The sequence below is a fragment of the Chiroxiphia lanceolata genome, chromosome 5 (assembly GCF_009829145.1).
Source record: "Chiroxiphia lanceolata isolate bChiLan1 chromosome 5, bChiLan1.pri, whole genome shotgun sequence".
Classification (NCBI taxonomy): Eukaryota; Metazoa; Chordata; class Aves; order Passeriformes; family Pipridae; genus Chiroxiphia; species Chiroxiphia lanceolata.
In genome coordinates this window covers 74,803,614-75,040,333 of record NC_045641.1, presented here as the reverse complement: position 1 = coordinate 75,040,333, position 236,720 = coordinate 74,803,614, and the positions used below count along the sequence as shown (strand labels likewise).

The 236,720-nt window shown below is 43.6% G+C and overlaps 5 protein-coding genes across 13 annotated transcripts; 1 reads left to right on the top strand and 4 right to left on the bottom strand.

Moving 5' to 3' along the window:
- Nucleotides 1-10,030: 10,030 nt before the first annotated feature.
- Nucleotides 10,031-77,690, bottom strand: ATXN10 (ataxin 10). Of its 2 annotated transcripts, XM_032689331.1 has the most exons (11): nt 77,586-77,690; nt 75,341-75,532; nt 73,875-73,957; nt 56,433-56,529; nt 55,403-55,567; nt 48,023-48,103; nt 43,252-43,417; nt 40,472-40,580; nt 39,335-39,504; nt 26,175-26,238; nt 10,031-10,711 (listed from the first exon to the last, which is right to left on the bottom strand). In XM_032689331.1, exons 1-11 carry the CDS (start codon nt 77,672-77,674, stop codon nt 10,524-10,526), a joined length of 1,404 nt encoding a protein of 467 aa, XP_032545222.1. In that variant the 5' UTR covers nt 77,675-77,690; the 3' UTR covers nt 10,031-10,523. The 2 variants fall into 2 exon arrangements, with proteins under 2 accessions (XP_032545222.1, XP_032545223.1); XM_032689332.1 differs by lacking the exon at nt 55,403-55,567 and having other exon boundaries at nt 77,586-77,676.
- Nucleotides 77,691-97,789: 20,099 nt separating this feature from the next.
- FBLN1 (fibulin 1) lies at nt 97,790-159,328 on the bottom strand. Of its 6 annotated transcripts, none has more exons than XM_032689399.1 (17): nt 158,837-159,320; nt 146,135-146,234; nt 140,417-140,552; nt 135,761-135,932; nt 134,660-134,719; nt 133,082-133,183; nt 132,024-132,161; nt 130,265-130,402; nt 128,690-128,833; nt 127,730-127,858; nt 127,115-127,240; nt 126,755-126,874; nt 125,804-125,935; nt 125,137-125,260; nt 115,962-116,104; nt 114,000-114,131; nt 97,790-98,138 (listed from the first exon to the last, which is right to left on the bottom strand). In XM_032689399.1, exons 1-17 carry the CDS (start codon nt 158,919-158,921, stop codon nt 97,999-98,001), a joined length of 2,121 nt encoding a protein of 706 aa, XP_032545290.1. In that variant the 5' UTR covers nt 158,922-159,320; the 3' UTR covers nt 97,790-97,998. The 6 variants fall into 6 exon arrangements, with proteins under 6 accessions (XP_032545290.1, XP_032545294.1, XP_032545291.1 ...); XM_032689403.1 differs by lacking the exon at nt 158,837-159,320 and adding an exon at nt 148,592-148,635; XM_032689400.1 differs by lacking the exon at nt 158,837-159,320 and adding an exon at nt 147,554-147,595.
- Nucleotides 159,329-184,136: 24,808 nt separating this feature from the next.
- On the bottom strand, nt 184,137-192,668 carry RIBC2 (RIB43A domain with coiled-coils 2). Its single transcript, XM_032689393.1, has 7 exons — nt 192,504-192,668; nt 190,890-190,971; nt 189,240-189,581; nt 188,496-188,614; nt 187,858-188,082; nt 186,881-187,047; nt 184,137-185,957 (listed from the first exon to the last, which is right to left on the bottom strand). The coding sequence occupies exons 1-7, from the start codon at nt 192,618-192,620 to the stop codon at nt 185,876-185,878; spliced, it is 1,134 nt and encodes a 377-aa protein (XP_032545284.1). The 5' UTR covers nt 192,621-192,668; the 3' UTR covers nt 184,137-185,875.
- Nucleotides 192,669-192,802: 134 nt separating this feature from the next.
- Nucleotides 192,803-215,942, top strand: SMC1B (structural maintenance of chromosomes 1B). Its single transcript, XM_032689307.1, has 25 exons — nt 192,803-193,096; nt 194,846-195,034; nt 195,574-195,686; nt 196,318-196,521; nt 196,928-197,166; nt 197,633-197,891; nt 198,196-198,336; nt 199,152-199,234; nt 199,729-199,936; nt 200,896-201,081; nt 201,491-201,670; nt 202,679-202,825; nt 203,424-203,561; nt 204,044-204,160; nt 205,433-205,539; nt 206,277-206,418; nt 207,178-207,323; nt 208,335-208,488; nt 209,874-209,972; nt 210,837-210,993; nt 211,719-211,873; nt 213,248-213,399; nt 213,811-213,880; nt 214,750-214,860; nt 215,085-215,942. The coding sequence occupies exons 1-25, from the start codon at nt 192,988-192,990 to the stop codon at nt 215,193-215,195; spliced, it is 3,717 nt and encodes a 1,238-aa protein (XP_032545198.1). The 5' UTR covers nt 192,803-192,987; the 3' UTR covers nt 215,196-215,942.
- A 96-nt stretch (nt 215,943-216,038) lies between these two features.
- FAM118A (family with sequence similarity 118 member A) lies at nt 216,039-225,198 on the bottom strand. 3 transcript variants are annotated; one of them, XM_032688990.1, is made up of 8 exons: nt 225,061-225,198; nt 223,831-223,886; nt 222,708-222,960; nt 221,551-221,772; nt 220,726-220,854; nt 219,658-219,943; nt 218,340-218,372; nt 216,039-217,292 (listed from the first exon to the last, which is right to left on the bottom strand). In XM_032688990.1, the coding sequence occupies exons 2-8, from the start codon at nt 223,875-223,877 to the stop codon at nt 217,195-217,197; spliced, it is 1,068 nt and encodes a 355-aa protein (XP_032544881.1). In that variant the 5' UTR covers nt 223,878-223,886; nt 225,061-225,198; the 3' UTR covers nt 216,039-217,194. The 3 variants fall into 3 exon arrangements, with proteins under 3 accessions (XP_032544881.1, XP_032544880.1, XP_032544879.1); XM_032688989.1 differs by lacking the exon at nt 225,061-225,198 and adding an exon at nt 223,988-224,257; XM_032688988.1 differs by lacking the exon at nt 225,061-225,198 and adding an exon at nt 223,979-224,201.
- Between the last annotated feature and the right edge of the window lie 11,522 nt (nt 225,199-236,720).

Sequence of the window (236,720 nt, the reverse complement as noted above, 5' to 3'; positions counted from 1 at the left end):
CTGCAGCTCTGAACTTTAAAGACTGGCCTCTGAATTTATTGGTTTAATTGTTGGGTAGGGACATTCAGGCCACCAGATAGCTTTTGAAAACAAACATCACTTGAAGATTTCCCGAATATTTAGAAGTGTCTACAAAGCATAAGTGGGCTCAAGTATTGGCAAACTCTGAGCTGCTCCTGCCCTGACAGCACTGCCCTCATCTGACAGGCTAAAATTGCCCTTTCCTCCCTGCCCTCAGCAGCACAGTGGTTTGGTCTATTCCATAGCTCATCGCTGCTGTAACACTGGGAAGCTAAAGGGGAGGGTTGTGAGGGTAGGGGTGGCAAAGCAGATGTTTTGCTGGTGCAGATTAGTAGAGTTCCACTGATCTCAGATTAACTCATTTGAGCCAGGAAATTCACCCCCTTGTTCTCTTTTCTTGTTTGTTTTCTACTGTTACCGTTATACAAAAACTACTTCTGCCATGTGATTTTTGTGTGCCTTGTGCTTGCACATGAGACACATGGTGACATCTTTTCCCTTGAGATGAACAAGCAGCCCATGATTAAAATCATGTTGAGTCAATGGTGCAACTTGCCAATCGTTCTTACTCCGGAATTGCCAGCTACAGCTTTTCTTGTCATTTATTTTTCCAGGATGATTTGTATATGTTCCTGTCAGTCTATTTTGGAGCATGGCAGGCTACAGAGGCACTTTGATTCATGGCAGGACGTAGATTATTTTAAAAAGAAGGCAAAAGGAGTGTTGGTTTTAACAGCCTTGCACTGTCATCTTGCGGTTGCGGCGCTCAGTTCCTCACCCTTATTTGGAAATGCCTGGAACAGGAATTTGATGTGAGCAGGAAGAAACGGTGATTGCCTCACTCCCGGGGCTCTGGTTTGTTTGGAGGCCTCCTTCCTGCCACTCTTGTGACAACAAGACAGACTGACCTTGCCAACTCTTTCCACTCTAGTTCTTTCCATCTCCTTCCTTGGTGAGAGGAGAGCATGACCTCATCCATAAAACCATCATTATTTAGAAGACTTATCTCCTCCAGACTTTCAGCACTTCCACCATGAACACATTTTCAGGGCAGAGCTGTGCACAGTCCTTTCTCCTGCCTTAGCTTTACAGAGGGAACACTACAGAGGGAATACACTGTCAGCTCCTGATAAGCGACACATCTTTTTCACAACTGAGGCAAATAATTTCCAACACCTTCTTGGCTTTACCCACTTTTCCAGATCTGCAAGCAGCAATGGTTTTTGCCTCTTTCCTGGACTCCTCGAGATACCAGCCAGTGTGGGATTCTCCTTGTAGACTCTTTCAAGGGTTACTTTCCTGACATTTTCCTAATGTCGAAAAGGAAGAGAAAGCCCTGAGCCAGCCCGGCTTCCCTTCAGCTCCTATTGTGCTGCTCCCAGCCAGAGACCTGCTCTCCCACCTGCCTCCTTATATCCTCCTGATGGCTAAAAAACCCCATATTCCTCACTGACACCCAAAATCCATTCCCTCCCAGTGAAATCTGATCTAATCACCTATGAGTGAGTGACCAGAAATGAGGAAATCAGCCCAACTGGAAGTGCACAGATTCCAAAAGTTGCAACCTCTATCCTCCTCTACAGGCAATACTTAAATCTCCTATTATACAGATCCTTCCTTACCCTTTTATCAACACCAGGAATCAACAGCTTAAAAACCTACATTATTTCTATTTGTGCTCTTTACTTCAGTCATTTTTTTCAAGTTACAGAAAAAAACCTCATAAGGTCACTATCCTTACCTTCAGTTTCAGCTTCTCTGTTTGGGCTGCCAATACTTTGAGGCAATGTTTATTTTTACAGAAACCACTGTTAACATTAAAAGTTGGGGCAAAAAAATCAGAAATGTGTTTCTAAGGGGCTTAGTTTTGTACCTGGGAGAGAAAACACTGTATTTTGATTAGAACTGTTACTACTGTTCCCCTGAATGGAATATGGGGTCTGGATAGTGAATTCCCCATTTCCAGAAAGAACTTTCTACAGTTTAAATATTTTAATCCATGTTTACTTTGACTTCTATACGTGAAAATTGTCATTATCTTGCAAATGCATTGTCACAGATAGATCTGTGCATCAACCCAAAATCTCACTGCCAGCAGAGGGATCTTCTGTGGACTTTGGAATCTACTAAAGCATCATTCAGAGTACACATGGAGGTTATACTTTAAAACTCCCGACATACAAAATATTTATGCAAGAATTTTTTTCCAGCTATAAGGGGTTTTAAAATGTCACAATTATGTATGTTATCCTCACACTTTGAAAACGACTACATTTTGGGTTAGCTTCAGGAAAAAAAACCTCTTCAGGGATAAAATGTAAAACCACTTCAGAAAGAGGACTTCAAAATGATGGGGTGGTATGGAAACTTTGGGAAGGGAGACCTACCACCAGTGTGACTGCTGTTGTCAAACAAATGGACTGAAATCATAGAACCATCACAGAACCATGGAACCACTAGGGTTGGAAAAGACCTCCAAGACCATCGAGTCTACCCTGACGAGGTGCCCCATCCCCACCTTGTCCCCCAGCCCAGAGCACTCAGTGCCACATCCAGGCCTTCCTGGGACACCTCCAGGGATGGGCACTCCAAACCTCCCTGGGCAGCCCCTGCCAAGGCCTGATCACCCTTTCCAGCAAGAAATTCCTCCTGATGTCTCACCTGACCCTCCCCTGGCACAGCCAGAGGCTGCTCCTTCTCCTCCTGTCCCTTGTTCCCTGGCAGCAGAGCCCGACCCCCCCCGGCTCCCCCCTCCTGTCGGGGGGTTGCAGAGCCAGAAGGTCCCCCCTGAGCCTCCTTTTCTCCAGGTTGAGCCCCCCCAGCTCCCTCAGCTCTCCTGTTGCTCCAGCCCCTTCCCCAGCTCCATTGTCCTTCCCTGGACACACAACTGTGAATAATCTTCCTTTTAACAGCCTTAGCAGAGACGTCAGGAGACTAATCCAGGTGACACAGGGTGTGTGGGATGCCCCTGAGCCCAGGCCTGGCCAAGGAGGGCAGAGCAAACCCTGGCCCTGAGCTCGGTGCTGTGGGAGCAGGACGAGGCAGAGAGCACAGAGAGCACGGCGGGCACACAGCACCAACCAGCTCCTGCTGCCGGGGCCCGGGGCAGGAGCCTGGCTCTGTTTTAGGGGCAGCAGAGCAGACGGAGCTCCCCGGGCCTGCCCCGCAGCCGGCACTGCCCCGCACAGTTGGCACCGGCGGGGCCGCGGCCCCTGTGATGTGGCAGCTCTTTGCCAAGAGCTGGACTGGGACCACCAACTCACTTCAGACAGGCCACTAAACACCCATCTGAGGGTAACCACGAGGTCGCTCCAACTTGGGCTGGATTCAGACTGGGGACTCGGAGGTGAAAAGGCTCCGCATTCAATTACCAGTCCCCTGAGTCATCCCATCCACCCTCTGTAGTTAGTTCAAAGTGCTCTGGTAAGCAATATCTGAGGACGTTACATGTGTTCAAAATGCTAAAAATAAACATCTAAGAGGGCAGGGAACAGATCAGATCACCCAAAAGCACATTTTCCTTTCTGTTTAAAAAGAAAATAAAGGAAAAAAATAAAAAAAAAATCACGATTTTAAAACTTGCAACCTTTTTTTTTTTCTTAAATACATAAAAGGCTTCCCCTGCCCACACCCTGCTTTGCCATACCAATTAATTTCTTGCAAATATCTTTAGAATACTAAAGAGAGACTATTCTTAGGAAAAAATAAAAATATTCCTTTTACCTTTGTATTTTCTAAATAGCTGAATCAGAACTAGAAAGAAGGAGAAAGCACTTTAGGGGAGCGGGGTGAGAAGGGTAGCAGGAACAAAACAAAATGCTAAAAGCTGGATTAAAAAGGCCCCACACTGAAAACACCAAGTCCCGGGGATTCCACCAGGGCTTCTCAAACGTGGGATTTGTTTGAAGAGCGACGCTGCCCTCTGGTCCCCCAGGATATGGCATTCTCAATGCAGCCCCAGAGGGTCACCGATCCATTTGTGTCACCTATCCCGGGATCTGACAAGTCTCCCCAGGGGCTCAGTTAAACAAGCCTGCAGTTTTTAAACAGAGTGGATTTTAACTGAGAAGCACCTGTGGCGAGAGCCCCCCGGCATTATTGAGCAGCAGATTTCTCCCAGTGAATCCCAGAGGCAGGAGGTGGGGGCAGCAGGGCCCTGGGGCTGCCCGCACGTCCCACCTGCAGCTCAGAGCCAGCCCTTTCATGAAACCCCCGCGCAGAAATGTGGAGGATTTGCCCGCACCCCACGACGAGTGTTTTTCCCAACAAGCTGTTCCCAGGGTGCTGAAAAGCTATCATTCATGGAAATGTCTGAGGGGGAAGGAGGCACCAAAGGGGAGTTCAGGAGGCCACGGGCACCAGTGGGAGCTGCAGAATGAGACCCTGTGTAAGACATGCACCTGTTTGTGGCCACCACAACAGCTCAACTAGAAAGCTTAAAGTCCCAAACTGGGGGGGTGGGAGAGGGAGGGAAACAGGCAAAACATAATGAAAGCTTGTCCTAATATCAAAATACACTTTAACCCACGGGGTGCAGGCTCACAGCAGATGGCTGTAATTTAGAACAAAGCCCTGGCAATGAGAAGTACTCAGAACTGAGGAGGGCGCTTCAGACACATCCTGGTATCATCAAACAGAGAGGAGTTTGGGTCAAAGACTGGAATTGCACCACTTCATAAAATATGGGGCTAAAAACCCCACTTATTAAACAAAATTTAATGTTGAGCAGTTGAGAGGAGGTGCCAAGGTCTGTCCAAACAGTAATCAACAACTCCTGTACACAGGAGTTTACAAGGCATGGAAAACAGAGGGAAGTCAATGCTTGGATGCTACACAAATGCTTAGAATGATGAGGAATGTGCTGCAGTTTTAATTACACTCTTTTTTTTTTTTGCCTTGTCCATATAAATCAACCTCACTTCTAAGCAAAAATAGGAACAGTGTGTAATGTGCAGAAGAAGCACATGGTGCAGAATAAAGGGGGTAAAAAACAGAAATACCAACCCCCTCCCATTCCATGTCTTGGAAAACAGGATTTTTAAAATGGTTTATCAACAATTTCAGATTGTTTGGTTGTTTTTTCTTTTAAAATGACCCTGAAATAATAGGCTACTGCTTGCCACAGTGCCTTGATCTGCAAGGCTTGATTTAATTTTTTTTTTAAACACTGACAACTTGGACTTAGATGGAGAGAGACTATTTACAAGAGCATGGACAGGATAAGGGGGAATGGCTTCAAACTGACAGAGAGTAGGTTTAGACTGGATAAACTAAAGGCACTGCATAACAATTCTGCAAGTGGACAAACAGGCTGAAATAATTCCTGAATGACAAAAGGAAAAATTCAAGCAGAAATCTGTTTTGTGACATTTTGTCTCTAAATTCATGTTTGCTTGTGCTACAAAAATGGAAAAGAACTTCAAAGTTTAACATAAGTGTGTTATGGAAGTCATCTGAAGTTTAAACATTGCCAAATGCAAATTACAGTGTGTCTTGCTCAGGAACTTCTGGGATGTCTCCATCTGGCATCACCAGAACTGAGGTGAGATGCTGTGCAGCAAAAATCAGCAGTTTTATTCTAAATGCTCCAGGCTTCCCTGTGCCTCTACCTCCTATGAAAAGCCATGCAAAACTAGAATTCTCTGATTTATTTCTATATTTTCTCTGTACTATTTAAATATTATAACTATTTCTTCTGAATTATGTACTACCTTTAAAGTAAGCTGTAAAGCTGCAGAAAATGCTGAGCATAACTGCAGAGTATCCTTGATTCTAATAAGGACTCCAACCTTAATGATTCCATGACTGTATAGGGCAATTAAATGCAGCACAGAGTCAATCTCACCCAAATTACATTCGAAAGTTGACATCTCTTTTCTCTTAGCCTGGAGAAGGAAGGCTTTTCCTAAAAGGTATTTTTTGGACAGCAAACTTCTGCAAGTGTCCAGAGAACAGGAGGAACGATGCAAACTAACCATACTCTCTCATTTGACTGACAATGTGTTCTCCATTTTCCAGGAGATCTGAACTGCCCCCTCTCCCATCCCTCAAGATCCATTCCCATTTGCTGCTGCCTTCTCCAGCCTGGGCAGTTCCACATCAGATGGACACCACCAGGTAGCTCTGAGAGAAGTGCTGAGAATCCCTCACTTCTGGACTTCTTTTCCAGCACCACACCAGTGAGACGTGGAAAAGGCCCTGTACAGACACCAGGCTCAGGACTGGAGCGTTAATTCAGCAGCTCAGCTCCCAGGTCTGCTTTCAATGTATAAACTGAGGTTTTTCAGAGCTTACAATATGGCCAAATTAGGGATGGATTATGCCCAATATTATGGATTATGGAAAATGCATCACTCGCATTTATACTGGGAATAGATAAGTCTGTAAAAAATTGATTTTAGGGATACTATTGACGCACAGAGAAAAAATGCCAGTTTCTCATTCTCATGAATTCCTGGATGTTTTCAGAAATCACTGGAAGAGGAAGCTCCTGTAACGAGTTAAGCCTAAAGCATGAACAGCTTCCCCTGGAATGGTTACGCCTTGGCCACGCTCCAAGGGACTGGAGCGGGATCACCCCACGGAAAAGCTCGTTGGCAGAGCCCTGGGCAGCTCGTCAGGACCCTGGACAGCACCGCAGGGATCCGGCCCCGCGGCCCGGCACACACGGGGATGGTCACTGCACGGGAGGAGGCAGGGACTGCAAAGGCAGGGGAAAGGCAAGGGAATGAGAGAAGCACAGAATGGGCTGGAAGGGGCCTTTGAGCCCAGCCAGCTCCTCTCAGACTGTTCCTGCTCAAGGAATAACCACCCCTGTACCTGTTCCAGCTTCTCCTCTCACTACCTCTTCTCTGGCCCTCACAGTTACACTCACAGGCAGCTCAGCTTTGTGCTCATGCCCAGAGCAGAGATCCTCCACTCTGTCTAAAGATGAATTCTCAGCACACAGCAGTTCAATGAGTCTGAACTGGAGCACGGCAATAAGTGACTTCTTCTTGCTCTCCTAGTTCCATCTGCAGTAGAATCATAGAATAGAATCACAAACTGGTTTGGGCTGGAAGGGACCTTAAAGATCATCTGCTTCCCACCCCCTGCCCTGGGCAGGGACACCTTCCACTAGCCCAGGTTGCTCCAAGCCCTGTCCATCCTGGCCTTGGACACTTCGAGGGATGGGGCAGCCACAGCTGCTCTGGGCAACCTGTGCCAGGGCCTCACCACCCTCACAGGGGAGAATTTATTCCTAAAAATGCATTCTTCTACATTCCTTCATAAATTCTCCTTTTTAATACAAAGAAGTCTACTTTAAGCAGACAGTGAATTCTAACCCAACAGTACAGCTCAGGCTTGGTACAAAGACTGAAGGCAATTTTGGGTACAGCCTCACATTTTCAGTACTTTCTCCTTTGCAAATCAAGGGGAGTTTTTTTCAGAGTCTCACTACACAAACATCTGCACCAACCTCAAAATACAAAATCAACTGTTAAATAAAGATTGTGACAATGGCATTAAGTGCCCAGCATTTGGAGTTTTGTTGACTGTATTTAAAAATGTATTTTACAGGTACTTTAGGCAAAACAAAGCCAAATTATTAGAAGCAGTAAAAAAATCAGAGCTTTGCAAACATTTCAGCTTATTTCTCACAATTTGCAAGAGAGCTCTTCCAAAATCTATCCACTTATGATGAAAAAACCAACTCCCTATTCCTTTTTAACAACAAATAAACCTTAAAAAAAATCAAAAAAATCTGACCACCATTGTTAGAAAGCACTCGAAAGCAATAAGATGGTCACAAGACTTGATCTGCCTGTTCTGCCCCTTTACAAGCTCACTAAAGCTTGCTTTTTATGACTGATTGCTGTGCTGTATTAATCCCCCAGCATATAAAACGAGTCTATTGGAGACTGGGACTCCAGTGGGGGAGGACAGGGAACCTGTTGTGTTCCGAGAATTAATCCATCCTGGAAAATCAAAAGCCAGCCACTCACAATACAGTAATCAGCATGTTCTCTGCTGTGAAAGACCTACATTTCCCTTTTTGAAAACACAACTATTACTTCATTAGGCACTGAAAACCACAAAACCCTCCTATTTATTTGTGTTTGTTATTATTTGGCTTATAATTTACAGGCTTGTGCATATTCCATCGATAAGTACACAACTGTCAAGTTAAAAAAAACACCCTGTCTATTCCCATCTGCTTAAAAGGAAAGAGGGACTCCCACTGCTTTTTCCACAACCAAAGTTCTCTCTGGATTTGCTTTGTGAACAGGATTTTAACTCTTTATCACCCTAAATAAAAGGAAATTCTTTGCACAGAAAGTTCATTTTCTGTTCAGGATAATTCTATATATTTTTTCTCACTTTGTTAAATCATTTAACATGAGTTTCGTAAGTAGTGGCACTAAAAAATGTTTGAAGCTTTATAATTACTCAACAGAAAACAGCTTCATTTCAGATGGGGTTATATTTGTTAGCAAAAGTTTAATTCTTTCCTTCTAAAGATGAACGATGCAGCCTTCTGAATAATGCTTTTTTATATATGAGTAGAATTCTTTTTTTCCCCTCACTTAGGGGTGACAAGTATGAATCTTTCATTGTGTTATGGAGATGAAGATTAAAAAACCCCTACAAACCCAGCTGTAAATCTGATGTGACACACTAATGATACTGCTAAACGAATTCTGGCCTAAATACAAGAACTAAGGCTTAAGGAAATCATTGAGAAACCACATGCTCAAGAAGAACCACAACCATATCCCTTTTCCCTTCAGCCAGGAAAAGGCACCCACCTGTATAAGACACAACTTTATAAACCAGCACGTGGACACAACAGGGTTTAATACCCAACAAAATGTTCCTGTCAAAATATTTTTAAAAAGCAAATAAAGCACTTTGCTTATAGCCATGTGTACTCTTTGCTAACACAAAGAACGCTTTTCTCCCCATTTGTTTTCCAAGTAAAAAGTCACTAAAAGCACCAAGAGTTCGTGTCTTTGTTCCTACTGCCATCATGCCTTTCTAGACCCCATTTACCTGAGAAAGGGCTGAAGACAGCAGTGTTGGATCCTTGCCTTTGAACCCCACAGGTGGCTAAAATCCCACTGGGTCAAATCCACAGTCCCCAGGGCAGACACTGAGATCCTCCAGTTAACTTGAAATCACCTCAGCAGTCCAGCTCTGCTCCCCAGCACTGTCACATGCTGCTGGAGACTTCCCACAGCTCAAAGTACCACGTTTTTTCCATTTTTAAACCAAAAAACTGAACTGGAGGAGCGTAAGCTGATGCACATGGCTGAAGGCTGGTTACAGGCACGTGGAGTTTCAGGACATAAACTTACCTTTCCATTTAAGAATGGGACTAAATGCCAACAAATTAACTTCCCTGACAGCTGCGAGTTGGAGATCACTGGAGGTAATCAGAGGGCAGTACCAATACACAAGCAGCAGCAATATTAAGCTGCAATTCCTGCTTTGCTCGTGCATGGAGGGTTACATTGCTTGGCTTCCAGGGCAAAGCTCTGGCACACACAGAGTTAACTGTGCCCCCCCACGCTGGCTTCACCCCCCTTCCCCCCATCTCATTCATGCCACATTCCACAGTGGCAGGGTCCAACAACAATACAGGAGGGTACCCAAAATGAAGAGGCAGGGCCTTCCATTCTTCTGCCTCTCTTGAATTAATTAACTGGAAATGAGTTTTGTCAATGTTTTGGAAAGGCAGAGGGGTGAAAAGAAACTCCTAGAATTAATCACAGTGAGAAACTACCTCTTCAGCAGTCTGCCAGAGTTCAGAAAACCCATGAGAAGTGCAAAATAAAAGGAAAGTGGGCTGACTTACCCTCCAAAGGAACAAATAAAATTCAAACAAACACCCAAGTCTCCAAAACAGAGACATGCCCCAGTGCAAAGGAATGCAGCATCTGTTGCCACAACAGCTTCAGTTTTGGTTTTAATACACTTGTCATGAAGACTGAAAGGTAACAAGGTAGAAAAGAAGGTTTACTCATAATTTAAATACACAGAAGGTATGTTGTGTTTAGTTCACTAAATATTTATGTACATCCAACATCCCGTTGATCCTTAGATAAATAGAGATATTTGAGTCCCATGACTGAAAACTTTGATTGTTTAGCCCTGACTCAGCACAGATCTTTTACTGGAGGGCAGCCTGCAAAGCAGCTCTTTCTTTGGAGAGTTTTTTAACAACAGTTATCTCCAGGTTCAGCAAAGGAAATTGTAAAAACTCAATACTGCATCTATGACACCCTTCTACCAAGGAACCAAGAATTCCAACCCACTGACAAGAAGGACTTTGTTCCACAGGTTGATTTACCCAAGTGTTCAGGAAACACAGAGGTGTGCTTTTGTTTACAAGGCAGAAGCATCATCTGGCAGCTTTTCTGCCAATGAATGTGACGCTTCCAGCAGACCGGGACTGAAAAGGAGGAAATCTTGACTGGCTGAGCAGGGAAAACTATTTTATAAGAGAAATACTCCTTGGCTCAGGAGGGCTTTTTCCTGGCAGACCTGAGGATTAGCCTGCCCTCCCGTCTGTCCATCTCCAAGCCCATGGTGCCCAGGGCAGAGCCCTCTGCCAGCCCCTGCTCCTCCAGCCCCGCGATCAGCTCCTGGTTCCGCTCGTTCTGCTCCGTCAGGTTCCGGATGGCAAAAACTGCCCACTGGTTCACAACTGGGGGGCAGAGTCAAGGACTGGTTATTTATTCAGAGATGAAACATTGTTTATTGCCATTTATTACTGCATTCCCCTCCCTCTGCCCTCCCCCAATCCCTTAAACCTCGAAACCCGGCAGAAATCAAGGCTTTGAAAAAGTGAGACATTTAAGACAGGTGTTGACACTGAACCTGCAAATACTTGCACATGAGGGAACTTAATTTATATTAATTTTTAATAGAATGAGCTATGTCCATTAACTTCGGTCAAGTTTACTAGGCTTTGTGTTAGGAAAAAACCCCTAACAAAAATACAAATGAACTGCAAGAATTAAATGGAGATTTTGTTTCAAACCAAAATTACAGTTAATTGCAATATTCCAATGGTCTTCTTAGTGGGATTAAATAAAAAAAACAGTCACTTGTTTATGATACAAACACTTTAACACTACACTTCCAAGCACTGGCGAACAAAATAAGCTGTAAATCATGTCCAGGAAAGACAACTATTATTTTCACTGCAAGAGCTGAAGAGATGTAGAAAAAGAGAATTTTTCCAGGCTAATATCTGAAAATAGCACAAATAATGTCAAGACACTTAAAATTCTTTAACTTCTAAGGTTACCTAAGCTGGGTCCTTTGTGCCTGGGAGCTTTTAGACACTTTCCAGAAGACCAGACCCCAGGATCACCAGCAGGGAGCTCCTGCTGAAGTTGGAACAGGGCACAAGCTGCAACTCATTCACCTTCTAAGGTGGTCCCTTGGGGCCAGGATTGAGGCACATGTCAGGGCTGTAGACAAAGGATTTAAATTCCCAGGATTATCAGCCAGGCATCTTCCAAGTGAACTACAGCGTTCATTTTATGAAGTGTCAGAGATGTTGGTCCCAGCTCTGCAGCTGAAAGGCTGTTTGATACAATCTTTCCCAAGTTACCCTTTCTGAATCACACAAGTGGTTTGCCTGCAGGGCACCAATTATTTACTACATGTAGCTTCACATCCAGGAGAGGAATATGCATAATTTACTCATCTCCTTGACGTCTTTTGGGTTGGAGAGTGTCTAAGCACAGAGATAAGGTGGTGCTCTTCTGGCATTTGCCAGGGGGTGAGGAGAGGGAAAAACTCCTCAGCTGGGGAAAATGGGAACCTCAGACAAAACAAGAGAAGAGAGAAACCGGCCTTACACAATCTTACACCATCTATCTTACACATCCCCAACAGAGAGAAAAGGGTTTGGATGAAGAGCAGCCTGGACACACCTGGCAGGGAACAGCCCTGCACTGGCATGGGTCAGTGAAACAGTCCCCTGCCTTTTAGTAGCAGGTTATATTTATTTTCACATTCAAGAAGTCCAGAATTGAAAATCAAAAATGACAAAGCACTAACAACTACAAGGCTTTTTTTTTTTTTCTCTGACAGAGCTCTTTATACTTTGCCAGGAAACATGCTGTACACCCTCGTGGTTCAAAAAACTCCAGTGTGAGCTACTGACAGAGGAGAGAAATTAACACAAAAAAACCCCTATGCATCACATCAAAGCCTTAACAGGTGAATATGACAGAGAATATCCATGTATTCTCTTCTGTCAGTGCATCACTACTAGAGTTAAGTGAAAAGACAAGTGCCAAGCTACACTGAAGTTACATAAACTGAGCATTTCCACTAAAGATTACATTTGAGCATATAAAACAAAAAAATGCCTAAGAAATAAAATCACATACAAGCAGACTCTCAGTCATTAGCACCAGTGGTGAGAACTGATTTCAGAGCAGCAAAGCAGGCAAGCTCATGAATGCTGACGAACCAAGGTTAAAACTTTGCAGGTCTTTCCCAGGTCTGATTTAGGACATTGCACCAGTGCCAAAAAGCACCATGAAGTTCTCCCAATGGACTGTGATGAACATGCTACCACCCTCCCTGGCTCTGCTCCTGGGATGAGGAGCAGATCTGTCTCGTTGTGTTCCTAAAATACGGCTCTGTGTAAAACACAGCACTCACAGAAAAGAAAACCTCCAACAAGAGTAACAGCAATTTTCAGAGTGACAGTTCTCAGTGTCACAAAGTGCCACACAGACACAAAAGTACTCGCAGAGATGTCTGTGTGCATTAGTTTTGGGAATAATCCTGTTACCATCATCCTTATGTCCTTCAACACAAACCCACTGCTAAACCCCACAGCCAACGCTGTTTCCCCATTACCAGATCCATCCATGCTTACATAATATCTCAGACATCCCCATTATCTTATGAACTCTATCACCATTCTGGCATTTATCATTATTGACTACTGTAGCTGAAGCTGCAGAATGGTTTCAATAACATTTTCCCTCCTTCACAAACTCCTTTCTGTGTGTAGGTTGCCCATTGTGCCCGCACCATGAATATTCATGACCCCTTGTTCCTGCTGGGGGAGGCTCAGCAGACCTGAGTGTCAGCGAGATTAAAGCCAGGCCCCAGCTAATACTCACATTACCCTCTTGCTCCTCTCCAAAGACAGAGACACAGGCAGAAAATTAAACATATTCGAGAGTCTCTAATCCTACCAACACTTTAAGCACTTTATTGTATGCTCAGCTTTAGAAAGAGAGCTTCTGAAGTTGCCATAGTTACTACAAATAAGAGCATGAGCCTGTTTGTTGTGAAACTGCACCAAAGAGAAGGAACACAGCAAGTGCAGCAGATCTCATAGCACAGACTTGTCTGGATTTTTCCAACAGGGTGTATTGAACTCTCAAATGAATTAACATTACAGACAAGTGAAGATGATGATACTCTGTCACAGGGAGGAGGGCATACAAAAGGAAGAAAACAATTAATTTCATTTTGCAGAAGCCTCATCACCAGACTATCTGTTGAGGGACTGAAAACAAACATTTCTGTGCATTTATAGCAACCCTTTTCCAAAATCCTTCAGTACTGTGTGCTATGGGATTCCTATGCTATTTTGACCTATACAAACAATAACAAAACTGAATCAACCTACACAAGTGTAGAAGACAGGGCAACAGCTTCATTCCACAATTTAAAATTTAAAAACATCTCCACTCCTCTGGGTTGTAACTTCAACTGTCAGGGAGGAGGGAACACAGAGAAAAAGGAAGAGAGGTGGAGGAGATCAGCCCTAAGGGATGAGAAATGTTACTATCTGGAAGCCACGAAAATCTATGCCTCTAAATCCTGTGGAAGTTTGGCCACTGACTGCAAAGGAAACTTTTCACAATTCTCCTGCCTCTCTTCCCTTGGATTGTGGTGCAAGACATTGCTGGAGTCAAGGCAGGAGCCCAGTGACTGGTCTGTAGGTTTAATGGGGTGTGAAAGTACCCCCATGCCCTGCCAGGAGTCCCCAGCCAACACCCCATGGCTGTGCATTACTGGGGAGCAGCACGTGCAGACCAGTTCTCAGAGAGTATTCCAGCTTCTCACTCCCATAGTACCAACTCCAGCTGGGACTGAACATTCCTGACAAGCCCAGTGCAGCCATCAGGACCCCTACAAACTGTCCCACAAAGCAATCTGGATTCTAGGGATGACAGAGAGCAGACAAAGTTATTAATGAGGTTTGAGGCTGACGAGGTAAATGCACAGCAATGCACAAGGAACCTTGGAAGTATATTGTTTGAAAAAGGCAAGTTTTGAAAGTTAAGTATTACTATGAACTAATACAGAATATTGAAGAGTGATGACAAGGAGAATGACATACATACATCTGTTTTCCTAAGTCCCCTTCATAGTTATTAATACTGAGGAATCTCTAAATACAACATTCTTGGTGGAGGGTTTGATTTATTACACAGTGTAGGGACGTTTTTTTGTTAAGTTAGACCATTTCCTGCACTACAGTCGGTTTTCCATAATTAAATCACTACTTAGGAACTTTCTTCCTTAAGAGTAATTTGGTCTTATGAGAAAAAGAGGATATTCTTTGTTTTATCCCATTACCTCATTTAAAATGGATTTTTATTATTTAAATATCAACTACATTTTAATCAAATATAGGAGGAGATACAAAACCTTATTAAGAAAGTCAACTGCCATGGGTTGGAATCCTCATCAAATGGGCTGTTTATGCAACCCACAACTAAAGCCATCCAACTTTATAGGACCTGTCCTGGAACAGGTCTATAGAGCTAAAACCCAGAGATAACAAAAATAAAATTCTTGTTAATTGTATTTCTTTCTGGTCTTCAACAAATAATCCAATTTTGACTCAAACTTCTGCAGACTGGAATGAAACACCGAAGTGTCATGTTAGAAGAGTCACTTCCACCTGCAGGCATGACTGGACCACACTGAAAAGACAAACCATTTCCCCTTCAAACCTTTCAGTCCTTTTAAGCACTTTCATTCCACAGCACCTTGAAGATAACTCCTCTCCCCATTAAAGAGGTCTCTGGACAACTACCACAATTGCCCAGCCCAGCTGGGAGCAGTGTGCTGGGACTGACCACACGCAGCAGACAGGCAGTTCTGGTCCCACCACCAGCCAAAGCACTTACAAAGCTCTACAGGTTTCTTCATCTTGGGGGTTTTAGTAGTTTTAGTAAGTCCTAGGAACTGCATAAGGTGATAGCAATTTAGTACAACTCCTCTACCTTTTAAAGTCAAGTCTACTTGTGCTTAAGACATTACCAAAATGTAGTAACAGAAAATGTAAAGAACGAAAGGTTTCATCTTAATTTACTTACCTATTTTCGAAAGCCTAATTTCTATTTTTAGAATTAATGCATTGGACTCTATTTATACCTCACATTGAATTATCAGCATCAGAAAACTTCAGGAATTCAGCCTATACAAACTTAAAATGCTCTGCCTAGATGGTAGAACAAAAAAAATCTACAATATTCCAATTGCCTGTATTTTCCTATATTCCAGAGCAGTTCTTACCACCTATGACTGCAGTCACCACACTCTGGATGACCAAGTGAGCTTTCAAAAGCTAGAAATGGGTAGTACTGTATGAACTGGGGATGTCACTGCTTCCTTGCCCTGCTCTTGCAGAGTCAGAACCCATCTAACCCAGAAGCCTCCAAGGCACAGAGGTGCCCCTGGATTCTGGGAGAGGCTTTTATTCCTGACCACACTCTTTAGGGATAAGGTCTGTAACACGGGGAAGGGAAAGCAGAGGTTCATTCCTACTGCAGGTACCTCTCACCTGGTGCAAGGGATGGGTGGGAGGGCTGGACCATGCCGTGCCAAACAAGGCTCCATCCCCGCCACAGCGTGGCAGCAGAGCCTCACCAGACTCCTGTGCCATGGGCAGCCTGGCCTTCCCTCCTTCCCTCTCCTCACCTGTGCCTGGCCTTCCCTCCTTCCTTCTCCTCACCTGTGCCTGGCCTTCCCTCCTTCCCTCTCCTCACCTGTGCCTGGCCTTCCCTCCTTCCCTCTCCTCACCTGTGCCTGGCCTTCCCTCTCCTCCCTTCAAACCACTCACCTGAGTCACCTGAACAGTTTCAGTACAAAGGCAACACTCTCTGTGATTCACAGCCTACAGAAAATAGCAATCATCTGTAGCAGAAAATAATTGTACATTAAAGAGTTTTTCCAGTCCCCAGGCCTTCACCAACCTCCCACACCAGTAGCTCTGCCTTCCTCGTGCAGACAAGCACCATCTTTCTGGCCACTTGTGTTCAGCTCTGTCTCTGAGCATCCCACCCATCATCTGCAATGATGAACCCATTTTTCAAGTGTGCCCTATACAGGGACTTATATCTTCTGTATAACCAGCAGACTGGAATGCTAAATCTCACCTATGACCTTCAGTGAGAGCTCACCTATTTAAGTGTCCACAGCCAACAAATATCCTTTTGTGATCAGAATGGACAACTAGACCTCTTTTGCCCAACACTTCTGCACAAACACAGACGACCAAAGCTCAGTCCCTCAGGAAATCAAACCTGTCAATTCTGTTTCACATACGAGATATTTTCCTGCCTTTTTCTGAGGGACTTTCAGTGTTGACTGGGAGATTCCACTGTGTCCCTAAATAAACTGTCCCAGGAGGTAAATCTCTCTCTCATTACAGCCTGTGATTTATTTCTGGTTTAGATTTGTTCAGAGTTGTTTCCAAACATTGATTTTCATTATAGATTTAAAAGAAATAATTCCCACATCATAACCAAGGCACTTGATAAAGCATCTTTGGCATGAACTAAAGAAAGAAACCATGGGAGATATTCCAAGCTTTGCAAAATTCTTGTGTCTCTTCCCTCCATTTGGATTTTTCAGCATCCCTTTTGAAGCACAGGCACTAGAGCTAGGTAAAACACTCTGCCCAAATGTGCTGTATGTCTGCTTCCAGGTGCAGGGCAGCTGCCTGCTCCCCCGGCTATGAGTAATTCTGAAAAAGTGAACCCCAGCAGCTCACAATATCCAGTTGCCCTCTCACTCCCAGCTGTGCTCCCAGGGCCATTTTCAGCACTGTTCAATCCTGAGAGCCAGAGCAAGGCACGGGGCTCGTTCTGAGCTCCAAGGCTTTAACTCCCCCCTCCCCTCAGTGAGGTGCAGCTGAACGGCCCCCCAGGGTCATTAAATGGTGTTTACTGCTCCAGCACTCTGGGTACTGAGGCCTTTCTTACCTGCAGCAGTATGGGGACTGTTCTCCCATTGGTATATCTGGGTTAACAGTTCACACAAGACACACTGAGCAGTATTATACACCCAGACTGTTATTAGCCTCTAATGCCTGCAAGCTAAACATTTAATCTATATTCTATGTGCTGCCTTTCGTGCTCTGTGGGACTCAAAAACCCAGTGCCAAAACACCTTAGCATAGTATGAAATTAAACACAAAATGTGGGTCAAGCACTCCAGAGCTACAAAAGCCATAGGACATGTTTAGCTCTGTCAGGCTATTTTTATTATAATGTCTCCTATGCCAAAACTTACAGAACTTCCAAAAAAAATTAAGCCATAACCTCTAGTTTGTTTTCCTTTGCCCTATACTCAGACTTGTAATACTAGCTTAAAACCATGAATATGACACATTCATTTGTGCTGCTTAGACTGCCAATTTTTTTTTAAATTATGACTTACATTTTTAATAGAAACCCATAATTTATGAGCAACTATAAATCATCTGGTTTTAAAACAGAAATAATCACACTCTTGATCGATCTCAAGTTAGTGCTCCACAGTCAAAATATTCTGCTCTTACAGTCCCTTCTCTTACACTAATCCCATTTTAAGAGTTCATGACAACTAAATCTGTTTGTTATCCCTACCAGGTACCAGGGTTAGGAGGCTGTTCTGTTATAAAGAAAAACCCTCAGTTGCTGTCACCTAACTGCTAAAAGTGCCTCAGCTTATCTTCTCTTCCCAGGTATGGAAAAAAAATGCAAAAATTCCATGAAGTTGAAACTCATGCCTCAAATTACTATTAAAACCTGCCACAAACATTGAGATATGAAGCACAGGGGGATGGGGGATGGTATCTATGTCCACAAACTGATTACATGTCACTGGTGTGGTCCTTTTAAATGTCCTGGGACATGGAAAGAAAAAGGCTCCACCTTCACACAGAAATATATTCATGTGCATTTACATGCATGCATAGAGAAATAACCAGCTTTTCTAAAATGCTTTAACATGGAGATTACAGAAGTCAAATAATACTTTCAAGAATTTGGCACTACACTTAAAAACCCAACCTGGCTCATATCTGGCATGTGGTAAAGCTAATTATAACTTACCACTCTAAGGTAGATGACAAGTTGAGCTGACACAATCTGGATTGAAGCTCTTTTTCTGTTTATAATCTCTAGGGATTCATCCATTTATACAGATTCCACAAGGATCTGTATGCCAGCTTATCTTTCAGCAAAATACGTGAGTATTTTATTGATTCAGGGTCTCTGAATAACTCCCCCCCTGCTGCTTATGGTCATCTCAAATGTCACTTGATGACAAATAACCAGAACAATGAAGGTAAATGAAACTCCAATTCCATCCTCACAGACACCAACTGATGCCCAGTGTGCACCCAAAACCAACAATGGTTAAAATAAATGGGTGTTTTGAAAGATGCAACTAAATTATAACCAAGTATGCATTTAGAAAAATAGCCATTAGCCACAATTCCATCTAGGATTTCAGGAAAGGGCTGCACCTCCTTCAGGAAATCTCCACACCCTGGGAGACATGAACAAACCCACAAGGTCAGTGGAAGGGACTGCAAATACACCCTGAGTGATAGGAAAGGTGAGGTCAGGGAAACCATTTGGAAACCAAAAGAACAGTTTAACCAAAGATCTGAGGTCGGGAGGGTAAATCATTCTGGGCTCAGGAAGGAGCCACACAGGACAAGGCACTCACCAGCTGAAGGTAAAACTGTTCTAAAAACAGTGACCAAAAACGGGGCAACAGGAAAATGCCAGAATAAAGCTACTATGCAAAGCACTGGTCAGATGACATCCCAATGTTCTTTGGAGGTATGCACAAGAAAAAATGTCAAGACAGACTGAAATATGATAAGGTGGTTGTAGAAGGCATTCCATTCTCAACAATATTTCTGAACCACTCCTAGTTTTACTTAAAAAAAAAACAAAACAAAAAAAACAAAACCCAAAACCTTTGGCTCTCAAATTTCTAGTGCTCTGTCTCAGCCCAGAGGGGAATTTGTCAAAAGAAAGTCTACAGAAAAATCAAGCAAGCTGTTTGAGCTATAAAAGCAGTGAAATATTATATATTTTCTTCATTTCTTTCTTTTTTTTTTTTTTTTGGGTGCTCCTGGTAACTAAAGATCTGCTTTCTTTCAAGAACTGAAGCCTGTCATGGATTTAAGTCCACCAAGAGGATTAGGGCAGAGGACAAATATGATAATATTTGGTTTAGAAATAGAGTTATTAACTTTAATTCCTCACTTTTACATGCATGAGTTGCTGCCTACAGAGATTACCCCTCTCAGGGGATTAGAAATATTAGAATGTAACATTTGAAAGAGCCTTCTTCCATTCTGTACAGCTCTGTTACACTTCCTCCAGCTCTCAGAGGGACCCTGAACATCACACACTTCTTAACAAGGGCTGTTGTCACTCAGCATTCCTGGGTCACAGCTCATTCCTGGGCAGGAACGAGATACTAAAGAACAGATTCATATTCACATCTCTGCAAATCTGCTTCAGGATTTTATAAATTCTCAAGGAAATTAATAATACCACTAACACCCTCCCCCCCAAAAAACCTCTGAATTTCAATATTTTTTACAGTATTTTCAGTATTTTAATCATCTTGCAGCTGCTCTAAAAAAAATGAATTTTAGAAATTATAGAACCTGCAACCTGAAATATACCATTAGGAACTGTAAATGTCCAAACACAAAGTGTAATCTGTGGTCATTGCTGGAAGACAAAAAAGGGCAAATGCTTTAATTTCTTGGAGTATCTTTTTCTGTACTGCACACTGCATTCCTTTTGTGGTCTCAAGTCTTTCTCATACGAGGAGAATGTTGCATTTGATAGGAAAAAAGTTGTTCCTGGGGAACAGAAGGGATTACTGATAGAGTTAGTAGACGTGGAACCTCTCATGAGAAATTCCTACATTTTTGTTTTCATTCTAAGATGAAGTTTCTGGCAATAAATACTTCAGAAGTGCAGTCTTTGAGTCAGAATTTAGATCTACTGAATATCATGTTTAACGCAATAAGTTTTTTGATTGGTTCTTCACCTTTCACCAAGTTTTGCCCTGAAGAGTTTGCAGCATCAAGGAAAGATAAACCATGGTCTAAGACATGGAAGTTGTGTTATCCCATCTCTTCAGATGTGCAGCAAATGTCAAGTGTGATTTAAAGCAAGATTAGGTTACACAAATGCCTCCTGTGCCCTTTCCAACAGGGAGCATGTGCCCAGATCCTCCCCCTTTGGAGCTCTGTAATAATCCCACTGAGGACACTTCAGATAATATACTGAAAAATCCTACCTGGAGTGGAATCCAGACCCCTTTGGTCCGTTATCACTGCTGTAAGAACAAAACTGGATAACTTGCAATGCTTCTTTCAAGAGTGTCAAAATCACCCTGTCACACAGTGACAGCAGCAGACAGGTGACCCTCCCTACCACAGCCAAGTGCAGTGCTTGGGAGTAGCTGTGGTTGTCCCCTTTCACCAGCAGAAATAACACAAAGTTTGAAGCCTCATGGGAATCACTGAAGAAACTGGCCCATCACTGCAGCCCAAAAAACCCCACCCTGATACAACACTGAGGGATTCCCTTCCGAGCCACACAGGCCCCTGGGATCCACTGTCTCTAATAAAACACAGCTCCAAAGAACTCCCACCAACCTGCAGGGACAGGACAGGACCTGATCTGCTCAGTCAGGTGAAACAAATAAACCCCTCTCAGACTGTTCCTGCTCAATGAATAACCACCCCTGTACCTGTTCCAGCTTCTCCTCTCACCACCTCTTCTCTGGCCCTCACAGTTACACTCACAGGCAGCTCAGCTTTGTGCTCATGCCCAGAGCAGGGATCCTCCACTCTCTCCACTCTCTCTAAAGATGAATTCTCAGCACACAGCAGTTCAATGAGTCTGAACTGGAGCATGGCAATAAGTGACGACTTCTTGCTCTCCTAGTTCCATCTGCAGTAGAATCATAGAATAGAATCACAAACTGGTTTGGGTTGGAAGGGACCTTAAAGATCATCTGCTTCCCATCCCCTGCCATGGGCAGGGACACCTTCCACTAGCCCAGGCTGCTCCAAGCCCTGTCCAACCTGGCCTTGGACACTTCGAGGGATGGGGCAGCCACAGCTTCTCTGGGCAACCTGTGCCAGTGAGAACAGGTAGAGTTGGCTTCCACTCAACTAATACTTTGCCTCACCTTTGGCACTATGAGCAAACAGATTTATGCTCCTAACCTGTGCTGACAGGTCCCATCCCTCCACTGCTAACCAACTAAAAACTTGCTGTCTGCCGTGGTTGTTCAAGTCACAGGGACACACTCAGTACTGGCTGACAGAAAGTAAGATGCTGGTGGTGCTCTGTGTCATCCAAGGATAAGGGTAACAGCAGCAACCAGAAATAATGCAGAATTGAAGCCCTCTACCAAAGAATACACTTCACTTTGGCCCAGACAGACTTTAAACTTACTTATTTCAAACTCACTTGTGCAGCAAAGCAAGTGGCAAAGTGACAAGGAGAAGGGGAATTCCACAGAATCACAGAACAGCCTGGGTTGGAAGGGATCCCAGAGATCCTCCAGGTGGGCAAAACCTGACTGGGCATGAGGAGTTCATTGCTGCTCCCATCAGTACCCTGGCTCCTTTACAGATCCATATCCAGTCAATAGCATGATTTCATGTATGCTTGTGAAAATACAGAACCAAATAGGTCCCATCCAGCTACTTCATGCACTGGCAGTGCCTGAAGGGAGCTTTCCAAAGCAAGGCAACCACTACTGATGTGACATTATGCTGTATTTTTTGGCAACACTCATGGGATAGCCACATGTACGTGAAAATGCTCAGCTCTATGATGGTTCACTCTAAAAACTCAACTCACACTCCTATTTTTGCTCTCCACTGGCCTCCATTCAGCAGCGGGGCTTTTTTACAGCATGTGGCCTGGTTTAGGTTGCACTCTGTAACTTAGAAATAAAATGTCTGTCAGCTCCCCCAAAAGTCCTTGCTGGCATCTCCCAAAAACAAACTGCCATTGTTGTAGACCAGAGCAACTTGATTTCCTCCAGCTTCAGCCAGTTTCATGAACCACAATTATACTTGCTGCTGCCATCAAGTCAGAAGTATTTTCAATCTACCTCTCAGATGACTTTCAGACTGAATATAATAGAAGCAGCTTTGGGAAGGAGTATCTGAAAATTATCTTACATTTTCTACATTTTCATACATCTTTTAAACTAAGGGATCTGTGTACGGATGTTCACAGCAACCACAGGTTTTCCTTTCACAAATGCTGAAAATTCCTACTCCTAAAACATAGCTAGCTAGGTGTTTACTTGTATATATAACATATATGTGTGTGTATACACATGCAGACATATATATAAACATATATCCTCACAGAATACATATTCTTCAAATAACCTGAAAAGCAGGATTTGGAGTAAATTTTTTATTGGTATTACCCAGATAGGCATCTCCAACCCACTCTGCTACCCTGTGGCACGTTTAATTTCTTTGTTCTTAAACACAGGTTACAAAGGTAAAGCAAAACGTTTCCAACTTTTCAGAAGCAGAACAAGCAACTCAATTTTCAGAACTAAAATAAACAGCTCATGAAAGGACCTCTCCTTAATCTAAAGGCAAACTATTCCACTTGCATTTTGGAACAGCCTGACTGCTATTAAATACAGAGGGACAGTTATGATTAGGGTGCAGCCAGTCCCAGACAGATGATTTAAAGGGTACAGAAAAAGCGATATTCAACCTCCTCTGAAGTTTAACTCCTCAGGCTCTGAGGTCTTCAATGAACCCCAGTCTCACTCTGCTCACCTTTTCCCCTGTGCTAAAAGCCCAACAGCTCACAGTTGAAATTCTGGCATCTTTCATCACTTCTCCATTGAATTTACTTGGAAACATGCAAAGTTGTAGCAGCTGCAAATTCAAAATACCAATTTGAATAATTACAGAGGTACAGCAAATTTGTTCTTAACTGTCCATAATCATGTTGGTGTCTGCTACCACTGAGGGTGTGCTTTGTTGGCCTGTACTCATCAAATATCCTGAAGGAAAAAATACTCCTTGTTAGCATAAATGTAAAGGTTACAAGCCTGAGATGTAATTAGACAAGGTAACAGTTCTCCCACACTGGGCACTGAAAGATGAATTTAAACAATTAATTAGAGCAATGCAAACATGTCAGTTTAACCTTGTAAGCTACCAACTCCCCGGCAGTTCTATGAATGCTACAGAACTGTTCAGGATCTCGCAGCACACAATTTTAAGGTAATGACAGGTTTACAAAGGAATTTATTTTAGGATAAGAGCAGACCCATTTCCTCTTGCAGCATTCCTCCATATGCTACAAACAGTAAGACTCATCAAAGAATTTTTCCTCTCAAAGGTAATAAAGAGCTCTTTAACATCTAACACGGCAGTCCAGCTTCTCCTGATGAATTGCACACTTTAGGGAAATTATTTTTTTTTCATCCAGGAAAAAAATTCTATCGCTTTTACCATTAAAGTTACATTTTTTTCTTCAGAAAATTTTGTACATGTAATTTGGAGGCAGGGAGGGGGCAGAGGATGGAGCAGGCTCTGCTCAAGGGGTCCAGCAATGGCACAGGAGGAATGGGCAGGAACTGATGCCCAGGAAGTTCCACCTGGGCATGAGGAAGAATTTCTCTGCTGGGCAGTGACTCAGCCCTGAAGAGAGTAGAGAGGGTGTGGAGTCTCCTCCCCGGGGATATTCCAGACCCCTCTGGACACAATCCTGTGCCATGTGCTCTGGGCTGGCCCTGCCTGAGCAGGGAGGTGGGACCAGATGAGCCACTGTGGTCCCTTCCAGCCTGACCCATCCTGGGATTCTGGGATTTATGCCAGGCAGGACTGAGGTGCACAAAGAGAGCAAAGAAACAGCTGAATCTCTTCAGAGATGATGCAGTTGTTATGCAGTGGAATCTGGCCCCACATGCTGCTGAGGACCTGGTTTGTGGTGTCCACAAGTAGCAGAATATGCTGCAAAGCAGATGAAAGCAGAAACAGCTAAACTGCAAATTCCTCCCCTGCTTCCCTGTGTAAGTTCTGCTGGGAAGGCAGCAGATGAGGAATGTCAGAGGCAGGAGAGGGGCAGGGGAACACTAACTTCATGTAGCACAAGAGCACCTGGAACAGCACGAGGTCAGAGTGAGGCCCAGAGCAGCAGCCAGGAGCTGCACTGCAAATGCTGAGGTAGCAAACCCAGGCCCGGCAGAGCCGGGCCCGGCAGACCAGGCCCCTCTGCCCACGTGCTGCTCACTCGCCCGTATCCCCCTGCACTCTGTGCCACGGATCAGTGGTGAAAGCTCACATTATGTGTTATGATGTCTTTAAAAACCAAGTAAACAAAGTTTTATCCTCTGGTAAGAAGTTTATGGTGCAGCCGTAAAACGTCAGCCTGTATCAAAAGGTGTAAGAAGTCCCACATTGCTCAAAATGCAGTAAAGACTCCCAGGGTATTTTATTTTCATTTCATTCAAGATCGTAAATTAGAACTCTAGCCTTTGAAGGCCTCCAACTTTATCCTCTTTTACTAACAGCTAAAATGAAGGATTAATCCTAGAAAGACATTCTAGAGGTGGTTGCACAGCTGTGCTTTCCAGCAAAGAAGTCACCTGGGACCAAAGCTCCCTACCAGGTTTTCTCAGGGCTGCTCTTCTGCTTAGGGAAAGGGAACTTTCCCTGCCCTTCCCATCTCATCCAGCAGTGCCCCTTCCCTGAACCGCCCCATGGAAGTACAACTCTGCTCCTCAGTGCCCTGTCCAGAGCCACACTGCCAGGTCTCCAGGTACAGGAACAGTGAGGAATGTAAAACTTGTGTACATAAAGCAATAAAGTGAGTAACTCAGAGGATACTTAACACTCCTTGCTCCTCCACTCAGCTTGTGCTGTCATCTACGTTATTTCAAGACACATTTATATGTAGATGATGTTCCACAGCACACAACTGAGAGAATATGTACCATTTTCACAACTTTTTTTGTGTGGTTTTTTTTGACACTTCTTAGAAAGTGACCTTTTTCTTATCAATTAATTTTGAAACCTCGTTTCATGTGTTCAGTACAAGAAAGGTGACATGACTTTACACAGGAAATGCATTTGCTTTCCAGACACACTTACCAGAAACTCACACAGAGCTAATGATCAGATGGCAGAAAATCTGACTGAACTGGGCAGGACAACTGTGTGGTGCTTGAAGAGATGGGAAACTCTGCTTAACAACTGCTTCTCTTCAATATAAAGTCATTTCTCTCTAACAGCAATCTGTCTTGGAAAGTCTCTGCTCTTAAACCCCAGGAAGAAGATAATATGAAGCACAATATCATTTACATTAAAATCTCCTCAACATTTCAGTAACGAGCACCATTGATTTTCTCAGCTATACACGTTTTTACAACAGCTTGTTAGCCTTGACTCTGTGCTTAGAATAACCTCCCCAACCCCATTTATTAAGTGCAGAGAATTGATGGGGTACTGTTTCAGCCTCCTGAACAGATGCTTCAATGGAAGCAAAGGCTCCAAGATCTGACACAACAGCCAGAGCCTGGATTCAGATTCCTGTCACAGCTGGTTCTCTGAGCTGACATTTGCAAACCAGCAATATTTATTATTGTAGGAAACAGAATATAACCACAATTCAACTTACTCAGAATCCAGCTCATGAAAGCCTATTTGTGCCTTTGCTCACTTCTGAACCATTTAAACACAACCTATAAAGTCCTGAGGCCAGTCACACTTGGGTACCCAGTGAAAGCAGTGCTGGCACCCATCTGTGAAACCCCACACCTCTTCTGTGAGTCACACTCAAAAAACAGAACTCTTTTGTAAAGGATACAGGGATTGTTGTCATCAATGCTGCAGTTGTCCAGAATCAAGGGGATGCCATCCAACTCATACACCTAAATAAAAACAGAAGTTTAATTTAACAGATGTCTCAACAATACAAATGATGTTTCATGAAAGAAATACATAAACAGTTAACAGGGATGTTTGTTTAATCAAAAATATTAAACAAGCTACCAGGCATTACAGAGTAAATCTGGTGTCAGCAGTGAGTATCAGGAAACAGTAACACAAGCAGACACTGATTTCACATTCTGCCTTCACTTAGCCTGTGTCTGACTGAGGTGTTTTCTGTGGGGCTTCTCACATGGAGGCAGACAAGCCATGCTCAGTGACAGCTCGTGCTTGCTTCCAGAAGGAAGAACCAGGAAAAACTGCTGAGTGGAAAAACAGGGGCAAAAACCAGTTGAAAAATACATGTCCCCACATACACAAGTTCACAGGGAGCCATGTCTCCTGTACCTTCAGAAACAATGTGTTACCTGTATGTGCACAAGCACAGGTTCTTTATATCAAGTAAGAGCCACTGACATTTCTCCTCTGAGAAGGTGTTTTTCATGTTATTAGTAAACCAGCAAACACAAGAACTGGCACTTTCTGTTTCCTGACCATACCCCACACAGGGGAATTCACAAATTGCACTGATCCATGCGTGAGTGTGTGAGATAACAATGTATAACCCTAATACACACACACACACACTACCCAGAACTTGGGATGAGCTGATGGTAACAATAAATATGAAGCAGGATTATTTCCTAAGAGATTTGTGTAGATTTCTAAGGTACACTGTAACATCATGCACAGCTACAGCTTTAGAAAGTTCTATGTACTTAAACAAAACTCTGCTCTAAACTAGCTGCAAAATTTCAACCTTGAAAATACCTTCTTAAGACATAGGAGCTTTTTAAATATATTTCAAAAGCAGTTTTAAAAAACCTTGAGAGGATGAGGATTAATTGTTTGTATTCTTATACTTATATATTATTTATATGCTTTAAGGCACCTGCACATTGTCCTGGGCAACCTGACCTGCATTGAAGCAGGGGGTTGGACAAGAGGTTCCTCCAGAAGTTCCTTCCAAACTCAACCATTCTGTGATAACCAAATTATATTTGTCCAAATCTTAAATTCTTTAATTCCTTAAAATTTAGTCTCAAACCAAGAACTGTCAGGCAAAGGAATTTAAACAGAATCTAGGCCACGGCTTGATGACGGGATTCTCTCTCCCACCTTTTTTGTCCCAAGCAAGATGCATTTTTGTGTACCAAGGAAAACAATAAATCCCAAAGTTTACACTGCAGGATCATCAGCTTTGTGAAATGCAAGTTCTGTGATAAGAGAAGTAAGTCAAGTAGGAGGAGATTTAGAGGTGAAATCCTCGACAGCCAATGGACCAGTAAAACTGAATTCAGAGACAAATCTGAGCACATCCCTCTTAGAAGTTTCTTCTCAGATAATCTTACTGCAGAGTCTCAAGCTATAACATGAGAAAGCAGCAGTGACAGCCAGGACACACAGCCAGGCAAGCCTGACACATATGAAAAGCAAAGAGCGAGGTCAGGTCTTAAACCCCAACTTCCACATCTGTGCCCGCACGCACAGCTTTACCTACACAAAATACAGTTAATAACACAGGGTTAAAAATATCCACAAAATGTTTGTGTCTCCTCCAGAGGCCGTGTATGATATCACACTTCAAAGCCCGAGCCAGCAGTGACCTCCCAGTAACACAGCCCTTGCACGTGCTGGGGAAACGCTGGCGCTTTGATGTTCGGCTGCAGCCAAACCCTGGTGTGCCCTCAACGGTACCTTTTATTGTCCACCAGTGAAACCCTGAACAGCACAAATGAATCGGGATTAAGTGCTGTCAACTGAAACAAACCATGCCATAATCTGCTCCAAGATGTTTGGTTAACAAAGTAAGTATTTGGGGAAAGCAAAATTTTAATTAAAATTTCCACACACGCTTCAAAAAGTTGCTGTCAAAATATGATGAGATTCCTTCAAAGTTAAGTGGGAACAGCAGCAGCAAATCACAGCCTTAATGATACCTTGACGCCAGCTACCTCTGCCTCACACCCACCCTTAGAGTATCTTGACTTGAGAGACTCTTGAATATTACATTAAACTGGACATAACATTTGCTCGAGTTTGGCACAGCTTTTGTCACGATGTTAACAGTTTTAGTGTGCCACCTGTGACTTCCTACTGAGGGAAATGAAGCAGGGAAAAAACCCTTACAATTTACCCACCCAAGACAAATCTGTGTACTCCTCTGAGTGACTCGTGAGATGAAGAGACCAAACCGTGAGTAACCAGCGCTAGAAAAGTTGCAGGTCATGCCAGCTGCTCCTGAACCAGCAGTGATCCACTGAAAGGGCATTTTGTGGCACCCTGAAACGTGTGCCTGTGTTCAGTAATGAGCTGGCTGCAGTGTGAGCCAGCTCAGCAGTTGCTGTGCAGGGAGCAGAGCCATTTCTGCAGCGAGAGTGCCACAGACAGTCAGAGGGAGGAATCACCGTCCCACCCAGGGGTCCCCTCTGCACTGCTGAGAGCCTCTCACATCTTCTCACTCCGATCTCCCTGTAACATCCCACACCACAGAACTTTGTAAACATCAAGAAATTGTCCTACGTCTCAACCATGGCAACTGCACTGCCCAATTCAAAGGGCTCAGGAAATTTTTCCCACTAGTTATTTGCCTTAGAGTTTTTGCTCTGAAGAGAATTGTCTGTGAAATGCCCAGTGCAGAGCGAGGCAGGGGATCTTTTGCAGGGATCATCTGCAGGGCTCAGGGAAGGAGTTAATATTGCACAACACTCAAATCTTACTTTAAATATGGTGTGAAAGTATCCTGTGAAAAAAAACACCTAGTGGCTGGTGTGAAACTAGCTGTAATCCATCCAGATTTGGGGAGGAAGTATAGACAGAAACTAAGGAATAGCACCATTCCAGTGTCTGTCTCATAAACAGAACTGCTCACACTGGTCTGTGTTACAAAAGCTCATTGAATCCATTAGCATTAACACAATCACACACAAGAGAGCCCAGAAAAAGTATAAATTAACTGTAGCCTATTTACTGAATCTTTCCTTCTAGCAGCAGCAGCGCCAAGGTCAGGGGCAAGAAGGTAAATTCTCCAAGCATGACAGTGCTTGTTGATGGATCTGTCTGCATCTGGTAAAATGCAACCAGAGTCTCCAGGTCCAGCAACTGCACCGACAAAAAGAGGAAAAATAAAAATAATCCAGCAAAAAAAATCTCTCCACAGAATAATTAACACTTCAGGAACTGGAAATACCACCTAGTCAACTAAGAGTACTATTCCACAAAAAGAACACTCATGCCTTCAGATAACAACAGCTAGAACATGAACTGCTCTCCCACCAGAACGTGACAGATTTTCAGCCTTCAATTGACACAGAAAGCAGAATGAGAAAGGTCTTTGTTTCAGGCACAGAAACACTCCTATTTCTTATAAGTTGAGTTTGGCCAAACTACAGATAAGCAAAAGGAAAGGCACTCTCAGAAATAGAAGAGAACTAGAGTTTGAGTATCCATCCCATGCTAACACTTGCTCCTCTCTTTAATCCTTACTGATAATCACTGAAAAACAGAAATACAAATCTCTAGGTTTAAAGGTTTGGGGCAGGAAACACGTACTCTAGAAATGAGTCAAAACCCAGGAACAAGCAGGAACCATTCACATGGAAAACCTCCAGATACAACATTCATTACACATCACCAGTTTCCTACCAGACAAAAAGTCTGTCTCCAATCATGTTTAGCTCCAGAGTATTCAATTTCAATTCACATTATGGAACTTAAAAGGTTTCTGGGAGCAACAAAACAGGCAAACTTCACATTTTTATGGACTTGGCTCCTTCCTTCACTGTTTGCAGTGCTCCCAGTTGTGTCACACAGCTGAAAGCACCAAAGCCCACCCAGCAGCAGCACCTGGTCCACATGTACAGCTGTGCTGAGCAGTTACCAAACCCAGCCTTAGTCCACAGTGGATCTGGGCTCAAACTGCCACTACACAACTTCCCCTCCCAGGAACACCTCTTTAGTTGCTCATCTACCTGTCTGCTGATTCTCACAAGGCTAAAAGTAGAGTCTAACAATAATTCTGATCCCTGCATCCCTCAGACAGATTCAACTGGTGAATGCACAGAGCACTGTAACACACTGAAACACGAGTCCAAGGCTCCTGGAGCAGACAGGTCTCCACAAACCACCTGACAAACCTTAACCATCAACACTCCACCTGGTCCTGCCCTGGGCAGGTGAATGGTTATGACCCTTCCAATCCCTTCTGTTTCATAAGTCTGCATGACTTTCTTAGTCAGACAATCACACCAGACTAAATTATGCCCAAGGCAAGGAATCCAATGACATATACATCTGGGGATTTGTTGCCAATCTTTGGTCATCATTAAAGATACTTTTAAGCCTTTTAATGGAGTCCCATCTGAATGTACCACATGATGACTACATGATGACAATGTAATGTAAATACATCCCTCAGACCCAGACACCAACCAGGCTGACCAACAGCAGTCCATTTTCCTCCGCAACCTTCTCAACAAGTAGGTAATTAATTAGTGATTAGACATCTGAGCATGAGACATCTGAGCAGAAACCAGCACTCAGTGTGAGTAACAGACCAGCTTAATAGAAGCAGGAATGTACCAACTGATCAGGTTCCCAAATAGCTCCTCCACACCTATCACGGTACCGAAAAACTTATTTCGTTCTTTTTCATTTCCAAGTCCTGGGTTTGGGCTTTTTTTGTTTATTTTTCCAAGCAGCAGAAGTGACATGAGACACATGGGAGATTCTACTCACAAAGGCAAAAGAACCCTTCAATCCTTTGGTGCGGATTCCTGGGCCCACTGCAGACTCCAGGCACTTTGGCTTAGAACAGAGGCAGCTGCGGCCATCGGTCTATTATAGGAGTTCACCACATCCTGCAGATCCACTGAAATACTTGTGGACAGAGGCTCCCTTCTCCAGGACATCACAGCAGACTTGCTTAGCCCGTCTGAGAGCTCCTTGCACCAGTGGGAACGACTCTGGGAGCCAAGAGGGTCCTTTATGTCCCCTTCAGCCAAGGCCATGTCCCCAGAACACTCCTCCACCTCTGCACTGCCCAGCTAAGCAGGTACTGAACATTTCAATGGCTGAAATTCAGAAATCACAGCAACAAAACCTGCTGCTCCTGCTCCATTCATTTCAAATATATTCTCCCTCTTTCAGCATTATTTCCCAGAGGAGACATGGGGTTTATTTCAACTCTCACATAAGAGGCAACCCTTATAATAAAAAAGTAATAAAAAAAAAAAAAAACTTATAATCTAAACATGGGATACCTTTGTGATGTCCTGAAACTCTCTGCAGAGGGTTAGTTCAGAAGAGGAGGGTTTTGGCCCTACAGAAGGGGAAGGGAAGAGGAAGGTACCAAGCACACCATCAGGCTTGAGCCAAAACAAGCAGACACTGGAGTGTCCAGCAACCAGGACAGGGTAACAAGCCACCTCAGCTGCTGAAAAGTTTTTTCCACTGGTCTTTCCAAGAGCAAAACACAGGATTTTCCAGCCATTGAGATGATAATATAAACACTTGAGAATTGAGAATAGGTTCCAGCAAGAGACAGTAACACAAGTGGAACTTTTGTTTTTTAAATAATCCCACTTTCCTCACTGCTTTGGACAGTTCCTGAACCAGAAGCCACTTTTCAGTAACAAAGAGATGCTGCCACGAGGAGCAGGACCTTGGCTCTGTTTAGGTTTAGATCTGTGACCTGACTTGGATAAAGGCAGGTCCAGCACAAGACTGATGTTGCTGGAGACACACCAGACTTGCCTGTCCTGGCAGCAGCAGTGAGAGAGAACAATGGTGCTGAGCATCATCCAAGAGAAGTCCTGCACTTCAAATCAGCTGAGTTGGTACAAATCTGCATCAACACCACAGCACACATTTCCGTCCTTCCAGAACTCACTCTCCCATTCTCAGCCCACCAAAGCCAATAATCAATCCTAGTTTGATCATTTCCAATCACTGCTATAAAAGAGGTTCTCTTAATTTTCTTCTTTCATCAGAACAAAAAGAAAGGTAAAGGAAATTAAGTGTAAGAGTTAGCTATGTGACTGAACACAATGTGTACAGGAGCATCAAAATTTCAAAACTGTATTTGGTTCCAGAGCAGATAGAACTGAAGACTTCAAATTACTTCAAAGTTCTGAAAAAACACAGGGATAGAGGTTGACTAAGTCACACGATTCCTTCCAGCCACAGTAATAACCACTGTAATAGGAAGTTCCCAATCATTCTGGCAAGTTGCCACTGTTTTGGTGGGTATGGTACTTTTGTCTTCCATGTCAAGCTTTAGAAACCATTTTATGAATCAATTAAAATGAGGGACTTTGCTTTGTTGGTTGCATGCACCGGGTTGTGATTTTGGGGTGGGTGTTTTTGTTTTGTTTGGATTTTGTTTGTTTGGGGTTTTCTGTTTTGGTTTTTTTTTCAGTTTCACATTTTCTATTACATCAGGATAGCTCTTCTTCTGAAACTACATTCCAGGCACTCCAATAAAATATCCCCACTCTGAAAATCACTGACATTGACAGAAGACTGCATTACCACAGAATGTTTCTGTTGAAGGTTTCCTCATTAGTGTCCCGCAGACCATCACAGCCCTGTGACTCTGTCAGACTCTCTGCTCTGTTTCTCTTGCCAGCTTTGGTACTTACTCCATTCTCCTGCACACACCTGCCTTGCTGCTCCTGAAACACAGTCCAGTTGAAATGCCTGAAAACTGCTGGCTGCTTAAAGCTTGGAGAGAGTGGGAACGGAAAAGGAGGAAAAGCATTCCAAACTCATACTCTGTTTGGAGGAACACACCCCCCTACAGAGGCCACATGTGTCATCACTCTCACACATCACTACTGTACTCCAAAACTGCTTCCACTCCCAACGGCAAGGAGTACAACTCTTACTTGGAAATCTCTGAATTCAGCAAGGACAAGTAAATGCCAGTCAGATGTTCCACTCTCTAATGATGACTTTTGTTGTGTCCAGCACTACTTAACATTCTCATTTCATTTCACTTTGAAACAAGGATTTAAAAAAAAAAAAAAAAAAGAAATCAATGTCAGACATAATTTCATTTGCAGCAAATGCTCAAATGATGAAAACAATGTGTGTGAAAATATTGAGGATGATTTCAAAACGTGCAGTGCTTTGTGCCAGGGATTGCTGCATTTCATGGTGAAATGAAATAAATAAATCCATGACCCAGCACACTGAATCACTGACAGTCTCCAGACCGAGGGCAAAGTCCCACAGCCACCCAAGTGGGGACAGTTTCCCGTAATTCCTCCGAGTTTCCTACTGCAATTGTGAAGTGACTTTAGCAGTGACAAATTCTTTTAAGGAGCTGTAAAGAATAAGTTATGGAGTATGTTTATATCACCCCCAGGCGGGACGGGAGGAAAGAAGAAAAGGAGACAGTTTGTAGGTTAGAAGACTGGAAACAGCACACAGACATTCATCAATGGCACTCCCAATTCTCTGCTTCCACAGTGTCTTGCAGGCAGAGCTTCCAAGATTTTAGTGACAGGTCAAAGAACAAACCATTAATTTTCTAGTACGTGTGTACGGGACATGCACTCTGTTACATGTTAAGTATAAAACCAGCCTTCACGATAATTCAATTTTTCAGTAAGTTAAAGCACAGTAAAACCAAGTGTTCCAGGAAAAGACTGTAAAATGCCTTTATCAGGCAGAAATGGCAAATGGGAGACTGGGGGGAGCCACAGAAGGCCCGAATCCTGCAGTAAATAACCTGCCACACTGAGCAATGCCAACCTCACACTGCTTTACAGGAAATGTTACTTCTTCTGAGACACATTTAAATAACACAACTATGGGCCTTTTGAGAGGGAAAAACCAAACCCATCCCAAATCTTGCAATTACCAGAAGTGTTTTGTTTCTGGACTAACAGATGTGGTCTCACTTTACTGGGGATGGGTCCAGAGGAGGCCAATGCAGGTGCAAAGGGAGTCTCAAGCTGAAAAAGCTTTAGACATGCACTGTTCTACTGAGATTGATCCCTGTCTCCCTCCCAGGAACTTCTTCCTTCATGACACCTCCAAGTCACAGAGCATTCTTCATCCAGAACAGAACACTATTTCAAATGCAAAGCAAAGCAACTACACTTTATTTTGCAAGAGTAATTCACTGGCTTCCTTTTTATTTTATAAACCCATAAAAACATCAATCCTGGTCTAAATAATTCCTGTAAAGTCCCTTCCCACCCAAACCATCCTGATATTCTGTGATTTGCTGACCAGCTCAGCTAAAGAAGTGGGGGAAATCCCTGTGCATGCACACTAGTCGAGTATTTCATGTTCCTCACATGGCAGAGCAGAAAGGTTTTTACTTTGGTTTAGGGTCCTTTTTACAGCTTTTATTCAAACAGGATCAAACCCTCAATGATTCCTGGGTTTTGCCAATAACAGTGTTTCCTTTTTAACTGCAAAAGAAACCTGAATGTTGATCTTTTAATGGCTGCTCAGCATTTTTGACAGCTTCCACCCCTTTTGCTAATGGCACTGCAGACAAAAATAACTGCTAGAGAGTTTTCCCACTGACAATCATTACGAAGCGTGATTCTGGTGGCACAAAGTTCTCATTACATTCCCATTATATTTTTGGTAAGTCCCACGCTGCCACAGCACAAAGGGATTCAGAAATCAGCCAAACGATAGTCTGGGTTACACCAGCACAATAGTTCAGTACCTGCCCCCTCTCAGCCCTTACCTACAGCCACAGCAACACATGAGAGCAGAATAAACCCCTGCTCTGGCCCAGCCCTCCTGTGGCACTGACAGTGTTTCTTTGCTGACAACCCAGACTTACAGAAAGCTGAGCAATTATTCTCTGCATTTACCTGAAACTCCAAGAACACACATTTCCTCCTAATGATTCACCAAGCATAACCTTTGCACAGGATCAGATTCTCTTATTAAGATAAATTTAGCCACCTTGTTGAGATTAAGATCAACTTTACATTTAGAAAACAAGGCTCCTGATGTTGTGATTTATATGTCTATAAAAGCCATATATTTAGTATGCATGATATACAGTAACTCAGGTATGCACTAAATTTCATGCTGAAAGCTGCTGATGCCTCAGGCTACTGAGCAAGATGATACATGATTCTGTACATAAGGAGATTGCAAAGCAGTTTCTTAATTTACCTCTAAATTACAGTTACCAGAGGGTTTTCTGAGTATTTGTCTCTAAATGTCTTGTAGTCTGGTAATAACAGCTGCAGGTACTATGAAAGTAAAATTGCCAGCTTCTGGCTGAACTCGTATATCCGCGATGAACAAAAGTCTAAGTTTTAAAATTTGTAAAGGTCTTGTTCACATGGTTTTTAGAACGCCACAATAAATGTATCCTTTCCTATGGTCAATTTACCTGAAAATATTACTGTGCAAAACAAGGCATGTATGTATACACACTCAAGCACTAAGCCAAATGTTTATAAAATTTTAAGTGTTCTGTTTTGCTTTACTGTTATTTCCTTTCTTGCAACAGATCATTCATTTGATTACAGGCCTGTGCCTATAAAAGTCAAGACTGCAGGTTCTAACTGAAAACTAGAAAGAGTTCTTGTTTCAAGACAGTTTCATTACATTAAGTATATGTACGTTATTCAAACTTCATTGAAGGAAACCTACCCAGGCACAGCAACTCTTCCTATCAAGTCCATTTCAGAAAAACAGATCTCACAGGAACAGAGCTGGAAGGCACATTCCAGCAGATGAAATTTGTACCAAAATAAATGCAATCATAAAAATTAGAAACAGTTTTAAAAAATTTGAAGTTCTACGAGTCACTATTTTTGATTATTTTTTGAAAACCTCTGCAGGAGTTTAATAATAAGCAGTGTTTTGTTTGAAGCTGGTTTTCAAAGGGGCAGGCCAACACTTTTACAGCCCAGCCTGCAGGAGCAGGATGACAGTAATGGTGGGTCAGGAGGTGAGAGGAGAAAAAGTCTTGAATCAGAACCCCCATCACCTGCCACCAAGGTTGATCTATTGTAGGGGAACTAAAAATGCCATTTTTAGCTTCAAATTTACAAAACCACCTGTAAGCTTGGCTTTTTCCTTCTCAGCAGCTACCAGTTCTAAAGGCACTAAATGGTGAGGTGCTTGTGAAACTGCACAATTCTAGAGCTGGAATTAAAAAAAACACCAAATACTCCACTTAAATCACAAGTTCCAGAAGAACTGTCCGTAGTGCACGTCCTCTCAAATTGCATCAGCTCCTCAGGACTGGAGCTGTGGGGAACAGGCAGAGCTGAGACAACTGAACAGACCTGGCAGGAAAATGGCAAAGGAGTGATGTCTATGTACAGGGGAACCCAAGTTAGATAGATGCAGCTTCAAGGGAACTTACCAATTTATTGTTAATTTTCACTGAGCTGTTTCCATTTCTGTTTGCAAGTAAAACACTGGTTTTTGGTTTTTTTTAGCTACAATACTGAACAATTGCCTGAGATAAGCCCCTTCAGTATTTCCAAATAAAGTCCTCTGATATTTCCAAAGCCAAATACACAACCTTAAATTTCCTGGACTTAAAGGGTAAAGATTTTTAGAAGCTGGAAACTGTCTTACAGAAAATTGCAAGCCCTAAACAGCTCCATGGATAGCACCCCTCATTTTCTAAAAGGACAGGAAAAAATTAATTTGCAGGTAAATACTATAATTTTACCCTTACTAAAACTCGTGTTGCCAACTTCAATATGAATTCACTGAACTCCATAATTATGCTGTAGAACAGTAATTCCTAGACCAAATTCTAAATCCTTCTTATTTTGTCATAGGTAAGATTAATGTCAAACCAAAGCTGACTGTGATGCTAAAACACACACAAAACCCAGAAAGCAACTCAATACTTACTTTAGTTTATTAAGAACACAAAAACTTATCTTCTCAAGATGAAGCTAATCCTCATCACAGAATGATTTGGATTCGAAGGGACCTTAAAGTTCATCCCATTCCACCCCCTGCCATGGGCAGGGACACCTTCCACCAGCCCAGGTTGCTCCAAGCCCCATCCAGCCTGGCCTTGGACACTTCCAGGGATGGGGCAGCCACAGCTTCTCTGGGTAACCTGTGCCACGGCCTCCCCACCCTCACAGGGAAGAATTTCTTCTTAATATCCAATCTACACCTGTTCTCTGTCAGTTTGAAGCCATTCCCCCTCATCCTGTCACTGCAGTTCCTGATGAACAGTCGCTCTCCAGCTTCCCTGTAGGGTCCCTTCAGATCCTGGAAGGTGCTGTGAGGTTTCCACACAACCTTTTCTCTTCCAGTCATACATTCTCCCCATTATAAAAATAGGGGCTATATTTTTTATTATTTATTATTAGTCGTGTGCTATTACTGCATTTATGAATGATGTTACTGGGAAAAGAGCTCTACTGGGACTGGAAATCATGGAAAAGCACACGTGAAAGCCTCCCTTCGTTCCAGAGCCAGCAGGCAGTTCAAGAGCCTCTGGTAAGGCTGTTCCCAGGGTTTTCCTGCTGGGTAGGAGGCCCCCAGCCAAGCTGGCCAGAGAGGAAGACCCTTCCCCAGCTTGTGCCCACAGTTGCCACCGTGAGGCACACAAAGAACAGCCACTGCTGAAGCCCAAGGTCCCTCAATGCACTGGGCACTTGGCTTGTTGTACACCCACCATCTGCCCTGTTTACATTACTGTTGATTGAATACACAGAGTAAACTCTGTAAACCCAGTACAGGGTATAAATTAGACCTACACTGTGAGATCCACTCTGAGGGGAGCTGGGAACCGGAACTCCCTCAGCTTTCATTCAGTGTGAGGGTTGACCATGCACCACCCTCAACACCCAACCCTCCCCTCTGAACCTGCCTTACTGTGCAGTGAGAGCAGCTGCTTCCCCCTCCTCATGAGCACGTGGTTATGGATGCAAACTGCCTCAGGAATGAGCAGTGTGTTCATTTGAACCCATTTGGATGTATCAAACCAGGGAAGCTGCAGACAGGATATCACATTACCAGCCTTTCCAAAGTTTCCACGGCACTTCAGTGGTGTTCCGTGATATCACACACACCAATCTGAGCAATTTTCAAGACACTATAAGGCAATAATATTTTCAGGCAGTTCATAGCAAGTTAATACTCAACTTCCACTGAAAACACTAAGTCTGCTTAATTGCTCCAGGGGCCTTTGAAAATCTCAGCAAAAGAGAACAATAAGCAGTAAATCAACCCTTTCAAAACGAAAGCAACCCCCTCCCCTCCACTGTCATTAGGTATTCCACAAAAACGTATTTCACTTCCACAAACACATATTACATCATAGCAGGGCAGAGACAGAGCTATGCAAGAGTGATTAACAGGACTAATAAAACTTCTCCAATATTAAAAACTTTGATTATACACTCTAATACGAATGGGGGAGTGGAAGATCATTTCCATATTCCCCATTTAGAAGACCATACTATTAGAATTTGTCAGACAAAGACACTTTTGGCAGTGCTTTTCTCGCTGAAATTAAGTTAGTCTAACAAATCCTGGAGGAAAGCCACATATTTTATCACTCAAAGAAAAAAAAATCATATTTAAAGCTTGCTGCCATTTCCTCTTTTTCCTCACTGTGCAAATAAAACTGATTTTCTATACAGGAATTATAAAATAACGGGTTCAAAGTGATTTGATAGAAGCAGACCTACATCTGTGACATGAAAAACAGAGGGACTAATTCAGAGACTTAAAATTCAGTTCATGTAACAATTCCCACCCATTTACCTTCACCTGAAGTTGATATTTAGTCTCAGACTTTTTAAAGAAAGTGCAAAAGTGAAAACCACAAAGGAACTAGGCACTGGTTTGCATTCCATAGGGCTGAAGCATAAGGTAAGCAGGCAAACATTGCATTGTTACTAAAAAACTCAGCATAATTGTGATAGTAATTCAAAGACACACAAAAAAATCGCCTTCTTTACACCATCAATTCCAACCCCTATTTCTAGACCAGCAATATATTCACATCAAGGTCAGGCATCTGTTTACATGTCAGAGTCCTGCCAGAACAGTGTGTTAACTCACCTTGTCTTGGTTTTCCTTATTTTTGTAACACAAATTTCCAATCAATCGAATGAGATGAGATTTAAAACCCACGGCTGGATGTGAAACTTCTTCCTGCCCTGTCACGGCATGTGTGGCAGTGAAAACATTCACAGCTTGTTTCCCAGCAAGGTGAGTTAATCTCAGGGTATCTACAGAAAACAGAACCACTTTAATTCAGCACCACATGGAAATCACTTGGCACAGAGCTTCACTATTGATTGCTGAGCTCAAAGTTAAACAACCCAGTGTCAGATATTGAGCCCTGTGTCAGGAGAACTGTGACAGCTTGCTTCCTTCCGTGGTTTGTGGTTGTACAGCCATGAAAGACCACCCCAAGAGGGGATTTTTGTACACTTTTTACACACTAACACAGTTCAGATACGAAGTCTGAAGGCTGCTGTTCTCCATCTCCATTTGAAGAGGCTGTTGAGGATTCTGGCACCACAAATACACTGCTAAAAACAATGGGGGTTTTGGGTTCTTTTTTTAACCTATTTCTCTTCACAGTCCATAAGCTTTTACAATTTTCTCACAAAATGGTGGCATACCTCAGTCTCAGAAAGTGCTGAAATCAGGAAAGCACAGGTGAGGGTATGTACACCCCCTCCTCACTCCTCCCTGAGTATACAGAGCCTGTCTGGAACATCCTGGTTCTTTTCTTCCCTTGCTCTTTCTTAGCTTCTTTCAGACTGACCTTTAAAGGTCACTGAATTTGGTTGGTAACATTCACACTGCACTTCAGGTTGAGTTCTCAGAAATTTGGGAAACTGAAGGGAACAGGCACGGAGGAAAAGCCCTGTTTGCACCTCTGGAGGGAATTCTTCCATGCATCCAGGCAGTGGAAGCACACGGGCAGCAGCTGTGCTGCCCCTTGCGCCGCTGTGCAGGAACAGCACATTGCTGACACCTCAGTCAGGGCTCTGCTGGGCAACAGGGGCCGACAGCGAGTGGAGAAGCAGAAAATTTCCAGGAACAAATCAAATATTTGAAAATGCAGATGAACCCGACCTCCTATTTATTTATTTTATGGAAAGCTCGGAACCATAACGACCAGCTGCTGTGGAAAACACGTTTCCATTGGCAGAGCCAAGGGGCAAACCCGGGGTGCTCACTCACCTACAGCTGCTTCCAGCAGCCCAGGCAGAGCCTGCAGCCGGTCCAGCTGCCCACTGCTGGAGGTCAGCTCACAAAGGACATCGAGGAGCCGCACCGTCACCAGCGCCTCCTGGGAATGGAAAGGGCATTTCTGAAAACCCTGATGAGGAATATTGTACAAACACAAACCCGGGGACAGGAACGGGGGACAGGAACTCCCAGCACCTCGAGTTCCTTGTAGGTCTTCTAAAAGTGCCAAGAATACATTTATATAAAATGAGGACATCTCTTTAAAATAACAATAGTGTATTACACTGCAATAACTTCTTTCCTACAGCGTTATATGTGCCTGAAAAACCATGGGGAAACCAAAACAGAGCCATCAGGGATAAAATTTTAACAAAAACACAGGAGCTTCCAAAAGCAGAAATACAGAAAATTGCTAGCTGAGAAAATTATTTCTGTATAAATGTTTTCTTTGAGTTTATTCAGTCGGAGTGTCCCGCTTTAAAGACACAAACGCCGCCTGCAAGACACCACTTTGTTATCCGCAGGAATTCTGTAAAGTTCTGTGGTCAAATGAACTTTGGCTGCGAGAATTTACATTATTCTTGGGTAAATAGGGTTGGGACCAGAGATGCAGCATATTGGTGAGGTACAAGACACACCATTTTATTTGCATATTATTTATTCAGCCAGAGAACTATTTTTTCTCATGGAATATGTTGATGCTGCTCATAATGACAATCCAGCACTTGGAGGAACTACCTTAAGAGCACTTGGCAGAATCTGGGACACCACATATTGCTCAGGTGCCAAGCTGGGGCTGCAAGATGATCCCACTCAAGGTGTGGTACATAAACTGCAAGCAGCCATGAAAAGGCTCACACGTTGGTCACAGGAACTATTCCTGCCTTGTGTGGTCCAGGACAAAGACAGGCTTTCTTACCCACAGTATAATATTTGGGAATCCCTATAATCAATATAATGTAATTAAAATCATCAACAATAGTGCTGAGTAATTAGGTACTACAATTATATTCGTTCCTTGCTCCTTGAAGACACCAAATCACTACAGGGTCCAGGTCCTAAAGCTTGATTTCCATTTTCTGTCTCACACATGTGTAAGAAGGTGCAAGCCTTGCCCTAAATTATTCAATAGATTGCCTTCAACAGCACAAAACCAGACTGTAAATACATTAGCCATTATCCTGCTACAAATTAAGAACACTCCAATTGTATTTCAGAGACAGTAACCAGTTATTTACAATTTTTAAGAGCAACAAATTATTTCAAAACCACAACAGAACTCCCAAATTCTTATCTACATTTGAAACTCAATAATTTCAAAGAAACTGTTTAAACATCTCTGGTTGACTCCCTCCCCTGCTGTCAACCAAATTTTCTTTTGCCCTCCCACCTGTACAAAAGGAAGGCAGTAAAGGAGAATACTTCCTTTTGAAGTTCAAACCCCCCCAAATATTTTGAAATCTGAGAGCCATCTTGATATGGATATAATCTGAAAAGCAAATAAGGAAATAATCGAAGAGTTTTTAAATAAACATATTTTGAGAGATATGCAGAAAAGATATTCCTTATAAAGAGATGAAATAACTTCAAGTCCAGGGAAGGGTTTTATTTTGCAAGCATAGTTGAAAGTTAGTGCAAGCAAACTGATGCTGAAGTCAGGCTTAGAATGGAAAAGCTATTTTAAATGTTGGTTTAAGCACTGCAGAAGCATATGATTAACTTCTCATGGGTTTAAGATGGAAGCTACAAGACCTGAGGTTCCTTAAGGAAAAAAGGCAGTGCCTACATATAATAAATTAAACAGTGCATGGGACACCCAGACAATATTCTGGGAGCCAGGCCAGCCCAGGGGTTGTTCCCAAAAGGCAGTTTCCATGTGGCCTTGGAGCTCTGCAGTCCAGGGCAGATCAGTGGGACAGAGCCTGGAGTCCAGGCAAAGCTGAGTTCAGTGTCACACGTGTTGCCTAAAGCATTTTTAATGACAGACTCCACATGCATAACTGCATTTTTTGCAGTCAAACACAACTCTTACGCAAAACCTAAAATATTTATACAGTCAAGGAGAAATTGGTGCAATTCTTCGTGATTTCTGGTAAGAAAACAAACAGCTTTATGAATTTGGGCTGGAATTTCTCTTTTCCCATGGCAAGCATGAATAAATGTATACACACAATACACATGTACACATACTGCCCTCCAGTTATTCAGCTATTAGGACTCATATTTGGTGCTCATTCAATGAGCCCCACTTCCCACCAGTGACACTCAACTTAGAGCACATTATGTTTATGTGAGAGAGGAATAAGAAGTCAGTGTCAAGCAGGTCGGGTTATTCAGTAATATTCACAATGCTGCTGCCCCAGCACCTTCAAGTTGGACAGAGACCTCCTTCTGCTGGGTGCAAACAAATGGGTTTTTTTCCAAGAACTGAAACCACAGAATACTTGGTAAGTAACCACAAAGGATTAAAAAAAATGGGGAAAAAACCCCAAAAAATGAATTGCCTCAGTGTATGTCCTGTTACTGCCAAGCTAGTACCTTTTTGAGAAATAGCCAATTAAGACAAGAAAAGATTGCTATGTGTTTGTTGGTTTGTGATTGGGGTTTTTTTAACACATCCAACTATCACCTCCTCATAAAGTGATTTTTAACATCTTTTCGTAACAGCTCTCAAATTTAAAATTCTTGTGCCTATTTAAACAAACAAACAAACAAAAATCAGCAAGTACAACAGTGTTTAACACTACCATATCAAAGCATTGAAGCCGTACCTGATCCTGTGCCTGTGCTGCAGCAGCGAACCCGAGCACGGCTCCACACTGCTCCTGGAAACAGCCCGCCAGGAAGGCGGCGTGGCTCTCCAACACCTCCAGCTCCTCACTGCCAACACAGCTCTTCTCACCCACCTTCGCCAGCATCAGCTCCAACAGAGTAACTCTGGAAGCAGAAAACCACTCGTTAATCACCGAGCCACAGAGAATGATTAGTACAATAAGCTGATACTCCCGTTAAAAATGTTACGAACAATTAGCATGCAGAGGGGATTGTAAAAAATTAAGAGCTCTCACCAATACCGGCAATCAGTTCCTGCCTGCTGGTTTATTTCTGCACACCAATAATTTAATTCATCGTTCAAGTAATACTATCTGCCCAGACAGTCAGTATTTTTCTCAAGTCTATTTGAATTTCTAATTTCTTATGTCCTAACACAATGTTACTGTGACTGCACATTCCCTCTATCTAAAGTTTCCACCAAAACAGCTCCTAAAAGCTGTTGTTAAGTTCAGCAAAATAAACACAGACTATTTGTCAGCTTCTGTTTGAAAATAGCAGCTTTTCACAACCCTTGCCTTGGCCCCAGTCCTTCACTAGGTCTCCCTCAAGACCCCAAACCAATTCTGAGCACAAACAGGAAAATAAAAATTGATGTGTACTTTATATATCAGCTGTTCTTTACAGTTTTATAATTGCCACTTTATGGACTAAGCAAATCCAAGTTAATTATTTGTATACTCAGTAAGAATCACTCTGCGTATCAAGCCAGCAAGCAAGAGGATACATAATGAAGCTGCTCATTTTTCTTAACAGCTTCGATGTCACTTTATTTCCAATATCCCTTCATGGTGTCAGGGCAAACTGGAAGCATTCAGTGGAAGCAGGACTTGGAGGTGGCAGAGGCCCTCCCACAGCTCCCTGCTCCACCTGGGCTCCTGAGTCCCACTTCACCCTCTGAGCCTGAAAGGGCACTATTTGTTGAACAGATTCAGGAGCAGGCTCAGGGTTTTCTTTCACTGAAATATTTGCAATTCAGATGGAAGGACCAACATTTAAACATGTGGAATAGTTCAAATGCTTTTTCTTTTAAATTTACCAAGCAGGTTGTCAGGAGGGGAAGAGAAATGTCTTTCTGTGTGGAAAAAGCTCGGTCACTGCTTTATTAACCTCCAAGAACCCACCCCTATTAATCACGTAACAGCTCCTCAGTCCTTGCTGAACTCAGCCCTCGGTGTCACTGATCCAGCTGCACTAACCCATTCTCTGCAGGAGCACAAAGGCAGCACAGCAGCGCTCCCGGCTCCTCTGGGACAGGAGGCTGAGCCCCCTCTGCCAGGCTCTGCCTGCTCCTGCTCTGCAGGTCCCAGCAGGGCAACACACCCTGCCCACACCTCCAGGCTGACAGAGCCCAGGTCCCCAGCACCCCTCACCCACCGAGGCTTTCCCACCCAGCCCACCAGACAAAACCCAAGGGACGTGTCCTTCATCCCCCACACAGGGCTGGGCTTGACAGGCCACTTGTCCCCAAGTGTAGGGCCTTCCCAGCACATGCTCAGCCAAGAACACAGGCTACTCACAGACTTGATGAACACAGGAGTCATTCCAATAAAACACTACCTCCTGCTTGGCAGGATTCTAGTCAGTTCTTGTTGCACCAATAATCCAAATAATACCCGTTCAGAAGTGACAAGCAATCCTTCTGTGAACAAGCTGGAGGGTCACCACATAAACTATTCAACAGATTAAATGGTCGCCAACAGGGAAATGTTTTGCATGACTCTTCCTCTTGCAATATAATTGGGTGCCTTTTTCCACAACCATAATCCTTCCAGAAAAACAGGAGTGACATTAAAACACCACCTGCGTGACATTTCTTCAGAAGGTTTTCTGTTCTCTTTAGGCATTCAAGTCAAACCGTTTTCCTGAGTTTCATTCCAGGCACAGTCATTCAGGACATGCCCATCTTTCCCTGAATTTCAAGTAAGTCTTGCCATTCAGCCAATAATTTCCTGAGAGCAACACGCTTTGTTCGGGTGCAAGTTCTCTCACATTCCTTTCTTCTATTGTTTCTCTCAGTTTTCTTCCAAGACTCACCCTAATTTTTCCAAGTTAGTTCTCCCACACAATGCAATTTGCCCATTTCCTTTAAATGATCTCAGGACTCTTTAGCCGTAGAGATGAAGAGTTTATTCCTACTTGTTTGTCTAAATACAACAAATATGTATATACTTGGAGCTAAATACAACAAATATGACAACTGTTATTACCAACTGAATTTTTCTAACACTCAGTTCAGTATCTAAAATTCTGTATATTTTATTTATGATTATACTTCTATTTGGAAATAATCATGCCCTGTCATTTTCCTTTTCCTTAGGTACCACTGAGGAACACTTTTTGTGAATCTCTTGCTTTCTTTCCTCTAGCCAAATTTAAACCAGTTCTTCTTGATGCTGACTAAATTGGCATGAACTTAGAACAGCTACAATAAAGTATCTGCAATCATCAGTAAAACAAACTTCTGTCTCCTACAGCCTGCAAATAAACCACAGCATTCAAGTGCAATTTAAATCTGGAAGCTCATTACCACAAAATAGAGTGCTGTCTCACTAAGCCTAAAACTAACAGTGTAAAATTCTATTGATTTTATTATCATCAATGTTTGCATCAAGCCCGCCAGTCACTGAATGCCAGACACTTGGGGCATTCTTCCTCTAACTTAGACTCCTCTTTGCTGAAACACTTCCCTGACAGCAATGGCTCCACGAGACAAATGAGGTCCTTCCTCAAAGCTTCCACTTCTTTCACCTTCAAATGATACTTGCAAGCCTTGTATGAAATGCAAAATGGTAAATTTGTGAGCGGCTGTAATTCAGTGCTGCTCTGTGTCTGTGAGCACTGCCAGGGACACACTGAACACGAGCATGAAGTGGTGCCACTTACGGGACTGTAGTGCCCACTTCCTGGCAGGCAACTGGATCCCTGGCTGCATCCTTCCCTCAGGACACCCCCCTGGCACAGCACAGACACCAAACCCAGGGGTGCAAGGAGCTGAGCAGCTCAGAAACACCTGAAGCTATTCCCCTGCATTTTTCTTGCTGTTAATTACAGAAAAACCCCTTCCTAAAAGGGACAACACAGATGTACACATCCTGAAGATTTTACAATGTAATTAAGGCAATCAAGGCATTAACTTACATTGTCCATGCTCAAGGCTAACTTGGATGAAAGCAAAACAGGCTTTTTCTAAATACTTCTGCCAAATACCTGCACACACGTGCAGGGACATCTCCAATCTGCTGAAAAATTCAAGAATCTCCACTCTTTTGGCTCAATACTGTGGCCAAAAGCTTCTCCAGCAGGCCCCTGCAGAGAACCAGCAGGCATTGTCACAACCTCCTGGGATCATCCACGTGATCCTGCACCAAAAGCCCTTCAGCTGAGGGATCCAATCCCCGTCTGCACCACGGGGTGCGAAACAAAATCAGCCCAGAGCTCTCTGGAGACTGATTACACCTCCTGCTTTAAGGACAACAGCACCCTCACCCAGTCCTGCCTGTCTTCAGGGGCATTACAAAAACATACAAACCACCTGCCCTTCATGGTATTCTCCAAAAGAATTAAACCCAGCTCATTCACTTACAACAGTCCTTCCCACCAGCTGGTTAAGGAGCCCCTACCTCCAGGCACATATTTGTTCAGCTCATACTTGTTCCCATTTGGTCATCCTGAATTATGGAGAGAGGCAGTATTTCCCTCCTCACCATTCCCATCCCATCCCTATACATTAATGATATTTAATTTATGGCTCAAACCCGTCACATACTCTTTGTTTGCCTGACACCCCTTTTGTTTCCTTATAGTCTCCAGTCAGTGCCTGCACCCTCATTTGTAATGACACTGGAAACACCACAACACACAGGAAAAACCACATTAGGGCACTGTTTTGTTTAGTGCTTTGTCTCTCACCTGCAAAAACTATGTAGGGGGAACTTACAGCTTCCCTGAGCAGAGGGGGAACAAAGCAGCCATGGTGAACACACAAGCAAGACAACATCATCTTCAAGCAGTTGGAGGAGCTGTAGAATTCTAGGACAGGTTTTCCCAAAGTTCATTGCCTTAAAATAATTTTTTTATCTTCCCCAATTCTCTATTAAAGCAATAGTAAATGAGCATTTTCCCACTACAGCAATGGCCATTTCCCATTAATTCAGCACACATTTACTCAAGCACTTGAAGGAAAACCAGCTATGCTTCTTCAAGGTGAAGGTTCCCTGAAGCTTCTGAACAGTGAAATATTAAAAGATTACATAATCATGGGCATCTGCACATGTAGGTTTTGTAGGTTCTGCTCACCAGTACTGGACACACTTCCAGCTTCAGTAAAGACCTCCTTTTAATTTCTTGTCATTACAACAGAAGTATGAACAGCTGAGGACGTTTCTAATGGAGCTGTAAAACCCTGCAGGGTGTGGTGCTCTTCTGAAATCAAGAACCAGGCATGAAATCCTGCCCTTTTTTTTTGTGTGTGAAGTATTTCTTTACCAAGTAATGGCGCCAACCTGGATTCTGCAACCCTACATAAATCACTGCCAGTTGTGGCTAAGCTGTAATGTTAACCAACCAATTTAAAACCATTACTGACATAGAAACATGTATTTAGAGATTTTGTGCCAACTCTGAAACCACACAGTTTTTCAATCATGTGAACAGGATACTCTATATGGAATGCTAAATACTCAAAGCCACACTGGGTTTTGGGGTTACCTTTCTTGATCGCTCAGTTTGGCGTAGAGGGCTTCTACCAGCTCGGGACATGGCAGCAAATGGTCTGTAACAATCAGCAACCTGAAGGAAGAAAGGAAAAGTGTTACTGGTGCTACAAAAGCACCATCTACATTTATTCCAAATAGTGTTGGTTAGTTTTACTTGCAGATGAAGGGGTGACATGCTTTTGGTCCTGTTTGCTGAAGGACAGAAATCCAAAACTGACAACAGCCTATTCTTTCTTAATAATTCCTCTGAAAAGTGTGGCCAGCCTGCCCTTGTGCCAGTGTCAATATTTACACCCACAGCAGTCCATAGCAGGTGACAGGCCTTTAATTTCAACCCAGACTCGTACCCTCAGTATTATGGGGGAAAAAAGTAGGTAAAAATATTTATCTCTTCAAATTACACTCCTAAGAGCACCTACGGTGTCATTTATTCCTCATAGGTACATGCAAACTGAATGATGTATTATTTTTAAAGCAGCATGTCTGGCTACTAAATATACAGTGATGACAGGTCAAGTCTCAGAGCATCCTCTGAGCTGATGAGGCCACGGAGGAAGAACAGCTAAAATAATATTCAAACCAAGCGATTTCAATATTCCCTCCAGCTCCTCCCTAGTTTTCCCTTTGCTGACAGCCTTTCTTTTGCGTGTCAGTAATCCACTACACAGCTAACAGCCAGATCACAGGAGCCTTCCAGCTGCAAGAGTACTTTTTAGACAAGTGGGCAAATAGGAGAACAAGAGGTCCAAAAGATTTACAGCTATTCCATTCTAACAGTACCTGTGGATGAGGCAGCACTGGTTCAGTTACTGTAAATGACGTTTTTTAGAGGGGGAGGGAGAAAAACCTATTTTGTGCTGTGCTTTTTTTTACTGATATTTGTACATTCACGAATGGAAAAAACCCAGCAGAGGCATAGGGAATCATCAAGTTAAAACTGGCATGCTGAGGAGTGAGTTTCTGAGCACAAGTTTGACAAAACAAGGCTCCCCCGAAATCAGGAGCACAAATGTGTTTCACCTGAGCCAAGTCACCAGCAGAGCAGTCCAGGGGAACACTGCCACAGTCCTGAGCCAACAACTCACAGCCACCCACCTGAAGCCTTCCCAGTGGTACCACCTGACCTTATTTTTCAGCTTTAACCAGGAGCAAAGGCTTTGCCTGGAGCTGTGAAAGAAAACACAACACTCCACGCTGTGCAGAACACAACTTGGCCTCAGTGTACAGATTCCAGCTGACAATACAGCAGACTGGAAGTGCCTTCAAGGACACAACCTGAAGCCCCATTTTTTTCCTGTGGTAGGGACTATGAATTAAAATCTTAATTTTCGTGTTTAACGTTGCTTTGAGGAAACCTTCTTGAAATTTGCCTCTTAATTAAAAAGCGATCCATAATTAGCACAAAAAAGGCCTAATGCTCCCAGGTGCACACCCCTGATCACTACTGCAAAGTAGAGGGGCTGGAGTTCAGTCATTCCTTGGCTCTACACTCCTGTATTTACTCACACACGTTTTTCACATTCACTAGAACTCTGCTGCTTGAGGAGCTTGGAGTACTTCAGACTTAAGTTTCTGCTTCTTAGCCTTCTGATTTCATGACATGATGTAACACCTTAGAAAAGAGAAGCTGTGGCTGCCCCATCCCTGGAAGTGCCCAAGGCCAGGTTGGATGGGGCTTGGAGCAACCTGGGATAGAGGAAGGTGTCCTGCCATGGCAGGGGGGTGGAAGCAGATGAGCTTTAAGGTTCCTTCCCACCCAAACCATTCTGGGATTCTATGAAGTGTCTGCTTCTGTATTTAAATGTCTCTTTGACCTTATCCACGTCCTGCACCACTGCATCATGAAGAATAGAGCAGGAGCACATTTTACAAGAGCATCACCAAGAGATAACAGAAGAACTATCAGCAGAGGAAAGCACTTTCAGCTCTTTCTACCATGCCCAGAAATTTTGGAGGTAGCTAAGCAAGGATGCAGCAAACTCAATCCAGTGTCTTTAGTCCTCTCCTGTTTTTCATTTTGGGGCAGGGGAAAAGAGGATGAAAAGTAAGCCCATCCCCAGCTCTGAAATAAAGACATTCAGTTTTGGGTTACTGACTGAACATGGCATGTCAGATGCACACAAAAGGCTTTGGGAGGAGATCGAAACTCTCTTTGGGGGCCAACAGCAGAACCACTGGGATAAACTGAGGACCACTGTAATTTAGTGAAGGAAATGGTGAAAATTAAAGCTGTTATGCAAGCGTAACACAGGAACAAATGAACAGTGTTAAATCTGCCAATTTTCTTGACTTTTTAAAAATTGTTTGGCTAAAATCCTAAAAAAATCCAGGGCTTCCCTAGTAGATAAATACAGGAGGAGATGTTCAAAGACTTCTAACAGCACAAGGGCCGTATTGTACCAGACTGAAGTTGAGAAGCAGCCAAGACAACGTGGTATGAGCTGCATTTGCACTCAGTGTATTCCAAATGCCCACTAAGCTCGCTCCAATCCAGGCTGGGTGCAAGCAATCAGCTTCATCATCAAATGTCATGCTCCACATTAAGTTGATTTGATCCCATTAGCAAGTTTAGAGAACAGGCTCCTCAGTCTCAGAAAATGAGGAAGAAAACCCCAACAAATGTTTTCAAAGTACCAAGAACAAGCCACGGCAATTCTCTACTTGATCAGCAACTTTCTCTTTCAATCTAAAACCAAAAGCATTTTTCATCACCCTACAATAATGCCACTATCCAAAATATTTAGTAAGAACGAAGTAGCTATCTTTTTACTGTAATTTAACAGACAAATGTAACAAATCATCCAAAGTTTGAAGAAAAAAGGTAGAAAATTCAGACAGCTAACCTTTCAGAGCGTTATCACCAGCCTTTTTAGATGCTTAAAAAGCAATGTACCTCATGAGGAATTGTTGAGAACCAGAACATACTTCAGAAGCAGAAGGATATTTCAAACTTGTGCAAGAAAACAACTCTATCAAAAACATTAAAAAACCCAAAAAATTACAAGTATAAAGTTATTTACTAACAAATGGAACATGCCTTGTCATAACACCTCTGTAAAGAAGATAATTCACCCCACTCCAACACCAGCACTTGTCACTCAAGAGAAGAATAAGGTTGAACCCCAAGTCCCAGTACTCCTCTCCTGTGGGCTGTGCTCCAAGCACAGCACTGAACATCCTTCCATCTTCCACAGGCATTCCAGAATGGAAGCATCCTGTCCGCAGGCCACGACAGCGCCCATCCACCAAGTCACCCCTCAGGTCTAGAGGGCCAAGTTCAGATTATGTGCAATAGTTCTCTGATACAGAAGGCACTCCCACTCAATTTGATACCTACCTGTGAAAGGCACTGAAAAGAGATTTATTTTTACTTATATGTGAAGTTGGAACAATTTTTTTCTGAAGACCTACCAAGAAAAAAACTGGAAGATGATGAGCAGTAGCCAACAGCACTTTGTGCTAAAAGCACTTCCTGCTCCCCTCTCTCCACAATGCACACGAGAAGAAAGAGGTGACAAGATAATGAAATGTGTGAAGCTGGGCTTTGAAAGGTTGAGGAGATCTGTGCCAATTCACTGCTACTGCAAACAGAATGTAGAAGCTGCTCAGATCTCTACAATTAAGGAAACTTTTCCCAATTGTCAGTACTATTTAAAACCACAGTTGAACTTGGAACCTACAACAGAACTCCAACTTTCCTGGAATTAAAAAAGGAATTACTTTCTGGAGAGGAGAAGGAGGGGCTGGGGGACATCCTAAACTGCCCAACAGAAGAAACCAATCTTCCTTCCCGTGCCAAACAGCTGACCACACTCTTAATATCACTCTTCTGGAAGCCAAAAGGCACATTATGCCTCTTACTTTAAAATGGAGGATTTTTCTTCCTTGCTCTTCAGGAATCAAAAATACAACCTGATTTTCCTTTCCTTATTAGCTACACTGCCCCATGCACACACTTGGAAAAACTGATGACACAAGGTATACTCTCATCTCTAATGGAGGCACCAAAGTATTTCTAAAATAAACAGTTTTTAGAATACACATTGGTCTTGGTTAGGGTAAATTATAATGTAATTTGGTACCATTTTTTCCTAATTATTTTACAAAACACATATGTTTGCAGGTCCAATATTCTAAAATAGATCTCACATGACGATTTCTGTTCTAAATACAGCACCTTCTAAACTGTGCAACACACTGTGCTGCTGCTGATTAACACAAACCCCAGAGGAGTGGAAGTGGATGTCTGGGGAAGCACAGAAAAAAGACCTTTTAAAGGCTCCATGATTTCCCAGAGCCTAAGGCATAGCTCTTTATATATTTAAGAAACAGCTTCTACTGAAAAAAATCAAATAAAGGGGCAATGGTTGGCAAACCTTTTCAGCACATTGCACCTTGGAAGGAAGGAGGGAGTTTGTTACAGAGGGCTCTCCAGGTCTTGCAGAAATCCCACAGAAACAAAGGGAGTAGGGAATACATTTCAGCTACTGAACAGTGTATTCCAGCTTTGTTTCCTAAAGAAAGGTCGTGTCCAACTCCCTGACAGCATTTTGTAGGCAGCAGCTGCTGAAAGCAAGCAGCACTGGAAAAGGGAATTACCTTCTGGAGTAAGGATGTTTGCTTATGAGTTTAGGATATTTAAACATTAACACATTTAACTGTTGGAGCAAGTCCAGAGGAAGCCACAGAGTTGATAAGGGGACTGGAGCAGCTCCCCTATGCAGACAGGCTGGCAGAGTTGAAACCATTCAGCCTGGAGAGGAGAAGTTGAGCGGAGACCTCCCAGCACCTTCCAGGATCTGAAGGGACCCTACAAGGAAGCTGGAGGAGGACTGTTCATCAGGAACTGCAGTGACAGGACCAGGGGAATGGCTTCCCACTGACAGAGAATAGGTTTAGATTGGATATTAGGAAGAAATTCTTCCCTGTGAGGGTGGGGAGGCCCTGGCACAGGTTGCCCAGAGAAGCTGTGGCTGCCCCATCCCTGCAAGTGTCCAAGGCCAGGTTGGACAGGGCTCTGAGCAACCCGGGCTAGTGGAAGGTGTCCCTGCCCATGGCAGGGGGGAGACTGAATAAGCATCACAGTGCCTTCCAACCCAAACCATCCTGTGACTCTGTATGTTCAACTCAGCATGTCAACAGCTCAGAATTAAATCCACGTATCATCAGAGACACCCTGAGAAGATGGAAGATACAGAGAAAATGAAGTACTGTCACATAAGGCCTTGGAAAACCTGCTCATCCCTTTGAACAGAAACGTAAGATGAAGAGAGTGGTGGAGGAAACAGAGCCAAAAGATCACAGTTGAAGAGACAGATCTGCTGCTTCTCGGGACTAAGTAACACTAAAAGAAAAGGGAAAAAAAAAAAAAAGATCTCAAGAGAGTGGAAACAACAGAAGTAAGAGGTTTAAAAACTTCCCAGGTACAAGGAAGCATTTTAGAGGGAATGCTAATCCCAGAACTGATCATGAGCAGAGCAAGCTGGAAGTAATAGATCATTAGCTGCCCCTGAAAGGGAGATAAAACAAATGCAGTATTAGAAGAACAAATGAAGGTGAAGAAAATGGGGCAAACAGGTATAAGATGAATCACAAAAAGGCTCTAGAACTAGTAAGATTCAGGAAAATCAGCCCCTTTAGGGCAAGGAATTATCTCTTTCCCTTTCAAGGCAATGCTGTTGGAACACCTGCTCAGTGTTTGATATTACAGTGGTGCAATGCACTTTTTGGGTTAGATTTTGCACTTGTGAATGCACCTGACCTGTGTTGACTTGAAAACAGTGCCAACATTCCTGAAAGATTTCCATTTATAATTCAGACTGCACAAACTGCCAAGAAACATACTACAAACTCATCACTTTTTCTTTCAATTGGAAAACCTGATAATGAGCTCTGAGACTTTACGAGCCAATAAAGTACTAGGAAAGAAAACCAAATGTATTATTTTCTTAAGGGCTGGAAAAAATTCCAGTGCTTTTCCCCATACGAGGAACTGAGCATTCTGACAGGAATCAGAGGGCAAACTTTCTGCAACTGCCTTATGGCAGGGCCAGGGTTACCCCTTCCACTCCTCTCTTTTCCTTCATCAGGGTCTTGTATCTTGTATACAAGCTTACCCCTTTTCAACTTGAAGACAACAACCTTGAAGACAGTCTCCCACCCACCTCAAACATCCACAGTGGAAGTAAGACATTTTCATCACAACATCCACAGAATGCACTTAAGACTGCAGAGATTAGGGAACTGGATCCCTCAGCATTCATTTTCATGCTGCGTTTATTCTGCAATTACCTTCGAAACATAAATTTATCACCACAGCTTTCATATCTCAGTCAAAACACATTTCAGCCCATCAATACATAAAGAAAATTAAGGATTATCAAGATAATTATCTGAAAACCAACCTTTCTGTTATTGCAAATGACAAAGCTAGACTTAGTTTGCCACTTCTGCAACAGAAGTCTCGTCACCTGACCCTGAAATTTACAGTTTGCTTTCTGAGAACTATTTATGTCCTAAGCAAATTGACCTTATCATAAAAAAAGGCCAGCCACAAACAAATTTAAAGTCATTTTTTCAGTACAAAAGCAAACTATTAAATGACATTTGATTTTCATTCAATCATCTTAACTCTCTTTAGAGATTTTCCAAACTTCTAGTAAAACCCCCACAATTCTTCCTAATTAAATTCTAAATTTAAACATGACCTTCAAAAGAATGCTACAAAAACATACAAACCATTTTTTTCCCCTTGGAATACATCACATAATGAGCTGAATGTGTATCCTTGCTGTGCAGGGCAGAACATTTATCAAATGCATAACTGACAACAATATTTACAAGAATGGCCATTGGCAAAAAACTCCACAAAAGCTCAGTAGAATAAAACTACTGATTAGGTACCTTAAAGTGTGAAAATAAAGATTCACAAACAAAACAACTTCCGTTTTGGTATAAAAATGATGGCACGTTGCACCAGACAACAGATCTGTTAACAAAGAAAAGAAAAGAAAACCCCCAGGTTTTGTGTGGCACTCCCAAGCATTACTCACACAAGTCTTCCTTGTCTGTGCTAACTTTAAAAAACCTCCACAGACCAGCACACAAATATAAATTAGTTAGAACCCTGTTACATTAAAAAAGAAAAGAAAAACAGATCATGATTTGAAAATTCTGTTATATATCCACAACAAAAAATGTAGCCTTATTTTAGCAACAATCAAAACAGCCATTGAAACTATCATGAAAATTTCCTCTGTACTAAGTGGCTAATTGCTAAATAGATCTGCATTTATCACCCAGCAGTGTCACAGATTGAGACATTTTAACCCAGAGATTTACACCAGGAAGAGCCAACTCTAAAGATACATACGACCACTCGGACTCCAGCTGCTCCCTGTAGACTCTCAGGACGTGCCGAGCCACAGCCAAGTTCCCAGGATGCAGCAGCTCTCCCACCTTCCCCGGGTCCAGGCAGGTGAACAGGACCATGCAGCAATAGGCAACAACCTTCCTGTCGCTGTGTGTCAGGCACGTCCTGCCAGGGAAAACAGGGAGGGAACAGCACCTTAAAACGAGCCTGGAAAAACAGGCCAGTGGCACCGAGCTCACTGAGCTGCTCTTACAGACAACCACGAGTTGGTCTCTGCCTAGGAGGGACAGAGTTCACCCCAAGTCCCAGCTGAAGGTCAGACTTAACAGGAAATTTAAAAATATTCATGCGAAATTAGAACTAACTGGAGAGCTAGAAACTGGGGGTCTTTCTACACCCAGTGCTGACAAACAGGCTTCAAAAACCCACTCAGAACAATTCTCAAGTTGAATGGAAGTGCCTTTGTCACCAGCTCACTACGAAAAGTCTGGGCAAACACATCAACTATGTTGCCATGTGTCTGCACAGAATAGTTTATTTAATATTTAATTTCACAAACATCACGAAACCTCCAGGAAGATATGCTGGTGAGCTCAGGAAGGGGACAAAAGGATTGGAAGATACAAAGATTACTGGGCCTTTGTAAATTCTGCATGATCCACCAGTACTGAAAGGTCTGCACAGCGGTGAAAAAAGAAAACGCTGCCTTCTTGGAAATGAGTTTAACTGCTTGAAAACACATCTGAAATACAGCTCATGGCTGAAGCTCGTCATTCAAAATAGAGTTTTCTTCCAGTTTCCACCAAATTAAATCAATTTACGGTTAGTGTAGAACAAGCAGGTTTTGAAAGGCCCTGACCCCTGCGGCTGGCTAACAAAAAACATCTACAGGATATGGTCTCAACCATCCCCTCCTCACCAAAGTTATTTTTTCAGAGTTTCATGGTGCAAAGGGCACAGCCATCATGTGCAAGAGATTTGAACACAACCACAGAAATGACACCAGGAGAAAATCCGCCTCCATGCTTACAAGAAGAGATCTGGGAAAGCACACTTCCAAAGGCTATTCTGGGAATCTCCATTTCCTGCTGCAATGTTTCCAAGAAATTGGAGACTACAACGAAGAGCTGAAAAAAACCCAGAAAACAGTATTAACAGGAATTCAGAACAACACTAATACATTTCATATAAACGACATTTCAGACACACAGTGCAGAACCATCTCCACAAAGCTTCAGGTGCAGTATTTCACTGCCACTGTACATAAATATTGGCATTTTCTCTTCTAATGCAAATAATTTTACAAAGTCTTTTAGAATTATACACAGGACTTGTTTGGGTATTAAACACTGGCAACTAGTGATGACAAGACCTAATTGACAGTTCCTTGCTATTCACATTACATTCTGCTTAGCTGGTCAAATCATTAAAGAATATGATGATGTGCTTAACACTTGCTAATTTCTATCCCAGAAAAATCAAAGCCAGCACTCCAAGTTACTTTGCCTCCAATTTTAACACTGAATTTAATATGGCAGATTTCTGCTCTTACTACAAAGGATTTATTCTAGCCTCCTCTCAATACAGATTTAAATACAGGAAGATGGTATTTCACCACACAATTTAATATCCTAGAGCAGCCAAAAGGTGTAAATTCACAAAAAAAGAAAAGCATGAACCCACAGACCCCACAAAATTAAAACAGTTTTGCTAGCCCTATTGACAGCTCTCAATAGTCTGGCCCTTGTTAACAGGCTGGCAGAGAAACTTCAAATTAAATGTTTAAACTCAGTTTAAGAGCTATTACAAATATCAGCCTATTACAGATGGAGGTGGCTGATATTGCCAGGTTCTGCAAATCTAAAATTAGGTCTCTTGGAAGGATGTTGTGCCAGCTGGCAGCCAGATTTCCTACAGAAGTCTGGGCATATGTTCCCTTGGGAACAACAAGAAAGCAAGTCAAAAATGAAGTCACTGGGGCTTAGGGAATAGTAACTTGTCCTTCCATATATATATATATATATGTTTAAGCCCAAAGTATGTATGTCTTCTCCATAATGCATTTTGAATCCTCTTGCCCTCTAGTTGTGATGATGCCCGTTCTCCCCCTGCACATCTGCAGTGTTTCACTATTTCCTGCTCATCCCTGCACTTCCGCTTTTCCTGCCCATCTGCTTCCCACCCTGCTGACTCAGGAGTTTGCTGAGGGACAAGCACAGGCACACCAGAGGACACTCTATGGAAAAAAAAAAACCAAACCAAAACAAAAAGGCAGCAAATCCTAGGAACAGGGTATTGCTTCCCTTGGGGAACTCCTTACCTGCACTGTGAGGAGAAAGGCCTCCCAAGGATACAAGAGGTTGGCTGATTATACCAAATCTTTCCCTGGAATTTGCTTGACCTTTTCCAGCTATGAATTACACTTTGGTCATTAGAGATGAGTCTGTCCAAAAACTACTACAGACTAGGGAAAAAACACCACAGATCTTTTAAAGTTACCATTCTTACTGTACAGACACTGCTTTTCTCCTCTGCAAAAACTTCATCGCCATAAAATCACAGAATCCTGGAATCGTTAAGCTTGGAATAGACCTTTAAGATCATCAAGTCCAACCATCAACCCAGCACCATCATGTTTCACTACTACATCATGGGAGTGCCACACCCACATGTTTTCTGAACACTTCCAAGGATGGTGACTCCACCACTTCTCTGGAAGCCCTTTCCAATGCTTGACAACCCTTTCCACGAAGAAGTTTTCCCTGATATCAAATCTAAACGTCCCCTGGCACAACTTAAGGCCATTTCCTTCCATGGCCTTTCCATGCCCTTAGAGCAAAAGCAAGAAAATCTACAAGCTGATGAAGACATCCTTCCACTTTTCCATCTGCTCAATGTGCTTTCTGAAAAGGGGAGGAAAAAGGAAAAGAAAGAAAAAGGAAAAAAAAAAGGACAAGCCTATTTCACTTTTCCCATGAAAATGCACACATCTTTATGAAGTTAAAAACAATTATCAAACACCGACTCAAACAATTCTGTAGCTATCGGCACAGCTAAATTTTAACTGAAAAAATGTTACTCTGTGTGTGGTCACCAGGACTATTTTTAACCTGATGGTCAACCACTGGGAAATTATATGTACTAAGATGTAACTTCTGATATGCAGATGGACCCTAGACCTGAAGAGATTGTCGCCCTCAGTGAGACTTCAATAGTTGCTGCAAAAGAAGGGCGTTCTTTGGCAAATGCAAACACACAGAATGCACCTTACCTTCTCAACCAGCCTGCCCTGGGTTATGGACACTTCTCCAGGTTCTGCAGAAACAATCTCTTTATAGAACAGGGCAAGGGGTACAAGTGGAAACACTGACTCTTTAGCTAATGAATTTTGGTACCTAAATGCTTGTCTACATGTAAACTGATCTTTAGAGTCACTCCAGGCCACCCACGCAAAAGGTGAGGCAGCTGATCCTCAGAGGCCCTGCAGGAGGATGGTTTAAATGCACTCCAGCAGGTCAGTACCTTCAGCATCACAGCTCCCTCTGTTCCCTGCAGTCCCTTATGACAGCACAACTACTGAAACAGGCTCTAGTGCATGCTTCTCATTTAATTATTAGATTGAAATTGTATCATTTAGCAATAATATTATACGGTTGGAAGGACACAATCACAGGATGGGTCAGGCTGGAAGGGACCACAGTGGCTCATCTGGTCCCACTTCATTGCTCCAGCAGGGCCAGCCCAGAGCACATGGCACAAGATTGTGTCCAGAGGGTTCTGGAATATCCCCAGTGAGGAGACTCCACACCCTCTCTGTCTCTGTTCAGTGCTGGGTCACTGCCCAGCAAACAAGTTCTTCTTCCTCATGCCCAGGTGGAACTTTCTGGGCATCAGTTCCTGCCCGTTCCTGCTGTGCCATTGCTGGGGCCCCCCCCAGCAGAACCTGCTCCATCCTCTGTCCCCTCCCTGCAGCCCTGACACACCCTGGGGAGGGCCCCTCTCAGACTCTGCTCTGGAGGCTGAACAGCCCCAGCTCCCTCAGCCTTTGCTGCTCCCAGAGATGCTCCACGTCCCTGAATCATCTCCAGCCTCTGCTGGACCCGCTCCATGAATCTCCACAGGCCTGACCTGTGTCCTTCTCCTCACAAAGACATCATTTCACACAGTGTCATTTGCAGAATCCGATTTTGTATAAGATGAAAACTTAATCCCTGAAGTTCTTAGGACAAAGACTTTAAGCATTAGGATTTTGAAATACAATACACTGTTTCCTTCTGCTCCACATGGTTGGAACAGCAGCCCTTGAACTTGCTCACCGATCACCTTGGAAAACCTTGACAGCAGCTGTAGAGGCTTAAAACAGGCCTAAGAGATTTCCATTCTTTTTATTTGAGGCAGACAGCACAGTGATAGCTGTGATCCTCGGCCTCTACTGCAATTATAAACAAATAGAGATATAAAACAAATCCAACCAAAGCTGTACAGCATCGCTGGTCAGACTGCAACATCAGGCCTGCAAACCTACATCTGTCATTTAATGCTCTGCTAAGCACTAACATGCAGGAAGGGCAGAGCTGCAGTGCCCCCTCTGCACTGGGCAGGCACGGAGGCTTACAAGGACCTGGAGCACATCCCACTCTGCCAGTGCCCTCCAGAGCACCTCTGGTTGTTTGTAAACGATGGCAGAACGCTCTGTGGTACACTGCCACCTCTGGGAAAATAAAACCTCCAGCTCAGCAGAAGGTGTAGACCTCTATTACTACAAAATGTGAGTTTCCACCACTACCATCCGGTCATTGACTTGTTTCCTTGTGGCTGCAAGTTAAAGCAACTTCCAGTCATAAAAAGAGTTATTTGCCTCTTCACCACCATGAATCATACCACAAATACTGATGAAAATGTATTTTCCTTGGAAAACAGTCTGTCTAGACTACTCAAATTGAATGTCCAATACATATATGGGCTCTGTCATTTAACGTTATTAAAGCAGCGCTCAGTATTTTATTTCTGTAAATAAAATGAACGTCTAGCTACCGATGTGATTTCTCGCCTTGATCTTCCTGCACTTGCTGCAGTGCAGACTAGTAAACCCACTTTTACCATCTGTGGAATACCAGGAATGTTGTGTTAATAAGTTTCTGCTCCCACTCCTCATCTCCTCCACCTCCAAACAAAGTCGGACTCTTAATTATTTTTTTTCTTTCCCTCCAGAAGTGCCAACTCCAATATTACCAGAACATTCCGTGCACTGACTGGACAACCCCTCTGTTCTTGCAAGATAGAAGTCTAGGTAGAGTATCAACACTGTGTTCTGACTGAACAGGAGCATTTGACTCCAAGGCAAGTGAAATCCCCACTGTGCTATCAGGAATGTGGAGTCACAGATGAAGTAGAAGGGAGCTGGAAGAAACCATCAGAGCACACATCAAATTAGCCTCTGATGCAAATTAAGTTCTAATGAAGTCTCACAATGGGAGACTCAAAAAAATTTATTTCTGCATTTACTAGGAAGGAAAGTCAGTTTGACAGACCACTGAGGACATGAAGTTCACACTGACTCTGATTCAAACAGCATTAGCAAGGCTTATTAAATACAGTAACAGGACCATTTTCTTTAGCTCCTGGTATTTTAATTGCATCATTTCACTTTTCGAAAGTAAACATAAGTGTGTTCATTTCTTTAATAAATTATCTACTAAAATCTAAAGGCATATGAAACGGGACTCCTGTTACATCCCCCAAGCAGCAAAAACACATGCCTGAGATTAGTTTCCTATGTGAAGTAAAACACATCTAAGTGCTTGCAGACCTGGAACTGCATTATAAGCTTCCTGCACACATTAGCATGTAAAATCTTGTTCCTGAATCAGCCTAAAAGCTGAGCCTAAATCTAACAGACAATGTCTCTTTAAAGACCCTGATGTAGCAAAATCAGCAAGTTTGAAGTACTGAGGAGTCTCAACCTGGGCTTAAACCATGCCAGGAAACCAAGAAAAATAACAAGGACTGGCCACCCACTATGCATTACTCGTGGTGTCTGACCCTATGACACACTCCTACATGAGACCTTGTACAGGCCTGAAAAAAAATGAAAAAAGGAAATTATTAACACGTAAAATACTAACCAAGATTATGAGTAAATTCTCCAATTATTTTTGATGGCATACTGTGGATGTTGTTTCATTCAACCCCAAATTTCCACCTAAGTGTTTATACTTTCCCTCAAAAAGCTAAAGGATCTCTTTCTGTAAGTTTGTGGAAAGGGTATCAGACTTCCCCCCCCTCCCTTGTAGCATTTATATTCTGCATCTGCCTAATAGATGGACCATGGTCCTTTTGCAAGGACAGAGAATGACAAGTATACTTACATTTAATATTTTCACTTGCATATCCACGTTAATATACAGCACCAATTTTTGCATCAACCTCTTTGGGCATTACCATTTATTTTTATTTATTTTTGACACCAATAAAGGCAGTTTGCCCCTTCTCATTACCATATTGTGGTCCCTTTTGTATCACACGTGCTGTATTGTCCAGAGGATGGAAGAAAGGGAAAGAACTTGATGTCTCTTGGTAAAAATCATGTAACTTGGCAATATTCCCTAAAATTATCACCAAGAAGGTAATGACAGGCACAAGGCATTTCTCTCCAAGCCCCAAAGCTGGTAGCAAAAAAGGATGCTGCAGAATGGGAAAATAAATCCTGTAGCTTGTATCTGGAAAGCCACAATCACACAGCTCCCTTTTCCCACCGGAACAACGCTCCTGTAACGGGAGACTCTGGAAGTTGCGCCTTGGCCATGATAATCAAAAGGTTGAGAGAATGCCATGGTGAACTTCTACACAATTATAACCCCCTGGATTTTTATCCCAACAGGCAACAGTTTATCCAAAGACAAGCAGATGCCTCCCATTGTTCTCTCTGCCCAGATCTTCCTCCAGCTTTTTTCCATCCCCTTCCATCTTCACTTTCCCTGGAGGAAGAACTACAGCACCCTTGGGCCTTGGTGGAAGGCTCTTTAGAAGGGGCATTTCCTCTCAGTACATACGAAAACAGCTCAGCTCCTTCTCCCTGCATTATATTTAGGATGTTCTGTCTTTACTAAGCTCTCTGCAATTAAGAGGTTGGTTTGCCCCATTTTTCCCACCTTTATCTTGAGATCCTGATGCCCCTGCTGGAGAAAACATGGCAACCATATTAAATCTACAGATATTTCTGCAAGCTGTGATTCATATATATTTATGTAGATCAGAAACCTGCCTCATTATCACTCTTGCTGACATTATTTGCTGGTAGGGTAGGGGACAGTAAAGAACAAGGAAGGAAGGGAAGGGCTTACAGAACACTGTATTTAAAGATCCACAGAAATATATGCATTACTGTTCATTTCAAGCCTCAACCAAAGTAACCAGAAACCATTCTAATTAAATAGACATCAGCAAACTCCTATTTCCTTTGTGCTCCAAGTGGATATCAGTCCACATTAGAAAACCACTATGCATGTGGCATAAATCAGCAACATCTTGGCAGGCTGTACTAGAAAGCCTCCAAATTGCAGGAGCAGGGAAAAAACCAAACCAGTTCTACACACTGTCTAAAAGCTGTACCAGCAAGGAGAGCAGGGAGCCCACAGGGCAGCCCACTGGCCTGCTAACTGTGCTGCCTTAGGGATATTTCCTAAGGTTAGTCTCTCTCCTAGAAGGAGCAAAATGCTTCACACTGACACTGAGACACCACTGCCCCTGCCTCCCAGTACAGCAAATCAGTGAGTGCCACAGAAGGACACCTGGATCATCAGTTCAACAAATACCAAACACCAAACTAGATAAGCAGCAGCTCTCTAGTCACTGTTTCAAAGCCTGCTCCCAGTGCCATCCATGCCATCAGTACCTGGCAGATGAACCTCATCAGGCAAGATCTGGTCTGCAGTTGAAACTGTAGCTTGACAAGGTGCTGAAACAAAACATTTTATACTCACAGTCCGCAGTAAATAAAATAATTCAACTCAGCACAGCTCAAATGGAGAGAGACAGGACAAGGGGAATGGCTTCAAGCTGACAGAGCAGGTTTAGATTAGGAAGAAATTCTCCCCTGTGAGGGTGGGGAGGCCCTGGCACAGGTTGCCCAGAGAAGCTGTGGCTGCCTCATCCCTGGAAGTGTCCAAGTGTCCAAGCTTGGATAGAGCTTGGAACAACCTGGGCTAGTGGAAGGTGTCCCTGCCCATGGCAGAGGGTTGGAAGTCAATGAACTTTAAGGTCTCTTCCAGGCCAGGCCATTCTGTGATTCTATGATTCTAAATCAGTCAGTCACGGAAGAAACAACAGGACTCAGGCAGAGGAACGAGCCCACAGAAGGAAAAAACCACTACCAAGAACCACAGGATTCAAACACAGGACATCTAGATCTAGGAAAAGGTTTTAAAATGAGAGAGACTAATAAAGGATAAAACACAGCAAACTGGAGCTTACTGTATTTTCACACCATAGCCTGTGCAATGATGATCCAAGCCCTGCTGGACGCTGGAAGCCCCACTCTCCCTCCTATGGCCGTAACCCTTGCTCTAGGTGTTCTGAAAACAGTTCAAAAAAAGCTGTGGCAGTATCCACCAAAACCCAGCAGAGAGAGGGCAGTTGTACATTTGTAAGTGCAGAGCAGGACAGGACTGGAGCATCTGTGCCCCGGGTACCTCCCCCTGCCCAGCAGCAATCCTGCCTGCACCAGGGACCAGCCCAGGGGAGCTGCCCCGAGGGGAGCTGCCCCGAGGGGAGCTGCCCCGAGGGGAGCTGCCCCGAGGGGAGCTGCCCCGAGGGGAGCTGCCCCGAGGGGAGCTGCCCCGAGGGGAGCTGCCCCGAGGGGAGCTGCCCCGAGGGGAGCTGCCCGCGGCCACAAATCCTGCTGCTCCCCTCCTACCAGAGACCTTTCTGGCTGGTGCTCACACTCACTTTTAAGAGGAGCTCAGACTTGTCTAAAGACACCAATACATTAAAACAAAAAGAGCTAAACAAAGAAACAAAAAAACCTCACCCCAACTGAACAACCTCTAATGGTACAAAAGAACAAACCAATTACTTAAAACCTTCCTGTCTGGTAAAAGTAGTAAAATGCTCTGAGCTATAGCAATTAGAGGATTGCAAAACTCAAAAAAAACCAGAGGATTTTCTTAAGCTATGGAAACATGAAACCAAAATCCCAATACAAGTGCAACTAGCAGTTTACTCCTACCAGATAGTGTATCAACTGATTGTTAGGGCACACACTCTGCAAATGCTACAGAGACCATGAAAATCCCAATATTATTTTTACAGATTGGAAAAACACAAAGGCCAAAAACAACACCAATAACTCAAATAAAAAACTCATGCTTATGTTTACATAAAAGTTTGATGAGTATATATATTCGTCACACTCCCACAATTATTCCCCGAAAATACTATAAATATTATTTTGACATGTAATTATAGTTTTTACTTTAACAGTAGCAGCAAAGTGTTGGCACCAATCCCCCATACAAAAAGCCTAACAGACAAAGCAAAGATCACACATAGGAAACTGGCAACTCTTATTTCTATGTCCCTTATTCCTATGGCTAAAAAAAGTCTGTTTAAATTAGCATCTGGTCTATTTAAGCTGTAATACACAAGTAGTTTTAATTATGCTAGCAGTAAGCAAAAGGAAACCCCAAACACAAAAAATAAATGGAAGTGCAGATGTTTAAATCCTCTTTATTGTCAATCAGCTGAGGCATGCTCCTTTCACTCTGCTGTTTGGGAATCAACCCCACACACTGTGGGTCCATCCGGGAACTGCCCTCTCCCACCTCCCCTCCCTCGAAAGAAAAGCCAGTATGAAACCTAAACTGACAATGTCACCCATGAACAGTTCATGATCGGCCTCTATGACAGGTAAAGTGATTCAAGCTTTACAACCACTCACTCATTCCACATAAATCAGCACCTAACGTGACTCGTACAAAAAAACCTGCAGCACAAGAATTTACAGCAGACCCTCAGAAACAAAACAATAACAGACACAATCCCCAACAAACAGTATGCCTTCTCCTCCAGAGGTAAATATAGGAGGCACTGATGTGGGAAGAGAGGAAGGATGAACTTTCCTTCCTTAATCCCTCTGGTTTAAATTTAGCAGCCATTGTGTATGAGTCTCCAGGACAAAATCAGGAAGTTAACCTTCTCCAAATCCATATAACAAAGCTTGTGTGAAGACACATGTTCAGACAGCTACACACCCCAGCCACAGACAATAAATCTCAGGAATGGTTCCCAAATGCATTGGGTGAGCTCTGAATATTGCTCTGGCTATGATGTCTTCCAGTCAAAGTCTACAAAGTGTGTTCCCATCTCACCTTCCAGGCATACTTTAAAATATTTATTTTTTATATCATTAGTGGTGATTTGGAAATGTAACTGTTCAGTGCAACAGGAATTAAAGTACTACAAAAGTAGAGACAGCAAAATGCAATTTTTTAAAGAATAAATAGGAGAATGAAAGTTATTAGACAACACATAAAACACAAGCACAAAAGATAAGATAGTGACTCCTTTGGTCGATATTGGCATTCATTGAAGAACATTCAGGTTCCATAACTGACCACTCTGTTTCTCCTTCCTGTTCATTTAAAATACATTGCTGAATGACCAGGCATTTCAAAGGATAAGGTACACACAAAAGTATCAAAAATGTGGGGGAAAATAGTTAGACTCTGATGTTAGTAGATAAACCATAAATGCTCAGATTTTCAAGCTAATTAAGCCTTAAATATCCAGATTTCCATCTAACTGGTTCTGCACTCCAGTGCACTCCCAAAAAGGCCTGAGTATTTCCTCCTAGCTCATTTTCCTGCTGTAGGAAGGTAGTCTTTTTAAGGGGATCAAAAGACTCTGCTGTTGCCACTGCCTTCTAGGGGAAGAAAACAAATAAACAGATAAATATTGACAAGAAACTGTAAACGGTTAGGGACACGTGGCTGCCCATTTAAGAAACATACAGGAAAACCAGTTCAGCGTGGTTTGGCAGGTTTGAGACCGCCTCCTTTCCTTGCCCTTCCCTACCTTGCAAGTTAGCCAGTCTCAGTTTTCCACTGCCATTCCAATCTGCCAGTGGTTCAGTGCAGAAATGGGAAAAGGTCAGAGCAAAGGAACATTTTCTGGTTTGTCTCACTGAGCCATGACAGAACCGAAGCTTTATTTCTCCCAGCCTCTCTTAAAGAAGTAGAAATTATTGCAATCACTTCCCTGGTATTCATCCATTTTGCAATATAACAATGCAACCCTGTTTTACTCAGATTCTTACTGAGCAAAACAAAAACATTTGATTAAACATCTCCTTTTCTGTAAATCTTGGACAATGACTTTGAATTAACAACTTTTCAGAAGGGAGGAGGTACCCAGTGCAGCTGCTGAGAATGTCTTTTTCTCCTCTTCCCATCCATTTTCAGGGATCTCTCATAAGGAAACTTCAACGTGATTTTCTAGTGCTACATGAACTCCTACAGCTTACAGTTCAGTGGCTTTTGAAACACAGCACGTCTTCACCTTCAAAAGCTTACAAGGAAATCAAGTATCCTTCTTTGCTCAACCCTGGGATGTTCTCCTGCAGACCTCAGGAGAGGTCTTGTTACTTCATCAAAGATGAAATGCTTCCATCCCATCTGGCTTTTGCAAGAAACGTAATCTCTGGAACCTATATATAGGCCTAGGTCCCTTAGATCTTACTGCTGAAGCACACACACAGCCCCATGTTATGTTTTTATTTTTAATGTCTATAAAGGAGTGATATTTTTATTTGGACAGAGCTTTGAATTCCAAGGTTACTCAGTGCTGTCTCTTCTGCACTGATAGACTAAAATGTACTTCCCAAGGCATTTGCTTCCTAGACAAGGAGCAACCCATATGTACCAAGGTCTGGGGTAACTGGGCTTTCATTAACTAAAACAAAATATGCATGAGAGCTGATCAAACCAGCCAGAGCATTTAAACACCACAGACTGAGGCCAAACACAAGGGATTCCCAAGGGATTCCCAGGGGATTACTAATGCTCCTGGTGGGCAGAGAGAAAAGAGGCATCAGGAAAGGAGAGAGGAAAAAAAAGAGAAGAGCTAAAAAAGGAGGAGAGGGAAAAAAGGGAGAGAGGAAAAAAGACAGCAGGACAAAGGGAAGGAAGAAAAAAAGGTAGGAAGAAAAAGGCAAGAAAAAAAGGTGGGAAAAGAGGTGGGAGGAAAAAAGGGCAGGGGGAAAAAGGGCAGGGAAAAAAGGCTCAAAGCAAGACACATTTTCTATAGCTCCCTTGTAAGAACATGACATTTGCAGTCCTTGAAAAATGTTTAAAACCAGATATTCCATATTTTCCCACACATCCTCCCTCAAGAAAGGAAGCAGGAACAGGTGTTAGACACCTGATATTCACGTTGCTGAACATCCTACCAGAAAATGCTCAAGTTACTATAATAAGCACAGTATTAAAAAATTTACACGGGGTCATCTTTCAGCACTGCTTTTAAAGGAATGCTTTAAGTTCTGTTCTGAAGAGAGTATCTGTAGCTGTTTAACTACACCTGAACACTTTGCAGAAAACTGGAAGCAAAGTCAAATTCCTGTTTAAGGATTCCAGCTTATTATCCACTACGATTTAGCCAAAGTTCCTGGGCTTTGTAGCATTCAGAGCAGTGAACACCCCAAACCTTGCTCTAACTGCCAGCACACCTGGGCATGGATTTTGGCTGAGATCCCAGCAGTGCCTGTGCCATGAACACAGGCTGGTCACATTCTGCATCAGAAATTTCTGCATCAGCCACGGTGTGTGCAGCAGGAGCAGGGCAGGGACTGTGCCCTGCACTGCAGAGGCACCTTGAGGGCTGTGTCCAGTTCTGGGCCTCTCATAAAAGACATGGAGGGGCTGGAGCATGTGCGGGGGAAGGGAACGGAGCTGGGAAGGGGCTGGAGCAGCAGGAGGGGCTGAGGGAGCTGGGGGGCTCAGCCTGGAGAAAAGGAGGCTCAGGGGGGACCTTCTGGCTCTGCAACCCCCTGACAGGAGGGGGGAGCCGGGGGGGGGGGTCAGGCCAGAGAACAAGGGACAGGAGGAGAGGAAACAGCCTCAGGCTGTGCAAGGGGAGGGTCAGGTTGGACAGCAGGAGGAATTTCCTCCTGCAAAGGGTGGTGAGGCACTGGAAGGGGCTGCCCAGGGAGACTTGGAGTGCCCATCCCTGGAGGTGTCCCAGGAAGGCCTGGCCGTGGCACTCAGTGCTCTGGGCCGGGGGACAAGGGGGGCATCGGGCACAGGGGGGACTCGATGACCTGGGAGTGCTTTTCCAACCTTAAGGATTCTGGGATTCCCCATTAACACATTTTTGAGGTAGCTTACCCTGACTGGTTAAAACTTCCAAAAACTTCAGGGCCACGGTGTCAGCACAGTACAATAACACAACACCTGTGCTACTTGATTTAACTCAAGCTTCTGCATCCCCAGGAGCCCTGGAAGTTTGGAATGCTGGAGCCATGCTCAGAGCACCTCCCAGGCACACACTGAGAGCTCAGTTCTGCTCAGAGAGGACAATCACCTCATTCAGAGAACTTGCACAACAAATTGTCTCAGGCAGGGCAGCTATCAGGCACTCAGGGCCTTTTCATAGGAGAGGGTAGAAAAGTATTTTGGCAGATGATCGTTTTAAGCAATTACGTTGGAATTCAAGGCACATTCTTCAGCATCAGCAGTATTTTGAGGCGGTGAAAGGTTTGAGAAGATCTATTTACAAACAAAAAGATTAAAGCTCCTCGTGTCCAAGCTGGAGTGGGAATAAATGAGAGGATCAAATGGGACATGCCTGTAGAACATAAGCACGCTGCAAAACACATGTGCCTTTGCTTGCAACTATCTTTTCTTTTTTTCCAGATTTCAGAGATGAATCCTAAATCCAGATCTCTCACTCTAGAATTTAAAGATCCATCATCTTGACAAACCTCAATGTACCTTCCCAAAGTTCTGCTGGAAAGCTTAGGATTTGCCATAGGAAAAAAAGAAACAAACCTAACCCCACAAGACACATGCAATGAAGTGAAGGAGATTTTCTACTTGGGCTTCTGACAAGGATATTTCCTATGTCTGCTACAATCCCAAACATACTGAACTACTTCTTAGCTCTTAAGAGATGTGGGTCTGCTTCAAGTTCAGATAAAGTTCATCTGGCAGCTTCATCAGCTGCTCCTCTGGCAAGTGCTTTTTGCCTTTGTACCCAGAGCAGGAAAAAAAAAAGGTTGCTATGATGAGACTTTTCTTTTTTTAATTAAAAGAATAAACAAAAGGGATGTGGTGAGGGTACTGTAAAAATTCCACTAAATCTATATTCTGCAGAGACTTCAATTTTTCCCTACAACTTAAAGTAAAAAATGGAGTATCTCTGCTCCCAGGCAACAAGGGACAAGATGAGGGGAAACAGCCTCAAGCTGTGCCAGGTGAGATCAGGTTGGACATCAGGAGGAATTTCCTCCTGGAAAGGGTGGTCAGGCACTGGAAGGGGCTACCCAGGGATGTAGGAGCCCAAACCCAGCTTTCAGCAAAGGAAAACAAGGGCTGACAAAAACCTTGTGATCTGAAGGAGCTGGACCCTTCTCACAAGACCTGTTAAAGTTCTACCTTATGGATCAAGCCTGTCTCCAGCAGATATCAGAAAAGACTTTTGAGATGATTGTATCAAACCATGTCTAAACCCCTTAATCCTTTCCCCCTATGTAATCTTAGTTGAAGGAAATGTTTAACCCATTGGGCAACGGTAGTAAAAACTTGTGTAATTCCCTAATTAACATAGCTCGTCCCCTTCATTAACATGTCCAACCTCAGATACCTTTAAAATAGTGTTCTCGTGTTCAATAAAGTATTCCAGTTCCCCCATACTGGGATCGTGTTTAGCTTTTATTTTCAGACCGCCACTCAGGGAGGTTTGGAGTGCCCATCCCTGGAGGTGTCCCAGGAAGGCCTGGATGTGGCACTGAGTGCTCTGAGCTGGGGGACAAGGGGGGCATCGGGCACAGGGGGGATCCCTGGGCTGGGAGGGCTTTTCCAATCCTAATCATTCCATGATTCTCCGAACTCTCTGCACTCATCTAGCTGTTGGCTTCACTGTGCAACTCCTGAGAGCAGGGTCTCTCCTCCAAGTAGTATAAAATTGCTTCAGACAGATTCCTGTTATGCACTGTAAGCAATTATGAGAAGAGACACAAGGCTGTGGAATGCAACTCAGACTAACTTGGGAAGTAAGCTGGGGGAAAGAGTGGGGACAAACAGCTAACTGCAGCAACACCTCACAGGAAAGGCCTAAAAATGCTGGGGTTTTTTTAATGTAAGTATGGAAAGGAAAGGAGAATATTATTACAGGGACAGCTGGCTTGCAGGTGGGATTGGACAACCCTTATATGCCATATGTAAGAATTAACTATTTATTTTTAAACCTATCTGAAGCCTTAAAGAGCTATTTCAGGACAGGCATTCCAACTCACCTTCAAGTTTTCTGGCCCACTGCCTTATCATGCACTCAAAACAAAAGCTTTGTTCACAGCTGGCTGGGACAAGTACATTACAAGCACACAGGATTTTTTTCGGTACCATTAAAAAAAGAAAAAAATATGCTGAAAACTCACTGTAGAGTTGTTTCAGTAAATGTACTGAAGTGAGGAGCCCAATTAACCATGTATATAACACCTGGGCCTAAGATAAACTATTTTTAAAGTATTTCTCCTAGCAGAGAAGATGCAAAGGATTCTGGATTTAATTGAATAACTATTAGCAACAGTTTTTGGTCACACTACTTTGCACAACACCTGCTTTTTGGCTGCTTTGATCACATCCCCTCCCTCAGAACCACCACACTGGTCACAGTAGTGGCCACAGAATATATACTTTATTTCATTTCTGGTTTTATCCATTTCCAATTTTACTACACTGAACTTTCCTACAATAATTACCCCACCACTCAGACTTACCAGTGGATAAGAGTGCAAACATACCACAGATCAGGTTAAACCAATTTTTCTGTCTGCAGGAAGAATTTTCCATCTCATCTTCATAAATACAATAATGTTGGAACCTCAAATTTACTCAGGCTACAATGATTTGCTCAGGGAATTTTTCACAGGAACATAGACTGAAACACTATTTAGTGCTGTTCAGACTGCAATACAGCATTGCTTCTTTCTCCTTTTATTCTGCTGCTGTGGAAGCAACACGAAGGTACTTTAAAAAACCTAAGGATATAAACAGGCACCAAGAGGGATCACCCAATCCAAGCAGCCATTTGAGGGAGGAAATAGGACACATATCCAAGTGAATACCTTGAAATATTCCACTTTACACCTAATTATCTGCTAGAACAAAATACACATGCTACTCTAGCCCCGTGACCTGATCCCCTACATGAAACATGAGGGGAATCACGAAGCAGAATTACAGTTAATAAACCCAGTACCATTTACTGATTTCATGGGTTTCTTTTGTTTCAGCAGTGCTATCAAAGCCCAATTGAGCGATTTGCTTCGCTTCTGACACCACCACTGATAATCCACAGTCAAATTGAACTGTTCCCTTCCGAGGCACCCCCTGCAGCAGGAGCTGCTGCTCCGGGCACCAGCTTGATTTCCACTTAGAACAAAGTTCATCAGATCACTCAGCAAGGAATTAGCAACACTTGCTTGTCTAGAATTTTTGTGTTGTTGTGCTGAGACACGGGGAATACATAAGCCACACTCTTCACTGAGGTTCCCCAACAGTATCAGATGAGCCACTTGTCCTGGGCCAATACAGCAAATTTTAGTTCCAACTCCAACGTGTTTACTGAATGGCTACATTGAGTAACAGTCCCAGAACAACTCTGACCGAAATACTGTTAGAAACTGTCTGGTCAATGCCACCCTTGTGTTCATGGTGACAAACAGATGGTACACCAGCCTGTGGTTAGGAAAAGGAGCCTGAAGCAGATAACCAAATGACTGGGTTCCATCCCTCCTTTTTTTTTTTTTTTTCTCAGCAAGATTCCCTGCTGGTTCTTCAGCCCCCCAGGCAGAGACCAGCACACACGTGTGACAGTCCAGCAAGGAGGGGACAAAGGAGGGGACAGCAGCAATGAGACTATGGGGGAAACCTCAGGCCATGCCTGTACCCAACAAGGGGCACATCCTGCTCCCTCTCTTGCAGCTGCTGGGCAGCCCCTCTGAGCCCACCTCCCCAGGACAGCTTTTGGACAGCTTGTCCTCTGCTGTCCAAGGCCCCAGCAGGGACAGTGTCAGGCTGGACAAAAGCAGCATTTCAGCTCCCAACACTTTTCCTTTTATCTCACTGGTCTACAGAGAGGTTCCCAGTCCTCCCTGTGACATGGCTTGAAAGTCACTCCTGGGTGCCATCAGTTCCTCCTCTTCTTGGCCACTGAGCAAGCCCTCTTTTTGTCACCCACAGGGCTTATAGTTCTGGCCCTCCCACACTGAAAGGCCATGCTGGCAGCACCATTCCAGCAACAGGTGCAGGAGTGACCTTGGCTTAAGCACAAACCCTCACGTGCCTGGAAGGCTTTGTTTTGAGCCAAACTGAGCAGCAAACTTAGCCAAAGAAAGCCCAGTGTTCTGGACCTCACTGCTCCCCCCCAGCTTCATCAAGGTGTTTGAGGGGCAGGTACTTAGGACAGTTGTTTCACTTGCTTCCACAAAATGGTACAAAAGCAGCAGCGGGAACCCAGGGAAAACCTCATCCAAGGAACGGGAATGAAAAGAAATGAAAGTAAAGAGACAAACCAAATGTTCCTCATCACTCTCTGAAAATGCCTTAATCCAGTGAAATGAGTTTGGGAGAAATCAGTAGCAGTAACAACCACTGGGGAGGAAGGGCTCTGGAGTCACATTTTCCCTTCACTGCATAGAAAGAAAAAATTCACCCACTAAGGAAACATGAACACTACTCAAATCAGCACCTAATTCTTGGCAGGTATCGTCGTGACTGTCCAGCAAGCACCGTGCACAAAAGAAAATTTAAAAATCATTTTTAAAAAGTCACAGCCACAATCTGCTTCCTGGAATCAGACAAATCAGTTCAAGTATCATCAAAAAAAAAAAAAAATCATTTCCCTACGTTTGCACATGGAATAAAAAGACAGTAAAACGGCAGAACATGTTTTGAAGAGAGGTACTGCAGGAGCTTTTCATTTTTGCAGTCCAGATATCCTGGTTCATTTTAGAGTTTCAACATATCTTTCCTTTAACAATCTACAGGGAACAGTTCATGGAAAATACAACTGGACTAGACATGAGGCCAAGATTTTTTTCAAGCAATGTAAGAGAGACTCTCCCCTGATTTTTAACTACAACTGAAGAAACAATTAACCTTTATCAAACAAACACATCAGTAAAGGGACATTATACCTCCCCACAAAAAAAATATAGTGCAGGCTATACATTTAACAAAATCCCCAGCCTTACCAGGCAATAACAATTCTTCTTTGACTTGCATTCCATGAAGCAGTTTGACCAAATGGACAGATGTAGAGATGAGACCCAAGTTCCTATTATTAAATTGAGAAAAAAATAATAATTCACTCAATATGAAATACACTTGAATAAAATTAAAAGGCTTTTCACCAAAATAAAAACCAGTTTCTCCTACTTGACTGCCTATCAGCAGCCACATTATTGCCATCAGAAGCAAATCAAAGGGGTTTACAGCATCAGCCTGCATTCTAACAATTTTGGACACAGTACCTTCAGAGCTAAGTACCCTTTCCTCTCTCTTTGCTATTCTTCTAATCAGATGTTAAAAATTAGCAAATTATTCCTATAATCTGAAGAGCTTTACTTGTCTAAAAGTATCCAGGGAAAGAGTCACGTACATTACTTTGTAATAAACTTGGAGGATTTTCAGTGCCAACAAAGCAGTTTGTGACACCATCAAAAACCAAGGGGGCCAGCTCCAAGGGAACCATACACAACTCTCAGAGGGATGCAGGGAAGGTCAAGTAACCATTTATCCTTCCTCCAGTGAGGAGGAAAATCATAGGTGCCATCTCAGAATGGTCTGAGTTGCAACTTTTGTGGCATTAACAAAACTCTGCCCCAGCACAGAAGCTACAACTTGGTCCCAGGGCAAAATTACATTTAGTTCAATAAATCAAATTTGACAAGTCCCAAGAAGCCAAATTTGCAGACTGTACTCCACAGTAAGTCTTTGTGATCCAAGAAACTTGTAACAGGCCTTTGGGTGTTTTTTTTTGGTCATTTGGTTTGAGGTTCTTGGGCAGGATTGGGGCAGGGAGAGTGTTGCTGTTTTGTTGGGTTTTTAAAAAACAGCAGCCAGACTACCAGGTTTTCACTAACTACAGCTTGTTGTGTCCCAGGCATCCCTTCAATGCTGCAAGAGGCACAGGCAAAAATAAGAGAGGCTAAATAACTCAAGGAGCCAGATTGACTTTTCCTCCATTAATATCAGTTTGCCTGGGCATGTATCAGGGTTAATATGCATAAGTTCTATATGCTGTCCTTTGCCATGAGGGCCAGACAGATCTAAATGTACCTTAAAAGACATACTACTTCTTTAACTGATAATTAAGACTATTTACTCATTCATTATGTATCCAAAAAATTGAAGAAAGATAAAAAAATGGGTATTTATACAGTCAGGCTTCCAACAGGCTTATAGCATTTGCATCATCAACTCATATTAAGGACCCAGATGCTTATTCCATTATTCAGCAGGGCCCCAAACTCTGACCTACAAATAGCTCAGCTGTTTTTGTTTCTTGCATATTTGATTTCAAGTGATTGTATCAATCAGAAACTGCCAGTTAATAAATCAATCAACTCAGCACTGTAAAACAATAATCTCTGTACGAAAGCACACAAACATCAGAAGGTGATAATTTTTCGTGGGCTAAACCAGCTGCTGACTGTACCTCAGGAGGTGCTGGTTCCTGGCACACTGCACACAGGCATTCCTCAGGCACCTGAAGCACTCTGCTATGAGCAGCAGGCAGGTGTCCACATCTGCCAGCACACAGGAGTCCTTGCAGCTCTGCTCAATGGCACGGGAGGCACTGGTCAGGATTTCCAGGAGGTCCCGAAATACACTTTCTTCTGCCACTTCTCTGAAATAAATAAATTTGCAGTGAAAAAGAGAAAAAAATGCCCTGCTGCCAAAAAGCCTCTGGCAATGACACTTCTCGCTGTAAACCCGAAGATGTTTCTGCAACAATCTTTAACTATGCACAGTACACAAAGTCTTTCAAGTAGGAAGAGCAAAACAAATCACACAATCCTCCCACCAGCCCTTTCAGAAAAGGGGCTGTAGGAGAGTTCTGTTCCCTTAGTATTCCCCATGACTTTTCAACAGCTCTTTGGAATCTTACGGAAAAGGAAAAAGTCTCCCCAGTGCACAGGGCTGCCTTGTTTATACGTGACACTGCATGTTGCTTTAGAAGATGCTAATTAATTAACACAGTTCAGGTGTCCCACATTAGATCACAGAATCATGAACATCCTGAGTTGGAAGGCACCCACGAGGATCATCAACTTGAATGGAGATGAGTTAAACACCTGACACACATTGCTAACTCTGATATCACCTGCTGGTGAAGAGGAGCCACACCTGAGTTCATGGCATTGCTAAAGGAAGTTCAATCAATTTGCTCATCCAATCCTTCTGACCAGGGTCAGCAAAGGAAATCCAGATGCAGCCTCCCTGAACCTTAAAGAGACTTGTGTACTCAAGATCAAACAGAAGAAAATGAAATGAGATCAAATGTAAAGTAGCATTAAATAAAATGCTCACACAGAAAACTCTCCCTAAAGGAGAATTTACAACCTTCTTGATCAAACACTTGTATGTGATACAGTATTACCTGTGTTCTGCTGCACACTCAAATGTCTAAACATAAAATTAGAAATTCTACCTCCTCTTTCATAAGTGATCACATCCATAAATCAAACCACAGAATCACCGAGGTTGGAAAAGATCCTTAAGATCGAGTCCAACATTATCCAAAAGCTGCCAACTCCACCATGTCCATGCACATCCTATCCATAATCCCTTTGACATGTCTGGAGACATCATCTCCCACCTCTGCTGCTGTCGTGTTTTCTTTCCTGGACTGAACAAAACTCATTCTCTTAGTCTTTACTCACTGTTCACATTTTCTAAGTGTCTCATAAGACTTTTTGCTCCAACAGTGACACTGCTATGTTTGTCTACATGTTACTGACAGCACAGTGCATCCAACATTGAGGGCTGTCAGGGTGTGGAGGAAACTTACACAGAAGGGAGAGCACTTGTGCTGGAAACACAAAACAGGGTAGGTTAATATCCCTAAATTACTACAACATTAGATTTCAGATCCCCAGGGAGTATGTATTTCATTCTGCAGCCTCAGAGTTGATCAAGAGCAATACACTCACACATTCTCTATCTACATTAAAACATTAAAAAACCCACCACAGCATCACAGAGGGTTATCGAGGGGTGGGGGGAGTAACTACATTTTACAGTGGTGCAATACTGGGGGGGAAATACCAAAGTGGCACAACAAGACCAGAGCTGGCCTTCAGCCATAAAGAAAACAGTGAAGCTTAAACAACCAGAAAGAAGGTTTGGAATTTGGTTTTGTTTCAGGACACAAGGAAATATATTCGTGGAGCCTGAACCTTCCAACTCGCAAGAAGCGGTGCAGCTCCTGCCGCTTCCTGACGTGCCACAACACTGCTCCGTGGCTGGGGCACCGCGGCCCCGGGGGAAACGCATCCCGGGACACGTGTTTCTGGCCGAGGAGCCCCGCTCCGGCAGAGGAGCCCCAAACACACAGGAGTGTTTCCTTCATCGAGCAGAACCACGAGCTGGGAGTTCTTAGACACGGGCACTGTTCTTAAATGGTAAAACGCTCAGTCCGCTGCAGTTTCCTTCCTATCGGCCTACACCACGTGCTGGGCTATCGCACGGAGCTGACCCGTTTCGGCCCCAAGGCAGGAGCCGGCGGTCGGTGCAGGCCGTGCGAGCACTCGGCCCGGCCCGGGGGCAGCCGGGGGTGTGCGGGTGTTCCGCGGCGGAGGGTTCTGCGGGCACCGAGCGCCCCTTTCCCGGCTGCGCGCAGGGCCGGGCCGGGCCGGGCCGGGGACCCTCTGCCGGTACCGCCGAGCCCCCCCCGCTACCTGCGCCGCGCCTCCCGGAGCAGCCCCGACAGCGCCCGCACGCTCTCCAGGCGGGCCGAGCACAGCGACCCAGCTCCAGCCGCCGCCATCGCCAAGGCGCGGCCCCGCTCCGCCCCCGCCATGGCCCGGCCTGCTCCAGCCCCGCTCCGCCCCCGCCATGGCCCGGCCTGCTCCAGCCCTGCTCCAGCCCCACTCCGCCCCTCCATGTCCCCGCTCCGCCCCCGCCATGGCCGGGCCCGCCCCCGCCGTGAGGGGCGATGGCGGCGGTGCCGCCCCGCCGGCGGGAGGTGACGCGCGCGGTTCCGGCGGCAAAATGGCCTCTGAGCGAACACTGAGGCACATCTAAAAATACATAAATTACGCGAATAATTACATCTCACTTAGTGTCTAAAGGTGTCCCCGCCCTTGGGCGGGACTAAACGAGGAGCTGGACTCGATGCTGCTGCGGGCTCCCTTCCAACTCAGCCTGTTCTGTAATTCCGTGATCTTTAAGCTCTCTTCCCACCCAGTCCGTTCTTGTGATTCTATGACATTAATTTTTTTAAGCGTTAAAATAAACCAGCAGCAACAACAAAAAAGTTACATTTTCAATGTGTAATATTTGTTTTCCAAAAGTACAGTTCAGCTTGTTCTAAACCTAAGTATGAAAAGTTAACTTTATACCTGGGGGGGGGGAGAATCAAGCTTCCCAGGGATAAAAAGACTTAATTGTGGCCAACCACTATTACTCATAGGTGTTGTACCTCGACCTCATCTGGTCTGTCCGGTTCTGTGAACACAGGCAGATCACTTAAAAATCCAGCTTTTCCCCCAAAGAGCTTACAGTCTAAATAACATTTATTTTTCTTAGCAGAGACTTAGAGGACTGCAAGAAGGGGAAAAAAAAATCCACCTAGAGCAAATTATTCCACCTGAAAATAATTTTATGCAGAATTTATTTTTAAGAATTCTCCATCAAATTAAGAGGTAGACCAGACTCTTGAGGCAGTGGTGTTTGAATCTGGACACAGAGAAAGATCCATCCCAGCAGAGACTCTGGAAGAAAGAGCAAATGCTGGCTCTGCAGGAAGCAAAGCAGGTCAAAGGCTGGGAATCCCTCCCATCTCAAATGCTAAGAGGTGGCCACTCGTCATCACAATGTATATATTGGCATTTACTGGGGGCAACTTCCAGCAAAAGATAAAATTTGGGCTCTGGAAAAAGTTACTTTACAGTAAAGAGCAAATCCCACTGCATGTTCTATTTCCGGCATAAATATTAGTTTTCCGACTCTTATTTGGGGTCTGTGTTAAATTAAGTATGACTTGGGCCACAGAGCTTTGAAGCTGTAGGCCAAATGCTTTTATTTTTGTTATAGTATTTAATATGATCCAGTGAAATTGGTTGATGCACTTGGAGAAATGCTTTTGATTAGCCTTTGTTGTTGAGCAGTGAGCCCCTACCCTCATGCCAGTCCTCAGCTTCACGCTTACACGGGGCAAAACACAGCCCTTTGTCAGGAATTCTGAACACCTGGATTAAGATGAGGAAGAGCAGATCTGAGAGGAGGTAGCACCATCTTTTTAGCTGCCAGAGGTGGAACACAAGCCAGTTTTTAAGTTTTTTGGATGTTTTCAATAGCAATGAAGAATCCATATGAAATGGACACTGCAGACTGTCTTAAACCCAAGAATAGCTATTGCAGTCCAAAGCCAACTCCAGAGGTTATTTGGCTTCAGATGAGATGCTACACGTGTGTCTGAGGGCCCCATTGCATTTGATGCTGGGATGTATGTGTCACCCCTTTGTTATGGATGCAGCCTGGTCCAGTGGAAGGTGTCCCTGCCCAAGGCAGGGGTGTGGAATGAGATGAAGTTTAAGGTCCCTCCCAATCCAAACCACTCCATGATTCTGTGATTGACACTAATATAGGGTTTAACACTGCTACAGGGAAAAAATTTGGTTACCAGAGTTTAGTTTCTGTAGGAAATGACAGGGATGCTCCAGACCATACAGAAAGGCAGGAAGGGCATCCCTCTCCACAGAGCAGGCTGCTCTGGACACCCATCATGAGACTAAAGGAAAAAAGATGGATGTGGGGAGGTGGCAGTAAGCGGTGGGCTTACGGAAAGGGATCATGCTGCCTAGACAGGATATCTGAAATAAGTTCCAAGCATCTTGTTTAAGGTTTAGTGGGAAAGGAGGAGTCTCAAGGAGGACTGTGAAGGTGAAAGAGTGCCTTTACTAGTCTCCTCTTGTGACCCTTTTCACTATCCGGTGTTATTTTAAGTCCTAGACTCCCATGAGCAGTGCTAAATTTGAGAGTTGTACCATACAATATGGATTTCCCATACAAATACAATCAGATCTCATCTCTCACGTGAAAACCTTGGCTTTTCCTGTGTTTTGATAGCAGCAACAATTTCTTCTGGACTTCAGCAGCCCAGACAACTGAGCATCCCAAAACTTGCTATTAAGCCAGTGTGCATAAATCACCCCTGTGCTCTCTGCTGAGCTCACCAGGCTTTTGTGCATCCCTGGAGCCACTCTGGGCCACAGGACAGGGAGTTGGAGCAGACTCACTGCTTTTCCAAACAGTGTGGAGTCACTCCCCCCATGCACATAAAACCTGCTGCAACTGCATCACATTTGCAGAGCTGCACATGGGACAATTACTTTTTCGGGCTGCAACAGCCACTGTGAGCAAAATCCCCCAAAATCCTTCATACAGGCCTGAAAATATTATCCTCCTTCTGTTGCTTGGGAAATTTAATCCACCTGCTGTCCAGCCCGCTTCCTTGAGAGGTCTTATAAAGATACCACTTGAGACATGGGATTACTTTCTGAAATTATATGTTCTTCCCAGAAAATAAAAATAAATATCCCCACGAAGCAGAAACAGCCAAAAAGCTCCTCACCACCTCATTGCTGTCGGGGAGTAAAAAGTCATGTGCTTGAATATTTTCGAGGAACTCAGGAGTTATGTATTCTTCCCTAACAGATGTGTCAAGCCTGGCCCCTTTGGAATGGATGAGCAAAGGGAAATGCCCCCAGGGAATCCCCTGTTACTCAGCCCTGCTCCCGTTTATCAGCAGTGCTGGACCTTGTCAGTGCTGAGAAATTTGCTGAAGGGAGAAGACTCAAAAGAGTGAAGGACAAGAAAAATCGATATAGTGACTCAGAGTATCTCCTATTTTGAGTGATTGGAAGTGGAGAACTGTAGCTGTGATCCTGACCGTGCTCCTCACTGTGCCACAGGGATTAAACCCCTCCAGCACTGTCAGCAGCCTGACATCTAGTGGAGACAAAACAGTGGGCAGCAGAACTCAGCCTGACACCATCCGGCTGCAGGGGTCATTTATCCACTGCAGGTGTGGAGTTCATTGCATTTATTAATCCCGTTTGTGAAATATAAAATAATGAGTTGATCTACTCGTCTTTATTGTACACTAAATACACAGGAGATGGGTCCCTTCCAACTCAGGATAGTCACGAGGATTCTGAATCACAATAACCCAAGACTTTAGAAGGTTTTCTGCACCTACAATACTTGTTCAGCAGCTAAGCTTTGTAAGAGGAGTGCAACGGGCCTGGGATTGGTATCTTCATGTTAAGAAACAAATACCTACAACATTTGCTTTTGCAGCATCTCTGAAAACCAGTCTTATGTCACATTAAGAAATAATATTTGGGAAGATGCTATTGGTGCCTAGAAGTTGCCACATACATTATCTATTGTCTCTAAGGACAAAATATACCCAGTTGTTAGGCTGACAAATACAAATCTAAGAAATAAGGGGTTAAACTTCAATTCTTCAGAATCCCTTTCTTTAGGTCTCTGTTGATTTTTGCAGCTGTAAGTTGAAATACTTGCAAGAAAAGGGTGTTGGAAATTGTGAGCATTCATTTTAATATAATCCTACGAAGCTCGTAAAGTTCTAGTTAAAAATCTCAGAACTCATTTTCTTAGGGTTGTCCTATACCAGCTTAATATTCCTTTGAAAGGCACATGCAACCTAAACTTTAAAAAAAAGGAAGAAATTTTGCTAGAAAAATAATATCTCTAGAAGGTTTCGGAAGATTTGTGGATATGGGGATATTTTATTGCCTTTTAATTTCATAACCTTAACGCACTGAAGAAATATCTGATGAAACCTTCCTGTCATACCTGTGGACCTGAAAAAAAAGAAAATTATGTTTCTTTTAAACCGGTATGTAAAGTCTGGCCAAAAAAATCATCTAATTACGTATCTGAAGGAAACTTTTATCCATTCATGTTTTATATGACTTTTTCCCACAAGGTCATGTCAGTAGACTACAGTGATAGATTATTAATTTTTTTAAACCAACATCTTCAATATCTTAATCAGCCACAAATATAAATGAAATTATATATTTTTTCCTGCATTTGCTGATTATAAGATTCAGCCTCTGCAGAAGTCATTATTTGTATTTATATGACAGGCTTCTAAATTTAAAAATCCCACACTCTTTAATGACTGGGAGTACGAGTGCTTTGGAGCTATAAATATCCCAGCTCCCCCGGATATAGAAGCAGATTTTGAAGGAGGTGGTTGTCCATCTGTTCACCTGGGCAATGTCCTCCCAAAGCCCCGAACTCACCCAAGCACAACCAGCCCTGTGTCCCCTCTGTGTGCCACACGTCACCCACCCGCCAGATCTGAGCTCCATGGGTTCCCTCAGCCTCCCCCAGAACTCACCAGCCTGGGTGTGCCTTGTACCTCAGGAACACGGCACGCAGTTACTGCTATAAATTAATAATTAAAATATTAACTATTAGCGCCCTGCAAACACAGACATGTTCAGGACACTGCCGGGGAAGGGCGAGCCTGCTTTTTAATCTGAGCAAGTGCTGATATTCACAGAATGCAAGTACTGGTTTCACCGGGCTGGGGAAACCAGGAGAAAACCCAGTGGTGGGTCAGAGGTGGAGCCTCGGTTGGCAGGATCTGGGGCTGGGATTTGACTTCTCTCTTCTCTCTTTCTCCTTCACCCATCATTTTTGTTACCCAGGACTCGGCACTGTCGTATTCAGTGGGACAAATGTGGAGTCACTTGATAAATCAAAAGCAGGTAACAGAGTCAGTTTTTTCCAGCAGAAGGCAAAGCTTTGTAAGACCATCATGTTAGACACAGTCTGAGCCCGGCGTGCACCTTCATTCCTGAAGCAAGGAGTGCCTCTGCCGAGGAATCTGTTATAAATCACATTTTTAGTGAGACTGGCAAAGCCGCATAACTCTGGCCTCGGGGAATCTGTCTAATTTGTCAGCTAAAATTCAGCCCTCCGATAGAAAACTAGTCCGTTCATGCTCCGTGAAGGCTAATTACCCATGGAAGGAATCTGCTCAGGGAACTGTCAGCAGCGGTGTGCTGTGGCACCCTCCTGGGGCTGGGAGCTTCCCGGGGAAGGTGGGCAGAGTTCCCGCTCCTCCCGTGCTGAGCCTCAGCCCTGCAGCCGCTCTGCACATCTCTCCTGCACACCTGCCCTCTCACTGGGATGCCCTGAGAGAAGCGTCCCAGTGGGATGGCTTTGCAGGGAAAGCCCTTGCTCCCAGCAGCAGGCTGCCCTCTGTGCCTGGAAGTGGCAGGATTGTCTAAAAGAGGCGGGATTTGCAAGAAAAGGGGTGTTTGGTCGGACCATCGCACGGTTGCAGAAGCCGGGGGGTTCTTGGCACCCACGTCCTTCAGCCCAGCAAAGGAAGCTGCTTACAAACTCACTGTCCCTTACGTGTCCAGACAGAAGAGACACAAATAGCATACAGCAAATAGGAGCCTCCAGAAACAATCCTGGGAAGAAACACTCCTTAAATTCTTAGGAACTTGGTTTTTATAATCATTCATGTGCATTGTGAACTGCAAAAGCTCCAGCATTGAATAAATTTCCACAAATCTAACATCTCTTATTTCAGAGGAGAACTGAGTTTCCTTACCGGACTAATGAAAGTAGTTACAAAGATTTTCTAACTACAAATCAGAGTTTAATTCCCTTCCATAATGTTCAGTGTGCAGTATGTTTTTTTTCTTCTGGGATATTTTCCTCTCTCGTTTGTCCCAAGCTTCCATGAGCAAAACACCTCTGTAGCTCTGTTCCAGCTTAGTGACATTTTTAAATGACCATGTTTTGTGCTACTAAATATGTAGCCCAAACTTACAGTATGTCCCTGGGATAGCAATGAAAATGGGGAGATTTTGGAATAATTGTTGATTGTTGAAATAGTGATAATTTTGAAATAGTTGTTGAAAAAATGATCACTGACAGTTACTAGCAACCATTAACAACCAGAGGTTTGGTACCTGTCAAGGCCAAGTTGTGATCCTGTAAGAAATCTCTTTGTTTGGTTGTTTAACTTACTTCAGCAGTTTTTTGTCATACAGTTATGAACAGGTCTCCTGGACTGAACTAATCGTATAAAATAAGGAAATAGGTATGAACAAGAAGGTATGTCCAGCCCAAACCTCTCTGTAGCCACTTTTTCATCTATTATAGGAAGACTAATTTGAAAAATACTGTTACCAAAAACTGTTTGCTGGAATTAAAACTATAAGCAGAATGACCAGGAGAGCCTGACTTCAGAGGGTGCTGAGTGCAAGTTTGCAGAGACTGAGCAGTCCTGGGATATTATCAACCTTGAAATAATGCCCTTGTTTAAGTTTCTTGATGTACCAAGGCCCTTCTGTCCTGTTTGACTCCATCAAGTCTGTGTGTTTGTTCTGTTAGATGGCATCAATAACCAGTCTCTTCTCAGAGTGCTGTGTAGAAAAGGGGGCATAATTGTCTGAAAAGAGGCCTTGTAAGTGTTTGCTTTTAAATCAAAGAACACTTTTGAAATATTAAATAAAGAGGACTACAATATAAGTCACTCCAACCCATCTCAAAATACTGACACACATTAATGATTTACTTTGGGCTCATACATCTATTTGCTTTTGCATTCAAAACACTGCATTGTTACCTTGGTAACCCCAATATCTCACAGAATTTAGCTTATTCTCCATCTAAAGTACACCCTCTTGAGGAAATTCATACAGGTTCTCACGAGAGCACTTTTCCCTTTTTCCCCCATTGTTTGTAAAGGAAGAATAATGACTGGTTTTGTCATGAATGGGCCACTTTTTGTCTTTTCTTCCTCCCCTCTCCCATCCCATTAATGACAGCTGAGTTTTAGACACGACACACATTCAGCCTGTGTTCACTGTTTAACAATGATCCCAGTCTTAAATGAGTTGGGTGGCTCTGCTCCCATACTGATCTGCTGCAAAGGCCCTTTCTAAGGAATTCCTCTCCTCGTTTGGGAGGATACCTTCACTCTCAACAGCCTGTCCTCTCACGTGTACTCCTCTGCACCAGAGCAGGAGGTGGGGGCTGCGGGAACGCGGGGCAGGGAGAGGGCAGGGTGGGATAACTGGCATTGCCACCTTCCCACAAAGCCTGACAGGGCAGGTGATCCTGGGGAGGGAAGTCGGAGCTGGAAAGGAAGATAAACTTTGCCGTTTGTGCTGTGACACAGCCCAGAGCTACAGCAAACCCAAACTAGACCCCAAGCAAGCAGCTCCTGAACCAGAAGATGCCATCCCCGTCCCTCCTGTCCCCTCCTGGCGCAGGGCACCATGGGGCTGCCACACCTCTCTGAGCACAGGCCAGAAAGATGCCAGTCGGTGGAGAGCTCTGGAGAGTGGGGGAAACGTGCCCGAGAAGGGGTGTGTGGGGGAGTCCATCCCCTGAGCAGGGGCAGCACAGACACAGCCACACAATCCCTCTGCTAATGCCAGAAACGGCAACAACCTTGTACCCAACCTGTGGGCTACAGGACAAATCAATTTTTGTTCCAGATGCTGATTTTAGTAATTAAGAAGATTTATTCAGGCTGGTACAGAAGAAATGCAAGAGGTAAATGCAAGTTTAAAACTACAGAAGAGTTTCAAAGCTTGTTACTCAACATTATTTGCTTGCTGTGTAATCTCTTCTCATCAGTCATTGACCACTGGCAAACAAAGCTCTGAGCTGACAGCAGCTTCCAACTTTTCTTCCTCAAGCCCTAATTCATAAAAATACCTTCTTTTGAAGTTATATTTCAACCTCTACAGACACTCTGTCCCAAAATCTTTCCTAAAAGCACCATCCTACCTGTCTTTTGCATTTAAGAAATTCACAGAGGAGTTCACAGTAAGTAAGGTGGGGAGATTACTTTTTCTTAACAAGACTAAAGAAGAAAAAATTCCAAAGGGAGCGAAGCCAACCTGCTTATAGAAAGAAAAGAAGCCTCTTTTCTTGATTTTTTTTTTCTCTTTGATTTATAAAACATCTTGTTAATCCCTGCAGGGTTTCTGAGAGAAAAAAATGTCTGAGATCTCTACACAGCAATATAAGTTAGATACATGTGAAGAAGAAAAGATTGACTGATTTAATGATTAACAAAAAGAGGAGGTATAAATGACTGAGGAATCTATCAGGGAAACATATTAACTGCAGTTTCCTGACCTGTCTACCTTTGCATTCTTAATAATTCACTTGGAGGACATGCTGAGGTGAGTGTCTCAGCTCTTCCTAACCTTAAACATCAAGAGGTTTTATCTGTTTCAACCACAGAAAACCCCCATCAGACTGTATCCAGTTTGTTACAGTTAATAAATCTGACTCAATACTGATGAAAGTATTTTGGATTATGTCATCTTCATTTATTTTTTAATTTAGATGAAATAAAGTGTTTTTCAGATTTTTTTTTTTTTTACAAAAACAGTGACTTTTTTTTTTCTTTCTAGGCAAATTTCTCTGAAATTGTCCCGGTTTTGAAGTGGGGATAAAAGTTGTTTACAAGCATTTAAATGTGAAAGAGGAAAGAAAGTTTATTAAGAGATTTGCAGCATTTGGATAAAGCAAGAGTGAATAGAGTGCATCCTAATCTGGGTAGGAATGACAACACACAACTGCTTTTATAACCACTGTGTAAGTACAGAACTGCAAAAACTAAGTGCCAGCAATACAGTCTTAAGAATATTATGGAAAAATACTGACTGAATTGCTGGTTTAGTGACAGAAATAACAGAATAAATCAGTCAAATGAGTCTAATGAGCTCGAGCCATAGTACTTTTTCCTGTCACACAGAAAGGGAGGGTATTTTATAGGAGTTACCTCCAGGAGATAAACAACCTTCTGCTGAGCACAGATGGAATGTTAATGGCTTTGAAAATGAAAGTTACTTGGGCATCCAGAAGCTCCCATTGACCTCAAACAAGGCTGGCTAAATCAGACATGATTCCCCTCAAACAAGGCTGGCTAAATCAGACATGATTCCCCTCAAACAAGGCTGGCTAAATCAGACATGATTCCCCTCAAACAAGGCTGGCTAAATCAGACACGATTCACCGTCTTATGGTTCTACCTTTGCTGAGGGACAGCAGTGAACATTCTGGAAACTGAGACCCAGAATACTGCTGTTCCTTCATATGGGAAAAGCTCCTTGTGTAATTTGTGCTGCGCTCATTCTAGGGGCAAACCCAGGCATTTTACCATAAATTCAGACTGATATAAGAGGAATGAACTGTGTGAGTGGAGCAGCCTCTGCTCTGTGTTCTGGTTGGGAACAGGCTCAGTTACGAGGGACACATATCTTCTCTCCTCCATGAAAGCTCAGCTGTGTTGCCTTGCAGATGACTGGAAAAGAAAGCCAAGCACCATTCCTGCGGGATCACTTCCATGTTCCTCCCCTCACACTCCTGCAAAAGCCGCCCCAAAAAGCTGCTCATGCAGCCCTGACCGTGCCCACCCTGTGGAGGGGCTCATGTGCCTGTCTCGGGTGGGGAGAGGTGGGAGAGGAGGCTGTGGCTGAAGTGACAAAGGAAGCCTGGAGGGTGTTCTCCTCTTGCCTTATCAGTGTTGGAGCAGAGGGCTGGGGGGGAGAAGGTTGTTCCTGCTGTAGTGCACACTTCCCCAGCTCAGCTGGAGTACTCGTGCTTGTGGTTCATCCTCACAAATGCCATGTCGGGCCCTGGGCCAACAAACACCGAGTCTGTCTTCAATATGCAGTGAAAAAAAAATTGGTTCCAGCTCTCTCCAGATGAGAGTGTTTGCAGCCAGGGGGAGGAAATGAGGAGGGCTCTGGTCGTTGTAGCCGGGCAGTGCTGATCTCTGCCCTCAACAGGTCCTGTTGTGGAGAGCACAGCTATTTCCCCTAAGCTGGCATGCTTTAGAGGGGATTACAATACAAATAAAAAGGTGTTCAAACATTCCAGGAGAAGGAGCATGTCTTAATTCAGTAGGAGAGCTCTGACAGGATGCCAGCACACCCTGTGATCCAAGGGAGATACAGGTGCCTTATGCCCCATGCCAGTGGGAAACCTCCAGTGTTCCTTCCTGATAAACACCTGTTAACAAGACACAACATCTTTGATGATATTTGTTTGTTTTCTCTTTAAAATATCCCCACTTTGTAAAAGTCTGCAAAACCGCCTCCTCCACTCTCGGGTGTTGGTAAACACATTCAAGCCCGGTATTTAAATAGGCTGAGACCTTGAAGCCTTTTTCATTTTCTTGTGCCTGGAGAGCCAGTCATGCATGAAGCAGAAATAGCATGAATTAAAAAAATTAAACAAAACAAGAACTCTGCAAGAGAGGCAGCAACTGAAATGGATCCTGTTTGATCACAGCTGAAGATATGAAGAAGAAAAAAGAGAAAGTTAACTTTGCTTGCAGGTGGTTGGTCACTAAAAACGAAATAAAACCCCAAAGATATCATAAATTAATAAATTATTCATGGTAATTAGGTTGCCAAGCATAAATCCATGCAGTTTTCACTGAGAATAAAGATCCCAGCCTGGTTTGCTGGCCTGGATCCAGATAAGGTAATTACATTGTGCCTACTCAAATTTCCCCTTCAGTTCAGCCTGATGTATTTGTCTTCCTCTCTGAAAACTGTTGTCTAACAAATCTAAAACCTGCCACTTGCCTTTCAATGCTGGGAGGCTTTGGGGTTTGCTACAGGACTCTTTATACCTCTACCCAACTAGGCTTCATATTTCTTAGCCTGATAGAACTAAAAAAATAGAGCTCAAGCCACAGCATTGCTACGTGCTAAGATCTCTAAGATTTCCATACAATTACATATCTTAATGCCCTTGAGTGAAACTTTTAGCTGTGCCAAACCCCACCCAGTTCAGCCCAGCCTCCGAAAGCTGCTACAGGATTTTAGCATGAGTTAGGAACCAAGTTTCAGTCGGGCTTCCCTCTGCAGATACAGACATTGCATCCTAATGCTTCCCTGTGGGCTGAGTTTTGGAGAAGCTCACAAACACTTCAAAAGCACTGGAGGCTGTTCCTGCAGCTCCACCTTTTGGGAGCTGGTTATTCCTTTACTAGAGTGGGACTTAACCTTGTTGTATTTGTGGCTGACATTAATCCCTAAAATATAAAGAATAAAGCACCTTGGGGGTTTTGAAGATGCATTGATTCCTTCTGAAAGATCTATAATGTGTTAGGCTGGACATACTTCTATTCTGAATAGTTTCTGAAGGCTGCCCAGTATCAGCAAGGACCCTTTATCATCACCATCAAAATGTTTTCTTTGGTGCTTTCTGCTTAAGATTTACTTGGAATCCTTGTGCCAGATTGGGATGTGCTCAAAGTAGACCATGTGAAACATGACAGCATCTGGTCCACGTGGAATTCAATTTTATTCTTGAATGTTTGAGATGGATTTGTTTTCTAATCCTCCAGTTGCAGACAGGAGCCTTCATGCAGTAAAGTGTCGAGTACCCCCAGCACAGCTGGGTGATTTCTGTTCCAGTGGGAGGCCAAATTATCCTGTCCCTTTTTGAGAGTCCAGCACAGCAGGAGCAGGTGCTACCCTGTACTGGGGGTCTGAAGATATTTGAAACATGCAGAAAGCAACCTGCAAGCCATGAATTTCCAGAGCACCTGGATCTGGACTACAGCACTAGTTCACCTCTGCTGGAAAAAGCAGGGGTGTGTTGGAGACTGACGGCACTGATCCAGAGCCCACCAGAAGTTCTGACACATCTGCATTCCACTGGGACTTGAACCAAGTCTGCGGTGGGTTTTAAGATGAAAAGACACTGTGGCAGCCAAGAGTGACCTTTAAGAGAAGAAATCTCCCCAGAAAAAATATCCTCACTTGTTGGTTCCAGAAACTGGGGGACGAGTGAAAAAACTAATAACTCGCAGATCAACAAAAAACCCTTTTCACCTCTTTTCACTCTTCCACCATGGATTAAATTGCTTTGATGAATATCAGACATGTATTTGCCTTTCATCACTTTTCATGTTCTAAGCCTTGCCCCAGACTCAGCATCTCTGTTTCAGACTACTAAATTTGTATGTGCACAGGAGCAATTTGGTGTATTAATGATAGGCACGATCATTAAATTGGTTTCCAGTGTCTTCCAGGCTGCGTCCCTGCAGAATTGCAATTAAACACTTGACAAACCACAAGGCTATGCTAATCCCACTTCAAAATCCCTGCTGGCAAGGATGGCAGTCTGCCTTCCTTCTCCACTGAAAGACAGGGAGACCCAGCATTACTCAGGCCCTTAGAATACTCTTCTCCCCCTTTGGTGGTTCGTGTTTCAGCTGTACATTCTGCCTGAGTTGGCCATTGCTGTGTAACAATCTCCTCTTTGTTCAGCCCTGCTACCTCATTTCTCTCTATTAGCCTTTAATCCCTGTCAGGGTTTCACCTTTGCAGCGATGAGGTCACAGCTCATGTTGATTGGGAAAGGAAATCCTGATGATTGTTGCTGACAGAAAGCTGATAATGCTGGTTCAGGCAGCAATAAATTCTCAGTCTCTAAATGAAGACTATCTTTGAGCCAGAAATCACCTCTTCAGTAGTTTTTTTGGGCCTCATTCACAAATATTTTCCCATGCTCAAGCTGCCTGACCTTGGCATTCAATGCACCTATGTTATTGTGCAGAACTGTTTTCAGGGATCCAAATAAGCAGCCATCTATCAGTGAGAGGCAGGTGAAATTAGGAAAAAATCAATGGTGTTCCCTCACTGGGAATGCAGCACTTGGAGGTCTCTGTAGCCTCTGCAGCCCAAAGTGCCAAACTGCTCTGTGCTGCTGAGCCATTCTGTGTCAGCATTTTTATTTCTTCAAATCACTGGTGTTGTCAGGAGCAGTTATTTTTTATTTTGGGGGGGAGAAATACAACATGCAGAGAGTTGAAGAGTGAGTAGGAGGTATTTGTGCTGTTAAATTCATGTTGCTGACCTGATGAGTGATTCAATAAAGACAGTTCTTGAATAACCCTGAGCAACGCAGATGCTCCTTTCATACATCATAATGCTGTCTTCGGTGCAGTTCACCACCTTAATCAAGTGTGGCCCTTCTCCTCTGCGTTAGCCGACATGCAAACCCCTTGCACCTCCTGCAAGGACACAGCTCCTTGCAGTTGGACAAGGAGAACTTCATCTGAAATCCAAAAACTCAAATATCAACAGCACTGTCAAAAAAACTTATCTTCTGCACATTATATTGTCTTATTCTTTCTGTTCCTCCCGCTGTTCCCCAAACAGATGTTCCCTCAACACACCATCTGCAGTGTCTAATCTACCTCATCTAGTGTCTTATCTCCCAGAGGCTTTAGAGTGCTGTGCTCCCAGCTGCAGCTGATCTGCTGTCAGCGCTGCTCTGTGCCCTGAAGCCGTGCCCAGGCTCAGTGCTCCCGAGAATGGAGAGGGCCGCTGGCTGAAAGCTCCAGCTCCCTCCCTGCCAGCCCAGCCTGGCTATTGTTTTTGTCTCTCAGCAGGCTGTGCTCACCCCTTTGATCAAAATAACTCTGGTCTGAATGCAGATTTGAACTTTACAAATTGGGTTTCCCCCAGCTAACAAAGTGGGCATTTACTGCCTTTCCTGCCAGCAGTAACACAACTCCCTGCTCCAGCACACAGCTGGGAGCACTTTAGTCCAGCAATCCCTATGTAATCCGTTATAATTTTTTTCTTCCTTCCACAGTGTGTTGGTCTTTCCAATGGCAAAAATCCACTATTACTTGGCCATAATTCTCCCTGAGTACAGGCTCCAGCAGAGCTCCTGAGGGGAGCAATTCAGGTACCTGAACACAGATGTGCAATGCCACAGTAGGCGATTTGGGCTGCCGAGACACCCACACCGGGCTGGCAGAGGGATGTAGGAGCTGTGGAAGAGGACACGTTTCTGGAGGGGCAGCCAGAGTCCAGGGGGGCTGTAATGGAGCCTTGACAAGATCTCAGTTGGTTTCAGACACCGGAGCCTGCCCAGCACCGTGCCAAGGGAGGGGCAGATGCTCCTGTGCTCACCAGCAGAATGGATGGGTAAGTTTGCACCATATATTATCCAGGCTCAGAAATGGATTGTTGCATGATGCACAGAAACCAGCACTTCATTGTTCATACTGGTATTCCCACCACTGCAAGGATAAATCTCGGTATGTTTGTATTCTTATCCTTATGCCTACAGGTAACTACTTTATGTATCTTATACATGTCTGCATCTGTCTGCATGTATCAGATTTTCCAATCCTTCTGTCAACTGAATCTACTGGCCTGTGGGTTAAACTCCTTGGAGGAGAAAGGGGAGCTTTGTTCCTTGAATTGCTTTGACTTTAGGATTCTTCCCTATCTTGGTTTAGGGAAAACTCTGCTGTCAGCTCCGTTTTGCGTGCAAGATAATTTTCTCATTAGAGAAATTTGGCTGGACCAAGACTCCTAAAGCTGCCTCACATCTCCAGCCTCTTCACACACCCACATCCCACTGTGCTGGGGCAGCTCAGGAGCCCGAGGGCAGCAGCAAACACCAGGGCTGTGGGGCAGACCAAGGTTCAGCTCCGTCTCAGGCCACGGAGCTTGAGCAGATACCTGGGAAATGCTCAGGAAAACTGAGCCCAGGGCAGTGCTGTCCCCAGAACACAGAGCCCAGAAGCCCAAATACTGACAGTCTGTGTGACAGGAGAAGGGGCAGGAGCACCTTCCAGATGAGATTTACTCACCACAGACCCAAGTGGAGAGGCTGCAAGTCCTTCATCAGTGACCTTCTTCCACTGTTTAAACAAGTGACTGTTGGCTCTGCTGTGTAGGTCCTTTATATTATTTGAATCATATTGCCTTGGAATCTTATAGAGTATCAGCATTTCTATTCCTCAGTCCCATTTGCTGCAAGTTTCACATACATAATCTGTGGTTTAAATTTAAGGATGGCCAGAGGGAAAGCACAACATTGCTTTCTAGTAAGTCCAATATATTTTATTCTAGTCAGGAAGGGTGGCATTTAAAGAAATTATTCTGTAAATACCTTAGCACATACTTTCTTTTTGTTATACAGCCAGATGTTGAGATAAGGACTAGATAATAAAAAGCATTGACATACCTAATACCACAGATAGCTAATCTGTCTTAACTCCTATGACAATGTCAGTCGGCATCTCTAGATTTTCAGGAATCTGGCCATGTGGAAAATAGTTTCAGATTCACAGAGCCTGTCAAATATTTGTTGGGTTCCTCCACATCAATAGTTTCATTTTTGGTAAATAAAAAATAAGTTTGATGTGTTATGAGGATTCTAATTCATCTAGCATTGTCAAAGGATGTGAAAAGAAAACAGAGGATGGGAGAGAGACAGCAAAAGATGCCAGTCATTAGTTGAAATTATCAGGTCAAAACTAATGGCAGTGCTCATGGACTCCAGGAAAGTAAATTCAGGCCATGAACCACAATTGAAGAGAAGCCAGGATGCAGTGTACTTCAGAGGTGGATGATATGCAGTTATTTCTGAGGCAGAGCCGTGCTGCACTTATCCAAGTGCTCCTTATTTGAGTGTGAGTTCAGTGCCATCAACATTACCAGCTGCAGACAGAGCAGGCTCGATCCCCAGATCCCACCTCAGCTGACCCTTGTGCCTGTTCAGAGTCCCAGGCCCCTGCCTGGGTAAGCCCATCTCTAGCTCTGGTTTAGCTCCCCTCTAGCCCTGTCTCAATAAGCAGTTCTGCAGACTGGGAAATCTTGTGGGTTTGGGGGGGGGGAACCATCTCATCTTGTCAATGCCCCTCAATGAGAGCAATCTTTTAGCCACCCACACCCATCAGGTAACTGTGCTTGGCCAGACACCAAAACAAAGTCAGGCCTGAGCCACCAGTGATTTCAGTGTAGCCTTTTCTGGAAAGGGGGCTCAGGGAAGCCCACGTTTCTCAGACTGCTTAATGCCCACTTGGGTGCTTTGCTGCTCTTTCTCCCAATCTCACCCAATGGCCACCTTCTCTGCTCTCTGTCGGACAGGAGGCCAGCAGCTCCACAAACCCAGTGGCTTACGGGGCAGAACATCTCACTGCTCTGGACTGACAGACACGGGCATCCGAAACACTCTTTCCGTGCTCCCAGCTGTTCCCCATCTGAGAAAATTAAGGATGGGGAGGTGGAATAAGGGGGTCAGGTGAGACTCTTGCTCAGGGTAAAAATGAATTAAGTCATAAACAGTCAGAGAGCTCAGCAGCCACAGGTACATGAGTTGGAAAGAACGGAGCTGTTTGGACATTTGAAGAAACATCACTGAAATCAGTCTCACACCTAACTCAAGACAAAACGAAACTCACTGTTACTAAGAAAGCAAAGTTTACATGATTTGTTAACTGATGGAGTCTGACTAAACAAATAACTATGAGATTAGCAGCAGTGCAAAAGAGGTCCCTAATCCATAAGACATGAAGTGCTCATAAGCTGAAGGCTACGAGGTCCGTTTTTCCTCATGCTCTGTATAGTTTTTTACAAACTACTACTTTTGTCCTCTCTTGATACCATGGATAATGCTGATCTTCTGGTAGAGCTGGACAAATGCTCACCAGCTCAATAGGTACAATGTACACATTTTTCCACTTTGGAAGCGAAAAATCCCACTTTTTCTAATTTCTAACTACTAGACAGCTGCCACAGTTAAAGCACATCTAGTACTTTCTGGTTAGCCTTAGTTTACACATATTTGTAATTTTCAAAACCTAAACTGTAGTTACAGAGTTACGATGGTATCCATTACACTGGTGCTTTTTTATCATTGTTACAACTTCTGCCCAAAATGTTGGCAGTATTAGGACAATTCACAACATGTAATTTAACTTACCCTCGCATCCAGAGCTGAGGGTGGTCCCTCTGATCAGGTCCGAGGTCACTGATGGGGCAGGTTCAGAGAAAGCTGCTCTTGCCTTTGCCCAGGGTCAGCCTGGTGAGGGAAACCCAAAAGCTCTTTTATCAGCTCTCCCCTATCACTGTGTGACCTGCAACCAGATCTCCCTTGTGGGGAAACCAACATGGCCAAACCGAAGAGCTCATCAACCATCCCAGGAATCAACCTGCCAGCGTGCTCTGTGAGCACTGCCAGGCTGGAGGTGCCCATGCCCTGTGGTGTGACACACCACAGCTGGCTTTATTCCATTTCATTTGTTGGGTTTTCATTTAAATGGAGCCGGTGAGTCCATTTCCATCCAAGCAACACCAAAGCCAGGTGCAAGCATAAAGCAGCCGTGCTTTGCCCTCGGGGGCCCTTAACCACCATCACAGCCCTCCCTGCACCTCTGCCCTGTGTGACATTCTGCTGGGGCTGGAACCTGCTCCTGCCCACAGGGCACGAGCAGCCCCTGCAGCCCCGTTGATGAGGCAGGAAGGGAGTGAGCTGTGGCTCCTGGCTCCTGTGGCTCCCTGGCTCCCATGGCTCCTGGCTCCCGTGGCCCAGTGCCAGAGATGAAGTTAGGGAGCCACTGGCAGATGTTCAGTGAAGGTTCAGAGAGGCTGGATCATCCACCCAGTGACCAGAATAGCATCCAACAGCCCACATCCTCAGTCCCTCACTTTTTGCCATTACCAAGCACTGTCTCAGCGAATGAGATGGGGCACAAAACCTCCCCTGGCTGTTCACAGTTGCGATGGTACCTTTATTAACCTAGTTCAGCTAGCAAGCTCATCTTGTTCCACCCCCTGCCATGGGCAGGGACACCTTCCACTAGACCAGGTTGCTCCAAGCCCCGTCCACCTGGCCTTGAACACCGTGGAGGAGTGAAAACATGGAGAGGGAGAAGAGAATCCAATAAAGGGAAAGGGAGAGGGAAAAAACCCCAATGAAATAGGATAAGGTGAAAACAAAAAAAAGGGCTCATTACAGAACAGATAGTGCATTCTTAGCCACAGCAGGAATGAAAGTCTTTCAGCAGTCTATGGTTGGAGGCTCAGAGGGTGTACTTTATGTCTCTCTTTGTCTTGGAGCAGCAATTCCCATTTCCAGGCAGCCTCACACCTCCCGTCCTCACCGCGGGCAGTGGAACACAGACGCTGGGAAAGCAGTGATGTGGGAAGGGCTCTGGCATGATCTGAGCGCTGCTCCCGTTGGACAAGAGGGGAATTGCAGGGAAGGGAGTCCACATCTGCAGGGAGCGCCCTGTGGGGATGGGCAGGAGCTGAGGGCACAGAGGGTAGGATGGAAGCCTCGTCAAATTCGGGAGACCGAGATATAATCACATTTGGTCCCTTTCTCTTTCCCTGTGGGAAGCGGAATTCCTTAACCCATGGCTAGGCACATGCTGGCCAACCTGAAGGGCCTTCAGTCTTGGCCAAGAGAACAACCAAGTGCTATTTTTGAGGGTGATTGACTGCAAACCTTTGAAATGAGCACCCCCGGGAGACCTCAGCTGACATCTTTTAAAGAGCCAGCAAAAATCCCAGCTTAGGGAAAACAAGGATTTTTTTTTGTTGTTGTTCCTTTCAGAGATAATGTCTTTTCCATTAATCAAAAAGGAATATGTGTAATTAGTTATCATAGAATCACTGAATATCCTGAGCTGGAAGGGACCCACAGGGATCCCTGAAGTCCAGCTCCTGGCCCTGCACAGCCCACCCCAACAATCCCACCCTGCCCCTGAGAGCTGTCTAAATGCTCCTTGAGCTCTGGGTGTTAAATGTACTAAAAGGCAAGGAGGCAGCAGTACAATTTTCCTAGGCATGTGGATAAACACCACCACAGAATACAGAGAAGTTGTGTGTCGCATCCCGGGACAGGCCTTTTCTGGAATACTGAATCCAGGCTGCTGAAACACTGCGAGAGGTCCCTCACAGCCCTGTCCCTGAGAGACCATGCTCCCATTGCTGCTGTTTCCTGCATCACCAACCCTACACAAACAGACCAACCCCACAGATGCTTGTTTAAAAAAATAAAGGGAGCAGGATCACACTGACCTTCCAGCTCAATCCCATCCACCCCCTGCCGTGGGCAGGGACACCTCCCACTAGCCCAGGCTGCTCCAAGCCCTGTCCAACCTGGCCTTGGACACTTCCAGGGGTGGGGCAGCCACAGCTGCTCTGGGCAACCTGTTCCATGCCAGTAATGACTCAGGAGGACTGGTTTGAGTGGGAATGTGTATATAATGAATTCGCTTACAGGAGCTGTATCATACAATTTCCCTGGGAAGCAGAAACCATGGCATACTTTCAGAGTATTTCCATCTGACTTTCTTATTTCCTCATATCTTAACAAACATAACAAACTGAAACATGGTGCTATTTCTTTTCAGTTCTGTAATAAAAAGATACATTATTTTGATGCCCAGAAAATACATTAAACATTCATTTATTGGTGAGATTTTCATTATATTATTACATATGCCTTGGTTGGTGCATAGGAAATGTACAGTTCAACATGCTAATTTATTACCAATTTTAGAAAGGCTGGAGCTTTATAACTGGCAGGTGACAGAGGTCTGAGTTTCCCATGTATTGCTGAGTACAGGTGAGACTGGAATTTAAGCAATATACCTTATCCTTGTGACAGAGTAATTTCAAAGAGAGGTGCTTGTTTAATTAGAATTAAACATATCTTACAATCAAATAATAAGTACAAAATGGCACTTCTTAAATATCCAGGCTGAACTCTTCAAGAATTATTAACAATTCTAAGAGCCTGTTTAGAGTTATCCTATGGGGGCCCAAACCCAAATATTTAGCACTCTCTGACAATGTGAATCCTTTAAGGTAATTAACTTGAGGTGAAATTATCAATCCTTACCCAACTGGCTTCCATCCAGAGATAGCATATATTCATCCCAATGAACTCTGACATCTGTTTTGTTCCACAGCCTCAGTCACTCAGGTTATCTGGCCAAGGAGCAATAGCTGAGATCTGCCCAAACATTTAGAAAAGTTTCAAATTTCACTAGGCAGCCAAGCATTTTTACACACTACTTATTTATACAGACAAACTACATCAGGCTCCCTTAATCCGCTCCACCCTACGTCTAACCAACGTAATAGCTTGCTATTTGTCTTAAACTATAAACCAAATATTTAAAAACAAAACAAACAGAAGAACACTATTGGGTTTTACAAACAAGTATATGACATAGTAGCTCGTGGTACTGCTGCAGGCCGGGCCCTGGGGGTGCAGGGCTCCTCAGAACCAGTACTCGGACACGAAGATGTGCACGTTGACGATGTTGCGGTGGGACACCACCCCCCCCATCACGTAGTTCATCTCCAGCTTCAGGATGGCGTGGAAGGGGCCAACGATGGGCCTCACCTGGCGAACGACACCTGTGGGGACAGGAATAGGTTGCTGGGATTAACAGGAGGATCAGCCAAGCCTGGATGAGCTACGCTGCCCTTTGTGTTCAGTGCAGCGTTTTACCTATTGGGTCTCGCAATAAAGCTGGCAAAATAAGAATAAAATACAACTCGCACATCAAAATACCTTGAAGAGGATATAGAATTAGCACTAAAATGCTGCTAATGGCAGAAAACCCCCTATATATTCTGAAATTAGCAATATTTTTTTCCTTTTATTCAGAGACATAAATTCAATAAGCAGGCTGCGACACTGCTTTTCCACAGGAGATTTCCCTGGATAAGCCAGCACACACACGGCCCCCAGGAGTACACGAGCACACCTGGGGGTGCCATACAACTCCTGGGACTGTGTTGAAAATCTCATTTCATTTGGGACAGCAGAAATTATTCTGGAGACCAGCCCCCCTTCCAGCCCCCTTCAGGCAGAGACTGAAGCTGAAATCAGGCTCCTGGACTCTGGGCAGAGCATGGGACAGGACCCTGGGGAGGCACATCTGGGCCACGAGGTGTTATCGGTGCCTTGACATGATGTGGCTGAACAGAACAGGGTTACAGCTTCAGACCTACAAAAGGACGTCAACACAAGCTCTGCCATTGACTCCAAAGGCTCCAGGTCAGCTCCTAAACTGGTTCTCACTGCCAGCTGCTCCCAGCCAGAAGGATGTACCCAAATGTCCCAACCATGGGAAGCCAAGGGCAGCAGACACAGGGAGCCTCGTGGGGACCCCCTCCTCAGAGTGAGCTGACAGAGCCTTTGGTTCAGAAGGAAATACACAGTGTAAGGAAGAAGGTTCTGCTCCTGCCCTGTGTGCTGGGGGTTGTGTTTCACAGGCAGGCAGCACAGCAGTGCCATCCCAGAGTCCTGCAGCCATTCCCTAGGAGCACACTGAGATCTGATGGGAGACAGAAACGTTTGCTTATGCAGGCTGTCAGCACCTTGTGCTAAGGCAGGGCTGACATTACAGCTTTGTCCTGTTCAAACACTAACTAATATCTTCAGCATGCAGGGAAATTGCAAACCTCTCACCACACTCACTTTCCTTGCCATATTTGATGAATACACTTTTTAAGAATCCTTCCCCCTACAATTTATATGTACATACATTTACGTATATTTATATTTTTATTTTTTTTTTTAGCTTTCTTGGCTACTCTCCTGTACCTTATAAAAATGACTGGGCTTGGCAGATGATGTATTGAAACAGAAAAGCCTGGCTAAAATTGCCCTCCCCTTAGGGTCACATTGAAAGCATTTTGCTAACAACCCATCCCATTATTGCAGGCCCTGCTCTGACTGACAACCACGGAAACACAGAGCGTTGGAATCACTCAGTGCTGGCAGTCTGGAACCCACCCTGGGAGCAGCTCCTGCTGTCATCACCAAGCTCTGAGAGCAAAGGCTGCTGGTTCCATTTAGCAATGGTTTTACAGCATTCTCTCTTGTCCTGCTCTAATAGAATCTGCTCTGGTCTGGAGGTGGGATTGCCAGCGGTGTCCTTTCTGCTGTGCTCTGCCCCACTGTGGCATCCCTTCACACATCACTGCATCCAGAGCCACCAGTAACTTTCTCCTTCCTGCTCGGATGCATCCTGTGAACAGCAGGAAAAAAGGTGGGATGGGCAAGCCCTGCCCTCCGTGTGGCAGTGCCTTTCCATGCACTTTCAAAATCAAGCCTCTCAAATGGCTGGGAAGTGAATGCCGTGTGTGCTGACAGCTCTGCTGAGGCAGAAACTGCACAGAGAAACACAACAGTACCACAACATTAAACAAAATTGAAAAAATAACAAACAAAAACTCCAGTTTGTCATGCCAATGTCCTAAATGGTCCTGAAATGACCACCCTGAGGGACTATTTCACTCCTCTCCCATTAAATGAACAGGATGATCCAGCAGGTGGGTTTGTGCTACAGCAGGAGTGTAAGGATGCAGTCATTTGAAATGGGCAGAAGGAAAAAAAGGGTTAGAGGAAAACCTTGAAATGTTCTACTGGACAAAACCATGAGGGGTTTGCAGCTCTTGGCAGATTCAGTCCTTGAGAGCTTCACATTTTTGTTTTGTGACAAGTGCTAAAATGGGAAACCTGAGTATTTGTCTCCACCAAACTAAAGGACAAATGCAGGTGGAAACTGTGCAACAGGAAAGTTACTCAGAGCCTGAAATCAGGCTACATGCTTATCCAATTCCCAATGATCTTGTCTCATTGCTCCAGGACTCGCCCTCAGAAGTGCTGTATAAGGCCACCTCCACAAGGTGTTGCTGCCAGTTGGAGTTGCCTGTGTGTGGTTCTCTGCTGTCTCGTGCCTTTCACGGGAGGTACAAGGGAGGGGCAGCTCTGCCAGACCCAACCAAGGCCAGCAGTGCCAAACAGAAATCCAGAGAAAAAGCTTGAGATCCAGGCCTGGTCCCCGGAATTCACACACATGGCTCAGTGAAATCAGTCAATATCCAAAACATTTAGCCCAGGACACATTTGAAGGAGCCACATGTAACAATTCTGGGTGTTTTCAAGCACCACGGATTTAGGAGACACTGCAGCATTTGCATCAACATGCTGTTCCACTCTCCCTTTTGGCAGACTAGTGGATCCAGATCGGTGGTCTGGCATCCATCACAATTTATAGCTGAATATTAAGTATAAAAACATACCTTACAGTAACAGGAAGGTTACAATTTGTAGATGCACTGAAAAGTCAGGAAATGCAGAAATTAAGCTGCTGCTTTTTGATATCTTTTACCAGTCTAAATCCAAAGTAGCTGGATGGAGCCACTCAGATTTGACATGGGGATAACTGCAGATTGGGAATCAGTCCTGGATCAATGCAGCAGTGCCCTCTGTCCTGTGAGGTGCTCTCTGTAGCATGTCAGGAGCACAGTGGTGTTGCTCAGTAAATGACCTGAAAACAGAGACCTGTCACACACCAGCACTTGGTCCCCTTGGGTACCGAAGGTTCAGGCTCTGCAGTTGGCAAATGGGGTGAGTTTATTTAAGGAAGTTCACCCCAATCTTTTCGCAACAAAATTAATTTCAGCTAGGTAAGCATTTTGCACAAAAAAAAATAAACCAGGAGAAAATGTGTCCACATTTGAACAGGTGAATCACTGATAATAAACGAACATGGAGACTCCCACTGCTGCTGAATCCCATGTGTTGGGCATCCTTGAGCACCTCTGTTGTCTTGCCTACAGGCACACCTGTGGCGGCAATTGCTGGTGCCCTCCAGCCTGATGTGCTGCTGGTGCTGCTCATCCTCTTTGGTTCATAACCTGTGACCTGAATACAGGCTCCACCTGCAGAGAATGCCCCATGTCACAGGCCAGGCAAAGCCCTTCCATCAGCTCACCCGTGTTTGGATTTGCTGTTTTGTTAACTGAGCACAGATGTCATTACACATCCCAAATCTGCTTGGCTTTCTTCATGGTTTGCTGACCTCCTTTAGAAAGCAATGATAAGACTTATTTATTCCTACACACTTTGCCCTTATTGTAAACAGGATCTGTGGCCATCCTTTCCACCTGCTGATCGGTGTAAGCAAACAGCCTTGGAGTGACAGGCAGCAAGTTTTTGGATGTCACAGTGATAGTCTGACCATGGCCCAGAACTTCTAAAGCTCTGTAATTAATGCACTGAGCCGTTCTCTTGTCCTGTTTCTTCTTTCATGTTTCATATTTAATATTGTCTAAGATAAAACTATGTCACCCTGTGTAGTGAAGACAATAACCTACATAATATATAATACTTATTTTCCAATGCTTTTAGTGAAGGAATTTTTCCTAATATCCAATCTAAATGTCCCCTGGTGTCACTAGAGGCCAGTTCTCCTCCTGTCCCTTGTTCCCTGGGAGCAGAGCCCAACACCCCTGGCTCCCACCTCCTGTCAGGGGGTTGCAGAGCCAGAAGGTCCCCCCTGAGCCTCCTTTGCTCCAGGCTGAGCCCCCCCAGCTCCCTCAGCTGCTCCTCACCAGACTTGTTCTCTAGATGCCACAGGTATTCCTTGGCTTGTCTATACCTCTTTAAGATACCATTACATTTCTCTGCTTTGAAATATGTGAGACCCTCAGGCAGTTCACCTCTGTGTCTGGTTTCTGCTTGTACTTTTGTGTGAGGCAGCTGATTTGCTGAGGAGCTCCATCTCCAGCCGAGGGGAAGCACTGCTCCTGTGTTACCACGTTAACCCGTCCTGGGGGACAAGTCCCTCCCTTACCATGAATTCACATTTTGCCTCCAGAAACCCAGACTCCTAGTTCTGACTTCTGTGCTAAGCTCACTGTCCAGTATGCTGAAGCACTTGCAAACCTCTTTGAAATCCTTTTTTTTTTTTAAACAAACTTTCTTCCTTTTTTCCACTGCTAGCCACAAAACCTGCTGCAATTGCACTCTCAGGGGACCTGGGTTGTGGTGTTCCTCACACCCCTGGCTGAACACTGCATTTGCCTTTTCTCTAGAGAAAGTTCCTCCAGCAGGCACCTCTATGGTTTACAGAAAGCAAAGCAGAACCAGAGCACTGATTTTCACACTGCCACAAGAAAAGGCTGGTTTGCCTTGGTTACATTTTCTATTCCAGAGGTGAAGCTCACAGGATTTTCCACAGGGATTGATTCTTGAGTCCAGTCAAATATTTAAATCTGTATCATCATTATGAGCACAGAACAGACACAAGTTGCACCCATTCTTTGAAAAGAGAGCTTCAGAGAACCCAAACTTTTAAGGATCCCCAAAAAATCAAGCAGAGAAGTGTCAGTGGAGCATGTGAGGAATCAAGGGCTGCCAGGAGTTATATCTGCTGCCTGCTGGAAGAGGGGACCTGCTGCACTGAACTCCTCTTGCCTTACCTGCCTATGCAGCTATGTGTATTTGTGTATATAAAAACAATGCCAAGTACTGCCAAATCAAAAGTTGTTCTTCCAAATAACCTGTGGGCTGCACTCAGAAAAATACAGTAAACACTGCTATCAAAAATGGGATCAATTCCCTCAACCACATTTCAAGCTCTGTGTTCAGTAACAAGCACAAGAGCTCTTTTCCTCTTGGCCCTTTCCCATCGTTCCCCCCATGAGGTTACAGGACATGGTTTTTATTCTGGTCATCATGTGCTGATCAGGGCTGAAGCTCACCCATGCTGGCACACCACATGGCCTTCTGGTAAAAACGGTAGAAATGTCTAGTCCTCATTAAATAGAAAAAATCCCACGTGAGAAGCATAACAGCCCAAGTAAATCAGTTTTTCCCCTAAATCTCCTAATCTTTGGGCTATGAGTCTACCAGGCCTGATTGTAAACAAAAGCTGAAGTCCATCATTAAAAAGAATCCCAGAATGGCTTGGGTTGGAAGGGACCTTGAAGCTCATCTTGTCTCATCCCCTGCCATGGGCAGGGACACCTTCCTCTATCCCAGGTTGCTCCAAGCCCCGTCCAACCTGGCCTTGGACACTTCCAGGGATGGGGCAGCCACAGCTGCTCTGGGAAACCTGTGCCAGGGCCTCACAGGGCGGAATTTCTTCCCAATATCTAACCTAATTTTTCCCTCTTTCAGTTTGAGCCCACTGTGAACCCATGACCCCACTGAAATGTGCTCCCTTTGAAAAGGAGCACTGCAAGGATTGTCAAGAGAATGTGCTGTTACACGGTAAGAGAAAGTGCTGTCTGTTTTCAGATGGAACTTTTGGGATGAGCTGTTAGGGACAATTGCAAGAGAGAGATTTCAGTGACTCAAAAGAACACCTTATAATTTTTCGTCCAGCTATTTTCCTTGTGCTTTAAATGAATACTTGGAACATGAAATGATTCATTTGGAAAAATGTGAGTACCAGAGAATGTGGTGAGAGCTGTGAAGCTGGAGCATAAACTCAGCTGAAACTCAGGTAATTTATTGGCCTTTATATTAAATTCCAAATAATCTCAGCCTATGTTCTTAAGTCCTGCATTTGGCCACTCCTGGATCTCCGTTTCCCCACAAAAACCACTCTGGTCCTTTTTACAGCCTTGTCAGAGATGAATAGTCTGAAGTGCCACATCACAGCAGTAACTACCCTTGTCTAAGCAAATGACATTTGGGAATCACAAAAACAGTTGTCACCTCAGCCTCCTGGAACCCACAGCCATGGCATGACTGCCAAAGGAAAATATCCCAAAACACAGGCACACTGGTGGTAATGTGTGGTGAACGACTTGCTGAAGGGGAAAAGCATGTCTCTGAGTTTCCTTCAAGCAAAACAAGAAGACTGATCTCCTCATGTTAATGCAAGACCTTGGACTATAACTTCAAGTTTTCTTTTCTCCTCAAGGCCTCTTGCTTTATACTGCTGGCCAAGATTTACAAAATTAAGAGTAAACATCTCAGCTGCATCAGTGTGACTTAAGAGCCTAGTCATAGTTTCAAAAGAGATGTTCAGGCAATTAGGAAATTCAGGACTAGGGAAACGATCATCACAGGGGCTATTTTAAAAGGCAATGGTGATAGGATCATTCCAGAAATGAGCAAGAGGCACAAACCCAGCCATGAATAAATGCTTCTTTGGATCAAACCATAGACAAGGAGTTGCAGGTGAGGCTGGAACACCAGGCTATCTCAGTCTACAGCATGTAAATACATATGTATAGTGTGGAGCCAAAACTACATAGCCAAATTTATTTTTGGCTCTGTAGACCTCAACTCAAGTCATGTTAAGATTTGTAAGGAAAAAAGTTATTTCTTATTCAGTATTCATTATAAATATACAAAGTTCATCAATAAGGTTGGAAAATAATTCGTATCCTGGTCACAAACAGAAAATACATATTTTAGGCTATTTTGCAATTTTTTTTCTGTAAAAAGCTTTGGGACTCTGCATGCATTACAGTTTAATTAAATTCCTTTCCTGAAGGCTGCCCTTTATTCCAAAAGTTTATGCCAAAGTAATGGTTTGCAGTGCCTAAACTGCTCTGCCAGCATAGTTACTGGAGTACTTACTGCCCTACCCCATGCCAGGGGAGGAGGGATGGGAGTGAGCTCTCAGATAACTGCTTACTGGATCCTACCCCTGAAAACACCCTGCTTCAAACACAGCCCATTAGGGACTGTCCTGCTGCCTCTGGAGGAGTGAAAGCTGCCTTTGCTGAACTCCCTGAGGTTCCTGTCAGCCCCTGTGCCCAGCCTGTCACAGTGCCCTGGATGGCAGCACAGCTCTGGTGCCGCTCACCGTGTTTGGTTCCCCTGCACGCCCGTCCAGGTCCCTCTGGCCCATCATCCAGGATGCTGCTGAAGAAACTGGCCCCAGCATGGACACTTTGGATGCAGCCCTGGTGACTGGCTGTGAGCTGTTGTACTGCTGATCCCAACCCTGCCAGCCTGGAGCTCAGCCCTTTTCCATTTCCAGCCTACCCCACTGTCCACTTACCCAGCCTACATTTCCTCGGGTTGGTTCTGAGGGTGTTAAGGGAGGTGGTGTTGGAAGCCTCACTGAAGTCAAGATAAGCAACATCCACTCTTCTCTTCTCACCCACTAACCCAGCCATCTTCTTGTAGCAGGCTGTCAGGTAGCCCAGGCATGATTTCCCCTTCATAAATCCTTGCTGACAGCTCCCAGTCACCTCCTTGTCCTTTGGAAATGGGTTCTGGGTGGCTTTGCTCCATCTCCTTCCAGGGACTGAGATGAGGCTGACCAGCCTGTACTTCCCTAGATCCTCCTTGGCCTCCCTGAAGATTGCTGTGACTTTTGCCTTTTTCCATGGGAACTTCTGATCATCACAATCTTTTAAAGATGAGAGTCCCTCACAGCGGCATTGGCCAGTTCCCTCAGCATTTTGGGGGCACCCCACCAGCTCCCATGGACTCAGCCATGTCCAGTTTGTTTAAATGTTCCCTAACCTCAACCTCCCCCACTGAGGAGGAGCATTCCTTGCCTCAGACCTTCCTGTTGCTCTGAGAACCCCAGGACTCCTGAAGGCCAGTCCTGTCAGTAAAGAGAGAGGCAAAGAAGGCGCTGAACACTTCAGCTTTCTCCGTGGCTTTTGCCACCCAGTCTCCTGCCCCATTCCTGCCCCCATAGGCAGCCTCTCAGGCATCATGCTCCTCCACTCCTCTCCAGTTCATGACTGTGCCTGAAGGCACAATCTAGCTGTCAAACTGCAGGCATTCCCCAGACCACCAGATGTCTGTCTGCTGACTTCAGAAAGTTCATGTACACTCGAGATTCCTCCATCTCACAAAAGCTGAATAGTCTTTTTCATTTTCTCTTTTTGTGTGTGTGTGTGAAAGCTACCTATATTTCTCTCAATTATTTGTGACAATAACAATGTGGCTCCTGCTATGTGGTGCTCTATAGTTTCTGATATAATCTGTTTTATTAATAAGTGGCCACTCCTTAGAAAATGAAATATTTCTTGGTAATCATCACTGCAGGCATCAAATCATATACAGAAAAATAGCTCTGAAGATATCATTAATCCTTGAGCTGCCACACCTGACAAACCTAAATATGGTGAAAGGATTCAGAAAACTCATTAATCAAAATACAAGTACTGAAATAGGTTTCCTCTTGCTTTGAAGTATATTGCCCTCATAACATTGTGAATTAGACCTTCATTCAAGTTTGATGGTGAACACTTCACAAAACAAAAGATTTGAAGGATCAGGTTAGAGTTGGATGTTAACAAGGTTTCCATGCTGATGGAGAACTGCTCCACAGGAATGTGGCTGGCTATACATGTCTTTGCTGAAGTGTTTTGGGGACAATGCTTACAAAAAAGGTCTATTTTTCAACTGTTGAGCAACTAAGTGCTTATAAAATGCTTCAAAGTCAGTTTGGACGCATAAAATTCACTTTTATAAACTGTATGGCACTCAGAGTAATTTCACTGTTGTTTTAGGCTGATCAAAAGTAGTGGTTCTGCTATATCCTCCCCCCTTCCCTTGGATTAACACCTGAAAGAAAAGAACCCAAACTGTAGCTTGCCCCACTGATGCTGAGCACAGGAAAGGGGCTGGGGTGATTGCTCAGGGCTGGACAGAAGGGGGTTTTCCTTCTGAGCACCAGCAAGACTCCAGAACACCAACCAGAACCCCAGTGTGTCCTGCTGGGAATAGAGAGGGGATGGTGACTGGGACACAGTCACAGGGAGTGTGGCACCAGTGACATGAGCAGGACTCCTGATGACCTGGGCCAGCCCAGTGCTGACTGCAGTGGCACGTTACCTTGGGAGAGAAAAACTATAGATAAATACATATATGTGTGTGTGTGTGTGTGTGTGTGTGTGTGTGTGCGTGTCCCTGGAGCAGTTCAGTAACCACTGCCCAACAGTGCAGCTCCAGCTCTACTGGATCCTTCCCTGAGAAGTGTCAGGGAGGGTCAGGGGTATGGAAGACACCCCTCAGAAACACAGAGTAACCAGGTGGGCCATGGCTGTGACCACAACCACCAGCTCTGGCTCAGATCTCCCCACGCTCAGGGGATCTGTGACCACAGGAACCATTTATCAGCCATTATGGAAGGGCAGAGCTCTCCTTTAGTGACTCTTTAAACAATTGTGTCTAAAACTCTCCAGGTACTCCCAGCCTTTGAGGTTTCCACCCAGGGTACCAGTCTTGGTTTAAGTTTAGCTAAAACCAAATCTGCTTCTCTTTTTGCCCTTTGCTTCAATTCCAAAGAAAAAATGAAATTACAGTACAGGAACTACATTTCAGCGTGAAAGAAAGGATCTTTCTGCCTTATTCAACAGATCAGAAATTTGGGATTCAATTTATCATAAATGCTATCCTTCAACCACTCAATGAAGTTTAATTTCATTAACACTTGGGCTTCTCTAGAAAGCTTTGATTGCTGAAATGCATCAAATAAAGAGGCCATAAAGAGGCCTTATGGTATTAATACGTTTTTTGGCCAGAAACAAACGGTAAATATTTTCAAAGCTATTATCTGTCATGTTGGATCATATGGAGCCTCGGTATTATGAAAGAATTAAAAACAACCTTTGATTTTACTGAGGTTTGGCTAGTTTACAAATACTATGATCTTTATTAAGGATACCAAATAACTTCAGAGAGATGTGCTCTTATCTTGGTTTGGCAAAGCCGAAGTGCCTTTAGATCCCTGGTTTGCCTTCCAGCCAAACCTCGCAGTGGGTTTGAACGTTGACAATGCTGCGAAATCACTCAGGCCTAAAATGCAATAACTGTACTTGAAGTAGCCTCATTAAAAAATAGTTTCCACCATATACTTTTTAATCTTTCCTGTTTCACCTTTGAGAATGTGACACGCTTTATGTAGTAGAGGAATCTTACACATTACAAAAACAGGTGGAAAAACTTCAATGTCCAGAAGGTGCAAAATCACATATATCAGCCTCCTGATGCTTTATTCCCAATAGCTTATTTACAGAGGGTTTGATGTCCACCATGTGCATTGTCACAGACAGGTAATGTCTCCACTTAGTGAGAGTGGCTGTGCTCACCCTGCCTGTCCCACAGCTGCATTATTCCAATTCAGCCAAGCTTGGATCCCTGACATCTGGGCAATCGATTATTGCAAGCCTAAGCATTTTTTGGCAAGGAACCACACCATGGCACACAGCACAATATGGCTGGAGTGAAATTTGGCATTAAGAAGGTTGTTCCACTCAGGCACAAGGCTCATTCTCACCAGAAAAGCACCCTCAGCATTTCTCAGACACGAAATGAAAATCCACTTCCCGCTCAAGGTGCTCATTTGCCCCCAGAAGAGCTCTCCAGCCTGATATTTTTCTGGAGGGGAGGGAGGGTGTTGAGAGATTTGACTACTGAACAGTGCAGTCAGCAGCATCCCAAAAGGGCAGGTTTAGGCAATAAACCCAGGATCCCGTTTACCAAATGGCTTCTGGCCACCCTCATTTCAAATGCACAGCTACTCATTTCTGCAGGGCAACCTGGCATAGAGAAAAACTCACAAGATATTCTTTGCTGAGGGGGTCCTCTGTGAAAGGGGCAAGCCTAGAGGTGAAACCAGAACAAAGATACTAAAGGGACTGTGTCTTTTTTAATGTGTGGCCGCAAGAGCCTGTCGAAAACCCCGCTGAACTATGTCCTGCTCTGTGAACTCGCTGGGAATGCCTGGCCAGCACTGGTTTTGTACAGCCAAACCCCACTGTCATCTCATGCTACTGGCATTGCAGTCATGACAAAAGGTTCCTGTTGCTGCTTATTGCCTGGCAGGTGTATTCACACAGGAGTTAATGTGCATTATCTCTCCTGCCCTGCGGACAGCAGAGCTCTCCTGGACACCCTGGTTCTGCCTGTACCTCCCTGGCCTCACAGAAGTTCAGCTGGAGATAAACTGCTGCTTTCAGTGTCACAGCTGTGCCAGGAAGCCCAGATCAGCCCAGGAATCTCCTTGTGCTAAACACCATAACACAGGCATGGCAGGAGCCAGCCAGCCCCTGGCCCAAAGCTAGAGAGTCTGGAGCAGCAGAGGAGGCTCAAGCAGAGGGGAATGTGAGGGCACTTCCCAGCGAGCTGGTCCAGAGACAAAGCTCAGAACCAAATATTCTTCAGTCCAGTAATGGAATGTAATGTCAGGCCATACAAATTGTGAAAAGATTTTGCCACTCTGAGATACAGAACTACTCCCCCTGTGCTTAGGACAGGTTTCAGAGACAAAGTGCCAGTCTTCTTCTCCTGCCCCCCAGCCAGTATGGATCTCACAAGCACACTTTCCTATGGTGTCTAGTTTTGTTTACCTTCTTGGACATTCTTTACAAGTCTCTTCCCAGCCTCTGGAACACACTAAACAGTCATGATACCACCACAGAAATCAGACTGCTGCTAAGTCCAGTGCTCTGCCATCAGTAGTTGAGACACTTTCTGTGGTGGTTCAAAGGTGACACCATGAACTGCCACCCGTGTAAAACAGGCTGCAAAGTCAGGACAGAGACAGCAGTGAAATGCTTGCAGATACCAAGGGAGAGCAGTAGTACAAATCAGTGCAGGTATCAGTGTATTCAAGCACCAGCACAACCCCCCTGCAAACCTCTGTGGTGACATTTTATAGCTGTATTGGCTCCGGGTGTTTTCCAGAAGAACAGCACCATTCTGCTTCATAGGCAAGAATATATATCTTAGGTTATTACCAAATGCAAGGTGGAAGATTTCAGCCTATCAAAGCTCCTTTTAGCTGTATTATGAAATTTTGAAACCTTACTGAAGTTTACCAGACGACAAAGTGGGATTACTGTTATAAGGAAATGAATGCACAGCTGAAGGGGAAAGTGTTTTATAGCATCTGATAACACCTTAGGCACTGATAGGACATTTTTGTACAGGTTGAAAATGCATTCTTCATTTTTCACTGACAGCTGGTTAAAGGAGGAATGCAGTGAAAAGTCTATAAAAGCTTTGAAAAACCCCCAAAGCTGGATAATTCTGCGCTTCTGTTTTTCTCCCACCCGTGCTGGTAGGTGAAGTTGTTAACAGTGTCCTTTGGACTCATTGCCACTTTGGCCTCTAACTACACCAGCAACAGAGAGTCTACAGCACTTCCTGAACCATCTCTTTTTGATACAATAGGGTAGAAATACTGGAAGTGACTTTTTCCACAGTTCTTTTTCACCAGTCTGTGTGCTGCCACTCCAGCAGTCTGGCTTTCATTCCTCCTCTTCCTCTGGAAGATCCTTTCTGTAGGTCGACAGAGCTGGTTTTGGAGTCTGTTCTTACTTTTAGCTCCTCCGTGTCTGATACCGCTGATCGTTGATTCCCATTTGATATGTTTTCTTTCCTTGTCTCTGCCTTCTCCTGCCTTTGGAACTGCTCCTCCTACACCTCCTTTGGGAGGCTGTGTTCTTTCTTTTTCTAATGTTCCCTAGGTAGCTCTTTCCTCTGTTTCTATTTTCTTCTTTTTCCTTCCTCACAGCCTGCTCCCTCGCACTCATCTCCTCCTACGACCCCAGCTGCTCTCTCTCCATCAACAAAGCACAACCCAGCCTGATCAGCCACTGTCCATCCCACCTCATGTATTTCTCACCTTCATTGACATGCCCTTGGATGTCTCAGTCTCAGGTTAAAGGGATAATGCCTAAAGCCGGTGACCTGACCCTCTTCAGCCCACAATCCTCTGTCAGGGTTGCAGCCCTCACCTTCCTTCTGTAACTTCATCTCTAACAGCCTCTCCCACTCTTTAAACCCTTCCCAAAAGAACTGTACCTTTTCACTTTTTTATTGTTACACTTCTGAGAGCATCTTCTTGCTTTCCATTCACACAAACACAGGTTAGATGCAGGTCCTTCTCAAGGCATCATCTCTCTCCTGGTTTGTGAAAGCTTAGCAAAAACTGTGTTACTAAGTAAGGTCTTCCTGCAAGAGAGTCTTCACTGGCCTGTCCTTTCTCCCCCTCTTGTCCCAGCATTCCCTTCTTTCTTTGAATCCCTTCACTGGCTCGAGTCAAGGTTTATTACACTCAGCTCTCTCAGCAATACTAGTAACTATTTTACTGCTTTTTTCCATATACTCTTACGAATTTCTCTCTGAGAGATGAATATCCTGTAGAAGTTTTCTATCTTTTCTCTCGTAGAGGAAATCAGTCTTGTAGAAAAAGATACCTGGTGATCTAACCTGCATTAGCAGATAAAATAGCTTAGATACTCTGGTCATTTCTCCTGAAATATTACAGCTGAACAAAATATGCTTTACCCATGCATCTATGATTTACTAACAGAACAAATGTATTCTCTCCCATAAAGGCAGCAAAAAGACATTAGAAAACAGGCAGAAAAAAAAAAAAAGATTAAAAAATAGGCTACAGGGATTCCAGAGGCACATGTGGTCATCCAGCAGGATGGGCCAGGTGCGCTCTCCCACAAGTGTATGAAATGCTGATTGCAGCAAGTTGGAACATTGCAATAGCAGAGATTCCTGTAAACCTGTCTGGTACTGGGCTGGTTGGGCATTGGCTCTGCTGAGTTCCTGTGTTACCTCCCCACAGCCCCCATGTTGCTGCAACTTAGTGGGATAACCAATAAAGCTTTCTGATATCATCTGTGCCCTTCGTTTTTCTTCCACCCTTACACAAACCCTTGCCTTTCTTTACAAGAGGGTCTCACTTTGTGAACTCCCATTGACTGGGATCCCATCTTATTTATTGTCTTGAAAACTTCCCAGCACTTTTTATGGGAACACTTAACATTCTGATTATTAATAACAAGAAAAATGGTATGATGATGAGAGCAGCAGAACTGCTGCTGGCAGAATTATTTGCAATCCTAATTTTACACATACAATGTGCTGTCCTGAACCTCTGCCCCTCCAGGTAATATCAGCTGGGGGTTTGTTTTGTTTTTCCTTTTCCAATTCTGCTGCAGGCAGTTTTCTTTGCAGTTTCCATCCATTAATCTCAAAGTACTTTTACACAGAGGAATTAATTAAGACTCTTGCACACAAGAATTAATTAAGACAGTAATAGGCATGTTTTATCATCTCCATGTTGCACATGGGGGAACTGAGGTGAAGAGAGAGTTGCCCGGTTCTTTTGCAGAGCTGGGAATGTACGTGGGCATGTATCTTATCCTCTCAACTTGGTGTATAAGAATATCCTTTCTCTCCTTACGTTGTGAGGCAAATATCCAGCTTACCAAGTAAAATACCATTGACACACAGTCCTGTACTTTAAAATGGAAATGCTTCCCTCAGGCGAATACCTTGGCCAGTTGACTTTCCAAACACATCCTTCTTTCTTATTTCAGACAGAAAAAAGCATACAGCACGAAAAGCAAACTACTGGAACTCCTGTGGGATCTGATAACATTTATACTCTGCTAAAGAATTGCCCCAGTACCTGAAATCTGTAATCTTATCATCCTGCTTTAACAGACTCTCCCTTTCTCAGCACTCACATATACTTCTGTTTGATAAAGAAGGAAATATAAACCTAATGACTTGGGATTTTTATCTACAGCTCATAAAACCTTTGCAGAGCTGATGCTGGGCTATCCTGCTTCTGAAATGCACCAGTGCCACCTTCAGACCACAGTGAAAAGGGCTCCTTCCCAAACCTGTATGTCTGTATGGCAGCAGCAGTGGGTCTGCTCTTCCTCCAGGCACGTCCTGCTGGAAAGCCCAGCAGCACGTGTGCAAACCTGAGCAGAGCCTGCACAGCCCCATCTCAAAGCACAAATGTTCACTGGGAACAGTGGGCCTTGCTGCATTACACCCCCCAAAGGGCCCTGCTGTGAGAGGAACCCCCAGAGAGCAGGACCCCGAGCTGGGTCACAGCCCCTCCTGCTCTGCCAGGGCTGGGCACGACCTGGGCACACGAGTACACCCCTGCCACAGCCCCTGAGACTGGAAATCACACGTGCCCCTTCCATTCTGAAGTTTCTACTAAACCAAAGGATTTGACAGTTACCCTCAACAGAAGTGTTTATTTAAAACTGAACCAGCCTGTCATTAAATATTAAAGCAGGTAACAATTTCAGTGAATCGGTCCTGCTTTAAAAGTTTGATTAATATCCAAAAATTGGTGCAATGCTGCTTCAACAATAAAGAACAGTTAATTAAATTTACAGACTCCTTGCAGACATTCTACGTATTTTATATATGGTTTGATTATAATGGGCAAACCTCATCATTTTAAAACTAAGCAATTTGCATTCGTAATTAGAGCCAGTTCTGCAAAAAGTTAAAATACTTCTCAAATTAAAGTTTAGGCCTCTGGTATTTTGATTAAAAAATTATCTGTGATATAAGTTCAAATTACACGTATTGGATTGGAGAATATTGTATCAATACAGGCTTGAAAATCAAGGTGGGGATTAATTACTTGAGTTAATTTCTTTGACCTTGCCCTACAGTATTGTTGAGTGAAGAAAGTAAGCAGAAAACACTCTACTCACCCACTGTCATACCATCCATGTAACGCTTGATGATGTCAAAGGAATCTCTTAAATTTCCCTCTGTAATGTCAAATATGATATCTGCCTGGTTGGCCGGATACGTAGGTGTGACAGCACGAAGGAAAATGATCTCTGCAAATAAACAGTATCACAGAGTGTCCTGACAACTATTTGAAAACACCACTGAAGAATCTGACAGAATTTCATCCACAATGACTTGTCCTCAAAGCTCCCCTCACCACTCCCAATCTGTCCTTTAAAATGGAAAGACAGAAGATCTGGGGGAAGGGAGGGTTTGGATAGATTTATTGTCTCCTCCTGCACCATCCAAGAAGCCCTGAGGCCAAAATACTCTCACTGTTAGAGTCCAGAAAGACCACTCTTAGAAACCACTCTGACTTTGCAGCATGTACCCCAAGAGGAGAACATGGAGGATCCAAAGGATGGGCAGTGGAGGGAGCCAAACAGATCACTCTGATCCCCTCAGGCTAAGTACTGACATTACAATTTAGAGTCCTTTGGAGTACTGGAGGAGGGGTTTAGGTTTAAAAATAAAAGGGAGACTATTTTTAAGTCCCTTGTGAGGGAGGTAAGCATTATTACTCTCATTACCGTCCCCACTCTGGAGAAGAGGAAACTAAACGTTGAGGCTGTAAGAACACACCCGAGGCCATGCACTGAATTCCAGTTTATGTCTCCTGGGCTTTGGTAGCGCTCTCAGGTTGCTGGCTCTCATCTCTTTTTATTAAACCACGAGGCTGGACTAGTGAGGGAACAGTTTGGAAGCATCCTGGGCCAAACCCTTCGCTCTGCTGCCAGTACACCTGGTGAAGCCGAAGGGCTGTGGGAGCAGAAGTGGCCATGGGGCATTCCCCGATTCCCTGGGAAGTAGGGCCAGCCAAGGCCTGAAACAGGCCTGACACAACCTTCAGGAGCTCTACACGGCCAAGGGATTGGTGCTTAAATTGTTCCTCTACAGAAGAGGACTGGGACGTCTCCTTCCCTGCTCCTGCCTGATGCAGAGGGGAAGAATCAGCTCTGGCTTTCATTAGGACAACTTTCTGAGACAGCAAGGCTGAGACTTTGGCTGCATCAGAAACAGAGGTTTAGGACCTTTAGAAACCCCTCCAAAATAGTCTTCCTTTCCTCCCTGCCCTTCTCTCTGTGCCTGTGCCACTCAGTGAGGGCCTGGCCCTGCAGAGCAGCAGGGCTGCAGCACTCATCCCCCTCTGGGGGTGTGCACAGCCCCCACTGACCAGAACATCCCTACAAATGCCAAGGAGCAAAAACTGGCTCTCGATCTGTAAGTTTATATGTGAACTAAGAAAAGTGAGTGTGATCCTTGTGAAACTGCAGGGCTTGGAAACTCGCAGGTGCTGCAGGGGACAGCCACTCACTTGGGGGCTTTTGGAAAATCCTGTCTTGAAAACTTCCTGTCCAGTCCTTGGAATTTCCCTTCCTTTACTCTGTATTTTGAAAAACAACCTTTTGTTTGTTCAGAGGTCAAAAATCAGCCAATCATGTTCAATCTAATGTATTCTGTGATTAATGTTTGCATGTAGGTAAGGGCTTTATTCTTGGAACAAGCCACCTGTCAATAGCAAAAAACAGGTCACAGACAGGAGGAATATACCAAATACCTTTTTCTTGTGGCAGAATCTGCAAACAAGGGAAGAAAAAAGTCATGGGGCACATGGCATTGTGTGAGTAAATGTGGTACATGGGAATTCAGAGTCAGTATTTCCTTAGCCTGGGAAGTTAGAGCTCAGAATGACTTTCTTTCCTCCATAAAATTAAAACTCCTGGCTATGGAAGGTCTTAATTAAATGAACACTACACTGTAATTTGGAGCTGTGCAAACATCTCACCACGCTGGTAGCCAGCCTGGCTGTAGGCAAGGCTTTCCAGTGGAGGTTTTATACATTGCAGTCTATTAAATGGAAGAAGGAACAAACCACTTACCTTCAGGTCTTGTAAATTCCCTGAAGGTGGGCAGTGAAATGACAGTGTGGGAGATGGTGTGGACTGGATCCAGCACACAGCTGACGTCGTTTGGCCGGCAGGACTTGATGCAGCGGATGGTGTCTGTCTTCTCCAGCCTCACACTGAGACAAACCAAAAAGAGATGCACATATATCCTGAAAATTAAGTGCTTTGTGACATGCAGTCTAGGGGGCTAGAAACTGTGCTTGATGTAAGTGTTCATTCCACACCCTGAAAACTCAGACAAACGCAGCTCATCAGAACTTCGGGACCGCTGAAAAATTTGGCTTGGCTCAAGAGTTGCAGCCAAAACTCCCTCCCACCCAGCTCTTCAAGCCAGGCACGTGAAACAGGGAGAACTGGAGTGCAGAAGACACCATGTAAAGGGTCTTTCCAAGGACAAACAGAACCAAACAACGAGACCCAGGCCCTCAGCTGGCCTGGTGTCACCACTTTCAGTGGAGCTGCACTTACTTTGCACAAGCCTTTTTCACTCAGTCATGTAAAGCAGAAACAATCATTTCCACTCTAGAAATCTGGCAGGATATATGTGAAGGGCCAACTTTCTTCCATGACTTGCAGCCCAGCAAGGGCCAGAAAAGCCTCTCTCAAATCTTTTTTTCACACCCTTCCTTTCCATCTGAACTGAGGAAACAGAGAGGAATGGAAACCAGGGGAGGAAAAAAGCTGACCACATTATGTGAAACCTCAAAGATTGAATTCTGAGTTTGGGGAAATGGTAAGGGTCATTTCATATATTCCATCTCAACCAGCTGCTCATTCGGCCTTGAAAGTCTATTAAAAGTTAAATGACTTCTTCTCACCCTTGTCCACCAGAGTGAATTTAAAGTCACTTACAGTTCAAGAACTTCACACAATGCCCACTCTGTGCTCATGAGAGATGAAAGGGCTGTGCTGGGACTTAAAATGTGACTAAGCCCCACAAATGATCTCAACTTTGACCTGCCCATTTCTTCATATTTCTAAGTGGAAAAAAGAAAGGGCTGCAGTGTCAGGGAGGGGGGGGGAATTAAAAGATTAAAAGGGAGAAAAATTCACTGAGTAAAAGGGAAACAAAAATGGAAGTTTTACTTTGTCAGATACCTCTAGAAATGAATGGTTCTTGCTCTTTTCAAAATGTTTTACCCAAATCCACACCTACAAACCATCTTTTTTAGATGTTCAAAGGGACTTTATGGCTCTGTTAACAGTCAATACATCAGTAAGTTCTTATTACATGCTCCTCACATTTGCTTATCAAAGAAAACAAAGGCAAACATGCTGATACTGTATGAAGTTAAAATAAAGAGAAAACATGAATCAATATCAATGTTTTGCTTAAACAGATGTGAACTGCACAGCCCACGGGGAGGCAACAGAGCTGGGTTAATAAACACCAGCTGAGTCTGGTGTTCACACCCTGGACTTGGTGTTTTGAGACTGGCCAGGACATCCAGGCCAGAAGAGACCCTTTACTTCCCACCTTTACCTGGGTACAAAATTCTGTCAGTTCCCAGACACCCCACAGGGAACAGAATAGGCCTTTCTGCTGAAATGCCTCCTGCTGGACATTTTTGGATAAAATAATTTTGGATATACAGACATAACACTCTGACCTACAACAACATATGCAATTCCCTCATTTTAAACCTCAGCTGCCAAATTAAGAAGGGACTTCCAGCTGGCTGATCCTCATGGCTGTGAAATAAGAATCAGCTAAATTACATAGTCAAGGTCCAGTATAAAATAGTCTATTTCAAACCATGTAACATATAAAATAGATGCAAAATAAACATCATTCATGTTTGCTTCCCTCTGTCCCCTTCTTCTCCCTGTGTACAGAGAGTTTAGTAAACATTTACATATAAACCCACTGCATTTTTCCTCAGGATCCTGCTGAGCTGGGCTCACTACAGCCAAGTCCCACTAGTTCTACTTCCAATAAAATGTTCACAAATTCCAGGAAAGTTCTTTAAAAGTTTTTCTCTTTTTCTTCAACACATAAATAATAACTATAGCATCATCTAAAGGTTTTAGGGACACAAATAACCAGCAGCTTGCATAACTTATTTTGGGATATTATTAGTAATGTAGTACTGTTAGAATACACAGAGCATCCTAAATTTCCATAGTTGTATTTAGACAATAGAAAAAATAATGCAAAAACCATTATGGAGGGAGTGTCTGAGGCATTCAGCATTGGCCTGCCTTTGCTCCTTCCTGATATTTGCTATCAATGATGTGCTCTGATCTCAAAATACTTTGTAATTTTATCCTTGCACATCATCTTTGCATTTGATCTTCTGATAGCTGAGGTTTTCCTGTTTTGCTTATGTTCTGCCCTGGGACCTGTGACTGACAAAAGTTTCTTCCCACGTGCTGAGAACTCTTTTTATCTGAACCTTTTCTTCAGGTTTTCCCCCTCTAACATAAATTGCAGCTTTGGAACTTCTCCTTCCTCTACACCTTTTCTATTTAAAAGAGAACAAAGTTAAAAAACAGCTCAGTTGCTCTGATTATTTCCTGAGTATAATATTGTCTTTCTACTTGGGTCCTGGTATCAGTCCTTTCCATATTCTCTGTTGGATTCAATCAATAAGTTCTTTGGACCAGGAGCTGTGATTTCATTTTCCTCTGGAGAGGACCAGGCACATAAATGGCACTACATAATTCCATATGTGTTCCTGGAAGTCCCAGTGACACTGCAGCATTAAAGCATCTAACGCAGGAGGACGTGAGCTCCCTGTTCTTGAATTCCCTGCTGAATGCAATTAATATGGCAGCATTTTACAATACTGAAGGCCAAATTCCCACACCCCCTTCCTTTCCTGCCAAAGAAATATATATTAATGCTTGCAAAAATCAAGTTTATTTGAATCTTTATTCTACTTAATTATGGCCTCATAATGAACTGGTAGCCAGAGGGCATTTACATACAAGCATCTTCTGTGGTGGTAATGAACCCCATTAGCTCAGGCAGCACGGGCTTGTGCTTTCAGTATTTTAACCTGGGACTCCATCCCCACTGGCAACTTGTGGCAGCTTTGGAAGTGTGTGTCAACAGGCTTATTAAACACTGGCATTCCTCATGAGACTGGAGCTCCTGCCAGCCAGCTGGGCTAGACTGTGCCTCAGGGGATATGTGATGCTCTGGCACAGTGCTGTGATCATGCCCCAATCCAGGCTCTGGCTGGTGACGAGCCCGGGAGCCCACAGCTCAGGGAGTAATTCCTTGTGCTCAGGTGGTTAAGGCTTGGCATCTTCCTTTAGAAAGTTCTCAGTTTCCCCCCTTGTACCCTGTGCTGTCAGGATTTACAGAGTGAAGTATTTTTTCTGTATGTGCAGCCACATGGATTGTTCCCTGCTCTTCTAGGACTGACTGTTCTCCCTGTGTGCCAGGCAGCAGGGAGATCTGAGCCCAGGGTGGTGCAAAACACTCATTTTGGATCACACCTCTGGGACTGAGCTTTTATTTATCAACACAAGGACCAGAGAGTAAAATGAATCCTCTTCCAGCTCAGAAAACAAAAAAATTCCAAAGAAATTCCAGTTGTATTGTCTACTATGCTCTTGATTGCATAGAAGTAAAGGAAGAAAGTCAAAGTAAAGGAAGAAAGGTTTGGATGTTGGAATTTTGGCTGACCTTTCAGGGCTCCTAAGGTTTGGTTGGATGGTGGTAGTGGGTAAAGTCTTCACTATTCAAAATTTATCAGCTTTGATATGGAAGCTGGAGAGACAAAAGTGTTATGAGACAACCCTTTTTAAAATGTTCCTGTAGACAGGAACATTTCAGGATACAGCTGTGAAAGAGAAAGGAGCTCTCTGCTGTCAGCTGAATGCTGTTAGAAGTTCACTGCTGTTCTCCTGTCAGCAGTTCTTCCATTCAGTGGTAAGTCCACAGAAAGCAAGATGAAAGATCTCTCAAACAAATCTTGTTTAGAGGAGATTCTCTTTTGTACCATCCTTAAAAGTTCGAGCTGGGATCTGTACCTGGTGGGAATCAGCACAAGCTCAAGGGCTGTAACAGAGCACAGCCTCAGAATCTGGCTCTACACTTTCACCGTGGGCACCTCTGGGGTACTGGGCCTAAGGGCCCAAGTTTAACAGATGTTCAGAAAATGCAGAGTTTGCCCCTTAAGTGATGCAGTTCTCTAAAGATGACTCAGCTGAGACAGCTCAAATTATGTACCTATTTCATTTGGGAAATTCAGACCTAAACATATGCAGCTGTTTGTCATCAGATGAGACAAACTCCACTACTGTGTGAAGTAAATCAGTGGTTTTCAGTCCTCAGAACCTCCAGGTTCTCCAAGCTCTTAGACTCCAGTTTCTGCTTTGTATAATGGTGCAGATCACATAGAAGAATCTCCCCAAACTGAGATGTTCAGTTACAGGGGAAAGTGAAGAACTGGAACAATGATGGCAAATAAAATGCAAGTGCAGCGTGCAACGGATGAACTAAAACTTTATTAAAACTTGTGGCAAAAATGCTACTCTTAGAAGAGAGAGAGTAGCCAGTGATGACAGTGATTCAGGGATCAAAGCTGCGCAGAGACAAAGATAGAAAGTTTGGCAATAAATGTGTTGACAGTTCCATGGCGGGAAAGCTGCATTTGGATTGTCAGGTGAAGGTCTCTGGGCTCTGTGATTTGACGCTGCATGACCACAAGGCCACTGTGGTTGTTCACTTTTTTTGTGGTGAAAAACCCCTCGTGGTTCCCGCTGATGATGGACAGCCGAATTTTATCCCCAGGGACAGCATTGGAAGGGCCCATGCGGAAAATGTCGGTGGGTACTTGGATGTTGGTAGGAAAAGAGAGGTGATAGTAGGTTATTCTCAGGGGCAGGCTCTGGCACTCCTTATTCTCATTACAAGGCAAGCGCTCACAGCGACTGCAAGACAAGTGAGAAGACAAGACAAGAGGAGGATTAGCGCACGGGTAGCGAGCGGGAGAGGACAGGAGGGCACTGGGGTGGGACGAGGGGCCCTGACCGCATCCATTCTTCAGCCTGGCACCTCAGTCCTGCTGCAAAGGGACATTTATCACACAGGGATGGGCTTGGCTGCAGTTGGTGCCCTGGCAGAGGCGCTGCCATTGTCAGTGTTGCAGAGGTGGACACGAGGATCTCCGCTGGGCGCTGACCCTGCAATGCCTGGGGAGGATCAGGTGGCACATTTAGCTCCAAGCTTGCCTCGTGGACAACTACAAATCACCTAAACTGGGCACAAGAGCCTCTCCACTCCAAGCAATATTTGGTCCACAGGTTGAGGTTTTGGAACCTAAACAATGTGTTTCTTTACCAAGAAATGCTCCAGCATTAAAGCACAGTTGGCTTATTACTACCTCGAGTAAATCTGAGTGCCTGTTAAATTTATTTTATTTTGGCATATAAAATTGGGCCCCTATCAGGAGTATCTACTACCAACAGAACTGTGGCTCATAAGCAAGACCTTCTTTGTTGCCAGTGCAGGGTGACCTGAATTCCAGGAACTTCTAATTATATGCAAAATCAGCACTTTCAAAAAGAGTAGTTAAAAGCACCCTCAGTTCTTCAATTAATGTGCTGCATGTTTTCCTTTAATACTGCTTGCAAACCAAAGTACAAAGCAATTCTTTGAAGATCTAAATGCATTCTTAATTTTATTCATGTGTGTAAAGAGCATGCACAAGTCCTCACAGGATGGCCAGCTAATTAGGTGTGGATACTCCTGGAATATTTTCAGATATAGAGAGTTCTGCATTCTTTTCTGAGATGTCATTAATAACTCCACTAAGGAGAATGGTTTGATTTTGTTGAAATCATGAGGCTACTTGGTTTTGCTGAAATCATGAAGCAAGTCAAGACTGTTAATTCCTTAGTTTTCTTCAAGTACAACTTCTTGGAAGCATAGACATGCTTATGAGCACTTACACACTCACAAAGATGCTCTGCCTTATTATTTTATAAAAGTAAAATACATTTTATAATAATGGCCAGAATCTTTTAAGAGAACAAAAAAACCAAGGCTCCAAGACTCAAGCAAGGACATTCTGCTGATTCAGAAAGCTCCTTGTGAAGATAGATGTGCCTATGGCCAGGAGCTAGAATTATTCAAAATTCACCATCTTTTATCTCGTGCTTTGGTGGTGCACACTACACACTGACTACAGGTTGAGTTAATGTGCACTAATTGTTCCATCAAACAACCACAAAGGAGAGATAGCAGATGTTATTGCTCTGGAGAACCAGGGTTCATTCTGGGGTCACGCACTGCAAAGGCGAGAAGCAAAGAGCATTTCAACCCCAGGGTACTCTCCAGCCCTCATTGAAATGCTTCCCTCAGTGGGCAGCAGGAAATCAGATGACAGGGGAATGCAACAACCTGCTGGCACAGAATCACAGAACCACCAACGCTGACATTAGGGGGAAAATTGGGCTCCTGTGCTGTGGCTCAGGCACTCTGGGGAGCTGGACCTGCGTGACTCAGACTGCCTGAGAGGGCTCGGGTCTGCCAAGCCAGAAGATAATGGTTTGTTGCTAAAAGAAAAACACCTCTCTGCTGACAGGGAGAATTCAATTGCTCTGAGGCAGACAGATTGCTACAGAGGCTATGAAATCCTTATCATTCAAGGACTTGAAGCAGAAGTTAAATAAACAACTCCCAGAAATATTCCAGGTCTGAGATTTTTTTTGCATACAGGAGTGGATTAGGTTTACCCATCAAGGTCCTCATTTTGTATGTTTTATGAAAAAAAAAAAGGCTGAATGCAATTTTACAAAGTTTGCAGTTTCAGAGGTTTCACAGGTTTTTGATAAGGATGACAAAAAATTCAAAAGCAGTCTCCTAAGGAATGTCAGATTTCTACTCCCAACTTTTAAAAGAAAAAGAAAAATCACCAAGATGCCTTAAAACACACAAACCAATGTGTTCCTCCCTACTCTTGTTCTTGGAAATGAGTGAGCTGCTTTGGCTGAAATTGGCCAAAACTTGAGCCTGAGTCAGACACCTGGCAGGTAAAATTTCAGCCACTGGTTATGTTTTGGCAGAATTTTAAGGAGTTGCAGACAGGCCTAGTAATGAGAAGCACCAGGCAACTTTAATAATACACAGACATGCCTAGAATATACAAATATTTCCCAATTTGGCTCAGCCCAGCACACATTTCTGACACGTTGCCATAAACCCTTCTTTATATTTTCTACTATTTTTCTTGGCTTAAATATTACTAATGTTAAGACTTCAGTGCCACATAAAGAGAATTTAATTGTTATGCAATTTGAAAACAAAAACTGTTTGGCAAGGCAGTGCAGCAAGTTAAGTCCTATTGTGAGGAGCAGTAGATCTTAACTACCCTTGGAAAAATACCAAGCCTATAGGCTGATCCAGGAAAAAACAAAAAGCAGAATTTAGGTAAAAGAGATAAGGCCTTCAATTAAATCGTTACCATTAAGGATCAGAGCATGCCAGGCATTTTGCTGTCTCTGGGGAAGGTTACACAGGCTGTTTCCTCCTGGAGCTCAGTGTCTAAACAGCATCCTGAGCTTCCAGCCTGTAGGATGGGACAGTCCTGCAATTACCTCTCTCCTGATGGCCATCACCACTCAACAGCCACCATGCAAAAACCTCTGCCTTGAAGATATGGGGTAAAGAAGCTTCTGGATCACTGAGGACTCTTGCCTGTACACAAGGATTTTAAGGAAAAATAAGACTAAGGAAACTGGGATTTACAGGACTGAGACCTACTAAAGAAAATAATGGGGAACAGGGTAAAAAAAATCTCCTGAGGTGCCAACTTGATGAAAGGGAGTGGAGAATATGTTGTCTCTCTTATGATGTGCCAAGCTGGTGAAACTGGAGTGTGTTTTGAATAAAAGGGAGAGGGAAATGGTAACTGTACTAGATGTGACGTTATGAGAAACCAACTATTTTGATTTTGGAGTCCCGGCACAAGGGTGAGTGAAAAAGCAATTTAATGTCATTATCATGCAGAAGGTAACAAAGACATGCTAGCTACATATCATATATATAACCATGCTGAGTTAGGTATGCTAAAACTAAATCAGCCAAGGAGACGTACAATAGTTTGGATGTAAAAAAGGGTGCTAAAGAGCTCTCATGAAACTACTCCCCACTGGGCACCAGGTAACCCAATCCACAAACCCTGATTCCTGCACATTGGTGTATCCTGGCTGGGTCTGAGGGCACCCACTGCCTGCTGAATGCTCCCAATTCTCCAGGAAAGATAACGAACTCATATTCTCTTTCACTTATGCAAACATGTTTTCAACAATAAATTTAGTAACTGTCTGTAGATGCTGAGAGGGAAAACCATAATAAATCCAACAAGATAATAACTCAAGGAATTAAAATAATTAGAACTTCACTGAGCAGCTGCAGGATTCGTGTCTGACTCATGGACTAATTATAGTCCCAGCACATCAGCAGGATCTTGCCCTCTGAGCAGGTCTGAGTTGGGCAGAGTAAGCCATTACAGAGCCCAACAACCCAGACACAGAAAAACAACTCAGACATTCTACTGCTTCCCCAAAAGATCCCACACAGATCAAATAGCCATGAAAGCCCAGTGGAGATGAGAGAGAAGATGAAATGGAATGTATGTGCACTGTGTCTTTTATAAACCGAACTCTGCAATTCAGGGATGTCCATAAGAGTAGGAACCTGCTAATTCTGCTTAGTGGCCCATTGCATATGACTTTTTTTTTTAAATTAGGATACAAATGAACCCAAAATTTTACAAAATTAGATGCCCCAACCCTGGCAGTGTTCAAAGCCAGGTTGGATCAGACTTTGAGCAACCTGGTCTAGCGGGAGGTATCAAGGATTTTGAAGCTGAATGTAACTCTCCCAAACAGGCTGCCAGCAAGGGAGCCAGGGAGAGAGTACCTGCTTGTGGCTCTGGAGTCCATGACAGTGCAAACCACTGACACATGGCATTTTTTAAGGGAATGTCTTTTTCTTAGACTGAAACAGGAGCACGAGAAGGAGACCAGAGCTGTGTGTGCACTGCACAGGGTAGGCCTGCCAACAAAACACATTCACTAGGAACTGTTCTGTGTCCAGTCAGCAGTGGTGGGACACAAAGGAGATCATGGCACCACAAAACTGCTTGCCCTGGACAGAGAAGGTGAAGAAGGTGAAGAGGGCACTTACGTGTCTCCTGACTTGCGGTAATTCTCCGGGCATTCCAGGGACAGGCAGCGGAAGCCGCCCTGGATGTTAAAGCAGGTCTCGTTGAAAGAGCAGTTGTGGCTTTCTGCAACACACTCATCGATATCTGCCGAGGGGAAACAGGGCAGGGGTTAGACACAGGCCCTTCCTCTCCTGGCAGGTGCCAGGCAATGACAGTGCCCTGTCAGGTACTACAGAACGTGGGCTGCACTTAAACACTGCAGCAGGACTGGAAGGGGAGGGCAGCAACAACAGAAAAGAAGAAAATTAACCCAACAACCAAGAAGAGCAAAAGGAAGAGCAGCAGTGCCACTAAGTGGACAAGACCTAAACATCTGCTGATGTGTTTACAGCCAGATATCTCCTTTAAACAGCTAAACTAACTCATACCACTTCACAGCCTGAATCTTCGTCTTCAGATTTTTTTTTAATAATTATTTAATAACATTTTAAAAAGTATTCTTTATGGAATTCTGTACTTCATAGTGGAAACTTCCTGTATATTTGTTATTGAAGACTTGTTTCTTCAGATTTCAGGCTGTCATTTATTGCTTTACCTGTATTGTTGTAGGAAAGGCATTTTTTTAAACACAAAAACTCTCTAGAACTGTTCAAAGCCCACAGTACAGCGAGGTGTCCCTGAGCTCACCTTGGCAGTTGCGTGCATTGGGTGCCAGCCTGTAGCCAGAGGAGGGACAAGTGCACTGGAAGCTCCCAGGAATGTTGATGCACCGAAAGGAACAGATGTGCCCTCCGGTGGGCAGAGCACACTCATCGATGTCTGCAAGGAGAAAACACCACTGATTGATTCCCTGTGTGTTCATGGCATCCAACCCGGTGCACATGGACGGGGCTCCCGCTGACAGCCTCAAACACAGTGTGATGATTCTGACTGCTGGGCAAAGCAGGTCATCAGATAGGTGTGGCTCTAGTCAATAAAGACTAAATAGCAAAGTCTTGCGGGAACAAATGGAGGTCTGGAGAAAATTAAAAGCAGTATGAGGGCCCAAGGGACAAAGTAATGGACATGAGCAAGCACTTTACAGTGATGTGTATCACAGTGCTTTACAAAAGGGAGGGAGAGGAATAGTTTCATCCTTGCTCTTACAAAAAAGGAAATCAAAATTAGGTGTTCTGCCCAAGGTCTTACTGTCCAGTAAGTCCTGTAGACCTAAGTCCAAATTCAGGACCTTGTCCATGAGGTCACACCCATATCCTCCTTGTATTTGAGGAGAACCTACTCACACATTAGTTGAGAATGAGCCACAAAAAGAGGATATATAAAATACTACCTAGTAATATTATATAGTACCTATGTAACATATTCATATCTTCACTTGCTGAAGACTAGAAGTCCTGCTAGTTCCTCAGACAAAATAAATTTCTGTCAAGTTACAAAAATATTTACAGCTCTGATTCGTGTAAACATCAAAACACCACAGAAGCACAGAGATGTCTCTAGACAAGGGCACGGGAGGGAGACCTTCCCTAAATACAGTTCACGAGAAAATACCAAAGAGAATCAGACATTAAAACGAGACAATTGCGCGGAGTGGCTCCCGTTTGTGATGGTGGCAGCGGGATGCTGCCCGTCCCTCACCTTCGCAGGAGATGCCGTCGATGTCGCTGAGCTGGAAGCCCCGGCGGCAGTAACACTGGTAGGAGCCGTACACGTTGGCACACTCTTGGCTGCAGGGGTTGCTCTCACACTCATTTAAATCTGAAACGCAAAGTCAAGGCACCTGAACCCCGAATTTCTTGCTCTGTCCAGCGCTCCTGACGCTGGACTCAGACAAAACTTTGGAAGGCGATTTTTCTAATGAAATCATAACAGCAAGAGACTGCAGTGGGTTGGTTTCTCACACCATTCCACTGGCCCTGCAAGCTAAAAAAATCAAACAGAAACAGCTGAAGAGCAACAAGCTGTTTCTCACAACAATCAGGGCACTGACAGCCGTACCTTCACATGATCTCCCGTCAGCTGAAAGTTTGAATCCCATGGTGCAAGTGCAGTAGTAGGAGCCAGGAGTGTTCTCACACTTGTGAGCACAGAGGCGGCCTGGGTAGCGTCTGCATTCGTTGATATCTGCAATGACAAGCACAGAGAGCTCTGTGGAGCAGCTGCCTTCACTGCAACAGCAGCCTGGGCAAGAAAGCAGCCATAAAAGTTTGGTTTTTATTTTCCAGATTTAAATTCCGTACTAGAGAGGGAAGAAGTCCTCAAAATGCTCACTTAGAAACACCCCAGTGCATAATTGGATTAGATCTATACACAGAAGAGAGCTGCTTTGATCTTCCAAAGGAATGTTTTGCTGTAGGTGCACATAAAAATATCACAGAAAACAATTACACACACTCTCACAATCCTACCTTTTAATGGGATGACAGATAACATGTTGACAATACCCGTACAGCTTCCTTTGAAGTACCAGCAAGCCTCTAACATGGTATTAGATTTATCCAAATGACATAGTAGTGTATTTTACATTCGGATGATGGAGGTTATGAAGAGAGCACTCACATTCCTCACACAGGCTCACGTTTGAAGTGCCTTGGCTGCAGGTCTTTAACTCACCAATGCAGGTCCTGCTGATGACATCAAAGGTGTAGCCGGCCTTGCACTCGCAGCGGTAATTGCCCGGGGCATTGATACACACGTGTCCTTCCCCACAGGGCTGGTTGGGGGATGAGCACTCATCCACATCTAAAACAGACAGAGCAGTGACTCAACACACACTTCTGAGCATGAGAGTGGAGAGAAGAGCAACGTGTCAACTTATTTCTGTGTCCCCGAGTACTTCTGAAGAGTTTTGAATCAGAAAGCAAGATTTTATCAGACTCTCAGCTTCCACAAGATCAGAGTCACAAATGCAAACTGTTCATACCAAGGCAGGTTATCTGTCACGTGTCCTTAATGTTGATGGACTTGGGAGGGAAAAGATCAGGAAGTCAGGCAACCTCTGGAGGCAGTCAGGTGCAAAATTGTTTTGTTATGCATGTTCAGTACTCAGGGATCAGATCTTCATCTAGTGTAAGATGTCATAGGCCCACAGTCAGTAGGCAGTGCTTTCACAAGCCACTTACAAAAACTGAAAACATACGCAAAAATACATCTCTTTGCAAAAGCCACCTCAGCTGAAAGCCAGCCAAAGTCATATATTTCTTTCAACATTATTCAAAGGGCTTCTGTGGGGCATGAAGTGGGCCTTGTGTTATCCCTGTCCCTCTGTACTGAGGAGATCTGGGAGCACACAGTATTGTTCCAGTACACTCATAGAGTCACAGACAATGCCCTTTTTGGGAGGTGATTATCATTTCTCCTTTCCTCAGAATATAGGGTTCCATGAGGTATATGAAGGATGGAGTGGATGCTTGTCATCCTTCACTTGTTGGGACTGCCACGAGGGAAAGAACAGGTGAAAAACTGACTGTGGGAACGAGAGGAGCTTGAGCAAAGTGCAAGAAACTGCTAAAGATAAATGACAGACGCAAGTTGTTTTCTTAAAGCTGCTTTTTCTTGCAAACTGTTCCTCACCTACACATCTTGTTCCATCCTCGTTGAGGTGGTACCCTCGGCCACAGCTGGGGGAGATTCTCTGGCAGGTGAAGGAGCCGTCAGTGTTAATACAGATCTGCCCAGCCGGGCACGGGGTGTTGGTGCTCAGGCACTCGTTGATATCTGCAAGAGCACAAGATGCTTTCACTATGGAACCCCTCAGAGGTTTACATCCCCATGGAACCCTTCAGAGACAAGATCTGCCCATGGCAGAACACAATTATTCACACCCTTCAGCTTCACCAATGCAACGTTTCCAGGGCGAAGGCTGGGGAGGTGTGAGAGGCACAGATCCCACTGAAAAGCAGTGAAAATAGGGTACAGTATTGTATTTGTTTCAAAGCCTCCCCTAAGCATACAACAAGCTGATCAACAATTCAGCTCACAAGTTTAACTTGTTCTGCTTCAGTCTGTGGATTCTGATCCAGCTCTCAGCTTCTACACAAAGATCAGAGCCACAGATCCGACAACAAAATCCCCTCAACACTGCACAGGGCAGCATTTGATTCCCAGTGTGTAAAATTCACCTGTGAAATTGTTTTGGTAAATATTTTGAGGGAATGCCTTTTAGGGGCCATAACTGCTACAAATTGCTGTGGCTTTGCTGACATCTGTGACAGCGAGTTAACCCCGAGCTGCCACTGACCCGGGGCTGCCTGTGGCAGGCACGTGTCCTCAAAGGGCTTGCTGTGCACAGGCACTGCCCCCCCCCCCCCCAGTTTTAAAGGCTGCAATTCTGTTTTCAGTGTCAGATTTCACACCACAGGGTATGATATGGTCAGGACAACGAGGGGCTGACAGGGAGCTCGACTTGGCAGCTGCTGCCGCTCAGCCAGTTCCACAAGTCCAAGACCTGCTGCGCCGATGGGGGAATCCAAAGGTAAGTTGAGACTTGAAAATCCTACTCCAGGGAGTAACTGGTAGATTTTTAGGTCACATTAGACAATACCATTTAGAGTCTGCTGGAAACCAGTAATTCTTAAGTATTTATATAAAGGTTATAATTCTGTTTCAGTGAGTCTTGGAAACAAGGCATTAGCCTGACAGATTGTCATCAGTCTTTAAATTAAACTCCTCTCCATGGTGTGTTATAACTGGCCCATCACTCTCATACACAGTAAGGTTCTTGATAGGCTGCAACAAGGGACAGGTCTGGAAAGACCTACATACCCATAAAACCACACAGAGAAAGGGCGTAACAGAGGATGTCATAATTAAAGCTTTTTACACGAAGCTTCAGCTAAAACCTTTTGGATAGAGGTAGATAAAATACATCACAGATTTTGTTTCAGGTAAAATACCCAAAGACTTAAAGAAAGTGTTCAAATGCAGCTATGTGCCTTAGGTAACCCAATCTCACTAAAGACAGCCATCTGGTATTTAAGTCTTTTATTTCATCTGTACATCTTCCCTGTAATAAGGAGCAGAAAAACCCCAGAGCAGAGCAACACGCAGATGAAGAACGGCTTGAGAAGCTCAGAAATCATGCAGTGAAACTCCAGCTTGTCTCCCAGGCAGCACTGGGGTGCTCCCCGAGCCCAGAACAGGCCTTACCGATACAGTTGCCGAGCGCATCTTGTATAAAGCCACTCATGCACTGTAGCTTGGGTCGGCAACGGAAGGATCCTGGAGTATTCTGACAGATAAAATCGGGGGGGCAGTTATGAGTACCAGTCTCACACTCGTCAATATCTGGTACGTCACAAAAAAAGACTGTTAGCAGGGGTGTGGCAAGGGTTTCATCCATCACAGTTCAAACATCAGACACAGTTATAAACACCCGACAGACGAATGCCCAGCGTCCCTTCCTGCAGTGCACTGCAGTGACCAGGAGCAATCTGACCTGCTACCTCAGCCAGGATCTCAGGGAGGGTAACTTCGGGGGTTTTTACTATTTTCCTATTGGTTTTATATCTAGGGATGTGTCTGTGCACATTATGCTTTACGAGGTTAGTTCTCACAAGTGAATGATTCCAAACTCTTGCAGAGCACCTGAAGCATCATGTTCAGCAGTGCTCAGCCTGGATCCAGCCCTGTGCCTAGCTTTGAAGTTGGTAAGATTTAATTATCCAAGTGCAATTTTAATTCTAACCTCAGATTCAATGCAGACATTGGTAATTTCTTTCGTAAGTGAATTAATTTGCCTTCATTCTCAACCATATTAAGGTTTGCAACATCCTCGCGTTATTGTGCTTTAAAATGCACATAAACATGGATTCTGCTAACTTTAATATTCCATTCCAGTTCAGAAGAGACAATAAATATTTGTGAATAAATTATGGTTCAGATGAAGCAGATAAAGCAGACAAGAGCTAATAAGGCTTCATTCACAAATGCAGCCCTGTCCACATAAAAGCAACTAAAATTTCATGTTTGCCACCTGGCAATGGAATGAAATCTCCTAAAGCTATTAAAATACAGAAGCTCTCTGGCCATTGGATGCCTCAGCTTTCCCAGTCATGCAGCTGACACAAGTGTAGATGGAACTGCTCAGCCTAGAGCTTTGTGAGACTTAGTTAATGGCCATGGAGCCCATTTTAAGTTCAGGACGGGTTAATACTGAACTGGGTTCAGCAGGGTTCTACATGCAGCAGATCTCAGTCATGTTGCTTGGCATTTAAACACCCTACGTGAAGATTATTCACTGTCTATTTTTACCCTTATTAACATAACATTAATAATTAACATTATTAACATTATCTGACACAGATAAGAACTCTCTAAGATTAATGGCATGCATGATTTAGTATGTGGACTCCTTTTTTTCCATCAGAAAAGACTGTCAATACCTGCCAGTAAGCTATTTGTTGGCCTAAATCTGATGTCACTTAAATCAGCAGAAATGTTACTTCGAAGGGATCACAGTTAAACCACAATACTCTGAAAAGCATTGCCTGATGTTCTGCAGGTTTTGCAGTTGGAGTTTGTCCACCAGCTTTTTTATTTGATCTATTTTTTATTACTGATCTGTTCCTACAGAAAACCTTACCCAGGATTTTGGTTAATTTACTCAGTGGAATGAAATTAGTTTATTTATAAACTGTTCTAAGCTCAGCAGGGACAGACTTTCTCACAGTAAAAACCAATTCCACATCAAATGGAGTTTGCTGCTGATTTATCTCTGTAAAGGCAGCGTGTCAGGTGAAGTTATGGATGCAGGTAACAAGCATCCTTTGAGCCAGACACACCTGGAAATCAGCCATTTTTTTAGCAAAGAAGACTGTTACTCCTGCATTCAAACCTAGCTAGTCAAGAACAGTGCTTTTAGCCCCTCGTTGCTCGGAGGATTGCAGCCTCCCTGCCCAGGACATACCTTTGCAGCGACTGTCGTCTGTCAGCTCGTAGCCGGTCCCACAGCTGGTGTCCCGCTGGCAGCGGAAGGATCCCAAGGTGTTGACACAGGTTTGGCCAAGCCCACAGCTGTGTGTCCCAGTGATGCACTCATTAATGTCTGGAGCATGCAAACGGATTCAGAACAACGAAAGAGAGAGTAAATAAGCAGCATCTCTGGGAAGGGATGAGGTCAAAGGCAGCACCATCTGGTGGAGCCTAGCGCAGACGGTGTCCCCAGGCATGTCTGAGGGTGTCACAGGTGGGCTGTGCATCCACGGGCTGCTGCTGCAGTTGGCAGCGTTTGGTTAATGTTGGACTCAACGATCTGAAGGGTGTTTTCCACACTGAATGATTCTACAGTTTGGTTATAGTGCCCATATCAATGAGGCAAACTTTCAGAAATCCTTCCCTTGCTCTGCCTGCTACCGACATATGGCTGAGGCACTCCCCGAGCCACAAGTTCCAACTTCCTACTTTACAGCTGCTGATAGACATTTCTTTTGGGAATTTTATATCTTTGAATGCATAAGAAAATTTGACATCCACGTGTAGCAAATGTAAAAGTTCTTCCTTTTTATATTTAGTGTTATTTCAGTGTTAATCTGACCAATCATCAACATCTATTTTACATTCTGAAGTTTGTATATGAGCTACTTAGACTCCATTTTCAGTCAGTGACAGAAAAAGGCACTCCTGATGAATAACATTTTTCCTCCAAGAGCAGCTGTGCAGGACTTATCAATTACTATCTTCTACAGCAGAGAACAGGTATTTTATTTTGGTTTCATCCACAACAATAAATTCAAGATCTGCCTCTTCCCCACGATAAATCCTCCGCCTTTTCTACTGATTCTTTCTTAACTTCAACTTCCCACAGTTCTCACTTCAACACTCCAAACCACCTTTTTCTGATCTCACCTCTTTCCCCAGCTGGCATAAGCATACTCTGATCTCTTCTGTCTAGGTATGTTCTCATCTGTTCTCGCCCCTTTAAAACAAGAATGTTGGTACCCAAGGCACTGGTCTGATGTCTGTTACCTTCACAGGTGATCCCGTCTGGCTGGAGCTGATAACCAACGAAGCAGGAGCACACGTAGCTGGATCCTGTGTCTCTGCACTGCTGAGAGCAGGGCCCACCACCTAATGGGTATTTGAAACAGTCTTATGTAATGAGCAGGCTCTTCACAGCAACTGGAACAAACCATTAATTTACAGCATACTGGATGATTAGTTTAGAAAAGCAGTTAACTGAACACACATACACAAAGGAAGGAAAGGGCTAAGCACTGGAAGCTCTAAAAAAGTAATACAAGAAGGGTTATCCTGGCAGACAGAAAGAGAATAAAATCGGAAATTTACACAAAATTTGGCTCATCATTAAGAAAACTTCCTTTTTCTGATCTTGTTTAAAGATAAATTAATATTAAACATGTTTAATATCCTCAAAATAGAGAAAAGGTTATATATTTCCAGCTATTCCTGGTAAGAGTGTTGATATTCTCAGTACAGAATAAAAAAAAAACAGAAGCCTTTTTCAGAATGGCTGGAGAGGCATTAAATAAGAGGTTTGAGATGGGCACAATCTGTGTGAGCAAATGCAACTATACTACTTTGTAAACACTTTATAAAATAATTTTTGTAAGTGTAACTATTTTTAATGAGGACAGGCCATTAATCCACCACAGAAAATAGGCTGTAGGCACAACTCCTGATTTGCAATTAGCCATAGCAATCCATCTCTTGCAGGCAGCTGATTAACTGACAAATACAACAACTGCTTACATGGAGAAATAATGCTAGGAAAATATGTAACACATTTTTCTGTGTCATCTCCTGTAATTAGCAGCTGGAGACAAGCAGCAGAGGCAGTGTTGGCTCTGCTTTGCTAATGGAGACATTTGCACTCTCCCCAGAGTGTAACAGCTGTAGAACACGGAGCACAGTAAATCATCTCTCAACTGCAATATCAGTCTATTAAATTGATTTTATCCTAAATACATCACTGAGTTCTGAAATGCTGGCAGAAAATAGTGAGTCGCTGCTGCTGTATGTTTATAGACATGTAAATCACATGTGACAAGCAATAAATCAGAATACTTAGCAGAACAATATCCCAAACACACATCCTTCCCAGGAGGCAGAATAGCAGGATTAATGAGGACAGTAGCCACTTTTCTTCCTCTCCTTTAGGTGATGCATCTCAAAAGGAAACAAGTTTCATTTCATATTCAAACACCCTGATCATCCCAGGAGGAGAATAAAAAATGCACATATTTAATATAGGATCCCATGTCCTGAAGAACCCAGAGGACTCCACAGGTCCTCTAAGGGAACCTCTGAACCACTAAAAGCTAAATAAAAGTTAAATGTATAGTCTCAGCTTCAGTTGGGTAAGATGAACTCCACTGCAGGATACAATGCCTTCCTTGTATTTAGGAACTATTGAGGCATCACATAATGGCCCACTATTTCTTGGAAAGGCTCTTCCTTCTGTTATTTTTACCCCTAACTAGCTTAGGCAAAAGGTTTTGGTTAATCTCTAGATCTAAGCTGGCTTCACTTTTATTGAAGGCAATCACAGGGGAGCTGGCTAAGAGGACTAGGCACCTGACTTACCTCTGCAGCCATCATGCAGATAAGGATCTTCTTGGTCTAATTCCTCCTTCGAAATCTCAACTAAAAAGAGGGGAGATAGGCATTAGAGGAGAAAGCACTTTTCTTCTCAAGGTAAAATGCTGTGTTCTTGGGATGGGACTCAGACCAGGGTTTTGGATAAACCAGGACAAAATTAAAGAGCATTATTTACATATTTTACAGCTATTTCATACTTAAATTTGACATTCAAATGCACATGGCCATGGGGCATTTTCCATCTGACTGATTCAATGTGAAAGTCATGCTGTGATCACAGATTACATATGGACTGAGATTCTCAAATGCAGGTTTTTGGATCAGGCTTTGAACCAGAGCTTCACCTCATTTTCCTAAGACATGCTGTTGAGGCATGCTTGGCTTCCACTGACTTTATAGTAGCTTGGGGTACTCACAGATTTAATGAAAATCAGATTAACCTCAGTTATTTATTTAGACTTCATTCCAAAAAGAACTCCACACCCACCTTTTGGGCACCTACTTATGGCATTCTTTCAAATATACTTGCATACCTTAACCTGGAGAGTTTTGCTCAGTGGTGCTTGTGCCACGTGCAGAGTTTGTTCTGTCCACAGGGAGGACAAGGAAGGGCTGAACACACTCCCTGCCTGAACCCACTGCTTGCCCAAAGGAAGGTGTTGACATATTTCTCATGTCATCCAGGTACATTGAATATGCAAATTTTTGTCATTAGCAGAGTGGTCTGAAGACAAGGGATCTACCAGCATTCAAGCATTTCTCAGTGGGTAAGGTGCCATTAAAAATTGATAGCTTGTACTCAGCTTCCAAGACAAGATCATTAGTTGCCAAAATAAGCTATGTTACATTTAAGTTCTGACACCAGGAACTAAGTGACCAGTTGCCAGCTCTTTTAGCCTCCTACTTCCAACAACAGCATTTCAGCTTTCACTACCCAAAATAATGAGCTCCAAAACATGCATCATTAAATTACTCAGATGAGATGTCACATTAGAGGAATTCCAACAGAAATAATTTAAAGTACAAATACTCCTTGTACCCTGTATCATTTTGTGTCTCACTCTTTTGAAGTCTGCAGTAAAATACCTTGTTGTTTTTTAGGAGCATCATCGCTGATGGACAGATCAATGCCTTCTGGGCCTTTCCCACAGCAAGATCTAAAGACAATTCCACACTGGTGTCCCATCTTCGGGTTGGGGTCACAGCTCTGTCCTTGAACTTGGGCAGCCTTTCCCAGCAAACAACAGTAACAACACGTCTGTTCAAAAAGAAATTAACAAAGTCAAATCATAGCCCTGACCAAGGTTAGTGTTACCAGGTCACACAGAGAAGCTATTTTGCTCTGAAAAGCACAGTCAAACATTAATGAGGAGCATCACAGTCCTGCCATGGCTTGCAGCAATAACACATGGCCCTCCTCTTGCAGAGCTGCTGAACTACAGCCCTGGAATACACCACAGGAGTGAGCACAGGACAAGTTAATCCCATGGAGGTTTCCTTGGATTTCCAGTTGAGAAGATACTGCTGATTTATTCTGGTTTTTTTTCCTTGCTGTTAGAAAGCAGCAAAAGTTCTCTGCAACTGGTGTCTGCCAATTGCTACTATCACGTGAAAGCAGAATTAAGCTTTTACTATTAATTTTGTTCTTCCAGACTCTGTTTTTCTTCAAGAAAATAACCTGCACCATTAAACAGAGCAGAGGTTTGGTTGGTGGGATGGTTCCTCACCACCCACTTTTTTTTATTTGGTTCTCCAACTATTTCCATTCAGTGGCAGACGGTCCAGTTTTATCACTGTTATGTCTGGCATTATTCCATCTTTTCTGGATGCCTTTAGAAATAAATACTTGATGATCTCTTCCAAGAATTGCAACATTGCTCAATATTTATTCTAACATGTCAAACAATTCCCCGAGGCATCCTTCTCGAGGTTTGTAACATCTGACTATAATTTCGTTAGATTTTTGATTTTCACCACCATAAATTAGACGACAAAAATGAAAAGTGAGCTGAAGATTCATTATTTGACTTAAGCTTGTGTATTTTTGATAACCAGATCTTATTTAAGCTATTGAATACAGCTGACGCCTTGCCAAATTTGGTATTACATACTTCTGGATATTCTCACTGACTTCTGCTCTTAGGCATATGAATTGACTCAGTCTACTTTTAGTCTCGTCACACGAGGTTCAAACTGGGAGTTACAGGCTTCCTCTGGATTTTTTTTTAAGGAGTGATCCTTAATCTTGCCATTCTTGAAGTGCTGAATAGCCTTTATTTCTTTCAGGTTGAGCCACCACTTGAAAGACTTCAGTCTCCAGCTGATGTGAAACTTTGAGTAGAGAGCTTGCTAAGTCTTGCAACATCTGCAAGAAACTGTATCTTCAATTAACTAATTGTGTGCCCTGCACCATTTGTTCCAGCCTATATTTATTCTAACTGTGCACAAGGTGTCTTGGTCTAGCAGCTTGATAATGACAATAATTGCCATTGCTGCCCCACAGCCAAAATCATCCAGAGATGCAAAGCGTCAAATGTTTTCTTAACTGATGTTTATGATAACTGGGTTGTTTTCCTACTGACCCCAGACTTCATTTTAGTTCAGTTCTAGAGGTGTTTGCAGCCTTTTCCCAAAGCCTGCCAGCTGCCTGGAAGCCAGCTGGGATGAGCATCACCCAGGGGACAACCTTAAGGCCGAGTTGTTATCACACCCTTCCACAGCCTGCAAGCCTCTGCTTCCAAAGTGATCCCAATAATAATATCAAACTTTTTCCCCCATTATTAACAAAATCCCATGCAGCTTCAAAGTCGTGCCTTGCTCCTCGTGTTTGGATAGACAGCTGTGTCCTGCCTGAAATCCCATTATCCCTTGCCTGCCTTCTCACAGGAAGGGATAAAGATGGAAGGAGTAAAGGAAAAAAGTCACACGTGAGAAATCTGAAGATTTATTTTTGGTGTGATTAGGAAGCGCCTGAAATTGCTTTAATTCATAAAGTCTCTTGATAAGTTAAAGTGTTTATTGAACTTTAGTTCTTGATTAGTTAAAGTTCTTATTACTTAAATAGTTCTTATTATTTATGTTCCCACATAGGTCAGCAGCTCTGGAAGGGTGAATCCTGTGCTAACGCTGTCTTTGGGATCTGTCCACAAGAGGTCCCTCCCTTGCTGAAATCCAGACATTATGACTGGGAGATGCTACAAAAAACACACTGGAAAACCACAAGTAACTCAGCAGAATTTCTCACAACTTTTGAAGAGCTGAACAAAAATTAAAAATATATTCAACAGCCCAAAGCAATAAATTTTTTGTGCTCACCTAATTTATGCAACTGAAGCGTCCTTGACAAAACTTACAAAATAAAGATGTATATCAGTCTTTGAAAAGTACTTAAGACAAATTTTGGGGAAAATGTCCAAGCACCTTAAAGGTGGTCAAGTTTCTAGAAGCTTCACTCCTTTCTGTAGGGCTGTTGGGGTGGAAACTTCCATAAAATCATTTCTACATCTCCTGAAGCAGCAACAAATCTGGAAATCGATCCCTGCCATTTGATGAAGATTTTAAAGATTAATGATTCATTTTGCATCCTTTTTTTTTTCCCAAGTAAGGAAAGCTGTGCTTCCAAACAAGCAGAGGAGAAAATCCTGCCCATCATTACCTGTGCCTGCTGCCTTTTCTGTAAAAACTGAGGCAAGTGTTTTCAAAATATGGTCTTTTTATCTTCTTTCCAATCCCAAGTCTTGGATTCAAAGGAAAGATTAGCTGCCTCATTTGCTGCAAAGTGCTGCAATTAATCCCACTAATTGAATCACTAAATCGTTCTTTCTGCTTCCTTGAAGGAGACAAAGAAGATCCAAAAGATTTTCCATGCGACCTAAGCTAAATAAAAATGGACCAACTCAGGCAAAATGAAATTCAAGCCCATGAGAGGCAGGCTTGGTGTGAATGTAAAAAGCTTGTTTACCACAGCAGGGCACAAGTGCCAGACACTGTGTGTCTCAAGGTCATCAGATTCAAAATGTATTTAATAGAAGAAATGATGAATTGTTCACTGATATTAGATCATAAGTCATCTATGTCCATCATGGATCAAAGGGGTTACCTTTAAAGTTATTCCTGCAGCCACCTCAGGGAAGCTGTTGAGTGTAGGATATTCCTGTTAGGGAGTGGGAGGGCAGAACGTGGCTCACAAAGCTTCATTAACTCTGTTTATCCCAGTAAATTAGAGAGGCACAGAACGTGGGCTCAGGGCATTACCCTGCAGTCATCCGTGATGTTTAAATATCAGCAAGCTCCGATGGCAACTGTCACCCCCTCAGACAATGCTGAGGCATATTTTGGGGTCAGCACAGCCCAGCAGAGCCGGGGTTCCCACCAGCCCTCCTGCACTGTGTGCTGCAGAGAAGGGCACCAGCCATGGGACAGCAGTGCTGAGCAAGTGCCTGCCATCTTCCATAGGGAAGGGGTTTGTTTTACCTGAATGAAACATTCGGCATCTTTGGGCAGTAGAAAGAACTCAAATCTGTCTCATCTATTTTCAACATCACTGAAAGAAATCCATAATAGGACCAGAGCTGTTCAGGACAGGGTCATGGGCAAGGTCCTGATCTCGCTCGTGGAACTTTCTTCCAAACATGCTCTACAGAGAGGTGTAACTATGCTCCCTTTCAAGCAATGAGAGACAAAGACAGTAACAAAGGCAGAGGGCAGGGCACAGATTAACTGAAGATGCCAAGGACAGGCATTTTTATTCTGATGTCACATGCTGGTATCACAGGGTGCTGGATGTCTCCATCCAGTTGCAAATCAAAGTCATGTTCACTCAGGGCACTTACTCAAGTTGGAATTAGAAGTACCTTGAAAGGATTAAGTGCAGTCCTACCCCTTTGGACCACCAGTATTGAAAACCACCGAGTGTGACCTTGGGCTCTAATGAAAGTTGAAGTCTGAAAGGCAGCTGAGCCTCTCACCCACCCCTCCCTGCAGCACTGATGGCTTCTTTTCATGCCAATTACCCATTCCAGACTTTCCACCCCTTTGCACTCGTCCCCATGCCTCTGCTAGAATGCCATGTGACAGCCTGCTCCCCTGATCAACAGGGAACTGCTCCCCAGAGACAGCCTCAGCACAGTGAACAGCCTCAGCACAGTGAACAGCCTCAGCACAGTGAACAGCCTCAGCACAGTGAACAGCCTCAGCACAGTGAACAGCCTCAGCACAGTGAACAGCCTCAGCACAGTGAACAGCCTCAGCACAGTGAACAGCCTCAGCACAGTGAACAGCCTCAGCACAGTGAACAGCCTCAGCACAGTGAACAGCCTCAGCACAGTGAACAGCCTCAGCACAGTGAACAGCCTCAGCACAGTGAACAGCCTCAGCACAGTGAACAGCCTCAGCACAGTGAACAGCCTCAGCACAGTGAACAGCCTCAGCACAGTGAACAGCCTCAGCACAGTGAACAGCCTCAGCACAGTGAACAGCCTCAGCACAGTGAACAGCCTCAGCACAGTGAACAGCCTCAGCACAGTGAACAGCCTCAGCACAGTGAACAGCCTCAGCACAGTGAACAGCCTCAGCACAGTGAACAGCCTCAGCACAGTGAACAGCCTCAGCACAGTGAACAGCCTCAGCAGAGACACGAGGTGCAGGTGGGGAAAAACTGTTTCATGTGCAGCAGAGTCTGCTGACCTTCACACAGTGAACACCACTTCTGGAGGATGAACAGGAGTAGCTGTGATGTCTCACCTTGAAGTACTGGGCCTCGCAGGTGGAATTCTCAGCAGCATGTGAGTCGCACTCCTCGCGCACGTTGGCAAATTCCACGCCGTCGGAGCAGGACTGCTTCTCCAGCTGGCTGTGGCAACACTGCTCCTGGCTCATGCTGGGACACGGGGGGAGCAAGGGGAGAGAAATGGCACACAGGGGTCAGGAACAGGCACTGCCATCTGACAATCAGCACCTGAACCAGTCACAGGGAAAGAGGTTCCTGTGGGAGCACAGTTACATCACCAAGATGTCCTCTGGCACCAGCAGGTACAGCGTGTGGGACAAAGATCAGAGCATTGCTCTGGGGGACAACTGGAGGTGATGGGGAGAAATGAAGATACCAAGGGAAGTCCCAGGGAAAAACAGTGTATTGTAACAAAGGGGCAAAGAAAGACAAGGGAAAGAAGAATATTACAGGGCAGGGAGATGTGCAGAGGAAACAGGATAAAAGTGTACAGGAAACTCAGCTTTGTTAGTTCCACTGCTCATAAAATCATTCCATTTTATAATAAATTGGAAACTCCTTCCTGTGGGAAAAAAATCTGCATGAGGAGGCTTTAAAGCCCTCCAGTCCTGTTGCTACTGCCCCCTGAATGCAGAGCCCAGTGAAGGTCTCTCTCCACTCTGATTTTATGGGTAACTCTGCTTTGTTAGGTAGCTTTGTGGGTGAGGCTTTTCCACCGTCACCTTCTGTTACAGACACTGGGAAACAGAGAAAAAAATAAACAGTAACAAATCAGATTACACACAGAAGGATGCAAACATATCCATGTGTTTTGTGGTAACCCGATTTCTCTAAGAATAACTGTTACCTGAGTGGCTACGGGGAAATTATCCCAAATACAATCCAAGCTTATGGATTCTATTTGTAGTACAGCAGGGGCACCTAAAAGGCATGACCTGGTATGTTAGAGCTCTGTAAGAGAAACCCCCTACAAATGCACTATTATATCCATCTTATACGTCTTACAGACCAACAACACTGAACACATTCTCTTTGCTAGTAAGAGCATTTACCCTTTTTCCCCCTCTCAACTCTAGTTGTTTGAACTCAGATTATGCATCTCTGCACAGGGATGAGGTTGTCAAGCTACACTCCCCGAGATTCCCAATTGCTATTTATGGGATTGCACACAGGTCCCTTCCAACCCAAACCATTCTGTGATTCCACGATTCCGTGATCAGTAATGGTCCGACTGTGCAGTTCTCACTTGGACAAAAACTGCTCTGGGATTTCAATGCATAGGAACAAAACCCAGGATAAATTCATGAACAAATCATTCAAAAATAGACTCTAAAGTCACAGCAAGAAATTAGGCCCAGGACAGTAACTTTATTTGGCAGGATATTTGAAGGTTTTGATATTTGATTCGGTTCCAGTTTGGAAGAATATGTAGCTTTTTTGTTGCTGAAATTCCCTCTGAAGCAGAATTTCCATTCCCTGCCCAGCTCTGGGGTGGTCTGACTGTCAGGGCTTTGGAAGCCTCTAAAACCTGAACTTCAGGCCCAAGAGTGTGGGAGCTGAGACTTTCCAGCTCCCTTAGCCCTGCAGGTTCTGTTGAGGAGAGATGTTAGCCCCAGACAAGCAAACAAACAAACAACAGCCTTTCCGGAGATCTGCTGGATTCCCAGGGTGCCTCTCTGTTTTCAAACACAAGCCATCTCTTTGAAATCCCTGACAAATTGGCAATTTCAACCAAAACAAGAAAGTTTCTTACAATGTTTCCCACAGCTGTATTCATAAGTCATGTGGCCCACCCCAACTGTAATAAGGAATTAAGCATCAATTGAATAATAGATTAAAATACCATTTGTTCCATTCTCAGAACAACAACAATAAAATCACACTTCATTGGACAGCTTACATGATTGGCCTTTAAAAACACAGAAAGCAGAGCAGCACTTTCCTGTGAATTCAGTTTTTTTTTAATTATTCCTAATATTCAAAAAAAGCCAAAGGCTGCTTTTTCCTTATCTGCTTGAGTTAAAACAGTGCAACAGAACTTCCCTGAAAATACACAGGTATTCACAATATGGCTGAAATCTTAAAACACTAAATATTGAATCTCTAGGAGCATGAGGCTTCATAGGTGACACTCACTCAGGATATTTCAGGCAAAATTGTGCATCTCTGAAAGATGAGTTTTATTCATGGCTTACTAGTGAACAGACATCACTCACACACTTCAAAAATCCTTATTCTCTGTATCAGGTGTTGATCTAAAATTAAAGTTATTTTATCTCTAGATACTTTGATTAAAAATCAAATTAAGAAATCATGTTTTATATTCTCATTTTACTTTTGGTTAAAATTTAACCAATGTTACTGATTTTCATGGAGTTAATTTCCAGATGAAAATCTACATGCCCATTTACCTCCACAATCTTTTCACATTTATTGTTCTCCTTCCCAGAGGGAGCACTCCTAAACTATTACAGATTTCATAGTCACCTATTTTTTTCTTTCACTCTTTTTTTCCATAAAAGCATTGAAATTTTACTTTGCTCTGAAAACAATGTCTTCCTTGTCAATCTCATTTCATTATGCTCTGCCTGCCTCCTACTTACTTCAGGCTATGTCAGTGCTATTCGTGTGCACACTGGAAGGTCTTGGACAAAATATTGAAACTGAAAAGAATGATTTTGCGAAAAACAAGCTGGGTCTTCCACCCTTAGATTCCTCAGTCTGCATTCCTGCAACACTAATTATAAATAATGTTATTCCCTGTGTAACTCCAAGAAGACTTTACACAGTGTCAAAGGCATGCAATTCCCATATGGAGATAGGCTGTTTCTGGCACGGGAATCAAGTTCACTTGCTAAGAGCTCTGGGCAGGGAAAACTCCTCAGTTTGAAAGGAAGAAGATTTATGGGGCAGGTTGAGTTCCAGAATGAAGTGGCAGCTCTTTCCAGCTGCTGTGAGTTTAACCACGCCACGAGAAAATGAATGAATGGGCAAAGAGCTGCTCCTCTGACAGCCAGGATGTTACTCATTAAAACTCCACACTCGCATTTACTGAGTCACGGAGACAAAAACACTGTCACTGCCCAGAGTGATAACACCAAGGGATACACTCATATCTGGGGCAAGAAACTGCAGTAGGAGATGGCAGAGTCTTGAACCCAGAGTGCTGTTTCATCTTGAACACTGTGGTGTAACAGGGACCAGGTGGATCTCGGAGCTCATGTGCACTTCAGGCAGTCTGGCTCACCTTGTGTAGGACAGGACAGTGACTGTGTCTGCAGTGTGAACTGGGACAGGACAGGGAGCATGTCTGCAGTGTGAACTGGGACAGGACAGGGAGCATGTCTGCAGTGTGAACTGGGACAGGACAGGGACCATGTCTGCAGTGTGAACTGCACCACCCTCAGCAAGGGACACTCACGCAGCTAGCAAGTCCCTCAGGAACAACAGGAGGCTTTGGGGGAAAGGATCCTAAAGAGATGCTGGAACCCAGACCTGTCACCCTGTTTCTGGGGCACACAGCAGGTACCAAAACGATGGTGCTTGAGAGGAAAGCCTTCCTTCCTTCACTGAGGAAGGAATTCTCCCCTGTGAGGGTCGGGAGGCCCTGGCACAGCTTGCCCAGAGCAGCTGTGGCTGCCCCATCCGTGGAAGTGGCCAGGTTGGACAGGGCTTGGAGCAACCTGGGCTAGCAGAAGGTGTCCCTGCCTGTGACAGGGGTGGAATGAGATGAGCTTTAAGGTCCCTTCCAACCGAACCATTCTGGGATTCTATGATTTCTACGGATGTGTTTTAAATGGTTGGGAAAAGGTCAAGGTGGTGCAATTCTAACTCAGTAAGACAGCTGGCAAGCAGTGGGCTTGCTGTGAGGGAAGGACTGAATCTGAGACACCACTGAGTTACAACTGTTCTAAGCACAAGACTCAAAACCGGCAGGTACATTCTTGTGAGGGATGTCAGAGAAGGCACTCACATCGGACCTGTCCTGTTAGACAGCCTTGGCACAGTAACCACACTAAATCCCTCACATTGCAGGAACTGTATCCAACCTGCTCCCTTCCCTATGTGTTGTCCCCTCACATTCGGCTCTGAGCCTCACAAACCGAAGCTGAGACACACGGGGTGAACAGCTCCCCCCTGGATTTGCACCACACTTTCCTGGAGCCCTCAGAGCCAGATGGTCAACACTGAGCTGCACTGGAGGTCAAAGGATCCCAGCCGGGGTTTAAACAACCACAGAAACTCTGACACCTGCCCCCAGCAGCTCCCACTGCTGCAGGTGTCTAAACAGTCACACTGGCACCTGCCCAGACCTCGGCAAACACAAGGAACCGGGACTGTTCCCATCTCTGTGCAGCAGGAATAAATCACCGAGGGAATCGTGCTCCCTCAGGGCTCTCTCTGGCTCCAGTTACACCAGCAATTAGGAATAGAATTTGGCCCTTACTTTTGTGTCTGAAATGCCATCATAAGGTGCAAGTGGCATCCTAAAGTGATTTTTCTGTACCTCTCAGATCTGTGCCAGCTTGCAATCCTAACTGGAGTAAAATAGTACTGCCGTTATAGAAAGCACCCCAAGGTGCCAATTTATCTCATTTTTAGAGTGAAGCCCAGCTTCTGGAGGAGCTACGTTTTTTTCTTGTGCAGCCATGAATAAATGCAACTGAACCACATTTATCAGCTTCAGGTTTTGTCAGTAATGGTTCATATCTCTCACAGAATATGTGCCTTTTATTTTACTATTATAATTTTCTTAATTACACCTCAGTTGTGCACAGAAGCTAGAAGAAGCATTTAGTAAGCTTTTTTCCAACTCCAATGAAGTCCTAGGGAGTCTCTAAAATGAAAATCTTTAGAAGAATAAACTGAATTCACAGCAGAACAGCAACTCACATTAATCAAATGATCATTAAATCATCAAGATTCTCTCTCCCAGATTGTTCAATAAACTTGTTTTCCTGTTTTTCCTGCCTCTGTTTTGTCTGTAACTCTTATAACCCTTCAAGTATTTCCTAAATTGGCACTTCAGTCCTATCTGTCAATTCTTCTGCGTAAGAGACTGCTTTCAATGCCAGTGTAAATGCAGAAGTCAGAAAACATGGACAGACTTGCCTGGAAGACACATTCTTTCCATAATAAAGATCAATCCAACACTTCTACAATTACTAAGATTAAATCACTTTTCAATCCATTTGAACAAAGGGAAGAAGAGCATTTTAAATACAAAGTTCTCTGTGAAGCTGCCCCTCCAACCACCAATCACAAACTGTGAGCTCCACTAATTAAGTGTAACAAGTGCATGTAACAGCAAAAATAGCACAAACTATCACTGATATAAAAAAACAGGAATGACACAACCATATGAGAGATGCAGTAGAACCAAAATCTTACTGTGCAAGTGATTTTAACATTTAACTTCCTTATTTCATTTGGTAGATTATCAAATAGAAATTAGTATCTTATCAACTGTCAACTGGCAACCTGTGCCAGGGCCTCACCACCCTCACAGGGAAGAATTCCTTCCCAATATTCAACCCAAATTTCCCCTTTCAGTTTGAACCCACTGTGAACCCATGAACCCATTGAAATGTGCCCCATTTGAAAAGGAACACAGGAAGGACTGTCAAGAGAACATGTTGTTACACAGAGTGCTGTCTGTTTTCAGATGGAACTGAAACATGGAAACATGAAGATGTAAACTGTATTTGAGTATATTACACATAACTACTCACCTGCATTCTCTGGACTCGGATATCAGTGGCAGAGAAGCACACATTCTGTTTTTGTTTGCCCATTCAACACCCTTGTCACAGCATTCTTCCACTGACAGCTCTGCAGAAAGAAAGAAAACCACAACAGTCTATTTAATACAACCTTGCATCTGCCAATTAAAAACCCCCAAGCAAACACAAGTAAGTGAGTTTGACCCCCCTCAAGAACAGGGCACCCAAACCCAAGGTAGACATGGCCAAACAAGGCTCCTGGCAGCACCTTGCAATAAGCCCAATGCTGAGGGTTTGCCTTCCTGGGGGAAGCAAACTGCAGCTTCCCTTAACCTTCCACACAAGGACACAGCCTGGGCACTGGTACTCTGGCAGAAAACAGCTCAGAACATTCCTGCACAACTACAGGATCTGTTGGATTGCAATCCATTACTATCAAATGTGGCAGCAGCAATAAGCAACCTTTTAAAACCCTGACGAATGCAGGATAAATCAAACAAGTGATATCAGAAACACCTGAATCTCATTAGAAGTAAATTTGTGAAACTGGTTTCACCTGAGGTAATTATGCAAGTAATCTGTTTTACTCAAAAATATACCTGTAAATGCCAAAGTATTGTAGAGAGGGACAAAAAAGTATATGGTATTTTGATCACTTAACATAGGACAGAAAAATTAATCCAGGTACCAACTTATACCAAAGCTGAACCTAAGGGGAAAAGCACATTGAAGACAATTATTTCTGTAGAGTGTATTCTTGCAAGTCTTTAATTTAATAAAACTGAATACTGTAAATGAACTGACAAGCACTACAGGTTTGCTTCATATTCCAAGTGCAAAAGTTCAGTGCACAGCAGGTGTATAAGAACTTGGAATAAAACAGGAGTCACATTTTCCTATTAATTATCTTGTAGTCTGAACACCAAACAGCTCCCTGTGTAACAAATACACAATGTGTGTAAAGAACCCCTCTGATTATCCAGAGGGACAGCTTTCTAATGGTTTCTCTGTGTTTCATAAGTGTTTTGGCTGATGGCCCTGCCAGGCCGCTCCCGGGAGCGCTGAGGGAGTGAGGGATGACACGGCCGGGCCACGCCCGGGTACCTCAGAGAGCTCACGGGGAACCAGAGAAGCTCCTGAAGAATGGGAGACAACAAAGGTCTCCCTGACTTCAAGGACAAGAGAGAATACCTGGGAAACTACAGGCTGGTCAACCTCTTATAGAATCATTAGTGTTGGAACAGCCCTCCCAGCCCATCAAGTCCCCCCTGTGCCCAATGCCCACCTTGTCCCCCAGCCCAGAGCACTCAGTGCCACGGCCAGGCCTTCCTGGGACACCTCCAGGGCTGGGCACTCCAAACCTCCCTGAGCAGCCCCTTCCAGTGCCTGACCACCCTTTCCAGGGAGAAATTCCTCCTGATGTCCAACCTGATCTCCCCTGGCACAGCTTGAGGCCGTTCCCTCTCATCCTGTCCCTTGTTCCCTGGGAGCAGAGCCCGACCCCCCCCCTCCTGTCAGGGGTTTGGAGGTCCTTGCCCAAATTACCCATCAAGCTGGTGGCAGAACAGGGAGTGCACACCAGGTCATTCCCCTGCCTCCTGTGATTGTCTCATCCTTAGTTTTGGTCCAAGCACATCCAAAGGGAGCACATTGCAGCAGGCAGCCACATCATATTCCAGACTCTCCATCCTCACAAACGACTTCCTGCAGAGTCTCCTAAGGACAAACACCTGTCTCCTCTGGCTCTCCCTACACCAGTTAGGAAGCCATCCTTCCCAGGTGCTCCTGATGTGTGGGGGTTCCAGTCCCCTCCCATCTGTCCACATACTCACCTCCCAAGTAGTTCCAGTTATCAAAATAAGTGGAAATAATTCAACTGTTCATGATCACACTAACTTTGACACATGTCAGAGTTTGCTCAGCTGGCAGGTGTTCAGATGTGGGGAAGGAAAAAGCAGCTGAAAGTAAGAAGAGAAGGTAATTTCCTCCAGTAACTCAGGGTTTTTCTGCAGGGAACAACTTGTAATCTCAATTTAGTGATTATAATCCAAGGATTCAAAGCAAAAAGGAAAAGGTTAAATGAGATTTTAAGATGCATCAGTCATCTTGAGGTAGGTACTCTTTTGTACAGTCAATTGTACAGGGCAAAACTCTGGAGTCCTGCACAGAATTCTGGCTTTAAGAAAGATTACATCAAAGTAGAAAATGAGTAAAGAAAGATCAGGAGGATGGTCAGGGGAACCAAAGCCCTGCTATATGAGGAGAAACTGGGAGAAACAGACCAACCTGTGAAAGGATGTGGTTCCTGTCAACAAATACAACAGCAGTAAACAATCTGAATCATGCGATCCAGAAAAACAAAGGGTTTAGTAAGAAAACCATTAAATGGAATTACATTAAGTGTTAGTTTATAACAGAGTTCTGTACTCTGTGACCCAGGTCACCCTTCTACTCTTACTTACATACCCAAAGTACTGGTCAAAATTCTGTCATTACTAAGTCAAGGCAGTATTTCTCCTGAATCCCTCAGTGTGTCCAGAATCCATGCCAGTGTCTGAAAGCTAAATGCAGTTTACAAAGCTACAGAGAAAATCAGTCTGGTAAACAACCATCTGCCCATGGTGAAAGCCACGCATTTGTGTCTGAGCTCTTCTCTGGGAATAGGGACCCTGTCTGGGGCTCTCTGGCTGACAAACATCATATGCATCAAATTTCATACAATGGGTTGCAAATAACCATGTTTTTAGTGCTGCTGTCTGCAATCAATCTTAACTGTGTTGAAAAATGATACACATTTAACTGCAGTGCAGAGCTGGCTGCAGGTTTTTCCAAGGCTTTGTAAAAAATGGTCTTTGGCCAAGTTCCTCCCCAGAAGGACAATCCCTGGCTCTGGACACCAGTTCTTCTCTCCAAGCTCTGGCAACACACCTCTACTCCAGTGAAATAACTCAAGAATTCAAAGCAGGCCAAGCTAAGCAAGCTTGTCTGTAGGAGAGCATCCAGGCAAAGGAGATCACGGAGAGTTTGCTGAAGGAGAACTGTGGTCCAGGCTCATTGTTTTGGTGACATCACAATTCATATCCTCCAAAGGTCCTGCCAAAAATCTCCTGAGAATAGAGGGAAGTGAAAAACAAGCAGTAAAAAAGGACTCCACCCTTAAGTCCATTCTTCTAAAACATAACAATTAAACAGTGAAAAACATTTTCTCTTGGCTTTGCAGTTGCTCTAAAAACTGCAATTCATGGGCAAATCCTTACCCTTTCAAATCTCAGAAAGTGTGTGAACCAGAAGTGATTCTGACCATCTGGGCACTCAGGGTTGTTAATGAGTATTTAGGAACAGGACCCTTATCCTCTCCTGGCTGCATTCTTCCAGCGTTGTGGACCCCACTGCACACATGTGCATATTCATGTCGCTCCCAGTTGGAAACCTTTGGGCAAGCAGTTCATCCTGGGGCACCTGTGCCTCCTTACACCCTCTTCAGGGGACCAGCAGCACAGGGGAGCTACAGACTGCTCCTTCAGGGTGTGCAAAGGATGGGGCAGTGGCAGGCAGATGGTAGAACTGCTCTGATTACGACATCTCACTTTCTGAACAGAAAATAATGGCTGTTTTTCCCCTGGCTGTGACCCTGTGTCTCAGTGCAGCTGATGGCTCGTGGCACCCCTCACAGCTGGAGCAGGAGTGACTGGTCTGCTCTTTTGAACCTGGTGCTCCTTCAAGGATTCTGCCAAGTGCACAACAAGTTTCATGCAAATCAGCCAGAGAACTCCAGGCATCGGAGAGAGAAAGCCCTTCTGGGAAAGGCTGGGGACACTGTGCTCAGCTGCAATGTGCCCTTTTATTTGGAGGGAGAAACCTGACAGGGAAGTTGTGAATTCCTGTTGTGCAGGAATACAGTGGCTGGTCCGTTTTGTAATTTTGAGAAGCACTTGCTCAGCTTTCTGGTTCCACAAGACAGAAAAGCATGATAACCCAGAGTTCTGGTTAGATGGCAGCATGTTGACTTCCTTTTCTAGATACGCTAATTTTGCATGCTAAAAGACTAGTTGAGAAAACCCAAGTTTATTTTGGATAAAATCCAACACAGCTTTATCACTACTTAGTCCCTTTACCAAAGCATGTGCAGCAGGGCATCCAAAAGAACTCAGGCTGTGTTGTGTGGTGACAGTGAGGATGCCTGTCCTGATGGGAGTGTGGTGGTGCGTGTTGGATTCCCAGGGAGACTTCAGGAGTCTCGGGAAGAGGACAGCAGAATCACAGCTGGAACTCAGCTCTCTAATTTCACAAAAGCTGTCGTGAAGAAAAGCTATCAGATAAGGCATGATTAAGGCCACAACTATTCAAACATTTTGTGTGCATGATGCATTCATGGGCTGGCTCTGAACTATGCACACAGGCACGATGTGTAAGAGCATATGGTTGTTTTAAAAAAAGGTAGTTTGCTAATCTTAACAGGATTGCCATACTGCGTGGGAGTTCAAAGCAAGAAATGTGGTTAATATCTGCATAACCTTAGACTTCTATGATGTAATAATTGCTTATTCAGCTGCTGCAGTGAATATTTTCTGCAAAAGGAAGATAAGCTTAAGAATGTTACCCAAAAGCATGATTCCTGGAATGAGAAATCCTGAATTGCTTCTGGGAACTGTGCAAAAAATAAGCAGAATTAAAAAGGACTGGATAAATTTCATGGCAGTAGCATTCCAGTTAGATGAAAAAGGGACAGATTTTTTAGGTAACGATCTACAGTAGCAGCTGTTCTTTACAGTTGCCCCTGATGGAAAGGTCTGTGCACAGTCCAGGACTGTGATAGCTGTTCATTACTCAGTGCTGATCCATGGAACAGTGGATCAGTCTGAAGCTGGTACCAAACCAGAGCTACACCTGGGCCTAGATGGGCTCACCAAGGTAGTGCCAGGAAAGTTTGCCAGTTCTTCAGGGCAGTCACTGATGTGACCCTCACACCCATCAGCTTCCCAGCCCACATAACCAGCTGTGGCTGGGTACGGTGCTGGAACTGAGTCCGGGTCAAGGGGTCAAAGTCACTCCTCCTTATTGAGGTGTTTTCATTCTTCTGAGCACATTGATCAATTCAGTTTGTAAGATGTGGTTCAGAGCTTGTCCTTTGCTGAGTTCCCTCTGTCAGAGGCTCAGCACTGTGGAATGTGAAGAAATAGGACGTGATTCTCACTCCTCAGCAGCCGAGGATCCAGGCAGCAGATGGACTCTGTGAGAGCTCAGCATCAGTCCAACACGTTTCACCAACAGTGTGTCAGCCAGAACTTTGGGAGCTCATGATTACAACACACATGCATTGGTTTAGGTTTCCAGTAAGAAAACCACTTGCAACATTCCCTGTGTACCTTTTTGATAAAACCTTTCCTGTCCTGTCATGAAAACTGTCTCACTAGTGATGCTCGTCCATCTGACTGCCAGCTGAAAAAAGCCCAAGCCTCATTCCGGGATTTGTCAAAATGACAAACGGGCCATCCATAATATTCACAGTCACATCCTTTGTCTTCCAGCCTCCCTTTACATCTGTACTCTCATAAAACCACAGCAACTGCACATCCCTTTGGCCAAGGCTCCACTTTGCTCGAGGTTCAGGGCAGTGTGGTCTTGGCCTGATCTGCAGCACCAAATCAATCATTTCTTGAACAATGACACCTGGCTAATATTAGATGGAAAAGTCAGCAGCTTTTGTAGCAGGGATAGCAGTCAAGTGCTGGCAGCTGGGATTTGTAGTCTTGATTTTCTGGCTGTTCTTACAACAAGCTGTGGAAATGCTGTCTCTGGCAATGCAAACACACTCTGGCTGGCCACTTAAGGCATCACATAGACCCAGAGACATGTTTAGACAAGAGGAAAGCCAGCTGACTTCAAAGATCCAACTGCTGATAGACTGACATGATAAATCCAGCTTTGCTGCATCTTGATCTTGTATGTAAACCCAGGGATTAGGCACATAGGGTAGGGAAAAGGGTGAAGGAGACCTGAAAAAATGGAAGACAAAGACGTACAACAGAAAATCTGGCCTCATGATTCCCCAAAATAAATAGTTTGAGCTGGAAGTAAAGGAGTAATGCAGGATGGCATTGCCATTGTTCATCTGAGATGATTATTCATCTGGGATGATTAGAGTATGTGCTGGATCTCTTGGGACTGGAGTTGGAATGAAGATGCCCCTCTTCCATTTTGTATGCAGGGAAAGAAGTAAAGTGAATAGGAGTCCCTCTTTTTCTGCAGAGACTTGTTGGTTCACCTCAAGGCTGTTCACCAGATGTGCCAATGCAGTGATGGGGTATGAGGAGCAGACACAGCTGAGCTGTGGCACCAGTGTCCTTTGGACAATAAGGTGTTCTTAGTCCTTCCACTCCATTGTTCTCTACAGGTTCTCTTTAAAACTGTAACAGCTTGAACTTGTTAACAAATGCATGAAACTTGGAGCCAGGATGCCTCTCCCTTGACACCCAGAGCAGCACAGGCTGCTGTCTCCAGGGGATGTGTTGTAGGCTGCCAGGCTGTGTTCCTCACCAGCTGTCCCTCTCCTCTACTGCTCTAGTCCACTGCTTGCCCTCAGAGAGGGCCTACGACAAAGGGCTTCTCTCTTCCAAGTGGGGAGGCAATTTTGGAGCTCTATGGACTGACAGACAATACCTCAATTTGTGTGCTGCTAAGAAACAGGACGTTATCTCCAAACAGCCTTAAAGGGTTTGAACCTTTCCTTTCAGAATCAGTCTCAGGGGGATTGTCTCAGGACAGCTGAAATCACTGAAAAACCCAGTTAGCACAGCAAGTAAAGCAGCAGCACCCTAAAGGAAATGCCTGGTATGTTACTGTGTTTTGTGGTGGGTTTGAAAACAGCCAACATTTTACTGGAAATTTTCTTAGGTCTGGAGAACACTCATTTATGGGGAATGTGGCTCTGGTAGCACCAGCAGTGGCCATCACACAATTAGGGGGATTTTTCAGATAGAGCCAAACCTCATTTTATGAGATATCTGTTTGCAGTTTATAAAAGAAGTCCTTGAAATCTTCCATGGCAATAGCTGGTGCTGAGGTCGCTGCTCTGGCTGGTGCTAAGGTCAGGCCTGAGGGAGGCAAAGCTATGCTGCAACACCCCTTATGTTCTCTAGCAGGGAAAGCAAGTGGTTTTGTGTGGGTTTTTTATTTTGTCTCAGGTCTAATAAAAAATTCTTTCAAAAAAGTAGATAACTGGCTACTACAAATTAGAAAAGACAGCTCCATCTCTGGCAGGAATAAGGTATCTCATATATATATATATTTATATTTATAGATGTATGTGTGTGTATACCTATATAACTGTCACAAAGGATAGGGAAGTAGGAGCCCTCAAAAGGTTATCTTGTCCCACTCACTGCTTTCAGGCAGAACTGATAAAATTAAGTCAGTTGTAGGCAGAGTTCTATTTAGTTGTTCAAAACAATATCAAGTGAGCCTGACTCCTGAACCTGTCTAGGCAACGTTCCTCAACATTTTGTGCATTCAGCAATGACAGAAAATGTTTAATAATATATTGCCTCCCTGTCCTCTCCAAAAGCCTATTCCAATTCCTTCTTTTCCCACTACCTCCTATCCCCAGGCTCTTACACCAGCCTGCTGTGCACCTGAAAACTGCTGCTTCACGTGATGTCTTTGCTGGGAACAAATTCCTTTCCACTTTTTCATCCTTCTGGATAGGTTATTTTTTGGGCTTCCAGCAGGAGGCTAAAGACCAAAGATATTAAGACTGGAAGAATGAAGACTGTTCTGAAGATTTCTGGAGGACATGAAACTATTGAGAGAATTGGAGTCCATTGAGTCACTGCTGTTTGAACAGCTCAGTGCATGTGAGGGCTGTGCCAGGCTTTACACACCCCAAAGAACATGGAAACAGAGGGTGCTTTCACAGCTCCAGGGGACACAGGTGGCCTAAAGAACCCAGACCCACCAAGATGACATGGAAGAATGTACAATAAAGACTAATGACTGGAAGAACAACAACTGCTCTTCCCAACATGCTAAACTTTATCCTTCACCCCTCCCTGTGTGAGAATATCATGCAAATAATGAAATTACTTCACAGGGTGTTGATAGAAAAAGTGCCACTTCAGGCTTTCTCATTTAAGAACAAATTTTAATCTTCTCCTGATTTCTCATTTCAAATCTTGGGGGAAAAAAAAAAAAAGAAGTGTGATTAGAAAGTTTTATATAAGGTGTCACACTTAACTCACTGCTAGTCCTGTTTATTTGTGTCAAGGCCATGACTCAAAATGTTCTGCAGTCAACAACAGTCTTTAGATAGACCTTACAGAGCTTTGGATTGAGTCCAAGTATATGTATATATTCAAATTAAAGCTGAAATAGGAATGAGAATATGACAGAGCAGCATGTCTCAGAATATGAAACATACATGCTCAAGCACTCCTGTATTTTCTTATGTAAAAGGGTTACAGGAAAAATATTTTCACACTGGGATTTCTCTCTTTTCATCTGACCAAAAAATTAGTAAGAATAACCATGCTTTTATATACTGCTAAGGTGAAACGGATCTACTCTGCAGGTAGCATATTTATTGGGGAATATAAAACCAAAGATAGACAATGATGAAAGATTCTGATATTCTACCACTGCTGTATTTGAAGAATAGTCTGGAAACACTAAGCAGATGGGATAAAATTTATAGCACAATGGGTTGAGGTTCAAGTATGGAAGGAACCACAGACTTTACAGAGCAGGGAGAAAATAAAGATCCCTTTTTTTTGCACATAGTTATGTAGCAATGCTTTGGGGAAGGTTTCCTTTGGAGAAAACATCATTAGTACTCTTATAGGAGATTTTCCTCATTACAATTATCTGTACTGAGTGTGAATATCTAGTTCTCCCAGGTTCTCTGCCTAGGCATTGATATTTGAAGTCCTCAGTACCTGAAATTCAGTCACTGACAAGAGCAAAGCTGGAAGACTGCAGCATTTCCAGTGGATGTAGCATTTGCACAGCACATCCTTCCAGTGCTTAGTGAATCCCTGGAAACGCCCACAAAGCTGGAATATACCAGACCAAGTGTTTCTATGTCTATACACTTACTTCAGCATTGATATAAAAGATGGTTTTAGGTACTGCTTTCTTTATTACTAAGTTTAAGGTCTCAAACCCCGTTTTGACAGGACTCAAAACCAAACCCTTTGGTGGGGAACATATTTGCACCCTTGTGCAGCACAGGGTGTCTGCAGTGTTACTATAACCCAGAAATCAATGCACATCCTCTGCCTGTGTGCTAAGCACCCAAACCTCCACCAGCTTTCTTTGAATGAAAATCTTCCATTAATCTGATTACCTGAAAAGAATTTGAACGAAAATCCCTGAGAATCTAGAAATTTAGTTTCTTCTTAAGATCCAGCAACACGTACTTCAAACCCAAAAGGCAATTTCTCAACTCTTCTAAGTCTAACATAGGTTATAGTAGGTACAGAGCAGAGCCAAAGTACTCCTGAGTGCTGAGGGAAAATAGAAGTGTTACTTGTTTTAAAAAGTGATGGCAAGAAGCTTCCTGAACTGCCTGAGCCAAAGATCTGTGGTATATTCAGGAGAGCACGGGCCTGGGAGATGCTTTAGAGCAGTTGTGTCCTGTTGATCAGAGAAAACTTTCAACACAACTTGTGCTGAACTGTCCCTGTGCCTCACCAAAGGTGGTCTCAGCAGGACAAGAGTCCTCCCCAAGCCTGCTGAAGAGGCAGGGGACTGTCACAACTGTCCCCTCACTGCACACCCCCTGTCACTGTAAACCACCCACTGTATCACTGCTGTAGGGACTGCTCCACTACTCCTTCTCCACGGGCCTGACATTATTCTGGGCATTTCTAAGCTCGTTTTTACTCACAAAATATTACAGCCAGTAATTCCTGACATTCTCCTAGGGCTCTTCACTGATCTGTACTGGCCCTTTCTCTCCTTTGTGCTTTTTGTGACCTTGTCCTCTGTTTTCCCTCTTGCTCCTGACAGCTCCTTCGTGGACTTCTTAATGGACACTCTTTCTGTTCTTTCTCACCCTGCAATCTTCTCAGTCTTCTGCCTCCACTTCTACATCTTATCTTGGAGTAATGTTATCCACCCTTCCAGTTTAATTGTGCGTGATGACTTAGCTATTAAAATCCCACTTCTGGCTTCCTCCTTCCATCAAATCTAGACATAAATACATGTGCCTGACATCTCCCGAGTGCTTTACAGCAGCTTTTACCTGTACTGGCTAAAATGACCTGCTTACTTTGTTCTTTCTTAACTTTATTCATTTTCTTTGCTCCATGTCACTGTCAACCCTCACTTTCTGATACATTTTCACAAAAGCTTTTGTTCATTTATCTCTTTCATACTAACCCACTCTGTGTTACCATTAAAATTCTTGCCTGTTGTTTTATTTGGATTTTTCAGCTGTCTCTTTCTTGACCTTTTCTGTCTCACCCCCTTTCATTCTCTACAGTTATTTTACTACATCTGGTAAATCCAGATTCTCTGCTTACTGAATTCATTTTGCCAGCTACTTCTTTAGAACTCTCAAAACCAAAGTCAAGTCTTTCATGGTCCCAGGTAATTCTATTTCTGTCAAGCTCCAGAGGGCTAAAGCCCATCTTTCATTTCAGAAAATGTTACTAGAAATATTGGAACAAGTTGGTCTTAACACAAGTTTGTTTTGAAAACACATGTGAAGTTGATAAGAAACTTGCAAAATGGGCTAAAGTCCAACAAAACAAAACAAAAAACCCTTAAAAATGCATTGCCCTGCTATCAGATAATGCCTGAAATCTGACAGAGCAGTATAAATATACTAAAGTAACTTGATAAGCTGGTTTATGGGGGTTTCTCTTGGATTTCACTAACGTGTCTGCTTTCAATTACACAGATGAAAAACAAGAGCTTAACATCTTGCTCTTCCCCGTTTGCAATAAAATGCCGTGTCTGAAAATGGACCATTAAAACAAAACCCAACTAAAAACTAACTTAGAGGTAGCACTCATATTTTAAAACTTGTAGTATGTGATTTTTGGGGCAGGTTTTATCTATGATAGAAGGCAAGAAAGCACAGATTTTTTTATGTGTCCAACCTCCACCCATATAGTTCTTACAAATTTACTGTTACAAAAGCACATGTAAAAATCATGATCTTAAAATAAAACTCATTCCACAAAGTCAGTGGAACATTTTTTTTTTATTACAACTATAAGCTCCCCCTGAATAGACATGTTTCCAGATGTTTAGTGAGTTAAAACTGTCTGTGCCTGTAGTACCAAGACATGCCAAAGACAGAGTTAGAGGATGAACTATTAATACACTGACTGGCCATGATGATGTAACTCATCTTCTTCAGTACTACTATCCAAGTACTGTACTGGTGAGTTCTAAGGTTATAGAAATTCTCAGTGAAATTAGAGTATTTGGGAATAAAAACCTGACATACCTTTTACTGCCAAATTTGGCTACACTTTGTGTTTAAATAAACTTTGAAAACCTAAACTTATTTATCTAATTACTTCTCAGTTTTCCAAGAAGCTGTCCAGTAACTAAGGTTAAATGTACAGAGATTACAAAGTAAATTTTTCCAGTGTTTTACAATAATGATGAATGCTAAAAATTACTGTGTCTGCACACTGTGACACAGCAAAGCCACAGTTTTGCTGATGTACTCTGTTGTCTGAGGGAAAGTAGGAGCTATTGGGGGATTCTGGAGGTAAATGCTGCTCTTCTAACCATCTCTAGACTGTCCCTCCCTCTTTAAAAGGAGTGGCTACAATCTCTTCATGAAATACAAGGCTAACTGTGACAAGTGCTCTGCTATCCGAAAATCTACGACTGAAAACACTGCAATAGTAACAAATAATTTACTTCCCTGGCTTTTGTCTGCCATTGTAAGGCCCAGGCCAGAGACCACGTGTTTCTGAGCATTTGCCTGGAGTGTAATCAAACCTCAGCACTGAATGGACTTCTCGGGGTTACTCGAATGGAAAAGCCACTTACCTGTTGGCTGTGACAAATTCATTATCGCCACGGGAGAAGTACTTTCTTTGTCATGTCCTACACATTAAGATTCGCGTGGGATTGCTACACTGAACTAAATCGGGTTCCTATCCTCTTTAGAGACAGCACTAAGAGATCAGGAGCAGAGCGCGCAGTGCGGGAGGGGAGTCACGGCCGGGATCCAGAGCCCGGCTTTCAAAAGCAACCACACCATTCACAACGTTCCACATTTGCTCTCCGTAAAGCCCGCATCCTTTGCTCCGCGATTCCCCCCGCTCCGCCGGGTTCCCGGCTCCCCGCCGCTGCCGTGTCCCGTGTCCCGGGCAGGGCAGGGATGACACCTCCGGCCGCTCCGCCTGCCCGCGACATGTCGCGACCGCAGGGACACCCTCCGGGCTGCACCAGCCGCCGGACCCGGGCTGGATCCCGGCGGGCGGATCCCGCCCGGTGCCCGCGGCACTGCCCGGCCCGGCGGAGCCCCGGCCCGAGCCCGCCCGGGGCTGCGGCACCGGCGGGGGCACCGCTGCTCGCCACGCCTTTCTGCTCGCTTGGACGTGGCAGCGGCGCTTTAAAGCCCGCCCGGGACCTCCAGGGGCACGGGGCTGGGGGACACCGGGGGGCAGCCCCGCCGCCCCATCCCCGGGATGCCGCAGCCGGGAGCGGGTCCCGGGCACGGCTGGGCTCGGCTCCCGCACTCACCTCGCGCCCGGAGCGGCGGCAGCATCGCCGGCAGCAGCAGCAGCACCAGCAGCAGCCGCGGCCGGGCCCCGCACAGGTCGCCCATCGCCAACCGCAGCTCCCCGCACTCGCTCCGAGCGGGGGCTTGGCTCTCCCGCCGCGTCCAGCCGGCTCCCCCTTCTCGCTCGCCGCCGCTGCCGAGGTTATCCCAGCCGCCCGAGACCGGCTGCAGAAGAGCTGCAGGAACCCCCCGCTCGGTGGGCTCGACAAAGATTTAATTCACCGCCCGCCCGGTTAATTACGAGCGCTCAGCGGGACGGAGCGGCCACCGCAGCGCGGACCCTGCTGCTGCCGATGCCCCGCCGCCCCCACACGCTCTGAGAGAGACTCCCTGGAGCTCGGAAAACTTTACAGATCCTCAGCGGGAACCTCGGGCCGGCGTGACTGATTCTGTGGAGGAGAAGTGCAGCGACTTCTCTCGGTGCCAAGTAGGAGAGAGCCACAAACAAAGGCAAAGCAAAGCAAAACAAAACAAAAGAAACCACCTAGCAGAGGTTTAACCTCTGCAGGGGAGATTTTCGACCCCCCTTCTTGGTCTTTCCGTGGATTTTACTCCTACACAGCTTTTGTCAATAAAACAGGATTTTAAAAAGGAGAGAGATTCTAGAATCTTTCAATGAAATTCAGGGGGGAAACCAAAAATCCCTTCTTCCCTCCCCCTCCTCTTAAGAAGTCAGGATGAGAATTCCAACCCAAATGAGGCAGTCAGCTCTGCTCTATCTCTCCCCTCCCTTCTTTTTTCTTCTTTTTTTTAACCTCTCTCTCTTATTTAAACAGAAACACAAACACTGATAGTGGTTGAAGCACCCAGCTGGCAATGCTGTTGCTGAGATCTTTAAGATAATGGAGGGGGGGGGGGGAATTATATTTGCAGGCAAATGCAGACGGAACCAAACAGAGAGTTCATCACCCCTCTATACTTTGCCCTCGGTTTTACTCAGACAAAGGGCTGGAAGTCAGAGTGTGTTTACTTGGAGGTTGTGCCACATGGACTCTGATTGGGCTGTTTCTCTTGTAACTACTCAATAATGCAACTTTTGAGTATCTCTCCTCAAAATGTCCACATGGGAAAAGTATTTAAGGCAGTAGAAGTTGAATGTGTGTGTTTGGTTCTACACCAGGTTATTTGCGCTTTTCTAACACAAGAACACAGATACAGCCAAGAGTCCCAGTGTCCCAGTGTCCTGGCTTCAGCCACCATCCCAAGTGATCACCAAAGGAAGAGCACAAACAAGGAAAACACATGATAATTTTCCCAACTACTCTCCCAGTCACTTGGAGTTTGGAGCGTTTCCTCAGTGAAATGTGCTTTCTGTGCACTTAGAGGCCCTCAGCAGATTTCTGCTCCAGGTATTTATCCTGTCTCCCCATGAGTTCTTGTAAAACTTCATCATCCACAATATCCTTTGCCAACAGGTTTCATGGATCTGCCATGCCCTAACTCAGTTTACAAGGATCTTACATCACTTACAGTGGGACCTTGCCAGTGTTTCATCCCGACTCCAAGCTCCTGGTTTTTTTTCCACATCAGGCTGCTGCAAGAGGCACCTAACAGAGATTACACCTTGCCTAAAATTTGTATCAGCCTAACTGAACTTAGTCCCCTCTATAGAAATTCTGGGTTCCATTCAACATTGCCCTATTTCACTTTACTTTAAAACCTCTCCTGATTGACTAAAGGTGGGTGGAAAGAAGTTCACCAGTGTGCCTAAAACAGTGTAAAGTCACACATAATAGCCTGTCCACACATGGAGTTCCCCTGATTAACACCATGTGTGGGCATTCTCACTCCAGAGTCAGAATTCCTTGTTCCCGTTTAGTTTGCCACCACAAGCTGTTTACCAGAAATGAAGCAAATTCAAGTAACTGTTTAAGAAGTATTTCTAGAAGCCATCATGACTGTGGCCATCTACAGATCTGACAGCAGGTTTTTCCTTGGTTCGGGGTGGGTCTTTTGCACAATATTAATACACATTTCCAGTGTAAATTGGCACTCTCACCTACAGTCAGATGGAGGGGCCTCGAGTCCATGTGATTCCAATTACTGACCCCAGGCTTTGTAGTGAGCTGAGCCGTGCACTTCAGCCTCAGCCCAGAGGTCCTGGGAGTCAGTGGAAAGCAAGGACTTACGGGAGGGGACATTTTGCATAACCACATTTTTTCTTACATCTATTTGCAAGGGCCCTGTAATCCTTTTGTGTAGCTTTTAAAACAAACAAATTCTTTAATGAGGATTTTATTTCTACTTCAGGAGAATAAAAATCATTTGCAGAAGCTCAGATTAATAAGCAATGACAGCGTAACAAATCATTGTGCAAGTCATTTCCAAGGGTCTTGTTGAGAGTAGATACACACAAGTAGACTGACAAGGAATTTAAAATTACTCTATCAAACCCAGCCATCTATGGCAGCAGGTTCACAGCTCTCATTTGGCTACTTAGGATTTCTTGAGATGAGCTGATTAAGCCTATGTAAGGACATGAACCTCTGTCTAAGGAACAAAGCTGCCCTGTAGTCCCAGCTGTTGTGCCTCCCAGCTCCTCTGCTTTAGTGCAGCTCCCAAATCCAGACTTTTTTTTTCCTCCACCCATCTGTCCTACAAGTTGAGCAAAAGAGAGGGAAATGAAATTGCTCTGGCTTCCCTGTTTTCAGGAAGAATGTTGCAAGGAGGAAAATGGATTCCCCTAGAAATAAAATCTAACTGTAGTTCCCAAAGGGAAACTCCTTGGGCCCTATGGCAAAAAATGAAGCCACGTATTGGCCCCTGTAATGGAAATGTGCTGCACTAAAGATGCATTAAAAAGGCCTCTTTCCATCTTAGCAGGAAGAATACATCACTGATGGCTACAGATACATAAGGATTAAGAAGATCCATGTGGATCTTATCATCTCCCACTGTAAATGCAGGACCCCTAACCTTACAGTAGGCAAATCCACGGCTACTGGAGTACAAATGAGCACTCAGCTCAGCTCCAAACTCCAGGATGTGCATGGGACCACCGACATTCGGCTTCATTCCTGGAGAAAACACTACCTGAATCTTCTCTGAACTAGAATAAAACCTCTGGCCAAAAGACATGGGGCAACAATTTCAAATATTGAAAGTTTCAGAAATCTTTCAGGTTTTACCATCTTAATATTGGAAATGGATTTTTAAGGATCCTGACTATCTTGCCTGCCCTTCTGAACAGTTTCAGCAGGTTTTCTGATTAAACTAGGACACATCTCTTCCAAAAAAAAAAAAAAAACCAAAAAAAAAACACCCAGAATTTTCAGAGATGGATTCATAGCAATCTTTGGTTACTTTTGAAACTGGGTACCAATAGTCCAAGCCACTTATGCCAGATGGGAAGCAATACAGAGGCTTGTATCCAAACCAGCGAATCTACCTGGGCTCTGTGTCTCAGATGCCTAAAGACTGCCAGAAGAGGCTTGGCTTATTTTATAGAGCATTCCTTGCACTGCCAGATTAATTTCTGAACATTTTTTCCCCTTTGCATAGATCAGTTAAATATTCCAGACAGGGACTCATAACCCTGAGTCCTTTTCAACAACGTTGCATGTTGAGTTTTTGCCCCTTTTGAAGTTGGTATCCATTTTTAAATGTTGCCTAAATTTTCTTTTCTTTCCTTTCCTGCCTGATTAAGGAAAATATATATAGCTATCTTGGACACTCAGAACACACACTGGTTTCCTATTAATATGGATAGGGTCTGCTTCTAAGACAAGGAGGAGTTTATTGGGGCATAAAGGAATGCTTTGATGATCCATGTCATTTCCCTTGTGGCATTACTTGTAGGATTCAGGAATAACTCAATCTGACATTCATGGGGCATTTCCTGCCTCCCCTTCTGGAGATGCATCCTCCCAGCCTCTCAGATCTCCCCCTCCCCATAAATTTCCTTTCCCCTTCTGGACTTCCTCATGTCCCTGCAGGGCAGAGCTCCTCTGAAGTGTGGACAGGCAAGGACCTGAGCCCTAGGAAGGCTGGGATCCTTGGGAAAAGCTGGAGAGCAGTGTGAGTCGTGCACACATGGGTTGGAGGGGACAGTGGCATCTGCCTTAGGCTCTGCCTGGGGCCTCCAAGAGCCCAGAGCAGCAGGGATCAGTGGTTGTTTTAGCTGCAGTCTCTCAAAGGGGGGCTCCCAAGTTTGGCAATCAGCATCTGCACCAAGGGTTATTTTCAACGTTCAAACAAAAATCAAATCTCATTATAAAGGAAAAGCCATCAATAAAGCAACTGGCTACTGTGCTAAAAGGCCACTTCCCCTCCTGACAGCCCTGGTAAATCTGAGCTCCATCCCTGTCAAGCAAAAATAATATCCAAGTATGTGACCAAATGATTTGTGGGCACCAGAAAACATACAAGTGAATATAAAACAGTTGTACCTGCCAGCTTAAAATCAGTTTTCTGTGCTTCTTCCTGAGCACTCAAGGTCTATTTCCTTCAGTGCTGTTTCTGTCCTGTTTTATGAATTTGCTGTAATATTTTACCTATCTTTTTCTGCAGTTCTAATAAAGCAAGAAGCCATCCCACCCATCTGCAGACAGCCCCAACCTGCCAGAAAACTTTTATCTTACCAGTAAAAACTGTGATTGTAACACAGGATAATGTAAGCAGACAGTGCAGAGAATATGAACACTGATAAAGCCCTGGGACAAATTCATGTGTCCTGGGTTTGCTCCTTCTCCCCCAGCTCCACAGACAGCCCTCTGTTTCTTTTCCTCAGTCTCAGTTTCTTTAACAGAGGTTCCCAAACTTTATTTACTCATGTACCACATCTTTTAGACTTTACTGCCTTGGGCTGTAATATCTCTGTCCCAGGGACCCAGGATCATCCTTGGTGGCCTGATTCTACAAACAGATGGTAATAATACCATTTACAGGGAGTGGGGCTTGCATTTACACAATGCTGACACAATTCTGAGCACTGGCTATGAGAGGGTACCTTAATAAACATTCGTTTAAAAGTTATTGCAGTGTAGCAAACTGTTCAAAAGAAAAATATTTTCTGGCACAATTACACAGAAACTGGTTGATATCTGGCATATGAGAAGTTGGTGGACACTGGCTCTTAACTGGATCAGAATCTCTTTGGAGAGCTGCAAAAGGGAAAGTAAATAGATTAGCCCTATTAAATGAAGGCAGTGGGTTAAGCTGTTCCATGCTCCATGTGTCCTGTGGTTTCCAGGTCTCAGGGCAGCCAGGTTCATTTGTATATATTCCATCATTAGCCACAGCCTGTGGGGATGGGGAGGCTGGCTCCGAGTCTTTGAAGAAGAGCTGTAACATACTCCAAATTTTGGATAAAATTGAGTTTTCTGTCTGTCAGGGACTACTCTGACACTCCTTTCTTACCTCCTGGCTGAGCTCTGGAAGCAAAGGAAGCAACAGAGTTTAGGTTCCAGCTAAAAGAACTCAAACCAACCCGCCCTGTACTACCCTCATTTGAGCTCCATGAAATTCAACAAGGTACATAAGAGTGAGCTGTTACAGATTAGCAACCCCGAGCCATTGCCTTCCCATGAATGTGGTATGAAGTCATTTAGGCCAATTTTAGCTTAACTTCTATTTCCCCTGTCCCAAAGCAGCATCCTATATAGCCTATATCACAATAACATCAGTGTTCAGAATAGCTCCCACATTTCCTCCAAACTCAGAAATGTACTGGCAGGCACCTTTCCAGCTGAACAGCAGATAGAGACATTTGCTTTGGTAGTTACTCCATAATTTGTACTCTACTTCTGAAATGTTCCACAAACACACAGGCCAGGCATTATGAAGATCTAACTTGTGCATGTCAGTAATAGCTGCACTGCAAGTCAGAAAACAGGATCCTTTCAAGTAGGTGTATTTTGGAGTAACAGAAATTGTGTCTTGACTCTCCTCCAGCAGATAGCTCATATGAAAAGCATTTGCAGAATCACTACCATGAATCCAGAAAAAGAAGTGTCTTTCTTTGTAGCTTTCTCTTTTTCCCTCAGTTTATGCAATATTCTGTATTTAATCACTCTGCTAAAGACGAGTGAAGCCCTGGCTCTACGGAAATCACTGGCAAGAGTCCCACTGACTTCAGTGGGGCCAACACTGCTGTTAACTCTTCCCTCTGAGGGAAATCCAGAGTGCCTGAGGAACGGGCCTGCCTCTGCTGAGACCACAGCCCAGACTGCTCACAACTTCAGCTGACCCCGTGCAATCACTGAGGCTGTTATTCTTGAGAATTCGCCAAATCCTTAAGACAAAACCAGAGTCATAAATTATCCCCAAACTTTTACCCTGGAGTAAAACAAACCTTCTCGTTTTATAAATGAAGGCACCTATGCAGACTCCCATCTTTCAGTGGTTTCACTGATAGTTCTGCTTTCACACAAGTTAAAAAAAATGATTATCAGTTTCAGAAAGAAACTCATGCTTCTTAAATGAACACTGATGGAATGTTTTGCCTCCAGGTTCGATGTTTCACTATAAATACACTAAAATATATAACACTTGGTGAAATATTGGTTGCTAAGTCTTTGTAGCTGCTTTTCTTTGGAACTCGGAAGGTTTCACAGTAGATGTTCAAGTCCTGTTGTTCTGATCCTAAGTGGCAGAAATTGGACTGTTTGCTCTGAAGCAGCAAAGCTAAGAATAGCTTTAACTTTGCAAGGAGCTGCCACTGAAGAAACTGGTAATATTTCTGTTGGAGTGCTGTAGGACTTGTTCCCATGGGATGCTATGTAGCCTGATTTCAATATAGCCAAACACTTCATCAGTTTTTAAAAGTCTTATTAACTTCACTGGGATTACTCACACACCTTAATTTATGTGTGCCCTTAAATTCTTTACTGGACTGGGTTATATAAAGCATCCTAAACAGAAAAGCTCACTCGTGCCTTTCATTTTCCAAAATATATGTTGGGAACTGTAGCCTTTCACTATGATTTCTCAAGCCAGCATTTGCCAGATTCCACCATGGCTCAAAAGAATCTTTTTCACACACATGCTGCTCATGCCTCCTCCTGTATTTTCTGACAGCTCCCAGAATTCCAGGTCCCTTTCACTCCACTGCCCGTCACAGTGAGCTGTTTCCTTTTTTAGAAGAACCAGCCTTGCTAGAAATGTCCCTAAATTCTCTTCTGGTTTGCTGTTATGTTCCTAGCACCAGAATTCACACTGGAGCTCCTGAAGTTTTCACTGCCAGATTTCTCTCCAACTCAGTACTGGGGAAGAGGACTTGAATAATAACTTCGGTGTTGCTTTCATAGGTCTAACCCTTAGATTTTCCCAAAAAAAAAGAAATTTTTCCCTGTATATTCTGAGTTTATTTCTTCTGTGAAGCAGGCATTGACTGTTGTTCTTAAAGAGCTGTCACGGTGTTGAATTTTTCTTCAGAACTCACAGAGAACAGACACAAGAGCGTGTTTGTATCTCAGGAAAGCTGATCCCATATTCATTTTCTTCATGAGTGAAGCCCCAGGAGCAGGGACTTCCAGCAGACTCCAGGCAAACACACTGTCACACCACCAGGACTGCTCCCTGGGTTTCAGCTGCATGTCTGCTCCAGCCGTGGCTCCATCAGCTGGAATCACTCCTGTCTCTGGTTCCAGGGACATCACCTGTTCTCTCCTGGAGGACCTGGCACTGTGGAGTGCCAGCTGGAAAACCAGACCCCCAGAGATGGCCTCCATGTAAACAGCATCTAATAATTGTAGTAATGGTCTACAAAACAGCCTGCAGAACTCCTTTCATCTGTTCTCCTCACACTCCCTGGCCCCTTCTTAAACAACATACTTATTATTTGCCTTAGACAGGAGTTAAAACACTCGAGTTTTCAGCTGTCAAAGTTGCCAACAGCTTCCCACCAGACTGAGGGCTTTTGAGATGGAAGATTAACTAGGGATCTTTTTTGCTCTTAAGGGCAAGTTTGCTCTTAAGAGCACAGCCAGGAGAGAAATGAGACTTAATTGTGTGTGTGATTTTATAAGGTCCTCACTGTTAACCCAGCAGGATGGCAAGGTCAAAAAAGCACTTCTCAGGAGGATCTTGTCAGCCTTTATACTGCTTTAAGCATGGGCTTTTCCCAGCTTACTGGAAATATTCACAGCATTTCCTGACGTTTTGCCTCACCGTTATGTCCTACATGGCCCTTCCATCCACACATAGAATGACAGGGGAATGTCAAACTGCCTCACCCTAAAATCTTTTTTTTTTTGGGTAGAACCTAGAGAAAACTGTCCTCTCTATGAACAGCCATCTACTAAGTTTCCATTTAAGAGACAGCCAAAGAAAAACATGTAATTTGTATTTCTCCTCCACCTCAGACTGTTGTTTTATTTATTTAATACTTGCTGTTGTTCTTCGGGGGGTTTGCCCCTTTTTTCTCCTTTACAGTCATTTTGGTGATTGCTTCTGCTGTCATGGACCCACTGTACTCCAGGGTTACACTCTGCTTTTGTGGCACACTGACTAACAGAGTCACTTTAAGGTTGCTTTGTTCTGTTTAAAGTTTCGTTTACAATCTCTTTCTTGTTAACAGACAACATTTACATCAGCCTGCAGCAATTTCAAGCTCTGCATTATGAGCACTGGAGAACCAGAACACACACACAATGATTTCTGTCTCTGTCTGCCCCAGGGGACGCTCCTCAGAATTTATATATTTTTTTTTTAAATTTGTTTAGAATACGAGAAAATGCTCAGGCAATGTGAGTTTGTCTGGCTCTCTTTTTACTGAGTTTGTGCTAATTTTGGCTTTGGCATTCCCGTGTGCCACCCAGGTTGTATTTTATTTGGAGGCATTTTCACGGAGCTCCTCTCTACTTCAGAGGACTCAAACAAAAGTCAAAGGCAGAGATGTTTTTTCCCCATTTCCTTTGCAATGTGGGACTGGAGCTGTCACTGGAGCATGTATACTTATACTTAGACACTGAATTGTTTAGGCACTCCTATTTATCCCAGGAACAGGGTATGTATTTTCTGGGACAAACACAACCACCTTCTCTTTTGCCCCTAATACATATGAAAAGCACCCATAATTACTTGTGAAACACCACAAAAATGCCAAGTTTGAGCATGTGCTTCCTTGCTTGTTTGTGTATTTATGTATATATGCATATGATTTTATGCTGGCCTGGTTCTTGGATCAACAAATCCCCAGTTCCAGCTGAAATGCATGGCAGGTTAAGGTTCAGTGTCTCTCAAAACGAAGAATTCTTGTTTAAAAGACCATTTGTACGCTTCAGCATGTGAGATGGTTTTGCCTCTACACTCCTGCACTCCAGCCATCATTTCAGGGAAAGACAGAACAGATACAGAGTCTAAAAAGTCATCCATGGCATGAAGAAAAGCAGAAGTGATATCATAACCAGAAAGCCAAGGGAAACATAAATATCTATATGTCAAGATTCTCAACTGTGTAAATCCTCATGGCTCCACTCATTTAATCAAAACTGTGCCAATTTACAACAGAAGGAGTTTGCCAGCTCTTGGAAAAGAAGGAGGTGCAGTATCCCACACATTTCTATATGTAGGATAGGAAGTTTATTAAAGTGTCTTCAAAGATATTCTAGTTCAGCTCGTTATCAAAAAAAGAGAAAAATAAAAAGTCTTTTAAAGTGTTGAAACTTGGAGAAATACCAATCCCTGTAAAGTCAGACCTTTAACACATCATGGTATAAAGCACTACACTGAGCTGTAATACTTAAAAGTATTTGACACTGCTTGTAAAATCATATATAGGACTTGGATTTAAAGTTCTTTCTGTTATTACATTTCCTGTCTCCTTTTTTTATGCCTTTTTTTTTTCTTCTTCTTCCAGAGTAAAAACTTCTCAAAGCCTCTGCTTCAAATAAAAGAAAATCTGGTCCCAGATGTCACTAATTGGGAGCAGGTTGGCAGAGGGATTTACACAGAGATGCCTGAAGTTACGATTCAGCCTGTGGGATCTGACAACAGCCTGTTTCACGGGGCTTTTTCATTTCAGTTGTATGATAATAAGCTTTAACTGGTACCCAGCAAAGCACAGAGGATACATTTAAGCAGGAAAATTCCATCAATACAGGTCTTTCTAAATGCTCTCAGTGTCTGCAATGTACCAAGTAAATATCTCCTTTCTAGCCAGGGATTTGACAGAGGCACAGATCGAAAAAGGAACACATTAATCTTTTGTTTCTTAACATCTGATGTATAAAAACGAAATTTAAATTGAGAGAGTTGAATGTCTTTCAGCAGATCATTAGTTACAGAACATTTTAACATTAATTTTCTGTAAGAAATACGGTATTTGGAGAGGGAGGGAGGAGGAGTAAAGGGAATTGTGGTTAGTTATGATGTAGATTTGGGGTTGCTGCTGGGATCAGCAGGAATTTTGCCATGGATTTTGAGGGTCGAAGGATCGAGCTAAGGACATTACAGCTGCACTGAATGAACCAACAGCAACACTTCCTGCCCACGGGGTTAAAACAGGCCAGACCTGATTGGAAATCTAGTCTTCAAAAAAAGAAAAACCCCATCAAATTACAAAGAATCAAGGCAGTTCTGCACACTTACACACAAGCTCAGTCCAGAGACCACTGAGGTCAACCAACAATTCCTGCCCCGTTTCAGCTGGTTGGAATTGCCTGATAGGGCTCATTGTCTGCTCATTATTTCACTGAGCAAGAGATTCCCATTAGAATGTTCCATTAGAATGTTCCATTAGAAATGTTTACTTCACATTTACAAGGCTTTTCCCCTCCACTCCAATGTACCAGTGTAATTGCACATGTAAATTCTGGCATGACAGGGTGCTGTGAGCTCTCTTATCCATGGCCCTGTGTTCCATTAGTCATTAACACTGGTGCTAATTGTGAGGAAGACACAAAACCACTGAGGGTTTTCCTCCATTGGCTTTGCATTGTGACTATGTAAGAACTGGGTCCATTGAAGTCCATGGCAAAATTCTCCTTATTTCATGGGGAAAAGGATCCAATCTCAGTTATGTGAAACATTTTTTGTAGTGGAGATGACCTTAGACATACTTTGTCCTTCAAATAAAAGGAAAACTAGCAGGCAGTTGATATGCACACATTTACTAAATAACTGTATAGTTAGTACTTCAGGGTGGCTTTTATAAATGGTTTAGTTCTTTTCACTCTTACTTTCACGGTATTGTGAATATTAAGATCCACATCATGCAGTTGGGATACACTGGTTCTGAAAATACGAGTTTTAAATGATGAGATCCCATTTTCTCTTTCAGGATCCCTTTTTGTCACTGGTTCCACAGCTCATTGTAATTATTCTGATATGTGACACTGGAGACTGACCCCCTTTCCTGCTAGTCTTTGACATGCTGGGATGGATTGTGGGAGCCAGGCAACACCTGGGCATTGAGGAAGGTGTATCCCTTTGGAAGCCTCTCAAAGGAAGGGGAGATGGAACTTAAAATCTAATTTCAACAAAAATCGAGTTCTTTACTTAAAATCAACATAAATTTTGCACTGGCAGCTGCACCTGAATTATAACATGGAGTCATCTTTGTGTTGTTTTCAAACAATCTGTAGTTCTTCTGTTCATTTAATCCCTGGTTTCTGTACTGGGTCCATATAAAGTCTCCAAACAGAGGAGCTCAGGGGGCTTAACAATGTCTGTGAAATGGGGAAAAGCAAACTGCCATCTTCTCCTGGCAGTTGTGCAGAACAGGCAGGTGAGGACACCAAGTTTTTGCCAGTCTCTTACAGGATATTTCCAGATCTCAGAGAAAGTGTCCAAAGCACCCTTTCAAGCTCAGAATTATTCAATATTTAGTGAGGAATGCTGGGCCTGGCTTTGTGGCATCCCCTGTGCTCCAAGCATTACTGTAATTACTGTTAGTTACAAGCCATACATTAAGTTCATTAGGGAGATTAAATGCAAACACTGAGATTGCTGTGAGGATGCAAATCAACGTTGTAGCACTTTTACTATTCTCTCAATCTTCCAGAAGCACAAAGTGAAGAAGAAAGAGACTTTAACATCTCAAAACTGTAAACATCTTAAAAGCAAACGTTTTTGTTTGCACCTGCCGTGCCTCCTTTCAGACAGCCAGTTTGGCTTCCCAGAGAGGAACAGGGCAAAGGAGTCTGCTGTGCTGAGCAGGTGCAGCTCTCAGGCTGCATTCAGGTCATATTCCAAAGTACCCACACGGGCACAGGTCTCCAACCTGCCCCGTGGGGCTGCAGAAAACAAGGAAATGCAACTTCTCCTCCAGAGTAAAATTGTCACTCATTGCTCCTAAACCAGCCATTTGTAACCACTTGAGAATCTAAATTTCAAACAGATTTGCCCAGCCCCTCTGATGGACTAAGGGCAATTTCTAAACAAGACGAGAAAGATAACATAGTGGAGCTCTTCTGGCAATTTGCCTGAGTCCAAACACGTGGCAAGACAGCAATGGTTTGGTTGTGTCAAGAGTGGCATCTGTTACTTCAGGAAACAAACCTAGAATTTAAACCCAAGTGTAACTCTGAGGTACCTGAGCAGTGCTCTGACTGGAACAGGGGCACCTGCTCACAGGAATGAACGGAGGCCCCACACACAGGACCTGAGGCACTGTCTGAGGACTGAACTCACATGCTGAAAGAACAAATTCTAGATGCCATCCAGCACAGTGGCTCCCAGCATTATTTATTAGAGCTAGAGGAGGGGGAAAATTGAAATAACAAAATTCGGATCTACGCTGCTTGTCTTTTTAGAACTGAGTCTTGGATGCACTGACGTTGGGAGCAAAATCCTCAGGGAGCTTTCCCTTCTTCACTACAAACTTCAGAAATACCCTTATTCCAACTCAAAAATTCTGAATTTTTCACCTTATTATTTACCAGGTGGGCAAACCAAGCACTAGGCTGTTGTCTACTACCTGATACTGTTTCATTGCAAATTAATCTGACAGTAAGGACTAAAGGGATTTGGTAACTTTACAGAAAATTATTATTATTGGGGGGGGGGTCAAGGTATACTGCAAGCAACAAATAATATAAGCAAAAGCCTTAATGTAGGAAGAAAATTCCTCATTTTATCAGAAATCTTGTACTGGATTGCTAGATATTATATATATACATATATATATATAAACTTTATAATCAGTCAGCAGGAGTCTTCAGGTGAATTCAGAGTCCTGGTGTGCTTAACTCAACTGTGAGCTGAGCAGGCATGTAAATGATGGACATCTGGATAGACAGGGAAGAGTGATTTCACTATTTATCCCTTCATTAGTAGTTTCATGCCAATAAAACAATATTATTTTCAAAATCCTAAATCTCATGGAGTTGAACAAAAAAGAGGATTAGTTGCAGTTTACAGCACTAAACTGCAGTTAATAATGTAAAATATACTTTTCTTAAATCCCTGAAATCCCTTAAAGAAAACGTTGTGCATTGTGGCTGGGGTGGACTGACAGTTAATCTAATGCACATGCTTTGGGAATGTCCATTCATCCATCAGTTCTCAGATGAAATATTTGAAAGCATTAATACAACCTTGGACAGCAATATTCTTCCAGATCTTGAACTGGGTAGTTTGGGGTTTTAAGAGATATATGCCTTAAGGAACCACCTCATTTTTTGCTGAGTCTTAGCTGAAAAAAAACCCCAAACCCCAGTTTATTCTTCAGAAAAAGCCATTCTAAAGGCTTTCCCGTTCTGGAGCGTTACAGGAGCCTTTGTGACTCAGCAAATTCAGAGAACACTGTTCTGCTTGAATGAACAACAGAATGCAGCCACGGAACAGTCCTGTTTCCTGGAAAATCATGATTTACAGCAGCTTGGGTTTGAACTCTGGTTTTTCCTCATGCTAGGCTTTTAAAACAGAAGCGTGAGTTTCTACTCATCCTGTACTGAAAGTTCGTGTGGCAGCTTAATAACCTTAAAGAATAAGGGAAGAGATAACTCCCTAATTAAGGTGCAAAAGTCAGCACAACTTTTACTGGGATCATTACTAGCTGATATTGTCTCTATGTTTTTTTATGTCCCAGTTTTCAAGGACAACGAACGCAACAAAATGTTTAAACCAGACTGCAATTCAGTCACATTTGGAAGCCAGGGTCTCTTAAAGTTTTATGAAAATATCAGCTCTGAATACTTACTTGGATATTTAAACAGCCTCATAACACAGAGCACCACATGCCCAGCAGTCTCTGGCTGGGTGACTTCAGTCTTCATTGTTTTTAAAAAAGAAGCACTTTCTTTGCACTTCTTAGGAACAGGGATTCAAACCCGAGGGCCATTTAGCCTGGTATCTTTTCTTAACATTCCATCAGTGGATGCTGAGCAAAGAGCAATGGAGAAAAACCAGACTTTTCCTCCAGAAGTCCCTCAGTCTCCAATCATATTCAGGTCATGCACTTTCCTGAGCTTAATGGAGCTTTTCTGCTTAGTAATGCTGAGTGGATTTATTTTCCAAGTGCTTGTCCACGTTCCCCTAAAATGCCCATAAAATACGAGTGTCTGCAGAGCCTCTTGGTGAGCAGTTCTACTGCTCTGCGTGAGGAACCACCACTCTGCCTTTGATCTGGAGGCAGCTCAGCCAGCCCTGTCTGGTGGCCCTGGGTTTTTGTGTGAGAACAGACAGTGAACAGCTGACGTGCATCAGCTGTCCCCATGAAAGCCAGGATTCTGTGGATCTGTCATCAGCCCTCTAAATCACCCCTTTCTGAGTTAAAAATGTCTAGCCTCGTAATCCACCCCTTCTACAGAAACTCCACACCTTTGTTACCTTCTCTGAGTGTTTTCAAGTTTCAATACATTCCTTATTGAGACCAAGGGATCAGAACTTGCATTCAAACACAGGGTTGAGCTATAAATGTACACAGTGCCATAGTGGTGTTCTCTGTTTTGTTTTCAGTCCTGAAAGTGCCTAACAGTTGATTTGGTTTTATGACTGTCATTGAGCAATGAATCAATGTTTTATGAAACTAAAGATCATAACCTCAGAATCCTGCTCTTGAGTGGGAACAGCTGGTTCAGTTTTATGTGACTCCAGAGTTGTTCTCACCATGTGGATGACTTCACATCTATTTACTCTGAATTTCAGCTGCCATTTTATTGCCTGGTTACTCAGGTCTATAAGTTCTTCTTCATCGTCTTCTCCTTTCTACCCTCAGTAACTTACTATCTTCCACAAACTTTTAATCTGAGTGTTCACCTCTGCTTCCAGGTTATTTATGAGTTGCAGAGAGTGGATCCCAGCACAGAGCACTGCTGAACTTTGCAAATGACTCGTTATACTCATCCTGCTCAGTCCATAGCTTAGTCAAGTGTTTAGCTGTGCAAGGACCTTCCATTTTGTTCTGTGGTGATTAACTTCCTTAGGAGCTCTCAGTGACAGACCTCATTAAATGCATTGCATGTCTGCACAGAGCATTCCCTGGAACAACATGGTCCAGCTGTGCTGAGCCTCTGAGAGACTACCCAGAGGTCTCTAAGGCAGAACTTTCCTTTATAGAAGCCAGAGTGAGTCTCCTGTGTAGATCCTAGTGAGCTGGGTTTCCACTCCTTTTAATCTTTACTATGAATTTATAACTGAATTCTGCATGGAACACTAACTGTGAATATTCTGCTTCCCTATGATGGAATTTGGTTTAAAAATAACTGCATTAACTACAGATCCTTTTTTAAGGTGATACCCACAGCCAGTGTCCCACGGCCAGCTGCACCACCCTGTATCCTCTCCATGCCACACTGGCTCACAGTCACAAGAAAGCTCGAGATAAACTCATAAATATTCTTTTTCCACTGTCTAGAGGACAACTGGTGTCCTAGGCCAATCCGTGAAAGCTCCCTCAAAATCAAAGATGAGTAAAAAAATATTTTCTCCATCATTATATTTGATACATTTCTAATTAGTATTTCTATTAAGACTGGCTATATTTATAAAGGTATTTAATTCTTTCTGAATTCAACATGAATTAGCACCTAAATATATTTAAAACTCCACCATGTAGGACACAAAGGGGAACAGAATTCCTTTTAGAGGCCAAAAGCACACACGTGCCAAAATATTCCTGGTTAAACTTTAGGGCAGAGAGGTGAACACACAGATGGAGGACAGGCTGGCAGAAAGAGGGCAGTGTTCACAGAAACAGGTTGTCTTGTCTATAACAGCAGCTGAGCTGCTTACCCCTCTCCTAGTGAGTATTTTCAATTTCTTTCTTTGATCAATAATAAGCCATTCATCACAGGAGCTGCAGAGTAAATTCCAGGGGCGTACAAGGGCAAACAGTGCTGGCAGAGCAGGCAGAGAGCAGTGTCCCAGGTGTGGGCAGCAGCCTGGCGTGGACAGGACACTGTATTTCCATTTCTGCTCTTTCAATGCCGAGGAGTGTGGAGCAGATTTTTTGCAAAAGGGAACTGATACAAGACACTGGGAGCGAGGAACGTGAGTTTCTGGAGATGTGCTGTTCATGTCTGTTGGTAACAGCCAGGGCTTGGCCAGCACTGAAGTTGCAAACCATATGGTAAACGTCACAAACACTTGGAAAATACTGCTGGGAAAAGTCCTGGAGACAGCAAGGAGCATGTTCCAATTGCAGCATCCATAGGACACAAGGCAGCCACAGCAACACCAGGAAAATCAGAATATTTTAGGGGCCATTGCTGGGGCTTTGGCAATAAAAGCTGTGCACTAGTGAAGGACTTCTTGGCCTTTAGTGGTTACAATAATAATAGCTATAATTGAACACTATTGAAGAGAGGGGAAAGTGTGGGTTTATTTCTTGTTTGTTTGTTTGCTTTTTAACTATAATCATTTGAGACTGCATTGAGTTGTAGGTTTGATTTGTTTGCAGGGAATCTTAAACAAAAACCCACCCTTAGCACAAATACAGTTTTTGTCCAAGATATTAGCAACTTCTTTCAAATAATTTAAATAGCCAGTGTCTGTTCCCCACCCAGTTTACTGTACAGCAAGTACCCCACAACATTTCATACCCAGAGGTACCAGAGTGGTGAAAAAGCAGTCCTTGGCTTCTAACACCCCTGTGTTAGAGCACAAAGCCTAAGCTCTAGTGCTGCACTGATGGTTAGGCTGCCACTAAACTGCTGTGTTAGGAAGCCTGGGTGTCTCTGATAAGGGAGGCTTATCTTCAGTGTGTGTTTGAAATTCCAGTTCCCTGCCTCTGCAGAGCACCACACAGCTGGCGTGAAAGAACTTCCCAAAAGAGGAGAATCTTCTTCAGAAGAAACATCTCTAAGAGAAGAATCCCATTAGAAATCCCTCCTTTCTCTACCCAAACACTGGGAGTACAAACGTTGCACCTCAGCATCAGATAAGGACTCTTGTGAGCACCACAGAAAACCTGACCCACCTGACCAAGGGATGGCAAATGCTTCCCACTGGGATGCTCTTTGGTCATATTCCACTCCAGGGAGCCTCTGTCAGGGAACAATATATCAAATTTGCAAAGCAGTTTTTACCTTCGTAATGAATCCACACATATAAAGTATGAAGGGTAGGTTTTCCAAGGAAATTCTGGGAAATTACACACTCTGAAGGTAGAACGATTAATTCTGTCCAGAAAAACACTACTGAGTAAATTTTGAAAACACTGCTAAGTTTTGGAACCCTACACTCTTCCCAGAAGGGATTAAAACTTCATGGTTTTGCACAGAAGAAATTTTAGTCCATCAGAGTTTTTTGTTCTCAGTGGACAGCATTACTTTTATTACAATATTCATTTAACATTCTTTCCCCTTTGCTTTTTTCTTTAATTTTCTTTCTTTTTTTTTTCCTTCTCCTTTTTGTTATTTTATGTTTTTCCTTTCTCTTTTCTCCGTCCAAGACCTTTTGAGACTAATTTAATAACATGGAAGAACAAATGAAAGCAACAAGAAACCAACCTATGGAAACTAACGATTTCTTTTGCTCATACATTATTTCAGAAATGGCTTAGAATGTCTCACTTGCCCTGCTGATTACACAGTTATCCAAATAGCCCAGATGAATTTTGAATTATCTCCAGGAATTGAGACACAGCTGCTCTGGGCAACCTGTTCCAGTGCTCTGTCATTCTCATGGGAATGACTTCCATCCCAATACCAAAGGGCAGCCCCGTCCAAAAATGGCCCTATACACTGTTCTATAATGAAACATAAATGTTTAGGTGAAACCAGAAAAGCTGAACCAGAAAATTCATGTTGGCAGTCAAGCAAATCGTCACAAGAATGAACTGCTCATTCTACTTCATACTACTTGTGTATTCTTATCTACTGTTAGGGAGATGATTCTCAGCTGGAGGTTTCAGTCTCTGTTTATTTTCTGTAACATGAATATGAGGATAACTCTGTATATTCACACTCAATACCATCACATCCTTTGATAAAATTATAAGCACTGATAAGAGAGCAGAGAACACCAAAAGCACCAAGATCCCACTATTGACTTTCGTGCTTCTGACTTTGAACCAAACCCACAATGTCTCTTCCATGTACATCTCCTTCAAGATTCCAGAAGAAAAGAAAAAAAACTTCATCAGTTTAATGGGACCAGTGAAGTTGGGTATTGATGCAGCATGATGGCTATTGTATGTATTACACTAATATTTCTCTGCACATCCAAAAAAGTACTGAGAAACCACGGAAAGGAAGAATAAAAAAGACTTCTGTGGTATCTAACTTGTGCTCAGTTTGCTCAGGGCCTGAGGCTTCAGCATCCAAATCTCTTCTCTTCCCTGCACACAGCCCCAGTTGGGATCACAGGATGACAGGACTGTTTAGGCAGATGGACAGAATTTGATTATTCTGTGCCTCTGGGACCTCACGTTTTAGCATATTAAAACTATTAACATGGCTCCATTCTAAAGATAAACAACAGTTTCTAGACAAAACAACAGCTTTTGTTTGCGTGAATGCTTTTTGCTGAATCTGAGCAGCATTTGAAAACCATACATTCTTTGTTTAATGTTCCCTGCCAGCAATGAGAACACCATTTGGGCTACGAGCTCAGTGACATCACTGCTGGAGAATGAAATGACTTTCCTGTGGACTTAAAAAAACCTGGACACCATCTAACTTGTGAAAAAGGTGATCTCCATTGCCTGTTCCCGGGATATACATGCCTAGGGATTGACATTTCCTGATGGATACACCTCTTCTGTTTGCAGAGAGGTCAAACAGACCATGCACAAGGTGGGCCCCGTAATTCCTTTTTCCTCTATGCACTGCAGAAAAAGGAAAAACAGAGCTAGCACTGAAGAATTGCTCCTTACAGGAAAATTTAAGAACATGCACAACCTATTAGATCAGGGATCCCATCTGGATTTGTCAATCTATCAGAATATCCCACCCAGTAGAACTGGGAGTCCATTGCACCTTATTATCTTATGTATTTTTCTATCTCTGTCTAGTGACACAAAATCTTTAGTACATTTATTGTATACTGTTCTAGTCAGTTCTTCTGCGTTATCAGTCTCTATAGTTCGATGTAATTATTTAACGTTATCACTTGACTGCAGTGCTGTGAAACAGTCTCTTCAAATTTCAAGTAAGCACGGAAAGTAGATCTAAGCCTAAGTGTTTGTTTATATCATTATCTGCTACTGAATTCTTTTATTTTGCAAACTAGAAATTGAAGTGGAGAAAGCTTAAGGAATGCTCCTGTGGTCAGACATGACGTGTGGCAGACCAGGGATACGCAATCACGGCCTCCAGCGCTCTGAGCTATTGCACAAACTCATTTCTTCTGAGATTCAAACTTTTCTTTTTTTTTTTTTTTCCCTTTCTCATCTCCAAAATGCCCCTCTCTTTAGATTTTTTTTTTCCTCCTCTACTGTAGAATTTTTGGACAGTCAAAGCCAATCATAAGGTATCGGATCGTGTTACGTTACGTAATTTCTTAATTGGTTTGGGGTTTGGGGCTGTGACAAACTGGCTCTGAGCTTCCCCCCATCTGTCTCCACTTGTCTGAGCTCTTTTTCTCAGTGGCTACAATTCCTGTGTGATAGGTGCCATCATTATTTACAGCAGCCATTGTCTTTCACTGGGTTTAAGGTATTATCAGGCTGCTTATGGACTTTACCAGCCAAGTGTTCTGTGTGCTCCTACTATAAAAAAAGCACTTCCTAATGTGTCTTGTGTTCTCAGAGAGCTGGGCTGGAGAAGGTTTGATGTTTATGCTGTGTCCACAGATCCCCGGGACTTGTTTCCTAAGAAAATAGGACTTGCACAGTCACAGTGCCCATACTGCCCCTCTGGCATTCCTGCTTTCCCTCCACAGAAACACATGGAATCCCTTACCAGCTTCAGCCCAAATAAAAGAGTGTTATACAGGTGTCTCTAACAGTTCATCTTACTGACAAATAAAGCTAGAATAAATAGAGATAAGTTATTCACTGTGCTGGCCAAACTTGATACACCTTTATTGTTCATCAACTTTTTCTAATAAACCAGTCTTTTGTACTAAAATATGACAATAAAACAGTTTTCTCGCACTTAGGAAGGCCCTGAAGGAGGAGGAGGCTGAGGCCTTTCTTTTCCCCCAAGCCTTTGGTATCTTAAGCTATAATAATTAACTTTGGGGCACATGGGTTTTATCTGACAGAAATGCAAAATGTATTTTCTTTAGCACAAGTTGCATTTCCAAAAGAGAAAAATGTTTACTATTTCTTTAAAATCTATTCAGCCTTATTTATGTCTAATAGAGGGCTTTTTTCTGCTCCACTCAGATGCATTTCCTCATAAACTGAATTATTCCACAGTTCTGTGGCTTATTTATATACAGGCTAAATTTAAAACTGATGCTGTATTCCAGACAGCAAGAGCTTTTGTCTTCAGTGAGGATGCAAAATCCCTTTTTTTTTCAAGGTATACAATTAAAAATTTGAGTTTTATCAGGAAGAGAGGTAAGCAAATTGCTAGTCAGGAGAACACTGCTGTGAGAGCCTCTCTTTTTCTATACCACCCACTTTTTGTGCTTGAATTATGTTCAACCCGGAATGTACCTTGAAGTACATGCCTATTTTGGTGGTCTGTGACTCTTCCATCTCTACACAACTTATGTCTTGAATATAATTGTGCAGGAAGAAACTCGAATTTTTCTGTTGAATGTCTCACAAAATTACCCAGACTGTAAGAGGACAAAGTCCCTCCAGTGTCCTGTGTTAACACAGCACCAGAGCTCCCCTGTTTGTGCCACACACGACTCGTGCCCTCAGTTTTGTAGGAATTGTTACACATTCCACTAAGGTCTCCAAAAGAGAAAATCCAAGAGCCTTTAGGCCGTGCCTTAGTGCAGTTCATCAGAGCAATAAGCTATTTCCCAGCTCCACACCAGCTGGATAACACTTGGCTGGCCTTGGCAGAATCTCTCATTCTTCAGTCATTTCAGCTTTCAGAGAAAAACACTTTCTTTGTAGAAATAAGCTTATGATCTCTGTCAGAATGAACTCTGGTGCTGGCCATCCTTCCACAAAACCTGGATTTTATCCTTCTTCTTTTTTTGAAGCCAGCAGGAACTGAACAGATGGCTTTGAAAACTGCCCTTTCAGTTCTGTGTATGCACCTACCCTCACACATTACAGGCTCACATGTACAGTGGGAGGCTAAAAATGCATCCACTGTAATTCCAGCTATCCTAGTCTAGACTTGGTACTCGGATTTCTGAGCTGGACTCAGGTAACTACACATACGAGGAGACCTGAACCTCCCAAGAATTCTGAACTCAAAATTGTCATTGCTCCAGACTGTCTGTTTCCCAGCAGGAGCCTGAACCCAGGGAATGGCAGTGGATCCTTGTGTGTGGGATAAGACAAATGGCATTTTCCAGCTAAAAGGTTTGCTGGAGACTGATTATTTTACTCATTTGCTGCTCAGCAAACTCCAGTTATTATGTGTCTGCACAGTTCCTTTGGACTGAGTTTTCCCATATATCACAGTATTAAACTGCTTTCCTCACTCATCCTCATTCCAGAGAAGTGTCATTGATTTCAAATCTTTTAACCAATTTTCATGACATCTGTGTTTAAATCTCATCACTTAACTGCCGGTGACAGCATTCAAACAGCAACTAATCTTTTAATGTTAGCAATTAAATATCTTGTCTTTAAAAATGGTCACATCATTATGTAGCTGGCTGTTTCTTTTTGCCAGCTTTTCCTGTATATGCACCGTTTTTCAATCCTCACTTCCTCCCTAGCATTTGCAAACAAGGAAGCAGCACGAATAAGCTCTTAAACTGTATTGATGGAGAAAGGCCATAGAAAATTTAATAAAGTTCAGAGCTAAATGATTTTCATTTTTATATGCTGTGTCACAAACATTTGCAGTACTCTCTTTTTCAATGCACTTGAGCCACCAGTGCAATATATTCTGTTGAGAAAGCCAGAGCACACACTGGAGCACTGTTTTGTTCGAGTGGCACGACAGCGATGGATCTGGATCCGCAATATTTCCACTCTCTTGTATCACTGCAAAGTGGCATCACTAGATTAGACCATGTATTATTATTAAAAAAGAAAGAGCAACTCGCCCTTATCCCTGTTTTGTGAGGGTAGAAAGAAGGAACTCTTGGTTTTTGGAGCTTGGCGTGAGTGGGTTTTGCTGCCGGAGCTGCAATTGTGCAATTTCTACTCTGACATCTAGAGGCTGCTGTTTATTTTCTGTGGGCAGGATTTTTGTGGTTCCTCCTGTGACAGATTGCTGCTAAGAAGCCACAGGAATCGGATTTCTCAGGGTGAGAGTTCACTGTCATTGTGCTCAGCAGCACTGCCCTTCTGGGCTAGAGCACCACCAGCGAGGACCGGTGTGAGTGCAGTGCCCTCATTTCACAGCTCTAAGCAATCTAGAAAAGGACAGCAGATTGGGGAAAGGATTTAAACCAGCACCAAGTATGCCCAAGTCCTAAAAAACTATTCAAAGATTCATGCAAAAATGGGCCAGATATGTATATCTGTTTAATAATCTATTCAATGAAGTTAGCTAAAAAGAGCCGACCTTTAAAAAAATTCCTATTTAGACAAAACTCTGCTTCCAAAAAGCAGCATCTACCCTGATTAAGTGATCACCTGAAGTACTCCTCATACTCTAACTGCACCCTCAGCCTTTAATTGAGTAGGATGCCTGCTAGAGATCCAATTTTCCCTGGTCCCAGGTGCTGGCATCTGAAATGCGCTCCAATAAGAATTGCAAGAAGGAATGACAGAAATCACACACAGAATTCACTGGAACAGACTTCACAGGACATTTGCCCATAGTTCACATGGAATATTTCTGTGCTTTGAGAATGGGAAGTACAGTTGTTTTGCATTACAGGGCTGGGAACAAACACAGGATCCTCAGGAAATAAATGTGGAGGTGTATGTGAAGCAAATAAAGAGCAATACAATTCCAGCAGGAAAACCAGGACTGCCCTGGCTTCCTTCAGTAAGTGCTTTCATCTCTTTCTTAGCATCACTACAGTAACATTACATAAAAAGAAAATACTAAGAACATTTCACTAGTGGTTGCAAATAAAACTTAGCTTTGCCCTTGCAGCAGAAAACGCAGGAAATATTAGTAAAATGTAGTTTATTCATTCAGAAACTGATTTTTCCCCATTCATTATTTTTTTTTCCAATTTTGGAATCTATATGGTTTGTATAGAATTTAATGACCTGTGATGACACAAATAACATGTCACCTACCCAACCAAACATAAAATTCAGTAATAAAATAGGCTTAATTCTGATTATTTCAACACACAGGCTTACTTCAACCAGGTAACAGATAAAAAAATATAGTGAAGGGTCAAACTTGAGCCAGAATAACACCAAGAAATTATTTTATCAGGTCTGTTTACTCCTTTGGGATTTACCACGTTCTGTTGTTTTTGTAACTGAAAAATTGCTTTGTTTCTCAGCATGTTTGGTTGAGATACTTTAAACACTTTTCTTGCCCTGTGCAAACAAATTTAGTAGAAGTATTAACTTTCACTTAAAAGCTGTCTTTCATTAGCTCCTGCAAGGTTTAATTGCAGTAATTTCTGGTTTTTGACAGAAGAGCTAAGCCTTGCCTATTCCTGATCCAAAGCTCACTAACTGCCAGACTGAGTTTTAGAAGTCAGAGATGACATTATATTATCACAACTTAGAAACTCAGCCTTCTCTTCTTGTAAAATAGTAAATAAAACCACAGAGTTATTATTAATTAAATTTTTATTCTTTAAACTTTTAATTTACTGGTAAAACCACAAACAAAAAAACCCCACAAAACAAAACACACAAAAACCCAACCAACCCACCAAAAAACCCCAAACCCTAATTTGATATATATTTGGGGGCCCTGAACTAGTTGACAAAGCTGAAGAAAAGATTGTCTGAGTTACAACATAAAGTTCTAAGAAAATGCCCCTCAGTGCTAAACAATGACCACGAAAACCACTGTTAGGGTTATACAGAAATATACATGTACACTTTGGAAAATATGGAATAAACCAGAAAATATCATTATGACACAATCTTCTGACCCCTCATCTCAAAAAGATTACATGGTGAAATTTTTAGAAGTACAGAAATTGGTAACAAGGACTGAGAAACCTGTGACAGCTTTTAATGACAAATAACTGGACAAATTAAGCCTAGAAAAAGGAAAAATTAAATGGTGATGTGACAGAAGTCTAAAAAAAATTTTAAAAATAAGAGGAGCACCTATTCACCTTTTTAAAACATTTTCACAAAAAGATTAACAAGAAGCAAATGACTACAAACATACCAAGAACACTGATTGCCATGAAAATCCTGCACATTAAGAATTTCCTTGGGTCACACCTTTTCTCCAGAGGTAGAATGGGACAAAATATAAGAGTAAAAAGTTCCAAGAAAAAGTACAATACTGGACTCAGGTCAAGCACTGTAACTTCTTTTTTAAACTTTTAATACATACCTTTTCCCAAACTACTGATCCAAAATAAGCTTCAGGTTCTGTATTTTGAAACAACAGGTAGAATGGAGCAGGATTGTTCTTGCAAATGTGATTGATGAAGCTGAAAGTTTTCTAGAAAATTCAGTGATGCCTGATCCTACCCAATAATTGAATTGTCAGTTTTGTTTGAATTTCTATCTAAAGGCTTATTCATAGTACAACTCAGAAACTTATCCTTCTACAACTTCATATAAAGTGTTTTTAAGCAAGCATTTAGGTAATACAGAAAGGCTTTGATCACATAGTCCTTCCTGAAGGAAGCTCAAACAACACCTGACTAGGTCCAGCATAATTTAGTTAAACTGTAGAGCTAATGTAAAGTCTGCAAGCATCTCCTCACATGAGCTGCACAAACAGAGACAACTCCACAAACTTTTCAGCACTTGCTTTATTCATTTTTTTCTGTCAGGAAATTAAAAGTTCAGTTAAAAAAGGTCAGAGTCTGAGATATTCCACACAGATCAAACCCAACTTCAGTGACATGAGAACTGCTGTAGAAAGCACATTGGTTTATCCTCCCACCCCCTGTGATGGCCTGTCTGTTCTAACACATACCTGCCCTCTGAGGTTGGCCATTCTGCTTCCCTACTTGAGCTTCTGTCTATCTGCAATTGGTTCAACTGTATCAATGTGCAAAAATTGGGACATATCTTTTTGCTCAGGATCATCCTGTCCCAAGACACTTCTTTAACCACTTTTATGTTCTCCTTACTTGGTTTTCTTTTCCAGCCTCCTGTTTAATGGCCATTTTGAGCCAGGTAATAACATCCCATCAGCCTGATCCCCAGGGCCACTATTTCAGCTGAGCAAACAGACCTGTTCAAACAGTCCCCTTTCAAGAAATGCTTCCTTCAAACATCTTGAAATTCTCCTGATAATATGTCAAACCATGCATTCCTCCTTATTGTCAGAGATGAGAATAACTCACTTGAGTTTACCTCAGCCTTGGTTTTTATTAAACCTCTCCTCCTTAGCTTGGTGTAGGCGTCTTCACCAGGGAGTTCATCCCAAGTCACCACTCTTGCTGAGCCAAGGAACCATCAGTGGGCTCCAAGCCAACATCACCAGGATGTTTTTACCCCAAGTTTACGTCCCAAGTGCACGCAGGCTACACACAATTAGTTTGAGATCTATTCTCTGGAATAGAATGGGCTCTCGATTTCATTAAGGGTTCACGATCTCAGAGCTCTTGGATTATTGGCTGAATCTCTCGTGTCACTCTCATTCTTTCTTCTGTTTCAGATCTAACCCTCAGGGTTAGTCTCCTAACCATTTTTCCAGTCCATGTCCTCTTTCCCTCTGGATTTCACCTCCTTGTTATCCCCACCATCCATTTCCCCTATGCAGTTAGTTTCTTACATTGCTTCTCCATAGTTTCTTCCCCTGTCCCATGTGCCCATTTTTCCAATGTCATTGACTGGGTGAGGGTGTCTGCAGGAACACTGTGAGGGTGTCTGCAGGAACACTTTCCCCCATACCTTCCCCACTAACTCTAACACACATTCCCTTTCAGTGCTGTGTCTCAGGGCTATAATCACCTTGATGCCTATCAAAATCTTACATTCTTATTCCCACTATTCACGAAATAAAAGCAACTCCTCTGACCAACTTGGCCACTTCTTCCTCTTTGCCCACCTTTGTGTCTGGCTGGTTTTTTTGCTTTAAGAAAATCCAAACCAAAAAACCAAAACCTGACCAACCCAGAGTTTCCTGCCCAGGCCATCTTTCTTCACTCCCTGGAACCTGCTAAGTGTGCACCCCTTGTGATCTGTGGCAGGCAGCATTCCCCTCTGGCCAAGCAGAATAAGGCAGCATTGTATTTTAAATTGTCATTTCTTTCCAGAAAGGCATGAATAATTTAAATATTACAGCTAAGCCTGAGACACAAGAGTCAAACAATCTACTACTGAATCTATCAGTACTTACAGAGCAACAGTAATGTTTAAAGACTATTTATGTTTTCCTGTGTGGCCTAGCACACTGTCCTTTTAGTTTGAGTGCAGTGTTTGAATAGGGTGGGGAATAGATAAAACAGTAAAACATGGGATGGCTCACTTAGAAATTTTAATGTCTACATACTTCTGTGTAATTCAGGTTGATTTATCCAGAATGTCACCGGGTGGTTGTGTTAAACTGTGCGTAATACTGGGCTGTTGGGATGTTGGAATACGCTTCTTCTTTAAGGTAGATGTTCCTAAAATAAACAATATTTTTAAAGAAGCAGTTAGTAAATGTGTTCTCATTACTCTGCAGAAGTAGCCTGAGAAACCTAAAGAAGATGTAATGCATTAGCACCCATAAATGCTCATTAGAAATGAAATAGAATATAACTAGAACGTCTCCAAAATGTATGCCACATCTCAAAACAGCAAACTTGGGTTTTTTCATCCTGAGATAACCCTCCAAAAATCTCACAGTAAAAAAAAAAAAAATGAACATAACTCCAAATTTTTGCTTTCATAGTAAGAAAGCATCATGTATTAGAAATTAATTTGCAAAATGTATGTATGTATAAGCAAAAAAAAAAAGAAAAAGGAAAAAAAAGGACTGGAAGAAGACCAAATCACCTGGGTTTGATTTTCTTCTCCTGCACTTATTACCCTCCTCCTTTGCCATTAGAGCAGAGACAAGAGCTGCTCAGGGAGACACATCCAGTGGCTAGTTAAAGAACCATCAAGTTCTGTCACACAAAATGGAAATGCTCCCTTTGTGTTGTGATAGCTTAATCCTGAGCTATCAGAAACTGGCAGTTCTACTGATACACATTATTTTTTGTTTCAGAAAATTATGATAAATTAAAGAAGCATGTATTGGTTTACATCTGATAAAATAGTTTTCTGCATAGCTAACTGTACTCACTCCCTATTTTGCTATATAAACAGTCTGTTGTCAATGGAATATTTTTAGAATTCCAGCTCCTAACTCATTCATGTTAGTAACACTCCAAACCTACTCTCTGAAGTTTGATCAAATATAATGAAAAACACACTTCAGATGAACTGATTTTTTTAGAAGCGTGAGCTTGTGACAAGTGCACTAAAAAAGCTACAAACAATCCAAGCAAGAAGGCCAAGCTGTTGTGTTAATGTTGATAGAGGGTTTCATTTGGGTACTTACTTTGCCCTCTGCTCCTGGGAGAGCTCCGCATTCATGAAGTCCAGGTCCCGGCGCCGCTCCCGCCGCTGCCGTCGCTGCTCCCTCTCCAGCAGCATCTGTGCTCTGGCCGCCTGCAGGCGCTGCCGGTCCCACTCCGCCTCCCGCTGCCGCTCCTGCTCCTTCAGCCTCTGCAGGAGGGGGAAAAGGCTTCATTCTCTCCTTGGTCAGAGATGAAGCTGCACGTGTAAAGTCTCTCCTTTTAATTCTTGTTAAGAGTTATAACTTCCTGAGGTGAGAAGTGCTCAGACATCATAATACGGGTGACTGGGTGCACGAGCTGAGCCGCCACCACCACGGGAGGAGACCCAGCTGTTGTTAATGCTGCCTCACTTCTTGGCTGACATCACATGGGACTGAAGCAAGAAACCAGGCCTGCAAAAAACTCCCTTTTCTTGGTTGTACTCCTTTTCTGCCAGCTTAACAACCTGAGTGAGTTCACTTTAGGGTCATAGGAGAGCCAGGAAAAGAACAATCCTATCTTCAGCTTTAATAACAGCACACACATAGTAAAGCCTAAGGTGTTGTAGGGAGTAAAAGATAAAATCAAACACTATTCCTTCAACTGTCAGGAATGCAGCCTCTGTACTGAGGGAGCCAAGTAGCTTCCTACTGCCCAATGCCTAGGCCTGGACACTCCTGAATTCATAGGAAGGGCAGATCTCTTCATTTTGACTTCCTGCTTCCATTAAACCTTTAGAGCAGAAATTATTACCAATATTTAGTGTTTCTATTGTAATTCTATTCCAGAGACATCTCCCAGCCATTCAGAGACACTGTGTTCACTCAGATTGATTGCAGTTTGGCTAAAATGCAGATCAACGGAAAACACAGCCTGGCAATGGGACGTGCAGGGCAAACAATGGCATTTTTCTCCTACAAACCTTGTCTATAGCAGTATTACAACCAGGGAAACAGAACATGCACGTGAGCTTAAATACCAGGTTCTCCTGAGCTTGTTCCTTCTGGTAGTGCCGAATTGCCATCAGCTGCTCCGGGCTCATGCCCTTCCAGCGGTCCACGAGCACACGGTCACCCAAGGGACTGAGGGCTTGGGCAGGGTTCTCAGAAAGGAAGTCTCCTCGAAGCAGGAAGGTAATTTCATCCATGTTGTCTCTCAGTGTTTGAGACTTGTCCAGCTCCTTTTTAAAAGCTAGTTCATCAGCCTAAATTAAGTGGAAGGAGAGGAGCGATGTTTTGTCCAAGAGAAAACATGAACTAAGGGATGAAACAAAGTTAACACATCATAACAGATTTCTTTCCAACCTGCAAACAGTTCTCAAAAGCATCACATGCAAATACTATGATCAGAGACAGGGAGCTGTTGCTATCCACTAATCAGCAAGGTGAGAACCAGGAGGGACAATGTCAGCAGAGGGTAACTAGATCCTTGGTTTCTTTGTTCACTTGGCAAAAGGAATAAAATCTATCTCATAATTGCTGAAACAACCTTGGAAGCCAGCTGCTAAGAAACCTCTGTGAAAACATCACTCACTGTACTTTTGCACATCTTATTTTCCTTCTCTGTGTCCACATTTTCTAAGCAGCAAACCAACCACCCCAGGCAATGGGAATGCACCTGGATTCTGTTGAAATCCTTGGTGGCTGTACAGACAGCTCGCCTGCTTTCTTCTTCTTGTCGTTGGAGCTCCAGAATCTTTCGGTCGACTTCAACCCTATATTTGTCATAAAGATCATCTAAAGGAGATTAAAATGAAATGGAGTCAGTATTCATGGATGTGATGTGCCATGTGAGTTAACCAGGGGAAGGGACAGGGTACAGCTACAGATACAGCAGGCTGAGTTACAGAACTATTTCCAAATCCTTCCATCCAAGCTTTCCATCCTGGGATTTCAGGTGACTCACAAATCAGTTTATCACATAACCTATTTTGTCTTAACAGTAAGTGTTAAAATGAAAAAGTACCTTAAGTACTGTAGAAAACAGTTTCATGACAAGCTAGGAAACAAACATCAGCATTATTTTCTCTGCTCCAGAGCAGTACAGACTGGGCAATCTGGCCTGATGAAGTAAGCATACAAAACACAGCTGGGTTTTCAGCATGCCCCCAGACCGTATTTGAGGGGTAAACCAGAAATGGAACCTAGGTGACATTACAATCATCACACGTTATTAAATACAGATTTCCTAAGAGGGAGAGTGAATACCTTAGTTTCTACTAATTCGTTAGTTTCTACTGCAAAGTAGAAACTGCTGCAGTACTTCCAAAAGTTAATACACAACAGGCTAAACTGGATTTTCATCAGAGATCTCACAATTTCAAAAAAATGAGATTAAAACTCCATGCTCTTTTTTTGTTACCTGCCAGTTTTTGGTCAGCTAACGCAGTCTTCCAGTCTTTCTGCTGCTGAAGAGACCACTCTCTTAGCTGCTCCTTTTGGAACTTCATCCTCTGCTCATAGTTTAGGTCTTCCCCTGCAAACTTCTGCATGCCAGAGATGGTACAGCGAGGGTCGGTGTCCGAAACCCGGGCGGGTCTGTCCTTCTTGAGGGCCTGGGGATCATTCAGGTCAAACTCACGTCTTGTTTCTGGGGTCTGATTCTTCTGAAATTCCTTGAGAGCCTTATTCATGTCTTTGATTTCCCTTTTCTGTTGTTCTTCCAGCAGACACATGAGCCTGTCATTCCTCTTCATGTCATTAGCTAGACAAAAACAAAGACAATGAAGACACAAATCTTACAGGTCTTAGGAAAGAGTATTTGAACTGTGAGTGCCAACCCAGCAAACACTGTAATGTTAGTAATATTTACTTATTAAATATTTTCATCTTTTTATGTATAAATTATTTTACTCATGTTACAGTGAAATATATGCATATTAAACAAATACAATAATAAATACTCCTAGAACTATGAGGTTTCCTTTGGTGAACACCCGTGAAAACACATGAAATTTACTGTAAACTGATTCTTCCCACTTAGTTTACAGATCCAACTGAAATACACTGAGTTGCTTATTAAGAAGTAAACAAAAATCAGTGTCCCAATTGAAGGAATATAGATAGCTCTTCCATAGTTCCAATAATTTTTTTAAGCATAGCACTAAAATAATTGGCTGGCATTAACAGCTTAATAGCTCCTGCCCATTTAATTAACACTAAATCAATTACAGCATTTTTAAGAAAAACAAACAACAAACACACCCCCCCCCCAACCTAGCCATTTTAGCTATTTAAATATAACTCACAAGGAAAGATCATTTCCTCTGTTGCCAGACTCCACATTGCTGCTGGCAGTTCCCTAAGAGCCTGACAGGTGTATTTTCCAGCCAGGAAAATCCCAAGCAGCTGTAGAGCCATTGGCAGCTCCATCCTATCTCCTCTTGAAGCCCAGGGAGTGCTCAGGCTGTGGGACCTTCTCCCCTGATGGCACAGGGATGCATGGCAAGCACAGAGCCACAGAGGGTCTAAGGGCAGGGCACAGCCTGAAATATCTGTGTGGCTGCATGTTCTGACTCAGCAGAGGCTCCTCTCACAGCCCTACTGTACCAGACTCATGCTTCCAGCAACAATGATCTAGAGAGGATTCCATAGAATCCATACATTCTATGGGAGAATGGCCAGGCAGGACATGGGCTCACTCTACAAGAAAGCAATCAAAACACATGAGCCACTGCTATTCTGAAAAGAACAGTGGTAAGTAATTAAGTTGGGGTTTTTTTTAAATGCTCCTGTATATTCAGGTCTCTAAATGATGCTATTTGTCAACAGGTATTAAGAGAAAACACTGAAAATTCCAGCCTATTAGGCAATGTATCCCAGTTTAATGACATCAGTATAAATCTTAAAACACTAAAGAAAATACATACTGTACCAATGCAGATGTATGAACATAAATAGGACATAAATTGGATGACTGAATTTAGAGAACACATGAAGGGAAAAAAGAAAGCAGGAAGCAGATAGTGACATTTAACTGTTCACAGAAATATCATGGCACTTATGAATATACCAAATTTTTCATGTCGTGCTTTTTCAATTGCTTCTTGAATTTTCCTTTCCTTGACCTGCACATCCAATGCATCTTTATCAATCTATTAAAATGGAAAAAAAAAAAAAAAGAGCAGCTCTTTAAGAGATACTATGTTTGAATAATTAAAACCAGGGATTGTCAAGCTACTTTGACTCACAATTGCACAAGACAGATATAAACCCACTACCAGCAGTGTCTATTACACATGACTAAGGTAGGTAACTTAAAACAAAACCCAGGAACAGCAATATTCTTGTTTTAATAATGGCAGAGATGCTGTAGCACCAGATCAGATAAAAAGACCACATTTACATGACCCATAGAGCTAGAAACATTTTCAGCTGCATTACACAGAATATGTTTTCCCCATTACAGCTGGTAATTTTACTTATATTGTTCTGCTTTCATTTATGAAGCAGGTAAGTATTTTGACAGCCGAGATGATAGGAAGTCGTAATAGTTCATAACTGAAAAAAAATACAGATGGTTCACTAGAATTAACATTCCTTGTTATCTTTTCAATGTATCTCACAGTCTTATCAGAGAGTGGGATTCACAGGGTTGCCAAAATGCCCTACAGGTGTATGATCTGTGATGAGCCAAAGTTACAGCACAGAACATCCACATCCATGGGGAGTGGGACCTGAGCAAAGCATAACACAGGGCACAGCATCCAATGGGAGCAGCTGCCTCCACTGGAGGCAAAAGAACCAGTCCCCACATGTGCTGGCAGACAGTAGCATATTATTAGACAGAAACGTGGATTTGATTTTTTTTTTATTTTACTGTCAAGTCACTTAATGCATTTTAAAAAATTTGTCAAAAACCAATGACAACTCTTCAAGAATCTGGTCAACTATTTTGATAGTCTTTGACTAAAATCTATTCAGATGAAGACAGAGACAAATCATGGCTGAAAATACACATGGTTAGTGCTGTAAAGGAAAGCTGACTACAGCAATCAGGCCAAGGGGTGAGGTTGCCAGGTAAGCCAGGGGGAAACCGTAAGGAATCTATTGTCCAAGAACAACGGTGTCACTAAATTAAATATCAACTCCTTCCGAGGTCCCCCGGGGAAGCCAAGCTTTCAGTATAACTACAGGGAATTCTGTTAAGAGAAATCCAATACAGGTTCATTAGCAGTTTCTGGCAGCAGTACAGGTGGGTCAGTGTACCGACCTGTCACGCTGCTGGCTGCCCGCTGTGCCAGCAGCGCTCGCTTGACACGAACCCCTCCAACCCCAACCCTTCCGTGACTCCGGGACAGCCACCAAAAACAACTCTTGGCGGCGCCTTAAAGCATCAACTCGCTTTCCCCAGCAACTTCAAAAGCGCCTCTAAAAGATGCACGTGGGCTCTTTCTCCGTGGTTCCCTCTCTCACACACGCGAGGGGGAGAAGGGGAGGCGCTGGGGGGGGACGGACGGACAGGACTCCCCGCCCGCCCAGACCGGCACCGCCGCCCCTTCCCTCCCTGCCCTGCCCGGGGGATCGCCTCCACTTCCAGCCCTTCTGCGAAGACCCCCTGTGAGGGGCGGGGGACCCCAGCACCACCCCTGCCTCCCTCCCTGCCCGCCTCCCTGCCGGCCCTCACCCCAATGGTGCGGAGCCGCGCGTTGAAGATGCGGCTCCGCCGCAGGAGCTCCTGCTCCCGCCGGCGCTGCACGGCGGCCGCCTCCCGCTGCTCCCGCAGCTGCCCCAGCCCGCTCATGGCGGCGAGGGCCGGCTCGGCAGCTGGATCGGGAGCTGGATGAGCAGCAGCGGCCGGGACGGGCCGTCTGCGGCCGGGACACAACACGGGCCGTCGCCATGGCAACGGCAGCGCCGCCCCGCGCGGGCCGCACGAGGCGGCAGGGCTGGAATGGGCGGGGCTGAGAGGGCGGGGCCGGGCCGGGCTGGGCCGGGGTGGCAGGGCTGGGTGGGCGAGGCGGTGCCGCTCGGCCGCGCTGAGGGATAAAGTTGGGCAATAGGGGCCGGTTGGGGCTCCCCTGTGCCCGCAGGCGAACCGCGGAGAGTCACCTCTGTCGTCTGTGTGCGGGGTGTTGAGGCGGGGGAGCTCCCGCCCGGGCGCCCCGGGGATGGGTTACCTGAAGGTGCTGGTGGTGCAGGATTTCAAGTCGTGGCGCGGGCAGCAGGTGATCGGCCCCTTCATGAGGTTCAACTGCATCATCGGGCCCAATGGATCAGGTAGCGTGTGTAGGGGCCGGGGGCAGCGGCCCCACGAGCCGTCAGCGCCGAGCTCGCAGGCTGCGGGCACTGGGCCCTGTGGAGCTGCTCAGAGTGTGCCCTGCAGGCCGGCGGCACACGGAGAAGCCCGGGCGGCCCCTGCTCGGCCCGGGGTGCAGGTCCTTCCAAGCGCAGTGTCGAGCTGTCTTTGTGCTTCCCAGGCCGAGCAGAAGGCCCGGTTTGCAAACGCACCTTGTCTCGGCCGCCCCACTCATAGCTCAGCCTACAGTGGAGGTTTTACTTCACTACTCCGAGTTGTAAACTGTGGCAGTGGAAACCTGCTCCTCGGTGGCAGTGTGTAGGTTTTGCCATGCTTGCCCTGGAAAAGCTCTGGAATACGGGCCCTGCCTTGTAGTCCGGCCCAAGGGAGCCGAGATTTTGTAAGTGCAGCTCCACATTGTTATCCTGAAGTGCTGCAACTTCTTAAAAAATTATTCCCTTCTTCCAAAATCTCCATTCCACAAGTTGAATTTTATCCTGCATGTCCCCTGTGATAGGAGGTGAGGGTTGTCCTGACAGAGCTGCATGGATGGGCTTTGCTTTTCATCTTAGTTTTTCCAGATTGTTCATGGTTTAGTCTGTGATTTAGGTTTTTAGATCCTGTAGTTTCTTCACTTACCTGATTAAAGTAAGACCATGAATGTAAGTTCAATATATTTAGCATTGCTATAATGTTCTTTATCATCCTATCCCCACTGTTCTGTATTGGGAAGTCTCAAAATTATGGATACTTTTTCCAGGTTCTCTTCCAGTTAAATGCGAATACATTTTATAGATGAATCCAGGGAGAAAAATTGTGACTATATAATCTCTGAATTGCGTCTTTTTATTTATCTATTATCTATTTAACTCTTTTCCTCCTAGTATTCCTCCTTTTCTGATATTTTTGAGAATAAGTCAAAATAATGCCCAAGTACCAGAGTTTAAGGCTGAAAATCATTAAGCGGTCAACAGAAGTGCTCAAGGCTAAAGGGGAAAACCAAAAGAGGATTCCATTAGGAGAATTTCTGTGGAAGGACTGTGACCAGAGAGCTTTGATGCTGTGGTGGATGGATCTGGGAAAGTGCTTGTGTTCTTCAGGAGCCTGGTGTTGTAGTGGAAAGTTGTGGCTGGCGTGCTCATGCAGCAATGCTCCCTCATTGCATTCCAGAAAGGACACAGCCAAGGAAGGAGTGTGATGTGGCTCACTCAGATGGAGAAATGATCTCTGGATAACCCTGGGGGAAAAAAAAAAAGATGTTATGAAAAATCAGTTTTGTGATGATTTTTATTACAGACAGGCTTATTTTTTGCTACTGGTGTGTTGTATCTTAGAGATGTGTTTCTTTATTTGCAGTAGGTTTTCCTCAATAAAATCACCAAATCCCAGAGTGGTTTGGGTTGGGAGGGACCTTAAAGCCCATCCAGTCCCACCTCTGCCATGGGCAGGGACACCTTCCACTATCCCGGGTTGTTCCAAGCCCTGTCCAACTTGGCCTTGGACACTTCCAGAGATGGGGCAGCCACAGCTTCTCTGGGCAACCTGTGCCAGGGTCTCATCACCCTCACAGGGAGGAATCTCTTCCTAAAAAAATTTAAAAATACAGAATAAGAAGTAGAATTAATAAAGAAATTTGCAATTCTGCCTATTTTTTTTTTTAGCTGGTTGTTAATCAAATGCCTCCTTTCATTTCTGCCACGTGAAAGCCATTTTTAAAAATTTCTTTTAAGGGAAATCTAACATAATGGATGCTGTCAGCTTTCTGCTGTGTGAGAGGACAGCCAATCTGAGGGTTAAGAGTGTTCGGGAGCTCGTTCACGGAGCACATGTTGGGCGACCAGTGTCTTCCACAGCCAGTGTGAAGATGGTGTACTGTGAGGAGGATGGGGAAGAGAAGACATTTGCAAGAGTTATCCGTGGTAGGTGGTGGAGACTGCTGCAGTCCTGTCTGTTGTCTGATGTATGAAGGCAGATGTATAAATGATGTATAAATGGAGACAAGAAATGCTCAGCTCGGAATTTCAGATGCCCAGTGTCATTTCAGAGCTGGGTGGGTTAATACTTCAGTATTAATACACAGTTTGGTAGCGGTATAAATGAAAAAACATGCTGGGGCCAGTTAGTTAAAAGATTCAACAAGTGATTATTATATGTCCTTTGCTCTCTGTGTGTCTGTAGATATTCCCTTGGGATCTGTAGATGGAAATGGGGGCTGAAACCTTGCTGCAGGCACGAGCACTGGAGCACACCAGTGCCATTTGAAAGCGTGAAACTAGAGTTTTCATACAGAAAACTGGAATTATTGAGAGGAAGAAAGGAATAACTGAAATCTGTTTTCTTCCTTGAGGATCTTGCTCCGTTAAATTGTGTTAAATTGTTCCACTGGTTTAGTTCTTTTCCAGTGGGTTTTGTGTTGCAGCCGTTTTCAGCAGTATTTTTTTTTTCTTTCCTCCTTCAGGCAGTTGTACTGAATTTTTTTTCAATGACAAGGCTGTCAGCCGATCTGCTTATGTATCCGAGCTTGAAAAAATAGGCATTCTTGTCAAGGCCAGGAACTGCCTCATTTTTCAGGTGAGCATTCAAGGTACTTTGTAAGGAAAATAAAAGCCTCTGGGGTTATTATTTCATAGATACACAGTTATCTGTTTGATAGAAAAGAGGGCACCCTTAGCTAACTACTGACCTCGACCAAGAACTACAAGACTACAAAATAGAAATAATGGGGTTTGTGTGTACCTGACTGCACTAGTAAGAAAGAAGCTGATCTGGAAGAAATTGTGTGCTTGTATTGTTCACAGGATGTAAGAAAATTCATGTCTCTATAAATGCTTAGTGTGCTCAATTCTAGGAGTGTTAGGAAAAAAGGAATTTCATCTTAAAACACTTCTATCAGTAAAGATGCATCAAAGTGTAAAGGATATTTTGGTTCAGATTGAGGGACTGAAAATTCTACTGGGAACTAACCCCAAGAATTTAATGACATGGGTCAGAAGTGCCTTAGCCTTGTGATGAATATAATTGTCTTCCTTACAGTTGCTGAGGAAGACACCCTAGGAAGAACTGATTTTTTTTCCCTCTTACAGAAACATTTATAATATAAATGGAGATCCATCTGTACTATATGCTCCTAAAGAAATCCATTAGGCAGCAGAAGGATCTACAGTGCTGCATTATTTACTTTTTTGGGGCCATTTTGTTTTAGGGAACAGTAGAATCGATTGCAATGAAGAAGCCCAAGGAGAGAACTCAACTTTTTGAACAAATCAGTAATTCATGGGAATTGGCCGAAGAATATGAACGAAAAAAGAAGAAAATGCAGCAAGCAGAAGAGGATGCACAGTTTAATTATAACAAGAAAAAAAGTGTTGCAGCAGAACGGAAACAAGCCAAGATAGAGAAAGAGGAGGTAACTCAGTTGTTCCTTTTTTTGGTTGTAAAGATACCAGATTTTTATCAGATCTTTTATGGGCTTAAATACAGGTGGTTTTGTTGTTTTTTTTAAAAAAACAACCACACATTTCTGTTGTGCTTGATCTAGGTGGTTTTTTTTCAGTATAGCATACTATATAAGAATTTGGTATAATTTAAAAGGTGGAGGAATACATATAATAAAATCTAAATAAATGAAAGCATAGGTTTGCTAGTATGATTAATATAAGTATTGATTTAAATGTTTGAGTTTTATGATTGGTGCACATTACTGAAATTACAGCTACTGGTACAGCATCTTATTTCAGTTTGAACTTGAAATTAGACTGATAATGATGGAAAATCATTTTTATAAACCATAAATGAAATTTTAATGTTGGTAGGCAGAGCATTACCAGATGCTAATCAAGGACCTGTATGAAGAAAGGATACAGATGAAGCTTTTTCTGCTTTATCACAATGAAAAAGACATTGGCTTCCTGAAAACCAGTTTGGATGAAAAGAATATGGAGGCTTATACCAAGAAAGAGTCTCTTTCTGCAGCAGAAGATTCATTTAAAGCCAAGAAAAAAGTGCTTGGTGTACTAAACAGGGACCTACAGCATATGGAAAAAGAAATGAAGTAGGTTTTCCCATCAGACTCTGTGATAGTTGAATTAAAGCATGATCTGCACTGGGAATTGCTTGGCAGGTGTGCATTTCCTGTTGCACATCTGGGTGAGAACCCAGTGCTTGGGGAGCCAGTTTTGTAGTTCACTGAAGTAATACCTAGACGTGGGTTTCACCTCCCTTGCCATGCCCAGGTTGTCAGTAATTTCATTATATAAATACCTGTTTGCTATTACATTTTAGAAGGTTATGCTTCACTTCCTAAATGACTGTTTTCAGTGGATATAAAAAAAAAAAATCCCCTCAGTGGAAACCCCTTGCAGGTGTGGTTGGGAGGGAGGGTTCTTCTTTTCTCTCCTCCCTCTCTCCCCTTTCCCTTGCTCCCTTTTGCTGCGTGGTTTTGTTGTTTTGTCTGTGTTTTGTGGTGGTTGGCTGGTTGGGTTGTTTGTTTCGGGATTGTTTTTGGTTTTGTTTTTTAGGACTCTGGAAGCATCACTGATTCAGCAGAGACCCCTGTATATAAAAGCAAAGGAAAACACGTCCTACCAAATCAAGAAAGTAGAAATGTCTAAAAAATCTCTGAGGGACAAGGAGAAACAGTGTGATAAGGAAAAGCAGAACATAAAAGAGCTAGAGATAGAACTGAGTGATATTGAGAAGGCGTGGAGAGCGTTTGAGGAGAAAGCTGAAGAGGAGCTAAAGCAGAGAGCAGCACATGTTGAGCTGGGAGAAAGTCAGGTGAACTGGGAGGCCCAAAAGCACTGGTTACTAGAGAAGTCCAAAAATCCCCCCCCTAAATCACAGGGAAACCATTATTTCACCAATGACCTGTAGTTTCTAGTGGTCCTTTTGTTCTTGAGCTCAAACAAAACCAAAATTGCAAGTTGTGTATAGAGACATGGTACCCTGTGGGAGGGCAGGACAGAAAACATTCAGCAGGGTGAGAGTGTGACAAAGTAGGCAATTGCTGCTTGAGGCTGGAACAACATGAATCTTCCCACTTTCCAGGGAGTTAATTTATGACTTCTTTGGTTTTGTCCAGCTGGAGCGTTACAGAGAGCTAAAGGAAACAGCAAGAAAGAAAGTTGCTACACTAACCCAGCAGATGGAGAAACTTCGTTGGGAGGATAAAGGAGATCAGGAAAGGCTGAAACTTAATCGGAGGAAGAAAAATGAAGTCGAGGTATTTGTGTCAAACTAGAATTATGTTCGAAGGAGCAAAACGTGTCCCTGCTCCTCCCTGGGGTATTACTGTCTGTGGAGGTGTGCTCTGAGCTTTGACATAATCAAATCCATAGCAGAGGGGAGACATTGCAAGTGTTAGTTCAGTTGTATGAGAATTCTCATACCCTTATCTCATGGATATTGAAGCAGGTGCACAAAGAGGTTGACTCTCCATCCCTAGAGCTATTTAAAAGGTCACAAGAATTTCAGGAGTTAAATTAAGGCTTAATAAAATGCATAGGTAACAGTATTTTTTTCTTTTCATTTGCTTTAATTAGTGTATGTTTTTTCAAAGGGAGTAACTGAAAATACTTGTTTCACTGTTGGTTTTCAGTTTGGGGTTTTTTTTTGCTACAGTGTTTTGTGTCAGTTTAGAAGCTCTGTGCCTGCTTCTTTGTGTGTCCTTAGGAAAAAAATATTGATGTAGGGCCAAGAAAAGCACCTATTTTGTTTTAACACCTGCAATTTACTAATTCTACGTTTAAAGTTGTTTTGAGTGTTGGTGTCATGATTCTCTGTCGTAAAGAGGCTTTCTCTAAGCTGTAGCTGAATATGAAAAATCCAGTAATGGCCTTGATAAAACAATTTCCCTTTATTATTCATGGTGCAATTTGACATCTATTATTGCAAAAGAGATGCTGTGACTTCAGTGTGAAATACCAGTCAGGAGGAAGAGATCTGCCTCAGTGCTTGTTCTGAATTAAGAGCTCTCTATCTCGCTGTGAGCTGTGGTTTTCTGGTTTGTTTTGACACGTTCTGTTTGTGACTGCATAGGAAATCATAAAGCAGACTGTGGAACAGATAGAGGAGCATAAGAAACGCATAGAGAAGTTGGAAGAATATGCCAAGATATGCAGGTACGTGTAAAAAATTAAAAGCTCATTTGATTTCTTGTGTATTAGATATTGTCAAAAATAACACAGCATGTTTCTAATTGTTTTCTTTAAAATTCTAATAGGAGTTAGAATTCTTACTAATTCTGCTTAATAGCTTATTAAAGTAATACGGCTATTAAAGTAGCTGCCAAAATGAAGTAGGAAGTATGATGACTAATCCATATTTTATTTGAACCAGTTCTATAATTACTTCTAATTTCTTGCAAATTATGTCACTGTGGGTATGGGGCTGTTAGTGGACAAATTTAGCAAGGGAACAGGGCAGTTCTGTTGTTGTGCTGCTTTAGAAAGCATTAATACTTACCTTGTATATTAGCTCAGTTCTTCCCTCCTGTGTCTTGTCTTCTGCCTGGTTTTTACTCCTTGTGAGGTAAGGTGACTGCAGAATGACCTTAATTGATGCTGCAAGTGTGTATAAATGAAATAATGCTTTTTATTTGTGCTTCTGTCCGAAGCGAATCGTTAGCAGAGAAAAAACAGCAGGAGGAGCTGCTGGCTGAGGAGATTGAGACCTCCACAGTGAGAATGGCTGAAGTGAATGAGGAGCTGAACAAAATCGTTGGGGAGCTGCAGAATGCCAGGATGGATTACCACGAGGGCAGGAGGGAGCAGATGAGAGCAGAGATCCTGGAGAGTCTCAGAAGGCTGTACCCGGATTCTGTGGTAATGGGATGGCCTTATTCCAATGCTTTATTTTACAGCTGAGAGTTCTGCCTTAGGCTGAGGGAGCAGCTGGGCTAAATTGGACAGGCTGGATCCCAGTGGATCATAGTAGGCTAGGAATTTCCAGTAGATGAAATGTGAAATACCTGAATATGTTATTCCTGAGACAACAGCGTGAAAGACCTGTCACAGCTCATGCCAGTTGTCTCTTCATTTGTTTAAATTTGATAAGGATGAAACTGTACATTTGCAAGAAGAGACCAGTAGCTACATGTCAACAAGCAGAAAAGCTGTTCTTGCATGAATTCAGAGGTTATGGTGTTCAAAGTGGGCATCAGTAGGTTCAGTCCTTCAGAAAAAGCTCAACTGTGCTTGTAGTGACAGAAAGGGAACAAAAGATCTTTTGGGAGCATGTACAATAAAGAGCTAATTAGTCTTACTTAATGGTGTTACTTAATGATTATTTGGACTATGCAGTACAAGAAAAACTGATTTTATTCTGTTAATGCTACTAAAATAAGCAGATACTTCTTTTTTGGGTTGAAACTGGAACAGTGCCTCACTTGCTGCCATTTTCCAGTTCTATTTATTTAAGACCTTATTGTCATTTTAAGATCTTACCGAGTGTTAGATATTTCCTTTCTCTCCAAAAAAGATGCTTAGCTAACTTTGTCACTCTCTTATGCTTCTGGAATTGTATGTAGAGATTCTCAGTAAAACACTGAGATACGTAACTGCAACCTTAGAGAAAAAATTAGATCCCCTCAGAAGGCATACTTTGCATGTTGGGTTGATGACTGCTTCAATTTCTGTTTTTTCTGATGCACAGCCATTGTGAGAGAGTGCAGCTGGTAGATGTGTAACACATTTTCCTCTTGCTGCTTCAGACTCTTGTGTGCAGAAATATTATTCCATGTCTAAAGTAGCGTATTAATTTTTCTCAATATTTTAATCTTCAGTTTGGAAGATTGCTTGACCTGTGTCATCCTATCCATAAAAAATACCAGCTTGCTGTTACCAAGGTGTTCAGCAGATACATGACTGCTATTGTTGTTGCCTCTCAAAAAACAGCAAGGGATTGCATTCAGTTCCTGAAACAGGAACGGGCCGAACCCGAAACGTTTCTTGCTTTGGATTACCTTGATGTGAGTACATTTTTCTTTCTCCTGTCATCAGCAAGTTTATACACTTGTAAATCTTGATACTGGATCATTTAAGCTTCACAAAAGTAGGCTTAAGTGTTAAGGCACAGGACTTGGGAAGTGAATTTTGTGGGGCTCTTGTTGGCCCACTGCTCCAGCCTGCTGAGGTCCCTCTGGACGAGTGTCTGGCATATCAGTCATTCCTCCCAGCTTTGTGCCATCAGCAGATTGCTGATTGTCCTCCTCCTTGTCCCTTTCTGAGCACAGGAGTGACACTGGTGTGTCCCTAATCCTCAGGCACCTCTTGCAGTTGCCATTCTGTTACCTGCACATCCCGTGCCCAGATCTCTCAGATTTGGGCCTGCTTTATGGTGACAGCAGGAATTCCAGGCACTGCTTCTTTGCTTTCCAGGTCAAACCAATCAATGAGAAGCTGAGGGAGGTAAAGGGAGCTAAACTGCTGGTGGATGTTGTGCAAACACCATTTGCTCCACTGAAAAGAGTGATTCAGTTTGTGAGTGGGAACAGTCTGGTCTGTGAGACGGTGAAGGAGGCCAAACACATCGCCTTTGATGGACCAGTGAGGCTCAAGGTGAGGAGCTGCACTTTGCTGCGTGTGTTTCCCACTGCAGTCATGGATTTGATGCCATTTAAATCATTCTTTTCTACATGTGCTGTGAAGGATTGCAGGTAAACACAGAGTGGTGCTGTGCTGTCTAATCCCACACAAACAAATCACCAGATACTTCACGTGGTTATGTTTGCCTCTGTCTGGTAGTAAGTTTAAGTGGTTTCTTGGGAAAAGGGGGAGGCAAATTGGAGGTTAAGAGTCCAAATATGCTTCTTCATATGTCCTTGTGATAAGGAGGGTGAAGGAGGGATAATCCTGCACTTAAAACTGCCTGATTTAGAAACTCAGACTATCTTGTGAGGGTTTTTTTGAAGAAATGCTTTCAAAAATCTTTAAAATATCTGCCAGAATCTGTTGGTTGTAGATGTGTACTGTGTTAAGGACTGGAAGCTTCTCTGTTACTTCCTGCAGTTGTCTCTTCTTATTCATAACTGTGTTGCTGCAGACAGTCTTTTATGCACTTAGTGTAAACTGTTTAAAATCCTGATTAAAACAGCTTGAAGTTGAAGGTGAGTGTGAAATCACGTTTACTTGGAATCAGGTCACTAAAGCACCCACGTTCTTCACTAAAATTTGCCCTTCTTGGGTACATACAGGCTGTTTCCCTCTCCTCCATTATCATGGGGCTTGGTTTGTTCTACTGAGCCAGACAGAACCTTCTAAGTGCCAGTGTACACACAAGTGTCTTATACTAGTTTTCTAAATACAAGGAAACGATAAAATTTCATTTCATTTGCTGATCAGTTGTAATAATACTAAAATGTGATTAGTGCTAAGAAACAACAGGCATTTTCTGTGGCTTCATGTATCTCATGTTAGCAGGCTTGGTACACGAAAAAACATTGAAGTCCACCTCAAATGTGGTTGTTGCTTGTTTGACTGCCATATCTTGGGCACTACTTCATGGGGTATTTTGGCTGATTTTGTTAAGATCTATTTGGGTTTAATTTTTTTTTTTTTTCCTTCCAGACAGTGTCTCTTGATGGAACTTTATTTTTGAAATCTGGAGTGATTTCTGGAGGATCCAGTGATTTAAGATTTAAAGCTAGATGTTGGGATGATAAAGAAATGAATAAAATGAAAGAAAGAAGGGATAGCTTGATTCATGAGTTAAAGGTAGGTCTCTTACTAGCACTTACTGCAAAAGTATTGGAAGTGTAGAAGTTGTCTGACTCAATTCAGCTCTGGGAAGGGGATTTTCTGAAGAGGTGATTTTCAAAACTTGTAGAAGATGCAGACAGGACACAGTAGCTGTTTATCCTCTTGCAGTTAATAATAATCCATTGTACATCTTGTCCTTAGCTGATGGAGTGGTTCACAGATGGAGAACCAGGATAACACTCTTGGTTCAAACTGCCTCCAGGAAAAGGAGCTGCTGTTCAAAGTACCTGGAGACTTGCAGTGAGCAAAGATGATGTGATCTGTCAGCATGAGAGTATTTGCATGGACCAAAACCTTCCAGTGTAAAACTATGTCATACCTCTAGTGCTTGTTTCTATGAGAGGGATGGAGTAGGAATTTAGGAATCTGCAAGCGGATGCTTCCCGTGGAGAAGTAAATCTGTTACAAAATTCCTGTTGGGTATGAGCAGTGCTGCCAGCCTTCACCTTGAATGAGGCCTGTGTCAGTGAGGCTGAAATCTGCACATGACTCATTTTCCAAGAGGTCACCTCGTGTTTACAGTGCTTTTTCTCCCATCCCAACCCTTCCCCAGACCCTGATGAAGACCAAGCGTAAGGAGGCCGACCTGAAGCAGCTGCGTGCCCAGAGCCAAGGAACCCAGACACGGCTCAAGTACTCACAGAGTGAGCTGGACCTCATTAAAAAGAAACACCTTGCCAATCTCTACATGGTATCCTGCCAACTCTTAATCATTCTCAGCTTTAGTAATTGTATTTTTTAAGCTGTCATTACCTGTGAAGTAAATGCTACTTCCTTACATGTTTTTTTTTAATTCAGATCAAGTTTTACATGCAGCAGTTACAACTGAGGGATTGATAAAATATAAAAAGCAAGATTAGAAAGTACTTTACGTGAGCCTTTTTCTATTTTAGTTTTTAAATTTGGATCTCTGGTAGCTTGGTATATCATTTAGTAGCCTTCAGAAGCCTGTAAGTCAAAGTGCACTTTATGTGGTGCTTAGTTTGCTTTTCTGCTCATTAAAACTAATCATTGCATGCAAATTGGCAATGATAATGGGTAAGTGGCATTTGAGAGGAAAATAAAGGTTTTAATCAGAAAAATACAGTTAATCTGGAACAGAGCTGTCTCTTAATTTCTAGAAAGTTGACCCTCCTGTTAAGAAAAATTACCATATTTTTCCTTTCTATCCAGGAAAAATCAAAGCTGGAAAGTGAACTGCTAAATATTGAGTCTCAGCATGACATGCTGAATGAAGGAATAGCACAAAGAAAAACAAAAATAGAAGAATTTCAGACAAAAATTAATGAGGTAATGCCTTCTGTCAAAACTGTGACAGCCTATGCTGTTATGCTGCAGAAACTTCTTATGTTCCTGCTGACTTCTAGAACTTGGGCAACTTTTAACTTTATAAACAACTTTGTCAACAAGAGTTCTAAGTTATTCCAGCAGTCATCCTCTACCTTTCTTACCAGGCTGGCTGTGAACAGAGGTGTACTTGGATGTTAATGTGTCACAGCTCTGCAGTTACTCGAGGTGTATCATACACATGTAACTTACTTCCTGGCCTCTGCCCCATTCTCATCAGTCAGCCTTGGGTTAATCTGGCTGGAATTCTGCCTGGAAAAAGGAACCAAAACTGCTGTGTGTTCTCTGTCCTGCCTGTGGTGCAGGCACGAGGGAGTGCAGATGTCTGTCATCTGCAAGCACTGGCACTGTCATTGATGGTTAGGCTCTGAGAATTCCAGACCTGGGGAATTTTGCTTTTGCTTGTTCTGAAAATAAAATTAAAAAAAAAAACACCACCAAACTGAAAAATAGAGACTGGTCATTGCTTTCCAAAGAGTAGTGTAACTTGAAGTGGTATTGTATCCCTGGCTGAAAAAGCCTGAGTACTAAAGCAGTGTAAACATTACCAGGTTCTGACCTGTAAAGTTCTCTTAAAAGTTTGTTCAACCCATTAGGTTTCCTTTCCAATAGGCTGTTGCTATTCTTCATTCAGTTCTGTCTTACACACTCTACCTAATATTTGCCTGCTTAAATTTTTCATAAAAATCTTAGGACTGGTTTTACCTGAGGCTTTTGTTAGTATGCACTGTATAATTAGGAAGTGAAATATTCCATGGCACTGTTTTTGCTGTGACTTTGCTATAATTGGAACACAGTAATTCATATTTATGGATCCCTTGAAAGGGTTAAAATGAAGAACTGAACTGCACCAAGAAACCTGGTGTATCTGATAGTGTTCTATCCAGCTTTCTCTTCTTCAGCTGGCAACAACAGGCAAAACCAGGGCAGTTGGTCACAGTGATTACTTTAATTGCCTTTGGAGTGACCAGGTGCTGTCAAGAAGAACTTAGATGAGAGTTACATCTTGCAGATCATATGCCTTGTGTCTGGCATTTGGACTGAAAGAGTTATTGGAAAATTTCAAGTACAAATTACTTCTCAGTACTTGTTTGCTGTTTCTTAAAGTACCTTAAAAACCCAGCCTGCAGCATGAAGCGATTGTCCAAATGTTTTACACCTGTGAGTGACTAAACTTTTTTTTTTTTTTTTTGCTCTGTTTCTCTGTATTCCAAGGTGGAAGACACTGTTTTCCGGGAATTCTGTGAAGAGATTGGTATAGAAAACATCCGTGTGTATGAACAGGAACACGTGAGGCAGCAAGAGGAGATTGCCAAGAGAAGGTGGTGTTTGGCACTGATATGTGAACCAGTGGCTGGGATTAAATTGGGCACACTGGGCTTTGGGAAACCCCAGCCCAGGAAATATCACAAAAGCCCAGGAGACAGTAAAAGGTTCCCCTCTCACTGCAGGGGTTAGTTAGGGATTAGTGACACTGCCATGCTTTGGGCTTATGAGACAGTTCAGAGTCAGTGACAGCTGGCAACAAACTTGGAAGGTAACATTTGCTATTTTGGTAGCACTGCTGTAGAAAAATAAAGCAAAGAATAGTTTTCTAAAACCCACATTGAAAAATGGCACTATCCCAGATTGAGAACAGCATGAAGGGTCACTCATGTATCCAAAATCTGAAGGAGAACTGGGTGTAGGATGCAGGCATTTGGTATGGGAACATGATCTTAAGGACAGCAGGCTCTGAGGTTTCTCGCGGGCAACCTCATCTAGTATTTGTCTGCCAGGCACATGTCACAGGACCACAGATTTGTGCCTTAATGAAGGAGAATGTTGAACTAGATCCTTGAACTCCAGTGTCACTCTCCATATTGATGTGGCCATATTAACTGTTATCACTGTATCCTTGTGGTGTGGTGGACCCAAATGTCTGCAGGTTTCTGTGCTCACATGGAAGATACAAAAATGCAATCTGACTGCTCAGAGGGGAAATGCCTTGTCCCAGCTTACAGTCACAGTTAGGAGCCTGCTCTGTCCGTGCTGATTTGAAGTCCTGTGCTTTGCCTAGGCTGGAGTTTGAAAGCCAGAAGACCCGACTGAACACTCAGCTGGAATATAATCGGGATCATCTCCAAAAATTAACAAACTCAGTCAGCAAGTTGAGGGAGACCATAAAGAAAGATGAAGCTGAGATCGTCAGGCTACGGGAGGTAACTCTGAAATCAGTCTCTGCCTCTGGGACTCTTTTGGGAGAACAGAATGCACTGAGTTACAATATTTAATAAATGTGATGCTGAGTAATTCTGCAAGGGGTTCATTCAGTGCTGACTTTGTATTTGTTTAAAAAAATGCAGATGCATTTTAACCTCGGAATAACCTGCCATGTTTGGGTACTTACTAATTATTCAAAATAAGCTTGCTCAGAATTGTGTATTGTTGTGTGTACAGTGTTATACTGTGTTCAGTGTTATGTGTTTAATTGATACAAAAAGGCAGCATACAGCTAGAGATAAAACCAGCAGCACGTGGCTCAGATTCAGTAGAAGATTTCATGAGTAAAACTAAACGACTCTGGTGCTTTACATCTTTAAGGTACTTCACAGCCACTAAGATAATTCTGTGAAACCAATTCAGATTTTTAATTGAGGTAATATGGATGGATTCCTCCTTCCCAGTGTTCTTGATTCCTTGTTGTGCTGATGGTGCTTGTTAAATAAACTATGTTTGTGGTACACAGAAAAGGGAAGGAGAAAAGATCTGTAATAGTGCTCTGAATAAAAAACAAAAGTGAAGTGTATAAAACTGCCACAAAGTGGAGGGAAAAAAAAATCCCACAGTGCCTTTCAGATTTTGTGTTGTAACACATTTGAATGTAACAGGTTTAAACTTATAACTCTTTCTTCCTGTATAATAAGGCTCCACATCAAGAGTTTTGATGTGACGTTAAAAATGTAAATATTTTTATGCAGGATGAAGAAAAGCTTTTAATAAAAGTGAATGAAATGGTGGAGGAGCAGCAAGAACTTAAGGATAGATTAAGTGCTCATAAATCTCAGGTTACAAAAAGCCAAACTGAAGTTGAAGAGTTCAGAAGGAGGATGTTAACTCTTAATAGGTAATTCCTACTTGTACTGCTGGGAAAATGGTTGATGTGATAATATTTAGAAGAGATTTGGTGCTCAGATGTTTGGATTTCTCTTGATGTATTTTCTTGTGAAAGACTTATTAGTGACATGGTGACTTGCATTTACAGTAGGTGTCAGTTTAGCAGTGTTTCTGGGCAATAGGGACTGACTTGAGGTGAGAGTGTAGTAGTTTACATTTGACTGGGGGCGTGTAGTTCCCTGGTAGTTTCACAGTTTGAGTTGTACAGCACCTTCAATTAATTGGAATTTTTTTTCTGATTTTATTGTTATTTTCTCCAGACTTTTCATGGGTTGGATACTTTAAACTGATATTAACTTTAGGCTCACTATTTTGTCCTACTGTTGTTTTAAATCAGCTGCTTTGGGGACAGATTAGACTTCAGTTTTGTTATGCTTGCTGATTATTGATGTGCTTAATGTCTCTTAATCAGGAGTTTAAGATAAGTTTAAAACTCCTGTTGGCACAGTGTGGTTAGATAAACTTGGGGAATTTTCTATGAACTCATGGACTGTATGCCTAGGAATTCATGTTAGAGTGTGTCATTTAACCATGTAAGATATTACATTTCTGGTGCTGGTAACTTGATGCTATCACAGGAATTTATTGCAAAGAATCAAGCTGTGCTTCAAGGAGAGTAGTGATAGAAGACAGTTGGTGGAATGTTCGAAGGATCACATCTCCCTCCGTGTTCTGCAGAGCTGAACAGAACAGAGTTGTAGTTAGGGAAGGTGGGGTTTGAACAGAGTGAGCTTGTCAGTGCTCTGAAACTCAGGCTCCCTCTGGAGTCCTGTGGGAGAATGGAGGGGATGGCACAAGTACAGCCCCGTTTTCCCGAGTTCGATGGGCAGTGCAGGGGAAGGAGCCCTCGTGGTGCTTGGGGACTGGTTTTCATGCTGTGTTTGTCATGCTGGTTTTCTCTGGATGTGTTTAGCAGTGATGCTTCTGCTCTTGAGTTGTTTTGTTCCCTTTGTGCATGTAGGGAAGCCACAAAACTGCAGAAGGAAGCTGCAGCTTTAGAAACTGCTCTGGAAGAGAAGAGACTAAAGAGACATAATCTGCTGCTCGAGTGCAAGGTGCAGGACTTGAAAATCAAGCTCCTCTTTGGAACACTGGATGACATCAGTGAAGTAGAGGTACTTAAAAACGTTTACAGAAGATAAATATCCTGGGGGAGCAGTTCCTCAGTCATGAATTTAAGGATCCTCATTCTTTCCTTACAGGAATATTTGTCTCCCATAGGAATGTTCAAACAGATGTGTTGTTTTCATGTGGTCAGGCCTCATTCGTTCAAGGGAAGGATTTTTGTTGCTTTTTGTAGGCAGAGATATTGTTTGCAAGTATTTTTGCTTGTGCTTGAAACATATTCCTGTGAAATATGTAAATCACCATGGTACCAGAAAATTGGTGTGAAGATGTGTAAGAGGACACGCAGGGGCAGTTCAGAAATATAAATAAATATGGCATATACATGGATTGAGATCAGATTAGGTCAATCATCCATAATATAAATGCTGTATAGGAAATGATCCTTTTGTCTTGAATAGATGCAGATATTCACAGAAATCAGGGATAGGCTAAGATAGAAACATTCCTGCTATCAGAGGTTTGACCCTCATTATTTGTCTCTATCTTCCCTCTTTTTCCAGCATATCTTTGGTGAGGAGAAATAAACTTTCTCCACTGTTGAAAAGAAAAGAGCTGTGAGTTTGGAAGGACTTCTAAGGAGTGTGTGAATTTGGAAGGAGTCTTGTTGAACCCCTTCCTTAGAAAAGTATTTTTGCTGGAGGATGGGTATGAACAGGGCAGCAGAAAATGCAGTGAGGTGGGGTGGGCAGTCTGTGAAGGGAGAGAAAAGAACTGCTCCTGATCAGAGGATGCAGGAGCTCAGCTCTCACTATTTGGATAAGGAAGAGCTGAAACCAAGGAGGTGTGAGCAGTAGGAAAACCAACTTGGATTCATCATTGATTTCACTGAGAAGACCAGCAGGATTTGGTGGTGGGAGAGGGACTGACAATGAGAGGTAGCACATGTCTCCTTTGAGGGAAGGTGGCTGTTAGACATTGAGGCTGCAAGGTCTAGAAGACACTCTGGTTGTGCTGTACAGAGCTGAAGCTCTTTCTGAGGCCAGCTGAGCAGAGGAAATGCCTCAGCTGACACCTTCAGAGCCTTCCCTTGGAAGGGGGTTGAATTATCTGGGGAATATAAATCCTTCCAATCAGGAGATTTACAGTATGGACATGGTTGTAACTACACTCCAAACAGATTGCTGCTGCTCTCATCTTGATTCAGACTGAGATTAGCAGATGTTTTCACCTTTGTTTAACAGGTGCATGGTTTAATTGGGCTCATGGGATCTTAACTGTTCACTCCCTCTAGGCCAGGGCAGGAGCCATGCAATACATTTACCTTGTACCATGTTACCACTGTCTCTTCATTTCAAATCCTTTCAGTTAATTGGTGTAACAGTTTAAAAGTTAACTGCTGTACTTCTGAACTGGAATGTCCCTCATCTTCCAGCTGGGAACTGAAACAGAAGACACCCAGACGACATCAGGGATCTATGAGAGGGAGGAGAGGATTCAGGTGGACTACAGGAGCCTAGCAGAAGACCTGAAGGTGATCTTTTTGCTTTGAAATTATTGCAGATGGAGTGTTTGATTTTCATTTTGGTAAAGAATATTTTATTTGTTGAAATTATTTGATCTTCACCCCTTTCTTTAAATGAAACACTGCTAAGCTGAAGTGCATGTGTCTGTGTGCTCTGGTTTTGCAATCACATGTAGCACTGCTGTGTGGGATTTCTGGATGGGTCAGACTTTACCTTTAAAGCTTCCCTGACCACAAACATGGAATTCAGAAAGAGTTAATATAGCCTTGGTTTTTCCTTCCTGCTTTACCTTCTGCCTTGAAGTTTCTACACTGTATGTTATGGCTCAGAACTCCAGGACCCAAGGATGACTGCTGGGGGTTGTTACCACTTCTGTCTGTGGTATTTGCAGAGACTGAGACTTCCCATCCTTCCCTCTCTAACAACCCATTAGGTCACATTTTTCTCAGCAGGTTTTGTAATTTTTTTTTCTCTGGAATCCCAAGAAAAGTAAGTAAATGTCAGAGGCCAGGTATAGGGCAAAGGATGGATCTGTCATCACTGGAACTTGTCTCCAAGAATTCCCTGAGAACCTGCCTTTGAAGGTTTTCTTTACAGATCAAGTAGTGAAGCATTAACCCTGCTCTTGTGTTGTATTGTGAAGTGAGGGAAGGGAGTTGCCTCTCTGTTTTAAAGGTCTTGTGGAAGAATACTGAGGACCTCATAGATTATTGTAAGAACTGAGGCCCTTGAGTGGCATTTTTTGGTTGTTTCCAGTTAAAGCTATCAATGAGTGGGGTAGTTGTCTCAGAAACCACAAGTGCTTGCCATGTGTGTTGAAGTGTCTTGGCCTGTGAGCCGATTGGATCCCTCCAGGATTCCTTTTTCTTCAGGACCTGCAATCTGAGAAGGACATGGAGGCTCGTCTGAAGCAGATGCAGCAGGAGATCAAATGTAAAGAGACCACTCTGCTGAAGACAGCTGCTCCCAACCTGAGGGCAGTGGAGAAACTCCAGATCGCTCGGGGCAAGTTCCAGGAGTCCATAGACGGTAACAGTCCTTCATGTCCATCTCTTTTGGGACTGACAGTTTACACCCTCTTCCCTGGCTTGGTCCTGCTGGCTTTGCCTCTTTCAGATACCAAGGTATTCTTTTGTGCTCAAGTGTTATCTCAGTTATTTTTTAATTATATGTAAACAATTGTTTAACATAAATGTGAGTATGCAGTTGAAATACAGATTGAATGACTGGAAAGAGACTTTGTTGCCTGAATGACATCATAAAGTATTTTCACTTGCTTTGTGAAAGTGAATGACTTTTAATCTTAACATTTTTTACATTTTTCCTACATAATTGAAGGAACTGTGTATGTTGTCCAGAACTCAGACACGAGCATTCCTTCAAACTGATGAGTATCCCCAGAGAGCATTGCAGACATGAGCACAGGAAGGGTTCTGGAGCTGTGCCAGGTCAATGCTGGAGCTGCTTAGGGCTGCCCAGCTTCCAGAAGGAATTAGGAGAAGAATTTTTTTCCTTGCTCCAATCGAATATGGTGTAGAGCAGGTGGAATACACCACAGCTTCCCAGGTTTTGGGGTCTCCATTTGAAAGGTTTCAGAGGAAGGAAACTCCTGGTATTGGTATTGCTCCCTGTATGTGCATTTTTTCTGCAGTAATTGTTTTCCTTGATGCTGCTTATGGTACCCAACATAGCTTTGTTCTGTGTATTTGCTCAGAGGCTTCTTACAGAGAATTCCTGTGGTCTTTTTTCCTCAGCTTTTGAGAGCAGCAGGAAGGAGGCCAGAACATGCAGGCAGGAATTTGAAGAGGTGAAAAAGAGGAGGTATGAGCTGTTCAGCAGGTGCTTTGAACACGCCTCCATAGCCATTGACAGGATCTACAAGAAGCTGTGCAGGAACAGCAGTGCTCAGGTGGGTCGGGGGCTTGGCCCAAGAGGCCTCACTGGGTGCTTTGTTACCAAAGTAACACTGGGGCTTTGCAAAGACAGTCTCAGTCCTGGAGAAGGAAATGGCACAAATAATAAAGATGCAGGAGTTCAGGGTCAGAGAAGGGAGATGACAAGCCAAAGCGTGTTGGACATGAGACAGTGAAAGGTAATCTCAATAAAATTGGGAACTGCTCAGAGTGGGGTCGTTTTACTCTTTGTGTTTAGCAAACTTACAAATTATCAGGACAGAAATGTGAAATGTAATTGAGTAATTCATTTAAAAATAACGCTGGTTTGCACATCTAGTGATACTGATAATAAGCAGTTAAAAACAATCATTAGTACAGACAAAACTAAAAATCATAAGTCAATGTTGAAGGTCTTGAAGCTCCTTGTATCCCACTTAAATATTTAGGAAACATAGACATAATAAGTTTGCAGCTTTTAAGAAACATGTAGAAAAATTGTCCCACAATTACCTTTGTTACTGTGCCTGTATTAATGCCAAAAGTGAAGAGGGAAATTAATGCCAAAAGTGAAGAGGGAACTCCCTAATGCTTTGGGTACATCAAGTTCCCATAGACTGTGGAGTGTTTAAGGGGTTCAGGATTGGATTCTTTTCTGTTTTAAAACATCAGATTCATCAGATTCTGTGTGTTCCCTCAACATGTTGTGTATTGGTTTGGTTTTCTTCTGCTGTGTCTGTGATCCAAGAGGAGACATTTGAAGTCAGGGTTAAGTATGGAAATTTCTCTTTTATCTGTCTCCCCCTGTGCAGAGGGGAAGAGACTTTTGTTTCTTTTATTAATGGGAAAAACAAACCACGTAGCCAAGATCTTACCCATTGTACTTTTTAGTGGTTTGGGAAAATGATAATTCCTTTAAAATAATACTTTCAGTTTTTGGCCCTGGGAACCAGGATACAAAGTATGGAGAAAGGCTGCTTGTATTAAAGTCTTTCTCCAGCTCAAAGCTGGGCTCTGTAAAGCTAACCTTCCACAAAAAAAGGCTAATTTTTCAAGTGTATTGTCTTCCAAGCTGCTTTTTAAGTCTAAAATTCTAATAACTAAAAAAAAGCAGTTACATAAAAGATGATAAAATCGAGTTTGTTCAGTAGTTGAAAGTGTGCAAATAACAAATAGGTGGTGCCATTTCCAAACTGGTTTTGTTAATGAGCCTCCTGCTTCCTTAACAAAACCATATTCCCTGGGAATTTGGTAATGCTGCTCTCAGGATGGATGGATGAAGCCAACTCCCTGATTTCCACATTAGCTCAGGCAGTGTTTAAACCCAAAACGTTCCCATCTTACTAATGTGATAAATGTCCCTGTTAACAACGCCATGTGTGTGTTCCCAGGCATTCCTGAGTCTTGAGAATCCTGAGGAGCCCTATCTGGAAGGCATTGGCTTCAACTGTGTGGCCCCAGGCAAGCGTTTCATGCCCATGGACTGTTTGTCAGGAGGGGAGAAAACAGTGGCAGCCCTGGCCCTTGTGTTTGCCATACACAGGTAAAAACACTGCCCTGGGATTGTCCAAGGGGGGAAAAGTGCTGTGGGATTCTCCAAGGATCTGCCTGAGTAAGTGACAGGAAGAGAGACAGTGTTCCATTTACAAACATGTTAAAAAACCTGCTAATGGAGCATTCAGGCATTACTAAAGTTCTTATTCTTTACCTTATTCTTTGCCTGTCATGACTTTAATATTATATATTAAATGTAGAATTTTATGTTAATTCTGAACTGTTAATTCAGTAATTGTGTATTATTTAATATTGCATAAGTAATATCTAATTATTTCATTAAAATAAATATAAATCTAATATTGCAAAATATTATCGGAATTTTATTAGAGAGTAAGTAATTAGAATGTTTGTTAACATTTTGGCTTCTCAGTGCAAAATATTGTCTTGCCTCCTGCAGCTTTAGGCCAGCACCTTTCTTTATTTTGGATGAGATAGATGCTGCCCTGGACAACTCCAACATTGATAAAGTAAGTTATCCTTTATCAGTATCTGCCACCTTTTGTAGAAGGGTGGCTGCTTGGACTGCAGGGTGTTGGGATGCAGAGATTGATTGCCCTCACTGAACCTGGTTTAAATTAGATTAGGTTTAGGGCTGAAGCAATGGTTGTGTGAGATACCAGCCATGGGAGAGGTTTAAATTCCTCAATCTAAGCATGTTTGATTGGTGCCCAAGCTGTGAATGTGAGAGAAGAGGTGAGGAGGGCGAAGGTGTGAGCTAAGTCTCTTTCCATTCTTTCAGTTTGAGGGTTTATTAAAGCAGATCTGCAGTAAATGGAACTATACTGTGAAGTGAATGTGAATTCTGTAACTTACTAAAGGCAGTTTTCCATTAAAAAATTATTTCCATGTCAAGTAGATAGAACTGTGCCAGTACATTATTAAAAATGTACTGGTTTTCCTTTAGACAGCATTTCATTTATATTGAGGGACACTGCTGTCTGCAGTGAACTAATACATATTTCAGATCTTATTATGTAGCCAGTAACAGACTTTACACACCTTTTTTTTTTTGTTAAATATTAAGGAATTTCCACTTTCCTTTGTAGTTATACTAGGTAAAACTGTTTTTCATTGGCACAGGCCTCTTTCTTTGACTTTATTCATTGGAGTGAATGATTTTGTTACGTGTTTTCAAAAAGCAGCAGATCTGAGGGCTTGTCTTGAGACCATGGCAAGTATCTGGCTTAAGAGTTGTTTATTTCTCATTTTACCCAGCTTATTTCATGATGGAGTTCTGCAGCTCTCACAGTTCAGTTCTCTCCTCGCCATCCCCTGCTCACAGCGTGGTTTCAGGCTGCCAGAACTAACTGAGGAAATGTTTGCTGTCTTTCCAAAGGTCTCGAGTTTCATCAGGGAACAGGCCCACGAGCAGTTCCAAATGATAGTGATTTCCCTGAAGGAGGAGTTCTTCTGCAAGGCAGACGCCTTGCTTGGAGTGTGTCCAGAGGTAACAATCCATTAGGACCAGGTTTTGTTCAGTGATGCTGGGGGTGGTGTGGCAGTGCTGGTTCCCACCTGCAGTGTTTGGTGGCTGGGTGTGCCCTGCTGTGCAGGGACAGGCTCCAGGGAATGTCCTGTGGGAGCTGGGGCTCGGTGTTGTCTCTCACACTTATGAAATGCTTATTTCAAGTAAGAGAAACGTGTTCCCTGCTGTGATCTCCCCCTTCCCAGCACGATGACATCATGTTCAGCAAAGTGCTGACCCTGGATCTCACCGAGTTCCCGGAGCAGGAACAGCAGGACAGGGCAGAGAAGCCCAGACGCAGCTCTGTCCTGGGGTAGCACAGAACCAGGGGACAGCAACAGCAACTGGGTTCACAGCTGACTGGGACAAATGTGAGTTGGAACGTGGCTGTTGGAGGTCGATACGGGAATGTTCACTTTGCAAGGGAAGCAGTTTTGTAAAACAGTCATGGAAGGAGCTGTTCCTCCTTCGTGCAGTTTGGTTGAGGGGTGAGAGCGCCCGAGGTGGTTGCTGAGGTTGTGCACACTGCTACACGAAGTTCTCCCCCAGTTTTGGGGTGTTTTGGCTGTAAAGATGAAGAGTGCAAGTTCACTAGCACAGCATCCCCAAGCTGGGATACAGAACACTGTTTGAGGGAGATGCAATCACTTCATCTGGCCTGTGTTCCCCCTCTGTGTGTGCTAAAGAGCTTCCCATGGTTTATGTTGTTCATAATAATTGTAATGTTCACAGAGCAGGTTCCTTTTGTCCCCCAGACTGCCTACACACACCTGCCTTGTTGTGTGCTGGGAGCCCTGGGCTTGTGCTTCCTGCTGGGCACACAGGAACATTCCAACCACATCCATGTGCCCACTGCTCCTGCAGGCAGCTGTTCATCAAACACTTGTGTTATGGCCACACTTCGTTAATAAATTCATTTGAGGCATGAATTTATGTGAGTGCCTTCATTGAGAATCCAGTGACAGACTCGGAAAGACCTCTGGCAGTGTGAAGGGTGGATGGAGGAGCAGCCTCAGTGGTGTCCAAAGGTCTCTGACCTACAGCAGTCTGGGTGCTGCTAATGCACAAGTCCTGGTTTGTTTGGGATTCTGTCTCTGGTTCTGTCTCTGGTTGAGACAGAAAAATGCAGTGAAGAAAGGAACAGCCTGAAGAACGGGGACAGCTGCTACACAGGTACAGTTTACTTCAAGTATTTTATTGAGAGAGTGTATGTCACCTTCAGAGATGTCCTTCCAAATTCATTACACAGCTTGAGCAAAACAGGGTAATGTCATGGTCAACAGGTTGGTTTTCAGTAAGTATCTTACTCCCATTTAAAAAAAAAAAAGGTTATGAATGAAGTAGAAAAAGAGCCCTGGGCAATGGAATCACCAACAGCCTTGAATATGCCCCTCTGTGGGATCAGCTTTTCCAAGCCACTCAAGTAATAATTGTGTCTGTGTGGTGCTCCAGTGGGAGAAGTACCAGTCCCTGGGGCAAAGAGGTGCTGCAGTGCCCCACCTTCACCCTTAGAGCAGTTCAACCCAAGGCAAAGGTCCCCACCAGGAATTGTCTACAGATCCATCCCTGGATCCTGACTGGGCTTCATTCCACTGCAGCAGGACTCTGTCACCTGCTGTCCAAGGCAAGGGGCAGCACAGCCTGTGGTGTAACAGCATGTAAAACATGTCCACAGAAACCCACAGCACAGAGGTCAGGGAGCCCTGTGGCCCTCAGGGCTGTCCCTGTGGATACAGCACTGGCACAGCCCTTCCTGCCTCACTAGACTCAGGAAAACAAACCCTTGTGCTGAAAGTGAAAAGCAGGTGGGTCACTGTGCTGTGGGCTCCATAACCATGGAACACCACTTTCTGTTCCTCAGGGTTTAGGGATCTGAAGCCTGGAAGCAGCCTTGTGCTGACAGACCCCTGGAGTCCAGCCTCCACAGCCCACCCACAGTCCAGCTGATGGGAAAGGAACTGAAACCCCTTGGTTTCAAAGGCTGCTGTGCCAAAGGGCATTGTTGACAGATTCCAAAGTTACCTCTCTTGTGGCTGCACCTGGGCAGAGTTTGGTCCAAAGGGCTTGAGAGAAGCTGCACCTGCTTGTCTCTGACCCTGCAGGTACAGCCTGAGGGTCTGGCCGTGCCAGGGGAGTGACTGGTGGCTCCAGCTTCACACACATCACATTTCCAGCTTTAGAAAGGAAAGGCTAATATGTACAGTTGTATTCCACTTAAAACCATGGAAATACCAGCTCAAAACTTTCCATGCAGCAGCTGTAAAACACCTACTGTTAAAAAGCTTCTGGGGTGGGCTTTGGGTGTTTGGGGTTTTTTCATTCACTAGTGGGTGTATCTGACTGCTTGATCCTCTTAGGAGAGTCAGTGCCACTTTCTCCCAACTTCCTTTTAGCACAGTCCACACATGAAGTTCCTGGGGAGGGAGAAGTTAAAAACCCCAAATTGTTGCTACGTACATGTCCTTGGTGTAATTTTTATTACAAGCACCAGATACAAAGATAAACACAGTCCTGGTCCCCTGAGGTTCTTGGGTTTGGATTCTGAATTATATATAGCACTAACCCTGCTGCAAGTCTGTTTTACTTGGTCTTTATTCCAAATTACAAGTAAACAGGAGCTAAAATCACCTGTAAGGAGCTTTATGTTAAGAGGAACTGGAATAAATTGTGCTCAAGTTTGTAGTTTCTCCTTTACTGATGCCTAATTTTACTTTATTGAAAATGGGATTAGTGAACTCAGTTGCAAGACAGGTAAGCCCAAGATCCAGTTAGAATTACAAACCTAATCTCTGGTTTTACACCTGCCCACAAGTGTCTGGGACCTTGTGTGCTCTGTGGTTGGGAAAGAGTGGGGGGTTCTCCTCCTGCCCTGCACAGTAATGAAATACTACTTTTATACACTTCTGATGTTCCCTGCAGCAGCACAGAGCTCTCAGGAGTGGGATCTTTCTACGTTGTTTCAAAGGGAAGTTTTGCTATTTTACACAATAAACTGGAATTTTGTGTATTATTGCTCAGCTTATTCAGTGAAGTATCACAGAGCCACCTGAACAGCTTAGCTGAAAATTCACCTTCAGTACCACACGCTTGAGATTCTCTCTTCCAGACCTCCTTAAGGAAGGCTTTGGAACAGAAACCTGTGCTTGGAAATCTAAGTCAAAACCTCATGGATATTAGTATTACCTTAGAGTACTCTAGTCAGCATTAATAACTTTTTCTATACATTTCCCAGAGCTTTTCCTTTCTATCATTTATCATTTGATTGACAGCTGAAACCCAGCAGTTACCTGCTGATAAGCAGAAAGAAAATCAGAGGGGAAAAAAGAGAGCATGCAGCAGACTTTGGGAGGTAAAGTAGAGCAGTGCACAGTAATCATTTAGTTACTTTGGAAACAAGAGATGTATTTTTCTCTCTTTGGTAGGATTATGGAACTTTCTGAGACAGTAAAAGTGTTACTTACCCAGCAGTGTTGTACTGTCCACCCGATCAGCATCTAGAGAAGTGTGAGAGAGCAGCAGCACAGGTTACCATCCAGAAAGCTTTTAGAATTTAGGCACCATCCCAAAACAGCAAAGTTGTGTTTAGAATCCCCAAATGGTTTTTGCCTGGGAGGGACCTTTTAAGTGAGATCACAAGGCTTTCAAGTCTGAGTAAGGTCCCTCTTCTCACATGTCTGATGCCAATCAGGAATTCCCAAGAAGGAAAAGGGGAACATTAGAGTCTGATTTTGCAGTCATCTCCTTTTAGAGCTTAAGCAAACCTGTGTCCCTCCTGTTTTGATATCAATGGCTGCTCTGCAATAAATTGGATTCTCCAGACTGAAGAGGCTCTAGGTACTGCTCAGACTATGGAAAGTACATCAAAACCAAACCAGCAGGCTGAGTTCAGTGTCTGGAACTGCACACCAACTTACTTTTAGTTGTCTACACTGCAGATAAATGTCCTGGAACCTCCATGCTGTGCTAAATATTTTTTTCTAGCCTCCATGGAAAGAAAAACATAATGCAGTCTAACTGGAATATTCATCAGGTCCCAAAAAGCGGGATATAATTTGGGCATGCACCTGCAGTTTTCTTTGAGGGGGAGCAAGGGGAAGGTTCCTGGTCTGCATCACTTGGAGTAATTCTAGACAAAACAGTTTCACTGAGTTGATAAATAAAAGAGCTGTCAAATAGTAATTCTTCCCAAGGTCATTTAGTTATTTTCCTCCGTTCTGTGGATAAACCATAGCAGACCAGTCCTTGTTTGGAAAACATGAATCTCTTTCCTCTGACAGAGTTGTTTCTCCTCACTAGCCCTGACTGTGATAAGCCCAACATTTATTGGATGCACTGATTTAATTTCCCATTCTAGATCAGATACTGTGGCTCAACCAGGTTATCCCACCAGGTAATTCCTTCAATTCCTTCAGTCTCTTCTCCTGACACGTCAGATTTCAGATAATATAACACTCAATAGGCTGGAATAGTTCACGCCACAAAAATCCACAAAGTGAACATCTTTACCAAATGCTAACAAAAAGGCAAACTCAGAATTCAAGACTGGCGTTGCAAGAATCCACAGACCTCCAAAATCCACAGACCTCCAAAATCCACAGATTTCCAAAAACAGATCTGGTCACAGTTTGGCCACGTGTTCCAGCCCTGCATGTCCCTCAGGAGCCAAGGAGCTGCACACGAGGTCAGCACCTCGTGCAGGGCTCCCACAGGGCACTGCTGGGCACCTGTTCAGTCCAGCCTGGGCTGGTGAGGAGGCCACGGGCCCTGGATTTTCCTTACCTGGGCTCCTCTGCTTGCAGATCTGAGCAGTGAGATCCTGGACGTACTCTGGGAATTGCTGGAAGCAGTCCCCATAGGACACCACCTTTATCCCGTGCAGCAGCATGTCTGCCTGCAGCTTAAAAAAGTGGTCTTCGTTTTCTTTAAGCACCAACATGTAATGCTCTAAATCCACTTTGTTCTTTACTGTGTAAAGAAAAAGGGCTTGGAATATCTGGTCACGCAGAGTCTCCCCACAGCCCAAAAACAGGAAGGACTTGGTCCTGTACAAGTTCTGAAGAACCTCCTGTGAAGGGACAGAAACAAACAAAAGCCACATTTACTTCAGCAGGCAAAGCCAAGGTCAGGACTTCTAAAATAAGCCAGGCTGAAAAGGAGCAGCAGAGCAGAACCTTCTCTAGGGAGCTGAAAGAAGCAAATGTTTTAGGACCAGGCCAAACTGACATTTTGTAACTATTGTTTCTACCAAAAAAGAAAAAAAATCCAAGTTATACAAATACATGGGGGTTAGAACTAGGTGACCTCTAAGGTCCCTCCCAACCCAAGCCATTCTGTGAAGTTTAAACAGACATATAAATGTTGCCAGCAAGGGAAATTAAATTGAAAGAATTGTGATGACAGAATATTGGGTCAGTCTGTAAATAAGGAGAATTAATATTCTTGACCAAATGTTTGAGTTCCTAAACCAGCTAAGATACAACATTCAGTCCAAGATCCAGAGCTGGTAACAGCTTAAGCCCCTAAATCATGAATCCAAGCAATCATATGGTGATGAATCCTTGTCCTGGTGTCCAGTATTTTGGGGCTCCTGTTCTTTCATAAGACAAATACAAAGAACTGCAACTGAGACATCCAGATGAGGGGTTTGACTGTGATTTACCAGGAGTATATGAAGGCACTGCCCTGGCAACACAGCTGCCTTTCTGAATAATTCTGAATCATTTCTCTGGGCCCCAAGTATTTCGTTTATATGACCCCACACAGCCCCAGCCTTAGGTAACATGTCTGCAGTGATTATGATAAAACAGTTTGGCAAAACATGGTAAAAAATGTAAAGATCACACAAACCATGACTTCAGGATCCTGAGTAACATCCTTATATCCCGAGGGATCGAGCACCATTCCACAGGGATCTGTGTACAAGCCGTGAATGTGAAGAACTCCATATTTTACGTGGCCTCTCGCCCACTGAAGAACCTGAAGCAAATCACACAGTTATAATGGACCACAATCACCAGGATCCTGGAAAACTAAACAGCTGGACTGACTTACAAACCACTTAAAGCAGCAGTAACTCCTTTTGCACTTCCCTGCAGCAAGAGATTGTAATTGCTAATCACACAGTTCACTTAAAATCATAATGAAGAGGTGATGGCTGATCCTGCAGCTGTTTCTGCCTTTTGGGGCTAAACAAGCATTCAACCAAGCAGCAAATTCCAGCAGCTGACAGGAAAGGTATGAACAGCACAATACCTACCAGCCAGGTGAAATCCTGCTTGGGATTTTAACAGTGACTTCACAGAAGTTAAATAAATCTGTGGGTTTTTCACAGTGAACGTGGGGAGCTGGTCAATAAACGAGTCACTGAAATTCTCCTTGGTGACTGTTACCAGATTACTCAGAGTAAAGAGACACGTAAAAGAAATGTCTGGGCATCTGCTGCAGCTTACAGACATGCTCTACCAATTAATTAGTGGTGATTGGCTCTCCAGGGAACACTGTCCTGGCACCCAATCACCTCTGAGCCCCCCCCAGCCTCTCAGGGGGGCCAATTTCAAACTATGACACAAGCTTTAGTCTTGACACTGTTTAAACAGGAAAACATCTTTCAATGAAGCTTTCGAGCTGCCTTGTCTTATATTAAATCTACTAATTTTACTGCTCTCATCATACCTTATCCTTATCTTTAAGGTCTAAAGATTCCATAGGTTTGCCCTGTTGCTGACCAAATATCTCGAGCAAATTATCATAGTTTGTGGTCAGAACCATTGTGCCTCTCTCCATGAGCCTCAGGATGGACTGCAGGACCACAGGGTTCTGGATGTGCTGCTCCAAGTTATCAAACACCTCCATCAAGCAATCCTGGAAGAAGTTGGGCTTCGTGTCCCCGGTACGCTGAGGAGAGAGCAGAGGAACACTTCATCAGCTCCATGATCCCTGCCTCCCACAGGAACCCACTTCACCTGGATACTTAATGCCAGAGCACAGAGGGCTTGCACGGCACACCAAGCAAAACCACCCAAAATAAATCCCAATTGATTTTCCAGTGGTGCCTCCACTCAGTGTAGCTCCAAACATTAGGCTGGGGTTCTCAAGAGAGCTTGTAATACAGGTACAAGAAAACAGCACTAAAATTACCATTCCCTGGATTCAGAGTCTGGGATATACTATTGAAGTTGGCATTTCCTTTTTTTCTGTTTTTTCCTTCCTGGTTGAGAAAACTATTATTAATGATTAAATCTACCATAAACACAGAGTCCCCTCAAAAGTGAGGTAATTATCACACTGGGCCTGTAGAAAGGCTCCCCACATGTTGCAAAAGATTCCCCACAGCCTATACTTGGGGCTATGTCTGTCACCCTGAATATTTCAGCTAAAAGGAAGACTTGGCAAAGGGCTTAACAGAGTCTGAAAACCTCTGGAAACTCGGTGGATGGTTGAGAACCTGGGCGTGTAGGGACTGTCCTTAGGGAAGTGATTCACTCTGTGTGGCCAAGGCCATCAGTAGGGTCAGGGCCTACTTGTATTTTCAGGGTCCTCCTAGTTTTTTCCACAGAGCTGCAAATTCCCCTTTTATTTCCCAGAAGTGAGTCACAACGAATATTTAACAGTCAGGACTCCTGCTTGCATTAATTCTGATGAAAGCTGACTCACACTAAAACCCAGGGATGTTTTAGGCTCTCCAAAACATACAGTGTGTTACGTGATTGCCCACAAAATGGCCATTTTCACCAGTAAAAAGGTCAAGTTTTGGAAGCAGGTTTTTGTTGGTAACTGAATAGAAGCACGAAGTGGTTTTAGAAACGAGCAGAGGTCACAGACACACTCACCGGTGACATCTTCCTGATGAGATCGTGGGCGACCACGAGCAGGTCCCTCTCTTTGGTGACCTTCCTGCGGAATTCCGCCACGTCCCCGGGGTGCAGCACCTCCAGCTGCTCGGCTGCTCCCAGCACAGCCTCGATGCAGCTCCTCCAGGAGCACAGGGCCGGGATCCCCGGGGCCACCGCGGCGCTCACGCCCGTCCCCAGCACCACCAGCAGCTCCCGCGGCTGCTTCCGCACCAGGCTCTTCAGGAACTTTCTGGAAAACAGAAAACAACAATTCCTCGTGCACAGCACGTTCCCCACCCATCCTGAAGGCATGATGTTTCAAACAAACAAATTTTTGTTTGTTTGTTTTTTCCTGGGAAGCAGCAGTATCTTCATTCTCATTTGTGCTCAGTGCAGGACACGTGAACACAGCAGTCATGCTGGTTCAGATCAAGGGTCCATCCAACCCACTGCTCAGATGTTACTACCCACAGATCCCTCTCAGAGGTGAATTTGTGCTGTGTCCATGCTCCCTGCACAAACCAGCACAGGGAACTGTCAGGACAATCTTTCTTGATTACTCAGCACAGAAGTGAAAATGCTTTTAAACCGTACAGCGAAATCACTTCTGTACAAACAGGGATTGCAGTAACACAGAACCTCAAAACACCTCTGACTTTCCAACTACCTTTACAGATCTTTCAGTTCCTGGTGACATGGATGTTTAACACCTCTTGTTTCACAAGCACCTGAAACTGTCTAACTCAAACTGCAGTGTTTAACTTGAAAGGCCTCAGGCAAAGCAATAAATAAATGTTGACAGGGTTGCCAGCTCCTGCCTACAAAGAAAATGCGTCTGATGACCCCCCATCCCTGCCTGCTACATTCAGCCCAAATTGTTTCCTCTCAGGAAGTTCATTATTCATTCCTCACAAACGGCTTAACTGAGCATGAAGCACTCGGTCAGTGGAGAAACTAGTTACTGGAATCACTTCAAGTTTTCATGCATGATGTTCTTGTATCCAATAATCAGTAGTTTATGCCCCCTGTGGCTTCAGATTGTCATTGAGACAAATAAATACATAAATGTGTGTACATAGACACGCAGACATATAAACATAACCTTTCCAACACAGGTTACCTGGATTTCTGCTCACTTCTAATTGTGGCTCGTTCTGGTGAATCCATCTCTGAGCCCTGAATAAAACAAAAAGCTTTATTAATTACAGTAGCAACTTCCCAAATTCAATGAAAGCATCATCTCACCACAGGCTGCTGTCAATACCAACATTTCAGACCTCGCTGTTTTCTTCTAGCTCCCGGATTTGGTTCCTGGAAGCAGGAGCTGTGCAAGGAAGTGGGAGCAACAATCCCCCACCCCTCACGGGTGAATAGCTGCAAGTGAGAAGGGGTCAAACCTCCCCGCGGTCGGAGCACCGGGAACTGCTCTGGAACATCCCCTGGGACTGCCCAAAGGCGGGGGCAGCTGCTCGGCCACCGGGTTCCCTCGTGGCACTGTGGGAGCCGCGGTGATGCGGGAACGCCGGACAGCCGGGATGGGAGCCGGGATGGGAGCCGGGATGGGAGCCGGGATGGGAGCCGGGATGGGAGCCGGGATGGGAGCCGGGTCCGCGCTCCGAACACACGGCGGGGACATCCAAACACCTCCTAATTTCACCTCTTTTTTTTTTGTTGCTGCTCAGGGCACTAAGTTTCGTTTAAGGATCTATCTACGAAACAAGAAGACTGAAGCTCCGAGCCAAAGGTTTAACGGGAGGAGTGTTTCCAGGGAGTTCCATGCCTGAAAACCGCCCCGAACGCTCCAACCCCAAGGCAGCCGCGGGCAAAGGGATGCTCCCGACCCCGCCCGCCGCTTCCGTCCGGGAAAAGCCAGGCCGGGAGCAGGAGGCTGGGCAGGACAGCCGCTCCTGCCCACCGCGGGGATGACCCGGAGGGATTCCCAGCCTTGCCGGCGCCCGGGAAACAGCCGCACTGCCGGCGAGTTCCGGCAGCTCCCAGGGGCAGGGCTCGCTTGCAGGGTTGGGGTAACACCGGCCCCAAACCCGCGGCCGGTGAGTGGGCGGGGGGACACGGACACACCTGAGCCCCGGGGACGGAGATGGGAACGATCACGGGTCCCGGAAAACGCTTAAAACCCCTTAAATACCGTGCCAGGCAAAGCCAGAGAGCCGCGGGGCTGTGACACACACCCGGGCTCAGCGGCAGCAGAAAGGGACCCCGCGGAACGGCGGGGTCGGTGCCAAGGGAACGGGGAGGTGACGGGAGCCTTAGGGAGGAGAAGGACGGGGGTGAGAGGAACGCAAAGCTAAATCCAGAAGGGAGAAGGAGCAGGAGGAGGCGGCAGCGTTACCTTCCGCAGCTCTACCGGCGAGGCGGGGCTGGCGGCGGCCGCCGCATCCTGGGGCGCGGTGCGGGGACAGCGGGTGGCACAGCACGGCTCACCTGGGCACGGCTCACCTGGGCACGGCTCACCTGGGCACGGCTCACCGGGGCACGGCTCACCGGGGCACGGCTCACCGGGGCACGGCCACCGGGGCACGGCTCACCTGGGCACGGCTCACCTGGGCACGGCTCACCTGGGCACGGCCACCAGGGCAGGGACAGGGGGCAGCTCTGCTCGGCGCATCCCACCGCCGACAGCCACAGCCTCCTCCCCTCCCCTCTCTTCTTTTTTTTTTTTTTTGGCTCCTGATCTCTTAAAGCCAAAGCCTAAAGCTCCCGAGTCCCCCCTAGCGAGGTTTGTTCTGGCGCTTGGTGAACAGCCCGACTCCCTCTTTGCAGCTCTGTGCAGGAAATCCTGGCGGTCGGAGGAGGAAAAAAGGCTGGAATTGTGCCAAGGGAGACTGTTCCAGACCTGCACCCCCAAAATTCCAGTCGTAAAACTTGTGTTGGAAATGCATCATTCTCGGGTTTAATGTGGTAATTGGAATTTTCAGAGGTGTATATATGGAAGCAGTTCTTCCTGTGAGGATGGGGAGGCCCTGGCACAGGTTGCCCAGAGAAGCTGTGGCTGCCCCATCCCTGGGAGTGTCCAAGGCCAGGTTGGACAGGGCTTGGAGCAACCTGGGCTAGTGGAAGGTGTCCCTGCCCATGGCAGGGGGGAAACAAGATAATTTTAAAAATTATAGAATCATTCTATGGTTCTATAATTCTACTCATGGTACCATTTCACAGACTTTTAAAGACCTGAAGCACTTCTTGGCACAAACTCCCCAAACACAGGCATTAAAAAATTTCCCTTGTTTCTCTAAGTCAGCCACTCCCATTGTTTTCAGGTACAGTTGGGACTCACAGGTTTTGCATGCTGATGTGACAGACCTGACCCTTCTGCTTTCTTCATTAAATGGCAGTGTGGATGGATATTGTGGTATAGTTTTAGGAAGAACTCTAGTAAGAATAGCCAGTTTTTACTCCATATCCAGTGTTTTGGCAAAAACACACTGAAATCACTGACTTTTAATTGGTGCAAGAACACCGTGTCCTTGTGAGCTGTCTGTAATATTCCCTCAACATCACTCCTCACCTTCTCATTTTCCTTATGTTCCTGTACTGCAGCCCCTAGGAAGGCTTAGCAAATATTTGGAGAATCGTATTCCTAGTGACAAGGAAGGTGGAGGGGAGGATCAGGGAGAACAGGAGGGAGAAGGAAGAATGTAACCAGTGTCACCTGAAAACTGAGGTGTGATGGAGCTGGGGAAGCTCTGCAGAGCCTCTGGCTCTTTGCCCCTCACCCTTCCCTGCTGCCAGTCAAGGCAGCAAGGAGTTTTAGCATTCTGATATTGAGAGTTCAATAAACCTGAAGGGCAAAGATTGTGTTTTAAAAGAACCGGGTGATAATCTTCCCCCTAAACCCCAGAAGCAGTGTATGAAATCCAGCTTGGAATGCTATTTGACACTGCATTGTAATGGCATTGGAATGTATTACTAAAGAATTTGTCGAGTGTCTTAGAATATTTTGTCAGCTGTAGATAGCAGTTAAAAGACTTGCTAAATATTTGCCTGAGCTTGAGCCTCAAGGCCAGGCCCATCCTGTAGATTTACAGTGCCTAATATTCTTCTTTGGTTCACATTCATTAAAAAATAACGTGAGAGGAAATGTCTATGAAGAAGGGCCTTTGAAAGCATTTCCATTTTTCAGCCTGAATCAATTAATCTGAGAAATGTTATTATCTTTTCCTGTAAGTTTTTCTCCTTTTATATCCTTAACCTATTATTTTAAAACCTCAACAGTACTCACAACAATAATACATTACATAAGCTCTGGATTTCCTTGCAAGGAGTTGGGAAAGTCACTAAGGACAAAGAATATCAATACCTTCCAATTAAGCACATTAAAAAAAGTAACCACATAAAATACAACCAAAGGGAGGCTTAGATACTGTTCCAAATGCACAAGAGGTGACATTATCTGTTATATTACCGTGGTATTATTCTGAAATGTGAACAATTAAATATGACAGTGACAGGCCAACACCATTAAGAGAAAAATGACAGGAAATTCGGGAGCAGAAGTCACAGTGAGAAGAGGATTTTGGAGTGAGTTGAAACCTGTGAACTTTGAAATAGAAAGGAGTTTCTTTCAAGTAGCAACAAAGAAAGGCAATCGAGGATGTCTGAGAGGTGAAACACTTCAAGAAATATCTACAGCAGCTTCCCACTTGATTCAGACAGAATAGATCCCTGTCTCTCGTAGTAAATCTGTGTGTTTGTCCTAGTGTACCAAACAACACATTAATTCAGTTTTTTGTCTGGGGCTTTGTTGCAGACTTTGGAGGTATTACTTGAAAGGATGTAATCAGGCTAAGAAATGCAGCTGGTGGGTTTTGGCTGGGAGAGGCAACGCATCTGATTATTCAGCTGTGGTTCCGTGCACTGAGGTGTAATGCTGGTTTGCTTTTGGCATCCTGCTCTTTGAGAAGCTATGATAAGTTAAATCCTAATTCACTTTATACCAAAACCTGCTGGTTTGAAAGAAAACAAGTAAAACTTGTCACAAAAGTTTATTGAGCTTGCTGAAAAGTATCCTGAAGACACCAACTAACTCGTGTCTTGATTTTTTCCATAGCAGGAAGCCAACCTGCCCCTGTTGATTGAGATAAAATTCCTTGCACAGTGGAACTGCTGGTTACTCCCTGTGAGGGGACTGCTCTTTTCTACTGGTTACTCCCTGTGAGGGGACTGCTCTTTTCTACTGGTTACTCCCTGTGAGGGCACTGCTCTTTTCTACCTCGGAGCTGACTGGAGCTTACTAGTTTGGCATCTTGGTAAACAGAACAGTTTATAAAATACTTTTAAGAAGGAAGATAGTATCAGAAATGCAAAGTATGTTTCAAAAGCCAGAGTCGGTTCACTTAGAGTTCACCCCTGATTGAATGTAGAGATTAACTTTAAAAGACAAGTTTTGACTTCCAGCACTATCTGTGTGTCCTGCAGAGTGACAGGATCTGTAAAATAATTCTGGATGTAACTGCAGGTGTATTTTTAAAGCTGCCAAGTGACAAGCACATCTTCAGAGACAGACAGCAACGAGGTCTCCCCACAGTCAAATGTTACCTAACAGAGCATAATTACAGGCAGTGCTACCTTCCCTTGCACCTACCCCCTCAACATCTGCCCTCTGTTAGCAACACTAAAAGAGTGAGCATTTCAGTGCATCACATGTGAAAAAAATACATATGAAACAGGGTAAAGGATGGGGGAAATGAGCTCTGTTAACTGCCGTCTTTCTGACCTTGGCTTTAGTTTGAACTTGTTTGTAACAAAGTCTGAGTATATGAGTTTGCTTTGAAGAACTGAGGAGTGTAACTGGCTGGAATGTCCTTTGATTAAAGAGGTTGTATTTTGCACTTTTCTGACCCAAAAAAAAAAAGAAAAAAAAAGCCAACAAAGGATCTCTGTCACAAGGTCCTTATCTGTTCTGGACAGCAAATGTGTGCAGCAGTGAGAGAGAGGGAGGAAAACCATTGCAGAGAGACAGAACTGTGATGAAAAAAAGGAGCAAAACAAAACCAAAGAGAAGACAGCTTTAAAAAAAAAAAATAAAAAAAAAATAAAAAAAAAAAGAAGAGAGAGAAAAGGTAAAAGGAAACAAAACATTTCAGAGACTGGAAGGAATGGATTTAAACCAAGCACATTACTGTAAAGAATGGGCAGAGAAAAAGCCAGACTGGGTGTTGGAAATTCTCAAATTTTGCCTGAGTAAGTTGCTGCTGTTGAAAAACATAACTGGGTCAGAGAAATTAACCTCGGGAATATTATTTTAAGACCTTGGTGAAATGGCTAAAAGGTTTTTCTTGGTTGTCAAATATCAAATGCTTGCCAAAATATTTTCATAAATAAAATCCGTATAAATGAGGGACAAAAGTAGAGGTGTTACTTGCTCTGTCAGAACAGATCAGATGTGGTATGAAATAATAAAGTTGGGGTTTCCCCTGCTTGGTGGGCTTTTATCTTCCAATAGCTACTTCTCTTGTATTTAACAACCTTACAAACACAGCCCTCTACTTGAATTTGCAGCCATAGCATTCTTTTAACGTTGTTGGGAGTGTAGGGTTTGTGCAAGACATACAGGCAAAATTCCATTCTGTGTTTTCAGGGCAGGAGACTTTAGAAGCAATTCAAGGACCTTTGTCACCCAAGGGAAGAAAGGAACTGATTACAGGAGAAAAGCTAACCTGCTCTAAATACACAGACACTTGTGATGGTGTGGGGGTGCACGCACACACACACACACACACACACACACTCAGCCCCCTCATCCTCAGAAGCTCCTGATATCCCTTGACCAAACCAGGGGAGCTGTGAGGCACTCCCTGATCCCACAGGAGCTCTGGCGTGGTGGAGTTGGGAACAATCAATGACTAAGTGTTGCTAAACCCTTTTGCACCCTGATTTTTGCATCTGTATCCTTTACACCCTGACCCCTTTTTCATTCCTGCCTTCCATTTAAGTAATTCCAAATTGCTTGTCATTTGATTTTCCTGTGTATTCACAGAGTAAGCCCAGGCTCATTGCCCAGCACAGGCATCTGTTTTGCTCACTCACAGAGCTCTCCCTCTGTTTTACATACAGACAACTCCATCTGGCTCTCCCTCTTCTTTCCCTCTCCCATCACCCCAGTCCATGATTTCTTCCCATCTTAGTTACCCTGCACAACACATTTCAGCTTCCCTTTCTTCCCATTGCCTAATTCTGGTCTGTTTGCTCTGTAAATCCCATTCGTGATCGCTCTCTCCTTCCCTTCAGTGCAGTTTTATTTATTTATTTATCTATCTATCTGTCTATCAATCAATCAATCAATCCCAGGTTTTTGCAGGCTGTATTGCCCTTATCTCTTCCTTCCTCCCCCATAATGCACTTTTCTCCTTCGGACACTTAAACCAAACAGTTTCCTTCCTCTTCTGCAGTTGCAGCTGTTGAAACGAGATCACCCCTCGGACACTTTGACAGCATAACCTTCCCATGGCAGCACCCTCAGCAGACCCTGGGCTGCAGAGTGGGGAATGCTGGCAAAGGAAAGCAGCTACCACTGCACCTGACAGCACAAGGGAACGCTGGGGAGAGCGTTTCTGATTCACCAAGTGAAAATAAACTGCAGTAAATTACTTTTCGATGAGCAGAACTAACAAACCTGCTCTCCTATACATCAGTGCCTCTCCAGTGGCCGGTTGTGCCAGTGCAGCCCCTGGTCATTCCTAAAGCTGGGTTCGTGCCAAGGGAGAGGCAGCAGGTCCCGCCTGCCTCCCCTGTGGCAGGGCACTTACCTCAGCCGCGCTGGGCAATCATAATTCTCTTTGGGGTCGCCACGCTTCACCCAAACGTGCCCGGGGGTGCCCGGCAGCTTCAGGAGCCGTTTCGGGAGCTGCTCTGTTCCCTCAGGCTGGAACATCAGGGCACAGTGAAGCTCCTGGCAGAGATACCGGCGCAGAGCCTGCGGCCCATCAGGGCTGAGTGGGTTCAGGTGTGCTGCAGGTTCCAGGTGCGGGCACAGGGCTATGGACACGGACCCTGCAGCCCATCAGGGCTGAGCAGTTCCAGGTGTGTTCCAGGTTCCAGGTGCGGGCACAGGGCTATGGACACGGACCCTGCAGCCCATCAGGGCTGAGTGGGTTCAGGTGTGCTGCAGGTTCCAGGTGTGCTGCAGGTTTCAGGTGCGGGCCCCGCGGCCTCGAGCTGCCCCACAGCACCACCCCCCCTCAGGGCAAGGAGGGGCTCAGGGGTCCCCCCTCGTCACAGCCCTGGCACCGGGGGGCACAATTAAACCCTTCCCCTGCAGGACGGGCAAGCGAGAGAGCAGTGAGGAGCCGGAGTGTTATTCCCTAATGCAGAAAGGTGCGTTCGGTGGGTGAGTGCCCTGCCCGTGCTGTGCCCGCTGCCCGAGGAGCCGCCCCTCAGCCACCCCCGGGGCTCCATCGCCCCCTCACAGCCCCGTGTCCCTCAGCTGTCCCTCCCCGCTCGGGAACCGGGGACCTGCGGCCCCGCAGCTCCACCTCACCCCCTCTTCTCCAAGAGGTATCCCTGCATTCAGCCCTCTTTTATCCCAAACACCACAAAAAGGAGCCCTCCTCCTTTAGTGGAAGCGGGTTGAGGTGCCCCACTGCTCCTGATGCGGGGTGACCCAAACCAAACTAGGTACCAAATCAAACTAGAACACTACCTGTAAAAAAAAATAATTTAAGTGTCTCCTGGAGTTTTATCTTGTTAACTAAACACATTTTAAAATTTTACTGGCTTGTCTGTTTCTTCTTTCAGCTCAGAAGCGGTTTTTAAGTCCTCCCAGAACCCAGTGCTCCTCCAGGCTGGAATCCAGGACTTGTGTGAGGAGTGCCCAGGGATATTGTAAGTGAAACAATGCACGCTGGTTCAGCTACAGATGATTCAGTGCTCCGTGTAGATAAGTCTGTGGAAATAATGATGTTAATATTCCATTTATGAGAAAATGGTGCATAACATTGGGAGTGTGCCAGGCATGTGCAGTACCCCAGTTTTCAAACACAGTAAAGGAATTAAAAAAAAAAAAAGGAATATGTGGGCTTAAAGTATTAAAATGTATGATATATAAGTGTTTGCCTTCAAGCAAATATCTATTTCATCTTGGCATTGAATAATGTATCTTGAATGATGTAAGGGGAATCCTGCATTCTATTTTTGTTACTTAAATCCATGCTAATAACCTGTTGTATAAAAGTGCAGCAGTATGCAAAAAAATCCAGTCTTTTCCAGGAATGTGATTTGGAGCTTTTTTTCCTGTTGTGCAGAACAAATTCAGGGGTACCAAAGCAAACAGAGAACCATCTCAGAGGCTGAGGTAGGGTTGCTGTCTGATTGCAGGACAGGTGGCACAAGGAGCTCTTGTTTTTACAAAGGAGGATCTCTGAAATGTTGCACAGTGCAAATAAGGACAACAGTATATACAAAAGCAGTTTAATTGGCAGTGCCTGGTGTATCTTAGCAGTTCCTAGAAACTAGAATGGTCTACCTACTCAAGCAGAAACAACTCCTTTTAGAGGTGAACCCTGTGCCAAGTGCTTTATGACTTGCAGGACATCTTAAGCAGTGCTTGGCACGGTGCCCTGCAGCTGATGCCTCTGTCAGATGGCCTCAAAGAAAGGTAAAACCCATCATGTGTGGTGATGGTAATTGCTTGGAAGATGCACTTTATGTTAGTTTACATGTGTGGCAACTCTACTGTATAACCTACGTATTCTATTCATACCATGTTTATTTTTAGCTGCATAAGGGTGCATTTGTGAATAGTTTATTTCTGTGTTGCAAAAGCAATACACCTGTGGCTCCTGGTGTGTGTATGTGAGCATGTAAACAGTGTCATGACATACAATTTAGGTTGGAAGAGGCCTCTGGAGATCATCTAGTCCATCATTCAAAGCAGAACTATGTCAGACTGCTCATGGTCTTGTCAAGGTTTGAATGTGTAAGGGTGCAGAATCCACAGATTCTCTGGGCATCTGTCCCAGGGTTTCCCCCCCTCCTGGAAAAAAAAAAAAGAAATCTTTTTGTTAATTAAAAAAAAAATACCAGAATCCACTTTAACAGCAGTTATTTTATATTGGTAGTTCCTACTATCTGGAAAGAAATCATCATTTGGCTCTTTTATACTTGGGTGGTTTTTGTTTGGCTGGATTTTTTGTGGTTTTCTTTGTTTGTTTGTTTTTGCATTCAGCAGATGTTGTTAAAACACAGCCAAACAGCAGCAGGCATGTAATAACAAAAAGCAGAACAGCACTCCCTGATGTTCTTGGCTCTTGCCTTCCAAGTGACCCATCCTGTGTTAAACTTAGCCCTAAAACACAAAACAACCCACTCCCAAACTACAAGATATTAAAGACAGTGCAGCAGATTTCAAAGCTATCTTTTTAGAGTTTATCTGTGTAAGAATGCATTTTAAAATATTTAAAAATTTAAAAGATTTAAAAATGTTTTAAAATAGTTAAAATAGTTAAAAATTTAAAGCATTTAAAAATTGAAAGATAAGGTTTTATATATGTTTAAATACTCATAAGTTCAGACTAATACCTGAAGGCATGTCTTGAAGTAAACTATGTCAGCTACAGAAATTAAGTTTAGTAAGATTGGGTTTCAGCCAGTGCAGTGTTATTTTCGTAAAATTAAATATGAATTTATCTAATAATGGGCTACTTCCATCGAGATATTGCACTGGATTTACCATTTAATGTCTGCATAATCAAGCCAGTGTCATACCCTGCCTGCAGGTGAGCTTTTAGAGGTCTGGGGGAGAATGTTAGTGATGTGTGGAACCTCCTGCATTCCTGCTCTACTTTCACTGTTCCACAGCTCTTCTCTTCCTGGCTGCGTTTACCCCGTGAGGCAAAAGCAATACACACGTGGATGTAAATAAATAAAAGTGCCGTTTGTGTACAGCACAAACGTGTAAACACTGAGCCGAGTGTGAGCAGAAACTGCCCAGGTCGTTGAGCAGGGAAAGGTTCCACTCCCTGAGTGTCTGTTCAGTGCAGGGGGAGGGCAAGGAAAGAGAACCAAGTGCAGCTGAAAGATCACGTTGTCCCCAGCCTGTGTGAGCCATTAGGGCAGCTCTTCCACCAAAACAGGGAAATCAACCCCCGGGAAGGCTAAAGAGAGCACAAAGGGTCACTGCAGTAGAGTCCTAAGGAATCAGCTTGCTCTGTGTCTTTCATTCATTCAGCTCTGCATTAGGGGTTTTCCCCCTACATATTATGTCACTCCAGTCAAAACAATAATAGTTTTAATAGAGGAACACTGAAAAATTATAGGATAATGTGGTATTAGTCATTTGAAGAATCCAAATCAAAGTCTTCCATGGGATTCAATTGTTCAGAGGGAGTTCTGAAAACAGCATTTGGGTTAAATTTGTCACTATTTCTTATTCTGTTAAGAAATGTTTATTTTTACTTTCACATATACCCTAAATCTGTACCTGTGCTTCTGAGTTTATCCTAAATGCAGTCACTCACTCCTTTCTTAGGGTACCCATTTAAATGGAGCCCTTCCATCACTCAACCAGCAAAGACATTTGAGAAGACTGGTCTAAAGCCATCTGTCTTAACAAAGACCCCTGTAGACTTTAGTGTGTTTGGAATCAGGCTGTAAATCTCACATGCCTGAAGTTGGGAACTGTTCCTTGAGCTGTTTGGCACAAGGGAGAGGTTGGTGAAGCTGATGCATTACATTCCAGGGAACATTTGGATTTGCTTGAGTGATGCAGCATGAAAAACAATGCATATCCTGGTCACAGAGTGACACACGAGCACGGAGTGTTCAGATACCAAATTTGTGACTGTAGATCAAGAAAAGGATCTCTCTGGTTTTAAGAACGAACTATCAGTTCTGCAGTAATTTCTTTTTAAGTTACTGCCTGTGGATTAGTTCTTGTAGTCCTCTAATGAATTTAGTTCTGTGTAAGAATTGAATGCAGTCAGGGAAGTTGTTTAAAACAGCAGACAGATAAACACCACAAAAACCTTTTGCCTTCCTATCATCTGTTCTAGCATAAGCAATACTTTTTTAAGAGGTAAAAGCTTCTAAACAAGTTAAAACAATATTCTTTCATTTGGCTGATGCAGTACATTTAGAATGATGATGACTTGAAGACTTGATTGCACCTGACAGGAACTATAAAATGATGACTTAGAAGCTATCAATGTCCATTTAAAAAAAGATCCTTAGCTCCTGTAACACAAGACACTCTAACTCTGCCCAAAAGTATATTTGTAGAGTAGGAAAGTTATGCACAGATATGGTCTGAGGCATGTCCATCACAGCTTGCAAAGAGTAGCAGGAAAAGAAATGTGAACTGGGCAACTGGATGAGCACAACAAAATATTTATTTTATACTGTCCCCCTCTAACCACATGTGAAGTGCAGCCACTCCTCACAGCACTCTCTGTAACTTTGGTCAGCTTTTCACATCCTTATCTCTCACGTCCTGGTAAGTGAGCTTAACCCTAGGGCAGGGCCTAATTGGTGATTTAGTCATCTGCTTGCAGCTCTAACAGTCCCTGTTCCTCTGAGAGCATCCATCTGTTCCTTCTCTTGTTCCCCTGAAGACTCCAGAGTGCTGCCTTAATTGAACTGTGCATTTTAATGCCAAAAGACAGACACACACAGTTGTGTCCTCAGGATGCAAGATGAGGTGCCTGGTGACCAGTGCATTCAAAGGCTCATGGCTAACTGCAGGCTGCATGCAAGGAGGCTGCCCAATTCCAGGCAGTTTTTAAACCCTTTGGAGCAGCAAGGTGTGATGGACACGGGCAGGGAACTAACCTTTTCCACAGGGAGGTGAGCTGCCAGAAGTCAGAGGTGGGGGAGACACTTCCATTGCCTTGGTTTGAACTGAAGATCAGAAACGTGTTTGTGAGCGTGGCACACTCCTGTGTTCCCGATGGATGATGTTCCAGTGCAGTCACAGCCACCTGGGAATCCAAACACAAACACGAAGTCCTTGATGCAGCAAGTGGAGCTGCCAAACCTGCCACTGCTGCCTTGATGGTTGGGTATAAACTGAAAAGGGATGAGGGGTACTTGGGGCAATATTACCAACATAAGAAATAACCATTCTTGTTGCTATAGTTTTGTTCTGCAGTGGACAGAAAGGCCAGGTTGAAAATAAGAGAAAAGATGAGAGCAAATTCTTTTCCACACAGGAGTGTGATGGACAGAGAACTAGTAAAAGACAAACGTAATGTTATAACATTTCTGTTTCAGCTAGGAAATATTTCTACCTCCTCCCACCAAAATACCCAAAACCAATATGGACAAAGTGTTTTGATGTTCACTGACAGTTTTTGGGTTCTTTTATTTCTTTTCTGCAAACACATTTCTGATTATAATAATACCTTTTGCTAGAATTCTGTGTATTGAAAAGAGTCTTTTTCCCCAATCTCACATGCTTGAAACTAGGTTCAGGCTGAAGCTCTTAATTAAACTGGAGTTTAATTGTGATACAGAAATACAAAGAATTAGTCCCATCATGTTACCTTGTGATTACCTCATGTGCCATCAGTATTGCATGATGTTTAAGCTGAGATTTCCTGTTCCTGAGCCAAACTTGGAGATAACCCCCGGGGTTCTCCTGCAGCTGCCAAGAGCAGATCCACCATTTCAGCAGGGCTGCAGAGGGATGTTCTCCTGTGGGATGAGCCCTTGTGCTGGGCTATGGCCAGCTGGGCCAATGCCAGTGGGGGGAAGGAATCACATATTGATAAACCCACTGCAGCTGTGCATCATCTTTCAAACCCTGGGCAAATCCCAGTGGGGATGTTTCCTGGCAAAGGGCTGCAGTGCTGAATACATTCTGCTGCTAAACTATGTGTGTCTTAATGTGGAGAAAACAGACAGGCTCCAATAGCTTTGGCTTAACATTACACAGCCAAATGTGGAATAGAATCTATCCCAGAGCTACCCATGCCATTTCAGAAATAGCAATCCCTTGTATTTGAATAGCTTCTTTCATCCAGATGGACTTTTCTTCCAGGTAGACTCTTGTCCTCTCAG

Coding starts and splice junctions, on each gene's coding strand:
- ATXN10 (XM_032689331.1), bottom strand. CDS start 77,674: ATGGCGGCGGCTGGAGCTGGGTCGCTGTGCTCGGCCCGCCTGGAGAGC. Junction 39,505..40,471: donor GCTGCTGGAAGCAGCTGTAG/GTGAGTGAGCAC, acceptor TGTTTTCTGTAG/ATACCCTGAGATTAACTCAC. Junction 10,712..26,174: donor CATTGATGACAACAATCCCT/GTATCCTTTACA, acceptor TCTGCCCCCCAG/TTGTGAACCAGTGGGCAGTT.
- FBLN1 (XM_032689399.1), bottom strand. CDS start 158,921: ATGGGCGACCTGTGCGGGGCCCGGCCGCGGCTGCTGCTGGTGCTGCTG. Junction 134,720..135,760: donor TGCTCCTAAAAAACAACAAG/GTATTTTACTGC, acceptor CCCTCTTTTTAG/TTGAGATTTCGAAGGAGGAA. Junction 116,105..125,136: donor TACCGCAAGTCAGGAGACAC/GTAAGTGCCCTC, acceptor GGTTTGTCTCAG/TGTGAGGCTGGAGAAGACAG.
- RIBC2 (XM_032689393.1), bottom strand. CDS start 192,620: ATGAGCGGGCTGGGGCAGCTGCGGGAGCAGCGGGAGGCGGCCGCCGTG. Junction 190,972..192,503: donor CGCGGCTCCGCACCATTGGG/GTGAGGGCCGGC, acceptor CCATTTTAATAG/ATTGATAAAGATGCATTGGA. Junction 188,083..188,495: donor AGGATTTCAACAGAATCCAG/GTGCATTCCCAT, acceptor CACTTAATTTAG/GCTGATGAACTAGCTTTTAA.
- SMC1B (XM_032689307.1), top strand. CDS start 192,988: ATGGGTTACCTGAAGGTGCTGGTGGTGCAGGATTTCAAGTCGTGGCGC. Junction 205,540..206,276: donor GAGGAGATTGCCAAGAGAAG/GTGGTGTTTGGC, acceptor TGCTTTGCCTAG/GCTGGAGTTTGAAAGCCAGA. Junction 213,881..214,749: donor ACAACTCCAACATTGATAAA/GTAAGTTATCCT, acceptor GTCTTTCCAAAG/GTCTCGAGTTTCATCAGGGA.
- FAM118A (XM_032688990.1), bottom strand. CDS start 223,877: ATGGATTCACCAGAACGAGCCACAATTAGAAGTGAGCAGAAATCCAG. Junction 222,961..223,830: donor AGAAGTGAGCAGAAATCCAG/GTAACCTGTGTT, acceptor TCTGTTTTCCAG/AAAGTTCCTGAAGAGCCTGG. Junction 219,944..220,725: donor CTCAGGATCCTGAAGTCATG/GTTTGTGTGATC, acceptor GTCCCTTCACAG/GAGGTTCTTCAGAACTTGTA.